This window comes from Bos taurus, chromosome 8 (genome assembly GCF_002263795.3).
Source record: "Bos taurus isolate L1 Dominette 01449 registration number 42190680 breed Hereford chromosome 8, ARS-UCD2.0, whole genome shotgun sequence".
NCBI lineage: Eukaryota > Metazoa > Chordata > Mammalia > Artiodactyla > Bovidae > Bos > Bos taurus.
The window spans coordinates 91306322-91594679 of NC_037335.1; the positions used below are offsets into that span (position 1 = coordinate 91306322).

A 288358-nucleotide genomic window follows, 5' to 3' on the forward strand; every position below is an offset into this window, starting at 1 on the left:
ACCTGGGCCATCAGCAGAGAGAACACAGAGCCCTAATCACTGGGCCACCAGGGAAGTCCCCCGATACATATTTATTTATCAGTACACACCACGTTGTTTTCCCAGTTTGTGTCTCCCCACCAGACTGAGCTCCTTGGCATCTGAATCTGTTTTCTATCTTTCTGTTTCCAACAGCCAGCCCAGTGCCTGGCTCAGAACAAGCATCCAAAGAATGAATGAATGAATGGTATAAAACAGACTTGGGTAAGTTGGTTGAACTAGGTTATAGTAGGTCTATATTTTTTATAAGATTTGATTTAGGTAGCTCAGTTGGTAAAAAAAAAAAAAAAAAAAAAAATCCACCTGCAATGCAGGAGACCCAGGTTCGATCCTTGGGTTGGGAGGATCCCCCGGAGAAGGAAATGGCAACCCACTCTGGTATTCTTGTCTGAGAAATCTCATGGTCAGGAACCTGGCAGGCTACAGTCCATGGGGTTGCAAAGAGTTGGACATGACTTAGTGATTAAAACACAAAAGATAGTGTGTGAAGAATGCATCTACCCAGTTAGCAGACACATGATGGCAAGTTTGCCAGCAGCAAATTGCAAAATACCTGAAACTGCAGGATTGCTGAGTGATCTGGAACTGAATTTGTACCAGTTCTTGGTTGGACTAGAAAAACAAAAAGAAATCCCTGAAACAGTATTTCTGTGAGACTCAAGGGCTATTGTGTTGAGTTCACTGAACCGTAGCAGGTGCAGTTACCACAATAGCTTTCTGTGGAGCTGGGAGCCAGGCTGGCGCATGGGCAGGTGGCTGTATGGCAGAAAGACTGGGGGAGGGGTGTTGGACGCCAAGGAAGTTGCAGGTGATAGTCAATATTCTGACACTATAGTATGGTTGCCCTAGAATTGCACTGCCTGCATATGAATCTTGCCCTACTTTTATTAGCTGTGGCAACTCACATAATTCCCTTTTTGTCTTTCCATTTATAGACTAGAAGTCTAGTTTACCTCTCTAGAGTACCAATCTCTTGAGGTTTTAATGAAGATTAAATGAGATCACAGTTTCTAAAATAGGTGCTCAATAAATGTCAACTATTATATCAATTTACAGGTTGTGAAAAGGCAATTGAGAAGGTCTCTGAAGTTAGAGGCCATGCCCATCTTACAATTGTGTCTCTAGCACCTGGCACATCAATATAAGTTGTTTAGCAAATGTTTGTTGAATTCGTAAATGAGAGTGGTCAGGCAGTTTTTCAGAGCTCTCTTAGTATGGTGGCTTTCTCTAGGATGTGACTCTCCAACAAAGCTGTTCAGTTTAACTTCACGGTACCAGGGCTCTGAGTTTGCACAGCATGTTTTGTGCCACTTGGAACTACACCAGAGACGGGCAGGAGTCACAGCATCACTGGGTCTCCTGTTAGGAAAGGGGCTGGTGCCACATCAACATCTGAGTCCCCAAAGACAATGCCAGCAGTACATCTGGAAGTGAAGTTTCTCTCTGAACATTTATTCCACAGTCATAGAAACTGAAGATGGAAAAGACCTGAGGACATCTAGTCCATCCACGTGATTGTACAAGAAAAGTGGCTGGAGCAAAACAGCCTGTTCACTTCATGCTCACAAGACAGCATTTCAGTCCTTCCTGGAGTGGAGCGATTGCACACACATTAAAGTGAAGACACAATGCAAACACTCTTTACAAACCTTAAGAAAATACTTATAGGTACGTTATTTTCAGAAAACAGGAACTAAAAGAATAAGGGCATCCTGGATTAGATGGACATGGGTGGGTGAAGAATAACTAAATGCTGCAGAGTGAAGTGGTTTTGATGACTAGAAAGCAATTCCTTCTGAGGACTGGATGAATTTTCTGGTTTGCTTATCAAAAATATGAGTGGGGAGGAAGAGAGGCTCTGTCATTTTTTTTTCCCCTTCAGTCTTTATCCATACCAAGGAAGGGCTCACTAGCCCCAAGGCTCTAACAGACCCAGCATCAGCACTGAGAAGTCTGTTGCCCAGATGGCACAGCTCTGTCCTGCTTGGCAGCTGCTCCACTTACCACTTATCTGGTGGGCATGGAAGCAGCAACTGCTGAATAAGGCTTGTGCAACAAGATCCGTGGATAATGGAGAGTTGCCCCCAGGCATGTTAAAGACTTCACCCGATTGGGTCCCTGTGGGTGCCTCACTTGTCTGGCCCAGACATTTCTTCCAACATGTCTTCAGTTGTTGGAGGCATTCCCCTGCTCCTCCACCTTGGGCATCCAAACTCTAGAGCCCTTGTTTTCATTATTTACATGAAACAGTAGCCCCGTCTGTCGCAACTCACCCAGTCCTGTTCATTATATGCTTCCTGGGCCAGGAATTCCCCCTTGTATACAGGGTCGGGTGTGTGACAGTGGGCCTGTCGTGTTCCTGGTTTCCCAACATCAGACCTTGGAAAAAATAGATCTGACCTCATGAAACAGGACCCACAGTAGGGGCAAGTTAGAATCCCCTGCCTCTTTCTTCTTCACCAGAAAACTACCCTCCACCTGAAAACTTCTGATCTTTGTGTTTCTTGAGCCTGAGGGGAGCTGAGAGAATATAGGTGGAGCAGAACAAGGAAGGATTTCAGAGGACCCACCATTTCGTGAAATCTTTTTACAAAATACAACACACTTTCACAAATTGCAAAACACTGTTCAATTACTACTGATAAAAATAATCATTGCTACTTAACATGAAGACTGCTTCATTTCACCACAAGCAACTATTCTTTGTTTTTCTTTGTTCCAGAACATGGAGGCAATTCAAGCAATGCTGACAACAGTAAGCCTGCTTTCAGCCCCTGCAGCTTCTGGCCGCATCCTGGCTGCAGTTTTGGCCACACAGTTCATCAGGAGATATTTGAGAAGCCATGCCCTGGTCATCTACTTTGTGGATGGGCAGGGTGGTCTGGCATGTTATCACCACTGCTCAGAATGCCTCAGGAGAGAAGCTTAAGGTAAACCTGATATACAAAAATTCAAACTTACAAAACAGATACATTAAGGGATAATTAATTGCATTACAAAAGGATTCTTTACAAAAGAATTCACCTCTGGGTTCCTTTAAGTAGCCAGCTTCTCAAGTAGTCAGAATCTAAGCTGAGTTATAAAAGTGTCCACGTACATTAGGAGCATGGCTGTTACGTGAGTTGAGGTACACCTGTACGTCAGCCTTCTGGGCTGTGTAGAGGTTAGCAGTGCAGAGCATGGTGGCAGAGTCTTGAGAGCATCCTTAGCTGTTGCAGGTGGGATTGGATGGCTAAGGGGCATAGTCTTTCAAAGGCAGCTGCAAACCTGCTTCTGGGTCTGGGGTGAGAACATGGGAAGATGGGCATTTCAAAACAGAGTTGTCCTTTCTGTTTCCAGGGCTCACTGTCCCCTCGTTGTTGAATGGTTTCATCTGTGTGGTTGATTAAGTCTAACATTAGAAGAACCCTCCCTCATCAGACTGTCTAAGCCTATATCCACCCAGGGGTTTCTCAGACAACTAACTAATTGCTTATCTTACTTGCAGCTTGAAGTGTTATCTTTCCCTGGGGTCCTGGGCAGCTCTTAGTGGGAATTCAGGGATTGCGTCCAAAAGTAGGGGAAGAAATTTTGCATTTAAGGAGCTTTTGCAATGATCTGCAACTTACAGAACATAGTGCTTGGCACAGTGGTAAGTCACTGTAGGCCTCAAATTGATTGGGATGGAGCAAAGATGATAAGCAACTGAGAAAATAAAGCAAGTAATTGATAGACAAGAAAGTCTAGTCTGACACGGTGCCCTGGGGTGAGAATGGCTGTATGGACAGTGAATCGGCCATACAGGTGTGTGCTGAAGACTTTTCAGAAAAGCTCATAAAAGTTTCTTTTCAATTCTCCCCATGCTTGGAACAGCCAAACTTCTAGAACAGTGTTTCTTGAAGAGTCATTTTTAGACCACATGTCAGTCACGTGGGGGTGCCAGTAACAGGAGGTTTCTGAGCCGACATCCACCCCCTTTCCCACCCCATCCTTCGGGGATGAGCCCTGGCAGTCAGCACCCTGATGAGGTGCTAGGGGATTGAGAATTGTTGTTCTATAGTGTCCATACTCCTTTCCTGTTCTGCATGTCCAAGCCTTTGTACACTGGGAAAGGGATGCCTAGGCACAGGGGAAACTGCTTACTCATAGCAACCATTAGATAGGGTTTGGGGGAAAATCAGAGGGACCAATGCCTGTTCAGTTTCTTACAGATGAGCGAGTATGAGGCTGCAAGACTGACTTGGTAGGGATCCATACAGATATGAAAAGCACAGGGCACATTCCCGAATGCTTAAGCTTGTGATGTACACAGGCTTGAGGTTCATCTCTGGGAGTCCTACAGCTAAGACATAGGTGACTGCTGATCTGAGACCAGCCTAGTACATGGCTTGCAGAACATCTCCATTAATTAACCCACAGTACCAGCTCACATGTCCTGTGCAGGCAGTTAGCAGGAATATCCCAGTCTCATCCTAAGGTCACATCTTTGCCTTGCTTTTCTCTCTCTTTGCTTTATAAAAGGCACACACTATAGTGTAGATGCTTAGTTAGAAGTAAAGCCCTATTCATTCCTTAGCAAACTTCCTTTTTTGTTGTTCAAAAAGCATGGTGTACATTTTAATGCCTCTTCTGTCTGTCTTCTTCCTGCTCACTGCATCTCTGTCCCCTTTCATAGTGGCATGTAAACATGTTCCTACCCAATGTTAGGATGGTATCAGAGATCCAGGACCCTTTTAAAACCATGGCTCTGGCCTGATCCAATCAGTCATCAGCCTGCTGTGATATGAGTGAGTTCAGCTGACTTTTCTAAGTACCCACCTCCCCATCCCAAGTGTCTCTAGCTCTTCCCTGGCTCCCCATTCAGACTGTGGGGACACATCTAGACTGGGGAGCTATAGCAAAAGTCACAGCCCTGAATAACCCTGCTCTATACTAAGATTTGGAGAAGGGAAAGGGTACCCACTCCAGTATTCTGGCCTAGAGAATTCCATGGACTATATAGTCCATGGGGTCGCAAAGAGTCGGACACGACTGAACGGCTTTCACTTTCATATACTAAGATTAAAACCAATAACCCAAGAAGACACAGATATGGTTAACACTTTTATCTCTGATAGTTGATAGTGCACAGAAAGGGCTAAAAACCAGAATTAGTAATGTGGCACCTGGTGAAAAGGTTAACAGGAGCTGGGGTTGTCTGGTTTTTCACAGATCCCTCACATGGCGTTACTCCTGACTAAGATTCCTGCTCTGAAAAACATACCTACCCAGGAGACCTAGAATGAGCTTGAGAAGACTGGCCACTGCTTTGCAGGTAGGGGGAGAGCACACTTGACCTCTAAGAAGACCCAAACCTCAGCTTCCCCCCACCTTGGTCAATAGTTACAAAAGAGCATTACAAAGTGTCTCAAGGGCTCAGAGGAAGGCCAGAAAGTGAGAGAGGGGAGCAGCGTGGCCACTCAGGGCTCACAAGTTCGATTTGTCCTTTGATACTCTTCCAGCTCCGTTTTCCTGCTCACGGCCAGCTGCAGCTCCTGGCGGATCACCTGAATCTGCCTCTCCAGCTCTGAGAGCTCTTGGATCACTGAGTTCCGAGCCCCGCTGTGGGAGTCTGCTTTCCCATTGGTGGTCAGCGAGGCAGGGAGCTCTCTTCTCCTCGGAGGGAGAGGAATGTCCTGGTGGGTCCGGACGCCCAGCTGGTTTGGTCCACCCTCATCATTAAAGATGTACTTTCGTCGATTGTCATGACTCAGGTTGGAAGTATTCCACACGGTGAGGTGACGGGGCCCCACACTGGACCTAGGAAACCCAAGAGACACTTTAGATTGAACTTCTTTAGATTCACTTTAGCTCTGCCCATCTTTCAGCCACTTCCTTGTGAATAATACAGAACTGGATATGCAGATAGAGCTGGAGTCACAAAGCCATGGACAGACTACCTGCTGGAGCATCAGGGGGACAAAAGGAGTCCTTTTCAACTGAAGTTCAGCTTCTCAACAAGTCTCATGCTGCCCTGATGCTGGAATGGGTGTATCACCTGGGGGGCTGACGAATCAGGGTATGGCATGTTCTTTTATGAAGAACCTTAGATGCTTTTCTATTCTCTTCCTGCCAGTGAAGCTCAGAAAGCCACACTGCATTGAAACAATCTATGGCTATAAAGATGATGCTTTGGTAGATGTGAAATTCTGTTTATTCAGCTGTTTGACTCTAAGCATGGTCCTGCTAGTAGACACTCTAATATGATTCATCCTTAGTCCCATAGGACAACCCTGATGTTTACTAGTTGAGTTTGAGGAGAATAAAAGCATACAAGCTGCAGGTTTCAGCAAAGTGTCCCATTATAGAGATGACATTGTGAGCTGAGAATGACAGCTGAGATTTGAAGCTTAATTAAAAAAAAAATACCCAAGAAATCCTCAAATTCTTGCTGGGATAATGAAAGTCAAAGAGAAATACATTTGCAATCCTCTTTCAGGCTCCTCTTAAACCAACTACCGCCACCCCTGAGATGGCTGTAGACAGCAAAAGAGCTATTGATGGCCAGGTTCAGGAGGAAGGGGTCTGGTTTCTGAAATACACTGACAGCCAGATGCAGTGAGAAGAGTTTCTTGTTACAAGAACAGATTAGAGCCTTAAGCACATGACTGCTGTTTTCTTCCAGCCTTGTTGAAGGAGGCGAGGGAGGAGGATTATGATCACTTTTGCAATCTGCTGCTGCTGCTAAGTCGCTTCAGTTGCGTCCGACTCTGTGCGACCCCATAGACGGCAGCCCACCAGGCTCCGCTGTCCCTGGGATTCTCCAGGCAAGAACACTGGAGTGGGTTGCCATTTCCTTCTCTAATGCATGAAAGTGAAAAGTGAAAGTGAAGTGGCTCAGTCGTGTCCGACTCTTAGCGACCCCATGGACTGCAGCCTACCAGGCTCCTCTGTCCATGGGATTTTCCAGGCAAGAGTACTGGAGTGGGGTGCCAGTGCCTTCTCCATTTGCAATCTACCACAGGACAAAATAAAACAGAAACACTGTATTAAGTCCTTGTGTCCTTGTTCTCATCCATGTAACTGAATCAAGACTTTATTCCTAGACTCTTACTAAGGAAAAGGAGAAGGGAGGACCTGCAGTGGAAGGGGAAAGGGGAGGGATAAATGTTGATTCAGTTACATGGACAAGAACAAAAACACAAGGACTTACCAGGGTGATCCTGTTTCATTTTGCCCTGTGGAAGATTGTGAAAGTAGTCATAATCCTTTCTTCTTCCTTTCATCCATATCCCTCTGTAATGTAACTTCACAGCTCATCCTTATCAAGGAGGGTTCAAGGGGAAAGTCTGTTTTCTCTTCCCCTTGAATTTGGCCTGGTCTCATAACTTGTCCTGGCCAATAGAAAGTGGCAGAAATGGCAGGTGGCAGTTCTAAGCTTCGCAAACTTTCACTGCCTCTCTCAGAACCCTGCTGCTTCAGTGGAACGAGTCCAGGCTGGTCTGCTGGGTGATAACAGACCATCAGAGTGAGTCCCCAGACTCCCTGGTTGACCAGCTGAGGCCATCCTAGACCAGCCAGCTCTGTTTCTCCCTCCTTCCCCCCAAGCTGGCTATAGGCAAAGGAGCAAGTGTGGCCATGATCAGCCAAGTTTGGCTCAGACTGCACAGACTGCACAGCTGACCCATAGATTCATAAGCAACTCACTATTGTTTAAACCATTATAAGTTGAGATAATTTCTCTCACAGCAAAAATTGGTGATATATGCCCCCAGCCATTAAAACACACAAACACCTTCTAAGCCAATCTTTAACATTTCTCACATTTTAAGTCTCATATATAAGGACAGGGGGCACCATAACAGAGTTTTCCTGTGTCCTGGGCTGGGTACAACTTTTATAATGAGCCCACTCACAGCTCCACTGACTTTATTCCAGGTCAGAGGTATGGTTATAATTTTCCTCCTAGCCTTATGTTTCCCTTTCTTTCTTCAATTTTTTTCCTATTGAATTTGAATAATTTCAAAACAATCTTGTTTGTGGTATGTATTATTGTATATATGGTTTATGATTTGTATATCTTGAGGTGAGAGGAAGAGAAAAGAGGAGGTATATTGGAAATCCAGTGGAGTGAAGGACAGACCAAAATTACACAAAATAACATGCTGAATAAACTAAGGACTGTGTGTGTGTGTGTGTGTGTGTGTGTGTGTGTGTATAGTCTTTTGCAATATCTACTTTTTTCTTCTGCTTTAAGTAAAAAAGGAACAATATCTATTCATGCCATGGCTCCCAAATTTCTCCAGGCCTTTCCTCAAACCCATGTGTTAGTAATTCATTCATTTATCTATTATGGTATTTACTCAATCAATGTGGAACATAGAAGAGGAATGTAAAGTTGTACCAGATAAAGATATTTGCACAGATACTCTTGCAGAAAAAAAGAGAGAGAAAAAGTTTTTGAGCCAAGAGACCTAACTCTAGGATTATGGGATGATTCATAGTGGGGAAAACCTAGGAGTTACACATTAACACATTTTCCTAGAATGCCAGGCAACCTCAGAAATCAAGCAAATAGAAATAGCCAGTCTGGTTTTCTCCAGAGCTTTGTGTATATATCTGGGAACATAATATAGAATAATAAGCAAAAATTGGACTCCGTGATAGGTGATAGGCGGAAGCATCATCAGTGCTCTGATTCTGACATGTGGCTCCGAGCCATTTATGAATGCAAGGTGGTAGATACTGAATGTCAGATGTGGTGTCTAACTGGAAGAAATGAATGTGTTATATTGTTAGCCTCTACAGTGTTTCAGTTGTAGTTTGTAAGCTTTCCTGAGCGTTAGAGTGTAAAGTGACTAGTGAGTTGAGTGAATTTAACACTAAAAAGTTTTCACAGGGCAGTTTTATACCTTTGAGGTTCAATACTCCACTAGACCATTCAGAGGAGACGTGACATCAGTGGGCCCCCAAACACTCACTGCATTTGAAAGGTTACAAGTGGGTGTTGGGTTGTAGGGAGGTGGCATAGGAAATATGGGCCCAATAAACCATGAGGACATGTTGTCTTAGCTCCTTCTCAAAATAAGGGATTTCAGAAGGGAATCTACAAAAAAAAAAAAATAATGGATATGTTGAGAGAAAGACACATTTGGTTCTGAATTTAGGCAAGAGAGATGTGAATAGGAGTCATATCACAGTTGGAAATGGGATCACTGGTAGCTTCCTGTTTCTATTATGGTCAGAGAACAAATGCTTTGTTATTGTGAGATGGTGTCTTTGCTGCTATGTCTTCTTGTGTTCCTCTCTGGTTAAACATTTATGTTAAAAATAATTATAGAAAAAAATATATGCAACACATAGAAAAAAATATACATAATACGACCTAGAACAGATATGACCTGATTAGCCTGCAGTTTGTTGCTGATGGGGCCACAGTGTGATACAGGAAGACCACAGACCATGCTGGGAGGAGGGTGTGCTCACTGCCTGGAAAGAGAGGCTGTAAGAGATAGCTGAAATGATTCTGACAAGCTCCATGCAAATTGCAGAGAAGGGGACTCCAGCAGTCCCTGAGGAGATACAGATAATGAAAAAGAATCATGTTTTCCACTCCCTTTTCCTTGTCCATTGCAAATGAGAAGTGTGAGTGTCAGATTTCAAATTACCCAGAAAGCTAAGGTAATCCTCAGCTTGAAGCTGAGGATCTGCTGTAGATGACAGAGTTGCTTGGAGGTAATGCTGTGAACAGAGCCTGTGGACATAAGAAAACACCAAGAGGCAGCAAGAAACAGAGGCCAGCCAGGTACCAGACCCAAATACTTCTGACATCTCTAGCCACCATGAATGAGGCTACGGTTTTCCACAGGCTGGATGTGGGGAAGGTGCAGAGTTTCAATTTCCACATGTCAATTATGCATTTAATGCCTGTTACTTCCTATTAATGAGATGTTCTTTTCTGGGGAGTTTGCAGTAACAGTGCCAGGAAATGGATTAAGCAGAACATGTCTGTTGCATATTTCAAATATTCCTGTGAGTGCTGGAAAGGAGTCGGGAGTGGAAACATGCCAAAAGGGCAATATTGCATGAAATTAATTGCCTGCGGTACTTATGAATTTAGTCTTACGTGTATTTGGTACACAATAAAATAGCTAAAGTAGCTTTGTTTGGGGGGCTTTAGATGTATTATTTCATTCTTAGAGTCTCTAGAAAGTAGGTACTCTATCTCATTTTTACAAATGAGAAAATTGGGGTACAGAGAGGTTAAATAAATGACTTGCCCAGGACCACACATAGTATAAGTATAGGAGTCAGGATTTGGAGCCAGATACTTGACCCTAGGGGGCTTCCTAGGTGGCACTAGTGGTAAAGAACCCACCTGCCACTGCAGGAGACATAAGAGACTCAGGTTCGATCCCTGAGTCGGGAAGGTCCCCTGGAGGAGGGCATGGCAACCCACTCCAGTATTTTTGCCTGGAGAATCCCATGGACAGAGAAACCTGGTGGCCTACAGTTCTAGGGTCACACGGAGTCAGACATGACTGGAAGACTTGGCATGCGTGCACACTTGGGCCTAGAGATTGCACTGGCACTTTTTTCACAACATCTATTGCCTCTCCTGCATTTCAGTGTCTATCTACGTACAGATATTTTTTTGGTCTGTTCTATTTCTAGAGGAAAACAATAGAATGGGAAAGGCTAGAGATCTCTTCAAGAAGATTAGAGATACCAAGGGAACATTTCATGCAAAGATGGGCACAATAAAGGACAGAAATGGTATGGGCCTAACAGAAGCAGAAGATATTGAGAAGAGGTGGCAAGAATACACAGAAGAACTATGCAAAAAAGATCTTCATGACCCAGATACCATGATGGTGCAATCACTCACCTAGAGCCAGATATCCTGGAATGTGAAGTCAAGTGGGTCTTAGGAAGCATCACTACAAACAAAGCTAGTGGAGGTGATGGAATTCCAGTTGAGCTATTTCAAATCCTAAAAGATGATGTTGTGAAAGTGCTGCACTCAATATGCCAGCAAATTTGGAAAACTCAGCAGTGGCCACAGGACTGGAAAAGGGCAGTTTTCATTCCAATCCCAAAGAAAGGCAATGCCAAAGAATGCTCAAACTACTGCATAATTGCACTCATCTCACACACTAGCAAAGTAACGCTCAAAATTCTCCAAGCCAGGCTTCAGCAATACATGAACCGTGAACTTCCAGATGTTCAAGCTGGATTTAGAAAAGGCAGAGGAACCAGAGATCAAATTGCCAACATCCATTGGATCATGGAAAAAGCAAGAGAGTTCCAGAAAAACATCTATTTCTGCTTTATTGACTATACCAAAGCCTTTGACTGTGTGGATCACAACAAACTGTGGAAAATTCTGAAAGATGGGAATACCAGATCACCTGACCTACCTCCTGAGAAATCTGTATGCAAGTCAAGAAATGACAGTTAGAACTGGACATGGAACAACAAACTGGTTCCAAATAGGGAAAGGAATAGGTCAAGGCTGTATATTGTCACCCTGCTTATTTAACTTATATGCAGAGTACATCATGAGAAATGTTGGACTGGATGAAGCACAAGCTGGAATCAAGATTGCTGGGAGAAATATCAATAACCTCAGATATGCAGATGACACCACCCTTATGGCAGAAAGTGAAGAGGAATTAAAGAGCCCCTTGATGAAAGTGAAAGAGGAGAGTGGAAAAAGTTGGCTTAAAGCTCAACATTCAGAAAACTAAGATCATGGCATCTGGTCCCATCACTTCATGGGAAATAGATGGGGAAACAGTGGAAATAGTGACAGACTTTATTTTTCTGGGCTCCAAAATCACTGCTGATGGTGACTGCAGCCATGAAATTAAAAGATGCTTGCTCCTTGGAAGAAAAGTTATGACCAACCTAGACAGCATATTAAAAAGCAGAGACATTACTTCGCCAACAAAGGTCCATCTAGTCAAAGCTATGGTTTTTCCAGTAGTCATGTATGGATGTGAGAGCTGGACTATAAAGAAAGCTGAGCGCTGAAGAATTGATGCTCTTGAACTGTGGTGTTGCATAAGAAGCTTGAGAGTCTCTTGGACAGCAAGGAGATCCAACCAGTCCATCCTAAAGGAAATCAGTCCTGAATATTCATTGGAAGGACTGATGCTGAAGCTGAAACTCCAATACTTTGGCCACCTGATGTGAAGAACTGACTCATTTGAAAAGACCCTGATGCTGAGAAAGATTGAAGTTGGGAGGAGAAGGGGATGACAGAGGATGAAATGGTTGGATGGCATCACCAATTCAATGGACATGAGTCTGAGTAAACTCTGGGAGTTGATGATGGACAGGGAGGCCTGGCATGCTACATTCCATGGGGTTGCAAAGAGTTGGACAGGACTGAGTGACTGGAATGAACTGAAGTGATTTCTATTTGAAACAACAATTTTTAGAAACAACATATAAGTTGTTTCTCAACAACTTAGTCCTGATTTGATTTGAATTATTGTACATAATTTCCCTCTTGAGCACGGGGTCTTAGTTGCATCTTTAAGCTTTTAACAAGCATAAATGACACCTGGAACTGGCCTCTTCTTACCTCTTTTCCACACGTTTAGTCTTGAAACGCTGTTGCTTTTCCTCTACAAATGATGTGTTTAGTGCTCTGTGTAATCTCTGATGGAAAGAACAGATTCACACATAGAGATTGTTAGAAACACAGAACTGGGGCACAAAGCACCCCCTGAGATTTAATCTCTTTGCTACAAACCTTGGCCTCTTTAAACAAATTACCATTGATGGCAGAAAAAAGATCAATATTCAGTCCCAAATCTCAAGAGAAAACGAATTCTAAGATAGTATTCTACCTGGAAGAAAATAATTTGATGGGAAACTTAGAAATACTCTGAGTTGTAAAAAGGTCTGTGATATAAAGAAAAGTTGGGACTTTCCTGGTGTGTCAGTGCCTATGACTCCTCACTTCCAAAGCAGGGGATCTGGGTTCAATCCCTGGTCAGAGAACTAGATCCCACATGCTGCAACTAAGAGCTCACACACTGCCACTTAAGATTCAGTGCAGCCAAATAAATAAATAAACGGAGAGTTATCATAACTGGGCTTCCCTGGTGGCTCAGATGGTAAAGAATCTGCCTGTAATGAGGGAGACTTGGGTTCGACCCCTGGGTCAGGAAGATTGCCTGAAGAAGGGAATGGCTACCCGCTCCAGTATTCTTGCCTGGAGAGTCCCAAGGACAGAGGAGCCTGGTGGGATCGCAAAGAGCTGGACATGACTAAGTGACTAACACACTATCATAACTAACATGTGGCAGAGGACTTAGTACAATTGCTAAAGGTGAGTCAAAACAAGGTAAGAACGCCTTAGAATTAAACTAATCACGCTGATTTATCATGCAGAGGATCAATTGTCTGCAGAGTCTTCTTAGGAGACCAAATACATCCTAGGATAAAAGTAGGAAGAACAGGGTTCACATGTAATCAACCCAATGATAGTGACCTATATAGAAAAAAAGCTCTGTGTTAAAGAAGAGAGCAGCATAACAGATGCAGGGGGCAGAGGTGGCAGAACTGGCAGCCTCACTGCTGAGAAGCAGTGACAGTGTGCTGGGAGGCACGGGGGAGCCCGGCCGGGAGGTCAGGTTGGCTCCTCTGGCCTCGCCCCTCCCTGCACTCAGGGGGAAACTGCTGTCTTTGCTAGAGCCCCTTCATCAGTACTTCCCCGGTAGCTCAGCTGGTAAAGAATCAGCCTGCAATACAGGAGACCCTGGTTTGATTCCTGGGTCAGGAAGATCTGTTGGAGAAGGGATAGGCTACCTAATCCAGTATTCTTGGGCTTCCCTGGTGGCTCAGCTGGAAAAAAATTAGCCTGCAATGCAGGAGACCTGGGTTCCATCCCTGGGTTGGGAAGATCCCTTAGAGAAGGCAAAGGCTACCCATTCCAGTATTCTGGCCTGTAGAATTCCATGGACTGTATAGTCTATGGGCTCACAAAGAGTTGGATACGACTGAGTGACTTTCACTTTCACTTCATCAGTAAGAAGCCTTCTGAGTATATTTCAGTTCTCAATGCCTGTTTCCATCAGGTGAGATATACAAAGGAGTGAGCTTGAATGACTGTCTGCCTGACAGTTTCAGTTCTTCCTGCTGGTGAGTGCATAGGTGTCTGGATAACACGAAGGAGCTTTGATCTAGAGCTTGGCCATGACGTCAGTGGACTTCTAAGCTCTGGACCATTGAAATGCAGCAAGAGCAGGGAGCCGAGCGTTCATCTGAAGGGAAACAGGGGACTTCAAGATCATTTAGTGGGTTTCAGTTTTGGCAAGAAAGACTCTGAAGGAAACAAATCTTTCACACCATCTCTTCAGTCTGTCACTAAGTGAAATCATGTTAAAAACATGCCATTGCGATCTCAAAACCACGTGCATCTGAACACGTCCTATGTTTTCCTGTGATAAGCTAAGAGAAATAATGGATATTGCTCCTAAGGCATTTACAGTCTATTTAGCCTATTCTATTAGATCCTACTGGACATGATTTGAAAATGGATTTAACAGTTTTATTTTAAAAAGTCAATATTTCCAAAATGCTGGAAATTATATTTCTTGCAACTAACTGCTTACAACAAAACATTTAAACAACAACAACAAGGCTGTTGCTTCCACTCTGAGCAACAGTGGAGGGTTATATGGAAGGAAAGGGCATTATGGGACAGCTTAATTTAAGGGGCAAGTGCATTAATGGGATAGAGGGAGTTCCATCTTGTATACTAAGAGTGTCTACACCACCTGGTTCTCTTGATAACCTGTCACTTGTCACTCTGACTTGAGGCCCTGGATTTTCCCATTATTGGGAATTCTGACGCTTAAGAATACTGGAGGGAGATGCCTGGTGGCACTCACCTGACTGGTGTGGAGCCAGTATTGCAGCCTAGATTTGTTCTTGATGCGTGGCAGCAGCAGCCTGTACACCATGTGCTCACCAATGGTGGTCAGGATGGACAGGCCAAATCCAATGCACAGCAGCATGAAGAGTCCAGAGAAGTGTTTGATGCCCATCTGCAACGTCTGTGGCAGAACAGGAAAGGAAAGGTCACGAATGGGAGGCTGCACCTGGTCCCGTGCTTGTCCACTCTTGGACGCACATCGTTTTCTGCTGGACCCAAGGAAAGCTGGAGACCGTTCCTCTGTTTGCTCTGCAGGTGTCACTATACTACACTGCAAAGGGGATCCAGCCAGGACTGAGGGCTGCTGCACGGCACAATTCCTGCGGGTGCTACTCACATACAGTGCTACTGTTTGAATGGTTCCTGGAGTGGTGAAGAGGCCCTGTGTCTAGACCACGCTATGGTGTCAAAAGGGACACTGAGAGATAGAGGTAGAGACTGAAAATTGAAACAATTTAGTATATTAAAACATCAAAAAGTTATCAAGGAAAGAATCTCTCCCAGGGACAGAGAGTGAGTTAGATTTAAGGGGAAAAGATGATGAGCGCAATAAAAATTTTCATTTAGATCTGACAGAAACATGGATAGGATATCATCTAGTTCAATGTTCTCATTTTAAAGATGAGGAACTTGGGACCAGAAAAGTGAAGGAAGTTGAGCCAGGTCACAAAATTAGACAGCCACAGAGGAGAAAAAGAAGGGACCTACTTGTTGATTGCTTACTATTTTTGTGTGTGTGTGTGTGCTTAGATAGCTATTATAACTACAATTTATAGTTGAGGAAACTAAAGTCCTTGCAGTTTTTAAATGACAAAGCTGGCCTATAAGTCAATGTTCGTTTAGCTCCAAAGTTCAGTTTCTTTCTACTCTATACAAGAGAGCAACAGCAACTATAAAAACGATCACTTTAACACCTGTGACAGGCTAAAGGATTCACAGGCAGTCTCTACAAAATTCGTATTCAGTCACTGACATCGATGACCAATCAATCCAGGAGAAAGACATTTGATTTGTTGAGTGTCTACTATGTGCCAGGAAGTCTCCCAAGTACCAGGGGGTGGAGCTAGGAGGGTTATGTCCTTGCCTTCAATCAGCTCAAGTCTAGGGAGAAAGCAAACATTTATACCCCATGATACATTGATTTATACTTCCCAGGTTTTGCAGAGAAGCTGGCTCATGAGATAAGACTTAAAATGAGACAGGTAGAATGTGGAGGCTGGGTGGGAAAGTAGCACTCCAAGCTGAGGGCAGCAGAAACGAAGAATGTGACAAAAACACGAACCTCTAGCACACTGATCTGCGGGCTTGTGAAACGGATGGCTGTGCTCAGGGGTCGGGTGCAGAGGCCCTGCATCCTGAGGGAGGAACAGGCCAGCCCTAGGCAAGGCTAGATTAAGCACCTTACCTAAGATCATACAAGCCAATGCTAAGGACCCCGAGTGTCATCCCTTTGCTGGAGGCTTTTGGTCATTATCATCATTGATAATTATTTAGCATTTAACACATGGAAGGCGCAGTTCTGAGCACTTTATCAATGTAGCAACTTGCTTAATTTTCCCAGCGACCTATGAGGGAGGTACTATCTCCATTTTACAGATGAGGAAACTTAGGAACAAGAGTTAAATAACTCATCCAAAGTCACATAGCTGGTAAAGGTCAGGGGGGTTCACACCCAGGCAGGCAGTCTGACTCCAGAGCCTACACTCTTAACCACATCATTTAACTGACACGAGTGATCCGCCCATCCTCTTGAAGGAGTTTTCCTTTCTTTCATTCTCCTCTCCTCTACCCCTAGTCCTGGAGAAGCAGGCAGTCAGGATGGCTCAGGCATGGCTAGACCTCCCGGTATGCCAGGAAGTTTATGTGGGGGACCAGGCTCAGGCAGAGCTTGGAGATTTCAAGCTTTGGGGGAGGCCGGGCCATGGGATCTCTTTTCCTCCATGATACTACTTTTGGCAGTGGCTCTGGACCAAAGATGTGTGTTAGGATCCCTGGAGAAGGAAAGACTAGGGGTGAGCAGGGGCATAGAGCATGCCCCAGGTCCCCGAGACTGGGGCACTGAGAATGAAAGAAGCCCAGCCTGAAGTGCTGGTGTAGGGAAGGTGAGCAGTTTATCAGGCCTGAGGGGTACTCAGCTACTAGAGCTTTTCCCGGGACATCTCTGTACATGTGATGACCAACCTGACCTCCAGAAAGTATATACAAATGTGTTTGAAAATAGCCCTCAGCCTGGACCTGTAGTAATGTGTACCGGATACGGCTATTACAGAAGGATTCAATGAGTTACTACTGCTGTGGATGAAGAACACACTGGGCAAATTCATTTGGGACTTTAACAGCATTGAACACTCAGCAAAAGACTGAACAGACTGGTGCTGCTTCTTATAAAGTGCTGCCAAGATGAAGAAGAAAAATGCAACTTACAGTGAATCATCCTGCTTTTAAAGCTTGGTGATCCCCTCTGTTATCTTGTGCATAACAATAATTAGTCTCATTTTCCTCTTATTACGCCAATAACAAATAGGCTGTATTCAGTTTATTTTACACACTTCTTTCTTTAAATTTCCATTGTTTACACCCACATACTAATAGACTTATAGAAGCAGTTGCTGTTGTTTTTTCTTAAATTAGACATCTGTGTGCCAGACACCATACATGCATATTATGATCTGATAATAGTATTGTAAGTTAAGTATTTTTATCCCCATTTCACATCAAGGAAACTGAGGTTCATTAACTACCATACCCAATGTAATACAAGCTAAAAACTAGGAGGCCAGGCTATGGATCCAGGATTGTCTGATGCTAAAGCCTGAGCTACCTTGAAGCAAATACCCTTCAGAAGCATCTATTGCTGTCTAAACTGGTACTGTCTATTCCCTGTTACAACTTGCAAAAAATTTTATTCAAAACTCACCCTCTGGATTGCAAATCCCCTATAATTTGCCTTTGGGCACCAGTGAAAAATGCTTAAACTGTGTCTGAGCCTGACTGATAAGATGTACTGCTGCAGTTGTAATTCAGCTGTTCTTCTCCTAGGACCACTCTGCTTCAATGTGCTATGCATTAAATATATGCATTTGTCCCACATTAACAAGTGAAATCTTTTTGTCTGATAGAGTGGAACTTGCTCAACTTGACATTTATCCTTGGTCAGAGGAAGAAGAAGAGGAGCAATGAATATTCAATGTCAAATCTTTAAAATAAATTTAAGTGATGCAGACAAAATAATGATTACTGTTGCAAGTGACATGGATAGAAGCATCATATTCAGAAATGCAATCACAGCCGGTCTCACGTTGTCGAGAGCTGTATAAGTGAAAGCAAAGAAATGTGAGTGGAATTTTTTTTTCTTTATCCCGGTGCTTCATCTGCAGCTTCATTTGATAGCTCACAGCCACACACTTCTAGAGTCTCAAGAGTCAAGGAGGGAAGACTGTCTCAGGAGTTGCTGCTGCTAAGTCACTTCAGTCGTGTCCAACTCTGTGTGACCCCATAGATGGCAGCCCACCAGGCCCTGCCGTCCCTGGGATTCTCCAGGCAAGAACACTGGAGTGGGTTGCCATTTTCTTCTCCAAGGCATGAAAGTGGAAAGTGAAAGGGAAGTCGCTCAGTCATGTCCGACTCTTCGTGACTCCATGGACTGCAGCCTACCAGGCTCCTCCATCCATGGGATTTTCCAGGCTAGAGTACTGGAGTGGGGCAAATATCAGGCATTTATGGCTTCACTCAGTCCTTCACAGGCTCATTCTAGCCCATCCAGTCTCTCTCAGTTACCTCTTTAATCAATAAGTAACCACTCAAAAAATCGCCTTGCTTGCTTATTTTATTTTGCTAAATGTTATTTATAGTGTTATATTTCTTTAACATTTTATTTTATTGTTCGTTTACATTAACATATTCATTGCATTGTGGAGGGCAAGCATACTCTGTATTATGCATGCATGAATACCCACTGATTAAGCATTAAAGAACTGGTGTTTTAAATGGTTCATATTATGTAGAAATCATTGGTGGATTGTCATATATAGCAATCCATGCACTGTACATTAGATATTAAACACTAACAAATGTCTAAGTATGTTTTAATTAAATTTAGGGAAGCTGGTTGGGCTTTTTGGATAAGGTGGGAATGTTTTATTTATTCGTTTTGTCTCATACAAGATAATGGAAAAGCCTCTCACCATCTGGAAATCTACCAGCCAACGTATTTCTAGGTACAGACTAGATTCAGATAAAGGGTGATGCCACTATCAAAGATTCTGAGTGGTCTCTGTTTAGATCATTAGTGCTTCCGGTGACATAGAGGCCAAGACCACCAATTCTGTTGCTGGTAAACCCTCCTCTGCCTCTTGCTCGGTTGTGGGCCCTTGAAACATCTGACAGATGGTTAGGTGACTGACTAGGTTCTGAAAACTCCAGCAAGAAATGAAGATAAACTATTTGAGTCATCATTTGCCTCAGATGTTACCAGTTAAATCCTATAATCTAAGCCTCCCTAGCCCCCAGTCCACGTCTTCTAACATACAGCAGCTATCCAATTTCTCTGCTCCTTTAAAGAGTCTGTACTCATTGTTTTCAATTCCTCTCCTCCCATTCTCTTTTGGACCCACTCCACTCAGGCTTTCAATCCCTGGCTTAGGATCCTGTCAAAACCAACAATGGCCATCGAATCCAAGAGTCAGTTTTCAACTTATTCATGTATCAGCTTGGAAACTTATTTCATCCTCTTTGATGTTTTTCTTCACTGTTTTGAGGAATCCTCTCTCCTTGTACTATATCAGTCTTGTCTGCTGGTTCCTCCCCATCCTTCTGACCTTAAATATTAGCAGAACTTCAGTTCTTTAGTTACATTCACTTTCTTATCCACACCATGTCTTTAAATACCATCTATTTACCAATGACTTCCAAATTTTTATCATTCCCAACTCCTGACTCAGCCTGTCTACTTGGATATCTAATAGAATCTCAAAATGACACATCAAAATAAACTTCTAATTTTCCTTCTGAAATCTTCTCTTCACACAGTCTGTCCCATCTTAATAAATCTCCATCCTTGCAATTTCTCAGGCTAAATAGCATAGATTCCTCCCTTTCTCTAGCATCCTGTACTTAGCATGTCTGCAAATATGGTGGATGCTGTCTGCAAAGTATGTCCAGGATCTGATGACTTCTTACCACCTCCACCAACCACCCTGGTCCAAGTCACCATCATCTCTCACCTAGACCACAGAAATAGCTTCCGAATTGTTCCCTGACCCCTTCAGTCTGTCTTCTGCAAGGCAGCCAGGATAACTCAAAATACGTTACTCCTGTGCTCAGTGCCCAGTGATGATGTTTGGCCTCAACCAGAGTACCTGTCAGAGCCCTTACAAAGGCCCACAGGACCTTACATGACTTAGTCCCACACCTCTAGCTTCACATTCTTCTTCTCACACTTGTTCACTCTGCTCACAGCTTGGGCTTCCTCACTTCCCTTAAATCCATCCAGCTGTTCCTGCTTGAGGCTCTTCATTTTCTATTCTCTCTGCCTTGTAAATTCTTCCACCAGGAACCAGCAACGCTCCTTCGCTTACTCTCTGTGGGTCTCTGCTCAGACATTAATTATCAGTGAAATCTGCTTTAACTACTGTGGTTAAAAAGGCAAATCTTTCTATGGCTGAAAAATATTCCATTGTATGTACATACCACATTTAGTTTATCCATTCATCTGCTTATAATCAGTAGATTAGAGTTCATCAGGAGCTGGGGCTAGAGGAAAATGGGGAGTTATGCTCAGTAGTTACAGAGTTTCTCTTTGGGATAATGAAAGACATTTTGGAAACATGTAGTCGTAATGATTGCACAACACTGTAAATTTAATTAATGGCATTGAACTGTACACTTAAAAAATGGTTAAAATGGCAAATTGTTTTTACCATGATTTAAACAATTAAAAAAAAAAAAAGACAAATCCTATCCTCTCCCTCTTTTCCTGTGAAAGTTGTTCATTTGTGTCTGATGCTTTGTGACCCCATGGACTGTATAATCCATGGAAGTCTCCAGGGCAGAATACTGGAGTGGGTAGACTGTCCCTCTCTAGCAGATCTTCCCAACCCAGGAATCGAACTAGGGTCTCTTGCATTACAAGTGGATTCTTTACTGGCTGAGCTATCAGGGAAGCCTCTTCTCATGGACTCAATCTCTTCTCCTTACCTTGTTTTATTTTGTCCCTGACATAACACATATTTAGTGTCTATTTCCCTCAAGGAGAATGTAAGCTCCAATAAACCAGGAATTTTGCTCATTTGTCTAGTGCATATCCTGGTTGCCTAGAACACTGCCTAACATTTATAAGGTTCTCAAAAAGTGTTTTTTGGAATAAGTGGATGAAAGCATATGAAACCTAGAATATTTGTATAATATAAATTGATATATATATTTCCACCCTCCAAAAGTCTTATAAATCTCAAGAGATTTTTGGAATAATTCTGTGATGGAGAAAGAGATTGATATTCTTAATTAATAGATGAGAAAGAGGCTCAGAGAACTTGGAAAACTTGCCATCCTGACTTTCTAATGCCAGTGTTTATCAATCTGGGGGCCTATTGTGGGAGTTGGGAGGAAAAGCATATTAACAATTAATAAAGTAAAAAATTGGAGATTTTTTACACAGTAAAATTTCACCTGGCTTCTGCAGGAAATGTGTTGGCTTTATTTGCTTAGGATCCTTTCCCTGGGGAATGGCCCTTCCCTACTTCACGTGGTTTTGGAGTGTCTACCAACCACAGACTCCCCACTCCTTGTTTTTTTTTTTTTTTCCCCACTCCTTGTTAACAGGAGGCCAAGCACAGGACCCAAGGTAAGCCAGTTTACATCTGAAGCAGAGGCACTTGGCTTGGAAAGTAATTGAAGCCATCATTTCCAGTGTCTTCAATATCATAAAGCTCCTCTAGCTCTGAGGTGTCAACATAACCTCTTTTGAGAGAGAGACTTTATTTCTCTTGCAGAACACTGAAATGAATGGGTGAGCCCCTTCTAAGAAAATTTCTCTGACAGGGTACAGCTCTGCCTTTCTTTGCATGTCTCTAGAGGCTTGGTATGGAGAAGGCAATGGCACCCCACTCCAGTACTCTTGCCTGGAAAATCCCATGGACGGAGGAGCCTGGAAGGCTGCAGTCCATGGGGTCGCAAGAGTTGGACACGACTGAGTGACTTCACTTTCACTTTTCACTTTCATGCATTGGAGAAGGAAATGGCAACCCACTCCAGTGTTCTTGCCTGGAGAATCTCAGGGACGGGAGAGCCTGGTGGGCTGCTGTCTATGGGGTCGCACAGAGTTGGACACGACTGAAGTGACTTAGCAGCAGCAGCAGCAGAGGCTTGGTATACAGTAAGTGCTAATAAATGTTTAATTAAGGAAGTACATACCTGAAAAATAACTTAGTTACAATTACTCTCAAGGATTCCAGTACCTATTAAGTACTTTCCCCCAGAGCACTAGGGCTAAAAGAACCAGGAGAAATCATTTTCTTTTTCAGTGATCTGGTGTGTTAAAACTTTGTATATACAAATTTGCTCTCTGAGTCTGTAAAGTCAAATCCTGGTTTGAAAGTAATTTTTTTTCTTTAATTAGAGAGCTGAAATAGGGAAGGAACAACAGTTTTAGTGAGAGGTAAAGCTCCAGTACTTTGGCTACCTGATGCAAAGAGCTGACTCATTGGAAAAGACCCTGATGCTGGGAAAGATTGGGGGCAAAAGAAGGGGGAGACAGAGGATAAAATGGTTGGATGACATCCCTGACTCAATGGACATGAGTTTGAGCAAACTCCAGAAGATGGTGAAGGACAGGGAAGCCCAGCATGCTGCAGTCCATGGGGTTGCAAAGAGCTGGACACAACTTAGTGACTGAATAACAACGACAAAGAAAAAAAAAAAGGCAGGTTGTGGAGCCTATAAAATATGGCTAATTCCTAAATTCTTGGAAGCAGGATGGGGAGGAAGCAAATGCTGTTTCTAATTTTGAAGACCTGATTTCCTTTTCATTTTTTTTTGCCACCCCAATATTTTGCCCAGAAGAGCAGTAGCTCAATAAAATTTGGCAGACTAATTGTGTCTATACATATAGCCCTTTATCCAGGCAGGAGGAGGGGGACAGAAGATGGAGGCCTGCATCTGCATGAGGTGAGGGCTTCAGAGGCACCAAGGAGAGCTACCAGAGGAGAGAGTTTCCCTGGGTGAAGACAATGGGGCAAGACTGGGTGATGTAATAATTGGGGATTTCTAAAAAACTTGTAACAACAATCATGAAAAGGTAGGAAGAAGGTATTCACTCACAGAATCTGCAACTTTCTCATCAATGAATACAGCCTGAAAGATCATTTAACATGAAACAAAACAGGAGATGATTTGCAAAATCCAGGGAGACACTACATGAGTGAAGTTATTAATAACAGTGCTCACACATATGGATGAGAAAATAATCTAGATGGACAGTAAAATCAGGGTCTGCAGGAACTTCTCATTGCATCCCTCATCCTGGGGGATGTGGCACCTCTATCTCCTCTAACTTGGAATCTGCTTAATGACTGCTCAACATGGCGCTGCCCAGGTTGCTGAGGACACGTCCCCTTTCTGTCCTTGGCACTCCCAGAGCTCTGGCCCCTTCTAGGTTTGGGCAACCATCTTTTACCCTTGGACCTGGTGCTCAGTGTGCTAAATTAGCTCCATTGTGCAGTCTTTTGAAAAGTCTTAATGTATTAATAAAATGACTCAGAAAAATATTTCCAAAAATTAATTTTGAGGCAATGAACATTATCATTTTCCTATATAAACAATTATCTTCAGTTCTTCATTGTCTCTTCCAAACTATGACCATTTGCATATATATTTTCCAGAGCTATAAACTCTGTTATATGTTAATAATTATGCTTTTTAAAAAGCTTAATCTGAAAATATATTGATTTATAGTTATTTATTAACTTCAATGGCTTTATATTAGCAACCATTATTTTATCATAATTCACTTTATCCCCAAACTGTCAAATATTTAATATTGTTTAGTGTATATACATATATATATAACAAATATTGCTGCGATAAAAACATCTTTTACATAGAGCACTTTAAAAATCACTTTTGATTCTTTCTTTGAGATATATATTGCAATGGATGGGATTACCAGGTTAGATGATGGAACTGTTCTGATGCCTTGTGTTGTATGAAATAGTTCTCAAGAGTGTGAAAACCATTCCCAGTGATTCCCAAGATGCCCCGGTGCACAGGATGTTAATTAACATCCTTGCCAACTCTGTTTTACAACTAATCATTTTTTTTTTTTCTATTTTGGTTATTCCGATTTGTATGTGTTCAATTTTTGAGGTTATTTTTTGAAGTTTGTTTTTCCTATCTCCCTGTATATACATTATATATTTATATCATTTGCCCAATTATGCATTTCAGAAAAAGTGAGAATTTTTACTGAAGAAAACTAATAAGCCCTTTCCTAATACATAACATATATTTCTTCATTTAAAATTTTCCTGTTAGCTTTGTTTTGTTAGATTTTATTATACAGATGTTTGAACTCTATATGACTCCATTTGTTTTGATTATTGGAAACTCTATTGTTCAGTTAGAAACAATTGTTAGTAAATAGTCATTGGGAAGTTTTGTGCACAATTGCTTTATTTTTTAAAAATTATTTATTTTCGGCTGTGCTAGGTCTTCGTTGCTGGGTGAGGGCTTTCTCTAGTTGCAGTTAGCGGGGGCTGTCCTTCATTGTGGAGCTCCAGCTTCTTACTGAAGTGGTTTCTGGTTAGGGAGCACAGCCTCTAGGAGTGCAGGCTCCAGCAGTTGCAGCTCTCGGGCTCTAGAGCACAGGCTCGAAGTTGAGGTGCATTGGCTGTCACCCCACAGCATGTGGAAACTCCCTGGACCAGAAATCAAACCCGTGTTTCCTGCATTGGCGGGTGGATTCTTAACCACTGGACCCCCAGGCAAGTCCCCAATTGCTTTGTTTTTGAAAAATAATGAACACTTCATCCATCTCGGTTTTTTTTTTTTTTTTTTTTAAACTAAGAGTGGACTTTCTCTTCACTGAGACAATTTCAGCTCCATGTTGCAGAAGTACCTTAGCCAGTAAAAGGCCACACCCATCCTGGGGTGGGCTGCATTCCTTTATGCTGATTTTGATTTCTACTTAAAATCCTATTAAAAAATATTGGTAACATACACATGCACACACATATACACAAAACCTTGTGAGAACAAACACCATGCAAAATAACAAAATTTACTTGTGGGTCAGCTTTAGTCTAAGAACTGTGAGGCTGTATCTTTACTCTACACAGCTTTTACTACTCTGGGGTCCTTTCAGTGTTGTGGTTTTTCACTATGACCCAGCAGATGCTTTAAAGCGGACACATAGTTTGTTGCTGTTCACACAATCACCAGCCAGCGGGACAGCTATAGCAGCCAATACAAAAGGAGAGGCATCCAGTTCTGATCCTACCTCTAGCGACCTCTTTTTAAAATTTTTTTTGGCTGTGCTGTGTGGCATGCGGGATCTTAGTTCACTGACCAAGGATAGAAATGTTCCCTGCACTGGAAGTGTGGAGTCTTAACCACTGGACTGCCAGCAAAGTCCCAACCTGACTCCTTTTTCACCATGCCACCTTATCTTACAAACACCCAAGCCTCTCCCTTTTCAAAGCAAGGGAAATAGATAAAACACAATAGCCAGATTCATGACACACTTTAAGTCCTAACAGAGAAAATCAATAGCATAAGTGAAGAATGGGATTTGTAATAAAAAAAAAAATTCCTGAAGATTTTACCTTGAAGATTCCTTTACAGCAATATAGAGAATAAATCAACTATGTTAAGGCCATATTTTCCCCTACATTTCAAAAAAAATTGTCTAGTTGATTTTGGGATTGCAACATATGGTAGCGAGCAGACACAATCCATTAATATAGGATTCACAACAACATATTGTTACTGATGTCTGCAGCATCAAAGCATATTGGTTGCTGTTACTAGTTTAATCTAAATGCTGTCACTTAGTTCTCAAGATGAGATGAAGGTGGAAGATGATCTAAGATTGCCTTGCCTAATATTTTTAATTTTTTGCAATGCATAGGACCAAGGAGGTAGGAGCTCCTTTCTCCTTGATAAACAATTATCTTTTTGTAAAAATTGAAGCTTGGTTTTATTATCTTAGGAATAATTTGAGACAGGTAAATACAGAAGCCGTAAAAATAGGAAGCAGTGCAGGGAGCTCACCATTTGTGGTCAGAGAGCATGGTTCAAGTCCTTGCTTTGCCACTCACCAGCTGGATACCTTGGGGTAGCTTCTAGATCACTCTATAGCATCATCTGTAAAACTGAGATGAAGGCACCCACCCCACAATGTTGTTACAATGATTAAATGGTATAACAAACATAATAGGGCCTAGAACAGCTGTTCAATAAGCATCAACTACTATTATCACTCCAAGGAACTGTACAGAATGAGATTTGTTGGCAACTTGGCAATTAACAGAGAAGAGTCAAAGCATTCTAATATGGAAGTAAATGTGATCTTTTCCCCTAAATATTCATACAATCAGAGCTTTCCAGTTGCTGAGGCTAGAAACAGGTGCACAGTTTAAGGTCACTGCCACAAAGCCTTGTGAAACCATTGGGTTGTCCAAAAAGTTCCTTCAGGTTTTTCCTAAGACATTAGTGGGAAAAACCCAAACAAACATTTTGGCTAACCCAATACATTAGGTAGACTGATTGAGCAATTAGCTTGTGAATTCCAGCCACTCCATAAGCTAAAATGCTTTTTCCTCTTGTTAAATTTGAACATATAATCCAACATATTTCAAACCCTAGGTCCTAATTTTAAACTGTATTTTGGTGTGCACATTGCAGAACATACAAATAATGTCTCTCTTTCAGAAGTCCTCTTGGCTGGCATTACACAAGCTCATTTTTCTCATGAAAGGTTTCTTCCACAAAGTCAAATAGGTTGGGCTAGAATGAGTCCCTCTCTCTTTTTTAAATTCTCAGTCAAGAAGTCTGGTGGTCTAGTGGTGACCCTGGTGGTCCAGTGGTTAAGAATCTGCCTTGCAATGTAAGGGACACAGGTTTGATTCCTGGTCAGGGAACTAAGATCCCACAAACCACGGAGCAACTAAGCTGTCGCACCCCAACTAGGACCTGATGCAGTCAACTAAATAAATAAAAATTAAAGAAGAAGAAGACACAGCCTGTAGGGTGCAGAGGACCTTGACATTGTTTCATTTCTGGATTAGGGATACACAAATGTCCTGCTAATCTGAGAGTAGGTGTGGCTAAGTACCAAGTAAGGGTTCAAAAGGAACCCAGAGGCCTCCTTTTCCCTTATATTCGGATTGAGTAAAAAGGGACGAAAGGACATGGAGAGGGAATGTGTTGTGCACTAGCACTTAACATGTCTTATCTTTTGGAATTCTCAGAATAACCTGGGAATGGAGCCTCATTTTAACCAGGAGAAATGACATAGAGAGGTTAAGTAAGTGCTTGGGCTCACACAGCTAATAACAAGTGACTGATAAAAACCCAGTTGTAACTGAATCCAAACTCAGGTGTGTCTGAGTCTTTTCACTGTGTCACCCTGAAATGGGGGTAAGGCTCGTATAACTACAGGATTGGGAACATTTACTGATTATTAATACATTTATATTTAGGACTACACAGGAATTTAAGGGGCAGGCACATCTATTCTTTGTGGCTCATAAGTACTTTATAAAATAAAAAGTATGGCATAGTGCCAATAATGAAATGTGGGGGTTTATTTATCCTACTTTTAGGGGAAGCAAGACTAGCTACCAGCCTTTTCAAAATATAAAGATAATAAATCTAGAAATGGGTCTTCCTTGTCCTGAAAAAAAAAATCACCTAGGGTTTATACCTTGGCTTCGTACATGTAGGGAGAGTATGTCTCATTGTCCTGCGAACTGGCAGTAGTAAGTGGGACAGTGTACTTACTGGTACACTGGTACACTGGTACAGTGTACTTACTGGTACACTGACTCTCCAAAAGAAGCAGGACAAAAACAACTACAACTTTTTGCTCTTTTCCATGAGTTCTTACTACTCCCACAGTGGCTGATCTGAAACTATAGATATGACATCTCTGAACATGGAATTGGGGAGGGAAGTGCCCACTTTTGTTCTCACCCAGTAAGAACAGCTCCAGCATACCCCTTGGCTGCAGGTTTATTAGGGTGTGAGGGACTCTGGGCTGAATGTTACATTAGAGACAAGGCTTCCCCCAATGAGAGAGCTCTCAACTTCCCTGCCAGGTCCAGGTCAAACTTAAAAAAAGTTTTGTTAGTATAGACAGCTTCCACTCCTGCTACAGAGGTGTACCTGTTCATCTCTGCATCTTTTGAATGCCAAGAGCAATACCACTTCCACACCCTGGGGAGAGTCCACTGCAGCTGGAATCACCACCACTTCTGCCTGTGGGAAGAAGGACTATGAGTGTGGCCCATTCTCTCCCACTAGGTACTGGAGGTGAGAGAGCTTCCCAGGAAGGGCTTCCCTGGTGGCTCAGCAGTAAAGAATCTACCTGCAATGCAAGAGACCCAGGAGATGTGGGTTCAATCCCTGACTCAGGAAGATCCCCTGGAATAGGACATGGAAACCCACTCCAGTATTCTTGCCTGGAGAATGCCATGGATGGAGGAGCCTGGTGGGCTACAGTCTATAGGGTGTCAAAGAGATTGACAGGACTGAAGTAACTGAGCATGCATGCATGCATGAGCTTCCCAGGCAGTTCTCTGTCGTGGTTGTGTGGAAGGCCCATTAACTGAACTTAATACTGTGGTAGGCAATCAAGCCTGAAAAGCCACCTTCACTGAGACTGATAGACTGGGGATTTTGTCTTAGCCTTTCTTACAAGGCCTCTGAATTTCTGCCTGAAAAGAAACTGTAAAGGAGCTGGAGCAATGAGACAGGAGGAACCCAGCTGTGGTCTGAGGCTTTCAAAAGGGAAAGATGGGCTTTTGTTGCCTAGAGAGAGGTGATTAAAAGATGCTCAGCCAAGAGAAATAGATTCATCCCTCTTGCTACAATAAGGAATTAATAATCTGTTAAAAGATGCTTGAACACCACAAGTAAATGAAAATAGTTCACCTAGCACCTTTTGGGAATTTTTTCCCCATATATAAAACCATGAGAAGTAAAGGAAAAGATGTATATTTTCTTATTTTTGAACTTTAAAAGTTCTCTTCACTCTTTGTAGTTTGGTTTCTGAATCAAAACAAAGAAAAAAAAAATACATTCATAAAAGCTGTTTCCTTTTCTTTTCCCTCCATGCTCCTTCATCATGTTTTCCCCAACTCAGGGCATTATCCTGAATCATTGAGAGCAGAAGAGTTAGTAACACTGAGGTAGGTGGTCAAGAGGCTGGAAGATCTTGCTTCAGTAAGAGAGACACTTTCCAGTAGATCAGAGATGGCAGTTACTGGACTTCTTGGGCAGATCTTTAAAGAGATAGAGAAGAAAGAAAAAGTTGCTGTTGAGTGGCGACCTTATAAAACTCACACAATGGTCACCAAGTGCTTGTGGATCTCCAGGCTTCTGACCACAGCACTGAATTCCTGGAAGGAGATTTTCCCGTCCCCGTCTTTGTCCAGGAGGATGATGGTTTTGTCCACCAGCTGCTGTAACTGCCAGTCTTTCAGGTTGTCGCCTACCATCATCTTCAGCACCTGGAAGAGCTCCCCGTTGGAAATGTAGCCGTCTTTGTCCATGTCGTAGATGCTGAAAGCAAACCTCAGCTTCTGCTCCTCATCTCCCCGGACGCTGAACTGGGAGGTCCCCAGGATGAATTCCCGGAAGTCCACCTGTCCGTCGCCGTCGGTGTCGAAGACGTCTATCACCCGCTGCACCAGCGGGTTCTCCTGCAGCTCTGGCATGGACGTGAACTCTTTGACGCTCAGAGCGCTGGAACTGTCCAAGTCCAGCTTCTTAAAACGCTTGCGCAGCCTTTTAATTTCATCTTCGTCGAAGTGCGAGCATATCTCCGCCGGGTAACTGGCCTCATTTCCCATTCTGGAGCCAGTCTGTTGCTCATAGGGTCTGAGGAGGGATCAGGGGCGGTGGGCGCACACGCGGCTAAAAAGAGACCGTTGTGCCCGCAGGTGGAGGGCCAGGTGGGGCAGGCTCGCGGGGACATCTTCCCCCACCCCCGCCCGCCCCCTAGCCCCTCTCACCCCCTCCCCCTCCCCTGCTTCGGGCAACCAGACGAGAAAATAGGAGGTGCTGGGAGCCAGGTGGAGGAGTGGGTGAGGGGAGATCAGGGGAGAAGAAGCGGTGGGAGAGGGAAGCTTTCAGGGGGTAAGATAGGAAAAGTAGGAGAGAGGGGAGCTGGGGGAGAATTCCCCTTTCTGAATCCTTCTCTCAGCACCTTAACCTTTATCTCTTGATATTTTTAAAATCTTCTCACGTCCTCACTTTTCCTCCTTCGCTTGGAAAGTGAACTCCAAGGGGGTGGGGCTGCCTTTGTATTAATCACTTCAGTATCCCCAGCACAGTGCCTGAAATGCAGTAAGTGTTTAACATATGTTGAATGACTGCGTGAACTGCAAGCAGGAGCTCCTGATGCTTATTTGCAGACCTCCTCTAAGGACTAAATGAGATAATACATCAAGGCGTTGGTGTCATATATACATCAACAGTTGATCCTTGAACAACATGGGTTTCAACCGTGTGGGTCCACTTATATGCAGATATTTTTTGATAGTAAATACTACAGTACTGCAGGGTTGGCGTTGGTTGAATACTCTGACGCAGAACCATGGATACTGAGAAAGGATACCCAGGGCTGACTATAAAATTAAGGATTTTCCACTGAACAGATGGTTGGCACCCCTAAACCCCCTGGCACTGTTCAAGGGTCAAGTGTTTTTTAAAAAATTTTCTGGGAGGGAAAGCCAGGATTGACATCCTTCTGATGCAGTGGCCACTGACCTTTTTTAGAACATTGGGTTCAGGGTCTTTGTAAGAGACTGTCCAGCTATCGCACAAAATTTCTCATATGGATCATCTACAGGCAGTAACATATTCCTGAGGAGTATACACAATGCTGAATTCAGGGCACTTTTCGGGAAGATACAGGTCCCAAGACCTTGGGTCCCAAGACCTCTGTCAGCTTATTATTTCAAATACATCATCTCAAACCTACTCCTTATTTTTGTTGGGCTAGTGCCTGGAGAAGGCAATGGCATCCCACTCCAGTACTCTTGCCTGGAGAATCCCAGGGACGGTGGAGCCTGGTGGGCTGCCGTCTATGGGGTCTCACAGAGTCGGACATGACTAAAGCGACTTAGCAGCAGCAGCAGCAGCAGTGCCTGATGACTGTCCTGCAGATCACTTTGGGGAATGGCTGCAATGTGCCCTGAGAAGCTTTTGCTGTGTTTTGAGAGTATAAGAGGCCCTTAGGCTCTCTCACTCTCTCCCACCTTGCTTCAGCTGGATTTATTCCTATTTTGTTGATGATGAATCTCACCGCCATTCCCCAGATTCCTTCTTCTTTTAGGAACACATCAGTTCCTCCAAGTGCATACAAAGTATTAATACAGTTGGCTCAAGAACATTCATTTTAAAGGGACTTGGGGGATTCCTAGGACCCTAAATCAAACTGGAAGAGGCAAACACTCCCTCATTTTAAAAAAGGTTGGCACCTTTTTTGTGCTTTAGTTCAGCCAAAATATCAGCCTGAAGGTAGTCATGCTGAAACTGGCACAACAAAGCCATGGAATACCTTACCATTAGGTCTACGCAGTTTAAAAGAAAAGGAGGGACTTCTCTGGTGGTCCAGTGGCTAAGACTCCACGCTCCCAAAGCAGGGGGCCAACCTGGCGTGCTGCAGTCAATGAGTGCAAACAGTCAGACACGACTTAGTGACTGAACAACAATAACAACTCTGCCCAGGAACGTTCATCTAGCACTCAGTCTGGGTCCTCCCTCCAGTGCCCAGGCCTGGCTGAAGAGGCAGGTCTCAGCTGGCGGTGCCCACAGGGCCAGGTCCCCAGACCCTGCCCAGCTGTCCTCACTGAGGGAGCTAGATCCTACATGCTGCAACTAAAGATCCTGCATGATGCAAGGAAGATTGAAGACCCTGCCTGCCACAACTAAGACCCAGTGCAGCCAAATAAATAAAATAAAATAATAGTAATAAGAAAGAAAAGTAAAGGTTTAGAGGCTGAAATATTTGATGACTGAATTATTATCTGGACTGAATTAACTAGATCTGAAAGAAGCATGTTCGAGTAGAAGGGATTTAGAGTAGTGTGTTAGGGGTGGGGCAGGCGCACAGCTGGCTGTTAGCATGAGATCACGACCTTCAGCGCAAGACCTTTAACCAGAGACCATTAGCACCTCAGCGGTGGTGGTGAGAGACCCAGCCTGGCCAACAGTCAGCTGGACCAAGGTCCTTGTGTCTGTGAGTGTGGTGAGAGGCAGACTGTGGCCTTTTCCCAAAGGCACTCCAGGCCTTCTGGTCTCTGGCTGGCAGGTGAGCTGGGGGCCCGGGGACAGGCTGAGCGCTGTGTCCTGCAGAGCTCTCGCTATGGCCACCCACTGGGTGGGTTCAGGCCTTGAAGTGGTGGTGAACCTCTGCCCCATCCCCTGCAACCTAATGGCGGCAGCAGTCATCCTGGCTCACAGTGCTTGAGACCCATCCTCGTCTGGGGAGTCTGAGGGGCCTAAGGTCTGGCTGGGTCCTGGGCACCTGGCTTCCTCAGTGATGACAGCTGGGCAGAGTCTGGGGACCTGGCCCTGGGAGCACTGCCAGGTGAGACCTGCCTCTTCAGCAGGGCCTGGTCACTGGAGGGAGGACCTGGACTGCATGGATCAAATGCTTCTGGGCAGGTTTGTTGTTGTTCAGTCACCAAATTGTGCTCTACTCTTTGTGACCCCATGGACTGCAGCACGCCAGGCTGGGCAGGGTACTGGTCTGAAAATGGACTTAGCCAGGGCTGGACCCTGAAGGATGAAAGTCAAGCCTTGGGACCTTGAGCGAGTAAAATAAGGGGTAACAATGTTACTTTGCCTGCAGCATTTAAGTGTTCAAAGGCACAAGCAGCCAAGGAGACAGAATTAAATGCCTCCCCTTCCCTTTCTTGTCAGAACAGAGAGCAACATGTGCTTCTGTGGAAGTTTACAGGAACGTCGTGACCTGAAGAACAAAGGATCTGACCCTAAGAAGTTTGCAACAACTAATCACGTCCCTCCTTCACTTTTCCTAAGAGAGGGCTTTGCTGTAAACTTTCAGGGAGTTTGGGGGTTTTTAAGACATGAGTCACCTGTCTCCTTGCATGGCCTTGCAGTTACCCTTTCTCTGCTCCAAACTCTAACCTTTTGGTATTGTTTGGCCTCACTCTTCATGGGGCACACAGACTTGTGTTTGGTAAAACAGGACAATTGAATCTTAACTGTCCGCTTAATAGCTGTAAGTAGCTTGGACGAGTTGTTAATGTCAGTTTTCCCAATCGTAAAATGAGGCTAATAATGTATTTCATACAGTTGTATGAGGATTAAAGCTGTTACTAGCTAATAAGATAAACAATCATTATTATCGTTATTATTACTAATTTTGTTATTGTTTACCCTGCTGGTGGAGACGAAGGCTTAAAGAAAGAATACTTGGAAGCCTGAGCACTTAAGTGTATGTATGTCTGTTTGATGAACACTTCTTGTATACCGTGTACACTATGCCACTTGCTACTCTCAGTATTTTGCCAGCATTAACTCAGCTCCTCCAGGGCAGTGTTCTTTGGTGGCCGATGGCAAACTTTCCATTGCAGGCAAGCAGTGATGAACCTCACTTGTACTCCTATGGAGTCCTCACGACTTTCTCTTGAGTAATGTTCTGAAGGTCGTTCTTTAGGAAGGAGTCATTAGTGTAGGAACTCTTGAGTAAGTATTTTCCTCTATGTGGTGTGTTATTAGGAGGTAGCAAGGTGCAGTAGTGAGAGCATAGGAATTAAATAGACCAGGTTCCAGTCCCTGCTCTGCCCCATTAGCTGTGATTATTAGAAGAGCTGTTATGTCCTAGCCTAACTGTCCTCATCTGTAAAGTGGTGATAATCATCATCTGTTTTATCTATTCTCTGTGGCTCAGATGGTAAAGAATCTGCTCACAATGCTGGAGACCTGGGTTCGATCCCTGGGTTGGGAAGATCCCCTGGAGAAGAGAAAGGCTACCCACTTCAGTATTCTGGCCTGGAGAATTCCATGGACTGTATAGTTCGTGAGATCACAAAGATTTGGACATGACTGAACGACTTTCATGTTCACATTCACTTATCTATTCTAAGAGTGAGAAGAGGGACTGCATATAGAAATGTTATGTAGAAGGAGAAATATTGTCCTAAGAGTTAACTAATTTAATGGTCAAACAGACAATACCAGGAAGATGGTACCACTTCCTTGAAATAATTCAGTGAGCAGTTGGAACTGCTTTACTGCCTTGTAGAGGAGATAATGTGATGTTGGATCTGAAATTTTAGTCAGTGTAAAGCTGAGTTTCCCATTGTTTCACATTTCATAAACTTTGTAGTTCAGCATTATTATGGGACTTCGTGTTATTGTTTCAATATTCTCCAGCCATTATTCTTAGTCATTTCCATGAAAAATGCTATTTGTCACTCTCTTTATCACTATGAAGGGATGTGGATTGCTGGACATTCACTACAGTAAGCATGTTAAAAGGATTGACTGGTTGTTCTGGAAGAAATTAGGATTCTGACACCATATCCATTTTCAATAAGCCATTTTCTTTTCCTCAAGAGTTTTCAAAAAAAGAAAAAGGAACCGGGAAGGGTTATGTGCAAATATAGCTGACGTTGGAAAATAGAAACAGAAGTAATGAGAATTGAGAATCAGGTAAAACTTCATCTTCCAAGTTAGTCAGGAGAACAGGCTTCTGAGTAATTCACATAGTTACTCTGTGAGATTTACAGGTGGAAGCCCTCACGTTTCTGTGATTTCACTGGTCAGCATCTTTAACATCTATTTGTATTGAATTGGCCACCATGTAGAATGTGGAACAATATAGCTCTAAGTTTAAAACCTTTCATGAAGGACTTCCATGGTGGTCAAGTGGTTAAGACTGTCTTCCAATGCAAGGGGTGTGGGTTCAATCCCCGTTTGGGGAACTAAGATTCCTCATGACCAAAAAACAAAACAAAAACAGATTATAGACAACAGAAACAATGTAACAAATTCAATAAAGACTTTAAAAATGGTCCTCATTAAAAAAAGAAAAGCAACTTAAAGAAAATGTTAAAACCTTTCATGAGCATCAGAGTTCTCACCTGCAACTTAGAAATAATATAGTGGTGGTGTTTTTATAGGTCTAAGTGGGATAACATCTACTTTTTAAAAAAGCACCCCAAATAGCATATCAGAACACGTTAGGGACTCAAAAGGACCCTGAGCCCCTAATTTTGTACCCTGTCTCCTTATTCTTCCCTTTCCTATTCCTTCATTTGCTTTCTCAAAGCAGAATTTTGACTCTGGATTTATCAGTTTTATCATTCTTTGATGTGACAAACCTTGTTTGAAGTTTAAATCCATTGAACAAATGTTGCAGTAACACGGATGGACCTGGAGGGTGTGTTATGTTAACTGAAATAAGTCAGAGAAAGACAAATGCAAATGTTTTCACTTATATGTGGAATCTGAAAAATAAGACAAATGAATATTATAATACAGAAACACTCACAGAGAACAAACTAGTGGTTCTGATTGAGGGAAGCGGTGGGGGAGGCGCAAGAGACGGGGAGGGAGATGAAGAGGTATGAAGGACTGGGTATAAAATGAATAAGATATAAGGATGTAACATACAGCACAGGGAAAATATGACCAATATTTTATAATATCTTTATATGGAGTATAAACTATAAAAATAGTGAATCCCTATGTTGTAAACCTGAAACTAATATCATAAGTCAACTCTGTATTTGCTTAGTCGTTCAGTTGTGTCTGACTCTTTGCGACCCCGTGGACTGCAGCCCACCAGGCTACTCCACCCACAGGGATTCTCCAGGAAAGAATACTGGAGTGGGTTGCCATGCCCTTCTCCAGGGGATCTTCCCAACTTGGGATCAAATCCAGGTCTCCCACATTGAAGGTGGATTCTTTACCATCTGAGCCACCAGGGAAGCCCAAGAATACTGGAGTGGGTAGCCTATCCCTTCTCCAGGAGATCTTCCCAACCCAGGAATCGAACTCAGTCTCCTGCATTGCAGACAGATTCTTTACCAGCTGAGCTACCAACTCTACTTCAAAAATAAAAAAATCCATTTAACACATTATATGTTGAGCACCTACTATGTGCCAGGAGATGGAGGTTTTCTGTGAACAAGAAACAATCCCCTGAGAAATCTACTCTTGAGTGTTTTGGCTTTAAGGATGTAACACTATTTGCTCAGTCTTTTATGTTCATCATGTATAGTCAAAAGGATCAAGAGTACTATGTTGATTTTCTTCTGTAGTTCTGGGATGGTATTTAAAATGAACTTTGGAATATATGGCTTTTTAATCATAATTTTGCTATTTAACAACTGTGTAATCTTGGGTTGAGTTACTTGTCTGAACCACTGTTTGCTCATCTGTAAAACAAGGATACAATTGCTAACTTATAGCATCATTTTCGGGATTAAATGAGATAGAATGCATAAAGTATTAGACTCTGTGCCTAGCATATAGTAGATACAAATATGATAGATATTATAATTATTGCCTACTGGATACTAGCTTAGAAAATTCTAATTCTAATAGACTATTTGCATATATACTCATGCAGATACACTCAACTACTCCTTTGTTTTCTACACAAATATTTATTGAGCTTCTGAAATATGAAAGGCATACAGTAGTGACCTAAGGCAAATACTTTCCCACCTGTCTCTGTCCTTATGGAGATTACTATTCATAGGGAAGATGCCTATTAACCAAATTATCATGCCCATAAATGTATGGGTGAACCCGTGGTGAGCATCACAGATGAGAGGTCACACAATAGGAACTTGATTTAGTCAGAAAGATGAACAAAACCCCTGTTGTAGAAGTGATGGTTGAGCTGAAATCTCAGGGAGAAGTTAACTGGATATTTGAGCAGGGATATGTGTTCCAGGAAGAAAGACCTCTGGGTGCAGACTGGGGCAGAGGAGCCAGGTAAGACAAACTTAAAGGCCACTGTGGCCAGAACAGGGAGGTCAAGGGAGAGTATGATATTAGATGAAGTGAACAGATGGTCTGACCATGCCCTAGACATTAAAGAAAGGGCAACATTTATTCAATCATTCCTTTACAGGGCATCATTTATCCAGTTATGTTTTGACATATACAACATTGGGGGCATGTAGAGATGGTCCCTACTCAGAAAAATCTACTGATTACTGAGTGAATTGAAGCATTAAAGACGGTGATTACTTACAGCACAAGATGGAAAAAGAAAGATATCATCTGAGAGGTAAGGGCAAAGAGCTGTAAGAATTCAGAGAACTGAGAAATTGTTGAGACCTTCCTAGAATTCTTGCTGGAAATGAATGAAGATTCCCCGCCCCGCCCCAAGAAGTACTGTTTGATTCTGATGAAGACAAGGGGAGCAAAATCCATGATCACAGTAGTGGGAAAGGGAGCAGTGACAGATAACAGTGACTAGTTTAATGTGGCTGAAATACTTGAGCTAAATAACGGAAAGTGAGCTGGAAGGAACCAGATCAAGAGGAGTTTGGAATGTTTGGCTGAAGACATTCAGTTTTTATATGACAGGGAAGCCAGGTGAGTGACCTAATCAGAATCATAGTCTTAAAAGATCAACCTGGCATTGTGAAGGGTGAGCTGAACAAGGGGAGAGCCTGACACTTGGGAGAGCAGCCAGCAAACAATGACAACTATGCCTGTTTGTCTGGAGTATGAGAGCTGAGCAAGGATGAAAGAGGCACAAGAGGAGAAAGGTGAAGTGTGTTCATTTGTTGGGCTTCCATGACAAGTGCCACAAACTGGGTTGTGCTTTCAACAGAAATGTATTGTCTCCCAGTTCTGAAAACCAGACATTTGAAATCAGGATGTCAGCAGGACCACATTCCATCAAACCTGTAAGATCCTTCCTTGTTTATTCCTAGCTTCTGATAGTTTGCTGGCCAACTCTGGTGTTCTCTGGCCTCAAGCCGCCATAAATCCACCGTCTGCCTTCATGGTCACGTGGTGTTCTCCCCATGTCTCAGTCTCTGCAAGCTAGTTGTCTCCATACAGGGACGGCAGTCATGTTGGATTAAGGACCCTCTCTACTACAATATGACTATTTAATCTCCTCTTCAATGACCATATTTCCAAACCAGGCCCTCTCCTGAGGTATCAGGGGGAGGACTTCAACCTATCTTTGCTAGGGGATGGCGGGGCACAATGCAACTCATAAAATTAGGCTTGAAGTCTTACTGGATAGAAAGACAGAGGGGGCAGGCAAAGATGAAACTCCAAATGTGACTGCACTGGCTTCCCTGGCTGACCTGCCCTGTGCTTGGATGTTGCAGGAAGCTACCTTTACTGTGTAATGAGATGGGGACCCTGTAAGGGCTCCAGGGCTCCTTGCCCTGCACCCCTGACAGTGCTGGCTTCTCATCCAACTCCCACAGCTATGGGAGGAAGTGTTTTCAGAGGAAACGTTGGGGCAAGTTTTCACATTACTGCTGCTGCTGCTGCTAAGTCACTTCAGTCGTGTCCGACTCTGTGCGACCCCATAGACAGCAGCCCACCAGGCTCTGCCGTCCCTGGGATTCTCCAGGCAAGAATACTGGAGTAGGATGCCATTGCCTTCTCCGTTCACATTACTAGACTTGGTTAATACTGTCTGAGAAATAAAACGCATGGTTTTCTGATATTTTGTAAAACTTCACACTATAACCACTAGATGGCAATCTTCACACATTTTCATGTTTTTTTCTTTTTTCTTCTCCCCAGAAGCAGGAAACTTCAGAACCTGGAGGTAACTATTTAGCACTTGGAATAATTAGGGAGGAGTCCTGTTTCATGTGATTCCCCCACAGATTTAAGTGTATGGAAATCTAAAACAGTGGAAGGAAGACTGTCTCTCACAATAGTCCTAATCAGCTTGAGCACTGTTCACACCTTTTAGTCACATAGTGGATAACATTTATAAATATTCATGAACTTGTTGAATTCAACCAGAGGGAAAACAAGGACTATTAACAGTAGGTGGTCATACAACTGACGCCCAAGCAGCTCTGGTATATCAAAGAGGAGACTCTTATGCCGTGTTATCTGGTTACTTGCTCATTAGCAAGGGTCGGGTGGGGGGTGGGAACTTGCTGGAATGTTCTTACTGTATCAGAATTCAAGCTTCTGTCATTTATATTAACCAGCGAGTCATAGAGAAGCAGCTGTAGCTTTGTGAAAACAAGCTAGAGAAACAAGACTAGAGAATTGTAGATCTCCAGCCTGCGCACCCAGCAACCCGACTTGGAATGCTTTTTAAAGAAAATAGTTATTGTTGTTTCTTTAAATATCTGTTTTAAGTTGAGGCTAATGGTTTGTGTAAGCCATCTTCATGTTTTCTCATTGAAATCTACAAGCTGAGTTGGATAAAAGGAATAACATAAAATTGTAGGTGCTGGTTAATAAGGCACACTGCAAAACAGAAAATTCCAGAATCTTATATTTCTCAAGTTTTCCCCCCAAAGTCTTCGTTCTATAACATGTAAATATTATATGAAAGAACATTTATGTTGGAATTATAAGATGCTTCTGCTTTTTTGGAGATGAGTCCAAAAAATAAGCATGTACTTATTATTTATCAAGTATTTTTTTCTTCTATATGCATAGTCTGTACTCAGGCACGGAGGAGGAAACATTTGTTCAGCTAGGTGAATTTGTTCTGGTAAGAGAAGGTGAGGCCTTTCTGAGGCTGGCCTCTCTTTCTTCATGTACAATTCCACCATATTATAAAAGGACACACGTACAGCTTTGTGTTTCTTTAGGTTTTCAGAAAGCGCTACCTGGATAGGTTCCATCTGACCTTATGCTTGGCTTAAATATTAAGCGTAATTACTTAGGCTATTTCAAGGGAAGCACTCAGCTGTCAAAGTGGTTCTTGACTTACACAGGTTTTCAATTTAAAGCAATCTACAGTCATTAACTCTCCCTGCCTCACCATAACTTTCATCAGGTTGAAAAGCAGACAGTGACATTTTAAATTGAAAAAGGAAGGGGCAGGGATGAGAGAGGTGCAGGAGGCTGTTGCGATGTGACCTAGTTGTTAACAGCAAAAGAGACTGAGTTAAAACTCACCGCTCCCCCACTCCTGTACTATTCCGTTTGGGTCTTTAAAGATAAACCGCAAAGAAAATTGACAGGCACTGAAGCTCCTTGATGTGACTTGTGTGATCTGTTTGGCTTTCAACATATAGATGACGAACCCATTCCTCATCCCCACAAAAAATTAAGAGGGAAGAATGAGTCTGCTATGAGAAAGCTCCACTTTCTCAGTGAACAAATATTACTAGGTTTCACACTAGATGCTCGTTTTGGTGGTCAGGGATGGAGAGCCCATCAGTTCATTGTCCTCCTTAGGGTCCCAGGAGCCAGATCTTCAGCTAGTTAGGTCAGGATTCCTTTAAATGTGCCTGCCTGAGAACCACAGCATTCTCAAAGCAGGACATGCTGCATGGCTCAGTCTTAAGGGCAATAAAAAGACTTCAGAGAAATTAAGTGATGTGCTGAAAGTCACTCAGTTGGTTCATGAGAGAGTAAGGACAACTACCATCCTGACTACCATATGATATGATAACTACCATCCATTTAGTACATACCACATGTCAGACAGTTTTGTGAACATTATCTCTGTTCCTTACACCAAGCCAAATCATCAGATCTTCTCTCCAGCTAGTAGAGGAGGAAACTCAGAGAGGTTAAGCAATTTGTGTTCATGATGTCTTTATGTACATTTTACATGGGGATATTTTGACACAGAGGTTGTTTTTATATTTGCACCTGTACAGTGCTCTTAAACCATTTACACTTCAGCTTAAAATATCACCTAATAATGAACTTCACAAACATCCTCACTCCACCCCACTCATCCTTACTGGATGAGGTTCAGGATTGGGGGTTGCCAAGGATGGGTAAGATCAAGAATGAATTAAAGGTTTGGTTGGAGTGAGGGGGCAGGAATGGGGTGAGGGCAAGGATTGAGTAAATTCAGGGATGGGGTGAGGGTCAAATTGAAGGTGAGATCATGGATGGGATGGGGCAAAGTTTCCTAATGTGCACTTTCTTTAATATTAATTTTTTAAAAAACCACTGAAAAGTGTAATTTACTTTTAGACTGTCTCAAAATTTATTTTTCCTTTTTCCTACTTTCCATAATTGAGATTTCTGGATTTCTGAAGTAGAGCTCCCTTCACTGCAATGTTCCACCTCGTGCTTAGTATGTTATTTGTTTCCTAAACATCCAACAGCAACACAAGGAGACCCATGGAATCAGAGGCAGAAAACCTAGGCAGAAAACCTTGTAAAAACCCAGCAAGCTATGGCTTCAGCTGAGGCTCACAGAGATTCAGTAACTTCCCCAAGGATGTGAAATTGTCTTCTCAGAGTAATGATAGAGCAAGGGTGGTCTGCTTCCTAAGACCAAGGTCATTCCAGTCCCGGTTGTCCTACCTCCTCCTCTGTAATCCGTGCAAGGAACAATCTCCCTCCCTGCAGGCTAGACCTTGGTCTGCAGGTGCAGAAGCTGCACATTCTAGGTGGTCAGGCTGCAGGCGCTTTCTTTTAGCTGGCCCCTTCCCTACCTTCACTTGCCATGAGGGGCTGTTCTAGACAGTTTTTACGTCCCAGACCCACTCTCCACCTCTCCCCATCCCAATTTGTGCCATAGGGAGGCTTATGGACTACAGTGACTGGTTTCCTTGGCTTGAGGCAGTGGTAGAAGAGGCTGGGGTGGGGGGAGCAGAGAGGAGACTAAGGTCAAGTATTTACTTCCTGGCCCTCTCTCAGCCAGGTCACTGTGGCATGTCTATGCCCCTAACCAAAGCGTCCAGCTCCTATTTTAATACCCTCTCCTGAAGTGAAAGGCAAAGAAAAAAAGGAAAAATATACACATCTGAATGCAGAATTCCAAAGAATAAAAAGGAGAGATAAGAAAGCCTTCCTAAGTGAACAATACAAAAATTTAGTTGAAAACAATAGAATGGGAAAGACTAGAGATCTCTTCAAGAAAATCAGAGATACCAGGGGAACATTTCATGCAAAGATGGGCACAATAAAGGACAGAAATGGTATGGACCTAACAGAAGCAGAAGATATATTAAGAAGAGGTGGCAAGAATACACAGAAGAACTATACAAAAAAGATCTTAGTGACCTGGAGCCGTGATGGTGTGATCACTAACCTAGAGCTAGACATCCTGGAAGTCTGGAGTGTGAAGTCAAGTAGACCTTAGTAAGCATCACTACAAACAAACCTAGTGGAGGTGATGGAATTCTAACTGAACTATTTCAAATCCTAAAAGATGATGCTGTGAAAGTGCTGCACTCAATATGCCAGCAAATTTGGAAAACTCAGCAGTGGCCACAGGACTGGAAAAGATCAGTTTTCATTCCAATCCCAATGAAAGGCAATGCCAAAGAATGTTCAAACTACTGCACAATTGCACTCATTTCACTAATAAGGTCATGCTCAAAATCCTTCAAACGAGGCTTCAACACTACATGATCCAAGAACTTCCAGATGTACAAGCTGGTTTTAGAAAAGGCAGAGGAACCAAAGGTCAAATTGCCAACATCTTCTAGATCATCAAAAAAGCAAGAGAATTCCAGAAAAACATCTACTTCTGCTTCATTGACTATGCTAAAGACTTTGACTGTGTAGATAACAACAAACTGTGGAAAATTCTTAAAGAGATGGGAATACCAGACCGTCTTACCTGCCTTCTGAGAAACCTGTATGCAGGTCAAAAAGCAACAGTTAGAACCAGACGTGGAACAATAGACTGGTTCCAAATTGGGAAAGGAGTATGTCAAGGTTATATATTTTCATCCTGCTTACTGACATTATATGCTGAGTATATCATGTGAAATGCTGGGCTGGATGAATCACAAGATGGAATCAAGATTGTCAGGAGAAATATCAATAACCTCAGCTATGCAGATGACACCAACCTTATGGCAGAAATCAAAGAGGAGGTAAAGATCCTCTTGATGAAGGTGAAAGAGGAGAGTTAAAAAGCTGGCTTAAAACTCAACACTCAGAAAATGAAGATCATTGCATCCAGTCCCATCACTTCACGGCAAATAGATAGGGAAACAATGGAAACAGTGATAGACTTTTTTCCTTGAGCTCCAAAATCAGTGTGGATGGTGACTATAGGCATGAAATTAAAAGATGCTTACTCTTTGGAAGAAAAGCTATGACAGACATAGACAGCATATTAAAAAGCAGAGACATTACTTTTCTGACAAAGGTCCATATAGTCAAAGCTATGGTTTGTCCAGTAGCCATGTACGGATGTAAAGAAGATTGAGCACTGAAGAACTTATGCTTTTGAACTGTGCTGTTGGAGAAGACTCTTGAAAGTCCCTTGGACTGCAAGGAGATCAAACCAGTCCATCCTAAAGGAAATCAGTCCTGAATATTCATTGGAAGGACTGATGCTGAAGCTGAAACACAAATACTTTGGCCACCTGATGCGAAGAACTAACTCATTGGAAAAGACCCTGTTGCTGGGAAAGACTGAAGACAGGAGGAGAACGGGACGACAGAGGATGAGATAGTTGGATGGCATCACTGACTCAATGGACATGAGTTTGAGCAAACTCCTGGAGATGATGAAGGACAGAGAAACCTAACGTGCTACAGTCCATGGGGTTGCAAAGGGTCAGACATAACTGGGTGACTGAACAACAAAGGCAGCAGTGGAAGATGCCAGGACAGAAGGAGACTAAGGTCAGGTATTTACTTCCTTGCCCTCTCTCAGCCAGGTCACTGTGGCATGTTTACATCCCTGACCAAAGGCTCCAGTTCCTATTTGAATGCCTTTTCCTGTGCCTCCCTGAATTCTAGGAGTGGCTCTCTCCATGTTTCCCTTTGAGCTAAGGTGTGCTTCCTTAGCTTAGGTGATGTCTCCTTCACTTTACCTGCCCTGAGATATTGCAGTATTCCTGTTGTTTCCTTAGATCACACCTCTGTTAAGAGTTTCTTGAAAATTCTCCTCAGGCTGTTTGAGTGTGCTATCCATTCTCTGCCCAAACTGTTTCCTCTTTCTTCTTAACTATTCCCAGTTGGTAAAAGGCACATTATTCAACCCAATATTTAAAGGAGACTTATAAAAGGAGGTATCATCATAAATCTTAATAATTCCTTGAAAAGTTTTGGGAGTTCGATAAGCTGTGACCTGCTACCTTCCTTTTCCTCGTTTGTAAATAACAGATTTCATAAAACCTGGAACCCTTAAATTCAGTGACTCAAAAAAATTATATTTTTGGGGGCTGAGTCAGAGTAAAATGAATGAAACTTAAAGTCTGCCATACTTTTTTCCTGTGGAATTGGTTGACAGTGAGTCTACTGTGAGCAGAGGCACAGCTGTGCTAGGAGGATCATGAAGAAACATCTGAGGTCAATTTAAAATTCTTCTCTGAAAATTGCTGGAGTCTGATCTGCAGAATTGGACCTGCAATTTTCTAGGTGACTCTGGGGAGCAGATAAAGCCCTAGAATTAAAAAAAAAAAAACCAGTTTATTCTTCAGAGAGATTGCCGCTAGACAGCTCTAGGGTTGCCAAGAGATGAAGGGTGAATAGATCAAGGTTCTCACAGGGGATCATGTATTAACATCCAACTGTGAGAAATAGGTGGAAGAAAGCATGCTAGGTGACCGTATATTGCTATTATTCATTTGCCAAATGAGGATTTTTTTTCAGAGTGAAATTGTTTAATGACTTCGTGGTAACAGACATGGACTAGGACTGTACCTGGAAAATGGGAGGTCAGAGGAATGTCCTTCTTAAGAGCACCTGTTGGGAGAGGTACCCTCCAGAACATTCCTGCTTCTGCTGTGCTGTGCTCTTCAGCCCTCCCCCTGGGGGAGTGAAGGAAGAGGGATGTGTTCATTAAACCAGGAGTCCCCAACCTCCAGGATTTAGTGCCTGATGATCTGAGGAGGAGCTGATGTAATAATAATAGGAATAAAGTGCACAATAAATGTAATGCTCTTGAATCATCCCCAAACCATCCCCCTACCTGGGTCCATGGGAAAATTGTCTCCATGAAATAGGTGCCTGGTGCCAAAAAGGTTGGGAACCACTGCATTAAATTACTACTTTATTAACTCCTTACAAAAAGTTACTGAAGAGATGAAGAAGCTGAGACTTGGGTGGGTTCATGATTTTTCCAAGGCAGGTAGATGGTACAGGCAGGCTTCAAATATGGTCTGTCTGATTTCAAATCCAGTCCTACTTTCTTCACACTAATAGCCCAGACTGTACGAGGTTTGAGGAAAAAGAGATGGCAAGGAAAGTGCTAACAAGCATGCTTCCTTCTTCTGACCTTTTCGAGAGAAAGCTAACCCTCTCCCCACCTCAAAACAGCAGGTGGAGACCCAAGGATTGAGTGAAAGAAAATACAGCAGGCAGAGGGCCTTCACAGAGGAGACCAAGCTCAACCAATAAGCTGAATATGGATGTCATTGAATTACATTGTACCTTTAGGTTCTGTGAGGGTGACATCCTGAAATTCTGTCCTAGGTTCTTCAAGACAAACATGGTCATCAGTGCCCAAGGATATGCTCTGCTGTTTAAATGCACACAGGTGAGCATCCCTGCAAAGCAGCTTGTTACTGAACAGACCAGAATAGGCCTTACTTCAGACCACCGTCTGGAGAAAGAAGTGCTCCCTGTGTGTCCTTAACATTCCCCGAGGCTGGAGGTGGCCCCCCTAACTCTACACCCACATGGATGTTATCAGAATCTTCCTTTATTTCTGTCTCTGAAGTTCCAATTAAGGGTACACTTCTCTTCCATTCTCATTCCTACCCCTCATCCCCTTCAAATTCAGCTGACCTGGAAAGCCAGCCCAGGGTTGTCTTAATAACCATAACTTGATCCTGACATCAGCCTCTTATCCAGTTGCTTCCAGCTTACTACATCCAGAGTTTCCCAAATGCCTCTCCCCTGAATTTGTTCCATTAAAAAACCATGGTTGAAAAATGATGTGGTATATTTTGCATGGATCATCTGAACAGTTCATGGCTTTTCTGATTTTTTGTTTTTCAAAACCTGTCTTCTTTTTTGTCCATATTTAATTTGGTTTTGTTTGAAATTTCTGATAAATCCATATAGCCCTGGAATGGTTATGATGAAATCTCATCATCCTTAAGGATGTAAGTTACTTTGTGGTTATCATATTTGGGTATAGGCTCACTATTTTACATGCATTGTCTGCCTTAATTTTCATGACAATCCTATGAAATAGACATTTTCACCCCAATTTGCAAAAGCTGAGGCTAGGAATGGACAAGTAACATTTCATATCACTTAGATGGTAGTGTTCAAACCTAGAACTGTCTCCAAAGCCCATGCTTTCAACCATTATGCTTTATGGTAAATATATTAAGCATTCTCATCTCAGGATGACATAAAGAAAGACCATGATCACTATATCAAAGCTGGGAGGGTGCTTGCAGATGATTATATCCAAATACCTCATTGTACTGATGGCTAGAAGCAGGTAGGATGGGAGAAGGTATAAAACAGGTGGTTGGTTGTCTACTTAGCATCCATTCTCCTGAATCATTCTTCCTAAGGGAACCCTGCTTTCATTTAGGTCTTCTCTATGGGACTATGTATTGCCAGGGAAGCTGCCCCCTTACTAGTCTTAGGGGATGAGTCATGGCTGGCTAATCTATCATGGTAATCTCATTCTCCTTACCATTGATTGGCTTAAAGATGGACAGATGACACAATTTTTGGCCAATGAATGTGAAGAAATCTACTGGAGAGTTTCTGGGAAGGTTTTCCCACTTCTAGAAAGAGCTGTAGGAAGATATCTAAAGATATCTATGAACCCCAGGAAATTCTCCTGATGGAAGGAGAGGAAGTATTAATACTTCTATTTACTACACCAAGTTTTTTTCCTAGGTCTTTCCATAAATGCTCTGTTATTCTCAGAACAAAATGACAAGTTATGTTTTATCAACTTCCCTGGTGGCTCAGATGGTAAAGTGTTTGCCTACAATGCGGGGGACCCATGTTCAATCCCTGAGTCAGGAAGATCTCCTGGAGAAGGAAATGGCTACCCACTGCAGTATTCTTGCCTGGAAAATCCCATGGACAGAGGAACCTGGTAGGCTACAGCTCACGGGATCGCAAGAGTCAGACATGACATAGGGACTTCACTTTCCCTTCACTTTCATATCCATTCATGAATGAAGAAACTCAGACCTAGGAATAGTTCAGTCAGTCAGTGATTAATTGGTAGAGCCAGTATGCAAGTCCTAAAGTGTATGGCTTCAAATCTATTATGTTTTGTGTTAGATATTTCACACTAGAATTAGATTTATGTTAGTGCTTATGAGTCTATGTATGTTTCCCTCTATGTGTCCAGATGGAGTTAGGTTCTGAGTCTGAAGAGCCCTGTACCCTGAGAGGCTTGTCCTGGGAGCCAGACTGACCATCCAGTTGATGTCTTGGTCTCATGGTCCTCTGAAATGGCACAACCTAGAGATGTGCTTGTGATCAGAGAGGTGCAAATCATTCCATATTGCTGGCTTTGGGGACATGATGGGGAGGCTCCCTTCATCTTATCTAATGTTTTGCTGTCAGCTTTGATCACTTGGAGATTTTGGCTTGAATTAACCCTGGTCACAACAAATGGTAGGAAATGCTGGGAGAGATTGGGGCAGAAGGAGTAGGGGATGACAGAGGATGAGATGGCTGGATGGCATCACTGACTCAATGGACGTGCGTTTGAGTGAACTCCAGGAGTTGGTGATGGACAGGGAGGCCTGGCGTGCTGCGATTCATGGGGTTGCAAAGAGTCAGACACGACTGAGCGACTGAACTGAACTGAACTGAAAGTGAAAATATCTCCAAATAAATATAAAAATTCTTGCCTTACAGGGTTGTAGTTAGAACCAATCAGTTAATGTCCCAAATACAGTTTTTGTCACATGGTAAGAAACAGAGCATGCTAGTTTTCTAATCCCTTAGTTTCCTGCTTCCTTCCTTTAAATCTTTACTCAGTGACTGTCTTCTCAATAAGCTATGAGATTATAAACAGAGATAGAAGAGGGCAGCAGAGGATGAGATAGATAGCATCACTGACTCAATGGACATGAATTTGAACAAACTCCAGGAGATAATAAAGACAGAGAAGCCTAGTGTGCTGCAGTCCATGGGGTCACAAAGAGTCAGACACAACTTAGTGGCTGAACAACAACAATGATTCAGATTGCATCAGGGATTGTGGGAAGGCTCTGAAGAAGGGGGATTTCAGCTGAGAGTTTATAATGAGAAGGCACTAGCGGGGTTAATGTTGGGAGGGTAGGGGGAGGAATAGTAATTAGGAAGAAGGATGCAACAGCATGTGCCAAGACCTTAAGGAAGAAAAGTGGATTTAGGACAGAAGATCAGGGTTCTGTTTTGACAAATTAAATGTGAGATGCGTGTAAGATATTCAAGTGGAGGTGTCGAACAAGAAGGTAGATACATGGTTCTAGAGCTGAGAAGAAGAGTCATTGTTGAAATACAAATTCGACAGTTGTTAGTGAAGAGAGGCTCTTGGGAGTCATTATTATCAGCTTTAGATTTTTTTTAAATGTCAGGCTGACCTTGTACTGTTTTATTTGCCTTCTCTTTTAAATACTGGAGTCTGGCTCTTATTACACCTTTTAGTCTCCTATCTTAATTATCCAATCTCTGACTCACTTTGCAGTTTTCTTTTCTAATTATATCATAAAGGCAGAGTGTTATGATAGAAAGATGTATTTTCTTTTCTTTTCTTTTTTTTTTTTTTTAGAAAGATGTATTTTCTGGTTATTTGTGTGCCTTGGGCAAATCACTTAGGATCTCTGGATATTAGCTTCCTATACATAAAATAAATGAGTTGATTGTTTTCAGTTGAAAAATATCTAAGATTATTTAAGAATTACCTGGTTATGTCTGTTTCTCTAAGCAGGATCCATCACTGGACCCCTGGGATATTAGATCTTGAGGATATTTTGCAATCCACATCATGACCAGCAATTAACTGTTAAACCAAACACTGTTAATGTCAGTCTCAGATACTATTACTGTAATGCAGAATAGCATTTCTTCTGCATTTGTGGATATAATATGTAGGGAAAAGATAGAAATTCAGACATTTACTCATCAAAGTAGCATCACAGTTAAATCCAAGACAAACTTGTTTTACTGAAAATTCCTATTGGATAGTCATTCTTCAAGTGAAATTAGGAGTAATCTAAATATCATGGTCCCTGGAGAAGGAAATGACAGCCCACCTAGTACTCTTGCCTGGAAAATCCCATGGACGCAGGAACCTGGTGGGCTATGGTCCATAGAGTTGCAAAGAGTTGTACACGACTTAGCGACTAAACAGCAGCTGCAAATATCATGGTGAATCCTAGAAGATGTAATAGCCTAGATTATTGGCCACTGACACATATGACAGCATTTTCTAATATTCTTCAAGGTAAAGCTATACAAAGCATCAACATTATCAGCAGTTTCCCCCTTACCTCAGTGACAGCAAAACTTCTCTTGCCGCAGGGAACCACCTTATACCACTTGTCATGCAGCACGTCCATAAACCCATGTGATTTGTATTGACTGATTAGCTCGGATATATTGGAGGTAAAAGGAGAGTTGGGAGGGAGACCAATGCCATACCCTAGAAGAAAATACAATCTCAGATGAGTGTTTCGCTTAAGAATTTCCTGAGTTGTTGCCACCACATCTGATATTGCTGTCAGACCTGGTAACAAGGACATAGTAAGCTTTCACCATCTTTCCCTCAAAAGACTCAGAAATGTCCTAGGTATGATTACCTTGGATCTGCTACTTCTCTGAGTGAAAGAGGTGAGTCCAGAAAGGAGAGAAATGATTTGTGTACTGTGTAGTAGGGGCACATTGTATTCCAAGGCTTTCTGCCCTTCCCTTCAAGATATTTTTCAGAAGCCATCTTTCAGGTCTTTACTAGGGCTAGGATTCCCTATCTACTTCTCCCAGAAACCCTCATCTGGACCTTAAAAACACAAAATTAGTTAAATTACAGTCTCTGGCCTATGAAATACTCTCATCATTGGTCATGCATAACCCTCTTTTACTTTTATATTTAATAATAGAATGAGGCCTTGTGAATGCACAGTTTAGCATAAGTACTAAAACATCAACAAAAACTTGTCAAAAAAAAAAAGGACTCTGGTAAAACCAAGTGTTGAAGCAAATGTAGATCAGTAAGATCACTTATTCATTGCTTGTGGGGATGCAAATTGATATACCCACCTTGGAAAACTGTTTGCTATTACTTTATATAGCTGAAGATTTATATGCTCTAAGACAAACAACTTTAAGTACATTCCTAAAGAACTCCTCCACAACTAGACCAGGAGATATGGTTAAGGATGTTCTTGGAGGCATTTTTTATAAGAGCAAAAATTGGAAACAACCTAAATGTTAACAAGCGAATGGGTAAATAAATGTGAAATATTTATACAATGGAATGTTATATAGTGTGAAACATACGAATGATATGGAATAATATGGATGACTCAGCAACACTAAGTAAAAAGATCAGTCTCAGAAGATTGCAGCATGAATCCATTGTGTAAACGTAAAAACATTAAAAACAAATCAGTATATTTTTAGGAATTCATATATATGTGATAGAAGTAATATTCAGAAAAAATCAAGAAAATGATAAACCAAATCTCTGGGACAACAGTTATTCAAGGCAAGAGAGGCAGGGGAAAGGATGAAGGAGGAGCTTGAAGAAGGTGTAATTTGTTGTCAGAGTTTTAATTAATTAGCTTTGACTCTGTATCTTCACTTGGTCTAGGGCTTTACTTGGTTTCCAAACTGTTACTTCACCATTAATCTCTTTGACAAGCCATGTGGAAGAGCTAATTACCTACATTTTGTCTTTAACTATTGGATTGTATAGTTGAAAAAAGATGTATTGCTGTCAAGATGATTGAGGAAGACAAACTGAAAATATAGCTAGCTCTTTTTTTCACATGCACATACAAAAGGCTATCAAGAATATAGAGATGTACAGCAGAAACTAACACATTGTAAAGCAGTGATACTCCAATAAAAATTAGTAAAATAATTTAAAAATGAAGGCAAAGAAACCAAGAAACAAAAAACATATGCACATAACTTTATATAAATAGATAGATAGCAAGGACCTACTGTTTAGCATAGGGAACTCTACTCAATAATCTGTAATAACCTAGATGGGAAAAGAATCTGAAAAATAATAGATATATTTATTCATATAACTAAATCACTTTGCTATATACTTAAAATTAATACAACATTGTAAATCAACTATAATATAAAATAAAAATTTTTAAATGTTAAAAACATCCAAAGATACTTCATGGAAACAAATGCTTCCTATCATGTTTCCATCTTACAATTTATTTCCAAAGACATTAGTTTTTATTCTTTTTTAAAATTGTAGATACACAAGCCCTTTTTAAAAAGTTGATTTATTTTTCATTGAAGGATAATTGCTTTACAGAATTTTGTTATTTTCTGTCAAAACTCAACATGAATTAGCCATGCTGCTGCTGCTAAGTCACTTCAGTAATGTCCGACTCTGTGTAACCCCATAGACAGCAGCCCACCAGCCTCCCCCTTCCCTGGGATTCTCCAGGCAAGAACACTGGAGTGGGTTGCCATTTCCTTCTCCAATGCACGAAAGTGAAGTCACTCAGTCGTGTCTGACTCTTAGCGACCCCATGGACTGCAGCCTACCAGGCTCTCCATCCATGGGATTTTCCAGGCAAGAGTACTGGAGTGGGATGCCATTGCCTTCTCCGAATTAGCCATAGGTATACATATATCCCCTCCCTTTTGAAACTCCCTCCCATATCCCTCCCCATCCCACCCCTCCATGCTGATACAGAGCCCCTGTTTGAGTTTCCTGAGCCATACAACAAATTCCTGTTGGCTATCTATTTTACATATGGTAATGTAAGCTCCCATGTTACTCTTTCCATATATCTCACTCTCTCCTCCCCTCTCCCTATGTCCATAAGTCTATTCTCTATGTCTCTCCATTGTTGCCCTGTAAATAAATTCTTTAGTACCATTTTTCTAGATTCTGTATTTATGTGTTAGAATAAAAATATTTATCTTTCTCTTTCTGACTTATTCCACTCTCTATAATAGGTTCTAGGTTCATCCACCTCATCAGAACTGACTCAAATGCATTTCTTTTTTATGGCTGAGTAATATTCCATTGTGTATATGTACCACAACTTCTTTATTCATTCATCTGTCCTTGGACATCTAGGCTGCTTCCATATTCTAGCTATTGTAAATAGTGCTGAAATGAACAAAGAGATACTTGTGTCTCTTTCAATTTTGGTGTCCTCAGGGTATATGCCTAGGAGTGGGATTGCTGGGTCATATGGTGGTTTTGAGGAATCTCCTCATTGTGTTAGTTTTTTTGGGAATCTCCATACCGTCTTCCATAGTGGCTGGATCAGTTTACATTCCCAGCAACAGTGCAAAAGCTTTCCCTTTTCTTCACACCCTCTCCAGCATTTATTGTTTGTAGACTTTTTGATGAGGGCCATTCCAACTGGTGTGAGGTGATATCTCATTGTAGTTTTGATTTGCATTTCTCTAATAATGAGCGATGTTGAACATCTTTTCATGTGTTTGTTAGCCAATTGTATGTCTTCTTTGGAGAAATGTCTGTTTAGCTCTTTTCCCTACTTTTTGACTGGGTGGTTTGTTTTTCTGGTATTGAGTTGTATGAGCTGCTTGTATATTTTGGAAATTAATCCTTTGTCAGTTGTTTCATTTGATATTATTTTCCCCCATTCTGAGGGTTGTCTTTTCACCTTGCTTGTAGTTTCCTTTGCTGTGAAAAAACTTTTAAATTTTATCAGGTCCCACTTGTTTACTTTTGTTTTTATTTCCATTATTCTAGGATGAGAATCATAGAGGATCTTGCTTTGATTTATGTCATCGAGTGTTCTGCCTATGTTTTCCTCTAAGAGTTTTATAGGTTCTGGTCTTACATTTAGGTCTTTAATCCATTTTGAGTTTATCTTTGAGTATGGTGTTAGGAAGTGTTCTAATTTCATTCTTTTACATGTATCTGTCCAGTTTTCCCAGCACCATTTATGGAAGAGGCTGTCTTTGCCCCATTGTATATTCTTGCCTCCTTTGTCAAAATTAAGGTACCCATAGGTGCATGGGTTTATTTCTGGGCTTTCTATCTTGTTCCATTGGTCTATATTTCTGTTTTTGTGCTAGTACCATACTGTCTTAATGACTGTAGCTTTGTAGTATAATCTGAAATCAGGAAGGTTGATTCCTCCAGCTCCATTCTTCTTTCTCAAGACTGTCTTGGCTATTTGAGGTCTTTTGTGTTTATATATGAATTGTGAAATTTTTTGTTCTAGTTCTGTGAAAAATGCCTTCGTAATTTGATAGGGATCGCATTAAATCTGCAGATTGCCTTTGGTACTACAGTCATTTTCACAATATTGATTCTTCCTACTCAGGAACATGGAACATCTCTTTATCTGTTTATGTCATCTTTGATTTCTTTAATCAGTGTCTTATAATTTTCTGTGTACAGTTCTTTTGTCTCCTTAGGTAAGTTTATTCCTAGATATTTAATTATTTTTGTTTCAATGGTGAATGGGATTGATTCCTTAATTTCTCTTTCTGATAATTCATTGTTAGTACATAGAAATGCAAGTGATTTTTGTGTATTGATTTTGTATCCTGCAACTTTGCTAAATTCACTGATTAGCTCTAGTAATTTTCTGAGAGTATCCTTAGGGTTTTCTATGAATACCAGACCACCTGATCTGCCTCTTGAGAAACCTGTATGCAGGTCAGGAAGCAACAGTTAGAACTGGACGTGGAACAACAAACTGGTTCCAAATAGGAAAAGGAGTACATCAAGGCTGTATATTGTTACCCTGCTTACTTAACTTATATGCAGAGTACATCATGAGAAATGCTGGACTGGAAGAAACACAAGCTGGAATCAAGATTGCCAGGAGAAATATCAATAATCTCAGATAAGCAGATGATACCACCCTTATGGCAGAAAGGGAAGAAGAACTAAAGAGCCTCTTGATGAAAGTGAAAGAGGAGAGTGAAAAAGTTGGCTTAAAACTCAACATTCAGAAAATGAAGATCATGACATCTGGTCCCATCACTTCATGGCAAATAGATGGGGAAACAGTGGCTGACTTTATTTTTTTTGGGGGGGGGTGGGGGGCTTCAAAATCACTGCAAATGGTGATTGCAGCCATGAAAATTAAAAGACGCTTACTCCTTGGAAGGAAAGTTATGACCAACCTAGACAGCATATTATAAAGCAGAGATATTACTTTGCCAGCAAAGGTCCGTCTAGTCAAAGCTATGGTTTTTCCAGTGGTCATGTATGGATGTGAGAGTTGGACTGTGAAGAAAGCTGAGCACTGAAGAATTGATGCTTTTGAACTGTGGTGTTGCAGAAGACTCTTGAGAGTCCCTTGGACTGCAAGGAGATCCAACCAGTCCATTCTAAAGGAGATCAGTCCTAGGTGTTCATTGGAAGGACTGATGCTGAAGCTGAAACTCCAATATTTTGGCCACCTGATGAGGAGATCTGACTCATTTGAAAAGACCCTGATGCTAGGAAAGATTTAGGGCAGGCGGAGAAGGGGATGACAGAGGGTGAAATGGTTGGATGGCATCACCGACTCAATGGACATGGGTTTGGGTAGACTCCGGCAGTTGGTGATGGACAGGGAGGCCTGGCATGCTGCAGTTCATGGGGTCGCAAAGAGTTGGACACGACTGAGCGACTGAACTGAACTGAACTGATGTTCAGTATTATGTCATCTGCAAACAGTGAGAGCTTTACTTCTTCTTTTCCAATCTGGATTCCTTTTATTTCTTTTTCTTCTCTGATTGATGAAGCTAGGACTTCCAGAACTATGTTGGATAATAGTGTTGAAAGCGGACAACCTTGTCTTGTTCCTGATCTTAGGGGGAATGTTTTCAGTTTTTCACCATTGAGAATAATATTTTCTGTTCAGTTCAGTTCAGTCACTCAGTCGTGTCCAACTCTTTGCAACCCCATGAATTGCAGCACGCCAGGCCTCCCTGTCCATCACTAACTCCTGGAGTTCACTCAGACCCATGTCCATCGAGTCGGTGATGCCATCCAGCCATCTCATCCTCTGTTGTCCCCTTCTCCTCTTGCCCCTGATCCCTCCCAGCATCAGGGTCTTTTCCAATGAGTCAACTCTTTGCATGAGGTGGCCAAAGTATTGGAGTTTCAGCTTCATATATGGCCTTTACTATGTTGAGTTAGGTTACTTCTAGGCCCAGTTTTTGAAGAGTTTTAATAAATGGGTACTGAATTTTTTCAAAGGCTCTTTCTGCATCTATTGAGATGATCAAATGATTTTTATCTTTCAATTTGTTAATATGGTGTATCACATTGATTGATTTGTGTATATATTGAAGAATCCTTGCATTCCTAGAATAAGTCCTACTTGAGCATGGTGTATGAGCTTTTTGATGTGTTGCTGAATTCTGTTTGCTAAAAATTTTTGAGTATTTTTGCATGTATTGGCCTGTAGTTTCCTTTTTTGTGTTGTTTTGTCTGGTTTTGGTATCAGGGTAATGGTAGCCTCATAGAATGAATTTGGAAGTGTTCCTTCCTCTGCAAGTTTTTGAAAGAGTTTTAGAAGGATAGGCATTAGCTCTTCTCTAAACATTTGATCAGAGAAGGCAATGGTACCCCACTCCAGTACTCTTGCCTGGAAAATCCCATGGATGGAGGAGCCTGGTAGGCTGCAGTCCATGGGGTCGCGAAGAGTCGGACACGACTGAGTGACTTCACTTTCATGCATTGGAGAAGGAAATGGCAACCCACTCCAGTGTTCTTGCCTGGAGAATCCCAGGGAAGGGGGAGCCTGGTGGGCTGCTGTCTATGGGGTTGCACGGAATTGGACACGACTGAAGTGACTTAGCAGCAGCAAGCGTTTGATAGACTTCTCCCATGAAGCCATCTGGTCCTGGGCTTTTGTTTTTTTTGGGATTTTTGATCACAGCTTCCATTTTAGTGCTTGTAATTGGGTTTCTCATAATTTTTATTTCTTCCTGGTTCAGTCTTGGAAGATTGAACTTTTCTAAGAATCTCTCCATTTCTTCCAGGTTATCTATTTTATTGCCATATAGTTGTTCATAATATCTTTTATAATCCTTTGTATTTGTGCATTGTCTGTTGGAACCTTTCCTTTTTCATTTCTAATTTTGTTGATTTGATTCTTCTCTCTTATCTTCTTAATGAGTCTGGCTAACGGTTTGTCAATTTTATTAATCTTCTCAAAGAACCAGCTTCTAGTTTTATTAATCTTTACTATTGTTTCTTTTATTTCTTTTTCATTTATTTCTGCTCAGATCTTTATGATTTCTTTCCTTCTACTAATTTTTTTTTTTTATTTTGTTCCCATGGATGGAGGAGCCTGGTGGGCTGCAGTCCATGGGGTCGCTAAGAGTCAGACACGACTGAGCGACTTCTCTTTCTTTCTTTCTTTAGGTGTAAAGTTAGGTTGTCTATTCAATGTTTTTCTTGTTTCTTGAGGTAAGATTGTATTGCTATAAACTTCTCTCTTAGAACTGCTTTTGCTGCTTCCCAAAGGTTTTGAGTTGTGGTGTTTTCATTGTCATTTGTTTCTAGAAATTTTTTGATTTCTTCAGTAACCTGTTGGTTATTTAGAAACAGATTGCTTAATCTCCATGTGTTTGTGTTTCTTACAGTTTTTTTTTTTTCTTGTAATTGATATCTAGTCTCATAGCATTGTGGTTGGAGAAGATGATGCTTGATACAATTTCAATTTTCTTAAATTTACTGAGGTTTCACTTGTGACCCAAGATGTGATCTATCCTGGAGAATGTTCCATGTGCACTTGAGAAGAAGGTATATTCTTCTGCTTTTGGATGGAATGTCTCGAAGTTATCAATGAGATCCATCTCATCTAGTGTATCATTTAAGACTTGATTTCCTTATTAATTTTGTATTTTGATGATCGTCCATTGGTGTGAGTGAGGTGTTTAAGTCTCCTACCATTATTGTGTTACTGTCAATTTCTGCTTTTATGTCTGTTAGTGTTTGTCTTATGTACTGAAGTGCTTCTATGTTGGCTGCATAGATATTTCCAATTGTATGTCTTCCTCTTGGATTGATCCCTTGATCATTATGTAGTGTCCTTCCTTATGTCTTGTAATTTTCCTAATTTTAAGGTCTATTTTGTCAGATATGAGGACTACTACTCCAGCTTTCTTTTGCTTCCCATTTGCATGGAATATATTTTTCCATCCTCTCACTTTCAGTCTGTATGTGTCTTGAGGCCTGAAGTGGGTTTCTTGTAGACAGCATATATATGGGTCTTGTTTTGTATCCATTCAGCCAGTCTGTGTCTTTTCGTTGGAGCATTTAATCCATTCACATTTAAAGTAATTATTGATATATATATGGCCTTCTCTCGTGGCTCAGACAGTAAAGCGTCTGACTACAATGCAGGAGACCCAGGTTCGATCCGTGGGTCGGGAAGATCCCCTGGAGAAGGAAATGGCAACCCACTCCAGTATTCTTGCCTGGAAAATCCCATGGACGGAGAAGCTTGGTTGGCTACTGTCCATGGGGTTGCAAAGAGTCGGACACGACTGAGCGACTTCACTATCACTATTGATATATATGTTCCTTTTGCCATTTTCTTAATTTTTGGGGTTGGTTTTGTAGATCTTTTTTCTTCTCTTGTATTTCTTGACTATATAAATCCCTTTAACATTTGCTGTAAAGCTGGTTTGATAGTACTGAATTCTCTTAACTTTTGCTTTTCTGAAAAGTTTTTTGTTTCTCCATCAAATTTGAATGAGATCCTTGCTGGTTACAGTAATCTTGGTTGTAGATTTTTCCCTTTCAGTACTTTAAATATATCCTGCCATTCCCTTCTGGCCTGCAGAGTTTCTGCTGAAAGATCAGCTGTTAAGCGTATGGGGTTTCCCTTGTATCTTACTTGTTGCTTTTCCCTTGCTGCTTCTAGTATTCTTTCATTGTGTTTAGTCTTTTTAGTTTGATTAGTATGTGTCTTGGAGTGCTTCTTTTTGTGTTTATCCTGTATGGGACTCTCTGTGCCTCTTGGACTTGATTGACCATTTCTTTTTCTATAATGGGGAAATTTGCAACTATAATCTCTTCAAAAATTTTCTCATACCCTTTTTTTTTCTCTTCTTCTTCTGGGACCCCTATAATTCGAATGTTGATGCTTTTGATATTGTCCCAGATGTCTCTGGGGCTGTCTTCAGTTCCTTTCATTCTTTTTACTTTATCTGCTCTTCAGAAGTTATTTCCACCATTTTATCTTCCAGCTCACTGATTCGTTCTGCTTCCAACTCACTGATTTGTTCTGCTTCCGATGTTCTGCAATTGATTCCTTCTAGAGTATTTTTAATTTCAGTAATTGTGTTGTTTGTCTCTGTATGTTTATTCTTTAATTCTTCTAAGTCTTTGTTAATTGATTCTTATATTTTCTCCATTTTGTTTTCAAGGTTTTTGATAATCTTTACTATCATTTTTATGAATTCCTTTTCATGTAGTTTGCCTGTTTCCTCTTCATTTATTTGAACTTTGTGTTTCTAGTTTGTTTCTTCATTTGTGTAGTATTTCTCTGCCTTTTCATTATTTTTTTTATTTTACCTTATTGTGTTTGAGGTCTCCTTTTCCCAGGCTCCAAGGAAAGTTGAATTCTTTCCTTGAAGAAGGTTGAATTCTTTCTTCCTTTTGGTTTTTTCCCTCCTAAGGTTGGTCCAGTGTTTTGTGTAAGCTTCATCTACAGTGAGATTTGTGCTGAGTTTCTGTTTGTTTGTTTTTCCTCTGGTGGGCAAGCTGAGTGAGGTGGTAATCCTGTCTGATGATGATTGGCTTTGTATTTTTGTTTTGTTTGTTGTTTAGATGAGGAGTCCTGCACAGGGTGTTACTGGTGGTTGGGTGATGTTGGATCTTGTATTCAAGTGGTTTCCTTTGTGTGAGCTCTCACTATTTGATACTCCCTAGGGCAACCCACTCCAGTACGTTTGCCTGGAAAATCCCATGGACAGAGGAGCCTGGTGGGCTGCAGTCCATGGGGTCGTGAAGAGTTGGACATGACTGAGTGATTTCACTTTCACTTTTCACTTTCATGCATTGGAGGAGGAAATGACAACCCACTCCAGTGTTCTTGCCTGGAGAATCCCAGAGATGGCGGAGCCTGGTGGGCTGCTGTCTATGGGGCCGCACAGAGTCAGACACGATTGAAGTGACTTAGCAGCAGTAGCAGTAGCAGCAGGGTTAGTTCTCTGGTAGTCTAGGGTCTTGGAAGGCCACTCTAAAGGCTCAAGGCTTGATCTCTGTTGCTCCTGGTAACAGTGTTAGGCTTTTTAGGGACCACCTAGGAAGGCAGCAGTCAAACAGGGCTGGTCTTCCTGGGGTGAGGAGTCCACCTCCAGCTCAGGACAGGGCAGTGACTCAAGTCTCTGGGCACATTGTGTCATTTCACTCGGGAAACCTTTGGTGCAGCTTTTCTGGTCATGGCTCAGGTTTTGTGATCTTAGCACATGAGAGTCCAGGCGTAGGTGAATTTAGCTTCTCTTTCTGGGCTCTGGTCATGTAATTCACTGAAGGAAAGTCAAGGCCATGTGTTCACTAGTCTGTCTCCTCCTCTGATTACACAAGTCCTTTTTAAAAAAATATATGAGGCTTGACATTTGTGTATAACTAATAAAAGAGAAGAAATAAATAATACAGAAAAAATTTTGCATTTTAAAGAGCTGTATGTTTCTTCCCCTTGGTAATTTTGTTTGTTCCTTAACAATGGAGAGTCAAGGAAATGATGACAATGTCAAGAGCATGATTAGAATTTTCCATTCAAAGACCTATTTTGAGTGCCTATTTTGTGCCTAGTAGTTCTGGTTTGAAAGGCAAGACTGACAATAAAAGACTTTACCCGGGCAGTCTGTTCTTCAGCTGATGTTATCATTAAATACCATTTTTTTTTTTTTTAAAGTAATAGGTAACTATAAGGAAGTAACAAAGTTTCTTTAGAAATGTTTATTATAATGAATGCTATTGACAATTCAGTTGCACAGACATTCACTCAGTACCTATTTGCATGTCAGGCACAATACTAGTCATGTGTATAATAATATTCACTGACATTCACACATTTATTCATTCACTCATTCATCCATTCAATGAATATTTACTGAGTGAATAGGCACTGTGTTAAGTGGTTGGGATTTAGCAGTAAGTAAGGTAAATATAGTCCCTGCTGTCATGGCGTGTATCCTCTTAGGGAGGCAGATGCTAAACAATGTACTGCATAATGATTATTTCATTACAACTGAGACATCTAAGGTTGTACCAGATTGTGGGAGAAGGACAGAGACTTATACAAACAAGTAAGGACTTGAAACTATCTGGTGAGTGTGGTCAGAATAATTAGGCCAGGTTTGCTGAATAATTTGTATTTTTTCCTCCTGAGGCAATAACTTTTAACAACAACAACAATTTCTAATACTATAGAGGGCTTACTATTTGCCAAGTACTGCTCAGTAATGGACTTTTTACATGCCTTACTCCAGTTTATAGATCTTGCAATAGTCTAAGATTGCATACTAGATTGTGGCATACAGGTCAGTTAAATCCTTCTGGGGTTCTAATAATGAGAACCTGAACATACTGAGCCCTAATGTGTGCCAGATACCACCCATGCAGGATATGTATTACTTAGTTCAGGTCAGTCACTCAGTCGTGTCTGACTCTGCAACCCCATGGACTGCAGCAATCCAGGCTTCCTTGTCCATCACCAACTTCTGGAGCTTGCTTAAACTCATCTCCATTGAGTCGGTGATGCCATCCAACCATCTCATCCTCTGTCGTCCCCTTCTCCTCCCGCCCTCAATCTTTCCCAGCATCAGGGTCTTTTCCAATGAGTCAGTTCTTCACATCAGGTGGCCAAAGTATTGGAGTTTCAGCTTCAGCATCAGTCCTTCTAATGAATATTTAGGGCTGATTTCCTTTAAGATTGACTGGTTGGATCCTCTTGTAGTCCAAGGGACTCTTAAGAGTCTTCTGCAACACCACAGTTCAAAAGCATCAATTCTTTGGTGCTCAGCTTTCTTTATAGTCCAACTCACTTATCCATACATGACTACTGGAAAAACCATAGCTTTGACTAGATGGACCTTTGTTGGCAAAGTAATGTTTCTGCTTTTTAATATGCTGTCTAGGTTGGTCATAGCTTTTCTTCCAAGGAGTAGAGACTTAAAGACTGAGCAAATAAATGGCCTAATGTCACATAGATCACAGTTGGCAAAGCTAGCATTTGAAATTGGGTCTGCTTGAGTATAAAAACCAGTGCTTCCTCCAATGTACCCATTATAGCATGAGACCAAGGCAAAGGAATATTTGACATATTCCTCCCCTTCAAACAGCCCCTATCACTACAATCATATTGATATAAAATCCCCAAGCAAGGCAATACAGTAAAAACCTACAATCATATAACTGGTGATTTGTTTGTTCTTCTTCCTCTAGTTGTTTCAGATATAAGGTTAGATTGTTTACTTGAGATTTTTCGTGAGGTAAGAGTGTATTGCTATAAACTTTCATCTTAGAACTACTTTTGCTGTATCCCATAGGTTTTGGGCCATTGTGCTTTTGCTTTGTTTTCATTTTTTTTATTTCCTCTTTGATTTCTTCAGTGTGAACTGGTGGTTTGAATTCAGAAGATACAAATATACATGTTATTCATGGACAGATTTTGTCATAAACTTTTTGTAAATTGTGTAAATACAGCATAATTACAGCTCCAACTGGTATGTGATTGTACATAAATGAGGAAATTAACTAGCAAGGATCCTTCCTGACTATATTGCTTCTCCTAAAAATCCTCTTAAAGTCAGTAATTCCAGTCCAAGTTAATGTAATCATTGCAGAATTGTTTTTGTTTTTCACTTGATAGCTATTTATTGGACACCTATTCATCACTTTCACAAATAGAGGTTGAATGCTATTCTGTCTCAGACACTCAGCCAAGTGCTATAGAGTTTGCAGTGTAGTGTAGTGTTGGTTGCTCAGTTGTGTCCAACTCTTTGAAACCCCATGGATGCAAAGAAAGTTTAAAAATTTTTTAACTTTAAGAAATCTTTAAGAAGAATCTTTATGAAAGTTTAAAAATCTAAAATTAATAGTTATGATATCAGATCAGATCAGATCAGTCGCTCAGTCGTGTCCGACTCTTTGCGGCCCCATGAATCGCAGCACGCCAGGCCTCCCTGTTCATCACCAACTCCCAGAGTTCACTGAGACTCATGTCCATCGAGTCAGTGATGCCATCAAGCCATGTCATCCTCTGTTGTCCCCTTCTCCTCCTGCCCCCAATCCCTCCCAGCATCAGAGTCTTTTCCAATGAGTCAACTCTTCCCATGAGGTGGCCAAAGTACTGGAGTTTCAGCTTTAGCATCATTCCTTCCAAAGAAATCCCAGGGCTGATTTCCTTCAGAATGGACTGGTTGGATCTCCTTGCAGTCCAAGGGACTCTCAAGAGTCTTCTCCAACACCACACTTCAAAAGCGTCAATTCTTCGGCACTCAGCCTTCTTCACAGTCCAACTCTCACATCCATACATGACCACAGGAAAAACCATAGCCTTGACTAGATGGACCTTTGTTGGCAAAGTAATGTCTCTGCTTTTCAATATGCTATCTAGGTTGGTCATAACTTTCCTTCCAAGGAGTAAGCGTCTTTTAATTTCATGGCTGCAATCACCATCTGTAGTGATTTTGGAGCCCAGAAAAATAAAGTCTGACACTGTTTCCATTGTTTCCCCATTTATTTCCCATGAAGTGATGGGACCAGATTTGCATATTTTAAGAATAGAGTTTTGGCATTACAACAGAAGTATAAAAATTACCTTAAGGGAAAATGTTATGTTGAAATTGCAGATACATTTAGAAAAAATTGCTACATAGGAAATAATATTAAAGCACTCTACTTTATCATGTTAAGGTTAATATGTAATTGACTGCTAAAAATAGATTACATTCTTTAAAAATTTCCATTTAATACATATATTAAATATTAATATTTTAATTATTATTGGCATTAATAACAATTATTATTAGCTAACTAAAACAACTATGCATATGGAATATGGGGAAAAACAGGAAAAATAGTTATGTGGCAATTAGAAGAGGTATGTGTTAAAAGACATAAAAATCAATTTTATTCAGAAACATAAAATAGTAAAACCTTGAAGATTTTATTTCTGTCCTCTTTGTCAGCTATTTTTCAAATTTGATTGTGTTCATTGGTCAAAGAATTCTTATCTTTAAGTTGCTGACTCAACTTAGCAGCCTGATTTGCTTTCATTATCATTAGAAATTTGGCTTTGCAATGAAGATGAGGCTGACTATTTTGTGGTTGATGGATGAAGCAAAACGGAATCCTTCAACCCTAGAGATGAAGGCTTCAGGCACCCTGGAAATAGGATACAGCTTAATAGCCCAAAAGAACAATTTTCAGAATAGAATTCTGATATTTACCCGTGGATAAACCAGCTTTACTAAGCAAAGAGTGGTAGAAATATATTTTGGCTAGCAAGTGTATAGTTAGAAATTCATAGACTACAAAAACCTTCCTGAAATGTGGTTGGAAAATAGATATTTTGAAAATAAGATCTTAGTGTTAAAAACACCTCTGGAAGAAAGATCAATTCAGTTTTACAGTCTGTCCTAGGAATACAATAATTAGCTACTCCAGGGCAATGGTTAAGCATATTTTGGAATAGTTTTAAACTTAAAGGAGACTTTAAAAATGGGTTTCCCTTATCCTCAGCACATCAAAGTGGAGATAGAGTGTGTGGAAGAAGCTGAGATATATGAAGGCTATCTATCTCGGGATAATTTTATAGTAAATTGGTCTCAATCTTTTAATTCAATATACTGAATAATAGCCTGGTGGCTCAGATGGAAAAGAATCTATCTGCAATACAGGAGAACCGGGCTTGATCCCTGAGTCAGGAAAATCCTTTGGAGAAGGAAATTGCAACCCACTCTAGTATTCTTGCCTTGAAAATTCTATGGACGAGAAGGCTGGTGGGCTACAGTCCAAGGGGTCACAAGGAGCCGGACACTATGAGCCATTAACACTCTCACTGTCACTTTTACTATGCGCTTGAACATGCTTTACATGTATTATTTTACTTAATCATCACAGCAACTCTGTCCTAGATGTGCTATTCACACACCCATTATGCAGATGAGGAAGCTGAAGAACAGATTGTGACTTGCCCAACTAACAGTTATTTGGGAACAGCAACTCTATTCTAACCTAAGCACTCAAGACTCCAGAGCTAGTGCTTCAAGCGCTGTACTAAATAATTAGTGGAAAGCAAGTGAAAGAACAAACTCAAAAACAGGCAAAGGTCTTTGGCAGAAAGGTCACAAATCATTACTGTGCAGTTCCATTACTCTTTCTTCTCATTTGACCTTTACTGTCGGTTTACTCCAATGCATAAATTTGGGACATGTATTCAATTATCTCAATACTTTCTTTTTTCAGAGCACACAATATATCTTTGTGTCCCTGGTATATAGTTTTTAATAAGGCCAGAGACTTTCCACATGTTCTTGAATTTTTAATAATTTTGGTTTGCTGCACTGAAGACTCATGGAATGGTTTCAAAGTCAATGTGGACTGTTGTCTCTCATTTGCTGCCCATTGACCTTTTTTTATTTAAAAAAATTTTTATTATTATTATTATTTTTTTACTTTACAATATTGTATTGGTTTGCCAGACTCATCAAGAAACAGAGGGAGAAAAATCAAATCAATAAAATTAGAAATGAAAATGGAGAGATCACAGCAGACAACACACAAATACAAAGGATCATAAGAGACTACTATCAGCAATTATATGCCATTGACCTTTAGGTGTTAAATAAATGCAGAATGGTGAAGTTGGGAAGGGTATTTAGTAGTCACACTGAGTTGATATAATGTCATTACTACAGAGAGTGATGGCATCACTGACTCAATGGGCATGAGTTTGTGTAAACTCTGGGAGTTGGTGATGGACAGGGAGGCCTGGCATGCTGCAGTCTGTGGGGTCACAAAGAGTCGGACATGACTGAGCGACTGAACTGAACAGAGAGTGAATGTACCTTCAACATGAAGGAATCAATGGATTCCATTTTCCCTCCTAAGTTCCAAAAATTATTTAAACACTTTGGAAGGTATATGCAGACTTTTCAGGGTACTTTTGATTACCTTCATAAGGAAGTGATTAGGTATTTAGTCAAATACAACCTAGTGAGTTATATAATAGGGTATTAAATCATTTATTACATAACTGTTATATGCCTTGCATTGTACTAGATCCTGTGAGAGAATACAGACATATGGAACATTCCTGTAAGCTAATCAGGTAAAAATTGTTGATAAACTGCTTTTGTGATATTTTATGCCTGTAAAGTCTAATTAATTAATAATAAAGTACACAGTTTCATAAATTCAAAAAACCTAAATGTTGTTAATGAAAAGCATATAATATTTTTTTAAAAATTTCATGAAGAGGGAAATATTCCATTAAAACCTATTAGATTAACTTTATCTTTACAGTCACAGTCAAGAGCTTTATTAGTATCTCTATCACATTACTTTCTGTAACTTATAAGTGTCCTTACTTTGTGTTTTACCAAGTTCTGCTTTTAGGTTGTAAACTTGTTCACAGAGGCTGTATTGAATTAAAATTTCATCACCCAGAATAAACCAGCAGTGGCTTTTTAAAGAATAAACCAACAATGATGAGAATATTCTCTGTATTCAAGTCTATAGTCTTTCTGCTGTCTTGCAGAGAGAGTGTTTCCCTGCACCATTTTGTATTTATTCCCTTGGAAAACAATGTGGTGTCTGGAGATGATGGAGACTGTAAGACACCAAGTCTCACGAGCACAGATGGAAATGTAAACAGGGAACCAGTGGGGAATTAATTGTGTGGCATCTGGCACTGGGGTCCGGCAGAGGCAAACAAGCCATTTCACCACTGCCTTTTGACAAGATAGAGTTGCCCCCTGAAAACAAAGGTGGAAAACAAGAATCCCTCATTCTTTCACCCACTACAAATGATTCATTGTTAACAGCTGCTAATGGCAAAAGGGACTTCAATTACCCAGTGTATCTAGGATAGAAAAAGGAAATAACATCCTTTCCATTTACCCAGATGCCACACAAATGGGAAATTTTCCATTGTTACATTGAAATGTGGTTATATAATCAATGTTCTTTTAGTTTTCTAGTTTTTCTTTGGTTTCTCTTTTTTTGCCCTGCTACACAATTGTGTCTCTGTCACTGTTGTCTCAACAGAAGACCCCTATCACTAAATGTCTCTCTTCCTGTGTTCTATTCCAGGCTAAGGTGGAGGTCACTTTGCCTGGAAAGGGGATTGATTTCTCTTAGGAGAAGGCCCAAAGAAACAGCTGTTACATTCTCATTCATCACAAAAATGAAGATAGAAAAAAACCCAAAAACTGCTGATGTGTTTAGGAGAGACAGAGACCAACTGTAGTCAGTTGGGGAACTGGAATCTGAATAGCCTTGATATACTAGTTAACATACAGGAAAGTATAGTTTCCTGGAAACAGGACTTGAGCATCCCCATGGGATTATTTCTAGTCAAAATGCTTTCTGACAAGTGAGTATGATTGTTCTGGGAGCCAGTATGTACTGTCAGAGGAGGGAAGCTGGGACTTGGAGATGTGAAATTTGCTGGTTCAAACTATCTGCTCCATATATCAACTATTGTCCAGAATGAAAGGAGCTACTGACAATGCAATCTTTCTTTGGTCCTGAAGTTTGATTGATTGTCTGACCAAGTTGAAAGCAAAAATTTGCTGCCAGTGGGGAGAAAGACAAATCTGAGGTCCCAAACAAAGTTTTGTTTAGGACACTTAGAGGTTACTAAATTACAGGGGTTGATTTTTTTCTACTTATTTTTCAACTAGTGGAAACATTTATTTAAGGACTATGAGATTTGTATTCTAATTTCAGTATTATCATCTAATTGTGTGATTATGAGAAAGTAATATATTGTCTCTGAACTTTCTCGTGGATAAAACTAAGCAGCTTGCATTAAATCATCACTGGGGTCCTTTTAGTTGTAACACAATCATTCTAGTTTTAGTATCAGATTCATTATAGGATTTGGCCATTAGAAAATACAGATTAAATTAAAACTGGACTCCCTGTTTACCACAGTGTCAACACTCCCAGATATCTGAAGCAACACCGTTTGGATAACAATGATATTTTGGTTGTTGTTTTTCTAACAATTGGATAAAAATATGTTGGTGGAGTAGGTAGAAAATAAATACCTAACTTCAGCAACTTAATAGCTGAGTACTTAAGAGCTGAAAATGAAAACAAGGGAAAATGAATAGCTCTTTGCCTCTGACACTGGCATTTGTGACTTGCTAGGTTGGCAAACAGCACATCCCGAGTAAAAGTGCATCAAGAATGATTGATTAATACCTTCTATGGCAAATGGCTTCCCCACAGTTAGAAGTTTGCAGTCAGCATCTACTGACACTTCGTAATCCAGAAGGGCTTTGTCCATGATGAAGGCATCTAGTTTCTCTGGATCATTCCTATGTTTAAGACCAAAAGAAGAAAAGTGGAAAATGATTTATTAATAGACAGGAAACACTAAGTCTGACAGCTAGCTTTTGTTTAGGGAGCAGAAATCTGGACAGTAGGGGCAGTCCAAGCTGGCAGCTGCTGGTCCTGCCTTGGTGACATCTCACTGACCTGCAGAGAACAGACTAGGGGAAACAGACACTCTTAACAGAGAGCATGACATCTTTCCAGGGGTTAAATTGAACAACAAAACCAGAGTGACCCTGAATTGAGTGCAAAGGTAAATAGTCATAGTTCATTTCTCATACATTAACTGAATGATCTTTTTTTTTGGTCATGCTACATGTAGGATCTCAGTTCCCCAACCAGGGATCAAACTCTCCCTGTAGTGGAAGTGCAGAGTCTTAACCACTGGACCACCGAATGAAGTCCTCCAAATGACTTCTTGGTGTAGGCATTATATTTATTGTTCTCCATACCCTTTATAATGACTATGAAGAGGGAGGTGGGCTTCCCTGGTGCCTCAGATGGTAAAGAATCTGCCTGTAATGCAAGAGACCCAGGTTCGATCCCTGAGTTGGGAAGGTCCCCTGGAGAAGGAAATTACAACCCACTCCAGTATTCTTGCTTGGGAAATCCCATGTCCATGGGGTTGCAAAGAGTCGGACATGACTGAACAACTATCACTTTCATTTTCACTTGAAGGGGGTGGTAGTATCCTATTTTAACAAATGAAGGAATTGAAGGTACAGAGAGTTGAAATAAGTTGATCCAGTTCACAAGCCAGTTAGTGTTGGAGCTAGGCAATCTCATTAATCAGTATGTGAAAATTCTTCATTCTTTCTGTCGTGATCACTATCATATTCTCCAGAGGTCAGGCATTATTTCACACTTGGGAGTACATAATAAAGAAGTGCAAATAACAGATCCAGCACTCTTGGGGAAAAAAGAGTTGAGGTCTCTTTAAAGTCCATAGCTGGTGTTTAATAAATGGAATAGGAAGCATATGTAAATCAGGTCTCTGTGGTCTGATTTATTAATATAACTCCAGAGATTCACGTTTCACTTCCATCCCAGGAGACAGTTCAGGCAAAAATCATTTAAAGGCAAGTATTTCTGACTGTATCAGTGAATTGGCTGTGGGCTGGGCTCAAGATAGCAACAGACGCTTTGTGCATCCTTTTTGTATTCTCCCCCATTTTTTAACATAGGCACAGAAATCGTCCCCAGGAAGGTGGTCAGCACCAGTTGAGTTCCACTTACAAAGGAGGCAAGGGAGAATGAGTTTCTCGGGGAACTGTTTAAGGTGTATGCAAATGACTCTTTGTTTTCAGCTATCTCAAAAAATGTAGTTCAGTGGCTCAGTCATGTCCGACTGCGACCCCATGAATCGCAGCACGCCAGGCCTCCCTGTCCATCACCAACTCCTGGAGTTCACTCAAACTCACGTCCATTGAGTCAGTGATGCCATCCAGCCATCTCATCCTCTGTCGGCCCCTTCTCCTCCTGCTCTCAATCCCTCCCAGCATCAGAGTCTTTTCCAATGAGTCAACTCTTCACATGAGGTGGCCAAAGTATTGGAGTTTCAGCTTTAGCATCATTCCTTCCAAAGAAATCCCAGGGCTGATCTCCTTTAGAATGGACTGGCTGGATCTCCTTGCAGTCCAAGGGACTCTCAAGAGTCTTCTCCAACACCACAGTTCAAAAGCATCAATTCTTTGGTGCTCAGCTTTCTTCACAGTCCAACTCTCACATCCATACATGACCACAGGAAAAACCATAGCCTTAACTAGACGGACCTTTGTTGGCAAAGTAATGTCTCTGCTTTTGAATATGCTATCTAGGTTGGTCATAACTTTCCTTCCAAGGAGTAAGCATCTTTTAATTTCATGGCTGCAGTCACCATTGGCAGTGATTTTGGAGCCCCCCAAAATAAAGCGTGACACTGTTTCCACTGTTTCCCCATCTATTTGCCATGAAGTGATGGGACCAGATGCCATGATCTTCGTTTTCTGAATGTTGAGCTTTAAGCCAACTTTTTCACTCTCCACTTTCACTTTCATCAAGAGGCTTTTTAGTTACTCTTCACTTTCTGTCCTAAGGGTGGAGTCATCTGCATATCTGAGGTTATTGATATTTCTCCCTGCAATCTTGATTCCAGCTTGTGCTTCTTCTAGTCCAGCATTTCTCATGATGTACTCTGCATAGAAGTTAAATAAGCCGGGTGACAATATACAGCCTTCACCTACTACTTTCCCAATTTGGAACCAGTCTGTTGTATCATGTCCAGTTCTATCTGTTGCTTCTTGACCTGCATATAGATTTCTCAAGAGGCAGGTCAAATGGTCTGGTATTGCCATTTCTTGAAGAATTTTCCACAGCTTGTGGTGATCCACACAGTCAAAGGCTTTGGCCTAGGCAATAAAGCAGAAATAGATCTTTTTCCGGAACTCTCTTGCTTTCTCAATAATCCAGTGGATGTTGGCAGTTTGATATCTCGTTCCTCTGCCTTTTCTAAATCCAGCTTGAACATCTGGAAATTCATGGTTCATGTACTGTTGAAGCCTGGCTTGGAGAATTTTGAGCATTACTTTGCTAGTGTGTGAGATGAGTGCAATTGTGCGGTAGTTTGAGCATTCTTTGGCACTACTTTTCTTAGGGATTGGAATGAAAACTGCCCTTTTCCAGTCCTGTGGCCACTGCTGAGTTTTCCAAATTTGCTGGCATACTGAGTGCAGTACTTTGACAGCATGATCTTTTAAGATTTATAATAGACCAACTGGAATTCCATCACCTCCATTAGCTTTGTTCATAGTGATGCTTCCTAAGGTCCACTTGACTTCAGATTCCAGGATATCTGGCTTTAGTCCAGTGATCACACCGTCATGATTATCTGGGTCATGAAGATCTTTTTTGTATAGTTCTTCTGTGTATTCTTGCCACCTAGTCTTAATATCTTCTGCTTCTGTTAGGTCCATTTCATTTCTGTCCTTTATTGTGCCCATCTTTGCATGAAATATTCCCTTGGTATCTCTAATTTTCTTGAAGAGATCTCTAGTCTTTCCCATTCTATTGTTTTCCTGTTTCTTTGCACTGGTCACTGAGGAAGGCTTTCTTTTCTCTCCTTGCTATTTCTTTGGAACTCTGCATTCAAATGTGTACATTTTTCCTTTTCTCCTTTGGCTTTCACTTCTCTTCTTTTCACAGCTATTTGTAAGTTCTCCTCAGACAACCATTTTGCCTTTTTGCTTTTTTTTCTTGGGGATGGTCTTGATCACTGCTTCCTGTACAATGTCACGAACCTTCATCCATAGTTCTTTAGGTACTCTATCAGATCTAATCCCTTGAATCTATTTCTCACTTCCACTGTATAACTTTAAGGGATTTGATTTAGGTCATATCTGAATGGTCTAGTAGTTTTCCCTACTTTCTTCAATTTAAGTCTGAACTTGGCAATAAGGAGTTCATGATCTGATCCATTGGTCAGCTCCTGGTCTTGTTTTTGCTGACTGTATAGAGCTTCTCCATCTTTGGCTGCAAAGAATATAACCCATCTGATTTCAGTATTGATCATCTGGTGATGTCCATGTGTAGAGTCATCTCTTGTGTTTCTGGAAGAGGGTGTTTGCTATGACCAGTGTGTTCTTATGGCAAAGCTCTATTAGCCTTTGCCCTGCTTCATTCTGTACTCCAAGGCCAAATTTTCCTGTTACTCTAGGTATCTCTTGACTTTCTACTTTTGCATTCCAGTTCCCTGTAACAAAAAGGACAGTTTTTGGGGGTGTTAGTTCCAGAAGGTCTTGTAGGTCTTCATAAAACTGTTCAACTCAGCTTCTTCAGCATTACTGGTCAGGGATTAGTTTTGGGTTACTGTGATATTGAATGTTTTGCCTTGGAAATGAACAGAGATCATTCTCTCATTTTTGAGATCGCATCCAAGTACTGCATTTCAGACTCTTTTGTTGACTATGATGGCTACTCCATTTCTTCTAAGGGATTCTTGCCAACAGTATTAGATATAATGGTCATCTGAGTTAAATTCACCCAATCCAGTCCATTTTAGTTCACTCATTCCTAAAATGTCGATGGTCATTCTTGCCATCTCCTGTCTGACCACTCCAATTTACCTTGATTCATGGACCTAACATTCCTGTTTCCTATGAAATATTGCTCTTTACAGCATTGGACTTTACTTCCATCACCAGGCACATCCACACCTGGGTGTTGTTTTTGCTTTGGCTCCATCTCTTCATCCTTTCTGGAGTTATTTCTCCATTGATCTCCAGTAGCATATTGGGCACCTATTGACCTGGGGAGTTCATCTTTCAGTGTCCTATCTTTTTACCTTTTCATACTGTTCATGGGGTTCTCAAGGCAAGAATACTGATGTGGTTTGCCTTATCCTTCTCCAGTGGAACACATTTTGTCAGAACTCTCCCCCATGACCTGTCCATCTTGGATGGCCCTATATGGCATGGCTCATAGTTTCATGGAGTTAGACAAGGCTGTGGTCCATGTAATCAGATTAGTTAGTTTTCTGTGATTGTGGTTTTCGGTCTATCTGCCCTCTGATGAAGAAGGATAAGAGGCTTATGGAAGCTTCCTGATGGGAGAGACTGACTGAAGGGGAAACTGGGTCTTGTTCTGATGGGCAGGGCCATACTCATAAATCTTTTTTTATTATGTTTAACTTCAACCAAAATGAAAAACATCTCTCAGCTTCAGAGCTGCGGGAAGATCCATAAAGGGCTTGGTATATGAATTGTATCCTGGAAGCTGAGGATCAGAAACCTTAATGGAATCCTGGCAGTAAAATAAAAATCAAGCTGAAAGGTATTTCTTTAATGAAAGCTTTATTCTCACAGTACCAAAATGTACCTTGTGAGCTACACAGGACCAAGTTACCATTTACTAATGCTCTGTAAATATCTGTGGCAGCAATAAGATTATAAAAAGTTAGGGCTCAGTTTTCTAACAAGTAATTCCTGTGGTCCATCTGAGTGGTTTCCCTAAATAACTCCTCATGATTTTGAATTGCAAAGTGAAGTTATCTATGGCAGGTCTCTATTACATAGGAAGGCAAGAAGCAATTAGCTCACAGACTCCCATGGGGCCCTGAGTCACTGGTGAGGAAGAGGCAGGGTTTGATCCTGGTATAAGGAGCTTCTAGACTGGCTGAGTCATCCTTACAGTTGTCAGGGCCTACAGTTGTTTCTCCCACTATAAAATCATGCTGTCTTTTTGAACATTCATTTCATAACACATATACCACAAAACTAGTTATATATAAACATATAAAAATAAAGTAATTATTACTTTAATAGGGATTCATTTACTGGAATACTGTCACTTCAAAAAGTAGGGTCCTAAGTGAGTCAGTCTGAATTTGGCAATAAGGAACTCATGATCTGAGCCACAGTCAGCTCCTGGTCTTGTTTTTGCTCAGAGTCCTGAGAGTCCCTTGGACTGCAAGGAGATCCAACCAGTCCATTCTAAAAGAGATCAGCCCTGGGTGTTCTTTGGAAGGAATGATGCTAAAGCTGAAACTCCAGTACTTTGGCCACCTCATGCGAAGAGTTGACTCTTGGAAAAGACTCTGATGCTGGGAGGGATTGGGGGCAGGAGGAGAAGGGGCTGAGAGAGGATGAGATGGCTGAATGGCATCACCGACTCGATGGATGTGAGTTTGGGTGAACTCCAGGAGTTGGTGATGGACAGGGAGGTCTGGCGTGCTGCGATTCACGGGGTTGCAGAGTCAGACACGACTGAGTGACTGAACTGAACTGAACTGAAGTGAGTTAGGATGAAGCTCAGGGAATCTGATGGGAGAGGGGAGGGGCAGCTTTAACATAGGAACCTCTCTTTACAGATGACTCCAGGGGTAGTGCCCTGTAGGTCATGGCACTCGTATGTCAGAGGGTAACTTGGGGACCTTGGTTTTTTGGAGTAGTGAATAGTAGCATAGGCTGTATATGGGCCAAAAGTGGGGAGAGAAGCTCAGAGGGAAGAAGGCAGAGGGCATTAATGATAACCTTTGTTCCAAAGTTACCTCAATCTGTAACTCACCTGGGGAGCTTGTTAAAAATGCAGATTCTGTGATGGGACCTGAGAATCTTCATTTCTCATATGCTCCCAGGTGCTACCTGCTACATGGATGTTGCTGGAATGTGGACTGTACCTTGAATATCAAGGACCGGCTTTCCAGTTATAGTTCTCAGGCTAGCCTGCAGCAGTGGCTACATTCCAAAGTCATGGTTCTGGTCCTGACTGCCACTTGCTAGCTGTATTTCCATGGACAAGTTGATTCTTTTGGGTCTCAGCTCCTTCATCTGTGCCTGTTTTCCTAACAATTTCTTCTCTCCAGCTAGAGTATGGCCAACTGAGCTCTGGGGCCTTGGAGGTAAATCCTCCAGAACAAATGAATATCCAGAGTAGAGTGGAATTGCTCCACTGCAGCAGGGGCTTTTCTCAGCCTTTCACACTGCCAGAAGGGCTGAATTTATCACCCATTACTATAAAGTGGGGAGCCATTGCTTTCTTCCTGACATCTTATTCTTTTTCTCAGCCATGGATTTCTCTGATGGAGAGGATAAAGAGGAGTTGTTGGGGTGCAAAGGAGCACTAAACTCTGTGTCAGAGAGTGACTCTAATGTTTTAAAGTTCTTACAAAATGGAAAGTGCCATTTCATAGTGTTTCACACTATATATACCTGTGCAAATCTGAGAACACAAAGTTTCCTTTCTAGACTCTAGTTTAGTCCATAAAATTGTTTTCAGGGCTGATTACTAGAGTTTTTGAGAAATGCAGAGCCCTTATGTCCCATAAAATTATTTGCTTCCCTTCTTTCTTAAAAAAGAATTTGAGGTGCCTAGTTCTGCTGTCATTGGGGAGATAATTGTGTTTGATGATAGAGAAACCAGTTTTCTGGTACTACACGATTGTAGGGATTGGAGTTTGAATGTATGTTATTGTCCTGAGACCATCAGGCAGGATGGGGAGGACTGCTTGCTTGCATGCTGTGGCGCTTATCAGGAGCCATTCATCCCCTTCTCCCAGGCAGACTAGTTGAGCAGACCCAGAAATGCACCATCCTCCTTTGCATTTAGCTTCCCTGAATTATAGCTCTGATAATCTGCCATGGCAATGTGATTGCTCTTGATTGCTTCTCATAAATTCTGATGAAAAGGATGCAGGCATGGGAATCATTGCCTTTTATCTTATTTCTTTTCTACAGGGTATCTCTAAGATAAATCCCACTTCCTTGTGGCAAGAGGAGACAGTCCACAGGCTTAGAGATTCACTGTGAAGGAAAGGGTTGCTTTGGGACACTTTATCCTCTGGCCACATTCCCTGAGTGTTTGATCATTTCAGCACCATTATTTTCCCAAGTGATGTCAAGCCAACATTTACTTCCTCCACCATCTGCTACACTACTGACCCTACTGGCACTTTGATCAAAGCTACTGCCAGCTTGGGACTGTGGAGGTAACTAGAAAACTAGGTCACATAATTAAATGCACATTTATTCCATACTGTCTCCTGGATCTCATATGGTGTGAGGTATTATGGAACACACAATGGGTATATTTAGATAACATTAAAAAGAAAAAAACCAACAAACATTACATCAGTAGCAAGACTTCTTTTTCATTGAGAACTTTTTGGACTGAAGAGGTTGACACTCACTTTAGGTACGCCACTCCATCCAGGGTGGCTGGTACATTGTACCTTCTCATATACTCATGCATCTCTGGGAAGCTTTGCCTCACATAGTCTTCAGCACTGCTCTCCCGGACAGTTCCAAAACGGAAGCCTTGAGAGGGATGATGTAGCTATGAGGCAGAAAAAGAAATGTCTTGAATATAAATTATTCCTAGAGTTGTTTTCAAAATTTTTTTTCCCTATCATTCTTTAGAGTCTGATAACGACCTTGCATTTTTCAAACACACACAGTCATAGACATAAATTTCCATGTACCAACATAGGTACATGCTCTTTCATACCAGCTTTCACATAAATAAATGTTCTATCCTCACATAAGTAACTATTCTCTCTCCAGAAGCAAACAGATGAAAACAACAAATAGAAAATATAAAACAGCTTTCTTCTTTATATTGAGAGCCTGTTGGAATTCTTTAGAAATTATAAAATGACATATGAAATCAACCTTGGTAATATTATAAATTGCTTATTAGGCAAAGCATAAAGTTAAGATAATAAATTAAAGATTGTGCCCTTCCTTGATTAGAACTACACAGATCCTGCAACCTGAGATCAAAATATACATGACCCCAAACCATGAATTCACCTCTTTTATGTTCATTAGTCTTTATGCTGTAGTATATTTGAAGTTCATTGAATTTATTTTTGGTGTAATTATGAAATGATCTCTTTCCCTTAGATAACTCTGTTATCCAATGCTGAGTCATGTTGTATATTTTCTAAAATGGAATGGTATGTAAGACAGTTAGGAGCAACAGAGGAGGCGGCTAGCAGGACAAGATCCAATAATGTCATAGTTCTCCAGCATGCAAGACCTCACAGTGAGGAGAGGCAGTGTGCTGGGAGTCATGCAGAAGCTCTCTGTCACTATTAAAGATACAGTACATGAGACAGTATAATTCATGGAAGTTGTACAGAAGTATTAATACAGGATCTAGAGTTATTTCAAAGAAAAGAATCAACCTGGGTTTTTTTTTTTTCTTTTTTTCAAGTTGTTTACACACCTACAGATTAAGAAATTACTGAATTTGGTAATAAACAATTTATATTTGAAGATTAATTAGTTTTGACACACAGAAAAGGGTCTAACAATATGGCAATAGTTAAATTATTTGTCACATCCTTATAGAACGTTATCTAATGTATAAATCATGTTTGTAAAGCATATTTAATAAAACAAAGCAAATGCTCATATGACAAATGGAGAAAAGGCTCTTGTATGGTCTGATCAGAGTTAAATATGTATATAGTTACTTTAAGGGCTTCCCAGGTGGTGTAGTGGTAAAGAATCTGCCTGCCAATGAAGGAGATGTGGGTTCGATCTCTGAGTCAGGAAGATCCCCTGGAGAAGGAAATGGCAACCCACTTCAGTATTCTTGCCTGGAGAATTCCATGGACAGAGGTGCCTGGTAGATTACAGTCCATGGGGTTGCAAACAGTTGGACACAACTGAGCATGCATGCATTCATAGTTATTTTAAATACTGTGGCTCCCTCATGTATATCATATATACACATGTGTACACACACACACACACACACACACCCCTGGGAAGAAAATATATCAAGATATTAACAATGGTTGTTCCATATATTTATTTATAGATTGGCTACAGAAACATGCCTCATGTTTGTAAGTTAAAAAACTACATTCAGTGAAGTAAGTCATTAATCTATGTCAATATTTTTTGGTGGGCAGCTTTGCATAATTTTCAGAGTTACTGGGCCCACAAAGTTAAATACCTACAATCATTGCCACAAAGTGACTAACCACCTGCTTTGTGATATTTATTTGGATATCTCACTGTTGAACAGGCTGTATGGCATATACTTGTGTTCAACTGTTCATTCACACACTGGATAAATTCTAATGTTTTATGCTAGCATAACCTTAATGAGGCATCAATAATATTAGCTAACATTTATTGATTTTTATGTGCTAACTGATGTTTATCTGCATTATCTTGATTAATCCTCATAAAAACCTGATTAATCCTTATAAAAACCTCATAAAAAGGACTCTAGTAATACTTCCTTTTTAAGGATTAATCAACTAGGAGCTCAGTGAAATGTAGCAAGTAATAGTAAGTAATAAAAGTAGTAAGATCACACAGCTAGAAGTAGTAGGGATTGGATTAGAACCTATGTCTGTTTCACTTCAAAGTCCACACGATTACCGACCACATCAGCCTGTCTTCCAGGTCATGGGAACAAATGGAGAGAAGATGTTTATTAGAATAAACTCACTAGTCTTTTAAAATATTCTCCTTAAGCCTTAAGCCTAGGCTGTTCTTACAGTAGCAGATTGCAACCCTATAGCTTGAGCAAGGCAAACTTATCAGCATTCTGTTTATCCAACAGCTATTCATTTTTTAAAGCCTAGATCAAGACTCTGTCTGAAGTCTTTGGCCTTATCGAATTTCACCCTCCTATCCAGGAAGAACAAAAATAAAAATAATTTACTACCTATTCATCTGTGCTGAGACAGCACCTTGTACTTACATAACACATAGGCTAAGTACTTAGCCATATTTCACACTTTTCATACATTTCTCCTTTGATTCTCCCCAAAAACTTATGAGGTATTTCTATTATGGTCCTTTTATAAATAAAGGAACTGAAGATTAGAAAGTTTGTTATTTGCCCAAGACCACAGAGCTAGTAAACTTTGGATGTGGAAAACGAACCCAGATAGTCTGATGGAAATGAACAGAGATTGTTCTGTCATTTTTGGGATTGCATCCAAGTACTGCATTTTGGACTCTTTTGTTGACCATGATGGCTACTCCATTTCTTCTAAGGGATTCTTGCCAACAGTAGTAGATATGGTCATCTGAGTTAAATTCACCCATTCCAGTCCATTTTAGTTCACTCATTCCTAAAATGTCGATGGTCATTCTTGCCATCTCCTGTTTGACCACTCCAATTTACCTTGATTCATGGACCTAACATTCCTGTTTCCTATGCAATATTGCTCTTTACAGCATTGGACTTTACTTCCATCACCAGGCACATCCACACCTGGGTGTTGTTTTTACTTTGGCTCCGTCTCTTCATTCTTTCTGAAGTTATTTCTCCACTGATCTCCAGTAGCATATTGGGCACCTACCGACCTGGGGAGTTCATCTTTCAGTGTCCTATCTTTTTGCCTTTTCATACTGTTTATGGGGTTCTCAAGGCAAGAATACTGATGTGGTTTGCCATTTCCTTCTCCAGTGGAACACATTTTGTCAGAACTCTCCCCCATGACCCGTCTGTCTTGGTGGAACTAGATGGCATGGCTCATAGTTCAACTGAGTTAGACAAGGCTGTGGTCCATGTAATCAGATTGGTTAGTTTTCTGTGATTGTGGTTTTCAGCCTGTCTGCCCTCTGATGAAGAAGGATAAGAGGCTTATGGAAGCTTCCTGGTGGGAGAAACTTACTGAGGGGGAAACTGGGTCTTGTTCTGATGGTGGGGCCATGCTCAGTAAATCTTTAATTCAATTTTCTGTTGATGGGTGGAGCTGTGTTCCCTCTCTGCTATTTACCTGGGGCCAAACTATGGTGGAGGTAATGAAGATAATGGCGACCTTCTTCAAAAGATCCTATGCATGTACTGCTATGCTCACTGCCCCCAACCCTGCAGCAGGCCACCACTGACCCATGTCTCTGCTGGAGACTCCTGGATGCTCAATGGGCAAGTCCCAGTCAGTCTCTTGTGGGGTCACTGCTCATTTCTCCTGGGTCCTAGTGCACACAAGGTTCTGTTTGCGCCTTCCAAGAGTCTATTTCCTAGTCCTCTGTAAGTTCTGGCAGCTCTATGGTGGGGTTAATGGCGACCACCTCCAAGAGGGCTTATGCCATACCCAAGTCTGCTGCACGCAAAGCCCCTGTCCCTGTGGCAGTCCACTGCTGACCCATGCCTCCACAGGAGATGCTCAAACACAGTTCTGTTTCAATCTCTGTGGGGGTCCCTGGATCCTGGTGTGCAAAAGGTTTATTTGAGCCCTCTCAGCGTCTCTGATGGGAATGGGGTTTAATTCTAAAGGCTAATTTGCCCCTCCTACCATCTTGCTGGGGCTTCTCTGTTGTGCTTGGGAGTGGGATATCTCTTCACAGCCACTCCAGGGCCTGCTGGGGTTTCTCTGACCTTGGATGTGGGGTATCTCCTCACAGCCATTCCAGCGAAGTGCAGCCACAGCTCCTGACCTTGGACTTGGGGTATTGCCTCATTCAATATCACAGTAATCCAAGTCTATGCCCCGACCAGTAATGCTGAAGAAGCTGAAGTTGAACAGTTCTATGAAGACCTACAAGACCTTCTAGAACTAACACCAAAAAAATGTCCTTTCATCATAGGGGACTGGAATGCAAAAGTAGGAGGTCGAGAGATACCTGGAGTAACAGGAGAACTTGGCCTTGGAGTACAGAATGAAGCAGGGCAATAGCTAATAGAATTTTGCCAAGAGAATGCACTGGTCGTAGCAAACACCCTCTTGTAGCAACACAAGAGAAGACTCTACACATGGTATCATCAGATGGTCAATACAGAAATCAGACGGATTATATTCTTTGCAGCCAAAGATGGAGAAGCTCTATACAGTCAGTGAAAACAAGACTGGGAGCTGACTGTGGCTCAGATCATGAACTCCTTATTGCCAAGTTCAGACTTAAATTGAAGAAAGTAGGGAAAACCACTAGACCATTCCGGTATGACCCAAATCAAATCCCTTAAGATTATACAGTGGAAGTGAGCAATAGATTCAGGGGATTAGATCTGATAGAATGCCTGATGAATTATGGACAGAGGTTCATGACATTGTACAGGAGACAGGGATCAAGACTATCCCCAAGAAAAAGAAATGCAAAAAGGCAAAATGGCTGTCTAAGGAGGCCTTGCAAATAGCTGTGAAAAGAAGAGAAGTGAAAAGCAAAGGAGAAAGGGAAAGATACACCCATTCGAATGCAGAGTTCCAAAGAATAGCAAGGGGAGATAAGAAAGCCTTCCTCAGTGAACAGTGTAAAGAAACAGAGGAAAAGAATAGAATGGGAAAGTCTAGTGATCTCTTCAAGAAAATTAAAGATACCAAGGGAACATTTCCTGCAAGATGGGCTCAATAAAGGACAGAAATGGTATGGACCTAACAGAAGCAGAAGATATTAAGAATAGGTGGCAAGAATACACAGAAGAACTATACAAAAAAGATCTTCATGACACAGATAACCACGATGGTGTGATCACTCACCTAAAGCCAGATGTCCTGGAATGTGAAGTCAAGTGGACCTTAGGAAGCATCAATATGAACAAAGCTGGTGGAGCTGATGGAATTCCAGTCGAGCTATTTCAAATCTTAAAATATGATGCTGTGAAAGTACTGCACTCAATATGCCAGCAAATTTGGAAAACCCAGCAGTGCCCACAGGACTGGAAAAGGTCAGTTTTCATTCCAATTCCTAAGGAAGGCAGTGCCAAAGAATGCTCAAACTATCACACAATTGCACTCATTTCACACACTAGCAAAGTAATGCTCAAAATTTTCCAAGCCAGGCTTCAGCAATATGTGAGCCATGAACTTCCAGTTGTTCAAGCAGTTTTAGAAAAGGCAGAGAAACCAGAGATCAAATTGCCAACATCTGTTGGATTATCGAAAAAGCAAGAGAGTTCCAGAAAAACATCTATTTCTGCTTTACTGACTAGGCCAAAGACTTTGACTGTGTGGATCACAACAAACTGGAAAATTCTCTGAGATTGGAATACCAGACCATCTGACCTGCCTCTTGAGAAATCTGTATGCTGGTCAGGAAGCAACAGTTAGAACTGGATGTGGAACAACAGACAGGTTCCAAATTGGGAAAGGAGTATGTCAAAGCTGTATATTGTTACCCTGCTTATTTAATTTATATGCAGAGTACATCATGAGAAATGCTGGGTTGGAGGAAGCACAAACTGGAATCAAGATTGCTGGGAGAAGTATCAATAACCTCATATATGCAGATGACACCACCCTTATGGCAGAAAGGCAAAACGAACTAAAGAGCCTCTTGACGAAAGTGAAAGAGGATACTGTATTGGTGTTTTTCTTTCTGGCTTACTTCACTCTGTATAATATATATATGAAACGAGTCACCAGTCCTTGTTCGATGCATGATACTGGATGCTTAGGGCTGGTGCACTGGGACGACCCAGAAGGATGGTATGGGGAGGGAGGAGGGAGGAGGGTTCAGGATGGGGAACACGTGTATACCTGTGGCAGATTCATGTTGATATATAGCAAAACCAATAAAATATTGTAAAGTTAAAAAATAAAATTAAAACACACACACACACAAAAGAAAAGCAAAAAAAAAAAAAAAAAGAAAGAAAAGAAAGTGAAAAAGAAGAGTGAAAAAGTTGGCTTAAAGCTCAACATTCAGAAAACGAAGATCATGGCATCTGGTCCCATCACTTCATGGCAAATAGATGGGGAAACAGTGGAAACAGTGTCAGAGTTTATTTTTTGGGGGCTCCAAAATCACTGCTGATGGTGACTGCAGCCATGAAATTAAAAGACACTTGCTCATGGAAGGAAAGCTATGACCAACCTAGATAGCATATTCAAAAGCAGAGACATTACTTTGCCTACAAAGGTCTGTCTAGTCAAGGTTGTGATTTTTCCAGTGGTCATGTATGGATGTGAGAGTTGGGCTATGAAGAAAACTGGGCACCAAAGAATTGATGCTTTTAAACTGTGGTGTTGCAGAAGACTCTTGAGAGTCCCTTGGACTGCAAGGAGATCCAACTAGTCCATCCTAAAGGAAATCAGTCCTGAATATTCATTGGAAGGACTGATGCTGAAGCTGAAACTCTGATACTTTAGCTACCTGATATGAAGAACTGATTCATTTGAAAAGATCCTGATGCTGGGAAAGATTGAAGGAGGGAGGAAAAGGGGCCGACAGAGGATGAGATGGTTGGATGGCATCATCGACTCAATGGGTATGAATTTGAGTAAACTCCCGTAGTTGGTGATGGACAGGGAGGCCTAGAGTGCTGTAGTCCATGGCTTCACAAAGAGTCGGACACGACTGTGTGACTGAACTGAATTGAACTGAGTTTGATGGACACTAGTGAGCTCCGAACACCAAGAACAGATCTTCTGACATTATGTCATGCTGACTCTGGACCTGGTCATTAAAAAACTTGCTACTTACAGGTCAGGCAGTGAGCTAAGGGCTTTGTACATTTCGAATTCTGCAAAATAGATGTCATTTTCATACTTTACAGATTAAGATGCTGAGGTTTGGGTAAACTAATAATCAAATTCTGATAGCTAGTCATTAGCAAGATTCAGCCCTTATTCTTTTCCCTAACATGCAGACCAGGTTTCATTCACGTGCAGACCACAGTTACCTATTACGACACTTGGTACCTGAAGAGGGCTCTAAACATGTGTGTCAAATCAATTTTACCACTATTCTTGTATTCTCTCTTTACCCATTTAACTTGTATTCATCCTTCTATTTTCAGCCATCACTTCCCTAAGTAGCTGACTAGGTCAGAGGCTCCTTTCCTAAGCCCTCATAGTAAACATACTTTTCTTTTGTAGAACTTATCAAAGTTGCACTTTTAAAATTTAACTGTGTAATAGTTTAATGTCTAGCCCTTCATCTTCTCACTGGACTGGAAGCTGTATGTAAAACCTTTAATTAATTGTTGTATTCCAGTGCCTTTCATCATGTAGTTGCTCAATAATATGCTTGATGAATGACTGATGGATTCTTTGAACCCAGAGGGAGATGAGAACTTTCCATCCCACTTAGCACAGATTGGGCTAACAATAGAGCTTACAACTCAGGCTTTTGAAATGAACCCTCCTTTTAAGGTAAAAGGATCTTAGGTAAATAACTAGAATACCTTTGCTTATATAGTCCTTTTTAGAAATAATCTAAATAATAATCTTAAAATAATCCTTTTTAGAAGTCCATTTTCTCACATTATACTGTGCAATATTTTTATGGCCTATGACCTATTTCTAGGCAAACTCTGCACTTCTTTTCTTTGTTGAGTGCATCAATACAGCACTGCTTCCCAAGACACCGAAGGGAGTTGGGAACCAGCAGATCCAGGCTTGGAATTCCAGAGGAGGATGAGTGAGCCTTGTGTTGTCTCCTTTCCATGTTTTCCTGCTGCCTTTCATTCATGCCTCTTTGTGGCATGGCTCTCATGCATGTGAAGGAAGCAGTTTTGAGAATGGAAATTTCCCTTAATATTAACATAAATAACCAGGGTCTACGGGAGGATGCATCTGTTAGCCTGACTGGGATCTGACTCTAAGCTGGAGAGGTATTACAAACACTGCCATTTCTCCAGTCTAAGCCACCATCATTCCTGCCCTCTGCACATTCCCTCTCTTCCCTTCCAATCCAGTCAGAGTAATCTTCCTAAAGCCCCAAACTGGTCATGTCACCCACTTGTTTCACATCTACCAGTGGCTCCTCATTGCTCTGGGATGAAGCTGAAACTCTGGCCTCAGCAAGATCCAGCTCCCACCACCTTCTTTCCACTCTCATCTTCCCACTCTCCCCTGGGCCCCGAAGTTTTAGCCAGTTTTCTCAGTTCTTGCAACATACATCTTTTGCTTGATCAGGTCTCTTGCCCATTGCCCTCACTCTACCTGGGATGCTTCTCTTTTGTGTCGCTAATTCTAAAATGTCACATCCTCAGAGAAGCCTTTGCTGACCCCTAGACTAGATCAGGCCACCTGCAACACCCTCCCATTGTACCCTGCAATTTCATATCACATTAGTAACACCTGGGATTATTTGTTCAATGTCTAATTTTCCTGCCTGCTTTTACATTTCCATGAGTGTTGGGCCTATGCGTGCCTCATTTGTGAAGTCATAAGTCCTCAGCAAATGTTCAGTTCAGTTCAGTTCAGTCGCTCAGTCATGTCTGACTCTTTGCGACCCCATGAATTGCAGCACGCTAGGCCTCCCTGTCCATCACCAACTCCCGGAGTTCATTCAGACTCACGTCCATCGAGTCAGTGATGCCATCCAGCCATCTCATCCTCTGTCGGCCCCTTCTCCTCCTGCCCCCAATCCCTCCCAGCATCAGAGTCTTTTCCAGTGAGTCAACTCTTCGCATGAGGTGGCCAAAGTACTGGAGTTTCAGCTTTAGCATCATTCCTTTCAAAGAAATCCCAGGGCTGATCTCCTTCAGAATGGACTGGTTGCATCTCCTTACAGTCCAAGGGACTCTCAAGAGTCTTCTCCAATACCACAGTTCAAAAGCATCAATTCTTCGGCGCTCAGCCTTCTTCACAGTCCAACTCTCACATACATACATGACCACGGGAAAAACCATAGCCTTGACTAGACGGACCTTTGTTGGCAAAGTAATGTCTCTGCTTTTGAATATGCTATCTAAGTTGGTTATAACGTTAGCTGCTATTATTCTCATCATCATTATCATCAGGAAGCAAATATAGTGCTTGGTATACAGAGCAGATCCCTGGTAAGTATTGGTGTAATAAGTCATCCTTATTAAAACAAAATTCTCTTAGGTTAGATCCATTAAAAATAGACACTTGTGTCCCACTTCCTATTGTCTTCCTTTTAAACATTAAATGTTTTCCTTTAATTCTTATCTTAATTCTTTCAAAATAGTATGTTCTTTTTTATCTGTATATGTGAGATTCTAACAACAACAACAAAAGGATGAGCTATTAGGCAGTCACAGAATAATAGAATCAGAAAAGGGATCTAAGAAGCTATTGATGCAACTGGATAGACTAGCGTAGTCCGCCCTTTGTGTCCATGTGCTGTCTAATTCAAACATCCAGGGATATCAGAAAGCCTGCATCCAGGAGGGAGGATAAAACATACAGAGCTAAAGTAGTTCAGCTGCATTACAACCATCACCAGGAAGCCCCAGAGAGAGAAAAATTTCTTTAAAGTTTCAGCTAAATATTTTACCAGCTCTTCCAATTCTGTTTATATTTGTGTCAGCCTCTCCAGGCCTTGGGGAAATATCTAAGGTTAAACTACCCATTTGTATGTGAATTGTTCAGTATTAATGGAATACTGAACTCTACCCAGAGCACCTGTGTGGAGAATAATCAGACATTTTGAAGAAAGCAAAGTGGCTCAAAACAAAATGGAAGAAAACTCAAGAAACAATCAAGCTTCTCTGTCTATGGTAGATGTAATGAGTGTGAAAGTGTTAGTCACTTAGCCATGTCTGACTCTTTGCGACCCCATGGACTGTAGCCTGCCAGGCTCCTCTGTCCATGGAATTCTCCAGGCAAGAATACTGCAGTGGGTAGCCAATCCCTTCTCCAGAGGATCTTCGTGACCCAGGGGTTGAACTTGGGTCAGATTCTTTACCGTCTGAGCCACCAGGGAAGCTCTGTAGATGTGATGATTTCGATTAAAAAACAATCTTAATGTGGGGTATTTTCACTTGGGGTCTATATTTGTACTTAACTGAGATTGTTACTTAAATGGGTGGAATGTAGTCACTGCTGCTGCTAAGTCGCTTCAGTCGTATCCGACTCTGTGCGACCCCATAGACAGCAGCCCACCAGGCTCCCCCGTCCCTGGGATTCTCCAGGCAAGAACACTGGAGTGGGTTGCCATTTCCTTCTCCAATGTGTGAAAGTGAAAAGTGAAAGTGAAGTCGCTCAGTCGTGTCTGACTCTTCACGACCCCATGGACTGCAGCCTACCAGGCTCCTCCATCCATGGGATTTTCCAGTCAGGAGTACCGGAGTGGGGTGCCATTGCCTTCTCTGAATGTAGTCACTAGGCCTGGTAAAATGTCTTGTGGAGGTGGGTGGAAAAGGCCATTTTTAACTTTACCAATGGAATGGGATATACTAGGTATTGGGACCCATTACCCACTTAAAACTTGTGGGATCTATAAATGGGGTGGTCTCAGAGTTCAGAGGAGCTTTAAAAGTCATCTGCTGTATCCAGTGATGGCTGAGTCCTTGATAGCAAAGCCATTTCTATTACTTGGAGTTTCTTCAAAATGTAGACACTGACTCATTAGGTCTAGGTTAGAGTCTATGAATCTACATCTTAGCAGGCTTCCTATTGACGCTGATACCTTGGTTCATGGGTCAAACTTTAAGTAGCAAAACTTTATTTATAACATCACTACTATATTTCTGTTAAGTCTCTGCTTGGATGTCTCCAGTGACAAGGAAATCACTTTTCTTGAAGCATATCTTCTGTATAGGAAGGATGTCTTTGTGTCCCACCCAAAAAATCTATTTGAATATGTAATAATAGTAAAATAACAGCTAATATTTACAAATATTTACTATATGCTAACACAGTTAAATCTAATGATATTGCTGCTTTTATTATTTATTGCTACATATGAGAATTGAGATTCATGGAGATTTCAGCACATTGTCTTAGGCCAGCAGAAAGAGATAAATTAAGATCTGAATCTGACTCTGTCTGACTTGAAGCCCTTAGCCTTTTCTAGCACTACATTCTGCCTTTATAGACTTGTGTTATTGTCCAAGTTTTGGTGATGACTTTAAATAATACAAACCTGTCTGTGCTACAAATTCAAAATCATTTTGGTTGTTATAGATGTGACTGTATGATTCATATTGCAAACTAGGACATTTCTTTAAAAGAGGACACTATTGATTATTACAGAGACAGCAGACACACTGGAATTATCCCCCCAAAAACAGGGATATGTGTTCACTGAGTTCTTACTCACTTTCTGAACATTGTTGTTGTTATTTAGTTGCTCAGTTGTGTCTGACTCTTTGTTACCCCATGGATTGCATGAACATTAGAAAATAGAAAAATGAGGCTGAAAATAATGTTACCCAGTGTTTCTGTATTGTGAATTACGGAGTAAATTTTATATCACAGTATTTTTCCATGTTATTCCCATTTTCTTTTTAAAAATTTATTTATTTTTATTGAAGGATAATTGCTTTACAGAATTTTGCTGTTTTCTGTCAAACCTCAACATGAATCAGCCATGGGTATATATATATCCCCTCACTTTTGAAACTCCCTCCTATCTCCCTCCCCATCCCACCTCTCTAGATTGAAACAGAGCCCTTGCTTGAGTTTCCTGAGCCATAGAGCAAATTCCTGTTGGCTATCTATTTTACTTATGGTAGTGTAAGTCTCCATGTTACTCTCTCCATACATCTCACCCTCTCTTCCCCTCTCCGCATGTCCATAAGTCCATATTCTCTATGTCTGTTTCTCCATTGTTGCCCTGTAAATAAATTCTTCAGTACCATTTTTCTAGATTCTGTATATATGCATTAGAATATGGTATTTATCTTTCTCTTTCTGACTCACTTCACTCTGTATAATAGGTTCTAGGTTCATCTGCCTCATTAGAACCGACTCAAATGCATTCCTTTTTATGGCTGAGTAATATTACAGAATATTACAGAAGCAAGGTTCTCCTTTATTTGCACTTAAATTTCTTTATTGAAGTATAGTTGATGTATAATATTATATAAATTATATGTGTAAAATATAGTGATTCACAATTTTTACTGCCTTTTTTCTTTTCAGTCTGTAATCTCTAGTCAACAACATTCTTTGACATTACCTTTGATTTACTTGAGCTGTAGCCCAGGTTCGTCTGACAACCTGAGTCATTGCATCAAATCCCTTGTACAGACTAGGGGTTAGCAAACTATGCCCCATGGGCCAAAGCCAGCCTGCCACTTGCTTTTGTAAATCAAGTTTTATTGAAACCCAGCCAGGCTCCATCATTTGTATTGTCTACTGCTTTTGAACTACAAAGGTAAGAGCTGGGACTCTATGGTTTCACAAAGCCTAAAATATTTACTATTAGGCTCAAATACAAAGTGTTTTCTGGTCCCTGATATGGACAATAATTGATCTGACTATTGCTTTGACTCCTCTAGTCTAAAATCCGAACAGTTGCTTAAGTGGTGTCACCTTTGGAGGTGAATAAACAGAGCTGCATGCGTGCTCAGTCGTTTTAGTCATGCCCAGCTCCCCATGGACTATAGCCCACCAGGCTCCTCTGAACATGGTATTCTTCAGGTAGGAATACTGAAGTGGGTTGCTGTGACCTCCTCTAGAGGATCTTTCCAACCCAGGGATCAAACCTGCATCTCTTGTCTCCTACATTGGCAGGTGGGTTCTTTTCTTTACCACTAGTACCACCTGGGAAGCCCGAATAAACAGAGCTAGATTTGGTAAATCTCAGTAGATTTCTTCAGTTCAGTTCAGTCCAGTTGCTCAGTCGCATCCAACTCTTTGTGACCCTATGGACTGCAGCACACCAGCCTTCCTGTCTAACACCAACTCCTGGAGTTTACCCAAACTCATGTCCATTGAGTCAGTGATGCTATCCTACCATTGCAACCTCTGTCGTCCCCTTCTCCTGCCTTCAATCTTTCCCAGAATCAGGGTCTTTTCAAATGAGTCAGCTCTTCACATCAGGTGGCCAAAGTATTGGAGTTTCAGCTGCAGCATCAGCCCTTCCAATGAATATTCAGGACTGATTTCCTTAGGATAGACTGGTTGGATCTCCTTGCAGTGCAAGGACTCTCAAGAGTCTTCTCCAACACCACAGTTCAAAAGCATCAATTCTTCAGTGCTCAGCTTTCTTTATAGTCCAACTCTCACTCATACATGACTACTGGAAAAACCACAGCCTTGACTAGATGGACCTTTGTTGGCAAAATAATGTCTCTGCTTTTTACTATGCTGTCTAGGTTGGTCATAACTTTCCTTCCAAGGAGCAAGCATCTTTTAATTTCATGGCTGCAATGACCATCTGCAGCAATTTTGGAGCCCCCCCAAATAAAGTCAGCCACTGTTTCCACTGTTTTCCCATCTATTTGCCATGAAGTGATGGGACTGGATGACATAATCTTTCTTTTCTGAATTTTTTTTTTTTTAAACAGTAAAATGTTTATTTTCTTAGAAAAAAAAGTGGGCAAGAGGGATTCAAAATGATTGTGATCACACTTCCGTCTGCATCTGAGCAAAACTGATGTTGCAAGCTTGATCTTTGATTAAGAGACCCAGGAAATGAAACCACCTGCTGCTCGCTCCTGTGTCACTTCCAGGAGTCATGTCACGACATGCTTTGAATTGATAATAGCATCTCTACTTCTTCTTAGCAGAGAAACTAGGCTTGCCATAGCAACCATCCCATCTCCAAAGCACAACACTGCCAGTGAGAAGCAAGGCTCTGGACTGCTGGGGGAGGCAGGGAAGAGGGAGGGGGAAGGAGGCGCTTGTCTTAGAAGCGGAACCAGTCTAGAACAGAAGTTGGATATCTGAGTTCACCACTACCTCATCTTTTAGAAAATAGGTTGGAGAGCATCTGTAAAACCAACAGTATCTTTAAGGTGAAATTGCAGAATTTTGCTGTAGACCTGGACACTGAGAGAAGTGAAAAGTTGCAACAAGTTTTAACTAGCAGCAACAAAGAAAGTTTGATAACAGTTTTTGTTTGTTTTTAGCAATATTCCTTTGCAAGTTCATTAAGAAACACTGTAATTTAATGGGGCATACGATATGGAACGATTTTCTTTTGCTATAGTGCTGTTCGCTGAAGAGAACCAACCTTTGCAAAGATTTCATCTGGGGTGTAACCTATTTACACAGTAGTAGCTCCCGGTTTGACTGGTAGGATTGGTGCTATGTGATGTCTTCTTCTTCCGAACAATAATCTCGACCCTTTTCAATTTTTTCATCCAGCATTCTGAAGAATTCTTGTTGGCTTTCAGAGATGTGCATGTTTGCTCTGGGTTGATAAACTAATCCTGGGATCTCTTTATTAGTTTTAAGTCTTATATTTGAACTGGCACTTTTTCCCAAGTTTTCTTGGTTCCTGGCTGCTATTTTCTGCTCCTCTTCTGCCCCATTTTTCATGTATTTGACCTCTTCCCCTGGTTTGATCCTATACTCATCGCCAAACACATCTCCGTTCTGGTAGTTCTTCCCTTTCTGGGCTTCCTCTTCCTATTGAACAGTGGCAACATGCTTGGCGGAGGCACAGCCCATAGTCTCATTCGATCAGCTTCCGCCGGGCTGAACTGCAAATCATCTCTACAGGCACGGGGACATGTTGTTTTTCTTTAGACGCAGGGAAAATCCACCTTCTTGCTGAGTCGGTCAAGATGGGTGCACCTTGGGCGCTCGCGGCGGGGCTGAAGGTGGCAAGACTCCCGCCCCCCGTCTCGGTCCTCCTCCTCGCAGGTTTTCTTCCTCCCTCCTCCTTGTCTTCCTCCTCCTCCCCACGGTGAGTCCCGGTCTCCCCCACCTCCCGAGGCCGGGGGTAAGAGCCCCGAAGCCCCCGAAGCCCGGCCCGGGTGCGTGCGTGCTGGAGGCGGCGGCGCGCGGCCAGCTCTCTCCAGTAACTGAGCGCGGCGCACGGCTCCCAACTAAAGTGTCTGAATGTTGAGTTTTAAGCCAACTTTTTCACTCTCTCACTTTCATCAAGAGGCTCTTCAGTTCTTCTTCACTTTTTGCCATAGGGCCGGTGTCATCTGCTTATCTGAGGTTATTGATATTTCTCCCGGCAATCTTGATTCCAGCTTGTGCTTCCTCCAGTCCAGCGTTTCTCATGATGTACTCTGCATATAAGTTAAATAAGTAGGGTGACAATATACAGGCTTGATGTACTCCTTTTCCTATTTGGAACCAGTCTGTTGTTCCATGTCCAGTTCTAACTCTTCTAACTTCCTGACCTGCATACAATTTCTCAAGAGACAGGTCAGGTGGTCTGGTATTCCCATCTCTTTCAGAATTTCCCACAGTTTGTGGTGATCCACACAGTCAAAGACTTTGGCATAGTCAATAAAGCAGAAATAGATATTTTTCTGGAACTCTCTTGCTTTTTCAGTGATCCAGCGGATGTTGGCAATTTGATCTCTGGTTCCTCTGCCTTTTCTAGAACCAGCTTGAACATCAGGAAGTTCACGGTTCATGTATTGCTGAAGCCTGGCTTGGAGAATTTTGAGCATTACCTTGCTAGCATGTGAGATGAGTGCAATTATGTGGTAGTTTGTGCATTCTTTGGCACTGCTTTTCTTTGGGATTGGAATGAAAACTGACCTTTTCCAGTCCTGTGGCCACTGCTGAGTTTTCCAAATTTGCTGGCATATTGAGTGCAGCACTTTCACAGCATCATTTTTTAGCATTTGAAATAGTTCAACTAGAATTCCATCACATTCACTAGCTTTACCACTTGACTTCACATTCCAGGGTGTTTGGCTCTAGGTGAGTGATCACACCATCATGATTATCTGGGTCATGAAGATCTTTTTTGTATAGATCTTCATGTATCTTGTCATGTATATCTTTTTCTTCTGTGTATTCTTGCCACCTCTTCTTAATATCTCTGTTTCTGTTAGGTCCATACCATTTCTGTCCTTTATTGAGCCCATCTTTGCATGAAATGTTCCCTTGGTATCTCTAATTTTCTTGAAGAGATCTTTAGTGTTTCCCAGTCTATTGTTTTCCTCTGTTTCTTTGCACTGATCACTGAGGAAGGCTTTCTTATCTCTCCTTGCTATTCTTTGGAACTCTGCATTCAAATGGGCATATCTTTCCTTGTCTCCTTTGCTTTTCGCTTCTTTTCTTTTCATAGCTATTTGTAAGTTCTCCTCAGACAGCCATTTTGCTTTTATGCATTTCTTTTTCTTGGGGATGGTATTGATCCCTGTCTCCTATACAGTGTCATGAACCTCCATCCATAGTTCATCAGGCACTCTGTCTATCAGATCTAGTCCCTTAAATCTATTTCTCATTTCCTCTGTATAATCATAAGGGATTTGATTCAGGTCATACTTGTATGGTCTAGTGGTTTTCCCTATTTTCTTCAATTTCAGTCTGAATTTGGCAATAAGGAGTTCATAATTTGAGCCACAGTCAGCTCCTGGTCTTGTTTTTGCTGACTGAATAGAGCTTCTCCATCTTTGGCTGTAAAGAATATAATCAATTTGATTTCTGTGTTGGTCATCTGGTGATGTCCATGTATAGAGTCTTCTCTTGTGTTGTTGGAAAAGGGTGTTTGCTATGACCAGTGCGTTCTCTTGGCAAAACTCTATTAGCCTTTACCCTGCTTCATTCTGTACTCCAAGCCCAAATTTGCCTGTTACTGCAGGTCTTTCTTGACTTCCTACTTTTGCATTCTAGTCCCTTATAATGAAAAGGACACCATCTTTTTTGGGTGTTAGTTCTAAAAGATCTTGTAGGTCTTCATAGAACCATTCAGCTTCAGCTTCTTCAGCGTTACTGGTCAGGACATAGACTTGGATTACTGCTTCTTGGCGCTGCCTAAATTTAGGCCTTAGCAATGATGATACATCTCATTTTTAGCTGCATGGAATATTAACACCCAGCAGGAGGTCCAGACTATTAAAGTCCTTTGTTTCTTTCTAGGACCAGTGGCAGGAAGGCTCTGGTCATGCAATTTCAAATAGAAGCATTTGTATGATGTTGGACTAATTTTGAATTTAATCTTAAATCCTAGTGGCAGGTGCTATTGGAGCAGCCTCCACAGGCCCAAAGTTATGACAACTGGCCAGTGACACACATATTCACTTAAGCTAAGTTATTTCTTCATTTCATCCTCTTATTTGCCATTTCCTCCACTTCTCATCCTTTTGATGCAGATTTTGTATATCTGCCATCTTATCAAAGCTGGAGTTAATCATTATTTCTATGTTGTTTCTTCCATTTTAATAATGGTAATAGCTAACCCTTACTGGATGTCTTCTTTATTCCAGGCACTGTGCCAAGATCTTAAATTAATCCTCATAGCATCTTTTTGTGGTACATATAATCATTATCCCCATTTCAAAGATGGGATGAGGTGTAGGAATTGAATCTGGAAGTGGTTATGCAACTTGCCCAAGGCTGCATAACCATAAAGTGGCAAATCAAGGAGGTGGATCCAGAAACCTGAGAACCTGTACTATTAATCTTTCATTTATCCTGCCTTCAGGAAAGATTCTTCTTCTGTAAACTATAGCTAACATAGACATTTCTCATGCCTAATGGTCAATTTAATCCAAACAACTAGTGCTGGTTTAAAAAAGAAGACAAAAAGCCCATTCCCTCTGGGTTTTTAAACAATGTGTTTATCACAATTATAGCAAAGCAGCAAAAACAGCAACATTTGAACTGTGCTATTTAAAAAACTCATTCATGCACATTATTCTATTCACAAGGCACGAGCAGTCTGATGGTTTCTGTGTTCTATTCATACAAGGTTAAAAGAAGCTAGATGGATAACAGACTACCTAAAACAAGCACATTCATCCTTGAACCCCTGGGGGTCAAACCCATGTGTTTAAAACCTAGCAGTCTTGGGAGTGGCTGTAGGAGAACTGAGCCCTCCCTGCTTGGTTCTCCCTGGCCAGCATCACTACAACTTCATACACATATTTGCTGTCACACTGGCCATCTATTTGCTTCTTTTCTTCACTCAGGTTACAAGTGGGGATGAGGGACTGACACTGAAGAGACATGTCAAAGTCAGGGAGGCTATAAAAATAAGGAGTCCAAGAGGACTTTCCTGGTGGTCCAGTGGTTAAAAATTTGTCTTCCAATGCAGGGGATGTGGGTTCAGTCCTTGTTCGGGGAACTTAGTTGCCCACATACTGGGGACAAGTAAGCCCGTGCACTGCAATGAAAGATCCTGAGTGTCATAATGAAGACCTGATGCAACCAAATAGATAAATAAATATTTAAGAAATGTGTCCAGGCTACAGGAAAGAGCATCTGGAGGAGACGCCAGAGATCATTTTGTCTAATCATATGTATGTATGTAGCTTGCATTTATTAAGAACTCGCCATGTGCCAAGCATGTGCTAGAACCTTAAGTGGATTGTATATTTTAAGCCTTATAGCAACCCTCAGTTCAGTTCAGTTCAGTTCATTTGCTCAGTCATGTCCGACTCTTTGCGACCCCATGAATCGCAGCATGCCAGGCCTCCCTGTCCATCACCAACTCCCAGAGTTCACCCAGACTCACGTCCATCAAGTCAGTGATGCCATCCAGCCATCTCATCCTCTGTTGTCCCCTTCTCCTCCTGCCCTAAATCCCTCCCAGCATCAGGGTCTTTTCCAAGGAGTCAGCTCTTCGCATAAGGTGGCCAAAGCACTACAAGGTATTTATTTTCATCTCCAACTTTCACACAAGAAATAAGGTTTATGTTTAAATAACTTGCCTGAGGTGAATCAGCCAATATAGGAAGGCTCTGAACTTAGTCAGACTGCAGAGACTTTGTATGTAAACATTCTGATCTGTATGATAAGGAGAGTTATGCTCTAATGAAAAAGGGGAAGAAAGGTCTTGCTGCAGGTCACAAAAAATAAAGCAAAAGTGAGCTTAAAAACCCTGAATTCAGGCTCAAATACAATCCTGTTGAATGTATAATTCCCTCCTCAAATGACTGGCTGACAAAAATAATTATTCTTTATTTCTACTTTATAGTAAGCTATGCTCAACAATACTTTTCGATCTCCTATTTATGAAACCATGAGTTTACAGTCTTTATGTTCTCTAAAAATTAATTTCCTGAATTTAACTTGCCCAGCAACATCCATGAAATGGCACTGTGGTACTCATTGTTTAGGCCTCTAGAAGTCCTTGGGGTCCCTCTGTCTCATGTATATTCATACAAGGGTAGGGGCTATTACCATGGGTCTTTGTAGTCTAAAGGCTAGAAGCTATAGGATTTCTAGAGGAGGATTATTACTATTCTTCTACAAATGTTCTATCTTCTTTCTTGACTGTTCCCTTTCTTTGATGCAAGTCATTTTATTTTGCTTCTCTGATCCTGGTCTAACGCTTTATTCTGTTCATCTGGAGCAGGCTGTCCTTTTCAGTTCACTGAAACCATTCCAATTGTCTTATTGAAAGTCTCCTTTGAATCCCATTTTATGTTGTGTGATCTTGTGGAGCTAGGGCCAGTTCTCCCTTATATGTCAGACTAATCATTTTGATACTGGTACTATAAAACTACTGGTATTTCCAAGGACAGAGGCATGGAAGAATAACAATCATGATAATGGTGATGATGATGTAGTCACTATGGGCCAGGCATTGTTTAAATGCTTTGGGCAGAGTAACTTTTATAATCATTATGACAATCCTATGAGGTTGATTCTATCATCACCTCAATTTTACAGGTAAGCAATCTGAGGCACAGAGTAACTAACTTGTTTGAGCTTACAGAGCCAATAAATGAGAGAACTGGGCAGCCTGTGTGGCTCCATTATTTATGCTCTTGACTATCATTATACATAGCACAAAAGTTTTTGGCTTCACCAGCTATTCCCTTAATTGCTATGAGACTCGGTTCCCTTATATGCAAAACTACTAACTAAAAGTTCAGCCATTGTACATGTAGCCCAACAGCTAACTGGGAGAGCTTACCTAGTCCCTAAAAATTTCTTAATACTAGTGGCTATCTATTGTGTTGATTACATGCATGACCCTCCACGCTTGTCATCTCATTTCAGCCTTCCTATATCCTTATGAGGTAGGTTCTGTTAAAAGCTCTAGTTCATGACTGGGGGAAATGAAGCTCAGAGACTTGAGATAACTTCCTCCAGGCTCTTCAGCCCATGCTGTTGCTATACCCACCTATCAGTTGACTCTAGAACCCAACTGCAGGTAAAATATTGTCTTAATGGGATTTTCAGAGATAATTATGATCACAATACAGTTACTTTACAATGATAATTCCTCTAAAGATATAATTTCACTGTAAGTGACAGAACTGAAGTTTGAACCAGGTCAGCTGAGGCCAGAACCAACATCTTTTATGGAAATGGGAGGACTCCTTTTACCTCATGGCATCAGAACAACATTGTCTTTTTGTTTATATAATTGACTTGCTATCCAGCCAAACTTCAAGGTGAAAAATGACCTGCAGACTGTGGAACTCAAACTTCTCACTTGAGTCATTGCACGTCACCAGCAGTCCTGTACCCTGCAAACTGTAACAGCCAATAAGGTCCTTGCCGAACCTAAACTCAGCAAGCCTGGGTTGATTAAATGCAAATGAATGAAAACAGCTATAAATTTACCTGCAGTCTAGTGATGTAAGCTTTTTGGCACAGCTCTACCCAAATCCTTAAGGCACAGGGACTTGTTTTAATGCCAGTTTTTATTTAGTAGAATTAAATATTAAAGTAAGCCCAATTTTGCCTTAATTCAGGGTGGGCTGGATGCAAAAGTACAGTAGGAGGTTTAGCCTAAAGGTCAGTAATTCCATAGCACTGAGCCCAGGAAACCAACCTCTTAGAGATCCGCTAAAGTAAAGCATCACAAGCAAAAAGACAGGCAAACTACAGGATAACAGAAAGAAGAGAGATACTTTCCTCTTGTTTTACTTTTCCCTTAGGCTAGCCCTTGATACTTGAGCTGTTTTCTGATAATTTTGTTTGCTATGGTTGAATAGTCAATCTGTCTTTGCTCTAGAGAACTCAGGGAATCAGTGGTTGAGTCATTATACTGGAGGGGCCCTCAAAGAATTCAAGCATCTAGTCCGAATGAATGCATCTGAGAGAAGAAGATGCCTCCTCTACCCACCTCCTCCAGGGCAGCCTGCCTGTACCTTGCTGCCAGCTTTTCCATTTGAGACCATCTTCCAGTTTGGTCTGAGCTGGTATTTGCTTATCTTTCTCTTCTGTTCAGCACATTTGCTCTTGTTAAATGAATCACAAGAGCAGCACACCTAAAGCAGCATTTCTGCTTTGTGAGCCAAGCATCAGAAAGTAGCAGTCAGCTAAGTTAAAGAGGCATTCCCTCTCTCCATTTTTTTGCAAATTTCAGAAATTTTTCATGCACAATAAAAAAGACATGCAATGATTCACAAAGTTTGCAGTTGAGAAAAATGAGGATCAGCAAGATTAAGCAAGTGGAACTATGTCAAATACACATTCAACAGATTGAACTTGTGTGCTGCCACTGGAATTTAACCTGAATGTAGTTCTAATTCTGCTATCTCAAGTAATTCTCACAAACAAAGTAGGAACGTGAATTGAGGAATTTGCAATTTATATGCAGAAATCTGCTTGATGCAAACTGGAAAACAAGTCTAGGAACTTTCTCTAGTGTCTAGATAGTAGCAGTAAATTCTTTGAAAGTGTGTGATGAATGAATATACCCAGAATGTAAATAAAAAACAAAAGTTTTCTCAGAACCTAAAAATTCATGGTGTTAATTAATCTATACTGAGTTTAAGAAGATAAGTTAAATGTATCTCACCAGTTTAGAAAAGTATTAATAATTATAAGTGGAAGCTACTTGATTAAGATCATCTGTTACATTGGTATACATTAAAAAGTAGTAAAATATTTTTAACAAAAATATTGATTAAAAAATTTGGTCACTTATAAACTCTGAGTTAACCCTACCTCTTTTGAGTTCATATTCTGAAGGACAATTTTCAGATAAGTGGGCTCATCTGCAAATAGACAATTTCTTCCAAGAACTATAGAATATTAGAACTATGTTGATCTTATGTGCTAAGCTGTTTCAGTTGTGTTAGACTCTTTGCCACCCTATGGACTTTAGCTCTCCAGGCTCCTTTCTCCTTGGGATTTGCCAGGCAAGGATACTGGAATGGGCTGCCATGTCCTCCTCCAGGGGATTTTCCCGACCCAGAAATCGAAATCACGTGTGCTCAGTCTTGGCCAACCCTTTGTGACCCTATGGACTGTAGCCCACCAGGCTCTTCTGCCCATGGAATTTTCCAGGCATGAATACTGGAGTGTGTTTTCATTTCTTACTTCAGGGGATCCTCCCGTTCCAGGGATTGAACCTGCATCCCTTGTGTCTCCTGCACTGACAGGTGGATTCTTTACCACTGCATCACCTGGGAAAGCGTGACTATATAGGTAATATTTAAGGATGAAAACTGGACAGAAACAACCTTGAATAGTCAGATCAATTTTTAAGCTATTGAAATTGAAATTATGGAAAAACTTAACTAGTTTCATTTTATGAAAAAATTTCAAAAAAATTCATTTACTTAATGCCAGAATAGTACATGAATCCATTTTCACTGTAAAATACAAACAAAGGTTTTACGGTATAAAACATTAAAGTAGCTCTTTTCCCTTCCTGATTTTACTGTCTCCTCCAGAAGTAGCCATTGCTGATATTTTAGTTGTCATCATGAGTATTCTTGAGCTTACCTCACTCCTCCAGGGGGCTGAATTTGGTATTCAGATGTCCTTTTTTGATTATAACCTGGAAAATGTTCTAACCTTGTTGAGACAACTCTTCTAACGAACATGAACTAGGACTTTAAGCTTAAATATGTAGTTAGCCGGTGTGCAAACCACAAAGTGACACTAATTCGTTAGGTTTCCATAGTAAGTTTTTCTTTCTTTCTTTCTTTTTTTTTTTTTTTGTATTTGTCTATTCATTTTCAGCTAAAGAACTTAAAAAAGCCTTTCATACATTTCCTCCCATCAACCCAGGGTGTCAGGACAAAGGAATTGTTGTGTTCTCTATTTACAGACTAGGAAACCAAATTCTGGACAGATTAAGTGGGTGCAGTCTATTGAGTATATTAATGGCTCCAATTCTTCTCCCCTCTAGGATTCACTTCCTTTGCCGTGTGACCCTGAGTGAACCTCCCTTTTTGACTGATTCAGGCAGGTGACTTACTTTGGTCATTAGAATGTTAGCAGACATACGTTAGAACAGTCTTGGAAAAGTGCTTGTACATTTTTGCTCATTCTCTACATGAGAAGGACATGCCTGCTGGACAATGAGGCGTGTGGAGTAGAGCCAGGTCACCCTAGCAAATATTAAAGCCACCCAGATCAGCTAACAGCAGCTGCTTCCTAAATACATAAGTGAGCCCATACTAGGTCAGCTAAACCTGGCAAACCTGTGAGCTATATAAATTTTTTGTTGTTGTATGCCACTGATGTTTTGTGGCTGTTTGTTATGTGGTATTACTGTAGTAACAGGTAACTGATAACAGTAATTATAACTATAAAAGAGGATTCAGAAATTTAACTAAGACCCATGTCAGTGTCTAAGCTGGTAAAGAATCCACCTGCAACGCGGGAGACCTGGGTTCGATCACTGGGTTGGGAAGATCCCCTGAAGAAGGGAAAGGCTACCCACTCCAGTATTCTGGCCTGGAGAATTCCATGGACTGTATAGTCCATGGGGTCGCAAAGAGTCGGACACAACTGAGTGATTTTCACTCTCATGTCATTTAGAGGCATAAAGCAGAACTGGCTTAGATGATAAAGAACCTGTCTGCCATGCAGAAGACCCAGATTTGATTCCTGGGTTGGGAACATCCCCTGTAGAAGGGAATGGCTACCCACTCCAGTATTCTTGCCTGGAGAATTCCACGGACAGAAGAGCCTGGCAGGCTACAGTCCATGGGATCGCAATGAGTCAGACATGCCTAAGTGACTAACACTTTCACTTTCATGCCATTTGGCTCAGTATTGCCTTTTCACATTCGCATATGCCACTATACTTGCCTGGAATTCCTATTTCCACTCCTCTTATTCTTCCTTTCAAATTCCATATTAGGTACCACCTCCTTTAAGAAGTCATCTTTGATCTTCTCAAGAAAGAGTTAACTATCCTTGTGGGTGCCAACTTTTCCTTTTGCATATTTTTATTATTTCATTAATCATGTGCTTGCTATCTTAGTTGCTTCAGTCATGTCTGACTCTTTGTAACTCTATGGATTGCAGCCTGCAGGCCTCTCTGTCCATGGGATTCTCCAGGCAAGAATACTGGAGTGGGTTGCCATGCCCTCCTCCAGGGGATCTTCTCTACCCAGGAACTGAACCTGTATCTGCATTGCAGGCAGATTCTTTACCACTGAGCCTGTGGGGAAGACTTTATTAATCACATTGTAGTGCAATTAGTTGTTTACCTGAATGTATTTCTGAAGGGAATATGAGTTTCTTTGAACTCTTCCAGAAATCATCACAGTACTTCTTAATATATTTGAAATTATATTAATTGATGGAAAGAAAACCATGAAAGAAGAAGGGAATAACTTCTTGCTGAATGATTTCAATAATATTTTTGTTGTGATTTTGCCTGCCATCTAAGTTAGGATCCCTAGGTTAGGTGAAAGTTCAAGAATAAAGAATCCATTAATGCATTATATATGTGTGTGTTAGTTGCTCAGTTGTGTCTGACTCTATGTGACCCAATGGTCCATAGCCTTCCAGGCTCCTCTGTCCATGGGATTCTCCAGGCAAGAATACTGAAGTGGGTTGCCATTGCCTTCTCCAGGGGATCGTCCCAATCCAGGGATGGAATCCAGGTGTGCCGCATTGCAGGCAGACTCTTTACCATCTGATCCACCAAGGACGTATTAATGTATTATTTCAGCACATATGTACTATATACACTGTGCACCATCACCATAAATAACATAGAGAAAGTCTCTACTCCAATGGAAAAAAATGATGAATGAAAGGCAAACTAGATACATTAAAGAGAGAAAGGAAAAAAAAAATGGCATGATGAGATAGAAATTCAGGTGAGGTGGTCAGGGATATTGACTCCTCACTGGGTACTTATTGGTGAATGTACTTCCTTTCCTAGTTGTACTACAGGGTTTAATCTTGTTATACATTTTCTGAGAACAAAAGATTGGAAGTATTGTTCTTTATGTCTTACACAGACTCTAGGGACAGAGAATAGCTTGCTAGTTGATTTTACTAAAATCATTGTGTGTGTGTGAGCGTGGTGTCTTCCCTTCAGATTTTGAAATTTATGCTACTTGTTTGGAGGGTTATTATAAGCCTGTAAATTCTACAAATAAAATTCATATTGCTTGGTAATACTTCTGGGCTTCTTCTGAGATTTCCCATTTAGAAATGGTCATAGGTTTTATTTTGAAGATGTATGTCAAAGCATAAATCCTGAAAGCCAGTGACTGTTGGTTGTAATTTTTCCTGGGGAAGTCAAGGATGCAGTTGTTCTTGGCCTAATGTTAGAAGTATTAGAAAAATAACTATAGTGGATCTTCAGCCCTTATGTTACATATAATCTGCTCTTCTTCATTCATCTAGTTATCTGGGATTGTGGTCATCTACAATTCTGGAGAATTCAGATTTAACAAGTAATTAAAGAGCATTGACACTGGCTGGCCACTGTGTTCAGATAGTTTATATGCATTATCTCATAATTGTATAAAGACAGTGCTATGAGTAAGTATTATTTTCAAGTCTATTTCTTAGGGATAAAATCTGAAGCTTGGAGTTTAAGTACCTTGCCCAGGATCACAAAAGCCAGTTATGTCCCAGAGACAAGGTTTAAATACAAGTTTTCTGTCCTGAAATAGGATTTAGAGATCTTTCCTTTTTTGACAGCAAATGTTTATCAAGTATGAGGCTCTGTACTGGGTTCTGGAAATATAGAAATTATCAAAATGGTATGGGGCAATTTTCATGAGATGCTTTCGTGTCACCCTATAAACCTTTGACATTACTTTGCCAACAGAGGTCTGTCTAGTCAAGGCAATGGTTTTTCCAGTAGTCATGTATGGATGTGAGAGTTGGACTATAAAGAAAGCTGAGTGCTGAAGAATTGATGCTTTTGAACTGTGGTGTTGCAGAAAACTCTTGAGAATCCCTTGAAGTGCAAGGAGATCCAACCAGTCCATCCTAAAGGAGATCAGTCCTGAGTGTTCATTGGAAGGACGGATGTTGAAGCTGAAGCTCCAATACTTTGGCCACCTGATGTGAAGATCTGACTCATTTGAAAAGACCCTGATGGCTGGGAAAGATTGACGGCAGGAGGAGAAGGGGACAACAGAGGATGAGGTGGTTGGATGGCATCACCGGCTCAAAGGACTTGTTTGGGTAAACTCTGGGAGTTGGTGATGAACAGGGAGGCCTGGTGTGCTGCGATCCATGGAGTCGCAGAGTCGGATACGACTGAGTGACTGAACTGAACTGAACTGAATAAACCTTTGAATAAGAGAAGAAGAAAAGGAAAGGGTGTGTTTGAGAAACTCTTTGTAGTAGTTTGTCAACTACTAGAAGGGCAACTTTTGCACTGAATTCCCTAGAGAGCCAGTAGTTCCCAATATTGTTTCCACTGAAGACACTGTGCCCTAGGGATGGAATTGACTGCCATGGGTTGATCAGGGGTCCCAGGCAATAAGCCCTGTGCTATGCCCTGCAACTGTGGTTTACATGCTTTCCATAACCTTCTTGGACTAGGGGCACCTGGGACAAGCTGGCTTTCATATTTTTCTTCAAAGCAAACTGGTCGAGTACAATTTTCTTTTATGAGACTTAGTTTTCTATCAGCATTTAGTTTTTATGTATTCAAACTTTCCTGTAATATGCATAATTGCTGAAAGAAAAAGGCTGTAGAACAGCTATGAATTATGGCTTTTAGGGGAATGAACATTGCAGTTAATGTTGCAAGACAGCTTCCATTATAATCCTGTTTTCACATCCTTATGATTTTTTTAGGGGGATGAAGGGGAGGTAGAATTTCCTTTGAGCTAAAATTTTCCATGGTTTGACTCAGCCCAAGGTGATTTTCAAAAATGAAACATTTGCACAAATGTCTCCATTTATTTTTTGAGTTATTGTATTTGGAAAATGCTGCTCATTTTTACTTGAAGTATTAATGCATAGAATATTCCAAGTATAAATGGCTATTAAAACTTCAGTCATCACATGCCACTTGCTTCAGGAATGACATCTGAATAAGACTGTAAAAGAATTATAGTTCCCAAAGGCTAGATTCTCTATATAACTATATTGCAGCATTTAGTGCAAAAATAGTTAAAATATTTCATTATTTTCAGAGTTACATTGTAATGCTTGGTTAGTACACAGCTTTTCACAGTGAAAATAAATATTTAGGTTACTTTTATTACTTACAAATTTATAATGAACTCTAAAGTGATGAAATACATTAAAAATAATTTTTATACTTTTTGAACTATATTAGTCATGGTTTTTATTCTTTAGCTTAGGTCTGTTTTAAGTGTGTCTTGTAAATTACACATTATTGAGAAAAAATGAAACCAAGTTTCAGGGATCATAATTACTAATAATTATCATAAAAGCAAAACCAATTCTTCCCATATCTGAGGTTCTTTATTTAGAACTTGGGGCACATATGTAGAAAGTGTTTTGTTCTATTGGTTTGTGTCTTTAATTTGTTTTTCCCTTCCACCTATTATTGATACAGTTTGATATTCTGAATCATAATCTTTTTTGTGGCTATGTATTATTCTATGTGTATGACTTTAGATAATCTATTTACACTTAACTTATGCTAGAACACTGTCAATGTACCTAGTCACTAAGTTGAGAAGATGTTATGTATATTGTACAGTTTGATACAAATGAAAATTATATTATCATTTATTTATTTTTTTAAATATAAATTTATTTATTTTAATTGGAGGCTAATTACTTTACAATATTGTATTGGTTTTGCCATCCATCAATATGAATCTGCCACGGGTGTACATGTGTTCCCCATCCTGAACCCTCCTCCCACCTCCCTCCCCATACCATCCTTCTGGGTCATCCCAGTGCACCAGCCCCAAGCATCCTGTATCATGCATCTAACGTGGACTGGCGATTCGTTTCATATATGATACTATACATGTTTCAATGCCATTCTCCCAAATCATCCCACCCTCTCCCACAGAGTCCAAAAGACTGTTCTATACATCTGTGTCTCTTTTGCTGTCTTGCATACAGGGTTATCGTTACCATCTTTCTAAATTCCATATATATGTGTTAGTATACTGTATTGGTGTTTTTCTTTCTGGCTTACTTCACTCTCTATAATAGGCTCCAGTTTCATCCACCTCATTAGAACTGATTCAAATGTATTCTTTTTGATGGCTGAGTAATACTCCATTGTGTATATGTACCACTGCTTTCTTATCCATTCATCTGCTGATGGACATCTAGGTTGCTTCCATGTCCTGGCTATTATAAACAGTGCTGCAATGAACATTGGGGTACACGTGTCTCTTTCCCTTCTGGTTTCCTCGGTGTGTATGCCCAGCAGTGGGATTGCTGGGTCATAAGACAGTTCTATTTCCAGTTTTTTTTTTTTTTTAAGGAATCTCCACACTGTTCTCCATAGAGGCTGTACTAGTTTGCATTCCCACCAACAGTGTAAGAAGGTTCCCTTTTCTCCACACCCTCTCCAGCATTTATTGCTTGTAGACTTTTGGATAGCAGTCATTCTGACTGGCATGAAATGGTACCTCATTGTGGTTTTGATTTGCATTTCTCTGATAATGAGTGATGTTGAGCATCATTTCATGTGTTTGTTAGCCATCTGTATGTCTTCTTTGGAGAAATGTCTGTTTAGTTCTTTGGCCAATTTTTTGATTGGGTCGTTTATTTTTCTGGAATTGAGCTGCAGGAGTTGCTTGTATATTTTTGAGATTAGTTGTTTGTCAGTTGCTTTATCTGCTATTATTTTCTCCCATTCTGAAGGCTGTCTTTTCACCTTGCCTATAGTTTCCTTTGTGTGCAGAAGCTTTTAAGTTTAATTAGGTCCAATTTGTTTATTTTTGCTTTATTTCCAATATTCTGGGAGGTGGGTCATAGAGGATCCTGCTGTGATTTATGTTGGAGTGTTTTGCCTATGTTCTCCTCTAGGAGTTTTATAGTTTCTGGTCTTACGTTTAGATCTTTAATCCATTTTGAGTTTATTTTTGTGTATGGTGTTAGAAAGTGTTCTAGTTTCATTCTTTCACAAGTGGTTGACCAATTTTCTCATTTAAAATAATAATATAATTAACTGAAATGATACTGAAATACTATTTAGAAATGACTTGTGTGGTCAAGTCTTTCTCGGCTTTTCCACTTGGTGGCGATATTTACATTCTTCTCCAATATGAATGACATCTTCATTTGGGAAATGTTTCACATTGAGTAACCTCTTGGTCTCTTTTAGAATCCTGTACCCTTCATTTTATTCAATACAATATTTTGTGAGCTTATCATTATAATTAGTTACCCTTTGAATATTATCTCCATAGTCTTTAATATCTTATTCTTCTCTTTTGTGATTGGAGATCAGGCATTTTATAGAAAATGGCTAGTTCTCTCAAGGCAAATTCTGTTCTGGTACCTACACATGTACATATATACATCCAAACACACACACATATAAAATATACATATATTATAGACTGTACTATATAACTATTATGTTTCTCATTATATACACATGTATATTACATGCAAATATTATACTCACTATATTATGACATATATCATATAAGATATAATACATTTTATAAATGTATTTTATAATAAGACATACATACCATATATTAACATATGAAATATCATATACATAAGAAATATGTGTACACATTTATGATATATGCCATATTATGTATATAATATACATGCATATTTCTTGCTAATATCTAGGCTACATTATTTTCTGGTTCTTTCCCCCTTTTTCCTGTAGTATATCCATAAAGTTGTTCTCATCATCTGGAAAGAGGTTAAATTTGTGCATTCTCCATTCAAGGTCTCTTTTTTCTCTCTCACTTTTATTATCTGCTTAAGAATGAGCTCTTCTCTCCTCTTATCCTTCCTATTTCTGATTCATCATTCAGATTTCATTCAGCTGTATATTTACTTCCTCAAGGAGGCCTTCTTTATGTCTCACCCTGTCCCCCCATCGCCCCCAAGTTAGCATGCTTCTTGTTAATATACTGGCATAGCGCTTTGTCCATCATCAGAACCCTTACCTTATAATCCTAGTCATTTAATGTCTGATTCCCATGCTAGAATGAAAGTTCTCCAGGGGGAGACTTTGGGATTTGACTTGTCTGTTGTTGTAACCCCAGCCCTTATTTTAGTGGCATACCTAGGGTGGACTTATGCATATTTACAGAATGGATGGATGAATGAATTACCAGCCTGCCTTTCTCATTTTAAAAAATAATTTCTATATTTGAAGTCATTAGTCAACGTGACTAGGTATTTAATATAGTTTTTCCTATAATTACTATAGAGCACAGGCTAGTTATGGTACTCAATTGCTGAAAGCATTTCAACAACTTTTGCCCATGGGGAGCTATAATTCCACCTTATGATATCATAAACCACTCAAGGATTTCATGTAGTTACCAGAACCTTGGGCTAAAATTATAACCCTGAAAGCCCTTGCTGCCTATTAGTCATTTGGTACATGACATAAAGCAAAATATATTCTGCATTCTTGGACTTTAGTTTGGCTCTTAGTATATAAGCTGCTTGATTTTTATATTTGATCTGCAAAATATTCAGCTCCCTGAAAGCATAATCCATCTAAAAATCTAAGGTAATTCACAAGTATTAGATGAACCTTGAGTAGTAATTGTGAACATATTATGAATTTCTTATTCATTCTGATAATTATTTTTCTCAAATTACATTCCTGAAATGCTGAGCTTTGGGAGCTGTGTGCATTCCTACCCTCGTATGCTTAAAAAGTTTTTGAACATAGTTTAATATGAGGGGTACATCTTGTTGAAAATTGTGGTGGATTTGAAATGAGGAAACTTGAGTTCAAGTGACAGCCTGAACTTTTGAAAAATCACTTAAGTCTCTGAGTCCAAGTCTTCTTTGCTATTAAATGTCTTTTTTGCCTCACAAAGACAAGGGATAAAACAAGGCGCTGGAGAGAAAGTATTTGGGAAGCAATGAAGAGCTTTATAAATAATTTGTGCCATTATTGTTTGTCATAGTAGTGAAGCAAAATAGTCATCTTCTAAAAGCATGTAAAAATGAAAAGAAAATCGCTGGATTAGGCTAAAAGCTAGTATGTCCTATATGTAATACTTTCTCTTCTTTTAGCACTCAGTTAGAGACAAGAACAAGAATTATAGACAGGAGAGTAATGATGGCAACATTATGGTGAATGCAGGGACATCAATGTTCCCTGCAGGAAAGCAATGATTTTTCAAGTGATTTACAAGATGTGAGGAGCAGGGTGAGAAATGGGTTAATAATGGTTCAAAGAAGAAGCTGATAAGATAGTTGCTTTCTCCACAGAGGAAAGGACCAGAGTAAAAAGGCTCACAAAGCAACACAATGAAGAATTTCTTTGCAGTGAGGCTTGACCACTGACAAAGACTAGGAGTTCTTTTCTGAAACTCTTTAGAGGATGGACTGGTGTGCTGCTAGTTTAGCCAAACGATGCAGAAGTGGCATAGGTCAGTTCGATAGTGGGGAAGGGAGGATTCTGGGTGGACCATGAAGAACAAAACTGTCATAGGTCCACTATCCAAGATGTCTGCCAGCTGGGATAAAACTAAGGTTGGGAGGCTGGGGCTCTGAGTCAAAGCATTGCCCAGTGCTGGGAGAGGACCAGAGCTAAGCAGCATGGCCGTATTAAAGTAACTGGAATCTTAGACTTGTTAATAGGGCATTATACCACTTATAAGATGTAGGTAAAGTGTTATTTTATATACATACTTCATATAATCTACTTTTTTGGACAACATGTAGCTCATTTTTTCCTTAATAGCAACACTGTGTACCAGTGAAGGGATGTGCATTACTTTAATCAATCTCCCCTTAATGACTACAGATTATTTCTAGCCTTTCAATGGCATAAACAATAGCCCGTTGAATAGATACTGACTTAGTCTTGGTTCTCTTTGAACAAAATTTGTGTGAGCTGAGCAGTGCTGAAAGCAGAGTGGAGTACCGGTTTGAGGGACTTAATGGGATGCCGGGAGCCAGCATGAGGAACTCCACCCATGGCAAAGGTCATGAGGAAGGAGGCTCAGCATATGCAAAGGCGGGATCGAGCCTCAGGAGTCCCCCTGGAAATTCTCGAGCACCTAACCCCAAAACCACAGTCTGCCTACTTTACTGCTTTGTGCTCTCACCTACACCTCTGACTTTACGGGGGGCTGTCCCCCACCACCTCTCTCTGAAAAAGAGTTAACTTATGGCTCCAGTTGATAAAGTTCCTGGGCGTGACAAGAATGTTTCAATCTATAAACTCCTTTGGAAGTCCTCTAGCCTGCCTGAACAGGTTCTTCCAGCCACATGTGATTGTTCACAGCCTCCCAACTGTGAGAGGCATGAGATGTTCTAAACCGTCTAAATACAGATTCCTTTGAGCAGTTAAAAGATTGATTAGAAATTGTATTGGTGAAGGGTTTTTCACTGGTTGGGCCAATGTTTGCTGCTAAGTTTCCATATCCCTTACCTACTGTGTCCCTGGCAGTGTATTGATTAATATAATTGGTGTATAGGAATGTAAGTAGTAGCTTTAGTTTGTAACCTTGGACCCTTGAGTTAATTCTTTTTCTTGTTATAGCCCACCACACCTTTGCCCTATAGGAATGCAACTTTATCTAATGCTTTCGGAGGGTGGCACCTGACTTTAGAATAATCGCCTTTAGAGAAAAATAAGTTTTCTGAAGAAAGGGTCATAAAATGTTAACAGGCCTCTTGGCCAGAAGATGATGTAAGTCACTTAAACTTTTGCATATGATAAGTTTGCAGGAAGAAAGCCTGGCTTACTGCTGACTCTACCCCTTCCCCCATTGTCCTCTATGCACAACTTAAAGTATAAAAACTACTTTGGAAAATAAAGTGCGGGCCTTGTTCACCAAAACTTGGTCTCCCCATGTCGTTGTTTCTCTCACCTTCTGGCTGAATTCCCATCTGGATTGTGGAGGCTCGTCAAGCCTACTAATTATGCCTGGGCTTCTAAGATCTGACCGGAGAGGCCTTAGTGTCTCCTCTCCTTCGGGAGAATGGGAGGACGCCTGCAACCTACGTAGGTGACATAAATTCCTTGCCTTGGAATTTTATTAGCTTTCCACGTAAACCAAGTTATTCAGCCTCTTTTCTCCACTGAATTTTCCTGCTGAGCTATCCTTATTCTATTACTCTTTATATCTCTAATTAATATTTAATTAAAGCTATTGTATCCAGTTCGCTGACGCCGTCCCTGCTTCGAATTCCCTGGATCCACAGGGCTGGATCCCGGCAATGGGGGAAGATTAATTAGCACCAGAATTCATACGCAGACACTACAGATTCATTTGGAGCTTTCTGACCACAGGCTAAGAGCAGAAGTTAAGCAAGTATTTCACAGGGAGCAGAAGCAGGGGAGCAGGGCAGCATCTGAGACAGTGACGTATGCCACTGTGGTGGTGGATGGAAGACACTCTGCATGTACATAGCTCCTCCTTAGTATACGAGGTACCCAGGAGGGTACAGTCTTGCTGCAACACTTCCCTGGGTAGGGTAGTGATGATGCTGATGGTAAGGGTGGGATGGAATTAATCCTTCTTGAATCTGTGTCTCTCTTACTTAGTTATTACATACTGAAACATATACTATGCTGTGTGGGGACAGATTCAAATGTCACAGTCTCAGAGCTGTCTGTGCCCTTGAATCATCTTTGCATGTGAGCAGCTTTCCCAGACTAAGTCCAGAGGTGGGGATAAGGCTGTATGGAATAAATCAGGTTGGGGAGGACATTCTTACTACATGTATAAATGATGCTGAATGGGAATGATTCACAGTCAGATTTGTTGGAAATGAATCCTGCCTCTACTATTTATAAGCTATGGAGCTTTGAATATAGCCACTTGGGGCTTCCCTGGTGGCTCATACAGTAAAGAATCTGCCTGCAATGCAGGAGACCTTGATTTGACCCCTGGGTCAGGATGATACCCTGGAGAAGGGAATGGAAATCCACTCCAGTATTCTTGTCCATGGAGAAGTCCAGGGACAAGGAGCCTGGCAGGCTACTACAGTCCATGGGGTTGCAAAGAATTGGACATGATTGAGTGGCTAACATGTTCACTTTCAGCCCTGAATAACTTACCTAATTTCTTTCAGCCTTGTTTCCTCATCTGTATGCATGCAGTAAAGTTTAAATGAGAAAAATCCATGTGACACAATTAGCATATCCCCGGAACTAAACAGGTGTCTAATAAACATTATTAATTATTTATTGATGATAGTTTCAGTACCTATTCCTGAAGTTACATATATGGTCTTGTTACAAAGCTAAGTAGTTCATATATGACCCTCAGGATGCTGATTGACCATCACACTGAACATGTAAACCACAGGAAATGCACATACTTATATATCTACCTTTGTTTACATACTTATTTGCAGTAAGATTCACTTCCTTTAATTCTATGTCTTCAGATCATGCATGAGAAAAAGCTAGATAAAATAAAACCAATAAAGGTTGACAGGGTGTTTTGGTTGGGGTTGTTAAAAATGTATTGTTATTTGGCATTTTTTAGGCAACAGTTTTCTGATAAAATACTATAGAAGGGCACTTTCAGGTTTGAAAACTATTAATGAATTCTGACAAAGCATCTTTTCTAAACTTCAGCTATGCACAATGTCATCTCTCTATATATTTGTAATTCAATTGAATATATATGTATATATAGTGCAGCTTGGGGGTTTCCCAGGTGGTGCTAATGGTAAAGAACCTGCCTGCCAATGCAGGAGATGTAAGAGATGTGGTTTGGATGCCTGGGTTAGTAAGATCCCCTGGAGGAGGGCACACCAACCTACTCCAGTATTCTTGCCTGGAGAATCCCATGGACAGAAGAGCCTGGCGGGCTATGGTCCATAGGGTCGCAGAGTTGGACATAACTGAAGCGACTTAGCATGCATGCATGCACAGTGCAGGTGAATTGGCTGGAGCAAGCTTGTATGCAGTTACAACTGGGAAAACTGAGCACCAACTGGGTGAATTTCCCAGACTGAGTTCATAATGGAAGAGGACTCACAGTTAAGCCTCCAGACTTGCCACTGGATACACTCATGGTTAGATCACATAGCTTCTGATCTGACTAAGGGCCAAAATGTCAAGTTGAGACTAAATTATAAAAATACAACACTCACCTTAAATCACACTGTTAATGGAGCTAACAAATATATTTTAGACATAAAACTTTTGGGGGATTGCCTACAAAGTCATCAGACACATATAGATATTTACTGAGCATGAAAATGAGATGTTTCCCAGGGCAAACCATCAAACTCAGTTTCAAACATCTATATATCTAGTATCAGGACTTTGCCTTTTGTATCACAGTACCTCACCACCTACCAAGGCTCTCCATCTATCTATCCATCCCATAACATTGAGTATGGAACAATCTGAATACTTTGAATGATTTATAAGACCAAGCAGTGTGGTGTGGCCAAGTTGAGTCCAGTAGGACAGACAGAGGGTGGGAGCATCTCTTACCTGCAGTTGAAAATTGTAGCCAGGTGATTTCCATATTATGTCCAGGAGTGACCTGGAGTAATAGTTCTTCCTAATTATAATGTGTGTGTCCATTTAACCTGTTTTAATTTTTACATTCACAATAAACTATGGAAAATTCTGAAAGAGATGGGAATACCAGACCACCTGACCTGCCTCTTGAGAAACCTATATGCAGGTAAGGAAGCAATAGTTAGAACTGGACATGGAACAACAGACTTGTTCCAAATAGGAAAAGGAGTACGTCAAGGCTGTACACTGTCACCCTGCTTATTTAACTTATATGCAGAGTACATCATGAGAAACGCTGGACTGGAAGAAGCACAAGCTGGAATCAAGATTGCCAGGAGAAATATCAATAACCTCAGATATGCAGATAACACCACCCTTATGGCAGAAAGTGAAGAGGAACTAAAAAGCCTCTTGATGAAAGTGAAAGAGGAGAGTGAAAAAGTTGGCTTAAAGCTCAACATTCAGAAAACTAAGATCATGGCATCTGATCCCATCACTTCATGGGAAATGGATGGGGAAACAGTGGAAACAGTGTCAGACTTTATTTTTTTGGGCTCCAAAATCACTGCAGATGGTGATTGCAGCCATGAAATTAAAAGACGCTTACTCCTTGGAAGGAAAGTTATGACCAACCTAGATAGCATATTGAAAAGCAGAGACATTACTTTGCCAACAAAGGTCCGTCTAGTCAAGGCTATGGTTTTTCCAGTGGTCATGTATGGATGTGAGAGTTGGACTGTGAAGAAAGTTGAGCACTGAAGAATTGATGCTTTTGAACTGTGGTGTTGGAGAAGACTCTTAAGAGTCCCTTGGACTGCAAGGAGATCCAACCAGTCCATTCTGAAGGAGATCAGCCCTGGGATTTCTTTGGAAGGAATGATGCTAAAGCTGAAACTCCAGTACTTTGGCCACCTTATGCGAAGAGTTGACTCATTGGAAAAGACTCTGATGCTGGGAGGGATTGGGGGCAGGAGGAAAGGGTACGACAGAGGATGAGATGGCTGGATGGCATCACCGACTCGATGGGCGTGCGTTTGAGTGAAATCTGAGAGTTGGTGATGAACAGGGAGGCCTGGCGTGCTGCAATTCATGGGGTCTCAGAGTTGGACACGACTGAGAGACTGAACTGAACTGAACTGAATTTTTACATAATATAAGTGTATGTGTGTGGACATACAATCCATAGAAATGTATACGGATTGTTTATAACTACATATGTGAATGTTCAATCTCTGGGTAGGGAAAATTCCTGGAGAAGGAAATGGCAACCCATTCCAGCATTCTTTCTGGGAAAATCCCATGGGCAGAGGAGCCTGGTGGGCTACAGTCCATGGGGTCACAAAAAGAATCAGACATGACTTAGCGACTAAAACAACAACAACATATATGCGAATATTTACAGATGTCCTATGACATATTCATTGATATGAAAGTATCTATGTATAAAGACTGTGCTTTGTAAGGAAATTAATAATGTAAACAAAACTATAGGCCAATTTTCCCCTAATTTAAGGGAAGTGTTTGCAAAAATTTGGCACATTTTCTGTTTGTATTCAAATGAGAGAAGTGATCTTAGATAGTCATTAAAGGAAACCCAGCAGGACGTCTAATTGAAAACATTTTGCTGCAGTTAGTATGAATTACTATATCTATTTGAAAGTAATAAAGCTTCAGTTATTTAAAAAATTCTATAAAGATGTCTCCTCAAAATTATTTTGGAAGTAGGTGACAAAATAAACAGATTGCATGCTCATTTGTTCAGTTTTCCATTTATCAGCCCGAAACAGAAAGTCTCTCTCTTTTTTTTTTAAGTTGCTTGAATTAAAGTACATTCAGGAAAGGAAGGGAAATATCCATTTTTAAAAAACTCCTACTAAGTGTCATGTAATGTGTAGCTGATCCTTGTTCAGTCACCAAGTCATGTCTGACTCTGTGACCCCATGGACTGCTGCACGCCAGGCTTCTCTGTCCTTCACTATCTCCCAAAGTTTGTTCAGATTCATATCTATTGAGTTGGTGGTGCTAACTATTTTATCCTCTGCCACCCTCTTCTCCTTTTGCTTTCAATCTTTCCCAGCATCAGGGTCTTTTCCAATGAGTTGGCTCTTCACATCAGGTGTCCACAGTATTGGAGCTTCAGCTCCAGCATCAATCCTTCCAATGGATATTCAGAGTTGATTTCCCTTAGGATTGACTGGTTTGATCTTCTTGCAGTCCAAGGGACTCTCAAGAGTCTTCTCCAACACCACAACTGAAAAGCATCAATTCTTTAGCACTCAGCCTTCTTCATGGTCCAACTTTCCTTCAGTTCAGTTCAACCGCTCAGCCATGTCCAACTCTTTGTGACCTCATGGACTGCAGTATGCCAGGCCTCCCTGTCCATCACCAACTCCTGGAGCTTACTCAAACTCAAGTCCATAGATTTGGTGATGCCATCCAACCATCTCATCCTCTGTTGTCCCCTTCTCTTCCCACCTTCAGTCTTTTCCAGCATCAGGTTCTTTTCCATCGAGTCAGTTCTTCTCATTGGGTGGCCAAAGTATTGGAGTTTTAGCTTCAGCATCCATCCTTCCAATGAATAATCAGGACTGATTTCCTTTAAGATGGACTGGTTAGATCTCCTTACTGTCCAAGGGTCTCTCAAGAGTTTTCTCCAACAGCACAGTCCAAAAGCATCAATTCTTCAGTGCTCAGCTTTCTTTATGGTCCAACTCTCACATCCATACATGACTACTGGAAAAACCATGGCTTTGACTAGATGGACCTTTGTTGGCAAAGTAATGTCTCTGCTTTTTAATATGCTGTCTAGGTTGGTCATAACTTTTCTTCCAAGGAGAAAGCATCTTTTAATTTCATGGCTGCAGTCACCATCTGCCAGAGAAGGCAATTACATCCCACTCTGGTACTCTTGCCTGAAAAATCCCATGGATGGAGGAGCCTGGTAGGCTGCTGCTGTCCATGGGGTCGCTAAGAGTTGGACACAACTGAGCGAGTTCAGTTTCACTTTTCACTTTCATGCATTGGAGAAGGAAATGGCAACCCACTCCAGTGTTTTTGCCTGGAGAATCCCAAGGACGGCAGAGCTTGGTGGGCTGCCATCTATGGGGTCGCACAGAGTCGGACATGACTGAAGCGACTTAGCAGCAGCAGCAGCAGTGACCATCTGCAGTGATTTTGGAGCCAAAAAAAAAAAAAAAGTCTGTCAGTATTTTCCATTGTTTCCCCATCTATTTTCCATGAAGTGATGGGACCAGATGCCCAACTCTCCTTACTAGACCTCTAAATGTTTCTGACCTCACTCCATCATCTGATGCTGAGGACCTAAAACCACCTACGCTGTGGTAGCATTATCAATCTCATGTTCTCATTCCAGGATCATATATAACTTACCCTTGCCTCCTCTATGGGCATCATGGTCTTAGATTTTCTTTGCTTTGATAATCTGCTTATATCAGTCTCATGGTTGAAATGCTATGGGTCACTCTTGGATATAATCTGAAATTCGCTTGGGTATACTCTTCAGTTGCAAGTGACAGGTGCTCCTGCCCTCTGCCTCTTTCCTACTGGACACATACTGGTCACTTCTGCTTGGCCTCATGGCCAAGTGCATTATTTACTCAATACTTATCTGAATGAATGGTTGCCATATGCTTAGACTCTAGGAATACAGATGCATAAGATAGATCTAATTTATAAACTCTCCTCTCTTGGAGTTTATAATCTAGTGGTGGATGGAATCAGAACTTTGGATAGATATTTTATATCCATTATATCCTGTAATCCTTTCAAATGAGGACACAGAGGTCATGGCAAGCAGCCTGTCAAACTCCACATAAACATACATTAAACTTTAGATCTGTCCAACACGAAGACTTTGCTCTTTGTTTCACAGTACATTGTCCCTTACTGGGAGGTTTTCCTTCAATTCATTTTACAGAATCTAGTATGAGAATGTTTGTATGGTCTTATCTAAAGCATTTGATTGACTGATCAATTTCAAAGTAATCCTTGCATAATGCTATAGCCCTATTCCAATGATGCTGCCATTTTTCATTCACTCATTAATTGAATAACATTTGTAAACTATTTATTGTTCCTCCAACACTCTGAAGATTCAGTGATGAGGAAGACACAGTGGGACAATTAGCTGAAATAGATAACATGACAATTTCAGATTTCATTAAGTTCTATGAAGGGAATAAACAGGATGGGAATGAAAATATGCTTCTAAAAGTCTCTTTGGAAAGCATAGCATCTTAAAGATGTAAAGATTTTTCTATGGAAGTGCTACTCATTGAGGAACTCACTCTATTTGGACTTGAAAGGCTCCATACAGAAGGGGTGCATGTGTAGCAAATAGTGCTATCGTGACTATTGTCTTGTGTCTGAATTATTCTCATTTTTACTTGGCTTATTATGTGCTTTATAATAACATAAATAATATATGAGCATTGTAGAAAATATGAAGAAAATCTATGACCAGCCTGGATAGCATTTTAAAAAGCAGAGACATTACTTTGCTGACAAAGCTTCATCTAGTAAAAGCTGTGGTTTTTCCAGTAGTCATGTATGGATGTGAGATTTGGAACATAAAGGAAGCTGAGCACCAAAGAATTGATGCTTTTGAACTGTGGTGTTGGAGAAAACTCTTGAGAGTCCCTTGGACTGCAAGGAGATACAACCAGTCAATCCTAAAGGAAATCAGTCCTGAATATTCATTAGAAGGACTGATGCTGAAGCTGAAACTCCAATACTTTGGCCACCTGATGCGAAGAACTGGCTGATTGGAAAAGACCCTGATGCTAGGAAAGATTGAAGGCGGGAGGAAAAGGGGACGACAGAGGTTGAGATGGTTGGATGGCATCACTGACTCAATGGACATGAGTTTGAGTAAGCTCCGGGAGTTGGGGATAGACAGGGAAGCCTGGTGTGTGGCAGTCCATGGGGTCACAAAGAGTCGGACACCACTGAGAGACTGAATTGAACTGAACTGTAGAAAACATGAAGTAGAAATAAAACAAATATTTTCTGTAATTACACTGCTCAGATACCAGTGCTGTTAACACTGTGCTATATTTTCTTCTAGTTACTCCTCTTTATAGCCGGTACAAATGCATATTATAAAATTGGAACTATATTGCTATGTTTCCCAACTTCTTACTTAACACTATGTTTTGATTTTTTTGACACTTTAAAAGCTCTTTAAAATTATCTCTACTGGATGCATTTTTATAATACATAGTAACATTGTAATGCATTAATTGTGCTGTTGCTGGACATTTATGTGATTTCCAGGTTTTTGATGTTTTGAGAAAGGCTGCAGTGGATCTTTGCAATAAATTGATGTTTATATATGAAGTTATTTTCTTTGGACAGATTCCTAGGAGTGAAGTCAAGGATGAAAGGGCATGAACCCTTTTAAAGCTCTTGATATAAATGGCCAATTTGATTTATGAACATATTGTAACAACTTACAATAGCAGTGTATGCTGGTGTTAGTCTTAATGTGCTTCCATCAAGATTGAGAACTATCAATAAAACACTCCTATTTTGTTAGGTAAGAATGTCATTTCATTACTGTTTCAATTAGACTTTCTTTGATTACAAGTAAGAGTTAATATTTAAAAAATTATTGGTCAATTTTATTTCTTTTCTGAATTGCTGTTAATATCCTTTATCTATAATTTGATTTTAGCATTATTTCATGTATACCTTGCTCTCTTCCTGAAAAGACTTGAGGCAGCTTAAAGGTCACATAAAATACAAGACAACATAAATTAAAATAGTTTGAAGTAGAAAAATTACATCAAGCCAGTAATGATGCTTAAAATGCATACCACCAGACAATAAATCTGCTTAGTGCACAAGAATTTTGCCTCCAAGCTCTCTAGAACTGAGCTCAAAAAGAGAATCTTGCCATTTATCCAATTCACAGTGACAGTGAGTGTGTGAGAGAGGACACTAATTGTTCAAGATATAATTAATGATGATATTAAAATCTGACAATCTAATAAATTCTATTTTTTGTGTGTGACCCCTTGTTGTCATACACTATGCTAGTTGCTTTACTTGGATTATTTTAATTTCTATGACTACTCAGTGGGGGGCAGTTACCTTATTACTGCCATTTACAGCAGTGCTTGGCATATGGGAATAGTTAATAAGTATTAGCTTGTTCTGTTATTATTACTAATATTAAGTATTTCAATATTTAGAACAAGTCACTTGAATATTTTTTAAATAATATATATAAATAATTTTTTTTTTAGAAGATTCAGCAACAGTCAAACAAACCAATAAAAAAAAATCCTTTGGGAGTTTCACAGGAATTGCTTTAAATTAATCAAGGACAATTCTGACATCTTTAAATAATTAGCCTTCCAGTTTGGTAATATGGCAGTTTGTTTGCTTGCTTGGGATTTACTAAAGTAGCTTTATTAAGATATAATTCACATGCCATACAATCCACTCATTTATGATTCATTGGGTTGAGTATATTCATAAGATGTGCAACATTAGCACATTCAATTTTTCATCCAAATCGTCTTTTACATTTAGTACATTAGAAATTGTTTTCTTTTAATGCACTTCTTATGGAGGACACTTCCCTGATCTATCATGAATTTTTGTTGCCAAAGTGACTGGGATGTTTCTCCTCTTATGTTTTCTATCTAGAAGTACATGGAGCCCAGGGGAAAAGCCACTCCACCGAAACTACAGCATTACTTAGATTTTTCTTCTTTTAAGAAATTTTCTCTCTAGAATGTCTGGTAACAAAACCTCTCTAGTTTATGTCTTGTCCTCTTTTTCTTCCCCTTTTCCTGGCTTTCCGATCTTGTAGCTCATGAGCGAGCATCAGGACTGCACCCTCTCCCTCCAGTCTCGGGCTTCTGCTCATTCTGCATGTCACCCCGAGATGCTGTCACCTCACGCAACTCCTCTTTTGCTCATTTGCCTCCTTCAGGTCTCATCCTTCATATCTCAGCCAGAATTTCCCTCCTCAGGGTGAGGTAAGGGAGGGGTTTCTCGGATTCTCCATTCAGATCTGATCTCCCGCCAGGTTCTCAGATTCTGTTGTATTTGCTTTCACAGCAGCTAATCACAGTTTAAATCATTACCTGATTTATGTGTTCCCTTGATTAATATTGGGCTTCCCTGGTGGCTCAGAGGTTAAAGCGTCTGCCGGCAACGCGAGAGACCTGACTTCGATCCCTGGGTCGAGAAGATCCCCTGGAGAAGGAAATGGCAACCCACTCCAGTGTTCTTGCCTGGAGAATCCCATGGACGGAGCAGCCTGGTGGGCTACAGTCCACGGGGTCACAAAGAGTCAGACACGACTGAGCGACTTCACTTTGATTAATATCTTTCTTCCCTGTGTTGCAAGGACAGTGTGTGTTTTGCTGACTACTAAATTCCTAGCCACCTAGCATGGTGCCTAGAACAAAAGTTGCTGTTATTGGATGAATTAAAGGAAAAACAAATAAATGGTGGTGTAGTTCAGTTTTCTTTCCTCTAACCTCAAACTCCATTTTCAACATATTTTTTTCCCTAGAGTTCTGGCACTCCCCCCTTCTTCAAGGCCAGATTTTATTATATGAATTCATATGTTTTATTGGGCAGCCACATGGTGTTATATGAAGGATCAGTGAAGGTGGTTTTTATTATCTTGGGAGATGCTTATCATTTCCTACTAAGGCTATATGAGTGTACTTTACTTTAATATTTCTGATTAAAGTTTGCTTTTGTCTTCACAGGCAGGACTTTTTAATTTTTAATATTTACTTGAATGTTCACCAGGACTATTTTTGTAAAACAGGACCATCATTTGCCTGTACAAAAAAAATGACACTAGTCTCCTAATCCCTCTAAGGAGGCAACTTTTAAAATATATATTAGAGACACAGGGCTAAAGGGGGCATTTTATTAGAGAAGCTGGAAAAGAACTAGAAAGTGTATTAAAATCAGCAAATAGTTCATTTTGACTGCTCACATATCCTTTCAACTCTGTTAATTCAACTCTATGAGAGGAGGCAGGGCTTTATTTTCCAGTGTACCTTATGATTTATGAAATGATCTCATCTCTTATACCTCAGCAGACTGAATGTCAATGGCTAGAATGTTCTAAGAATGCCCAGGTCTACTCCTTTGACCATAGATCAAGATGAAGACCTCACTGGATAAAAATAATACTGCATTTTTTTTCACCTGTCAATCATCTCAAAAGGCTAAGAGGAAATGACTTTTGATGATGAGGCAATAAGCACTTGCTTCCATCTGTCTACACTATTTTCTGCACTGCCTATAATGGATGGTGCTAGTTTTATGATGGAGAAATACCCATATAAGGTCTATTAAATGTATTACTCTTAAATTCTTGCTTTCATGGTCTTGTGCTTCAAGAGCCCACCTGCTTTGAAGCATGGAGCTTGCTTCCCAAAAGAGTTGGTGGGAGAGAATGAGAAGCTACATATATTACTTTTAGTGTAAAGTAAATTATTCTGGCAAAAATAGTTTCTCTAAGTGAGGATAGAACTATTCTCTTGAATTTCATTTGCACAGCAGGGCAATCCCTCTCCCTTGGGGTTATCTGTAGGAGCAGCCAGCAACAAGATTATTCCTTCCCTGTGACCCCCTGTCAGAAAAAAAGAAAAGCACTCTAACCTGCCTTTGCTGCTGTAACTTGTAGTGAATCAGAAATTGGTCTGTCCTGTACAGCATTTTGCATTTAATTTTACTTCTGATTCAAAGTGGTTGGTTGAAGCCAGTGAATCTCTGCTCTGAAATGGTGATAAAATGTTCACACTCTTAATGCCTAACAGTTTATTAACTGTGTTAAATGTATAGCCAGCATGCTAAACAGTTATGACCAAGGAGAAAAATGGAGCTATTTCAGTCATTGTAAGTTATCTAATACCATGGTTACAGATGCATATGCAGCCAGGACTCAATTTGCTGATGGACTGAGTATAAATACAGATCGTAAATCTTACTTTTTAAGTCAATAGATTTTCATCCGAACACATTTCCCATAGGAATATTTTATAACTTATTGTTTAGAATCCAAGACTGATACATTAGGAAAAAAACCATAGCCAATTTTGGGGACTAGAAATAGATACTATTTACACAAAAGTAAGAAAATGCTATTTCTATAATTTAAAATATTTTATATAACAGAAAAGTAGTTTTTAGGAAATGGTAGATGGAACTCTTAGGAATTGCTTTTTTAGACTGGGATTGCTTAGATGGTCTCCAAGAGCTGAGGACATCATTTCCTAGGAACATATTTCTTAATAAAATGCTTCTAGGGAAGTCTAAGAGTTGTTATTCTCAAAGTTTTCAGGCATACAATTATAGAAGAGACATGGGGAGGTTATCCCAAGATAATTAAAGAAGAGTTAGAGAATGGAAGGAGGCAGGTGTTCAAGAGCATTAATGTGGAGGCACCAGGAAATTTGCCTGAGGTGAATTAAATGAGCTGTGGGAAAACAGGATAAAAATGGCAGCATAGTACAATGAGAATTGTTCTGATACCCAGTAGGTGACAGAGATGAAAATGTATGAAAAGAAATGAGACAGACCATGAGTAAGGGGTGGAAGAAACCTCAGAGTGTGAACAACACTCCATATACATCACATCTCATTCAGTATTAGGAGAGTTTCACATTACAATGGAAAAACAAACATCTCAGGAGAACAATAGATCTGTGGCTTCCATGTACATGATACATTTTCACTCCTCAGAACTAAATGCTATGAAAATGGAAGTTTGAAAAATATTAGAAAAAAGCAAACCACATAAACCCAGTTTCATCAAACATTAAAATACACACATACATGCTAATTTTCATGGTTTGGACTGGACACTGATCTTTGTCCTCTCTATAACCACCTTAGTAGGTGGGATAATATCAATCTTCATCTCAAGAAGTTAAAATTCAGTCTACCAAGAGGCATTCAAGAGCCTGCATGATTTTGCTTCAAGGTACTTTTATCTCCTCAACTTCCACCTTATCTCTCCACAAAACCATATGCCGACTTTATGCCTGCTACTTCTCCTCGAACAGCAATTTTTCTCCCTACTGCCTTCTCCCTTGGGGATCTCATACTCCCCACAGTGCTTTAAAACACAGCGTCACCTCTCTGCCCCAGATTCCCACCAGTGTCAATGTCACTCCTGAAATCTGGCTTCATATTTCCCAGGGCCTGCTGGATTTCACCTGGATGCTCAACACAGATTTTAAAATGCAAAGTATGAAACTGAACTTATCAGCATAATTTCCAGTTCATAAACTGCCTTTTCTGCTTCCCTGAATGGTACCAACATTTTATACACTCAGACCTGCAACTATGCATGTGTGACTCTCTGTTGACTCTCACATCCAGTTAATTGCCAAGTCCTGAATGGATAACTGAACAGATAACTACTGATCCAGTTGGGCTTCCAGGTGGCTCAGTTGTAAAGACTGTGCCTGCCAATGCAGGAGGCACGGGTTTGATCCCTGAGTTAGAAAGATCCCCTGGAGAAGGAAATGGCAACCTACTTCAGTATTCTTGCCTGGAAAATCCCATGGACAGAGGAGCCTGGTGGGCTACATCCATGGGGTCGCAAAAGAGTCAGACATGACTTAGCAACTAAACAACAACAATAACTGATCTGGTAACCATAATGTTTCTGGACTCTTCTTTCTATCAGTGACAATATCTATAACTCCAACTCTTTCTCCAGCTCCAACACTGTCTTTCTCTTCTAATTGTGTTTAATTGCTGCTGCTGAAACAACCATTCTAAATGGATTCTGCTTCTCTGTGCTATTCTACTGTTCAAAAATGTCAATGGATCTCTAGCCCAATGTCAAAGATCCTCTGATATCTCAACCAAAGTTACTTTTCAGACGTAGATCTTCTCCTTCCTTTCATGCTGTGGCTAAAGTGAATTCTTCAAGATATCCTGACTGTGCCTTGTATGTTCTACCTCCAAGTAGTTTGTTCTGTTCTTTTTCTTGGAAAGTCTGTTCTTTCTTCTTTGATGCAGATATTCAAATTCCAAGTCTTCTTCAAGAATAAGAACACAGTTTATCTTATTAATTAATCAGTTCAGTCGCTCAGTCGTGTCCAACTCTTTGTGACCCCATGGACTGCTGCACACTAGGCCTCCCTGTCCATCACCAACTCCTGGAGTTTACTCAAACTCATGTCCATTGAGTTGATGTCATCCAACCATCTCATCCTCTGTCGTCCCCTGCTCCTCCCACCTTCAATCTTTCCCAGCATCAGGGTCTTTTCAAGTGAGTCAATTCTTCTCATTGGGTGGCCAAAGCATTGCAGTTTCAGCTTCAGCATCAGTCCTTCCAATGAATATTCAGGACTGATTTCCTTTAGGATGGACTGGTTGGATCTCCTTGCAGTCCAAGGGCTCTCAAGAGTCTTCTCCAACACCACAGTTCAAAAGCATCAATTCTTTGGCTCTCAACTTTCTTTATGGTCCAACTCTCACATCCATGCATGACTACTGGAAAAACCATAGCTCTGACTAGATGGACCTTTGTAGGCAAAGTAATGTCTCTGCTTTTTAATATGCTGTCTAGGTAGGTCATAACTTTCCTTCCAAGGAGCAAGTGTCTTTTAATTTCATGGCTGCAATCACCATCTGCAGTAATTTTGGAGCCTTCCAAAATAAAGTCTGTTACTGCTTCCACTGTTTCCCCATCTATTTGCCATGAAATGATGGGACCAGATGCTATGATCTTATTAATTAAGCCTTCCATTGAAGGCAATTACCATTTCTTTGAAATTTGATGTGTTTCATTTGTTTGGCATGAAACACACTTTGGCATGCTTATACCTTTTTCTTTTGTAGTTCAACTTTTAGTTTTTTGAGGACCTTCTGACTGTTTTCAATAGTGGCTGTACCAATTTTCAATCCTACCAACACTTAAAACTTTCTAAGTTGTTTTTCCTTGTGTTTTTATCTTTTTTTAAAATCTTTTCTACTTTTCTACTTCTGCATTTTCCACATCATTTAGTGTAAAAAAGAAAAAAGATAAAATCATTCAAGGAATTGAGCATTGTTAGGAGAGAAAAGAGCTCATGTGAGTGAGTGGAATATATTTAAGAATGAATGCTGAGTGACTGAAAGGTATGGAAATTGTTTTGATTATGCCTGTCATTGGGAAGATGAGGTCATTATGTAGTCTGCATAATACTACACATTTGGATGAAAATTGAACAATTCTGTCACCAACTTTATTCACCAAAAGTTCAGATGTTGGGTATTTCTTAATCAAATTATCTAGGTGTTTTTATATGGAAAAGAAGTGAGAGACTTTAAACAACATTAGGAAAGAGACATACATTTTTGGGTACCTTAGTGAAAATTCATTTATTATCTAAAATTGAAAATGTTTTAGATTTAGGTTTGTCCACTTCATTAAGACCTTAGTAAATGTAACACAAAGTTGACATGGTCCATTTCCTCTCACAGCATATTAAACCTAGACAACATATTAAAAAGGAGGATGAGATGGTTGGATGGCATCACCGACTTGACGGACATGAGTTTGAACAGGCTCTGGGAGTTGGTGATGGACAGGGAAGCCTGGTGTGCTACACTCTATGGAGTCTCAAACAGTTGGACATGACTGAGTGATTAAAATGAACTGATTTCCTCTCACTTTGTCTGGAGGGCTGGGTTAGGTTTATAAAAATGTGACCTTTTTATTGGGAATGGAATGATTGCTCATTTTTGCTTTAAAAAAAACTTGTTTTACTGCTGTGTATGGTTTATTGTTATGCTTTTCCTTTTAATCCTTAAAATGATAATTGCTTCAGGTTTCTCATGCATAACATCCATGAAAATTTTGATAATCTTTGTTTCTGATTAATAAAACTCTAGTCAGTATTATGTTCACATTTTTACATATGATAATGGTCCAGAATCTTCACAACAACCAGCACATATATTGTCTCTTATACTAGATTGGATCGAAGAGTTTCCAAGTTGAATTTGTAATTTAAGAATCACATTGCAAGATTACTGCCAAAAAAAAAAAAAAATTGAGTAAGCCTCTATTAAGATGGCAAACTTTTGGGAGATCCACAGACCTCTTGGGGCAAAGAATAAACAGAGGCTGCTAATACCAGTATAATATGAATGCTGAAGCACCACCAAATCTCTCTTTAAGGTAACACATATATTTATACTATAGAACTTATTTGTGTTCACTAAATTCCAGATGACAACCTAAAGTCCTGACTGCACATTAAGAAGCAAATGTAATTCATTGGCCAGTCAATGATCCATTGTTTGCTGAACCTTTTCATGAGGTTCACATGTATTAAGCAGGTTTTCAGTATATGGGTCAAATTTCTCACATTCATTTGTTTGCAGAACAGACCATATATCCTAATCCAAACTATTTATGAGAATTCTCTAAAACTGACACTAGCTCTCTGGACCACCTTATCATTTAACAAAAATAGTAAATGTCCTATTTGTTCATTCTCTGTGCAATTAATTTTAAATGTTTGATAAAAATATATGATAAAGGGTTCAATATTATGATATTTGATGTGAAAAGTCATGATGGTGTTTCATAGTCTGAAATGCTCAGCTTAGCTCAAGATGCTTTAACACGGTGTATCCTGGGTATGTTCACTAAATTGCAGCTTTCTCCAGTCTCTCGTAGGTGGGTTCTATAGATTGGAATACATGTCTGCTCTGGATCTGCATTCTGTTCCCCACTCGGACTGTAGTATTCCCTTGACTCCTTTTCTTATTGTTTTGAGCCCTGACAAGCCCCTCCTCTCCACTCCACTAGGTTGGCCAAGTTTGCCATACTTGTAGTCACTAAAAGAGGTCTTGTCACCAAACAGACATGGCTATTTACTCAAGTATCACCACCGCTTTACCTGCTTACCTGAACCCTACCCACCTCCTTTCTTCATAGGGTCAGATGTCTAGAATATGAAAGGTAGCCTAGAATAGAGACGATTTTCTTGAATATTCTTGGACATTGTAATGTGACTGTTGACATCCTCCTCCAACCCTAAGGTGATCAGCCTTTCTTACCCAAAAGGACACTCTCTTCCTAGTTAATCTTGCCAGCTTAGTTAGCTTAGTACTCCTTGGCTATACGCATTGAGTTTTCTAGTTTTCTGACTTTGGGTGCTTATGATAAAATGTTAGTTCTTTCCATTTTACAATTTTTCATGGTGAAAAAGGATTCTTTACTATTTAAATTTGGACTTTATTATTTATTTCCATTAATTCCCAAGAGAAGTAATTAATCAGTTTTTGAAGTTTTACTTTGGATGAAAATACTTTGTAAGACTATTCCCTGATAGCCATTCTGCCAGATGGCTAACTAACATAAGGAAAAAACTACACTAATAGACGTTTCTATTAGACTTTCCTTGGAACAAAATCTCCTAAAAACATCCTTCACTCTTTTTGTTTCATTTAATAAAGCAATGAAATATTTAGTGCAATTAGGCAACAGACTTTTTGGACTAATTTCCACAGATGGTTCAGAAAATATTCTGTGTTAGATGAAAGCATATAAACTACTACAGCATAACAGAGTTAAAATGGACAATAAGGAAATTTAGAGTAAAAAGAAGTATTACCTTAGGGTCATGTATTCCAGAAAGCTCTTCATAGATCTTCTCACCTACCATGACGGCAGCCAAATTCGCTGTGTATGTTGAAAGGCAAAACATACAGAAAATGGCCCAAAGGTTCATCAGAAACCTTCCAGTCCAGCATTTTGGGGGTTTGATAGCTGCTGTTCTACCAAACAAGAGAGCATAACAGACATTCAAGGCTGAAGAGAAGGAGAAAACTTTACTTCTATTCCGCCCCTTGGGAGTCATGCCAAAGGGGCTTTTCCATTCATAGAGAGTGAGGAAAATGGCAGTGATGTGCAGAGCCACAAAAATCCCCAGCCACATTGTCCAGTGGAGTGGCCACATGAAGGCTCCGATGGGAGCTGCTGTGTCTCGTGTCCTCACTAAGATGCCCAAGCTGGTGGAAAAGAAAGGGCTGGTGAAATCTATCACCTGGCTTCGTGCAGTATTGATGCTGAAGGAAGTGACCGCCAAGTGGGCTGACCCACTCAGGAGATCACCCACCAGCCCAGTCCAGTGCCCATTTTTCCAGGCTCCATATTTGCCATCCCCAACAATATAGAGATCAAAGTCAAAGTTCATGTCTTCTGCTAGTTTTTCCAGTAGATCAATGCAATATCCATAGCAGCACTTCTTCAATTTTATGGGCACTGTATCATTACTGCTATGGAGGCTGCTAAAAAGGCTGTCCAACATGGCAGAATCATTAGTCATGGGGTCTAGACAGAGTTGGCCAGCAGGGCACAAGCCTTCATCATCGACCTCCCTTGTGAAGACAAATGGATGCTCTATCAGCGTAACCACTCGCAAGTTTAGCTTACTCGGGTGCTGAAAGTGGGTTTTGTGCCTCTGGGCTTGCTCTGGCCATATTCCATAGTCCATGACAATCTTCCCCCTCTGCCAGCTGCCCAAGCGTGTCCACATTGGCTTTCCCATGGGATCATTTTGCAGATTCCAGATGAAAAAGTTGTTTTCTGAGCTGATGATAGTGGAACCTTTCACTTTGATGGAACCACTGAGGCCTCTGAAAGTGGTGTTGGCTAGAAACCTGGCAAAGAGGAGTAAAGGTAGAAAGTAAGGAAGAGGGGCGAGGGCAAAGCCAGGAAGTACTGCCCATCTTTGCTTCTCTCTTAATAAAAAGACCTATTTTAAAAAAAGGCATTGCCTATAATTACTCTAGGAATTAATAAGCTGGAATCTTTCTAGAAGAAGAGTCCTATTTCATTGAGCAAATGAAATCTCATCCTCATGTTCTAACACCTGGACTGGGTGTTTGACTTATGGTCTTACTCCAAATTTCTATTCCTAGTTAAGGGGTGTGTTAATTAATTTGTTATAAATGGTTAATTATATAGTCTCACAAGTTTCCAAGCTATGGAAGTTCTCAGCATCTTTAATATATCTCATTTCTACTGTTCACCACATTCAACTGCAAATAAATCAGCTCAATAAATATCTTTGGTGCAAGGAATAAGTTTTAATAAGTATGCATATACTTTAATAATTGCTTATAATTATATTCTGGAGAAGGCAATGGCATCCCACTCCAGTACTCTTGCCTGGAAAATCCTATGGATGGAGGAGCCTGGTAGGCTGCCATCCATGGGGTTGCTCAGAGTCGGACATGATTGAGCGACTTCCCTTTCACTTTTCACTTTCATGCATTAGAGAAGGAAATGAAAACCCACTCCAGTGTTCTTGCCTGGGGAATCCCAGGGATGGGGGAGCCTGGTGGGCTGCCTTCTATGGGGTTGCAAAGAGTCAGATACGACTGAAGTGACTTAGCAGCAGCAACATTATATTCATAATTCTAGAAAATAGCCAAATCTTATTATTGGTGTTTCTCCTTTTAGAGTGGAAATAATCAACATATTTGTTCCCATGAGGCCAGTCAAAGCTGCATGTTGGATACCATCCATGGAACAAAGAAAAAGATGATAAATAGACTTGCAGTTCCCACGACAGCCTCAGGCTAACCTCCCTCTAAGTCATTAGAGAAAAACAGTTGGCTCTGGCTCTAGAGAGAGCTTCTGCCAGGAGTCAAAGAAAGGAAAATTACCAGCTGAATGATATACTGATTCCTAACCCTGTGAACCAAGGCACCATCAGTACATGTTCTGCTATGGAAAAGGCAGGAAAATGCTTGGTCAAAGTCTCTGTCTTTCTTGAGTTTTGGAAGAAGAGACAAAAGAGGTAACATACAGGCTGTGGCATCTCTGTACTCTTAATTATGGCCTAGTGTCAGAATGAAAGGCCATAGTTTGACATCAGACACACCTGTGTTAGAATATTGGTCCACCCACCTTCTAGCATTGTCCTTGGACACGGATTTACTGAACTCTAAGCTTCAGTTTTGTCATCAGCAAAATAGGGGAAATAATTACATTTTTATTTGTAAATTACTTCCACTGTAAGGGTTAGAAATAGTTCATGTGAAGTATATACTATACCTTTAGACATAGAACAAATGTTCCAGATATGGTAACTATTATTTAATGTCTTTAAAATTTTTTCAATCAAGGCCATCCCCAGTCACTTTTCCTAGTCTTTGAGTAGAAGTTTTGCAGTTGGAGACCCAAAGTATTGCATTATGATAAATTCATAGAGGGTACTCAAGACACATTTCAAATTAAAAGAAAGTAAATTGAAACGTGGACTGTAACATAGAAGATTTTTGTGAAGAGTTGGATGATACAAGTCTAGGTCCTTAGCAATATACATTAATCCATTGATCACCACAAATTACTTTGTAATTTACAAATGCAAATACCAGTAGTAGGAAGTTACACTGCCACAGAAGAAACAGAGAAATCATAAAGTGTGAAGAATGTACTAATTTTCATTAAAGATATAAATGTAAATCACATTTGAAGATCCTTCCATCACTAAATGCAATATAACTGCTCATTTTGGTAGATTGTGTATAATAGTAATTATTCACATTAGCACTCCCTTGTGGGACTCTACCACTTAAAAAGACTTCGATTTTGCAACAAGTAAAAGTCTCCATTATCTTAGATTTTAAAACAGTTTTCTGCTTCTTTAGGGAAGTAGAGAACCAAATCATTAAAATATACAGATTAATCAATCAATAATTACCTAGGTAGTAGAACAGAAGAATGACTATAATTGTGTTTCTGATGAGCAATCTACTATTAGATTTGTTTACACACACACACACACACACACACATGGTTATAGCCTAGGGAATAAAATAGTTATTAGTAAATAGGTTAATTTTACTTGGTCAATTTAGTGATCAGAAAAGCAAAGTTGTAGAAAAAGAAACTTCATTATTTTAAGAATATATGGGGCTTAATGATTATAGACTTTTAATTGGATGGACCTCCCAAGGGCTGCTGCCGCTGCTGCTGTCGCTTCAGTCGTGTCCGACTCTGTGTGACCCCAGAGATGGCAGCCCACCAGGCTCCCCCGTCCCTGGGATCCTCTAGGCAAGAACACTGGAGTGGGTTGCCATTTCCTTCTCCAATGCATGAAAGTGAAAAGTGAAGGTGAAGTCACTCAGTCATGTCTGACTCTTAGCAACCTCATGGACTGCAGCCCACCAGGCTCCTTTGTCCATGGGATTTTCCAGGCAAGAGTACTGGAGTGGGGTGCCATTGCCTTCTCTGTACCAAGGGCTACCACTGAGTAAATATATACTTAAATTATCTCAGAAAAGAGGGTTTCAGGAATCTGTCAGAGATTAACTCCATCATTACAGTAAAATTTATTCCTCATTGTCGATGTTAAATAACATTCAACATGGCCATGACTAAAGAACAGTGCTCAATTGTCTCTGAGGCATTCATCTGTCCCTGAAAGACCTATCAATCAGGATCTAAATGTCTTCCATTCCCCAGACTGGAAAATTCCAGTGTTTGTTTCACTATGGAATTGGCACCAAGAAATTGGGTCTCAGAGAATCCCCATTTATGATGGATTATTTCAATTTTATTTTCAGATTTACAGAAAAATTAAAATAATCTCCTTAATAGTTTTAGTTATTATAACCTTCACCATATATTCTTTATAATGGAATGACAATGTGTAGCAAAGTTTGAATACTCATATATTACTTAAAAGATTACAATGTTGAAATCTTGCTTTTGCATAAACTTATTTCTAACATGTTCCTTTTTATCTTGGCCTGGACTCTTCTTGGATGAACAAGAAAAAGGAAAATCAGGAATAACAACTTTATGGGCAAGGTAAACTGATACAAATATATACCAGGTACTGTTCTTAGTATGAGTTGTAAAAATGAAAGACACACTTATTATTCTTAAGGAACTCAAAGTCTCATGATGGGGAGAGAGAAAAGCAAACAGGCAATTCTATACCAGTGTAATGAGCACCCTGATGGAGGAAGAATTGGGGGGCATTTGAAGACTCTTGAGAGTCCCTTGGACTGCAAGGAGATCCAACCAGTCCATCCTAAAGGAGATCAGTCCTGGGTGTTCATTGGAGGGACTGAAGCCAGAACTAAAGCTTCAGACTGAAGTTTCAGACTGAAGCAGAAACTCCAATACTTTGGCCACCTGATACGAAGAACTGACTTACTGGAAAAGACCCTGATGCTGGGAAAGACTGAAGGCAGGAGGAGAAGGGGAAGACAGGGGATGAGGTGGTTGGATTGCATCACTGACTCTATGGACATGAGTTTGAGTAAGCTCTGGGAGTTGGTGATGGACAGGGAAGCTTCATGTGCTGCAGTCCATAGGGTCTCAAAGAGTTGGACATGACTGAGTGACTGAACTGACTGGAACAGAAAGCAAGGGCACCTGCAAATTCCACTATAGGGGTGACAAGAAAGGCTTCTCGGAGGAGGAGGTATGAGAGCTGAGTCTTTTTTTGTGTGTGGGGGCGGGGGATTGTAAGAAATTGTACTTCCTGAGGCAGAAGTCCATGAAGCTAGGAATCTCACGTGAAGTGAAGTGTTAAGTTGCTCAGTCGTGTCTAACTCTTTGCAACCCCCATGGACTGTAGCCCACCAGGCTCTTCTGTCCATGGGATTCTCCAGGCAAGAATACTGGAGTGGGTTGCCATTGCCTTCTCCAGGGGATCTTCCCAACCCAGGGACTGAACCTGAGTCTTCCACATTGCAGGCAGATTCTTCTACCACCAAGCCACCAGGGAAGCCCTAGGAATCTCATATGCACACTAAATACACTGAAGACAGACTTTGTCTAATCAACAATATTGACTCAGGACAGTTCTGCCATTTGCTATATAATTCTCACCAATAATCACTACTTTGGAGTTCAGTGCAATTCCATAGCATATAGGAAACCAAACTTATTAAAACAAGTACTTTACCTTGAAAAGCCACATAACCAAATAGTAACATTTGGAGAGGGACAAGCAAAGATGTAAGTATAGAAAGGATATACTTTCTAACTCATCGTCACTAAGCTGAAGAGCACATTAACAATGATTTGTCCTTCTGCTCCAGGCTCTCCTTTTCTTGAAATGTCAAATGTAAATGCATGTTAAATTATATTTTAAAAGAAAAATAGGAGCAATCATTGGAACAATCATATGATTTTAACATTGTATGTATTTTTTCATGTGTAAGGAGATTTTATTTAGAATTTGATTTGGGAAAGTTGTCAAAAATGTTAAAAAGTTTGAATATTTAACTAAATAGGATGATAGGTCATTGTGAGACAATACTTAGTTATCAATTTAACTGAAGTAATAATGAGAGATTTCAAAGGCAAATATGAGATAAGATGAAAGAAATCTTAGAGAGCTGAATCTTGAAGAAGGAATTATAGTTAAGCAGGAAGAGAAGCTAGGGACTGATGCTGTCAGCCCAGGGAGATGTGTGTGCAAAAGCCAGAGACAGAGAGAGCAAGCTGCCTGATGATGAGTGGTGAGAAATAAGGCTGGAGATGAGAGTGGGAAATGAAGTACAAAAGGACTAAGATCATGATGAATATAATAGCCATTGAGAGAATTTTTCTGCGGAGGGACAGGATCATCAGATTTGATTTTAGAAAGATCTTGTTTTCTTGCTAGCTAAGTGGCAAACAGTTTGGAAGGAGAAGCAGTCTGAGAACAGTTTCGGATGTGAGGGTTAATGCTTCTCCTTTCCTCCCCTGGCTTCCTCTCTTCCTCTCTCTCTGCTTGTTTCACAAGGGGCTTAAGGTGACAAGGGCTAAGTAATAACAGAAGTGGAAAAAATGGCATAATCAGGAGATAGCATAGTTTCCAAAAGAAAAGTAGTGATTTTAAGAGGGTCAAATGTACAGGGTTGCATTTAATTCACAAACTATACTAAGGATGTATAAAACTTGACTCTAGATATTTCGCATGTCCATTTTATGAGACTGGATTTTATTTAACAGGAAAAGGGGAGCCATGAAGGTATAGAAGTAGAGCAATGATATAATCATAAGTCTGCATTGATGATTCTCCTCAGGAAGTGGGCACAATGTATACACAGGAAGGAAGAGATAGTGATCAGGAGACCACTTAGAAGATTAATACAATATCTTTGCCATGGTATGATAAGAGTCTTGATCTCACTCCATGAGTGAGAATCTGGTGTGTAGTGAGTGTTTAACAAAGCATTTCAGGTATATATGTATATATATATATGTATATATATATATATATTTATCAGCATCAGTATACATATATATATATATATTTATCAGCAGATCTCTCAAGGTATCATTCTGCTTGAAAGAATAAAGCTCATTGGTTAATCTGCATGGAGGTAACTTGTTACTTCAGTAAAAGTTCCCAACTATGTCATTAGTTAAGAACATGTGTTTATTTGAGTAGGAGCTGAGATAAAATCTGAACTCTTCAAAGTATGTAAAAAATGTTTTTGAGACAGTTCACAAATATAAGCAAGATCAGTGTTTAATGTATTTAAGATCTTTTAGAAGCCACATTTGCATACAAAACTTACTAATTAAATGATTTTCTTATGAAAACAAATAAACAAAGATAACAAAGATCAAAATAACACATCAGCAAATCAATCATTTATTCACTCAACAATACTCATTTTGCCAGGTACTGCTCTAGGTTCTAAGAGATATAGTAGTGAACAAAGGAATAAAGATCTATGTAGCTTCTATTCTATTGAGGGGACAGAATAAATATTATAAATGGGGAATATGAATGGGATATTAGTGCTAAGTGCAGAAGCAAAACAATAGAGCAGAGTAAAGATGTAAGATGTGTCAGGGCTGGTGGTGGTAGTGTGGAATTTTAGGTTAGGGAAGCCAGGAGAAGGTGATATTTGTGTAAAGGGCTGAAGAAAGGGAAGGAGCTGACCAAGAGGCTCTCTGGGTAAAGAACATTCCTATATAGGGAGCTAGGAGTCCAATGTCCTTGAGAGGGACTGTGTCTGGTATGTTTGAGGAAGAGCTAAGGGACTGAGTAACAGGGGAGCTAAAGATGAGGTCAGAGGAAACTTATGGGGAGTGCGGGGTGGGTAAAATAGGATTTTGAAGGTCACTGTAAGGACCTTGTTTCTTTTCTATGTGAGATGGAAAGCCATTGGTGGGTTTTGAGCAGAGAAGTGATATGATATGACCTACGTTTCAACAGGCTTGTCACAGTGTTGTGTTGAGAATGGACTACTGAGAGACAAAGGCAGAAGCAGAAAGAGCAGTTAGGGAGCTGTTTCAAATATCAGACAAAAGTTGATGATGGTTTAAGCTGAGGTAGTAGCAGTAGAGGTGAGAAAAATTAGTTGGATCTTGATAAATTGTGAAGCTACAACTGACAGGATTTGCTGAAGGCTCAGACATAGTTGCTAGGAAAAGGAAGCCTAAGAATGACACCAAGGCTTTTGCCCTGAGAAACTGGAATGATAGAGTTGCCATTAATTGTAGTAAAGAAAACTGTAGAAGAATCGGGTTGTGAAGTGGGTGAGAACCACCAGGAATTCAGTTGCTAATGTTAAGTTTGAGATAATTTACTGATACCCAAATGGAGTTGTTAAATAGTAGGTGGAGAATTCTGGAGTTTAGGAAGGAGGTCTGAACTGGATATACAGTGTGGGAGCCAAAACTCCATATATACTATTTGAGATCACAACGGTAATTGTAGATGAGAAGCCCAAGGAATACGTCCAAGGCTTTTGGAGGTGGTGCAGGTGAGAAAGAACTAGCAAAGGAAACCAAGAAGTAACCAGAGATGTAAAGCAGGCTGTGTTGTGTTCTAGAAGTCAAGTAAAAAAGATATTTTAATCAGGGGACACTGATCATCTGTGTCAAATGCTTCTAACAGCTCAAATGCAGTGAGGACTGAGAGCTGACCATTGGCTTTAGAAACATGTAGGTCACCAGTGACTTCATGAGAATAATTTCAGTGGAGTGTTAGAGCCTACTGCTTCAAGGGAAAATGGAAAAGAGAAAACTGGAGATAAGTCTTTAGAGAGTTATGCTATAAAGAGGAGAAAAATGGAATAATGGTGGAGAGGAAAAATTAAGCAAACACCTAAATATTATGAGCTTCCCCTGTGGCTCAGTGGTAAAGAATCTGCCTGCAATGCCGAAGCCACAGGGGAAGCATGTTTGATCACTAGGTTGGGAAGATCCCTTGGAGGAGGGCATGGCAACCCACTCCAGTATTCTTGCCTGGAGAATCCCAGGGACAGAGGAGCTTGGTGGGCTACAGTCCAGAGGGTCGCAAAGTGAGACATGACTGAAGCAACCTAGCAAGCATACATGCATAAATATTATACATATATATATATATATATGTATATATATATGTCTGTGCAGGATTTTAAGCTGATGACAATGATCTAGTAAAAATAGAAAAATTGGGGCTTCCCTGGTGGCTCAGTGGTAAAGAATCTTTGACAAAAGATTGGTAAAGAGTCTGATTCCTGATCTAGGAAGAGCCCACATGCCACAGAGCAACTAAACCCCTAGGCTACAACAGTTGAGCATGTGCTCTAGAGCCCAGGAGCCACGGCTACTGAGTTCGCACAGCGGTGAAGACCCAGCACAGCCAAAAATGAATAAATAAATAAAGTTAATTAAAAAAATAGAAAAATTGTTGATGTAGGATAGAAGAGAGAGAATTCCTGGGACAGTTCCCTTGGGGGGCAAAAAGGATTGTACTCTAAGGTGCAAGAGGGGGTGATGCTCTTTGCTGTGACAAGAAAGGAGCATGGACATGAGAAAACGCAGAGAAGATACAGAGCTCTGAGGCAAGTAGGTGGGTGGATGAGGACAAGAGAGTTTGTGGAAGTTCTCTCTTGATTGCTTTAACTCATTTAAAAAGTAAATTATAGAACTCATTATATTCTCCCCCTTATAATTCATTTGAGAGAAGTTTTATTGTATTACTTTCAAAATGAGACCAGAGGTACTCTTAAAAAATGCAGAAAGCAAATAACTTTCATAAGAAATGTATTAGATCAATTTCAACTAAAAATGTTTAGTGTTTTGTTTTCCCACTTGAGTTTGCAAGAGTAAGTTGTGAAACTATCTGGATCTGGCACTTTCTAAAAAACTGCGATTTTTCAATCATTTTTTCAATCTCTTTTATTAAACTTTCCATTTCTCTGGCTTCATTTTGGCAAATGACGTTTTCCTAGGAATTTGTTGCTACAGAACGGTATAGAACATCATTTATACTAATCTTAAGATTTATCCTCAATTAGCTTGAGTTTTTGTTTTGTTAATTCCTTCTTTCTAAATCTCCTCCCACCTCTCTTTTTTCTAGTTTTTTGGATGAGGAAATATTTATGTTCATATATTCTTTAATAATAGACTATTAACTGCAGTATTTATCAATTTATTGGATTAACTAAACATTCATGTATTATTTTTATTTTTTAAAAACTTGGTCTAAAACTTACTAAAGATAAATAAAAATCTCCCACTACAAATAATGTTGCCATTATTGTTGTTCTTAAAGATTTTAGGACCTGTTGCCCCTGATTTTTCTTCTATCTTATTCGGCATATAAAGTTTCCTTGGCCACCTGATGTGAAGAACTGACTCATTTGAAAAGGCCCTGATGCTGGGAAAGATTGAAAGCGAGAGGAGAAGGGGACGACAGAGGATGAGACGGTTGGATGGCATCACCGACTCAACTGACATGCATTTGAGTAAACTCCAGGAGTGGTGATGGACAGGGAAGCCTCGTGTGCTTCAGTCAATGGGGTCACAAAGAGTTGGACTCATATGACTAAGCGACTGAACTGAACTGAAAATTTCCTTAATCTTTTGTTTTTATATTCATTATAAATGTGTAACTTTTCTTGCCTTGAACTAGTTCTATCAAATATCCTGCTGTTTCCAGCCTTCATTTTGAAGACATATGAAAACATCTTCATGTTGCCTGAATGTATCATCATCCTTATGTGTCTTCTTCCATGCCCAGTTGAATATAAGTCATATGTTTATTCCTACTTTGATCTTTTTTTCACACATCAGCTTGTCTCTTTGCATGTGTCTCATTTGTTTTTCATTTCCTTTAAAATTGTCCTCTTATCTTTGTTTATCCCCCCACTATAGTTGCCTTCCACTAATCATGTCTGTATCTAGGAATATCTGTTTTGCTCTGTAAAGCCTTAAAATTTATTTTTCCCTTTGGGAACTTTCTTTGTATCATTAAAATCTCTGTAGCCTCTTATTTTCTTATATCTTGAAAAATGAGCTAAATTTCCTTTCCCATGATCATCTCATCATGTTTAATATTTTCTCCCAGAGGAATGAGAGATTTGTTTGTCCTCCATAAAACTCTATCAAATTTTTTAGCCTGTAAGAACATAATTTTGATATTTTGCTTTGCCTGATTAGAAATATTTGGCTATGTTATTGCTAGTGACATTCTCCCTAGCTCCCTTTGCATCAGCACCATCTAATTCTTATCAGGTTTACTTGCTCTTATGCACTGAATCTAAATATGTATTTCTTGATTATTTTAAATTTAGTTCCAGATCTATTGAGCATAGCAGAACAATTCAATAAAGCTCTTTTAGAATGAGACAAAGGAATATTTTTAAAGTTTCCCTTTCTTCTTTTTCTGGAAGAAGTGGAGAAGAGTTGGGAAGAAATCCATTGATGTTCAGAAATCCCATCTTTTCTTCATGTTATTCTTATCTACACTCATGAACCTTCCAATCAAAAATCATCCTAAATTCTACACTTTTGCACTTGTCACTGGTTCACAATTAATATAGTTTTCCCCCTGCTTTTTATCATTGAAGAGCCCCTGAAGTATATGCTCTTTGGATAGTCTTATGTCTTTTAAAAAACTGATTGTTTTTACAACCTCCGTAGACCTCATGTTGTATGAATTATTAGCTACACATAGTCTATGTTTGTACTTTAATCCATGTGTGTAGTTTTTCTTAATTCTTAGACTTTTTCATAATGCCTTTTACTCCCTAAATTACTCTCATTGTGCCTCTCTTCTGCAGCTTCTAGATTATTTCCCTTTCCCCCAGTATTCTTATAGTTTCCAGTATGTGGGTTTATCTATGGTTCTCTCCTTATCCTTTAATGTTCATTCTCTACTTTATTTTTCTGAACTTTGTCTTCCCCTCTCTTTATCTTCTTCACCTCTCTCTCCTTTTGGTGGACTTTGTATGAAGGAAATATCAATATTCCATCCTGTTAGGAAAGAGATCATATCTTAAATTAGCTCTTGACCACCCCTAGTTAATTTAACTGTTTTTATTGTTGTTTCCATGCTAGGCTCCCTTCCACCTCTGAAACCTATCTATTTACTTCCCTTTATTTTTCAACATCACTTTAACCATCTCTTCCTTATTTTTAATCGCCCTTGAGAATCTTTGTCAATTTGTATGGCCAGCTACTAAGTTCGGCTTTTACTTTGTGGCCTCTTTCACTGAATGAGACCCCTGTGCTATCTGTCTCTGCCTCTATGTTACAATAACATGAATTTGCCATCTTAGCCATGGAGCTTACTCTTGGTCCAATTCTGTCACAGCATATCGCTTTGCTTTTATTCTCTATATGTGGGGCATTAAACATTAAATGTAGATGATTTTTCTGAGCTACTTATAAAATAACTCTTTAACTGTCCCCTGAAATCCTCCTTGATATCCTAATGTATAAATATTTAGCAGCTGATTAACTCCATCTTTGAGGTTTTAGACTGTAAGATCCTTGAAGGCATGGATTTTGACATTCTCCACTTTCTGAGAGCAGTCTCTTCCATACAGTTGCTGTGGGAAATGGAGAAATCCTCCCTTTCCCACTGCTCTGCTTCATAACACTGCAGGCTGTCCAGCTGAAAGAGACTTCAGTGTTCATCTAACAGTCTATTACACTGAGTCATCTTTGGATCTTGGCCATAACACATTACCTGGCCAGAGTAAGTGCTCAGTGATGTTTGTGGGGCAAATGCAATTAAACACATGTCTTCTGCTCAAGTCAGACATGTGTCTCTTCAAGAGCACTTCTTCACTTTGCCAGAAGAATGGGGCTCAATCAGCCAGGAAGTATTTATATTTGTAGCTTATAGATTATTCAGAACATTGAAATTCCAATACATTTCCCCCCGAACAATGGAGGGTATCAAAAATAGAAATAAATTCTATGACAAAGCTCTCTGATAATAAGGAATTTAATAGGAATTGGAAATTACTAAATTTCAATCTTTAAAGCAGAGGGCCCCACATACTATAATCATTGATTACATTCTTATTTAAAACAGCTTACAAAACTCATCTTTTAAAATAGATTTCCATCAGCTAATGAAAACAGCAATTTAATAACATACTAAATCTACATACACATAAGTACATACATAAACCACTGGGGTCTGGTTTTCCAATAAGCGAAACCTTAGAGGAGAAGTAGAGCCCTTGTCCGTCTTGACTTTTTTCCCAAGAGGAGAAAGATGCTAATCTATGCTTGAGTCATGTTTTAATACACCTCTTGGGCTACGTGTGTGTGATGTGATGGTATCACTACATCAAAAAAATTAGACACATAGACAGAGTTCTCTGTTTTCCTGCTTTCATGTGGCACAACTGGCAACCGGTACTTTTTTTTCCTGTTTTTCTCCTACATGGAAGATAGATCTGTTCCATACTCTTAGGCTGTTTTCCTTTCCCTTCATTTTTTGATATAAACCTTGACTCTTCTCCATAATTATGGCCTGTGCCCAACCCTTAGATGGCTCCTCGTTGCTTTGAGTAATATCCCATCTTAAATCCTTCCAGGGCTCTAGATCTGGCTCTGGCACCAGGCCATGTGCTGATATCCCTCCCCTTAGCATAGCCCTGGCAATGTGACACTATATAGTATTTATTGGTCGAGAATCCATCTGAAAGGTCACAGGAACTAGAGTTTGAAGTTGCCCTGGTAAAGATCTGGAATTCAGAGAACACCTGCAATGCAAGTGTGCTCTGTTGCTTTTGTGTCCAACTCTTTGTGACCTCATGGACTATAGCCTGCCAGGCTCCTCTGTCCATCGAATTTTCCAGGCAAGAATGCTGGAGTGGGTTGCCATTTCCTACTCCAGAGGATCTTTCTGACCCAGGGATCGAACCTGTTTCTCCTGCATTTTCTGCAATGGCAGGCGGATTCTTTACCACTGAGATATCTGGGAAGCCCTGCAATACTGCCCTCTCTCTATTTTTTTTTTTTTTTTGACATTTTCCCAAATTTTATAGTAGATACATACAAAGTAAAAAGTCAACAAAGAATATGATCACAATTTCCAGTCAGGCAAATGAAAGCTTGGAAGCTCTCCTAATTTGGGAAATTTCCAGCTTAAAACCTGTGGGAAGCTAGATTAAGCAAATTTAAGTTGTATTCTTCAAAACAGGGTCTTGAGGAAACACACATCTTTCACTGTACCTTATATTTGAGGCCCTCGTGACTTAGAGAAAATTTTGACTCAGCTCTTGCCATGACTTAAGTGACAGAGAGGGAGGGGCAAATTCAATGGCTTTAGCCAAATTAGTTCAGTGACAGGAGTTCCTACTGGAAACATCTGGAAACACAGACCTTAACTGTTGGTCCTCAGGACTCACCAAAGCACATGTTTTCTAGAAGTATTGACTCCCTGTTAGTCTTGCAGAGGAAGTCAACTTGGGAGTAACAGCTGGACACAGCAGATCACCCCACAGCAATGGGTTCTCCTTGGGGACCCAAGGAACCAGTGTTAACATCATCCAGCCCCTGGCTTCCAGGTTGAGTGCAACTGCATTTCTTTTGAGTACATGTTCAAACACACAGGCTAGCTAGTTTGAGTCTGTAGAGGTCCTCAGGACAAGAACATTTATACAGGGGTAACCACACCTCCTGATTTATATAGCTTTTGTCTGAAAGAATATGAATTATAAGGTAATGGGATCATAATTAAGGAAAGTTAATATTAATTATGAAAGAGCCTGGAACTTAGATCTAGACAGTTTAAATCTTCCCCTATAAAGTACTAACTGAATGACCTTAGGCATACCACTTAACTTTTCAATGTAGGAATTCCTTATAATTAAGGAAGTCAAAATTTCCAGAGATTAAATAGTTTTGCCAGGGTCATAATGCCAGTAAACTATTATAAAGGTGAATAGGAATACCCTAAATTAGAAATATATCATGCCAACTCAAGGTTTTATGGAACCCTTCTAGTATCCAGTAATGAGATGGGGACCATCATCAATTTATACCTTGGGACTTTTGATTGGGGATTTTGTTTTAGTCTTCTTTTCTGAAGCTTCCTAGTGCCTTGTAATACCTAACACATAATACAATCTGATTAATACATGCAGAATCAATAAATAAATCAACATTTACAATTAGTGAAAGGCCAGTGAATCTTGGTATTGCTTGACCATATAAGAATAAAGATGAGCATAGCCTGGGAGGGGAAAGAGTCTCTTTAGCACACAGAACCATTTTTAAAGGACAACTGAGGAGGGCATAACAATGCCAGGTAATATCAGAAGATAATCACTAGTAGAATGAGTGTGGGCTCAGTGAGGAATGATAACCAAATAGCTGGCTTCTCTGGTGGCTCTGTGGTAAAGAACCCCCTGGTGGTAAAGAATTGTTCAGTCGTGAAGTCATGTCCAACTCTTTGCAACTGCATAGACAGCAGCATGCCAGCCTTCCCTGTCCTTCACTATCTCCTAGAGTTTGCTCAAACTTATATCCATGCGGTCAGTGACGCCAATCAAGAGATATGGGTTCAATCCCTGGGTCAGGAAGATCCCCTGGAGAAGGAAATGGCAACCCACTCCAGTATTCTTGTCTGGGAAATCCCATGGACAGAGGAGCCTGGCAGGCTGTAGTCCACAGAGTTGCATAAGAGTTGGACATGACTTAGTTACTAAACAACAATAACAACAACCAAACAGTTAGGTCAAAGAAAATGGATAAAAAACATGGATAAGTGGAGGAGCACATTGTCTCTTGGCAAAGAACAAAAGAAGGGGGTCGTAAGCTTCCTGGAAGCAGGGCCCCTATTTTCTATTCTTTGTGTCTCCAGCATTAACCAAGGTCCTAGCGTAATATTAGTAAGCTTCAACATATGCTTGAGGATGAACAAATGAATTAATCACTTGATACAGAACTGAACTGCAGAAGCTGTTCAAAGAAGAAAGATAAGATTCCATAGCCTGCTGAGAAGGTAGAATAGCTCTCAGGACAATTAATTAACTAAAGAGTCAAAAATATACAAGCAACTCCTACAACTCAACTCCAGAAAAATAAATGACCCAATCAAAAAATGGGCCAAAGATCTAAATAGACATTTCTCCAAAGAAGACATACAGATGGCTAACAAACACATGAAAAGATGCTCAACATCACTCATTATCAGAGAAATGCAAATCAAAACCACTATGAGATACCATTTCACACCAGTCAGAATGGCTGCGATCCAAAAGTCTACAAATAATAAATGCTGGAGAGGGTGTGGAGAAAAGGGAACCCTCTTACACTGTTGGTGGGAATGCAAACTAGTACAGCCACTATGGAGAACAGTGTGGAGATTCCTTAAAAAACTGGAAATAGAACTGCCTTATGATCCAGCAATCCCACTGCTGGGCATACACACTGAGGAAACCAGAAGGGAAAGAGACACGTGTACCCCAATGTTCATCGCAGCACTGTTTATAATAGCCAGGACATGGAAGCAACCTAGATGTCCATCAGCAGATGAATGGATAAGAAAGCAGTGGTACATATACACAATGGAGTATTACTCAGCCATTAAAAAGAATACATTTGAATCAGTTCTAATGAGGGGGATGAAACTGGAGCCTATTATACAGAGTGAAGTAAGCCAGAAAGAAAAACACCAATACAGTACACTAACGCATATATATGGAATTTAGAAAGATGGTAACGATAACCCTGTATGCGAGACAGCAAAAGAGACACTGATGTATAGAACAGGCTTATGGACTCTGTGGGAGAGGGAGAGGGTGGGAAGATTTGGGAGAATGGCATTGAAACATGTGAAATGTCATGTATGAAACGAGATGCCAGTCCAGGTTCAATGCACGATGCTGGATGCTTGGGGCTGGTGCACTGGGACGACCCAGAGGGATGGTATGGGGAGGGAGGAGGGAGGAGGGTTCAGGATGGGGAACACATGAGAAATAAAGGAATAAAAAATTTAAAAAAAACAAAAAAAAACAAACTATTTCCAGCCTAACCCTAAAAAAAAAAAAAGAGTCAGGGACTTCTTATGCCAAGGGGAACAAGGTATCAATCCATGTCTAGGCTCTTGGAATTATTAAAGGAAGGCTAATTCCCTTTGACCAGGTTATGAGTGACTCAAGGGGTTCTTTCTCTGGGAAGCTAGATTCATTACCACCCAGGGCCTTCAGATAAGCACGGGCAAATCCTAATTCTAGGAACAGCAGGCAAGTCCTTTGACTCCTCTTCATTTTCGTGAGACTGGTGTTTAGAATGAGATAAGGGAGTAAATGTGGGCAAAGCTAAAACCAATTTTGAGAAATAAAAGCGATTTTTATATCTTTATGGTTTTCAAAAAATTACTTGTAAGGCTTTTATGCTATAATACTTTATTTGGTTAATTTGTTACAAGATGATGATTTTATAAATATGTCATGGCTAATGTTCTGGCTTTCAAGTGACATCCAGTATGCATACAAAATGCAAACTCCTTAGCATAAAAGTCCTGTGTGGCATGCTATCAATGTAACAACTTTTCCAGAATCATGTCAGATTCTTTTCATAGGCAATGGATGTCCCAACTGTACTAAATTTCTTCAGATCCTGATGAATTTGCAATGCCATTTCCTGTGCCTGTGAGTCTGCTGCAAACCAGATACTTCTATTCTTTTATCAAGATCCAATTCCAGTATTTTTTCCTCATCATCAACTCTCTGAGAAGAGTTTATTATTTCCTCCCTGTGTATCTGAATATGTTTCTATTTTTAAGAATCACGGATCCCTTTGTTTTATACATTTACTTACTTTACAACCTCATGCACTAAGCTGTACACTCCAAAATGGCAGGAGGCAGCCTTTATTTTGTCTGCCTCACCCTAGCTCAACAAATAATCACTGACTTCCCTGGTGGCTCAGACAGTAAAGCGTCTGCCTACAATGCAGGAGACCCAGGTTCAATTCCTAGGTTGGGAAGATCTCCTGGAAAACAAAATGGCAATCCACTCCATTATTCTTGCCTGGATAATCCCATGAACAGAGGAACCTGGTAGGCTACAGTCCATAGGGTTGCAAAGAGTCGGACACAACTGAGTGACTTCACTTTCACACATGTATTGCGTATGTGTTGATGAAGTTATTGCCAAAGAATATATCAGATATCATTGCTTCAAAGTAATTTACATTTAATAAAAACAACTTGCAAATACATTGCTAAAGATCACAATATGAACTTGGTCCCCAAGTGGTTTTTGTCTACATTTAGTGATGATGGATGTTTGCTCTGGCATGTGGGGACCCGGGAAGGATCAAATCCCTTTTACCTGTAATTATGTCTGTGTAGTCTGCCACGAGAAATGATTTTTTTCCTAGTCTAAAGGCCTATGCTGAAAAAGTCATGTTTTTGGTGATTTCATTAACATTTTAAAATGTTAACAATTCTGTCAGCCTAAACTGAAAATGACTGTGTGAGAAATGAAAGCTTGCATAACTCTGGCACTTGCTATTCATGGCTCATTATGCTCATGACTTTCATTATGCAGTGAGGAAGTAGGGTCAGCCTCACAAAATTTAGGAACAATTAAGAAAATGACTGTATGCAGATGTGACTTATGGACTGAGAATAACGAACTTTCTAAAAGACTATATTCAACAAAATAAATAAGATGATGAAAAATCCACAGATGTTTTATAGCTTAAGGCAGCTTTTCAGTTATTCATTATAAAGACTCCTTCCAGGGCTTTGCCCACTTCCCTTGACCCTTTCCTGAGCATTTGGAAACTTTTTCTTTGACTCTATTCCTCATGGAGTATAAGAGGTCCTAAGGATATTTCCCGAAGTTCTTTGAGTTCATTCTCAAACACATCCATGGAGATGAAAGTATTGTTGCTGACCTATATACACTGTGAATTGCTACCAGGCTCCCTAACTTCCCAGTCTTCTTTTACAATTTTCAAAGTCTGTGGAATAAACATGTGGAAATAGCCACAAGGTCAGAGGGTATTCATTAACCTAACATTCTATTTAAAAAAAAAAAAAAAGGTAAAGAAAAAAACCAGATGGTACCTGGGTAAGTTTAAAAACTCTGTTTTTAATTTAGACAAAATTTTATTTATCTATTAACCACTCATTATTCTTCTAGAGCAACAGATCATGTAGGGTGTAAATATAAAATCTCCATTTCTTCTTCTATGTTAGTTTCAGTAAATGTCTATTAGGTAGCTTCTATACACTAGGCATTAAACTGGATTGAATAACAGTGTCTCCATTTAATAGAATTTATATTTTAGTTCAGAAATCAGACACATAGACAAATAATGCTGATGGAATGGGCAAAGTACCATCACATAATTTCATGTACAAAGTGCCATTGGATAAACTAAAATTTGAGGAGCCAGAAAGATCAATTTTATCTTGATAAAATGAAACCCTGATATGTATACAACTGAAGTTAACAAATATTTCTCTCTGTAGTTTCTAAACATTTTTAGGTTCCAAACAGAATTATTTTTCTTGTGCTCTCCATTTTATATGAGACAGAAAGACATTAAATAACTTAATATAATTTTCACAAGTGGATTTTCTGTCTACTGTTTAAGATTGTCCTTCCAAAATGATGACTATTTGAAATTATAGCTAAAGACTTTGCTTTTGTTTTTGTTATGAAGGAGGATGTTTCTTATCCAAGATAAAATCTTGAGCTTCAATTACATGCTAGTTCCAAAACAGTAGATTAAATCTGGATAGTGGCTATAAAATAAAACACACATAGACTTTAATCTTGAGGCAATTCAAATACATTATAGGAAAAGTGGAAAGTTCAGATGATGATAGAACATTTAGTTTTATCATTAATAGATTACTAATAAGTGAATTTTAAATTATTTTATTTTATTAACAACCTTCTTTAGGGTGAAATTGAAAGTGTTAGTCACTCAGTCATGTCTGACTCTTTGTGACCCCATGGACTGTAGCCCACCATGCTCCTCTGTTTATGGGATTCTCCAGGCCAGAATGCTGGATTGGGTTGCCATTTCCTTCTCCAGGGGATCTTCCCAACCCAGGGATTGAACCCAAGTCTCCCACATTGCAGGCAGACTCTTTGCTGACTGAGCCACCAGGGAAGCTAGGCTGTGCTTAAACTATGCCACATGTATGACATTTAGCATGTTGCTTTGAACATAGTAGATGCTTAATGTGAAATTAAATGTAAAATGCTTGGGACCTTCTGACCTTTCCTCAAATGTTCCTGTCTTTTAAAAGGCAAGACACTGTGAGATTGCCTTGTGCTCGTCAACATAGTCAGATGATCCTGTTATAAGAAGACTTCCTGAAAATGGGATCAGACTATAGCTAAGCCTTCACTTCTGAAGCAGCAATAATTCTCTGATTTGACCTCTCTGACCATAGGTGGTCCTTTTCTGAAAAAATTCTAGGCCCTTGTAAAATAGCCTTTAAGGACTTCTTTTTCTGGGGATCATGAAAACCATGTCTATAGGATGGATTATTCTTTAACTTAAACAGGCTTTTTCATTCTAGCTTCTGAACCAGACTGAGGAACTGGAAAGAAAGGTGGCTAATTTTAAAAAGTGTGTATATATATATATACACACACACATATATAACATATATACACATATATATAACATAAAATTATATATGCACATACTTTACTCTTGTAGAACTTAGTTCTGTCTATCTATCTATCTTTTTACTTATCATCAACTATCTATCCACCATTAACTCCTCCATGGCTAGCAGGATCTATTATTATATCCTTTTTACATCAGTGGGTATAGGACATAGGAAACTAAGGCTCAGAGAAGTTAAACCACTTGACCAAGTCATGCAAATAGTAGGTCACAGAGCTAAAATTCAAGCTCAGAGAGTCTGGCTCCTGGGTCTATGTCTTTAACCCCTTCTCTATTCTCTCTAATGCATCATAACCTGGGAGTAGAGAGAAAAGTCTATCTCCTCCTTGACTAGATTTTTTTTTCTCTAAAAAGACTTAGAGAGATTTGTCCAAGTCTGTTGATCCAGGAAAGAGTGAGCAGGGATGGAAACATTTGTTGTGCATTTACTACCAGCTGAGCACAGTGTTAGGAACTTCTTGTATACAATTTTGTGGTCTCTTTATCATATTAAGCTACATCCAATATTATCTTAGTTTACTAATTAGAAAGCAGAGATTCAGAGTTTTTAAAAAAAAAACTTGCCAAGAACACACAGCTAGTATGGGACTAAGCCACAGATTTAAAAACAGGATTGAGTGTTCCCCACTACAGGAATATTTTACTTCCTATCACAATCCTATGAATGGGGATATAACCCAGGCCTTGCATCCTACCTTGATAAATATTGTCCTGACGTGAGATTTGCAGTTTCCACATCCATGCAGTTCACTGTGCTGGGAATGAGAGCAAGTTCTGGCTGGATCATGGTGGCGGTGGCTACAGCTCTTGCAACCAGTTCCATGGCATCTTGTACATAGTACTCAAAGACAGACTGTGTTGTTTTTCCATGAGCAATCAGCCCTAAGGGCAGACCTTCTGTCCTCAGTTTCTCAACATTCTGGGAATCCCCCAGTACCCAACGAAGTTCAGGGAGCATTACCCCAAACTGGGTGGTAATTTCGAAAATCCGCCGGATACTTTCCATGTCGCAGCCAAACATCACCATTGTGGGTGTACTGTTCTTAATGCTCTCCAGCTGGACCTGCAGGAAGCTCAAGAGGTCCTCAGTGGAGGAGAGGTTGATGGTGATGTTGATGATAGAGCCCAGGTGGAACTTGGAATTATTCTGGGTAAGGAGGAGGAAGTCGGTGATGTTCCAGTCTTCCTGGCACAGCAACAAGCTAAAATTGTACCAGTTGTTCATGGTCAGGATTGAGACAGTGACATCAGCATCAGAACTTAATGAATTTTCTAAACTCAGTTGGAGGTGAAGGGGATTCTGTATTTAAAGATATGAAAAAGAAGAATTAGAACGTATTGGCCAAAGATTATAACAGAGGGTACTTTTACTTTCTTGTGAGGCTTAATCTTTTATTTTTCCCTGTGATATTCAAGTGCCTCTGGGATAAAATTCACATAATTTGGAAAGCTGTGTTTCCTGCCTAATGGAATTGATTTCTTGCAACTAATTTCCTTATAATTTATGCTTAAAGTACTAGACGCCGATGGTTCTTGGTGTAAATGTCAGGGGTAACATGACTATACATTTAGTCTTAAATTTTTATCAGCCTTGCCTGCTTCCTTACAGACAGTCCCCCTTAGGCACCCCACTTCTAACTATCCCTGTTCATAATTCATTTGTTAAATTTTCCTGTCAGGTGAAATAATTGAAAGAAATTACTTTCACTTTACTTTAAAACTACTAGCAGAAAAATCTTAAAACATTGCAGATACTTGTATAAGGATGGTGTGGAAAAAGGATGCCCTATAGTTTCCCAAACTTCTAGCTGCTGAGGAAGGCAATTGTTCTAATATATGTGGTACCATGGCCTGAATGTTTATGTTTCCCCCCAATATTTATGTTGACATCCTAATCCCCAGTGCGATGGTATTAGGAGGCGGGACCTTTGGGATGTAATGAGGGCAGAACCCCTCACAAATGAGATTATGAGATTCATGCCCAAGGGGTTCAAGAGAATTCCCTTACTCCTTCCGTCATGTGAAAACACATGAGAAGCTGGCAGCCTGCAACCTGGAAGAAGATCCCAACAATGCTGGGACCCTGGTCTTGAACTTCCCCCCTCCAGGACTGTGAGAAATAAAATTCTATTGTTTACAAGCTACCCAGTCTGTGGTATAGCAGTCTAAATACACTAATGTGTGTGTGCTTAGTTGCTCAGCCATGTCTGACTCTTTGTAACCCCAATGACTGTAGCCTGCCAGGCTCCCCCATCCATGGGATTCTCCAGGCAAGAATACTGGAGTGGGTTGTCATTTCCTCCTCCAGGGGATCTTCCTGACCCAGGGATCAAACCTACATCTCCTGTGTCTTCTGCATTGCAGGCAGATTCTTTACCACTAAGCCACTGGGGAAGCACCCCAAATACACTAAGACATATGGAATAATTAACAAGAGGTAAGGTAAGGTAAGTCACTTCAGTCATGTCCGACTCTGTGCGACCCCATAGACAGCAGCCCACCAGGCTCCCCCGTCCCTGGGATTCTCCAGGCAAGAACACTGGAGTGGGTTGCCATTCCTTCTCCAATGCACGAAAGTGAAAATTGAAAGTGAAGTTGCTCAGTCGTGTCCGACTCTTAGTGACTCCATGGACCGCAGCCTACCAGGCTCCTCCATCCATGGGATTTTCCAGGCAAGAGTACTGGAGTGGGGTGCCATTGCCTTCTCCGGAATTAACAATATACTCAATCAAAATTAAATACATAGTCTAACACTGAAGATTAGATTGCATTTCTATATCTACTGAGACTGGATTATTGCTGTGAAAGGTGAAATGTGTGCCATTTAAACACACGTATATAACTTCCATCACAATTTCATCTACTTAAAGAACTCACCAACTCAATGAAAGGAGAGAATCTTATTTGAAAAATCACAAATTACTAATCATATAGGTGAAGTAGAAATAGTCCTCTAATGAGTAAATCTGTTCTCCTTGAGAGCAGGCATTTGACATATTTCTCCTGTAACACTGACATCCTTAGAATTGTTAACATAATCCCTATACAAGGTAGGTGTACAATAGATATGGGTCAAATTGAACTAAATACATTCACATCTTCGAGTTATCAGACTGTTGAACTATTTTTGAGAACTTGCCAAACATTCAGGTTAATAATATAGGTAGAAAAATGAGGACTTTCACAGTGAAGTTTCATACCCTGGGACAAAACTAAAGTGTAGCTTTTCCTTACCCAGTAAAAAGAGTGTAAAAAAAATAGTTTGAGCTGAACTTTGAATAATTTGAAGGGTTAAAAGGATTCTGATATGTGTAGAGGAAGGAGTGAAGATTCCAAAGGAATTTATGGGAGAAAAACTATGACCAAAGGCAGGAAATGAGAGTAATCATATGGTAAGTAGGCATTGCAGGCAGACGCTTTGACCTCTGAGCCACCAGGGAAGCCCGAAGTAGGAGGGAGTCTTAAAATTTATTTTGAGAATTTGACTTTTGCCCTTCCAAATTAAGCTGTGAGCAGGACTTGTAATGATAAAAGCAGAGCTTTTGGAGGATTGTCTATGGGCTCCATTCTAAAAGGAGAGGGAAAATAAGACTTTCAGGATTTCATTTAGGTGCTAAGGGTTTTAACTGGAAACCAGTGTTGGTAATGATAGCTAGAATGATAAAAAAAGGTTTCAAATTAAAATTTAGGAACTTCCTGGTGGTGCAGTGGCTAAGACTCCCACTTCCAGTGCAGGTGGGCAAGGAACTAGATCCCACATGCTGCATCTTAGAGCTTTTGCATGCTGTGACTAAAGATCCTGCATGCCGAAACTAAGACCCAGCACAGCCAAGTAAATAGAAAAAAAAAAAAAAAGTTAAAATTTATCGACAATATATTTATCAGATATAAGAGACAGATAAAGAAAGGTGTCAGAAAACCAGGAGACAGTATCCAGTAGGTAGTTCCTGTTTCCCGGCTTGGGATGCCGTAGAGCCCTATAAGATAAACAGAAGCTTTACTTCCTCACTCCTACTATTGATGAATATAAACTACTCCAGAGAGTTCTCTCTGTCCTCCCTTTTTAACTTTCTTCTTTTCCTTCTTTTTTTTTATTTCCTCCTCTGCCTTAACCTTATTCCAGAATCAACAAACAAGGTTTACATTTGTCTGGCAGGAACAAATTATGCCCAACTGTTTTCTTGGCCTCAGTTCCCTATTCTGTTCCCAGTTTTATTTCTAAAACATAAATTTGACCATACCATTTTTCTGCACCTCTGAATCACCCGTAAGACAAATATTAAAAGCAACAGTATGGCTTAGGAGGCCATTCTTAGTCTTTAACTTCACCTCCAACACTCCAAGCATGCACCCTAAGACAAGTCATAGTGGAAAATTTATTTTTCATGGATCAGAGTGAGCATTTTCACATCTAAACAAATTTGAAATGCTGAATTCTCCACCTGGGAATGTATTTGCCTGTATTCATATTCATTTTTCAGAACTCAGCTCTTCCATCAGATTTCCAGAAACTAGTTTATGTTCCATTTACTACTGTTCCTGCTGCTGATCTTTTTTTTTTCTTTTCCTCACAATATTTTTGCCCTTTTATTTCCTGCAATAGTGAACTGGATTTTTGTTTATTTGATTGCTCCTCTGACTGCTGCCCAGGCAGAATTAATCATCTCATGTGTGTGTCAGGTTGTCATTTTGTTCATCTCTCTATTACAGTTCTCTTCACACATATGTTAATTATTTGGTTAAGTGTGAGACCTCCAGGTTCAATTCCTGGGTCAGGAAGATCCGCTGGAGAAGGGATAGGCTACCCACTCTAGTATTCTTGGGCTTCCCTTGTGGCTCAGCTGGTAAAGAATCCACCTGCAATGTGGGAGACCTGGGTTCAATCCCTGGGTTGGAAGATCCCCTGGAGAAGGGAAAGGCTACCCACTCCAGTATTCTGGTCTGGAGAATTCCATGGCCTATACAGTCCATGGGGTCACAAAGAGTCTGACATGACTGAACGACTCTCACTTTCACTGTACCTCTCACAATAGAATGGAAGCTTCTTTAGGATGAGGACCATGTCTCAACCATCTCTTCTAGCACAGTTCTTAGTTAACCAGTGATACTATTTATCAATTGGAATTTTCTTTTGTTCATCTCAAGTACTGAGCTATGATCATAATCTTGTCACCAGAAGACTAAGAAGATGACCATTTCCAGCAGAGTTTCAAAACCCAATATTTTTCCCCCAGTTGGAACAAAGGCCCATCCATACACTTCCTACAGAAGGATTCATTAAATTGGTATATGAGCATCAGTTTCTAATGGAGGCAGAACTGAAAATGTTCTCCTCTTGCTAAATGGAAAGTAACAGTGGCTAATCACATTGAGCATTCAGTGTGCCAGGGAAACATGCATTTGGCATGAGAGAGTGACAGAGGAATAAAATGAAGATACTACCCCCACCATGGATAATGATTAATCCATATAATCATAGCTATCCCTACTAAGAATTCTATTAAGAAAGTACAGATGTGGAAGTTAATCCTTACACAAACTTAAGGAACACAACTCTTCAAATAAATACTTATTAAATAATATAGAAACATCTAGTAATTTTGTATTTATTCAGCAGCCTCAGATGCATCATCTCCTAATTTCTCTCCATACAATAACAACAGGAAAGGCATGTTTGTGTGTGTGTGAGTACACATATGACACAGATATGAAAACTTATAACAAAAAACTTCAAGTCTAATAGGAAAACTTTTAGCAAAATCGGGAACAAAAATTAAACAAGACCTATCAAATGAAACTGAGACTCAAAATCTATGTCTTACATATAGTTTGCTATTTTTCAAAAGAATAACCCATGGTCTGAAAGAAGGTATAATAAAAAAAATTAAATAAAAAAAAGTCCACATTGTTTATTTCCTAAATCAGAAGTCCAATAACAAAACAACCCAAGAATCAGGAAGCCTCTCCCAACCATGTTGATAGTTATAGAAAACTGCCTTGTAAGTACATTAAATTCATGTAAATTAAAATATACAGGCTCAGTAGAATGTTAGGGGGAGAGAAAAAATGAAATTAAATAGTATTGATAATTCTAATTATCCTAAGTGAGTGTATTCATTATTATATATGACTATTATATACATGTATTATTATATACTGTAATAAATGTTATTATACATAGTTATATATACAAAATCACATATCTCAAATTTAATAGGTAATTTTAAAAACTGAAGTATGGTTTATGTATATTAATTTCAGATATGCAAATTTATTATGAAATGATCACCATGATAAGTCCAACAACCATCTATCACCATTCAAAGTTATTACAGTGCTATTGACTACTTTTTTCTTTAAGCTATCATAACTTATTTATTTTATAACTGGTAGTTTGTATCTTTTAACCTCACCTCTTTCATCCAACACTCTTCACCTCTGGTAACCACGTTTTTTCTCTTTATAAATATGTTTCTGCTTTATTTTATTTGTTGATTTGTTTTGTTTCTCAGATTCCACATATAAGTGAAATCATATGGTATTTGTCTTTCACTGTTTGACTTATTTCACTTAATATAATACCCTCTAGATCCATCTATGTTATCACACATGGCAAGATTTCATTTTTTTGTGTGTGTGGCTGGGTAATATTTCATTGTGTGTGTGCATATGTGTTTATCACATATCTGGTTTATCCACTTATTTTTTTAAAAAATTTATTTTATATCAGAGTATAGTTGATGTTGTGTTGGCTTTGTGAAACTTCGAAAAGATACACACATCTCAAAGTTCACTGCAGTACTATTTACAATAGCCAAGACATGGAAGCAGCCTAGATGTTCATCGACAGAGAAATGGATAGAGAAGATATGGTATATATATACATCTATCCACTCATCTTTCAATGGACATTTAGATTGTTTCTGTGTGTGTGTGCACTAAGTGGCTTCAGGCATGTCCAACTTTTTCAACCCTATGGATCATAGCCCACCAGGCTCCTCCGTCCATGGGATTCTCTAGGCAAGAATACTGGAATGGGTTGCCATGCCATCCTTCAGGGGATCTTCCCAACCCAATTATGGAAACTGCGTCTCTTAGTCTCCTGCATTTGCAGGCAGGTTCTTTATCATCAGTGCCACTTGAGAAGCCCTTAGATTGTTTCTGTATCTTGGCTAATTTAAGACATTTTCAAATGTAATTTTCTTATTCTTTGGATTGAATCTTTATTACTACAGAAAATGACATGTCACTCTACCCCACTGATTTTTAGATTTTTATTCCCATCATAATCTGCTTCTACATGATTTTGGAAGCTAAAATCCCTAAAAGTATAGGACAAGAAGTGTGGATGGGGAATGGCCATGTTGAAATGTACTCATGGAATGAAATCTCACCAAGACAAGTGCAGAGCGGGAGGGAGAGAGGAATTTCCAAGTTGGCAATGCAGTTGCCAGTGTCAGAGAATTGCAAAAATGTCAGAGATTTATTCACTGGTGTAAGGGAAGATTGGTTCAACTGTGATGGATCACAGTGGATTTACAACTAGTAAGTTCTTCAGTTGTGTCCAACTCTTTGTGACCCCATGGACTTCAGCATGCCAGGCTTCCCTGTCCTTCACTATCTCTCAGAGTTTGCTCAAATTTATGTCCATTGAATTGGTGATGCTGTCTAACCATCTCGTCCTCTGTTGTCCTCTTTGCTTTTTGCCTTCAATTTTTCCTAGTAGTGAGTATGAGTAATGAGTTTATGTGCTCAGTCATGTCTGACTCTTTGCTAACCTATGGACTGTAGCCTTCCAGGCTCCTCTATCCATGGGATTTTCCAGGCAAGAATACTTGTAGGGGTTACCATTTCCTTTTCCAGGGGATCTTCCTGACCCAGGGATCGAACCCATGTCTCCTGCATTGCAGGCGGATTCTTTACCCACTTGAGCCATTGGGGAAAGCCTCTTTGCTGCATCAGGGCCTTTTCCAATAGGTGGGCTCTTTCCATCAGGTGGTCAAAGTATTGGAGCTTCAGCTTCAGCATCAGTCCTTCCAATGAATATTCAGAGTTGATTTCCATTAGGATTGACAAGCTTGGTCTCCCTGTAGTCCAAGGGACTCTCAAATGTTTTCTCCAACACCACACTGTGCTCAGCCTCATTTATGGTCCAACTCTCACATCCATACATGACTACTGGAAAAACCATACCTTTGATTCTGTGGACCTTTGTTGGCAAAGTGGTGTCTTTGCTTTTTAGTATGCTGTCTAGGTTTGTAATGGAGAAGGCACTGGTGACCCACTCCAGTACTCTTGCCTGGAAAATCCCATGGATGGAGGAGCCTGGTGGGCTAAAGTCCATGGGGTCGCAAAGAGTCAGACGCGACTGAGCGACTTCACTTTCACTTTTCACTTTCATGCATTGGAGAAGGAAAAGGCAACCCACTCCAGTGTTCTTGCCTGGAGAATCCCAGAGATGGGGGAGCCTGGTGGACTGCTGTCTATGGGGTCGCACAGAGTTGGACATGACTGAAATGACTTAGCAGCATCAGATTTGTAATAGCTTTCCTTCCAAGGAGCAAGCGTCTTTTATTTTCATGATTACAGTCACCATCCACAGCAATTTTGGAGCCCAAGAAAGTAAAATTGGTCACTGCCTCCACTTTTTCCCCATCTATTTGCCATGAAGCAATGGGATTGGATGCCATGATCTTAGTTTTTTAATGTTGTGTGTTAAGCCAGCTTTTTCACTCTACATTTTCACCCTCATCAAGAGGCTCTTTAGTTACTCTTCACTTTCTGCCATTAAAGAGATATCATATGCATATATGAGGTTGTTGATATTGACAATCTTGATTCCGGCTTACGATTCACTCAGCCAGACACTTCCCATGATGTACTCTGCATATAAGTTAAATAACCAGGGTGACAATATACAGCTTTATCATATATGTTTCCCAATTTTGAACCAGTTATTTTTTCCATATCCAGCTTCTTGACATGGATACAGGTTTCTCAGGAGACAGGAAAGATGATCTGTTATTTGCATCTCTTAAGGGCTTCCCTTGTGGCTCAGCTGGTAAAGAATCACCTGCAACGTGAGAGACCTGGGTTTGATCCCTGGGTTGGGAAGATCCCCTGGAGAAGGGAAAGGCTACTCACTCCAGGATTCTGGCCTGGAGAATTCCATGGACTGTATAGTCCATGGGGTCACAAAGAGTCAGACACAACTGAACAACTTTCACTGTGACTTTCCAAGACTTTTTCACAGTTTGTTGTGATCCACACAGTCAGTGGCTTTAGCATAGACCATGAAGCAGAAGTAGATATTTTTCTGTAATTCCTTTGCTTTCTCTATGATCCAACGAATGTTGGCAACTTGATTTTTGGTTCCTCTGCCTTTTCTAAATCCAGCTTGTCCACCTGGAAGTTCTCAGTTCACATATTGCCAAAACCCAGCTTGAAGGATTTTGAGCACAACCTTACTAGCATGTGAAATGAGTGCAATTGTATGATAGTTTGAACATTCTTTGGCACCTCCCATCTTTGGGATTGGAATGAAAACCGACTTTTTCCAGTCCTGTGGCCACTGCTGAGTTTTCCAAATTTGCTGATCTACTGAGTGCAGCACTTTCACAGCATCATCTTTTAGGATTCGAAATAGCTCAGCCAGAATTCCATCTCTTCCACTAACTTTGTTTATTGTAATGCTTCCTAAGGCCCACTTGACTTCACACTCCAGGATGTCTTGCTCTAGATGAGTGACCACACCATCATGGTTATTCCAAAAGGGTCATTAAGACCTTTTTTGTATAGTTCTTCTGTATATTCTTGCCACCTCATCTGCTTCTGATAGGTCCTTACCATTTCTGTCCTTTATCATGCCCAGCCTTACATGAAATTTGCCCTTGATATCTCCAATTTTCTTGAAGACATTGCTAGTCTTTCCCATTATATTGTTTTCCTCTATTTCTTTGCATTGTTCATTTAAGAATGCCTTTTTATCTCTCCTTGCTGTTCTCTGGAACTCAGCATACAGTTGGGCGTATCTTTCCCTTTCTCCTTTGCGTTTCACTTCTCTTCTTTCCTCAATTGGTTAAGACTTCTCAGAAAACCACTTTGCCTTCTTATATTTTTCTTTGGGATGGTTTTGGTCAAAGATTCCTATACAGTGTTAGGGATCTCTGTCCATAGTTCTTCAGGCACTCTGTCTACCAGATCTAATTCCTTGAATCTGTTTATCACCTCCACTGTATATCCCTTATGTATAATCATAGGGATTTAAGTGATAACTGAAAGATCTAGTGGTTTTCCCCACTTTATTCAATGTAAGCCTGAATTTTGCAATGAGGAGCTGATGATCTGAACCACAGCCAGTTCACCATTCTGCAAAGAATATAATCAATCTGATTTTGGTATTGACCATTTAGCTATGTTCATGTGTAGAGTCATCTCCATGTGGACAGTCATCTCTATCCATGTGTTGTTGGAAGAGGGTATTTGCTATGACCAGTGTGTTTTCTTGACAAAAGTCTGCTAGTCTTTGTTCTGCTTCATTTTGTACCCCAAGTCCATACTTGCCTGTTACTCCAGGTTTATCTTGACTTCCTACTTTTGCATTCCAATCCCCTAAGATGAAAAGAACATCTTTTTCTTTTTTTTTTTGGTGTTAGTTCTAGAAGTTCTTGTAAGTCTTCATAGAACCGTTCAACTTCACCTTCTTTGGTATCAGTGGTTGGGGCATAGACTTAGATTACTGTGATGTTGAATGGTTTACCTTGGAAATGAACCGAGATCATTCTGTTATTTTTGAGACTGCATCGAAGTACTGCATTTTGGACTCTATGTTGACTATGTTAACTATGTTAACTCTATGTTAACTCTTGTTGACTATGAGATTATTAGTTTAATGGCATAACCGAAAAAGAAAGAAACAACCAACCAACCAAACATTTCTTCTAAAGGATTCTTGCCCACAGAAGTAGATACAATGGTCATCTGAATTAAATTCGCCCATTCGAGTCCATTTTAGTTCACTGATTCCTAAGATGCCAATGTTCACTCTTGCCATCTTTTGCTTGACCATGTCCATTTTATCTTGATTCAGGGACCTAACATCCCAGGTTCCTATACAATATTGTTCTTTACAGCACCAGATTTTCACCACCAGACCCATCCACAACTGAGTGTCATTTTCCTTTGGCCCAGCTTCTTCATTTCTTTCTGAAGCTATTAGTAATTGTCTTCTACTCTTCCCTGGTAGCATACTGGACACCTTCCAACCTGTGGGGCTTACTTTCTGGTGTCATATCTTTTTGCCTTTTCATACTGTTCATGGGGTTCTCACAGCAAAAATACTGGAGTGGTTTGCTAATCCCCCTCCAATGGACCATATTTTGTCAGAACCCTTCACTATGACCCATCAGTCTTGGGTGGCCTGGCTACCCAATGGCTAGTAGCTTCCTTGATTTATGCTAGTCCCTTTGCCATGACAAGGCTGTGATCTATGAAGGTGAGCAAAAGATTAAAATTCCACAAAACAAAAACCAGGCAAGAATGGTAACAAAATTTGGAAAAATAAATATAATAGAGGAGCCATGCCTTAAGAGATATTAGAATATATCAGAAAATGCAATTTTTACATAACCATAATAATTAAAACAGGTAAGTACTAGCAAAAGGATTAACAGGTAAGTAAATAAAACAAACATTATTCTATATTGAGGTACACAGATTTAATATTCTAGTTTAATATACTTCATTTGAAAATTATAAGGAAATACTAAAGAAATACATATGAAGTGAGTTGAGAAAATAGATTGTTTGGGAGAATAAGCATCATTTAAATCCTAATTCTATGACATGTTAAAAATAAATTTCAGGCCATTTAAGAGTTAAAAGTACAATGTCAAATCATTAAAAGAGAGTGAATAGGTATGTCTCAGAAATCATAATGATAAAGAGAAATACATTAATACTATAATGTACTTTATTTGTAGCATTAAACAGCTCTCATAAACAAAAAATAAAGGAAAGTAAGAGACAAGATAATTTTTGCAACAAATCCAACAAAGAGTTAATGTTCACAAAAAACATATAAAGAACATTTACTAACCAAACAGTAAATAGAACCCTTGACTGAAAATTCATTCAATATAGAAAATTAATTTTAAGCTCCAACTGTGAGCCATATTCTCTGTAAAAAATTTCCTGTTGTCTATACAGGGCACGAGAGAGAGAAAATATACAGATAAGTAGAGAAGTAAACATAGTATAATTATGCATTATGGAAATTACTGTAAATGAAACAAATAGATGCAGTGAGACTAGGGAAGGGGAAAGAGTAATAATTATGATCAGTAAGGTAGACGGATGCCAGTATTCACACTGTATGCACACTCTCTAACTGGGATTTTAGGAAAAAATGAGGGATGTATATAAAAATGATTTATCACTATATACAGGTAAACATATATAATGATTTTTAAAAATACACATATACCTAAAAATGTGGTCCAATTTTGACCATCCATTCTTCTTTGACTAGGTACTATGTAGTCCCAGATAAATGGATGGAGCTACTACCTACTTCTATATTCCCTTGACTCTTCACTCACCTCTTTTGTAGTATCTACAGTGTTGTTTCTCAGAGCCTAAACTCTCCTTGCTGGCTAGGTCTTCCTCAGTCAGCTGAGCTTTTCTCTCCTTCTCTGGGACAGTAACTCTAGTGGTCCCTACAACTTAGTAGTCCCTACAACCCACCTTTAACACCTGGCTTCACTGTTTACCAGCTGTGTGGCCTTCTACAAGTCAGTATCTCTGAGTCGTAAATTTCTCATCTCTAAAACAAGGAAAACATGACCTCCTACCTTATGGGTTCATTTTGGGAATCAAATGTGAGAATCTGATAATGCATGGATTCTGATAACTGGCCCAGAGTGAGGGCCCAGTAAGTGACAGTTATTACAATTTTCTTAGAGTTAAGTCATTGTGTTGGACATGCTTGCTAAAGTGACTGCAATACAATTTTTTCCTTTGCTATTTCTCTTTTTCCTTTCACTTTTCTATTTTCACCCAACAGCCCCTGCAATAGATATTTTTTTACAAATACCAATTATACCAACTCCTCAGTAGAAAAAGAACAATTCCACTCCAGGATGGGAGCAGCTATTTATTTAGAAGACAACATATTCACAGCAGAGCACACTCCCCACACAGCCAAAACAAACAAACAAACAAACAAACAAACAAACAAACAAACAAAAACAAACAACTCAAAACAAAAACTTCTTTCTTTGGTAACTAGCTCCAGTGTCACTTCACCTGTTAAGGAATCTGTGGCAACAGTTGCTGCAGATCCCCTAACAATCTTTGTTCTTCCCAAGAGCACAGAATCACCTATTTTGCAGATCAGTAAAAGTTTCAAAAGTAGGACTGTCTACAGGAAAGAGCTTGCCAGATGCTGTGAGATATTCTCTGACAGAAGAGGTAATGAAACTGGGTTTGCCTTTCAGTTCAGTTGCTCAATCGTGTCTGACTCTTTGCAACTTCATGAACCACAGCACGCCAGGCCTCCCTGTCCATCACCAACTCCTGGAGTCTACCCAAACCCATGTGCATCAAGTCGGTGATCCCATCCAACCATCTCATCCTCTGTCATCCCCTTCTCCTCCTGCCCTCAATCTTTCCCAGCATCAGGGTCTTTTCAACTGAGTCAGCTCTTCACATCAGGTGGCCAAAGTACTGGAGTTTCAGCTTCAACATCAGTCCTTCCAATGAACACCCAAGTCTGATCTTCTTTAGGATGGACTGGTTGAATCTCCTTGCAGTCCAAGGGACTCTCAAGAGTCTTCTCCAACACCACAGTTCAAAAACATCAATTCTTCAGTGCTCAGCTTTCTTTATAGTCCAACTCTCACATCCATACATGAACACTGGAAAAACCATAGCCTTGACTAGGCGGACCTTTGTTGGCAAAGTAATGTCTGCTTTTTAATATGCTGTCTAGGTTGGTCATAACTTTCCTTCCAAGGAGTAAGTGTCTTTTAATTTCATGGCTGAAATCACCATCTGCAGTGATTTTGGAGCCCACAAAAAGAAAATCAGCCATTGTTTCCACTGTTTCCCCATCTATTTGCTATGAAGTGATGGGACCAGATGCCATAATCTTAGTTTTCTGAATGTTGAGCTTTAAACCAACTTTTTCACTCTCCTCTTTCACTTTCATCAACAGGCTCTTTAGTTCTTCTCCACTTTCTTCCATAAAAGTTTGCCTTAAGAGTGGAGAAAAGATAGAAATTCTCTAAACTCTTTCCTGGGCAAGCAAATCCATTTAATTTTGACTTCTAGGCCAAAGCTCAGAAAGCTCAAATGAGCATAACATTTCCACTCCTTTTAAGAGAAGAAATTCCCTTCTATTCGTAAGTCTGCTGATTGCTAAAGATGTTTAGGGGGCCCAGAACCACTTTCTACACTGCTATTACTTCTTCTCAAAGAGGTCACAGGAGGCTTGCTGTGTCTCATTACTTCACACCTCATTTGACCTATATTATATACAAGTCTCTTCCTTTCTGGAAATTAAATGTTAGTCCTTTAGAAGCCCAGGCTTTTAAATAAATTAACTGTTTTTTTTTTTTTTTTATGGTTTCATTAGGGATTTGGGCAAACAAAAGGCACAGTCCCTGCCCAGAAATTGTAATCTAATAATAACAATACAAATGAAAAGCAAATACCTACCAATGGCCCTAGTACTTTTTGCATATTATTTTATCCTCACAATGACCTCATGAGGTGATTACAATGATGAACCTTCTTTAACAGATGACAAAATTGAGGCTCAGAAAAGAGTGGGTAATTTTCCCAAGGGTGCACTGCTACTAAGAGATAGAGCCTGGGTATAAAATACAAGTTTGTAAGACTTGAAAGACCAGACTTTTGGCCAGTATGTCATACTGCTTCCTCCACTTGGTAAGAACAAAATGTGCAGTAGAGCCCTAATGTTTGTATATTTAAAATTTATAGCTTCACTGATTTGTAAGTAATCCTAAAGGCTCATGGAATCAAGTCATTTTTAAGATGCGTCATGGTGCAAGTTAGATGACATACCCTGTGCAATGGCATACGGAAGCCAGCAAGGGGGTCAAGTCTGTTGCCCAGTGTACACACAACTTAGACATTTTCTTCACTCATCCTCCCATTTGTAGCAACTCTTGTAAAATAAAACTTTTATTTATTTATTTTTTAAATTTCTGGCCTTACCCCGTGGCATGTGAGATGTCCCCAACCAGGGATCAAACTCACTTCCCTTGCGTTGGACGGTGGAGTCTTAACCACTGGACCACCAGGGAAATCCCAAGACTTGTGTTTCTTCATCAACAACAATTCAACAATGAAAGCCAGTGGTATAATTAATGCCATCAGTTTTGTGTTTAGTAAAATAAATTTTGGAAAAGGTCACTTAAATTTTTGTTTTAGATTCTACTGAATTTCATGGACAAAACTATAACCTAAAATGTGCGTGCTCAGTCACTCAGTCATGTCTGACTCTGTAACCCCTCGGACTATAGCCCACCAGGCTCCTCTGTCCAGGGGATTTTCCAGGCAAGAATACTGGAGTGGGTTGCCATTTCCTTCTCCAGGGGATCTTCCTGACTCTGGGATTGAACCCATGTCTCTTGCATCTTCTGCATCAGCAGACAGATTCTTTACCCGTAGCGCCACCTGAGAAGCCCCATAATCTACAATGGTGTTCAACTATTATGTATGAGAGTGTCAACAGAGATCTTAGGATGTATCCCTCAGGATTTTTGAATGATACATGAAACCATATGTAAGAGAGTACTACTACTACTACTAAGTTGATTCAGTCATGTCCAACTCTGTGCGACCCCATGGACTGCAGCCCACCAGGCTCCTCCGTCCATGGGATTCTCCAGGCAAGAACACTGGAGTGGGTTGTCATTTCCTTCTCCAATGCATGAAAGTGAAAAGTGAAAGTGAAGTCGCTCAGTCGTGTCCGACTCTTATCAACCCCATGGACTGCAGCCTACCGGGCTCCTCCATCCATGGTGTTTTCCGGGCAACAGTACTGGAGTGGGGTGCCATTGATGCTTCAGAAGGCAGGATTATGGATACATGCCACAGGTGGCATAATGCTGCCAGTTATGCTTCGTGTGGTCTATTTCACTACAGCAGTTTGAGGAAAGCTGGTCTTCTCTCATGGAAATAGAGAAGACACTGGTAGTTTTAGGAAGAAATGTTGGCACAAATACCCTGTCTTCAAAAACAGCTGGCGATTTATTCGTCCAACAAAGCAAGTGTTGAAAGGTTATTATATGTCAGGCCATGGTTACAGAAATGCATGTCTTCAGGCAGAGGAAAACACAGACACATCATGCAGTGGGTACTCTTTGAACCAACTCAACCCTCTTCACCCTAGTCCAGTTTCCAAAAAGAGACGTTGGGGCATAGCAGGTCAACTTGTGGCAATCACTCAAGCTTCTCGTGTTGGGCTTTTGATCATTTTTTTTTCCATTTTAGTTCCATCTAATCATTGATACTCAACTCTTTCATCTATGTTCCACCCATTTCTACCTTTTGTTGTGGATGGTTGTACTTTGTTTCTTTCACCTGACTTCTGGTAATTTTGAAAGCCTTTGGCTGTCACTCACTCTCTGAGCTCTGTCCTCCCAGCCCAAGCATTCCAGATATACTCTGACTAGCTACAGTTTCCAGGGCTTAAAACTGTCACTGGTATACCTGGGGGAGGAAGAACTTTGGTTAAAAGAATGTGGCTACAGAAGATGTGTAGTCATGGCGTTTGAAAGAGCAGTCAGTTCCAGCAAAATAGCCCAGTGTAGGAATATTGGCCCAGGTGGACCAGCGACAGGTAGTCATTGGAAATGTGGGCATTTAACGTCGGGAAAGACTAGTAGCAGGCAACAAGGTCCTTGGTCTGGGATTTAGAAGGTCACTGCAACTACCTGGGGAGCCTAGAGGAGAGGACACAGTGGCTCTATCCGGAGTAACTCTGATCTTTGTTTGAAGTGAGGCTCTGCCATTTACTTGTTCTGTGAGATAGACTCTGAAAATCATTTATCTTTGCAGAGCTTCATTTTACTTTTCTATGCAATGAAAATGATACCACCTACCTTTCAAGGCTTGTGAGTATAAAATAACATAATATACATAAAGCATCAGTACACAGTAAATGGTAAGTGGTAGCTTATAATGCTGCTGCTGCTGAGATTGGGAATACTATACTAAGAGAGATGAAATATAAGGGCTAGACTGGTGTTACACTCAGTTTATTTAATGAACATTTGAGTATCTGTTTTGTGCCAGTCGTTGAGTACTGACTAGTGGAACTACAGTAGTGAATAAGACCAATGTTACCTTTTCTTTTATGGACTTTAAAGTCTAGAGGGTACTATTATCAGCACCAAGACACAAGTCGAGGAGTAATTTAGACATAAAGCAGCAGACCAGTGACAAGAAATAGGGCCCAAAGTTTGAGTCACGCTAAAAGGAATGGTGATTTGGTTTTTCAGTTTTAGTGAAAATGAAAATGAAAGTCACTCAGTTGTGTCCGACTCTTTGTGACCCCATGGACTATACAGTCCTGGAATTTTCCAGTCCAGAATACTGGAGTGGGTAGCTTCTCCCTTCTCCAGGGGATCTTCCCAACCCAGGGGTGGAACCCAGGTCTCCCATATTGCAGGCAGATTCTTTACCAGCTGAACTACAAGGGAAGCCCAAGAATACTGGAGTGAGTAGCCTATGCCTTCTCCAGTAGATCTTCCTGACCCAGGAATCAAACTGAGATCTCCTGCATTGAAGGCAGATTCTTTATCAACTGAGCTATGAGGGAAGTTTTAGATCACGAGGCAAATATCTTCATATCCTTCTTTCCTGCATTTCAGACCAGCTTGGGGCACTGGGACAAGACCAAGTTTACAGGTGATGATCATGGTTGACTTAGAAGGGAGGGGAGGCTAGAAGAAGGCAGAATCTGACAATTAGGGGGCTTCCTTACATACTCAACATGTAGTATCTATTTGTTAAAAGTTAGCCTTATTATTATCATTGGTATTGTTAGCAAAATTAGCCCACTTCCTTTTACTGGCATAATTGATCCTTCTCTTATGACTCAGAGCATTCTGGTATCAACACTGGTGACTGTGCCTGACTGGGGGACCATGATGTGATCAGGGGCCATAGAGCCAGCTGGCTTCCATGTTGACTGAACCATGTAGGCTGGAGCTCTTGAGCCTCTCTAGAAAGTGTATTTTTTTTCTCTTCTCTGCCACTGAGTCAGGTTACCTACTATCCTTTTTTGTTCTGTCAGTGTGACTACTTTCATGGACTCCTTGCAGCTTTTTAAAAATATACTTTTGAGCTAGAAAAACAACATAACTCTCATGTCACAATTTTGTCTAAAATGAGATTAATATACTACCAAGACCATCTTATAAGTAAACATTGAGGAGGCTGTGAAATGGATTTGTTATGAGGACTGTTCTTGGGAACTTGACTTCCATTTCTTTAGCTGTGATAAGAGGATAATAATTAATAGCCAACCACCTACCTCTGAACAACGTGGAGATCACATGATGATATGCATGTGAAAGTGGTTTATGAAGTAGAAAGCATTATAACAGGGAACTTGATGTATTTGCATATCTGTTTTCTAGACAGTAGGGAACAGGCAGGATGCATAAGCTGGATGGAGGTAAAGGAGGCATTTCTGGAGTGGGATATTCAAGTGAAATAACATTTTCTAATTCTATGCCAACTTTTTCATCTTCATATTACAGAGGACAAGGCTATTCGTCACATTTCAAGAACTTTTGGAATAAAGATGTTGGTTTAAGAGTGGTTTGTTTCCCACACTCAGGTTTTAGTCAAATTAAGCAGTATTTGAATGAACCTGCACATTTATATATATCAGAGGCAGATAATTTATAAGATAGTTAAAATTTATCAAAGTATTCAAGCTACTGTTATAGACACTCTCTTCTGGGGACAAACTATAGCATATTTTCTTATAATGGGAACTACTGAAATGTGTGCCACATAATTAAACCGTCTAGCAAGCAAATTAAATTTTCTATGGAAATTTGATTATTTTATGTCAATGTAGCTGGAAACTATTATTAAGAGATGGCTTATGTCACATGCTAATTTGCTTTTTTGTCCTAAGAATGAAAAGTCAGCTAAATGTTGACTATTTCTATTTTAAAATACCCTCCAGAACTGACACAACAGTTGACATAACCTTTTTTCTCAATTCCATAGCCATTTTAAAATTGATACAAGTACATGTTTTGTACATTTAAACTATGGTTTGACTAATTGTGATATAACATAGCTTTCATATATTCTGGTTTAATATTCCAGATTAATTTTCATAATATCATAAAATTTATAAAATCAATTCAGTGGCAAAATGGCTTCTTATTTCATTTGAAAATTTTGAAAAATTAGATGGATTTACATTTATTGCTTGCTACCTGACACTCACCAGTTTAATACTAGAAATAGTATTGTTCTTGTTTAGTCAGAACAATACTAAGTCATGTCTGACTCTTTTTTGACCTCAAGGACTGTAGCCTGCCAGGCTCCTCTGTCCATGGGATTCTCCAGGTAAGAATATTGGAGTGGGTTGCCATTTCCTTCTCCAGGGGATCTTTCCACCCTAGGGACTGAACCTCCCTCTTCTGCATTGGGAGGCAGATTCTGTACCACTGAGCCACCAGGGAAGCCCAGAAACAGTATTAGCAAGACCTTAAATAGTATCTAATTAAATTTCCATTTTAGCACATTATTTCAAAACCTGTGATTTATTCATTATAACTAAGGTTTGCTGCAATAAATTTTATTTCACTTGAATTAATAAGCACACATTAGCATAATTAATTCTTTTTACCTTTCAAATCGTGTTTCAAAGTAAGAAGGCATGAGAAATACTGAATTTAGTTTCAAAGTCTCTGGCCACAGAGGGAGTACTTTCTCGTGAATTAATAATCATACTCTTACAAGCAGTTCTGGTGATTTCAGGTCCAGAATGATGAATTCTGAATGAACAAGCTTATGTTGACTCAGGATGGTCTGTGTGAGCATTGTCACTTTTTGCGAAATGATCTATTTGGTTAGTTTTCAAATTTAAGATTTGGATTGTATCTGGCCCTGTTGTGAACTCACTTGTCAAATCATTGCCTACATCCACTCAAGGTCAGTAATAACCAAATAAGGCAGAAACATTAAGTTTGAATGTCCACCAAAAGTCAATTATTGCTCTTATGATTTTATCATTTGATTAGTAAGGGATCTTAAAGCTCACTTAATTTAAACTCCTGTACAGTTTACAGAATGCCATGTATTAAGGGGCAAGAGTGAGTTAAAGGTCCTTTTCTTTCTATTTGCAAAGCTAATCATTTGTTTAATTGAGGTGGTCTGTCTTCCTTAGAGTCTTTTGTGAATATGACTAGATTTTAATATTCATGAATATCTACTTGTGTTTAATTTTATTTTAAAGGAATGATTCAGGCTTAGCCCAAACTTGCACACTCTAATATCTCTCTGTAGTCTTTAAGTCACAAATAACTGCCCTTTATGAGAGAGGTATAAAGAATACACTGATTTATGAATTACTAATTTTTCTTCTCCACTGTGACAAACATATACAAGCATATCATGTCTTGAAACAGAAACATTAATTCCTAACACATCTAGTGCTAAAAAGAATTAAATCAAATAAAATGGATTTTCTGGTTTTCCATCCAACTTACTATATGCCCTGGAATATAGGATAGGAATATCTTTCTGGAATTACTGTCCATATATATTTATTCTGTTAGTCTCTGTTAGCATTAGTTAGTCTCTGTTGGCATTATTTTCTGTTAAACTCTTGCATATCACACCAAAAGCCTTTAGGCTTTAAAATGAGAAGAACCACCAAAGATCATCATTGTTTTCCAAGTCAGTCCCGGAAGCACAGACCCAAGAGGTCAGGGACCTTGAGAGATCTTTATTTTTTCCAGAATAAAAGAGAATTGATAACCCAGCCTTTATAACATAGTCCAGCATCTCAAAGTGCTAAATTCACAATGTTGATGATTTTCTCTCTTCCTGTGCCTGTCCTGGATGATCCTGGAGAGTCCTGATATCCTGTCTCTTGCCATCCTTTCCAGATTATGTAAAATCCATCAGAGCTGACTGTTACCTCTTTGTTTTCTAGCCATCATCCTTATCTCCCTTGAGGCACAACAGTGGTGTCATCTTGTCCTGTATATTCAATTGTCTAAATATATCTTAGTTTCCTTTGATCTTGGAAGCCAACTCAGAAACCTTGGAATTTCCTAAGTGCTTCACCTCTCTTGCCACTACATCCATGGGTCCTTTTCTTTGCCCAGAACCTTTACCTCTCTTTTTGCATCACTAACTCCCCATCAGCTTCCAAGACTGTGTGTAGGTTTCTTTTCCCCAGTTAGACATTCTTATTTGCCTCACCCTCAAGCTACAGTCCGAGAAGGCAATGGCAACCCGCTCCAGTACTCTTGCCTGGAAAATCCCATGGACGGAGGAGCCTGGTGGGCTGCAGTCCATGGGGTAGCTAAGAGTCGGATACGACTGAGCGACTTCACTTTCACTTTTCACTTTCATGCATTGGAGAAGGAAATGGCAACCCGCTCCAGTGTTCTTGCCTGGAGAATCCCAGGGACAGGGGAGCCTGGTGGGCTGCAGGTTTTGGGGTCGCACAGAGTCGGACACGACTGAAGTGACTTAGCAGTAGCAGCAAGCTGCAGTACTTGCCTCTTTTATCTGTGCCCCACCATACTCTGTACATCTGTCTCTCTTTATTACAAGGCATAATCATTAATTTACTCATCTCTTTCTTTCCCTGGACTATTTGGGGGCTAGAGATGTCCCTTTTATAGTGAAATCCTGAGTAATGTTGCCCAGAAAATAAGAGACTCACAGAGAAGAACTGTTGGTTGAATGAATAAATGGTGATGTGTGGTTTAGATTTAGATAGGGAGGTCTGACCTTTACCTGAGATGTATGTCTATTTTTTATGAGTCATTTTCCTTCCTGTTGGACTAATATGGTATCTCTCTAGAGCCAAGAATGATTATTATCTGCTTCCCCATAAAATCTTATCCTTCCAGATGACAAAAATCGTTGCTGATGTCAATCAGAAGAGTGGCACCAGAATGCCAAGAGGACTGACAGAATTGCTCAAGTGCATATGTGCCCCAGGCACTGTTTAGAAATACCAGTGAATCTGTATATGCGCAAACTTGGTGTGTGTCAGTCAACTTCTTTACACTAAAGATGGTTGTGGGGAAATATTTATCGTGCCTTATAAATTATTTACAATTGAATTTGTTTAAATGTTCAACAGTGATCCATTTAAAATATGACTCAATATACAAAAGTATCAATACTGAGGCAACCTTTCTGTTTATCTAGAGTGATAACAGTATCTATTATCTAGAGTGTGGTGCCATTACAGAACTGGAGAAATGACTTTGAAATCGCCATGACCAACCTAAAATGGGACTCTAACAAGGTAACTGGAAATGACAATAAATAAAGACTATGTTAAGGTAAAGAAGAGGACATTGGAAGACGACAGAAGTCTTACTAGGATGTTAAACCTTAAAATAACACATCTCTTATTACTACATATAACAGAAAGCATCTTGGCATTTTGCATGAAAGAGAAAGGAATTAAGTTTCTGTTTACTTTAGAGACAAAACTTGGCTTGGAGGATGCTGAAGGGGAACAAGGACATCTGAACACTCTCCCCACTCCTTGCCCTGCATTAGTCTAGTTTGCCTCTTAATGTAGATGGTGGAAGCATGAAAATGCTTACCCTTCCTCAAGGAAATAAAGTGCAGATTGCTATGAGTTGGAGTAAGGTTGATTCAGAATTGGTACCTGGCAATTGTACCTGAAGTGTCTGGCAATTTCCAATTAGAGAAATGATGAGGGAGTTTCTTCTTTCCTCTCTCTCACCTCCCTGATGACCTTGTTTTGGAATTTGCTTCAGCAGTTTCTGTCTCCCTTGGGGTCTCCTATAAACTTACAAATGCCCTTAGTATCATTCACTTTCCTCTTCCAGCTACCATTTCAGCTTCTACTCCTTTTCTGCAGCACAAGTGTAAAGACATATAAATATTTCATATCTCTTTCCTCATTTTCTATTTTTCTCACCCAATAAGGCTTTTGAATTCACCGCCACAACTTTTTAAAAAAAAGTATTTATATATTTGGCTGCACCAGATCTCAGTTGCAGAATGTGGAATCTTTGATCTTTACTGTGGCATGAAGGTTCTTTAACTGGGACATGTCGGAGAAGGCAATGGCAACCCGCTCCAGTGTTCTTGCCTGGAGAATCCCAGGGAGGGGGGAGCCTGGTGGGCTACCTCCTATGGGGTCGCACAGAATTGAACATGACTGAAGTGACTTAGCAGCAGCAGTGGGATCTTTTAATTGTGGGAAAACAGGATCTTTTTAGTTGTGGCATCCAAACTTTTAGTTGTGGCATGTGGGATCTAGTTCCCTGACCAGGAATTGAACCCAGGCCCCCTACACTGGGAGTGTGGAGTCTTAGCCACTGCATTGGGAGTGTGGAATCTTAGCCACTGGACCATCACCGAAGTCCCAACCACAACTGTTGCTGAAGCAGATAGTGAACAAATACTGCTGAAACGAAAGGTTGATTTTCATTCTCCAGGTGACTTACCTCTAAATACCATTCAACACAGTTGTTCACTCCCTCTTGAAACACTTTATCCTCTAGGCTTCTCAATTCCATAAATAGGCCTTGTTTTCTTATTTCACTGGTTTATTAGTCCAGCACTTTTCTGAATTCGATGCCCTGGTTCTGTCCTTGCCTCTCGTTTTCTTATCTACACTCTAGCCTACAAAATGTAAGCACTGTGTGTGTGCTAAGTTGCTTCAGTCGTGTCTGACTCTTTGCAACCCTTTGGACTGTAGCCCGCCAGGCTCCTCTGTCCATAGGATTCTCCAGGCAAGAATACTGGAGTGGGTTGCTGGGCCCCCTCCAGGGGATCTTCCCGATCCAGGGATTGAACCTGTATCTCTTACGTTTCCTGCATTGGCAGTCTGGTTCTTTACCACTAGCGCTACCTGGGAAGCCCTTAAGTATAATGTATATACTTTATTCACTAACCTGGGCCTTGTGTATTTGACTGCCTTCTTGATAGCTCTTTTTGGATTCCTGTTAGGCATTGAAAAACCTAACAAATCCAAAGAGGTTCATTGTGTTCTTTCCTTGTACCCCCACTCCACTCCTACCCCTGCCAAACCTACTTCTCTGAGTCACCAGGATTGCACCATCATGAACATCAACAGCTCAGACCAAAAACTAAGAAATCTTCACATCACTCATTAATCCATCAGCAAGCCTCATTCACTCCAAAATACATCTCACATTCAATCTCTTTCATCATCTCACTGTTTCTAGAGCAAGCCTCCCTCTGTCTCCTAAGCTAAAGTGACAGCCTCCTCAGTTAGTCTCCCTGCCTCTATCATCGTTGGTCCACTAATCAGTTAGCAGCAATCATAGCAGGTGGAGAGATCTTTTGGATGTGTGCTCAGTCATGTCTGACTCTTTTTGACCCCAAGGACTGTAGCCCTCCAGGCTTCTCTGTCCTTGGGATTGTCCCACCAAGAATACTGGAGTGGGTTGCCATTTCCTTTTTCAGGGGATCTTCATGACTCAAGGGTCAAACTCGGTCTCCTGTGTCTACTGCATTGCAGGTGGTTTCTTTACTGCTGAGCCACCAAAAAAATCTAAATTCACAACATTCCTTTGCTTAAAACATTTTAATAATTTCCCACTGCACCTAAAGAAAAATGTAAGCTCTTTACCCATGCCTTAAATGATCTGGCTCAGCCTACTCCTCTAAACTCCCCACTTCGCCTTTTTGGTCTCAAAGCACTTATGCTCAAACCTTGTTTTTGATGTTCCTTTTTTTCTTATGCAAAGTGGGAACACTCTCCATCCACTTGGATTATTCTTTCTCAACATTCAGGCCTCAGCTCAAATTTTTAGGCTTTCTATCTACAGGAACATCCTCCCCACTGCATCACTCATCTGTCATTTTCTTCATAGAATATGGTTTTATAATCTTCAGAGTGCTGGTTGGTAACAGAAATGATCTTTTTCATTTGGTGATGAACTTGTTTAATACATTCTGACTATTAAAATGAAAGTGTCTAGAGGGTTCAGACACTGGATCCTCAGTGCCTTGTCAGGGCCTAGAATATTGTTGAATGGTATTTATTGGCTGACTGACTCAGGATACCTCTCTATCACATGTTAAAATTGAACTTTCTACCAAAAACTTCAAAAGTTCATTTTTTGAGCAATAAGACATATCCTAGAAATTGTCCTGGTAGAATCACTTTGGGGTGGTTGACCTGTAGAAATTTGTCTTCTTTGCTACCTGTTTCCATCCACACTTCCAAGTTCTTCTCTTTGCCTCTATTTCTGTCTCTGTCTCCATCCTGATCTTAATCTCTATCTTGGTCTCTAAATTTCTTTAAACATATGCTTCCTTTGTGGCCCTGTATCTAGCTTTCTCTCTTGTTTAAACACAAGGCAAAGGGCTTGCTTTAAAGGAATGTAATAATAGCGAGTGATTGTATTTACTGAGCATTAGAAACCATTATCATCATATTCAACAGCTTGCTGTTTTGGCTATTGTCTTTAAAAGATGAGATATTTTAGCTATTATGTAAAAACCTCATTATGGAACAGCTCTTTACTGCAAAATTGGTTATCTGTGGATCAAATCATGTTTCCTAAAATATCCTCATACAGTATTTCTCGACAGAATAGGGTTAGTTCATTGACTATCTTAAGCTAATGTTACAGAGGCTCAATTTAATTCTTTGGTGTTTGAAGTCAAATTCACTTTCAGAGTAACTCATGTTTAGGAAATATACTTTAGATATATTTTATTCAGAAAATATTTGTTGAATTGCTACTATATACAAGGCACTGTGATATATACTGGAAATGTGATGGGAATGAATGTTCTGTCATCTGTCTTTATGGAGCTTACAGACTTAAAGGGGAGGCAGATATTAATAAAATAATAGTAGTAGGTACTTATTGAGTGTTTACTGTGTGCCAGGCAGTGTTTTAAGTGTTTTACAACCAGTAATGGACTTGTAAGACCAGGTGGCTCAGTGGTAAAGAATCCGTCTGCATTGCAGGAGAGGAGGGTTCAATCCCTGGCTCGAGAAGATCCCCTAGAGGAGGAAATGGCAACTCACTCCAGTATTCTTACCTGTGGAAGCCCATGAACAGAGGAGCCTGGTGGGCTACAGTCCATGGGGTCGTACAGAGCATGGGGTTGAGCTCCCTGTGTCCATGTGGCAGCTCCCACTGGCTATTTTACACATTGTAGTACATATATGTCAATGCAACTCTCTCAGTTCCTTCCATTCTCTCCTTCCCCCACACTGTGTCCAAAGTCTGTTCTCTGTCTGCCTCTCTATTCCTGCCCTGCAATTAGGTTAATCAGTACCATTTTTCTAGATTCTTTATATAAACATTAATATACAAAAATTTATTTTTGTCTTTCTGACTTACTTCACTCTGTGTAACAGGCTCTAGATTCATCCACCTCACTAGAACTACTCAAATGTATACCTTTTTATGACTGAGTAATATTCCAATGTATATATGCACCACAACTTTATCCATGCATCTGCTGATGGACATCTAGGTTGCTTGCATGTCCTAGCTATTGTTAATAGTGCTGCTATGAACATTGGGGCATATGTGTCTTTTTCAATTATGGTTTTCTCAGGCTATCTGCCCAGTAGTGGGATTGTTGGGTCATATGGTAGTTTTATTTCTAGTTTTTCAAGGAATCTCCATATTGTTCTCCATAGTGACTGTATTGGGAAACTCTGGTGGCTCAGACGGTAAAGCGTCTGCCTGCAATGTGGGAGACCTGGGTTGGATCTCTGGGTTGGAAAGATCCCTTGGAGAAGGAAACGGCAACCCACTCCAGTATTCTTGCCTGGAAAACCCCGTGGATGGATGAGCCTGGTAGGCTACAGTGCATGGGGTTGCAAAGAGTAGGACACGACTGAGCAACTTCTCTTTCTCTTTCTCTAGTGACTGCATTAGTTTACATTCCCACCAACAAGCAAGAGGGTCCCCTTTTCTCCACACCCTCTCTAGCATTTATTGTTTGTAGATTTTTTGATGATGGCCATTCTGACCGGTGTGAGGTGATACCTCATTGTAGTTTTGATTTGCATTTCTCTAATAATGAGTGATGATGAGCATCTTTACATGTATTTGTTGGCCATTTGTATGTTAGAAGCCATACTTCTAATCACTACATTTTACTGCCTGGTAAGACGTTGAAATAAATGAAAGGCAAGAATCATTCCTAGTAAATTCATAATTATAACGGTATGAACTTAAAGTGAAGACTCTAAAGAGAATTCAGCCCAGAGTAACCTAGCATGGGGAATCAGGGAAGATTTTCTGATGTAAGAGATGCTGCTGCTGCTGCTGCTAAGTCACTTCAGTCGTGTCCGACTCTGTGCGACCGATGGGAAGGGTTTAATTAATTTATATTTCATTCCCTCCAGCCCTATTCTGTTCTACTTAATTCCACGAGAACCTTCTTTTCACAGGAATAGAGAAGCTCCTCACTGACGATTTGGCAGTTAATTCATTCTCTGACCTTTCCACTTCCTGCACTATAATCAGTCTCTGCTGTTGCTTAACATAGCGCAAAGTCAGAACAAATGAAGATAGGTCAGATACGTGTAAAAACTCCCTGGGTGGCCATGGTCTATCTCAGGATGAACGTGGAACCTTCAACGATAGCCCTAACAAGTGAACAACATTAACTCCAATTCTTTTGTGACCCATTCTAGCCACTTGTAGATAAAGCTATAATTCGGAGAGGAATTATTTAAGAGAATCATAATCAGATTATGCAATTAGGTCTTGGTAGGACTGACACTACTGCATTTAATTTATGATACACGATATAATAAATCAACTCAGGGAAATGGCACCTTTCCTTTTAATGCAGGTCATTAGGAAAACATTCCTCACTGTCCATGGGACAGAGCACTAGAATGTGCTGCCAGAGGAGGTCATCGTAGGTTCTTTTTAAGCAACAGCTCATTTAATTCCCACATAGGCCAGGATATTTCAATTTGTTCTTTGGATAGAGATTTTATTCTTCACCCCAGCACTTAGCTAAAAATGTTGAATACTGCACACAAGGGAGACCAAGAGGAAGAATGAAAATGAATGTGTTGCCAAATGACAAAGTTTTATAGTCTCTTAAATCCGAGAGGATTGATTTCGCTTTTTTTTTTCACTTGCAGATGAAACATACAGATTTCCGAAAAGAAATCACAGATGCGTAATGAGGTGGTGAGACTAAATCAGCAAATGAGAAGCAGGAAACATCCCAACGGCAATTATTCAACAGCCACTGAAATTTGCAAAAGATGCCAATATCTCCCAGGAGAGTAAACAATCATGATGTAGAAATGTCAACTGTGGAAATACTGTGTTAAAAATGTAGTGCAAAATTTTCCAGCACTATATTTTGTCGTATGAAGGGTAGCCTTATGCACAACAGTCCATAAGTATTCCCCGGGTTGTGGCTACATCAGCAGAAAACTCTTTACTTCTCTGTGCATGGTAGTTACTAGTGAACTCAACTGGGGACACACTGGCTAGTTTAATTTATCACCAATAAATTGTTTATGTCTAGTAAGATTAAACAAGGAAATTCAAACCCATATCCTATATACACCCATTTGGCTGCACTTATTGATGGCTGGTTTATTGTGTGATCCTGTATCTCCTAGGCACAGTCAAGAAACTCCCTTTTGGATGTCTTGGTGATGCTTTCCTCTTATGTCTTTTAAAATATCCCAAATGGGCAGCTCCTCAGAAATTAGAAACAGATATAGATGAGAGTCATATTACTTAAAAAGTAAACAAGCTATTAATACACTTATTCTCTGGTTTTAGCAATCATTGATTTTGTTTAACTTTTTACAATTGCTCCCCAATACTAACAGAAATATTTCTAAGACTATATAATAAGCCTATAGTTTTCAGGTAATATCAAGGCAATTATTATCCTTTTTAAAAAATTTATTTATTTATTTATTTGGCTGCTCTGAGTATTAGTTGTGGCATGTGGGATGTTTAGTTGCAGCAAGTGGGATCTAGTTCCCTGACCAGGGATCAAACTTGCGCTTCCTGCATCGGGAATACAGTCTTAGCTACTGGACCACCATCCTAAGAATTTGGGATTAGTAGGTAATGAATTTTGACTCCCTTTTTGGAATGCTAGGGTAATGGTCTGCTTGTTTTTATGCTTAATGTTTCTGTCAAAGAGGAGAGTGAAAAGGAGCATGAAGTCAGAGGTTACTTACTATGATTTTGACGGTTCTTTGGCAAGTCTTTCCCCTTAATGTTAACCAAATGCATCTTGCTGGTTGTTAGGTGAAGAAAAGATGGAGTCCCTCAGTGAAAAAGATTGGGGTCAGGGCGGTGCTCAGAGGGAATGAATGTGAACAGATGCAGACAGGAAGAGAATCTTCCTAACATTTGGAAGCTTAAAATGAATTAGCTGGTGAGAGTAAAATGTTTGTCATTCTAAAGGGTCCTGAAGTCATGTCAGTGACTGAGTGCTAATGATAGTGGAAAGATCACTAAGTGACTATTGCAATCCCATTTTAGGACTTGAATAGTTAATTGGATTTAATGGTTTTCAGGGATTTAGCATTATTTATTATGAGCAATAGGTTGTCTAGTGGTTGGAAGACCAGCATCATATGCCTTTTAAATACCTTTCCAGATAAGATAATGTGACTTTTGTGATGGCTTTATGTGCTTAGTCACTTAGTTGTGTCCAACTCTCTGCCAGGCTCCTCTGTCCCTGGGATTCTCTAGGCAAGAATACTGGAGTGGGTTGCCGTGTCCTTCTCCATTCAGTGCTATAGTAATGTATAATAATAATCCATGTTTGTTACATACTCACATAACTGGTATATGCCCAGCTTTCTTTATATTTACCCATCTTTACATTTCTTCATTTACTCATACATTGATTTACTTGTAAAAATCAATCTATCTCCAGAAGACGTCTGTGATCCAGATATCTGAATATTCTGAACTTCTGCTGTATACTCATTTCCATAAAGGAAAAAGCATTCTAGTGTTCCAGTAGCGCTAGAGGACAATGTGGTAGCATTGTTAAGCTAAAGTGGGAGTAGAGTGCTGTATATGAAAGGAGAGATGGGGTACTGTATTAATGTGGCCTGGGAATTCTAGGATCCTATTTTTATGATTATAATTAACAATGAAGGAGTCATTTTGCTTTAGAGATCCAGAATTTACCTTATCATCTGTTCAAGGCATAAATCTTTAGAAATAGCGGGATGATGATTTGTCTTATGCATTTCTATGGCTAGCCTGACATTTTTATATCAGAGCAGTGAGCATGCAGATGCAAAGTTATAAGGTCTACATTAATGTCTCCCAGATGTTTAATAAAAGTCTTCAAAGTAACTTTGCAAACTTTAAATTCCTTAATATATGCCTATGTCATAGGACATATTTTATGAATTTCACATAATAGAAGAAAGTTCAGAATCAACTTTTTTAACTGCTATATTCTCAAAAAGCTTTGAAAAGATTAAAAATTATCATAACATATAGGCAATTTCAAAATGCTTCAGTGACCCTTGGCAATGGACTAACTGTTTTAACAGCATATTCATATGTTCCCAGCCATAACCTGTATCATGATTCTTTAATCTTTTTTCTCTTTTGAAATTGATTTTTCCTAGGAAGATGGGTTGCTTAAGATTTCTAGAGGTTGGACATGAATAAAGAAAGTTAATGGTAAGTATGTTAATATGTATTCAAGGTCAGATAGGTCTCAGAAAATTCAAACAATCTTTTCCAGAAAGAAACAAGAGTCATTATTTGTCCCTCTCAGCAGCTTCCAATGATAATAAATTACATTTTCAGATGCCAGAGGGGTCATCTAAAGTCAGTTTTAAATACTATACCATTTATTGAAATACAGTGCAGCTCTGCTTATAGGATCTTTTGTAGAATAGCCTCAGTTTCTTGAGGCTCAAAAGAGGAGCCAAGACCCTTGGATTGTAAAGTTGGTGCCACAGTGGCTCATATATTATCTAAGCTCTCAGAAGAAGAATCTCTGAATCTGTAGAGATTTAGAAAATGAGGACTGAACTTAAGATCAGAAAAATTCATTTTAATACTTGCTTGGCAAAATAGTCCACCTGAGCCTCAGTTTCTTTACAAATGCATTTAAAGTTTGATGGATTAATACCTTCCACTTAGAATTGTAGGGTGTTATGTGAGGTTATGTGAAGTAAAATTATTTTGTGAATTGTAAAATCCTCATCAAATGAGAGTGACTGTTTTTATTATACAAACGAAAGCTCATACCTTGAAACCCAAGACTTAAGGGAATGAGACACTCTCTCCTAAGTTCACACTGTACTTATTTCTTGTTCAGTTATAAAAGTCTGTTGAAGAACGTAGTTATGGTATTTTTATGATCTATTAATATGATGGTGTAAAAGGCCTTTCAAAAAAGTGTTGTTTGGATATGGCAAACATATATTATAACCTGCCTCTTTTATTTACTATACTGCTACTAAATTCTTTTTTCATGGAAATCTTTTGTTTTAAAGAATTCTTGAGTAAACCTCTAATTTGGAAGACTGGAAGAAGGAGCTAAAGTAACAGTTGAGAATTATTTATAGGTAAGTGACAATTGAGAATCTGGGCAGAGTAGGGGTGTGTTGAGTGGAAACTAGAGAGATAAGATAATTAAGGATCTAAGTCTCAACTATAAAAATTCTCAAATGACAGATAAAAGTGATTTTGTACTGAATCAAGTTGTCTATGTTAGAGAATTCTTATTTTTTTTGAGCATCAAGTATAAATGAAAATTAAGACAAAAATTCATTTACTGTTTATGGAGAATGCCAAAATATGTGCAAATATTTGTAATCTTTTGCAGATATCAGTGGATATATTAAGTCTTGGTGGATGAGTGATGTCCCAAGTCTATTCTCAACAGTAATAATTTATTACATAAAATAAGTATCTATTAGTCTAGAGATCTGCAGTAGGCTGATACTTTCCACTGTCGACATGTGTACATGCTCATTTACTCAGTTGTTTCTGACCCTTTGTGATCCCAGGCTCCTCTGTCCATGGAATTTTTCAGAGAAAAGTACTGGGGTGAATTGTCATTTCCTACTCCAGGGGATCTTCCTGACCTGGGGATTGAACCCATGTCTCCTGTGTCTTCTCCTGCATTGGCAGGTGGATTCTTTACCCCTGTGGCACCTGGGAAGCCCTTCCACTGTTTACCTTGCTCCATAAATCCATATTGTAACTCAGAGATTTCTATTTATGGTAAAATTATATAGTCAGTTTAATCAAGTTGCTTTCCTAATGTAGAGGCTACTAAAGAGAGTCAACCTCTGGTGATGAGGTACCCAAGGGAGGAATTTTGCCAAACAATTACAGTGACGTTATGTGGCATCAAGTCAACTGGCACCAAGGCTTTGTTCCAGGCAATCCAAAAGACAAAGTAGATGGCCAAGACAAATAATTCACATTAATGTATTGTTTCCTTAAACTTCGTATTGTCTGATTCAACTATCTGTTTAGTTCAAATGAATTGGAAAATTGCTGTCTCCACAGATCTCAGCACTTAGATACACATGCCTAACATACTATGATAAATGTTGTAAAATAATAATTTTATTGAGAATAAAACAGTATCAAACAATGTTGAGCAAGGAGACTAATTACTCACAAACACATCTCAGAGTCAGAAGAAATCATAGCAGCAGTGGCATCCACTATAGGCCTAGGTAGAGCAGTGTAGAGGTTTTGGAGCAAAGAATGAATATGATTCCTGACTGTCTCTTATTAGATGGATGACCATAAGCAAGTAAAGTCCTTAAGTAAGTGACCTTAAGTAAGTACCATCTAATCTCTTTGCCAATAATAAAAGGAGAAAAACATTATCTATTTGAGAAGATTTGATGAGAATTAAATATGATAATGCATGATCCCCAGTACATAGTAATGGTGCATTGAATGCTACTAACCATTACTACTACTTTGAAATTTGAGTGACGCACTATGTCTATTGTCTCTCAGCTCCAAATCCACCTTCCTCTTCTCTGCCTTGGGATGCTGGAGCTCGTGCACTACAAATCACATTTCTGCTTTGCTAGGGGGTCTAGGTAGGGTAGGCTCTGCAATAGAGGCTACTAGAGGGAGACTGCAGGGCTAGAGGAAATGAAGGGAGTGCTTCTTCCTGTGGGTTTTCTGCCTGTTACAGGTTTCATTAAGCATTGCTTCATTCTTTCAACAGTTCCTTTCCAGGGTAGAACCTAAATCTGGTGTAGCTTTTACAACAGTTGCATTTTATCCTGCACACTTATGATGCCAGCATCAACCAGGCAGTTAAAGGTCTGGATCTGAGCTCTGATGGGCCTTCCTTAGAGCTCAGACTCACCAACTGGGCAGCACCCTTTTTTCTTAGATGTCCAAGTTTCAGCTTCATTGTGCTCTCCCTCTAAACTTCAAAGTGTTGGTATATCTGCTGCTAAGTCACTTCAGTCGTGTCCGACTCTGTGCGACCCCATAGACGGAAGCCCACCAGGCTCTCCCATCCCTGGGATTCTCCAGGCAAGAACACTGGAGTGGGTTGCCATTTCCTTCTCCAACGCATGAAGGTGAAAAGTGAAAGTGAAGTTGCTCAGTCATGTCTGACCCTCAGTGACTCCATGGACTGCAGCCTTCCAGGCTCCTCTGTCCATGGGATTTTCCAGGCAAGAGTATGGGTGTGGGGTGCCATTGCCTTCTCTGGTTGGTATATCTAGCCTCTTCCTATTGTTTTCTCAGCTCCAGGGATAGTAGCTCCTTTAAGGATTTGCTATCTTCACACCATAGAGTTCTCTCATTATCCTTTTAGTCACCAGATTGACAACTCTGTACCTAGTTGATTATTCATTATAGTAAATTTCCTCTCTTCAAATAAGTGGTATGCTTTCTATTTCTTGAGTAGCCCTCACTGATACACTTAATATCTGATGGTTTATTTAATCATTTGGACTGTTTAGAAAGATCTTGGTTTTGAGAGGGGGGCCTTTTGAACCATACAAAACAACTTTCTGATTTTCACCAGCTTATCCAGTATTGACAAGTTTAAAATAAAGTTACTGCTCCAGAGTAACAGAACTAGGTGGAAGTTATGATGCAGACAAGGCAGCCAGAAGGAAATGGCATGAAGGCATGGATAGAAATGAAATGATTGATTGCTTGTTCAAACCAAAACTACAGTGATGGATCACCATTCTAGAATTTATCCATAAAATTCCAATAAAATTCAGAAAATAGTCTGATGTAACATTTCTCAACTTCTATTAAAATATTAAATAAGGCATAAAAATATGAAAGCTCACAACTTGAAAACTTTTATTAACAATCCACTTATTGCTAGAATGGAAAGATGTTGCACAAACTGTAAACTAGGGGAACAGAAGAAAAGAATATGAAATTACTGTTGTATCTGAAAATAATAGCTAACATTTCTTGAATACTTAATATATACTTAATATATCCATTTCTTAACACTTTTAATAAATTATTTCATTTAATCTTCCTTAAAACTCAGTGAGATAGATTCTAGTATCTCTATCTTATAAATGAAGAAATTAAGGCATAGAGAGGTTAAGTGATTTACCTAGTTACCTTTCCCTAGTAAATGGCAGGGATAGGATTAAAACTCAGGTAACCTGGGTCCTCTGGCTTTTAACTCCTATAATGATTATCATCTCTTTCTTTCTATTACTTAGTTCCATTAGAAGAGTCACCATGGCCTCTCTATTGCATGAGTTCTGCTTTTTGAGGTAGTCAGAATGACATTCAGTTACATCCCTTCTTGGATTAGTGTTTTTAATTCCTAAATTTAATAAAAGAGATATTGCATCTCCAAGAGGAATATGGGAGAAGTTTAATTCCCACAAGCAAAGTACCATAGAACTTAGCAGGATCAATACTCTAGCAGACATGCAAAACCTACTGCTGTGATTTTATTTATTCATTTATTTTTTCATGTACTTCATTGGTTCAGATCAATGATTCTCAACCAAGAGGGCACATCAGAAACACCTGGGAAATTTTTTACACACAAGCCTATATCTCAAGATTTTGAGCCAAGAGGTCTAGAATGGAGCCACGTATGTATTTTGAAATTCTGATGTATTTTGAAAAGGTTGCCTAGGTTGAGGAACTAATTAAGAGTCACTGGTTCATATTATCAGAAAGTGACTCAGCAGATTGGCAAATTCAGAGAAGCAGATTCCAGCTTGGTTCAGCAGAGTCACACCACACGCCTGATGATTGTTAAAAGACTGAGCTTTGGTTTAGGCAAGGGGCACAGCAACTTCCTGTCTAGCTTTATTTATTAGAAAAGGATTCAATCAGAATAAAAGTGAATTCAAAGTAAGGCAACTAGTAGTCTTTGTTGGCAGACAGATTGATTTCCTATTGCTCTAGAATAACAATACCTCCTCCCACCCAATAAAACAAGGGCCCTATAAAGATGCTGCAGAACAAAGGAAAGACATATTTTGAAAATATTTTGTTTTACAAGCCAAAGTAAAATTATAAAAAAGAAGAAAACCCACAAAACCCTGACATTTAAACATTAAGGATAACATGACTTTTTGAAAAATGAGTAATTCACAGAGGGAGAAATACTGAGATTAACAATAAATGGGATGAAAAAGAATAGTGTAAATGGAAAGAAACAGGGAATTAGAAATTCAACAATAGATTTCAAATATGTTTTGGAAACCTAAAAGGCATGAGAGCTATTTCAAAGCTTTGAATTACTGATGTGTCTGTGTTCATTCGCTCAGTTGTGTCCAACTCTGCGACCCTATGGACTGTAGCTTGCCAGGCTCCTCTGTCCAAGGGATTCTTCAGGCAGGAATACTGGAGTAGGTTGCCTTCTCCTACTCCAGGGGATCTTCCCAACCCAGGGATCAAACCCACATCTCTTGTGTCTCCTGCACAGGCAGGGAGATTCTTTACCACTGTGCCACCTGGGGGTTCCTTGAATTACTGACATGGAAGACAAAATTTAGAAAAACTTTCAGGATACAGAACAAATGGAATCCTTTCCCATTATTACAAGAACTGTAAATAATGGAAGAGGATGGGGAAGGACTGTGCATCTCAGTTTGTACTCATTCAGTTCCTGTTTTATGCCAATTGTCCTATGTAATTACTAACCATTCCCTCCTTTTTCACTTTTAAAACTGTCCTGGTTTGAATATAAACTATTTAGTCACCTCACTATGAGCAACAAACCTCAGAAATATGGTGTACCTCAGACAGAAGAAGCCTTAGGAACAGGAACAGAACATGTACAGAATAGGAACATGTACACAGGAACAGAAGGATTATTCAAAGACATATTTGCAGAAAAATTTTTGTTTTTGTTTTTTGAATTTTATTTTATGGACCAACTTCATTCTTCACAAAATCAATAAAAGGCAAACTGTACCTAGACATATCTGCAAAAATGTTTTAATTAAACTGTCAAACATTTAGGAAGAAAGGAAAGAAAAAAGAGAAAGAAATAGATTTCTTACTGCTGCTGTGTTAGATGCTCAGAGACAATAGAATGATACCTAACTGAATTTGTTTGGGAAATAATTTTATGTCTTTTATCTGTTAAAAAATAAACAAAGCCAAACTAGGATATATATAAGGGTGTACAAAGTAAAAATATGCCATTCATATACCCTATGTGAAAAAGATCCCTGGAAAGACTCCAACTAACTGGCACTTATTTTCCCTTTCGAAGAATCTATGCTAAGGCAATAATCTACAAAATGGACAAAGATTCTGTGAACAAAGATTTTCATTGCAGAGCATTTTATTCCACAATAATTGTCGGGGGTTTTTTTTTTGACAAAACTTGTAAGAAAAACTTAACATTTTAGGCATATACAACATTCTAGGCTTGGGATAATATGCAGCTAATAAAATAATGATGACAGTGAGTTTCCCGGGACTTGGAAAACACTAGCAATATCACAAAAAATAAAGAATCTGAATAGAAATTCTCCACATTAAAAGTTCTATATAACAAACACTAGGAGAAATACCTCAAGACATTTGAGATAACTAGCAATAATGATTGTTTCTGATAGTGAAATTAAGACCTTTTTTCTACACTCATATTTTCTTATTTTATAATTAGAGGTAAATAAAACAGAAATATGAGTTGTTTGAAGTCTGTGGTGACTTGTAAAAGATTCATGACATGATGCAAGTGAGTAAAGCAGAATACAAAACTGTACGTTTACAATTTCAGAAATTCATTCGTTCGTCCCTTTAAAAATATCTGAGTGACCACTATGTGCAAAGCACTATAATAGATCCTCGGGTTATAATGGCAAGTGAAACAGAAAACACTAACTTTAGAGAGACAGAAACGTGTATACAAGAGGACAAACACTGAAAGGAAAAGTATGCTAAAATGGTGAGATTATTTCTTTTCCAAGCTCTAAATACAGTGTCCAATATTACCATTGCATTGTTTCTCATATAAACATGATAAAAGTCAATGAATAGCAAACTGCAGTTAATAAAGTAAATAAATGTGTATATATGTATGTACAAATGTATATGTATGTATGAATATATACATGATTATATAACTACATAAGTAATATGTACATATTACATATATATATTATGTAAATATATGTATTTATATAAATACTACCTAAATACAAGTAAATATGTATACATAATAAAATAAAGTAAAAGCAACCTTCCTAGATCACTCTGGCCCAGAATTCTATCAGGTTTTTGTGAATCATCTACAAGAACTCTGCAGACCATTTGCTTAACAGCTTTCTTTTCACAGTATTTAGAATCACTGAACCCACAGTAGAGGAAAGAATGCCAGTGATGAAATACAAGGATATTTTTGTATTTTGAAATGACATTTCTTATGAGTCCCTCTTATAAGGTACTTCAATCACTTTGTCATCACTATCTCATTAATTGTCTCATTATATAAAGTTTTCAGTTTTCTTAAAAAAAAACACACAAAATCAAGGGAGTTTGTCAGAGTTTTGCCATAATCTTGCTTTTCTATAATGCCTGTTAAATTTTAATGTAAGGGAACAGAGGCTTAGGAATATAGAAAATAATGGAACTAGTGTATTAAAAAAAATGAGTACCTACTATATGTCATATGATATTGCTAATCTATTTGAGAGCAATTTTTCTACTTAATCAGTACCTCTAACACTAGGAGTAGTTATTATCATCTCATTATCTCTATTTTATCAGTAAGGTTTCTAAGATTCATTTATGGGTACACCTGGAATGGATTACATTCATTATCTTTTAATACCTATTTTCCCTCTTGTTCTCTTGCTTCAGATGAGGGTGGCCATCTCTTCTGTATAATAGGCACATATTCTAGTTTTTCCAAACTGCACCTTTAAGCTGCTGTACCTGTTATGGTTACAGGCCTCTGTCACTTCCTCTTGCTTATCCAGTCATTGAGGCATTTCTAGTTAATACTTGCCTACTCCAATGTACTAACGTTTCTAATCCAGAATGATGATCCTAAAGCTCTAGCAAGCCTGCAGATTATTATTATTTTTTTAAAAATAAGCTGATTTCTTTAAAAAAAGTCAGCTACTTAATTCACTTGATATATAGATGTATATCAAATCATCACATTCTGTGCTTTAACTATCTTACAATGTTATATCCATCATACCTCAGTAAAGTTAAACAAAAATGAGTTAGTTATCAACATTTAAGGACAATTTGGAGCTTCCCTGGTGGCTCAGATGGTAAAGAATCTGCGTGCAATGCAGGAGACCCGGGTTCGATCCCTGGGTCAGCAAAACCCCTGGAGAAGGGAATGGCAACCAACTCTAGTATTCTTGCCTGGAGAATTCTATGGACAGAGGAGCCTGGCTGGCTATAATCTACTGAGTTGCAAAGAGTTGGATATGACTGAGCAGCTAAAACACACACAAGGACAATTTTACATTAAAAAAATATCCAGTCTGGCATCCTTTGAAAATACAGAATATTTGGCAACATCCCATGAGTAACAGCTTGTTGGAGGTGAGTGGTGGCTGACTACCTCCCTCAGAAAGGTTAGGCTCTATTCAGTTATCTACAATTTTTACTACTCCCGATCATATTATTTGGGGGCTTCCTAGGTGGCGCTAGTGGTAAAGAACCCACCTGCCAAAGTAGGAGACATGAGATTAGGTTCAATCCCTGGGTTGAGAAGATCCCCTGGAGGAGGGCATGGCCACCCGCTCCCATGGACAGAGGAGCCTGGTGGACTGCCATCCATAGGGTCCCATAGAGTCAGACACAACAAGCAACTTAGCACACGTGCGCCGTATTATTTGGGACTGTTTTCCCACATTTCTGTTAACTTCCTGGCTCCTATATGACATCTGAATTTGATACCTTGCCCCAGGTCACTGAGTCTCTAACTGTGCTGTGCATACATAAAATTCACCTAGGGGAAGATTCTTCAAAAAAAGAAAAAAACAGCTGGTATCAGGCCACAACACACAATTTAGTGGAATTCAACGAGTCTAGAATCTAGACTTTAAAACTACTACCTACATGTGATTTTGTTTCAGGTGGCACCCAGTCAAGGTTTGAAAATCGCTTTAGGGGAGACTCTTAGGATAAGTGGTTCCCTGTGATACTCAGAATCACCTGTGGACACAATCACCTGTGAAGTTGTTTGGTTTTTGGATAGATTTGTATGATCCAAATCCAGGGATTCTGATTTGATAAGTCTGAAAACGTATATTTTGAAAAGCTATCTTGGTGTTGCTAACACACAGGGGGCCACCACTCTGGGGGCTGAAAGTCTAGGGAATTACACTTAATGACAGAAAAAACAGTGAGTACAATGGGAAGCTAGGAATTTTGTTGTTGTTCAGTCACTAAGTCCTGTCTGACTCTTTGCGACCCCAGGGACTGCAGCATGCCAGGCTTCCCTGTCCTTCACCATCTCCTGGAGTTTGCTCAGATTCATGTCCATTGAGATGGTGGTGCCATCCCACTATCTTATCCTCTGTCATCCCTTTTTCCTTTTGCCTTCAATCTTTCCCAGCATCAGGGTCTTTTCCAATGAGTCGGCTCTTAGAATCAGATGGCCAAAGTATTGGAGTTTCAGCTTCAGCATCAGCCCTTCCAATAAATATTCAGGGTTGATTTTCTTTAGGATTGACTGGTTTGATCTTCTTGTAGTCCAAGGGACTCTCAAGAGTCTTCTCCAGCATCACAATTTAAAAGCATCAGTTCTTAGGCGCTCAGCCTTCTTTATGGTCCAATTCTCACATCTATACATGACTACTGGACAAACTATAGCTTTGACTATGCGGACATTTGTCAGTTATGTCTCTGCTTTTTAATATGCTGTCTAGGTTTTCATAGGTTTCCTTCAAATGAGCAAGAGTCTTAATTTCATGGCTGCAGTCACCATCTGCAGTGACCTTAGCCAGATCTGAACTTTTGCCTGATTCCCTGATATTTTGTTTGATAAGAGATAACAGAATAAAATACAATTCCAGGCTTTCTCTCTTTTTCACTAATGATTATTTCAAGTAGCTTTATTTTTCATTAACTCTGAATTTTTCTAATTTTACAGGTAAGTCAGAAATCTTTGGCTACACAATATAGAGACATTGGCTGGGGAACAGGGGTGAGAATTTGAGAAAGCAGTGACCCAAAGCCACAAGAACAACATCACTTTTCTGTCCTCTGTGGTCTCCAGAAAACTTAAAACCTATTTGGGGAAAATGAAGGACATGAAAAGTTTAATAGGGTGAAGAAATACTTTTTCTATTTCTTATGAAATCAATTTCCTCAAGGTCTTACTCTTCCAGCTTTGTTCTACATAACATAGTAAATTCTAGGTGGTCGTGAACTCTATCTACTTAGTGAATGAGAATTCTTTTTCATAACATGGGACACTTCTTAGTTCACATCACCCACACTTTGACAGGTGGGGAATTTCCCACCAGTGTTACTTAGCTGTGTTACACTGGACCATTGATTCAGTTTGATCAACAGTCACTGAGCATCTATTATGAGCCACTCACTGTGCTAGGAGTTTAGGGTTCAATTTAGTGGAAGAGAGAGACACATATATCAACAAATAATTATTAAGCTATGCAACAGATCTAGAAAAGAAGGATGTTCAAGGTAGAAAAGTGACGTAAAAGTGAAAGTAACAAACTGCAGTGGGAGAGGACAGTGCACACGTGATATTTAAGCAAAGTTTTGAAGGCTAAACGGGCTTCCCTGGTGTCTCAGATGGTAAAGAATCTGCCTGCAATGCAGACGATCCCTTGCAGAAGGGAATGGCTCTCCACTCCAGTATTCTTGCCTGGAGAATTCTATGGACAGAGGAGTCTAGAGGGTTACAGTCATTCCATGGAGTTGCAAAGAGTCAAACATGACTGAGCAACTGATATTTACTTTTGAAGGCTAAATAGGAATTTTAGGCAGACACAAGGGGAAAGGGATTCCAAACAGTGGGAGCAGTATATGTCAAGGTTTGGAACAGCACTGTGCAGACTGCTTGGGATAGGGAGTGCTTAGTATCTAGAAGAAATGAGGAGAATAAGCCAGGCTTGGATGATGACAGGTCTTGAATGTCACATGAAAGTTGCTTAGAATTCATCCTATAGGTTAGAGCTTGGCTGTGTGGGTGGTTACTGAGAGGATTTTAGGTTGCTTGGGGGGCTTGACATTAAAAAACTCTGAATCACATAGTGAGAAAGTTAATCCCTTTTCAATTAAATGTTTAATCCTTCTGCTAAATCAAGGAGAAAGCCTCGGTTTGGTGTTAGTATGTGTTTAACACTTCTCTAACACCTGGAAAATTTCCTTTTTACAAAAAGGCTCAAGCAATTCTACCTGGCTGGAATTGCTTTGTTTTCATTCTATACTTATTTTCACAATTAACTTCTCTTTATGGCAAGGGATACTGGTTTCTCATTAGTGTCTTAATAAAAGATCTTTAAATATAAATTTAAAGAAAACAGTTAATTTTCAAAACAGCAATAGGTGATCACAGATATAGCAGAGACTACGAGGGGAGTACATGAATGCATAAAGTTTGGAAATAATGATATTTTGGGCATGTAGGGAAAGGGTTCAAGCAGTGAGTGAACCACCTCTCTCCTGACAGCACCTTGGAGAATATAATGGAGAAGCCAAGAATGGACGCAGAGAAGTTAAGAATGGGGATCACAGAACTACTGTAGGCACAGGTGGTATAGGCCAAGGTCAGCCTGTTGGTTTATTGATGATCTTTCCTAGGGTTACGTCATCACAGGAGGGGGATCCTAAGCATTTCCTGGCCTGAGCTGCAGTTATTTCTTGATGAAGATCTTCAAGTGGCTGCTGTCCAGCAAGTGTTAAAGGCAGACTTGAAATGAAGGTCAGAATGAGATTTAATTATCTTCCAGTTTTTGGATGGAGTATTGATGGAGTATTATTGGGAAACCGATGCAATCTCAAAACTTTTAACTAATGGATTTTTACGAATATAAGCAGGCAATCTTAGCTTTAACATTTGATTTCCAAAGTGTCTCATTCTAATCTGTGTCCTGGGTGTGGGTCTCCTATCCTGTTCAGTCCTCAAACTCTCTCCTTCCTCCTCAAGTCTAAGATAGGCAGCAGAACTGTGCAAGCAGTTAGGATGTTTTTAGTCCCTGTTTGGAAGATGGAAAACCCTCTTCTTTCCTCCCTCTCCGGCTGCTGCTGACCAGTTAGGAGTTACAGTATGACCACACTGGGAAGATCCCCTGGAGGAGGGCATGGCAACCCACTCCAGTATTCTTGCCTGGAGAAACCAGATGGATAGAGGAGCCTGACAGTCCATGGGGTTGCAAAGAGTCAGACATGACTGAGGTGAGTTAGCATGCACAAATGACCAGACTAGTTCAATGCCGGGTGATAGAACATGCGTGGGCTGTTCCTACTGCCAAGAGTACCTGGAAAGATATGTCTTGGCTTTTTTCAAACTGGATTAGAATCATTTTCTCAAAGAAAAAGATGTTTCAATAAAAATGCTTCTCATCTGTTTTTAAAATTTGAATGTACAAAGTATTTTCATGTATATTAACTCACTGAAACCCCTATCAATTCTTTAAAATAGCATGGGAGGCCCTCCATAAATACCTGTTTAATGAGTACTATTGATAATTTATAATGGAAGAAACTGAGGTTCAGGGAGGTTACCAAAGCCGTTTTCAGATGCTTCTGGAGCTATAATTTGAAGACAGGTCTTCTGGTTCTCCTCCTCACTCCACATCCCCTTCATCTCAAACAAAAGAGACTGTTACAGATAGTGTTTGGTGCCTATAGAACTACCAAAATCAGAATTCTGCTCTATTATGATCAGACAGGGTTTTGTGGTCTGGCCTGAGGTCTTAACAGCCACAGATAACATTGCTTCAATGGAAAAATCAATTCTGAATTGGAGATTAATTCATCTGCAAATCACGACAACTTGGTGTATATCTGTCTTTCTATATAGATATATAATAGATAAGTGCTTTTTAATATGATGATTTACATTTATCGATTTTTTAAAAAATACCACATTTTAATTCCTAGAGATCTTATATTTTCTGGGCATGTGTATCGCAACAGAATGTCACAGACCAGAAAGAATTATCTTCACCTGCTTGTGGAAGCCCTTGAGGACCAGGTTTTGTAAGACTGCTGATGGTAATTGATCTGTGTTTTCCTGGTTTTAGGGAAGGCATGTCAGAATCTTGGGGGTGGGGGATGGAATGCTTTTTGAACGATATCCACAAAAACTAGAGAATATGATATATTCCTTTAAGGTTGGTAGATCCTGCTCCAATTTTGTGAATCAGTCCTGTAGTAATTGTTATTAAGGTGTGAGTTTCATCCATCATGAGTGTTGAGGAGTGAAAAAAGAATTATACCATTGCCATAATAAAGTGTCTTTTGAGCAGTGGAGAGGCATTATTCTCAGTGCAGTGTACCTTATGCTTGCTGAATGAATGAAAGAATGAATAAATGAATGAAAGTTGCTTTGCTTTAAGAAGATTTATCTAGAAGCAGTGTGCAGAATGGTTTGGAGGAAAGGAAGCAGAGATATTAGGGGGCTATACAAGAGTATTGGTGGGAGCAGCTAGTATCTTGTGAAAATCAGAAGGAAGAATACGGTAAGGACATGCAAAGCATACCGAGGAAGGCAACAGAATGAGATGCCAAGAAAAGGGAGAAGCTAAAGATGTTATGAGAAATATTGTTATAGGTGGGAGAGAGTACCATCTGAAGATATCTTGACATATTTTGAGTTTAAGGTAAGAATATAAAGAGAGATAACTGGAAATTCCAGTTAGAAATTCTTGGTGTCACCACATGCAAAAAGAAAAATTAAGGAGTCTAAATCTTGAGAATGTAAATTGGGTTATTGCCTCACTATTTATACTTTCTTCTTTGAAACTGTGAACTTGTTAGCAAATAGTGTTATAGATGGTAATAAGGATGATCCATTTATTCAGCAAATAATTATTGCTATGCTCATTCCTACCTCAAGGCCTTTGCACTTTTGCTCTCTTTGCTTGTAATGAGTCCCCTTTCTTGAGGGGACTCAGAAATTTGCATGGCTGACTCTTTACTTCCATCAGCGGTACAGTGTTATCTCTTCAGGCAAGCCTTTGTGACTAACCATCGTCATTCTCTAGTCTTTTACCCTGAGTTATTTTTCTCCCTTGTACTTGCCTTTACTTAATAATACTACATTATATATTTATTTGTTCGTATGTCTTATTGTCTGCCTTCCTCACTAGAATATAAGTTCTTTTGAAACAGTGGCTTTGCTATTCTATTTCCTGCTGTATTCTAAGGTTATGTTGAGAACTTCACTTGGGAGGCTGGTCACTGCTCTCTGGAGTAAGGAAGGTTGGAGGGGAAACCATTCTATGTGGGTTGAGACAACTAGACATCTGGAGAATGTGGGCTAAGGGGGATATAAGAAACATAATCAGATGATTTGATCAGAGTGATAAAGTCACAGAGAGTTCAGGCTAAGTCCTGTCATGGGAAATCAGAACCATGTTCAGGCAGAAGTTACAGCAGGGCAGAGGAAGACACTGCTCTCTAGAGAGGAGGATGGAGCAGATGTGAAGTGAGAGCCCTGAGAAGAGCTTCTGGGCCCTAGAGAAAGTGAAGAAGAAAGTAGCTGCCCAGCACCTTCGCAGTGACGAAGCCCAACTGCCCTCAAGCAGTTCTATTCCTTGTCATCTTCCCGGAGTTTTTCAGCATAAACCCATTACTTTCAAGCCCATTGAGTGAGTTTTCTGTTGCTTAAAACTCTAAGCCCTAGAGAACAGTAGAAATGTCCAACAGAACTTGTGTGAAGATGGAAAATGCTGTATATCTGTGTTGCCAAATACAGGAACCATTATCCACATGTGGCCACTGAGCATTTGAAATGGGTGTAGAGTGCCTGAGAAACTGACTTTTAAATTTTGTATTATTTTCACTAAACTTAAATGAATATAGGGTTCAATTCAGTTCAGTTCAGTCGCTCAATCATTCCGACTCTTTGCGACCCCGTGAATTGCAGCACGCCAGGCCTCCGTGTCCTTCACCAACTCCCGGAGTTCACTCAGACTCACGTCCATCGAGTCAGTGATGCTATCCAGCCATCTCATCCTCTGTCGTCCCCTTCTCCTCTTGCCCCCAATCCCTCCCAGCATCAGAGTCTTTTCCAATGAGTCAACTCTTTGCATGAGGTGGCCAAAGTTTTGGAGTTTCAGCTTTAGCATCATTCCTTCCAAAGAACACCCAGGACTGATCTCCTTTAGAATGGACTGGTTGGATCTCCTTGCAGTCCAAGGGACTCTCAAGCGTCTTCTGCAACACCACAGTTCAAAAGCATCAATTCTTCGGCACTCAGCTTTCTTCACAGTCCAACTCTCACATCCATACATGACTACTGGAAAAACCATAGCCTTGACTAGATGGACCTTTGTTGGCAGAGTAATGGCTCTGCTTTTTAATATGCTACCAAATATAGGGTTAGTAGCTATCAATTTGGAGAAGACAACGGCACCCCACTCCAGTACTCTTGCCTGGAAAATCCCATGGATGGAGGAGCCTGGTAGGCTGCAGTCCATGGGGTCGCTAAGAGTCGGACACGACTGAGCGACTTCACTTTCACTTTTCATGCATTGGAGAAGGAAATGGCAACCCACTCCAATGTTCTTGCCTGGAGAATCCCAGGGACGGGGGAGCCTGGTGGGCTGCCATCTATGGGGTCTCACAGAGTCAGACATGACTGAAGTGACTTAGCAGCAGCAGCAGCAGCTATCAATTGGACAGCACAATAAAAATAGAAATATAGATCAATGGAACAAAATAGAAAGCCCAGAGATAAACCCACATACATATGAGCACCTTATCTTTGACAGAGGAGGCAAGGATAATACAATGCAGAAAAGACAGCCTCGTCAGTAAGAGGTGCTGGGAAAACTGGACAGATACATATAAAAGCATGAAATTAGAACACTTCCTAACACAATACACAAAAATAAACTCAAAATGGATTAAAGACTTAAATATAAGGCCAGAAACTACAAAGCTCTTAGAGGAAAACACAGGCAGTTACTCTCTTTGACATAAATCATAGCAAGATTCTCTCTGACCCACCTCCTAGATTAATTGAAATAAATACAAAAATACACAAATGAGACCTATTAACTTAAAAGCTTTTGCATAGCAAAGGAAACTATAAACAAGTTGTAAAGACAACCTTCAGAACAGGAGAAAATAATTACAAACAAAGCAACTGACCAAGGGTTAATCTCCAAAATACAGAGGCAGTTCATACCAGAAAAACAAACAACCCAATCAAAAAATGGGCAGATCTAAACAGACATTTCTCCAGAGAAGACATACAGATCACCAATAAATCCATGACAAGATGCTCAACATCGCTCATTATTGGAGAAATGCAATTCAAAACTACAATGAGGTATTACCTCACACTGGTCAGAATGGCCATCATCAAAATATCTAAAAACAATAAATGCTTAAGAGGATGTGGAGAAAAGGGAATCCTCCTGCACTATTGATAAGAATATAAACTGATACAGCCATTATGGAAAACAGTATGGAGATTCCTTAAACTAGGAATAAATCTACCATATGACCCAGCAATCCCACTACTGGGCATATACCCTGAGAAAACTACAACTCTAAAAGACACAGGTACCCCAGTGATCCTTGCAGCAGTATTTATAATAGACTGGACATGGAAGCAACCTAGATGTCCATCAATAGATGAATGGATGAAGAAGTTGTGGTACATACATACAATGGACTATTACTTGGCCATAAAAAGAAACAGATTTAAGTCAGTTGTAGTGAGGTGGATGAACTTAGAGCCTCTTATGCAAAGTGAAGTAAGTCAGAAAGAGAAAACAAGTATTGTATATTAACGCATATATATGGAATCTAGAAAAATGGTACTGTTGAAACTAGTAGAGATGGACTTGTGGACACAGCATGGGAATGTGAGGGTGGGACAAACTGAGAAAGTAGCTGATATATATATACAGTATTATGTGTAAAATAGATGGTTAGGGGGAAATTGCTAAATAACACAGGGAGCCCAGCCTGGCACTCTCTAATGACCTAGAGAGGCAGGATGGCAGGGGGAGGAGGAGGAGGCTCAGGAGGGAAGGGATATGTATAAAATTATGACTGACTTTCATTGTTGTACAGCAGAAAGCAACACAAAATTGTAAAGCAATTTTCCACCAATTAAAAAATTTTTTAAAATTGGACAGCACAGCACTATGGTTACTACTGCTGCTGCTGCTGCTGCTAAGTCGCTTCAGTTGTGTCTGACTCTGTGCGACCCCATAGACGGCAGCCCACCAGGCTCCCCTGTCCCTGGGATTCTCCAGGCAAGAACACTGGAGTGGGTTGCCATTTCCTTCCCCAGTGCATGAAGGTGAAAAGTGAAAGTGAAGTCGCTCAGTCGTGTCCGACTCTGAGCGACCCCATGGACTGCAGCCCACCAGGCTCCTCCGTCCATGGGATTTTCCAGGCAAGAGTACTGGAGTGGGATGCCATTGCCTTCTCCGATGGTTACTACTACAAGGGGTCAAATACAAGAAGCACAATCACTGAAAGGCAATGAAGGGACTAAAAAAGAAAAAATGAAATAAAACCATGATGATGTCACAGAACTCAAGCAGAGGGTGTTCCACAGCACCAAATCTATAAGAATGTTAATTAAGGAGGATGAAAGTAAAGTCCCATTAGTAGCAGTGTCATTTATCCTTTCATGGTAAAACTTAGTCCAAATAACAGGGGTTGGTTAAACAAATCATGAAACAGCCCATTCAAAGGCAAACTATCAAGCCATTAAAAAATAGAAAAAACATTAATGATATGGGAAGATGTTTATATGTTAAACAATTTCATAAAATGACATGATCCCAATTTTATAACACATACATATGTCTAGAATTCTGGGCTGTGGGTTTATGAGCAATTTTAATTTTATTCTTTGGCATTTTATTAACTTTCAGAATTATCCACAAAGAACATAATTTTTTTATAATCAGAATAAAGGAACAAATGATATGCTTAACACAATAAAATGGCTACATCTTTTCAAGCTGCATTATAAAACAAAGTGATAGTAAATACAGCTACTAAAAATAATTAACCATCCTACATTTCTAAAGTTATTCACATTTTTCTCCCAGCTCCTCTAGCTATACACTGCGAGGTGTGTATACTTTAAGGTATATGACTGCAATTATGGTGGCAGAACAGCAGAGATTGTTGGGAATTCTTAGAAGGCTAAAGAAGATCTTTTCTTAGATGGACTAACCTAGATGTCCCATGGTCAAAAGACCAGGAAAAGGACTAAAAGCTTCTTGGAGTCCTTTTCTTGCCTTGAGAGGTTGGAGTCGACAGGGAGGCCTGGCGTGCTGCAGTTCATGGGGTCGCAAAGAGTTGGACACGACTGAGCGCTTGAACTGAACTGAACTGAGCTGATACTCTACGGACCACTAGATGGCGCCCTGTACTTTCAACCAGGCGAAGGTACATTGGCTTAATTCAGGCTTGGATTTACCATTCATTTTCAGGTGTACACGGAAGCATTTCCTTCTGTGTATAACACACTGTATGACATGACTCAAATTAATTCCTCGTATAGCATCAAAACAACAGGTCTCTATCTGCACCTATTAAATTCACAACACATAGAAGTAAATTTTTTGTTAAATGGAATCCCTGTTTAAGTACCTCTGGCTGGGACTGAACAAATAGAATTTCACAACTGAGCCAGATAGTAATTCTATTAGATAAAGGCATGCTGAGCATCCAACTTCGTTTATGGAAATAAAAATTTTTATTTTTTACCTGGAGAGTATTCATTCAACTTTTGTTTGGCTTTGAGTTGAGGCTTTCAATAGAAAAAAAAACACCAACAGATTCTGTGCAGCCAAAGCCTTGGTACTGAAAGTTCAGCTAACGACCACCTCTAACTGAGGGCTGAGTAGTGACAATCCATGTCTAAGTCATTCCTAAGAATGCTACTGAAAGACCCAGACAGAGCCATTGTTTGGAACTGTACAGGCTCAGCACTTGCAGAGCCTTGAAAATACAAAACCAGGCTCAAATATAAAGGAAAATACCACCCTTTAATACCGAAATTCCACCAACTCAGAATGTCCATGCTTCGAAAGCCATGTCAACTCTGACTTTTCAGAAAAATTTTTTTTAAAAAGGTGAATTCTTTTTTTCTGTTCTTTGATTCCAATGTACAATTGGAGTGACAATAAGGCTTTCTTTACTTGTATCCAAGTGTTTCTAAAAATTCTAAAGCATTATCCTTGAGAGAATAAAATACATAAAAAAATGTTACTCAAGGATATGTCAGGACACCCATGGGGCAGTAGCACATATGCATTACTTTCATAATCAGAAAAGTGACGCACATTTTAAAAGTCCCTGAAAGCTGTAAATGCATCAAACGATTTTGATACAGTCAGGATTCAATCAAACACAGAGTTTGTTTTATGGATATCTTTTGTAATCCTTAGTATATAACAAAGCTGTGTGTGTATGTGTGTGTTTGTGTGTGTTAGTCACTCAGTCATGTCTGATTCTGTGTGACCCCACGGACTGTAGCCCACCAGGCTCCTCTGTCCACGGGATTCTGCGGACTAGAATACTGGAGTGGGTTTACATGCTCTCCTCCAGGGCATCTTCCGGATCAGGGATTAAATCTTCTTCTATTATGTCTTCTGCATTGGTAGGTGGGTTCTTTATCATTAGCGCCACCTGGGAAGCCCATGTAACAATGCTACTGTCCCTAAACTTGGATCTAATAAATGACACAAGTTAGATCCATTAGTATGGATATAAAGCCTGCATGAAAAAAGGGAAACTTGTGAACCTTAAATCCACATCAAGTTGAGACTCTTCCCTTTCTAAAAACCCTCTTCTCCCCCTCTTCCTCAAGAAGCCAAAACTTTCAACTGTGTCATGCTTCTACTGTTCCTTAGATTTAGTTCCTGGGAGCCTGTGAGCAATTAGGGTAGTAGGTAAGGCAAGACTTGTGAATTCCTAATATCAACAAATAGAAATAGAACGTTATTTTTCACCTCTGTAACTGCTCCAAAGATCCAGTCATTCAGAATCCATACAAAAAAAGCAACTGGTCATCATTCACCTCATTGATGACTAAATTTACATGTACCTAACCTGAGGGTGCACCTCAGTGAACTGGAACTCTAAATGGGGTTTCAAAACAGCAGCATCTGTTTGTTTCTTAAGCTTGGCCACTGGAATCAGATCTCGTAAGTTTAAATATCATCTGCATACTGAAAATGCATTTAGAAGTACTCCGGAGAGAGCAAGCTAGAATATTTAAGCTCTCATTCTGATTATTTTAGTTTTCTATTAAGTTAGGCTAACGCTATGTGCTAAAAGAATGATTATTAGAATAAAAATATACTGTGGTGTGCTTTGAACTTTGCATACATGATATGCAAACTTTACCGTACACAATCCTCATTGTAACTTTATGAGATGGTCATATTTTGTGGATCAAAAATTGAGGCATGGAGATACCAGGCATGTTTCTCAAGGTATGATATCTAGAAAGCTATAGAGCTAAGATTCAAACATAGGTCTGTGCATCTCAAAAACCTATTCTCTTCACCTCTAGCTTGCATTTCTTCCATTTATATGTTATTATTGTCTGATTTGTAAAATAAACACTAACTTTCTCAAAATAATTGTGAGGATAAAATTGAAAATATGGATGTAAAAGATAAATTTAAACATATTCTACAATTAATTTATTACTGAAACCTTTATTTTCATATTGAAGTATTGAAAGCAGTGGTGAGGAAATGTGAAGACTTGTCTTTTTTCTCTTATTAGTATTATTGTTTTTTAAAAAAATATTTATTAATCTGGCTGCACCAGGTCTCAGTTGTGGTACATGGGATCTTTAGCTGTGGCATGAGAACTTTTTAAACAAAATTTTATTTATTTATTTGGCCATATCCTCATGTGGGATCTTAGTTCCCCAACCAGGGCTTGAACCCATGCCCCCTGCGTTGGGAGCATGGAGTCTCAGCCATGGACCACTGGGGATGTCCCTCTCTTATTTTTAATTGTGTAGGTAATGCATACTTATTTTTAGAAAAAAAGAAGCATGCATAGGGGAAAATCTAGACTTCCACCATTCACTTATAATCACATTTAACTTTTTAATAAAGTTCTAGACTTTATATTTTATAGAAGGTCACACTTTACATAAAAAATATACATTTTTTATTCTGTGTCAATAAATATATCTTCATTTTGAAAGGGTACATAGCACTATATTGTAAAGTTATATTATGATTCACTGAATTAAACTATATTGGATAGTTAGTGTAAAATATGCTTTTAACCATCAAACCTAGAAGTAGATGTCACTCTATCTTTTTTCCTGCAATAATTCAAAAGCAGTGATGGATTCTCAGATTATAGGCTGACAAATATACTAAATTAATAGGGAGGCTTTAGTATTTTTTCCTGTTGGTGACCTCTCACTTTCTGTAATGTATAACCTTTCCTGCCCTTTTATGCTGTCTATACATTGTTATTTTTCTCACAAGACTGTTAAAGGTATGTTATGAGCACATTTGTGAAGGAGCCTTGAAAAGCACAAATTTTATGTAAATATATATGACTGGATTTTTTCCTAAATCTATGTCTCAAATGAATAATAATGAGGAATAATTCCCTTTACTAAAAGAAAAGTCATCCTGCTTAATTCTTTACTGCTTGAATCCTTGAAGTTTTATCTCTACAGACAGACCATCCCTGGCCAACCAGATACTAGCCTTTCATGGTCAGTTTTCTCCAACTGACACAATACCAGCCCAGGTCAGTATGATCAACCTGTTCCCTCAATGGAGGAGAAACACCGTCTCCCCTGCAAGTGTCTGAACCTTTTATATTCTGGAGAGCTGCAAGTCTAGCTGATGTAATAGGTTTAGGGGAAGGTGGCTGGCTTACTCCTTGTTTACCTTTTCTCCAATTATTTCCCACCATCCCCCATAGGAAAGATCTGAGTAAGAAATAGTGGCTTAAAGATTTCAATTAGTTTGTTATTCATGCATTGACTCAAGAAGCAGTGTGACAGATGCTGAGATGTTTTTTCTTCCTTGCTGCCTAGTTTTAGAGATTTTGCATCCCATTTTTGGTGCTCTGCTGTTTCTTTACTCTTTTGTGTATGTGAGGAGCAGCAGCTAGACTAGGCAGGAGAAAAGAGAAAGAAGTCATCTCTACATTGTGTGGTGCCACTAACGTGTGCAATACCTTGCTCTGAGAGCTCCACAGTGTTGCTTAGGGCAATGATACTCAAAGCAGCTAGTCTGCCAACTGTTGCCTATCCGAGATGAGTTAAGGAGCGTGTGCCACTATGAAGCAACACACTGCTTTGTCAAGAAAGACTTCCCAGGAAAATAATTTCAGATGAGCCAAACTGTGTGCTTAGTGGTGTGGCAGGAGAAGTTGGGGTAGAGAGGTTAGACCTTGTGGCCATAGCCTCGCGAGCAATCTACTATAAGTTCTCCTATAGGAGATGTATGAGAGACAAACATTTCTGAAAAATGTTATTGGGCATCTTATTGAAGCTTCTATGGTAATAACTAAGGCTCTAGAAACTGCATTGATGATATGCATTTATAAAAATTTGCCATTGGTATAGAAACGGTAGCTTTGGCATGTCTTCTAATGCTAGGCAAGGGGGTAAACTATTCAGGAACACAGTTGTTTGGCAGGAGGTGGGTGCTAAACCCACTTGCTTTTAAGAGAAATAAAATGAGGGAGTGGGTATAGAGTAAGGTGGAAGATGAAGACACATTACACTGTGAATCAAATCTCATTTTGATTAATAACAAGTAGTGGAGCATTAGTGGTGAATTAGGACTGGGATGATTCTTATCAGATCAAAACTAACACCTCTCTACTGGTTATTTAGCTAACACTATAAATTTTTTCACAGTGCATCACTTTCTTTATTTGGTCCACACAACAACTCTGCCAGATTGGTAAAGTCAACCTTCTTTTGACTGACAAGCCTAGATGCTCAGAGACCAGAGGCACTTCCCTAAAATTCCATGGCCAGTAAGAGGCAGGGGTAGACTGAGTCTTCTGAGTATTATTTAATATACCTTCCAATAACTGTGCTCATTTAACCAAAATGATTGGTTAATGAGTGGTGGCTCAGATGGTAAAGAATCTGCCTGCAATGCAGAAGACCTGAGTTTGATCCCTGGATTGGAAAGATCTGCTGGAAAAGGGAATGGCTACCCACTCCAATATTCTTGTCTGAGAATTCCATGGACAGAGGAGTCCGGCGGGATACAGTCTGTGGAGTTGGAAAGAATAGGACATGACTGAGCGACTAAGACTTGCTACTTGCTATTCATGAAATACAATCTAATGGCACAAAATCCAAGGTGACTTCTGCCACACCAGAAGATAAAACAGGAAGGAATTTGACACCAAAATTGGTCTTCTGTTGATTCAATCATAAGTTAACCCCAAGATGTATCAGCCAAGGGGATCAAGACCCAAGATTCTCTATAGACTCTTCTATGGCAGTCGCAAAGAAAAGGGGGTGAGACAGATTAACTGCCCAATGAATGGTGTTTGCTAGTGTCTTCTGATCTATTTATCTAGAAAAATAAGTGCTATAAAAATTTGCCAGATTAAAAATAAAAACTTCCAAATTAGTTCTAGTTTTATTTTTCAAGAGGAGTCTATACTGCTAAGAAAAGTTTTGCATCACTTGATGTTTAATTTGAAATCGTTTATCTTCACGTTAGCAATAATTAGGTGCTACTATCAGTCATTCATCATGAATTGTAGAAGAATATGTTTCCCCCAAGAGAGAGCACAGTGCCTATGTGCAGAAAGTCAAGGAAAACTACTACAACTGAGAGCAGATGTTTTAAAAAGAAATGTCTTTCACTTGTCCCCTCACGAGGCAGGTAAGTTATATTGTGATATCATTGCTTTTTCCCCTGTGCCATACAAAAGTGGCACCATGCTAGTCAAATTCTAATAAACAGATTTCAGTACTTCTCCCTGTATTATAAAAATGGACCATCTAAAATACTTACATTCCCATGGGAATAAACATATATTAATTAGTTGGCATATATAGTTCATGATACACATTGTGGATGGTACATTCCATGAGAGATGAAAATAGCAATGTAGTCTCTTTTTAATTTCATGGGTTTGAATCTAAGCCAATTATATTACTCCATTAATTCTGCCTAATGAAACCAATATGGAATTAACATAAGATACATTTTAGAAAGAAATGTGTATCTGTCACTACCTCAGCAAGTAAATTTTGAAGTGTTAACTCTGGAGAAACTATATAAAACTCTCTGAATAAAAAGTAGTAGGGGGTGTGAAGAGAAAGAAAGAACTGTAGGAACTTAAAGTAACAAAGTAACTTAAATGTAACTGGATCCATGTGCAGCATCATTATTTGAAGGTCATAGGAACAGAATTCGGTTGGCCTCAAGTGGAGATTTGGGTGTAATAAAGTCAGAATTTTGGGGATGGAAGAATGGTTTGATCTTATCCTATGTGTAATATTGTATTAAGCTTTTACTAAGTACTGATATTACACATATGATTTCTAAAGCGGGGTAGCTAACAATCTTATTTTTAATGGATTTCCATGCTTGAAGGAAGTTTGTTCCATTCAAGCTGATGGACCTATGTGTTTATGTTCTGAATGAACAGTATATTGAAATAAAATGACTATTGTCAGGGGGTGATCATTTCAGTGGTATCTTCATTCAGGAGTTGTGGCAGGATGCAATCCTAAACCATTATTTATTAATTAGGTTTCACAGAAAAATATCAGTAGCCCAAAAGAAAGTGGGAGAAAACATGTTGCTGCTCCTGCTCTGAAAGCAATTTTGATTTGTATGATTGTGTGAACAAGTCCACCCTCTTCTAGAATCCTTTACTTAGGCACTGGCACAGTCAACAAACTAGGTCACTGGGCAGGAGACTCTAATAAGGACAGTGGCTAATTTAAGCCAAATTTATTTAATGTGTAAAATGACTTCAGCATGCTTTTATATTTAGAAAATTAAAAAAAAAATCTCATCACTGTATTAGATAAAATTCCACTTTTCAGGAGAAGCCAGAGAAAGATCAGTTTTTATTTTTGCTGAAAGGAGATGATGGTCATATCCTAAAATTACATATTACAGTGACTTGGCATTGAGCTGGACATTTTTAATATAGAACATTATAGAAAGACATTTAAATTATATACTAAAGTAAGACAGGTTAGATATGTTTGAAGTTAAAATACAAAGATAAATGAAAGAAAATGTCCTCAGTTGGCCAAACTAGATTTGAGTCAAAAACAATAATTCCCCCCTTTCAAGATGTGTGCCATGAAAGTAACAATGACAATAGTGATTTTAAATACACTTCTGAATTGAAATACAGAAGCAAATGTGCTTGACACAGTATTTATTTTATTGTCAGCTTGCAAGGGTTGTCCCTGGAGGACTCTCTGCCCTCCAACGGTCCTAAAGCTTTGAAATTTACTGATTCTAGATGCTACTTCACAGTTTCTCTGGTCTCCTTATTGAAGTGTGCTGCATATCACAAAAATTCATCAAGGAGCGGACACAATTTCACTTCTAACTAAGGAACACTAATTTGGGGGGAAATTCTTGCTATTTAAGACTCTTGGCAAACAATCTACAAATGGAAAGGAGTCTGGAGACTGTGAACACTGTTAGCATGTATGAAGTATTAGGTAATAAGGAAGCAATGATGAGAAGCAAGTTATGCTGACTCTTGCATTTGTTATGTCTGATTCTGCATAATATTAATAATGATACACCCCTATGGATGCAATTTCGTGTTTATAACACTCTGGCTATTGGCAGCATTGTGCACCTGTGTTTTCCAAGCCTTCCCATCTGCTGCCTATAGTCATTCAGATTCAGGTGACAGAAATATTTTAGATTAAAGTTAATTAGTCTGCACTCTATAGATCAAATCTCTACAGTTCAACATCAAATAGGAATCTTCTGGGCAACTGCAGAAAGTAGCCTGAACCCACCCTTCCTAAGATTAAAAATGTTAAGATTCATTTTTCTAGAAAAAGAAACCTTTAGTACTCTCTTCATATATTATGCATAGATTTGATCAAACTTTTCATATGTATTTGCTCTTACTCATTTTATTTCTTATCTCTGTATATATATCAAAGTGGAAGAAGAGAGATTAGAAATATTTTTTCCAGCTACAGTGACAGAGTGAAAATGATACAGAGAGAAATTCTCCTAAGTCTGGACTCTTACTAATATACCAACCAATGTGGATCAAGCCTCTGAACTTTCCTCAGTTTCTCAGTCTTTAAAATGGGACCAAAGACAATTACCTATTTGTTTCATAAATACTTTGTGCAATGCTTAATAATTCTTGATATCTTACTAAAAAATAATGCACAAAATGCAGAAATCTCCCATTGCTAAGAGGACCCTGCCTTTAAAAAATATTTATCTTATTATTAATTGTCAACAGTTAAGTTCACAAATAGCTTCCTCTATTGAAACCACACACACACATTTAACCCATAGGAAACGAAATCATTAGTCTTCTTTATTTCTAGACAATTGGTGCAGAAATGGGCTGAGAACATAACTAAATATAGCCAGTTTCTGAACCCACATCACATAAAGAGAGGGTAGGGACAAAGACACAATCCCAAATGAGTCCTCCCATCCATTTTTCCGGTATCAGATTATGTTTTTAATGCCTTTCAGTATCCAAGACTAATTACCAGACTATTGCTTCTGTACTAATTGCAGATTTCATGTTTACGCACAGGAATTCAGAGGGAGGTGTTTTCTTTACACCATCGCCTAAAGCTCAGGGCCGTCGTCCAAAGTCAGAGAGGTGCTCTTTCTGACAGTTGCTTTCAGAGTTCCTCCGGGGCCTGAAAGACTCTGGCAATCCGGGCTGTTCTATGCCCATCCCCCGCGCTGGTCATTAGAACCTCGATAGCTCTCTACCCTCCTGAACTTGGGACTTCAACTTCCATCGGGTAACCACTAGGTTTCTCCCAGCTGGTCAGAACGTGAAGACTTACTTTTCCGCTTATTCTCCCACTTTCTTCCTTCCATCTTGCTACCTCTACCTCTCATTTTATTTCCATCTGAGTTTTAATGTGTTTTATTTTACTTCTACTGAGATCCTTCTACCTATAACCTACGGATATGGTCCGATCCTCAAACAATATCAAAGTTGTAAAGCCCCACGTCCCTAAGGTCTTCACCCGGGTTTTCCCTTTCCGCCCGCCACCCAGCCTCCCCACCCCAGCCCCCACTACCGTCCCGGCCCCTAGTGGCATCCATCTCCACTCCAAGCATCAGACTCCTCTCACCTGACTCTCCCGTGGAAACTCGTAGCGCACGATGCTGATAACTGGAATGTGCAGGACGGAGCTGACCAAGTCGAGCTCCATCATCTCCCCCAGGCTCTGAGGGAAGGCGAGCAGCGCCGATACCCCTTGCACCACCACGGTGTGGCACACGCTCTGCAGAAAGGAGAAAGGGTCACTGCTCCACGGCGAGCTAGGGGAGGAGAAGGGCAAGAGCGGCAGATCGCCCAGGCCGGCCTCGATGGCCATCACTACTTCCAAAGACAGGTTGTAGGGCAGCAGTCCTTCTACTCGGTTCAGATTGTCCACGGCGAAGAGGAGGGCGTCCCGAGGCCAAAGGGTCTCGGCCCTGGCGCCCTCCCCCGGCTTCCGTGCGCCCGGCGGCCCCCGGCCATGCAGGGCGCTCCCCAACCAGCGTGCGCCTGGCGAGGGCGCCGGGGGCAGCCAAGTCCCTGGCTCAGGTTCATCTCGCGGGGCGCCTGTCCGGCTGCCGTCCGGGGTGCGGCTGGCCGCGCGGGGGGCCGTGGTCCAGGGCTGCAAGTGCACCGCGCCCACCCTCACCGCGTGTCCGATGCGTTTGAGGATCTGGCAGGGCTGCGGGTGCGAGGAGGAGCCAGGCACCCCGGCCAGCACCAGTGCGCAGGGCGGCGGCAGCAGCAGACAGACCCTGCTCAGCAGCCACCACAAACTCAGTCTCCTCATTACTGAGACCCGCAGGGAGAAAGCGCGCCCCCTCCTGCGCCCGGCTCACCCAGCTGCAGCAGCCGCCGCCTAAGGTCTCCGCCCCCAGGTCCCGCGCGCCGCTCACTCGGCTTGGCGAAGCGGTCCCAGGAGCTGGAGCGGACTCTGGGCCATCCAAGTGGGAGGCTAGCGCGCCCTCGGCAGTCTCAGAACCCGCTCCCAAGTCCCTCCGCCTCGCATCCTCTGCCCGCCCGGTCCCTGCGCGGAGCGGGGCGGGCGGCGCTGGTCACCCGCGGCTTGGGCGCCCGTTCCCTGCCCGCCCCATCCGCAGGGCGGCTGGGGCACTGGGTCCGGTCCCGCGGGGAGGCTGGGCTGAGAAGCCGAGAGGATTTCTAGGGGGCAACGGGGAGCGAGGAGGCAAGAAGCTCACTTGGATTCTTGACTCTTCTTTTTCCGCCCAGACGAGACCCACTTATTTCCTTGGCCTCGCGCAGGAGAAGGGGGTTCACACCTGAGGTGCGAGAAAGCAGCCAAATCTTAGCTCCGCCGTCGGCCGCCCTCTCGCGGGCTCCCCCAGCGCTGGCTTCATTTTTCTTCTTCCCTCGCTACTTCCTCCCTTTCCTTCTTTCGTCCTCTTTCCGCCCAGTCGCCGCCGCCGCCGGTTTCCTCAGAGGAGCGACGCGACTGGCCAGCAAAGGGTGGTTCTGCTCAGAGCGCAAAGTTCTCCCCACCTCAGCCGGCGCCTCCCTGTTTCTGAGCCAGGCGCCGGCCTGTCGCTTGGCTGCGCTAAACGCCCACTGATGGTTGAGAGTCGCGGGTGGCGCTTCCCGCACCCCTGACAAGTTCTCGCCCCTCCAAGGCCAGGAGTCGTAGTTGGCGATATTCCTTGCGCCCTAAAACGAATTCTGAATTCGGAGTTGCGCCTGAGGAATCTGAAATCCAGTGGTTATCTGGGATAGGCTGAAAGAGGCAGTGACTTTAAGAAGCTCCTCTTCGATGTCTTTTTAACGGTTTTTCTAGCTAAAGGTATTAAAGCAAGAACCACATATACATACGTTTAATCTCCTCAGCTTCCTGTTTTTTGGCACGTGGACGTTTGACTTTTTTTTTTTTTTGAGGATCCCAATGTTTTAGGGTTCTCAGAATTATAACAAAATTTGAAGCAATTATGTGACCAAGAGATTTAAAATAGCATACTTTGAAAGCACACTCAACAGCAGATCCTGGTTTAGACCAAGCGTCCTTCAGATTATTGCTACTAGTAAGAGCTCTCATTTGTGTGGAATTGAATACAAGGAGGTCAGTGGGTTATGATTTGACCTTTTCCTCCATGACCAGACCAATCTGGAGTTGGAAGGAGCAGGTTAAGGGTAGTGCTCTGGTTTCCACACACACAGTAGATTTATTTTATTTCATGCCACAGTATCATTTATGAGGGGGCTTCCCCGGTGGCTCAGATGGTAAAGAATCTATTGCAATGCAGGAGACCTGGGTTCAGTTCCTGGGTGGGGAAGATCCCCGGGAGGAGGGCATAGCAACCCATTTCAGTATTCTTGCCTGGAGAATCTCATAGACAGAGGAGCCCGGTGGGCTACAGTCCATGGGGTTGCAAAGAGACACAACTAAAGCGACTTAGCATGCATTCATCATTTATGAGGAGAGTAGGCAAGTATCCATGGGGCAGAACAAGCACCTGGCATCAGGAGTTCTGAATTTCAATAACACTTCCAGAGAACCATGACCTTGGCAATTTATTTTACCTAACCTTGCCCTGCTATTTGGATCTGGTAAATTGTTATGCAAATATAGCTAGCTTTTAGCTCTGGAGAGTTGTTTTGATTCATGAGCTACAGTTTCCATCTTGCTTTAAATCCTTGGGATGAAGAGGCTCTAGCTAAATAAAATTTTCAAGAAGCTTGCAAAGTGAATGCTGTTTTCCTCAGCACAGATCTTGAAAGCCATCTCAGCGCTAACCTTACCTGACATTCTAATTAGCTCTTGCAAGACTGGGGTGTTAGAGAAAAGACTCCCATGAGGCCAAAGTGGCAATCATACTAGAGTCTGAACCAGAAAGGAAAGATTCTTCCTGAAGCCCTAGAGAGGCTCTGGTGCATGGATGTTGGAACTTTCCTTTTGCTTCAAATGATTCCACTGATTAGGATCTGAAAAAGAAAATTTTAGAATTTTGTGGTCCTTGCATTCCGAGACTGGAAATCGATTGTGTAGTAAGGAGGTGTGCTTGTCTGTGTGTGTGGAGGAGTATGAATATGTGTGTGTGGAGGAGTATGACATTCCAGATTATGACCATGCCCTAGAATGATTATCTTGATGCTTGGCATCACATATGTGTTCAAACCAGGTTCCCAAGAAAATAGGTGGTGATGAACAGTTGGATCTAATCTGTTAATGGCATCCAAGAGCTACTATGTTACTGACCCTTTCCAATTGTGCCCTAACAAAGGTCCTACTGCCCAGTGTCCTTGGAGCCAATGGAACAGACCAAGTTCAGTTTAGATGAAAAGTAAAGTTTTTTTTCTTTTTTCTTTCATCAGATAATGGAGAGATGCAAGCATGCACCCTAGGGAACAGGCTTTCTCCAACAGGCGGAAGATGGGGCTGCTTTATAGGAATCTCATCGGTAGGGAGGGGCAGAGTCCCTGGGAAGGCAGGCACAGCTGTGCAGCTCACACCAGAGAGCATATAATGAAGGTTGCACGTGGAGTCTCTGCACACCGCCCATCAGCTGCCATCTTGGTTCGAGCGTTGTGTGCTGCTTCCGGTCATGGCCCTAAGCTGAGGTGTCAGCCATTTCTCACTAGGAATTCGGGACTGAGGTGCCTGGTGTGAGACCTCTGCCTGCGGCCCCTAAGAACAAGTGAAACTGAAGTAAGCGCCCTGGAAAAAAATGGTTAGATTTTATTTTATTACCCAGGTTCTATATTTACTTCCTAGGAATTGTTAACAGGTTTTCCCTGTGGTAGCGGTGTGTTCTTTCCATCTCTCACAAGTCAAGAACCACTTGGGGGAATGGCTGAACTGGTTATTCATAGAATAAATGATGATTCCCATGGTTTTGAGGAAAGGCTGCCCTGGCTTATGATAAAACTGTAACTAAATCTTGTGAATATTGTTTGAATGGTGAAGAACAACCCTTCCTTCTTGTGCTTCCTTTTGTTTCTTTCTTGCTTCTGCTACTGCTAAGTCGCTTCAGTCGTGTCCGACTCCGTGCGACCCCATAGATGGCCTCCTACCAGGCCCCTCTGTCCGTGGGATTCTCCAGGCAAGAACACTGGAGTGGGTTGCCATTTCCTTCTCCAGTGTATGAAAGTGAAAAGTGAAAGTGAAGTCGCTTAGTCGTGTCGGACTCTTAGCAACCTCATGGACTGCAGCCTACCAGGCTCCTCCGTCCATAGGATTTTCCAGGCAAGAGTACTGGAGTGGGGTGCCATTGCCTTCTCCAGTTTCTTTCCTAGGTTTTTCAGTTACGTGACCCTGATTCCTTTCTGTTTTCTCATGCTGCTTGGTTCTCTTTTTCCATATCACTGTACTCTAAGCAATTCTGACATGCTTCTTTTCATTCCTTTCCCCACATTTTCCTCCCTTCCCACCACTTTTTGTTCATGTTTCAGTGGTCATAATTTTGAAAGTTTCTAAAAGATTCAATCATCAGTTCAGTGCCCATTAATTAAACTCTTACTATGTGCAGGCATTGCTGTAGGACTGTACTGGGGAATAGATGAATAAACTCCTGTTCAGAGGAGTGGAGAATATATCCCCGCCCCCCCCCCCCCCCCCCGCCCCCGCCCCACAAAGTCACATAGCTAATGTGTTAACAAAATGCTAATGTTGAGGTTATATTTTAGTGAGAGAGACAGACAATAAAACATAGAAGTAAGTAAATGTAGGATATGTTAGTTACTACTAAAGAGAAAAATAAAACAGCAGAAAAGAAGTATTATGGAGGAGATTGGTTAGTGATGGGGGAACTGGGAGTAAACCCTTTGAGAAAATTACTTTTGAATAAAGATCTAAAGGGAGGTTAGGGAGTGATTCATATGAGTACTTAAAGAATTTCCAAGCAGAGAAATAGCAAGTGCCAAGGCCCTGAGGTGGGAGTGTTTCCACTATGTTTGAAGAGTAGTAAAGAGGTCAAGTTGCTGGCACAACTGATCCAGTATGAGAGTGGTGGCTGGTGAGGTCAGAGCAGCAATGAGGAGGTACAGATAATGTAAGCCAATCATTAACTTTGACTTCTACTCCAAAAGGGATAAGAAGGCACTGGGAAGGGGAGAGAGAAATAGAAGAATGACTTGTGAGCTTGTTTTACCACTCTAGCTGCTCTGCTGATGGAAGAGAAAAGGTGGGCTGGGATGGAAGTCAGGAGATCAGGTGTTATGCTGTTGCAGTAATCCATGAGATACCTGTGAAATCATAAGGCAACTTTATCACATTAGTATTAGTATTCCCATTCTATAGAATAGAAAATTGTATCTGAGGAAAGTTATTTGCACAAAGTCATCACATAGTGAGTGGCAGAGTGGGTTCAAAATTTTAAGTTCATCCCAGCTGCATTGTTGGTAGCAAGAATCAGCCAAATTTCAAAATTGGCTCACTCAGAGAAGATGAAGCTCTCTTTATTACTAGATTTGAAATGAGAACTATTAATCTAAGAACCCACGTTGGAGAGTCAAATAAACAAAAACAAATCCAAATTCTCAAAATTTAAAATGTGCTTTTGTGTACATCTGTGTTTTCTGGTAACAGGAATGGGTAGGCTGAAAGTTGAGATTTTTTTGGAGGTAGCCCAGGAATGGCTGGAGTGAAGAATACTATGTGAGTCAGGAACTTGGATGCTATTCTCGTCTCTGTTTCCCTCTGGATGTGACATTTAACCCCCTGGAGCTCAAACTTTCACCTTTGTACTGGAATTGTGGAGACAGCTCTTGGCAGTTGTCTGCATGGCAGGGCATGGACCCCATGAACCCTTTCTAGTTCCATGGGAAGAAGCTTCTTGTAGGTTATCAGTTCTGTCACATACATATTAAGGTTTGCAAAACTATCTTTTTTTGCCTATACCCTGAGATATTTCAAGTTTTACACATGTCTAGCTTTGTTTTGTAGATGACAACAATATCAAATGGCATGTTTCTATCTCTGGGTCAGTATTTTATGCAGTAGTAGCAACGTAGCTATTTTAAATCAATATTCAGATGAAAAGTGTGCTCACCTTTAACTAATAACACCTAGGAGCCCAACTATGCCCTCTCGCACAGCAACTTCTTTGTCTCTATTCCTGGAGACCCTACTGTTATAAGAAGCTTTCTGGGTAAAAATGAATAAAAAAATATGTGGAGTTGGTAGAGAAACTGTGGTAGCAGAATTTGAGGAGGGAAAAAATCTAGAACATCTGGGAAAAAAAAATCAAGTCAGTTTACAGAAGCAGACCCTGTAAGTTCATCTATATAAAACTTAATTATTCTTTTCTTGTTCCCCCAATTACAAAAAACGTCCTATGTTGACTTAACACCTTGTAACATTGTCCTGCGATGCATGGTAAGTTGCTTTAGTTGTGTACAACTCTTTGTGACCCTTTGGACTGTAGCCCATCAGGCTCCTCTGTCCATGGGATTCTCCAAACAAGAACACTAGAGTGGGTTGCCGTGCCCTCCTCCAGGGGATCTTCCAGACCCAGGGATCCAACCGGCGTCTTTTATGTCTCCTGCCTTAGCAGATGGGTTCTTTACCACTAGCACTGCCTGGGAAGTACCTAGCATTGTCCTATGTTTTTCTAAATAGGCATTAATTTTGGCATAGTCATCCTCTTGTAAAAATATGTAAAACTTTCATGATTATGGGATTATCCATCACACATTAGTATAAATTGTTTTACCCTGATTGTTGTAAAATTAATATACTGCTGGTAATTTTTTTTTGTAAGGCCTCCTCAGACAGCCATTTTGATTTTTTGCATTTCTTTTCCATGGGGATGGTCTTTATCCCTGTCTGCTATACAATGTCACGAACCTCCATCCATAGTTCATCAGACACTCTATCAGATCTAGTTCCTTGAATCTATTTCTCACTTCCACTGTGTAATCATAAGGAATTTGATTTAGGTCATACCTGAATAGTCTAGTGGTTTCCCCTACTTTCTTCAATTTAAGTCTGAATTTTGCAATAAGGAGTTCATGATCTGAGCCACAGTCAGCTCCCAGTCTTGTTTTTGTTGACTGTATAGAGCTTCTCCATCTTTGGCTGCAAAAAATATAATCAATCTGATTTCGGTGTTGACCATCTGGTGATGTCCATGTGTAGAGTCTTCTCTTGTGTTGTTGGAAGAGGGTATTTGCTATGACCAGTGCATTCTCTTGGGAAAACTCTATTAGCCTTTGCCCTGCTTCATTCCGTATTCCAAGGCCAAATTTGCCTGTTACCCCAGGTGTTTCGTGACTTCCTACTTTTTCATTCCAGTCCCCTATAATGAGAAGGACATCTTTTTTGACTGTTAGTTCTAAAAGGTCCTGTAGGTCTTCATAGACCCGTTCTACTTCAGCTTCTTCAGCATTACTGGTTGGGGCATAGACTTGGATTACTGTGATATTGAATGGTTTCCCTTGGAAACGAACAGAGATCACTCTGTCGTTTTTGAGACTGCATCCAAGTACTGCATTTCGGACTCTTCTGTTGACCATCATGGCTACTCCATTTCTTCTAAGGGATTCCTGCCCACAGTAGTAGATACAATGGTCATCTGAGTTAAATTCACCCATTCCAGTCCATTTTAGTTCGCTGATTCCTAGAATGTTGACGTTCACTCTTGCCATCTCCTGTTTGACCACTTCCAGTTTGCCTTGATTCATGAACCTAACATTCCAGGTTCCTATGCAATATTGCTCTTTACAGCATCTGATCTTGCTTCTATCACCAGTCACGTCTACAACTGGGTATTGTTTTTGCTTTGGCTCCATCCCTTCATTCTTTCTGGAGTTATTTCTCCACTGATCTCCAGTAGCATATTGGGCACCTACTGACCTGGGGAGTTCCTCTTTCAGTATCCTATCATTTTGCCTTTTCATACTGTTCATGGGGTTCTCAAGGCAAGAATACTGAAGTGGTTGGTTCATGAACCCCATGAACAGTATGAAATACTGAAGTGATTTGCCACATTCTTGTCTGGGGAGGCCTTATAATAGCCGTGAAAAGAAGAGAAGCGAAAAGCAAAGGAGAAAAGTAAAGATATAAGCATCTGAATGCAGAGTTCCAAAGAATAGCAAGGAGATATAAGAAAGCCTTCCTCAGCAATAAATGCAAAGAAATACAGGAAAACAACAGAATGGGAAAGACTAGAGATCTCTTCAAGAAAACTAGAGATACCAAGGGAACATTTCATGCAAAGATGGGCGTGATAAAGGACAGAAATGGTATGGACCTAACAGAAGCAGAAGATATTAAGAAGAGGTGGCAAGAATACACAGAACTGTACAAAAAAGATCTTCACGACCAAGATAATCACGATGGTGTGATCACTGACCTAGAGCCAGACATCCTGGAATGTGAAGTCAAGTGGGCCTTAGAAAGCATCACTACGAAAAAAGCTAGTCGAAGTGATGGAATTCCAGTTGTGCCATTTCAAATCCTTAAACATGATGCTGTGAAAATGCTGCACTCACTATGCCAGAAAATTTGGAAAACTCAGCAGTGGCCACAGGACTGGAAAAGGTCAGTTTTCATTCCAATCCCAAAGAAAGGCAGTGCCAAAGAATGCTCAAACTACTGCACAATTGCACTCATCTCACAGCCTAGAAAAGTAATGCTCAAAATTCTCCAAGCCAGGCTTCAACAATACGTGAACTGTGAACTTCCAGATGTTCAAGCTGTTTTTAGAAAAGGCAGAGGAACCAGAGACCAAATTGCCAACATCCACTGGATCATGGAAAAAGCAAGAGAGTTCCAGAAAAACATCTATTTCTGCTTTATTGACTATGCCAAAGCCTTTGGCTGTGTGGATCACAATAAACTGTGGAAAATTCTGAAAGAGATGGGAATACCAGACCACCTGACCTGCCTCTTGAGAAACCTATTTGCAGGTCAGGTTAGAACTGGACATGGAACAACAGACTGGTTCCAAATAGGAAAAGGAGTACGTCAAGGCTGTATATTGTCACCCTGCTTATTTAACTTATATGCAGAGTACATCATGAAAAATGCTGGACTGGGAGAAGCACAAGCTGGAATCAGGATTGCCAGGAGAAATATCAATCACCTCAGATATGCAGATGACACCACCCTTATGGCAGAAAGTGAAGAGAACTATAAAGCCTCTTGATGAAAGTGAAAGTGGAGAGTGAAAAAGTTGGCTTAAAGCTCAACATTCAGAAAACTAACATCATAGCATCTGGTCCCATCACTTCATGGGAAATAGATGGGGAAACAGTGGAAACAGTGTCAGACTTTATTTTTTTGGGGGGGGGGGCTCCAAAATCACTGCAGATGGTGACTGCAGCCATGAAATTAAAAGACACTTACTCCTTGGAAGGAAAGTTATGACCAACCTAGATAGCATATTCAAAAGCAGAGACATTACTTTGTCAACAAATGTCCGTCTAGTCAAGGCTGTGGTTTTTCCAGTGGTCATGTATGGATATGAGAGTTGGACTGTGAGGAAAGCTGAGCGCTGAAGAATTGATGCTTTTGAACTGTGGTGTTGGAGAAGACTCTTGAGAGTCCCTTGGACTGCAAGGAGATCTCACCAGTCCATTCTAAAGGAGATCAGTCCTGGGTGTTCTTTGGAAGGACTGATGCTAAAACTGAAACTCCAATAGTTTGACCACCTCATGCAAAGAGTTGACTCATTGGAAAAGACCCTGATGCTGGGAGGGATTGGGGGCAGGAGGAGAAGGGGACGACAGAGGATGAGATGACTGGATGGCATCACCGACTCAATGGACATGAATTTGAGTGAACTCCCGGAGTTGGTGATGGACAGGGAGGCCTGGCGTGCTGTGATTCATGGGGTCGCAAAGGCTCTTACACGACTGAATGACTGAACTGAACTGAACTGAACTGAAATTTTTTGGGGGGAAAGGAATTCATTTATATTATAGGGGAATTAGGATATAGAAGATAACTAATGGGATTTCACTAAAGAAGTTTTGGGCAATCTAGGGACTGGAAACAGCAGAAAAGCAGTACTAGGAACTAAGAAAATGGGGTAATGAAAAGAAAGAATTATTAATCTGTCTTGACTATTTCAATGCTTAAGTTTTGCCCTTATGCTGGAAACATAAAAAGAAATGGCTTCTGGTTTGTATCACATGATCACCTACACCCAGGAAACCAAATTCAGCACAAGGCTATTACTGATCTATACATTAGGAACTGCCAATAGTCATTTGTCTTTCAGCTATGAAAAAGAACACCGAGGTGTCCTCAGACTAGTAGTTGTCAGGGGAGTAAGTTATCAGTTGTGACAAGTGCGTGGCCTTTTCAGCATCCACCAGGATTATTAGCTGAGTGGTTGGATCTCCGGATTCTTGTCTTAAACCATGCACCACAGGGAATGCAAATAGGACTTGGAGAGGCCAATATGGCAGTCTCTCTCCATCTCTCTCTTACTCTAATCATTCCAATTTAGTGTTTATCCAAATGAGTTATAGATTAAAGCTTGGACCATCACAGACTGCAACATTTTAAAAGAACTTTTCCTTGCCCAGTTTGTAAAGTGAATTTTGTTAACTGTAGCCAAAAGAATTTGGGAATTGTCTAAAGGCTATTTGCCATCATAGATCCCATGCCTTATATCTGTAAAAGCATTTTGTTTGTTTTAAAAAAGTTTTTGCTTCTTTATTAAGATATTTAAGGGAGGTTTTCAGAGGATGCACAAGCATGATTAAATCCTCATTATTCTAGAGCTTATTATCTTGAGTGAGTTTTGTATGTCAGGCACTTTGTGTACATTATCTCCTAATATTTTATAGATGATTAAACTGATGCTTGGTGAGGTTAAGTCTTTTGCTAAGAACTGGGAGGTAAACCCACAGTTGATTCTCTGACTCCAAAGTCCATGCTCTTTTAATTTCCACTTCATGCCTGGCTGTTTATTAAACTAATGTACAAGGATGAACATAAACACAAAGTTAAACATAAACACAGTTATTTGGCAATCACTTGTCAGAGTATATAAATGAATGGTTTTCTCACAGTTTAATAATGGACATAAATAGGCATGAATCATAATTTCCTATTCTTGTATTGAGCCACAAAATATCGAGCAGATATCTTATATCTTATCTATTTCAGTTGTGAAATGACTCTTACCTTGGCTACAGTTGGAATATCATTGGAAATATCTTATCCTCCTTAGGATCTCTGTTCAGAATCACATACTCAGGATATCAAGAACTTTAATATGCAAAAATTTAGGTGATTTTGGGATGGTGCTTCTGGAATATTCTTGATGGGAAAAGTTCATTTTAAGGAGAACCTTTATTCTCCATAAGGAAGTCCAGAGTCTTCTCTTCATATATTGTAATTGGCAAGACTTCTATCTTGATCTAAAGATTGAAGAGTTTGCATGGTATAAGCTAGCTCACTCTAAAATGAGTTTGGATATACTTTATAATGTGATGTGAGTGTTGGCTGAGCAGAGTTATCCAGACATTTCCAAGTGCTTCAGTTGATGCAGGCAGAAAGGGAAAAAAATTCTCATGATTATGCTGAAGGATGACTTTCTGGGAACTGAGCCTCTCTTTGAAATGAGAGTTAGTCATCTATAAATTGTTAGTGAAAGAGCAATGACCTCTTCGTGAATTTGAAATCCCCTTAAAAATTGTACCTTTTTATTTTGAAATGTCATCATTGGGTTAAAAAAATCAATTGCTCCCATTCCCAACAGTTCTCTCATTGCAGTATGCACTATGGAGAACAGACTGAGAAAGACTGAGACAGTAGCAGCAGTGATTAGCCTATGATCACATGGAGTTCTCCCAAGAGCTCAATGGGAAAATTTCATCCATTAAAAATGCCAGTATAATGAGACTGATTAGGGTGAGGCAGGATGAAAATAATAACTACTGTATTCTGAAATGGGATGACACCTCCCTTTTTTTTTTTTTTGAAGAGCTTAATGCATTTTTGCAAAATTAAAAAAATTCTAAAGAGGGTAGACATATTAATATATTTATGTAGCTCTAAATCAATTATAAATTGCTGATGCCTGCAGCAGAGAGTCAATAAATGAATAGCTCAAGGTTCCACAGCAGAATTAAAATCTCATTTCTTTTATAGTAGTAAAAATGGGAGGCAGCATTTACTCCTGTGACCACAGATGGGGGAGCTAGTGCTGTGCAGGCTGATGTTTCTTCTCTGATCTGCTCTCAAGCAAAGGGGCCTCTATTTGGTTCTGATATTTGATGCCATTAAGGTGAAGGCTGAACTTTACTGATAATGAAAACATTTGTAGACCATTTGTTCATAATGGCCATATCTACCTTAATCTTCATTTATGTCTTTTAACTGGAGAGATTTACAATTTCCTCTAGCCTTAGTATGGCTTCTTCCTGAAGTCCTTCATCTGGTTGGCGGCACAGTCATGTTTCTGTGGAGTTTCGGAAATGGTCTTCAGCAAAAGCAATCTTCCTTTGCTATTGTACCAGCTATTCAATCTTCCTCTTTAAGACTCCCTACTAGCTCCCTGCTGCTTTCTAAATCAAGCTGTGATTTTCCTGGTTTATCAGCCTCTCCATCATGGGGTTTAAATTTGCTATTACAGATTTTTTTTTTAATAGTATCTTCTCCAGTGCCCAAATACATCATCTTCACTTGAGAAGGGTGGCCTGGCAGAGTCCACAGTTAGTGGTGCATGCATCTGCATGAGTATGACATGGGTAGGGGAGATTGTCTATAGCTTTTTTGCTTCTGCGTCCATGATTTTCAAGTGACTACAGTGTCTGTAGGTTGTCTGGATATTACTTTGTTCTGAGTCTGTTGTGCCAGCAAGTCTTTGTCTACATAGGGGTTATGGTTTAAAGAAATGAAACAAACCAATGCAGTCTTTGACTATATTTTTCACAAGATCAGAAAATATGATAATGAAATTACACTGAATCTTATGAGTATATTAGGAAAGGCTTTAGTAATATATGTATGAAAAGTGAAAATGGATGTGTTAGTTACTCGGTAGTGTCTGACTCTTTGAGGGCCTATGGACTGTAGCCCACCAGGCTCCCCTGTCCATGGGATTCTCCAGGCAAGAATATTCCCTTCTCCAGAAGATCTTCCTGCTCCAGGGATCAAACCCGCATCTCTCTCATTGCAGGCAGATTCTTTACCATCTGAGCCCTCAGAGAAGCAAATATGTATACGTCAGTCAATCAGTTCAGTCGCTTAGTTGTGTCCGACTCTTTGTGACCCCATGAATTGCAGCACGCCAGGCCTCCCTGTTCATCACCAACTCCCGGAGTTCACTCAAACTCACATCCATATATGTAGTTTAATATAAAATTGATATGTATATTATAAAAAATTTAGCAGTAGGTATAAGTTGAGTTATTAATCTCAGTTCTCTATCCCCCTGTGTTAGTAACCTGGCTTCATGCCAGGTGCAGTGTTAACCCTAGTTCTTGATCTGGGGCTTGGGAAACAGATTGCTTTGACCAGTGGGATTTTAGTGGACATGATGCAAACAAAGGCTTGACATGTGCTTGCACAATTGGACTTATTTACTTGAGCTCCCACTTTTCACCCAGAGAAGAACATTCTTTGGATAGCTGCTGATCCAATGACCACGAAGTGAAGTGAAGTCTCTCAGTCGTGTCTGACTCTTTGCGACCCCATGGACTGTAACCTGCCAGGCTCCTCTGTCCATGGGATTTTCCAGGCAAGAATACTGGAGTGGGTTGCCATTTCCTTCTCCAGGGGATCTTCCCAACCCAGGGATCGAACCTGGGTCTCCTGCATTGTAGGCAGAGGCTTTTACCATCTGAGCCACTAGGGAAGTCTCCCCAATGACCATGGGAGGCATGTAAAACAAACCTGGTTCCAGATTTCCCTTAGAGTCAAGTCCAAATGACATCAGCCTGGATCAGATGAATTCCAGTGAACAACAGTCTGATGAATGAGAAATGAATGCTATGCTTTACACTGCTAAGTTTTTTTTTTTTTTAATCTATGAAGCAGCAAAGTGACTGATACACATGTAAAAATCTGTGGGATTAGTTACAAGCATCTTGTTCACTTTCAGGAGAGGCATGCCTGGTAGCTCAGGTGGTAAAGAGTCTGCCTGCAATGCAGGAGATCTGAGTTTGATCCCTGGGTCTGGAAGATCCCCTGGAGAAGGAAATGACAACCCACTTCAGTATTCTTGGAGCTTGGCGGGCTATAGCCCATAGGGTCTCAGAGTTGGACACGACTCAGCGACTTTACTCACTCATGCCAAAGATAAACCAATTTTTTCTTTGAGTTAAGGAAAAACTCTCAAGCATCTCTATAGTATACCCTGGGGTTAGCCTACATTCAGTCCAAGCTCTTATATTTACTTCTGTAATCTCACACAGTGGGTATTCAGATTCTTGTCATGATGCAACACAATGAAGATATTAAACCATCATGAAATTAAACTTATTCAGCATGTATATGAAAAACAATTATATAAATTTATATAGTGCCTAGAATAACTGGTATCAAGGTTAAAATGAATACATCCAGCCACACAACAATCTTAAAATAACAAAATTTATTTGTGCTTTTCAAATAGCCTGAAGAGAGATAAATACAGTGTAGTAATATTTAAAATTTTTTTTAAGTTTCCCATTCATTTCCTTTATTCATTGCAACTCTTCCATATTTCTTTCATTCTAAATTGTTCTTAAAATTTCCCGTTCTGAGGGAGGTTCAGGAGGGGGGGAAAAATAAAAAGGAAAAAAAAAATCCCTCCTTTTCCGTGTTTAAAGATCTTTCTCAGCTATAGCCTGTTCTCTCCGAGTGTTTCTCTGCCTCTAGCTTTCTTTCTGGTTCTGTGTAACAAACCCTGAGAGAACTGATCCCAATCCAGCTGTCAGGAGACTGAGGATTTCAAGCCAGACTCTTCTGTAGTGGCCAGAATTAGGATAAATGCTGGGAACACTCATAATTTAATAACTGTTGACACATCACTTGTGGAAATGAAATCAGGTCTGTGTTAGGGACATGATAGATGTTTGGTATAGAATGCGGACAAGATGAAAAGTTCCCTGCTTTGGTGTTGGAGAATTTTGTTATTCCAACAAAGCATTTAAAAGATTTGAGAAATAAAGCTTGAAATGGATAATACTTTCTGAATTGCAATTGAGTTCTTTTTAAGGATATCAAGCATAAAGAAATCAACAGAAAAATGTTAGACAACAGAAAATATATTCCAGAAACCAGAGTGTGGGACTAATAGGATAAAATAAAAGCTAAATATATTATTAACATATGGATATACATATAATTTTTTAAAATTTGACTTAGTGAAAATAAGGGTTTCCAAATTTTATGGTCTCCAAATCAGTGGCATTGTGGGTTGTAAAAATGCCACTTTGCTTTCTATGGTTAAAATTTAATATAGCTTTCAAATTTCCATTTCCCCTGATGATGAAAAACAAAATAGGCCAACTTAAGAAAATTGCATCTGTTTGGATTTAACACAATTCCTTAAGGTTCTTTCTCTTCCATTCTCCTTATTCCCTTTCCTGGGGTGAAAGTGAGCTTACGAATTGTCCAGGTGTTAGATGAGGAGAGTAAGTTTTGTGGACACCTCTGTCTCTGCTCTGGCTTCCACTGGCATCTCCTGATGGGGACTGCATCTTCTTTTGAAGCCTTAAGCAGCATGCCTTGTGAATCCTCATGTTCTAACTCCAGGATTCTTTGAGCCATGGACTTTCCAGTCACTTCTGCACCTCTCTTGAGCCACTAGAGAATTTTCTCATATTTGTCCATACAACACTGAGGAGTGTGGAATATGGGAAGGCTACCTTCAGGCCTGTATCTAGGGACTCCCTCTCAGTTACTGTTCAAATGCTTAAGGGCTTGTCTACAAGCCTTCCAACGTCATACATTATGCTCTGAGTTTCTAGAGAATCCTTCTTTTGTGGGATTCTCTTAACCTATTTTGGGTCTATATAATCCATCTTTTTCCCCCTTAAAGATTTAAACCCTGCATTGGTTTTCTCTTGATGTTAATAACAAATCACCACATATTTAGCTGCTTAACACACATATTATTTCACAGTTTTTGTGGATCAGGAATCTAGGCACAGCTTAGCTGGGTTCTCCTATGGTAGCTCCAGGCTGCAAGCAAGGTGTTGGCCATGCTGAGTTCTCATCTGAAGGTTCAACTGGGGAAGACTTTACTTTCAATTCATTCAGTTTTTGGTAAAATTCAGTTCCTTGGTGTTGTAGGACTGAAAGTCCTGGCATTTGACTGGCTATTGGCTTCACTCAGATCCTAGAGACCACCAGTAATTCCTAGAAGCTGCTTACAGTTTCTTTCTATTTGGGCTTCACCAACTTGTCAGCTTATTTCATCAAGCCCCGAGGAAGAGACTCTGCTAAGATAATCTTATATAAACATAATCAAAGGAGTGACATCCCGGTACCTTTACCATAAAACATAACCTAACCATGGGAGTGACATTCTATTGTTGTTGTTCAGTTGCTAAGTTGTGTCTGACTCTTTGCAACCCCATGAACTGCAGCATTCCAGGCTTCCCTGTCCTTCACTATCTTGTTTAATTTGCTAAAACTCATGTGCATTGAGTCAGTGATGCTATCCAACCATCTCATCCTCTGTTACCCCCTTATCCTTCTGTTCTCATTCTGTCCCAGCATCAGGGTCTTTTCCAATGAGCCAGCTCTTCTCATCAGGTGGCCAAAGTATTGGAGATTTCAGCATCAGTCCTTCCAATGAACATTCAGGGTTTATTGCCTTTAGGATTGACTAATTTGTTCTCCTTGCAGTCCAAGGGACTCTCAAGAGTATTCTTCAGCACCACAGTTTGAAAGCATCAATTCTTTGGTGCTTAGCCTTCTTTATGGTCCAGTTCTCACATCCACATCTGACTGCAAGAAAAACCATAGCTTTAATTGTACAGTCATTTGTGGGAAAAGTGATGTCTCTGCTTTTTAATATGCTGTCTAGGTTTGTCACTCCAGTGTTCTTGCCTGGATAATCTCAGGGATGGCAGAGCTCGGTGGGCTGCCGTCTATGGGGTCGCACAGAGTCAGACACAACTGGAGCGACTTAGCAGCAGCAGTAGCAGCAGCAGCAGGTTTGTCATAGCTTTCCTTCCAAGGTTGTTGTTGGTCAGTTGCTCAGTCATGCCTGATGCTTTGCAACCCTTTGGACTGCAGCATGCCAGGCTTCCCTGTCCTTCACCATCTCCTGGAGCTTACTCAGACTCATGTCCATTGAATTGGAGATGCCATCCAACCGTCTTGTAATCTCTTGTCCTCCTCTTGCCTTCAATCTTTCCCAGCATCAGGGTCTTTTCTAATGAGTCAGTTCTTCACATCAGGTGGCCAAAGTATTGGAGTTTCAGCTTCAACATCAGTCCTTCTAATGAATATTCAGGGTTTATTGCCTGTAGGATTGACTGTGGATCTCCTTGCTGTCCAGGGGACTCTCAAGGGTCTTCTCCAACACCATAGTTCAAAAGCACCAATTCTTTGGTGCTCAGCTTTCTTTATGGTCCAATTCTCACATTCATACATGACTACTGGAAAAATCAAACCTTGACTATATGGACCTTTGTTGACAAAGTAATGTCTCTGCTTTTTAACATGCTGTCTGTGTTTGTCATAACTTTCTTCCAAGGAGCAAGTGACTTTTCATTTCACGGCTACAGTCATCATCTGCAGTGATTTTGGAGCCCAAGAAAATAAAATTTGTCACTGTTTCCATTTTTTTCCCAACTATTTGCCATGAAGTGATGGGATCAGATGCCATGATCTTAATTTTCTGAATGTTGAGTTTTAAGCCAACTTTTTCACTCTCCTCTTTTGCTTTCATCAAGAGCCTCTTTAATTCTTCACTTTCTGCCACAAGGGTGGTGTCATCTGCATATCCGAGGTTATTGATATTTCTCCCAGCAATCTTGATTCCAGCTGTGCTTCATCCAGCCCACCTTTTCACATGATGTACTCTGCATGTAAGTTAAATAAGCAGGGTGACAATATACAGCCTTGTCTTTTCCAATTTTGAACCAGTCTGTTGTTACATGTCCGGTTCTTACTGTTGGTTCTTGTCCTGCATACAGATTTCTCAGGAGAAAGGTAAGGTGGTTTGGTATTCCCATCTCTTTAAGAATTTTCTATAGTTGTGATCCACAAAGTCAACAAGCATAGATTTTTTTTTTTTTTAATTTCCTCTGCCTTTTCTTTGATCCTACAAATGTTGGCAGTTTTTCTGATTCCTCTGCCTTTGCCAACTCCAGCTTGTACACCTGGAAGTTCTCAGTTCACATACTACTGAAGCCTAGCTTGAAGGATTTTGAGCATAATCTTGCTAGCATGTGAAATGAGTCCAATTGTATGGTAATTTGTACATTATTTGGCATTGCCTTTTTTTGGGGATTGGAGTGAAAACTGATCTTTTCCAGTCCTGTGACCACTGCTGAGTTTTCCATATTTGCTGGCATATTGAAGGCAGCACTTTCACAGCATCATCTTTTAGGATTTGAAATAGCTCAACTGGAATTCCATCACTTCCACTAGCTTTGTTCGTGTGATGCTTCCTAAGGCCCACTTGACTTCTCCCTCCAGGATGTCTGGCTCTAGGTGAGTGATCACACCATCGTGGTTATCTGGGTTATGAAGATCTTTTTTTGTATAGTTCTTCTATGTATTGTCTGTGTATCGTCTGGTGACTCAGATGGTAAAGCATCTGTCTACAATGTGTGAGACCCGGGTTCAGTCCCTGGGTTGGGAATATCCCCTGGGGAAGGAAATGGCAATCCACTCCAGTACTATTGCTTGGAAAATCCCATGGACAGAGGAGCTTGGTAGGCTACAGTCCATGGGGTCGCAAAGAGTCAGATATGACTTCACTTTCACTTTCATTTCTGTGTATTCTTGCCACCTTTTCTTAGTGTCTTCTGCTTCTGTTAGATCCATACCATTTCTGTCCTTTATTGTGCCCGTCTCTGCATGAAATATTCCCTTGGTATCTCCAATTTTCTTGAAGAGATCTCTAGTCTTTCCTGTTCTATTTTCCACTATTTCTTTGCATTGTTCACTTAAGAAGGTTTTATTATCTCTCCTTGCCATTCTCTGGAACTCTGCATTCAAATGGGTATATCTTTCTCTTTCTCCTTTGCCTTTCACTTCTTTTCTCTGCTTTTTGTAAGGCCCCCTCAGACAACCACTTTGCCTTTTTGCATTTCTTTTTCTTGGGGATGGTTTTGGTCACTGCCTCCTGTACAATGTTATGAGCCTCCATCCATAATTCTTCAGGCACACTGTCTACCAAATATAATTCCTTGAATTTATTTGTCACCTCCACTGTATAGTCAGAAGTTAATTTAACATCCTATTAACTTGCCATATTCTATTGGTTAGAATCAAGTCACAGGCCAAGGCAATGACACCCCACTCCAGGACTCTTGCCTGGAAAATCCCATGGACGGAGAAGCCTGGTAGGCTTCAGTCTATGGGGTCGCTAAGAGTCGGGCATGACCGAGCGACTTCACTTTCAGTTTTCACTCATGCATTGGAGAAGGAAATGGCAACCCACTCCTGTATTCTTGCCTGGAGAATCCCAGGGACAGAGGAGCCTAGTGGGCTGCTGTCTATGGGGTCACACAGAGTTGGACATGACTGAAGCGACTTAGCAGCAGTAGCAGCAGAGATTATTTAAGGATATGGACACAAGGTGGTGGGGACTATGGGTGACACTCTGAGGTCTGTTCATCAGAGATCTCAAAATGAGGAGAGAACTGGGCATCGTAAGAGGCCCACTGCCAAAAAACTGTAGGTACATCTCCTCTATTTCTTCTTTTCCTGTCAGCTGGGAACATTTGTATTTTCTCAACTCTTACATCATCATGTACACTTTTCCAACCAATCTATGTATAAAATTTATGACTGAAGTTTGGTCTCTTATATCTTTAAAGTTTTTAGAATTCCAAAGCAAAGACAAATTTTCTGAAATCTGGATCTTGAAACTGTAGGCTTTAAGAATGATCCTCTGTGTTATTTTGCATCTACTCAGGAGCTGTAAAGCCAAAGTATGATTTTATCTTTTCTCTTTCTCCCTTAAATTATAAAATAAACCTGTTTTCCCTGTCTAGCTTTAATGCTGAAATAGATGCAAAATTAAAAAAAAATTAATTATAAAGAAGGAAAAATAGATCTTGTGATATTTCTGTTTTTAATTTTTTTTGACATTTCAAAATGCAATTCTTATCAATAGACATAAAACAGTGGGGAATGCTGTTATTAAATGACTACTTCTTAAAAGCTTGCATATTAACACCAAAAAAACCTCACATTTTCCTAATGTAATTCAATTGGATTAAAGAACTAAGTGGTGGCTTGGACAGTTAAGAATCTACTTGTGATGCAGGGGACCTGGGATCAATCCTTGGGTTGGGAAGATCCCCTGGAGAAGGAAATGGCAGCTCACTCCAGTATTCTTGCCTGGAGAATTCCATGGACAGAGGAGCCTGGTGGTCTACAGTCCATGGGGTTGCAAAGAGTCAGACATGACTGAGCAATTAACACTTTGACTTTCAAAATCACATAGAAAAGTTAAAGTACATAGATCAAAGTACTTAAGGCAACATTGTCAATGCTTTGAAGAAACAGGAATATTCCTATGATTATTATAAAATCAGGCTATCAACATATATGAGGACTCACAGATTTTTGATAAAATGATCTGCTACATGGAAATTAATACCAAAATACAAAGAAGAAAAATAAGGAGGGAAGGAGAAAGGAATAAAAGCTAAAATCTGTAAATAGAAAATTTGCAGAACGATGGAAATATTGTAGAAACCTGAAAAGCAAAATAAATATTTAGCAATAGAAGAATGATTAAGTTTTTTATGGTGTATTAATTCTATGTTATTCAGTCAGTAAAAATGATGAACATGAAAATTTTAACTTTTGGTAAATCACTTATGAGAAAATAACTCTGGTATGTATTGCACATACTTTTTTACAAATCTGCACATATAATCTTCATTTACATGTTATCAGACAAAAGTTCCTTTGCCCACTGTGCAGTGAGGCCAAACAAATGGAATCTTTGGTATTGAAGCAGAGAAATGTTTATTGCAGGGCCAAGCAAGGAGGACAGGTGGCTCATGCTCAGAAAAACTGAACTCCCCAATGGTTTTTCAGGGAGAAGTTTTTATAAGCAAAATTTGTGGTTGCAGGGCATAAGACTTTTTTCTGATTGGCTGGTGGTGAGATAACAGTGTGTTGCCCAGGGCATTTTGTGCTGAGCTTAAAGTTGCCATCCTCCACCTGGGTGGGAGCCTCGGTTCTGCAGAATAACTAAAGATACTGCTATGTGTGTTCCTTGAGGAGGCACCAGGACCCTGCCTACAGCTGCACTATTTTTTCTTGACTGCTTCTCCATTGGCCTCTGCCTTTCCTCCCTTCCCTGATTAGCAGCTGTTTGAATCTGTCCTTTGGAACTCTGGGCAGGTCAAGGAGGTTGAAAGACTACTTTCTACAAACAAGAAACAGGGAACATGGAAATGAATTGTACCAGGGAGGACACCACAGGGTTCTGCTCTGTTTCATATGACTCGTTGCAACCCCATGGACTGCAGCACGCCAGGCCTCCCTGCCCATCGCCAACTCCCAGAGTTTACTCAAACTCGTGTCCATTGAGACAGTGATGCCATCCAACCATCTCATCCTCTGTTGTCCCCTTCTCCTGCCTTCAATCTTTCCCAGCATCAGGGTCTTTTCTAATGAGTCAGTTCTTCGCATCAGGTGGCCAAAGTATTGGAGCTTCAGCATCAGTCCTTCCAATGAATATCCAGAACTGATTTCCTTTAGGATGGACTGGTTGGATCTCCTTGCAGTCCAAGGGACTCTCAAGAGTCTTCTGTAACACCACAGTTCAAAAACATCAATTCTGCAGCTCTCAGCTTTCTTTATAGTCCAATTCTCACATTCATACATGACTACTGGAAAAACCATAGCTTTGACTAGATGGACCTTTGTAGGCAAAGTAATGTCTCTGCTTTTTAATATGCTGTCTAGGTTGGTCATAACCCATTTCATATACTTTGATAAAAATTGGTGGATGTCAGAAAAATATTAATATAAAATCAGTTCTGTTCAGTTGCGTCCGACTCTTTGCAACCCCATGGACTGCAGCATGCCAGACCTACCTGTCCATTACCAACTTCCGGAGTTTACTCAAACTCATGTCCATTGAGTTGGTGATGCCATCCAAACATCTTATCCTCTGGCGGCCCCTTCTCTTCCTGCCTTCAATCTTTCCTAGCATAAGGGTCTTTTCAAATGAGTCAGTTCTTCGAATCAGGTGGCCAAAGTATTGGATCTTCAGCTTCAACATCAGTCCTTCCAATGAACACTCAGGACTGATCTCCTTTAGGAAGGACTGGTTGGATCTCCTTGCAGTCCAAGGGACTCTCAAGAGTCTTCTCCAATACCACCGTTCAAAATCACCAATTCTTTGGCATTAAGCTTTCTTTATAGTCCAACTCTCACATCCATACATGATTACTGGAAAAACCATAGCTTTGACTAGATGGACCTTTGTTGGCAAAGTAATGTCTCTGCTTTTTAACGTGCTGTCTAGGTTGGTCATAACTTTCCTTCCAAGGAGTAAGCGCCTTTTAATTTCATGGCTGCAATCACCATCTGCAGTGATTTTGGAGCCCCCCAAAATAAAGTCAGCCACTGTTTCCACTGTTTCCCCATCTATTTGCCATGAAGTGATGGGACCATATGCCGTGATCTTAGTTTTCTGAATGTTGAGTTTTAGCCCAACTTTTTCACTCTCACTTTCACTTTCATCAAGAGGCTCTTTAGTTCTTTGCTTTCTGCCATAAGGGTGGTGTCATCTGCATGTCTGAGGTTATTGACATTTCTCCCAGCAATCTTGATTCCAGCTGTGCTTCATTCACCCCAATGTTTCTCATGATGTACTCTTCATATAACTTAAATAAGCAGGGTGACAATATACAGCCTTGATGTACTTACTCCTTTCTTGATTTGGAACCAGTCTGTTGTTTCATGTCCAGTTCTAACTGTTGCTTCTTGACCTTCATACAAGTTTCTCAGGAGGCAGGTAATATAAAATAGTGGTTATTATTTCTTTTAAATTAATAGTGCCTCAGTCACACATTTTAAAGTGAAAAAGTAACAGGCAAATTAAAGTTATAACTAATCTAGAAAGTGATTACCCAGTTACCTCTGATATTTGAAACATATTTAGGAATTGGAAAAGAAGCAAAAACATATACTAAGGAGCCAAAAAAAGAAAAATATTAGAGTGCTGATGCTCTGAAGTTCACACATTTTATTAATAGAAAAACAATTTCAGCTGTTAGAGCATTCAAACCAGCCTGATTCTTGTATCATAGCAAGTTTGAAGTGATAATCAGAAGCCAGGGAACAAAAAATTAATGATAGAAATTATTGATAATAATGGAATAATGAAATCCACACTATCTTATGCTGTCTATACAATGCATCCATTGTTTTATTTGATTCATACAAAACTTTTGAGATATTATTTTTAGAGTGTGTCCATTTTATGGACGATGACATTGAGACTTAAGTAATTAAGGGTGTTTGCTCAAGATGGTGAAACATGGTATCTGTCTTTCACCTTTTCAGTGTAATGTGTTCCAGATCAGTCAGATTTGTTTTCATCTCCTGGCTTATCAGGTTTGTGACAATTCTCAGCCTCAATGAGGAAAACATTTATAGGGCTGTTTTGATAATTAAATGAGAATATGCATGTAAAGTGCTTTGCATAGAGTCTAGCTAGTAGTATGGAAAGTTTTAAATGCCTTTAAACATGTCTTCAAGTTAAAACAGAACTTGAAATAAACTTGAAAGACAGATTGCTATCTATTCACTTTGGAATTTGGTATTGTTTTAAGGCAAAATGGCTTCATTGGCCACATTTGTGTAGACGTTGGTTTCTTTTCTTTAGAATATCCTTGTCACTCTGAATTTTCACAATTCTCCTAGATTCCATGGTTTTCACTCTAATCATGAAATGGAAAAGTTAGGAACACTGTGCTTTTTTAAATGCAGGTGACAATTTTCATCCTAGAACATCTTAATGACTGGAAATATATAGAATTATACTTGATGGTGCTTTAAGATTGTGGAACTTTAGAAGGAAGACAAGATCCTGAAAAAATGGACATAAAAAGCTTCCATAGTGAGACAAGATTTCTGTGATCTATAGAAACCTGAGTCAATGGTATTCTTTTGAAATTAGCTTGAGGCATCATGTTATTCATTCTCATGCTGTCTTTTGGCTTCATGAAGTACTTAATATTTTTTAAAGTCCTTCTGACCAGGTTATTTGGTATTTTCTAGATTACCTTGTACCCATAAGAGGGCCAATCTTGAAAACAGTTTTGGTGCTGATAATTTTTTCAAACACACACACAAGTGCATGCACACACCCACCACACATCCTTGGCCTTGACTGTCTTGAATACACTGCATTTCTGTCATGTTTTGTTTTAATAGGTAAACCTTTGGACCCAGGGAAACAAGCCCAATTGTATGTATAAAAAGATAATGAGATCCACTCTTTCTTGGATGATATATATGCACTTAACTCTTTGGTGCTTCTCCAGACTTGCTTACAGTACCAAATAGATGTGCAGTAACGCCAGCAGACCAGGTACTAGCTGAATTAACCATACTTTATTAATGCTTGCCTCCTAGCCATCAGAAGACTAGATGTAACACACATTTGGACTGATGAATGATTAAGTGGCAGGGGCCGCTGGAGATTTCAGCTCTGGCCCTCCTTCCCACCCTCCACCTGTGGTCTGCAAGTATATAAAAGTGATTCATGAACACATTTGAAAAAGAAAACAACAATAGAACAACAACAGAACAAAAATCTTCATTCAGAAGCAAACAAGACAGAGAAGCACCTGGTAGAAGCTACTAGGATTAGGGCCTACAGATGGAGATAATCTCTCCAAAATGCCTGTCTGTGTCTTTCTATTTATGATACATTGGAGTTTATGACTGTGGCCAAGTAGACTAAGCCACAGCTGGGACCTAATCTTAGACTGAAATGTTCTAGTACATGTTTCTTTGTGTTTAGGTGAAAAGCAATGGGAAGTATTACTGATGATTTTGGAATATTTTCATAAAGAGAAAGTTAACCAAGTGGTATCTAGAGGGAAAGGAATGGATTGAATATCAACAAGAGGAACTAGCATCTGAATAGGAAAGACGGCTCAGATTTTTTTTTTTTAAATTTTGTTTTATTTTTAAACTTTACAATATTGTATTAGTTTTGCCAAATATCGAAATGAATCTGCCACAGGTATACCTGTGTTCCCCACCCTGAACCCTCCTTCCTCCTCCCTCCCCATACCCTCCCTCTGGGTCGTCATTATAATATTGTGTTGGTTTATGCCTTTCAACAATGGGAATAGGCCATAAGTATTCATATGTCCTCTCCCTCTTGAGCCTTCCTCCCACTCACCCCTCTAGGTCATCACAGAGCACCAGGCTGAGTTCCTTGTGTGATACAACAACTTCCCACTAGCTATCTATATTGTATATTAACACATATATATGGGATCTAGAAAAATTGTACTGATGAACCTATTTGTTGGGCAGGAATAGAGACACAAAAGTAGAGAATGGACTTGTGGACACAGAGGGGAAAGGTGAGGGTGGGACAAATTGAGAGAGTGATACTGAAATGTATATTACCATGTGTAAAACAGCTAGTGAAAAGGCTCAGATTTTTAATGGAGAAAGCTTCCTAAACTTCGAATTGTCACATTGGCACATAATGGCACTCAATATTAAGTAATTATTACTGACTGAAAACAAATTTGATATACCATAAAGAACCTAACAAAATCCACTTTGAAAAGCATAGAGTTTTAGTATATGGACAAGCTGTATTACTTAGTTTTTGAGAGCATCTCTGCATTTCAGTAGAGTGCAGTAGATAGCGGTTTATTCTCTTTTAACTAGATTGAATCATCACAAACCTATACACTTGGATTGCATTAGTTTATTCCTTTGAAGAACTGCACTAAATTAACTGCATTAAATTAATGAATTTAATATTATGTGCTTGCCTTTCAATTGCTATATGATAAGATTTCCTAAAGCTTTTTTTTTTTTTTTTGGAAATAAGGTTGAAGATTTTCTCTACTGTCTAACTTAGTTGTGTTTGTATAAAATTCTCTAATTCTTTTATAAATAATCTATAGAGAAAGTTTATTTCCCCTCTAAGTACTGTGATACTCCTTCCTTTCTAGAAATGAGAAATATGATATGTTCTAATTACCTTTTTCACTGTCTTTACCAGGAACCTCAATAGTACCAACTTAGAAATTTAGGTAAAGCAAATATATTGACATTTTGGGGCTTTTTTAATATTTTGTGTTTCATACATTTATATTCTACCGTTACATTTCATGTTCTTTTTTTGTTAACCTGTTGTCTCAAATCCTTTGTGAAAAATAATAGATCAAAGTTTAACTATGAAATTGATCAGTTCCACCAAGCTTCGTGTATTTTATTTGAATTAAGAGAGCAGTGTGTAAATGACACATTTTAAAATGACATATTATGCATTTATTTATATTTATTAAATTTGACAAGGGAACTATTCAACCAAAATGCAAACAAAGAGCTTCTAGATCTTAGACCCTTAGGACTGAAAGGACTTTGGTGGTCACTAAGAGAATCTTTAATGTCTTAGATGTTGCATTCCCACTGACGTCATTTTCTGAAAATTTTGTAAAGTTTGGTGTACAGTTCTTCCAGTTTTAAATCTGGTGACAAACTTTTAAAAAATACAGTCACTTAAGTAGGTTTGCTCAATAATTATGTACATCACAACATATCAAATAATTTTAACTAAAAGTGAAAGTATTTTGATCCCTTTAATTTTTCTCATAATTTGCACATTTATAAATATCCCAAGTCTCATTCAAACCACTTGTTTCTGAGTTATTTACATTCATCTAAATGCTAGTAGGTAAGAGTTACCTTATATCTAAAAATAACTTCTAATTTGTGCCTTTTTAAACTTTTCTAAGCTTGAAAAAAAAGGAATTTATTTCATTATTATTTAAATTTGGACGTGAGCTCAAAATGTGTTGTTTTAAAAACTTAGTAAAGAGTTAACTGCAAACACAGGGGCCTTCATATCCTTAGCTGTAAAGGATAAGAAAAGTGAATTATAATTTCAGTCAGTAACCTACATCCCACCTCACCCAACACTCTGTCAAGTTGCAGATAATATGGAAAGATTGTTTAGGGGCCCTGGAACATCTAACTGAGGAACTGGGGACATCTGAATCATAAAAGTAGCTGCCAACAAAAATAAAACTGCTGCTATGATTGGTTCTGTGTAGGAGAGGGCAGTCATCACAGCTGGGGTTGCTGGACTGTGTTGAGAGAAGAGGTTCCCACTAGTTGTTGTGATAGCATCCTACCCATAGCCTCATCCACTTTCCTGATCAAGTGAGCCTCTTCAGATGCTTTGTTTTGTGGAAACATTTCCCTCTAAAAATCTTGAGTCATGTGCAAACAGTTGAGACATTCCCTTTCCCTGAAAAGGAAAAGTAGAAAAGCTTTCCTCATTTACTTGGGTTGATTTGGGTGCCTAGAGAAGATATCTTTCTTTCTTTCTTTATTTATTTTGTTTTTGTTTTTTGATATAAATTTATTTATTTTAATTGGAGGCTAATTACTTAACAATATTGTATTGGTTTTGCCATACTTCAACATGAATCCGCCACAGGTGTACAAGTGTTCCCCATCTTGAACCCCCCTCCCACATCCCTCCCCATACCATCCCTCTGGGTCATCCCAGTGCACCAGCCCCGAGCATCCTGTACCATGCATCGAACCTGGACTGGTGATTCATTTCACATATGATATTATACACGTTTCAATGCCATTCTCCCAAGTCATCCCACCCTCTCCCTCTCCCACAGGGTCCTAAAGACTGTTCTATACATCTGTGTCTCTTTTGCTGTCTCGCATACAGGGTTATCGTTACCATCTTTCTAAATTCCGTATATATGCATTAGTATACTGTATTGGTGTTTTTCTCTCTGGCTTACTTCACTCTGTATAAAAGGCTCCAGTTTCATCCACCTCATTAGAACTGATTCAAATGCATTCTTTTTAATGGCTGAGTAATACTCCATTGTGTATATGTACCACTGCTTTCTTGTCCATTCATCTGCTGAAGGACATCTAGGTTGCTTCCATGTCCTGGCTATTATAAACTGTGCTTCAGTGAACATTGGGGTATATGTGTCTCTTTCAATTCTGGTTTCCTCAGTGTGTATGCCCAGCAGTGGGATTGCTGGGTCATATGGCAGTTCTATTTCCAGTTTTTTAAGGAATCTCCACACTGTTCTCCATAGTGGCTGTACTAGTTTGCATTCCCACCAACAGTGTAAGAGGGTTCCCTTTTCTCCACATCCTCTCCAGCATTTATTGCTTGTAGACTTTTGGATAGCAGCCATTCTGACTGGCATGAAATGGTACCTCATTGTGGTTTTGATTTGCATTTCTCTGATAATGAGTGATGTTCAACATTTTTCATGTGTTTGTTAGCCCTCTGTATGTCTTCCTTGGAGAAATGTCTGTTTAGTTCTTCGGCCCATTTTTTGATTGGGTTGTTTATTTTTCTGGAATTGAGCTGCAGGAGTTGCTTGTATATTTTTGAGATTGATTCTTTGTCAGTTGCTTCATTTGCTATTATTTTCTCCCATTCTGACGGCTGTCTTTTCACCTTGCTTATAGTTTCCTTTGTTGTGCAGAAGCTTTTAATTTTAATTAGGTCCCATTTGTTTATTTTTGCTTTTATTTCCAATATTCTGGGAGGTGGGTCATAGAGGATCCTTCTGTGATTTATGTTGGAGAGTGTTTCGCCTATGTTCTCCCCTAGGAGTTTTATAGTTTCTGGTCTTATGTTTAGATCTTTAATCCATTTTGAGTTTATTTTTGTGTATGGTGTTAGAAAGTGTTCTCAGTTCAGTTCAGTAGCTCAGTCGTGTCCGACTCTTTGCGATCCCATGAATCGCAGCATGCCAGGCCTCCGTGTCCATCACCAACTCCCGGAGTTCACTGAGACTCACGTCCATCGAGTCAGTGATGCCATCCAGCCATCTCATCCTCTGTCGTCCCCTTCTCCTCTTGCCCCCAATCCCTCCCAGCATCAGAGTCTTTTCCAATGAGTCAACTCTTCACATGAGGTGGCCAAACTATTGGAGTTTCAGCTTTAGCATCATTCCTTCGAAAGAAATCCCAGGGCTGATCTTCAGAATGGACTGGTTGGATGTCCTTGCAGTCCAAGGGACTCTCAAGAGTCTTATCCAACACCACAGTTCAAAAGCATCAATTCTTCGGCACTCAGCCTTATTCACAGTCCAACTCTCACATCCATACATGACCACAGGAAAAACCATAGCCTTGACTAGACGAACCTTTGTTGGCAAAGTAATATCTCTGCTTTTGAATATGCTATCTAGGTTGGTCATAACTTTCCTTCCAAAGAGTTCTAGTTTCATTCTTTTACAAGTAGTTGACCAGTTTTCCCAGCACCACTTGTTAAAGAGATTGTCTTTTCTCCATTGTATATTCTTGCCTCCTTTGTCACAAGGTGTCCATAGGTGCATGAATTTATCTCTGGGCTTTCTATTTTGTCCCATTGATCTATATTTCTGTCTTTGTGCCAGTACCATACTGTCTTGATGACTGTGGCTTTGTAGTAGAGCCTGAAGTCAGGCAGGTTGATTCCTGCAGTTCCATTCGTTCTCAGTATTTCTTTGGCTATTTGAGGTTTTTTGCATTTCCATACAAATTGTGAAATTATGTGTTCTATCTCTGTGAAAAAATACTATTGGTAGCTTGATAGGGATTGCATTGAATCTATAGATTGCTTTGGGTAGTATACTCATTTTCATTATATTGGTTCTTCCGATCCATGAACACGGTATATTTCTCCATCTATTAGTGTCCTCTTTGATTTCTTTCACCAGTGTTATATATATATATAACCTATATATACATAGATCTTTTGTTTCTTTAGGTAGATATATTCCTAAGTATTTTATTCTTTTCATTGCAATGGTGAATGGAATTGTTTCCTTAATTTCTCTATTTTCTCATTATTAGTGTATAGGAATGCAAGGGATTTCTGTGTGTTGATTTTATATCCTGCAACTTTACTATATTCATTGATTAGCTCTAGTAATTTTCTGGTGGAGTCTTTAGGGTTTTCTATGTAGAGGATCATGTCATCTGCAAGCAGTGAGAGTTTTACTTCTTCTTTTCCAATTTGGATTCCTTTTATTTCTTTTTCTGCTCTGATTGCTATGGCCAAAACTTCTAAAACTATGTTGAATAGTAGTGGTGAAAGTGGGCACCCTTGTCTTGGTCCTGACTTTAGGGGAAATGCTTTCAATTTTTCACCATTGAGGATAATATTTGCCGTGGGTTTGTCATATATAGCTTTTATTATGTTGAGGTATGTTCCTTCTATTCCTGCTTTCTGGAGAGTTTTTTTTATCATAAATGGGTGTTGAATTTTGTCAAAGGCTTTCTCTGCATCTATTGAGATAATCATATGGTTTTTATTTTTCAATTTGTTAATGTGGTGTATTACATCAATTTGTGGATACTGAAGAATCCTTGCATCCCTGGGATAAAGCCCACTTGGTCATGATATATGATCTTTTTAATGTGTTGTTGGATTCTGATTGCTAGAATTTTGTTAAGGATTTTTACATCTATGTTCATCAGTGATATTGGCCTGTAGTTTTCTTTTTTTGTAGCATCTTTGTCAGGTTTTGGTATTAGGGTGATAGTGGCCTCATAGAATGAGTTTGGAAGTTTACCTTCCTCTGCAGTTTTCTGGAAGAGTTTGAGTAGGACAGGTGTTAGCTCTTCTCTAAATTTTTGGTAGAATTCAGCTGTGAAGCCATCTGGGCCTGGGCTTTTGTTTGCTGGAAGATTTCTGATTACAGTTTCAATTTCTGTGCTTGTGATGGGTCTGTTAAGATTTTCTATTTCTTTCTGGTTCAGTTTTGGAAAGCTGTACTTTGCTAAGAATTTGTCCATTTCTTTCAAGTTGTCCATTGTATTGGCATATAATTTCTGATAGTAGTCTCTTATGATCCTTTGTATTTCTGTGTTGTCTGTTGTAATCTCTCCATTTTCATTTCTAATTTTATTGATTTGATTTTTCTCCCTTTGTTTCTTGACGAGTCTGGCTAATGGTTTGTCAATTTTATTTATCCTCTCAAAGAACCAGCTTTTGGTTTTGTTGATTTTTGCTATGGTCTCTTTTGTTTCTTTTGCATTTATTTCTGCCCTAATTTTTAAGATTTCTTTCCTTCTACTAACCCTGGGGTTCTTCATTTCTTCCTTTCCAGTTGGTTTAGGTGGTAGAGTCAGGTTATTTATTTGACTTTTTCTTGTTTCTTGAGGTATGCCTGTATTGCTATGAACCTTCCCCTTAGTACTGCTTTTGCAGTGTCCCACAGGTTTTGGGTTGTTGTGTTTTCATTTTCATTCGTTTCTATGCATATTTTGATTTTTTTTAAATTTCTTCTGTAATTTGTTGGTTATTCAGCAGTGTGTTGTTCAGCCGTCATATGTTGGAATCTCCTGTAATTGAGATCTAATCTTACTGTATTGTGGTCAGAAAAGATGCTTGGAATGATTTCAATTCTTTTAGAGTTTACCAAGGCTAGATTTGTGGCCCAGGATGTGATCTATCCTGGAGAAGGTTCTGTGTGCGCTTGAGAAAAGGGTGAAATTCACTGTTTTGGGGTGAAATGTCCTATACATATCAATTAGGTCTAAGTGGTCTTTTGTATGATTTAAAGTTTGTGTTTCCTTGTTAATTTTCTGTTTAGTTGGTCTATCCATAGGTGTGAATGGGGTATTAAAGTCTCCCACTGTTATTGTGTTATTGTTAATTTCCCCTTTCATACTTGTTAGCATTTGTCTTACATATTACGGTGCTCCTATGTTGGGTGCATATACATTTATAATTGTTATATCTTCTTGGACTGATCCTTTGATCATTATGTAGTGTCCTTCTTTGTCTCTTTTCACAGCCTTTGTTTTAAAGTCTATTTTATCTGATATGAGTATGGCTACTCCTGCTTTCTTTTGATCTCTATTTGCGTGGAATATCTTTTTCCAGCCCTTCACTTTGAGTCTGTATGTGTCCCTTGTTTTGAGGTGGGTCTCTTGTAGACAACATATATAGGGGTCTTGTTTTTGTATCCATTCAGCCAGTCTTTGTCTTTTGGTTGGGGCATTCAACCCATTTATGTTTAAGGTAATTATTGGTAAGTATGATCTTGTTGACATTTACTTTATTGTTTTGGGTTTGAGTTTATACACCCTTTTTGTGTTTCCTGTCTAGAGAAGATCCTTTAGCATTTGTTGGAAAGCTGGTTTGGTGGTGCTGAATTCTCTCAGCTTTTGCTTGTCTGTAAAGCTTTTGATTTCTCCTTCATGTTTGAATGAGATCCTTGCTGGGTACAGTAATATGGGCTGTAGGTTATTTTCTTTCATCACTTTAAGTATGTCCTGCCATTCCCTCCTGGCCTGAAGAGTTTCTATTGAAAGATCAGCTGTTATCTTATGTGAATCCCCGTGTGTGTTATTTGTTGTTTATCCCTTGCTGCTTTTAATATTTGTTCTTTGTGCTTGATCTTTGTTAATTTGATTAATATGTGTCTTGTGGTGTTTTGCCTTGGGTTTATCCTGTTTGGGACTCTCTGGGTTTCTTGGACTTGGGTGATTATTTCCTTCCCCATTTTAGGGAAGTTTTCACCTATTATCTCCTCAAGTATTTTCTCATGCCCTTTCTTTTTGTCTTCTTCTTCTGGGACTCCTATGATTCGAATGTTGGGGCATTTAATATTGTCCCAGAGGTCTCTGAGATTGTCCTCATTTCTTTTAATTCATTTTTCTTTTTTCCTCTCTGATTCATTTATTTCTACCATTCTATCTTCTACCTCACTAATCCTATCTTCTGCCTCCGTTATTCTACTATTTGTTCCCTCCAGAGTGTTTTTGATCTCATTTATTGCATGATTCATTATACATTGACTCTTTTTTATTTCTTCTAGGTCCTTGTTAAACCTTTCTTGCATCTTCTCAATCCTTGTCTCCAGGCTATTTACCTGTGATTCCATTTTTATTTCAAGATTTTGGATCATGTTCACTATCATTATTTGGAATTCTTTATCAGGTAGATTCCCTATCTCTTCCTCTTTTGTTTGGTTTGGTGGGCATTTATCCTGTTCCTTTACCTGCTGGGTATTCCTCTGTCTCTTCATCTTGTTTATATTGCTGTGTTTGGGGTGGCCTTTCTGTATTCTGGCAGTTTGTGGAATTCTCTTTATTGTAGAGTTTCCTCACTGTGGGTGGGGTTGTACGGGTGGCTTGTCAAGGTTTCCTGGTTAGGGAAGCTTGTGTCGATGTTCTGGTGGGTAGAGCTGAATTTCTTCTCTCTGGAGTGCAATGAAGTGTCCAGTAATGAGTTATGAGATGTCATTGGGTTTGGAGTGACTTTGGGCAGCTTGTATATTGAAGTTCAAGGCTATGTTCCTGTGTTGCTGGAGAATTTGCGTGGTATGTCTTGCTCTGAAACTTGTTGACCCTTGGGTGGTGCTTGGTTTCAGTGTAGGTATGGAGGCGTTTGATGAGCTCCTGTCGATGAATGTTCCCTGGAGTCAGGAGTTCTCTGGTGTTCTCAGGATTTGGACTCCTGCTTCTGGTTTTCGGTCTTATTTTTACAGTAGCCTCAAGACTTCTCCATCTATACAGCACCATTGATAAAACATCTAGGTTAAAGATGAAAAGTTTCTCCACAGTGAGGGACACCCAGAGAGGTTCACAGAGTTACATGGAGAAAAGAAGAGGGAGGAGGGAGATAGAGGTGACCAGGATGAGATCAGGTGGAATCAAAAGAGAAGAGAGCAAGCTAGCCAGTAATCACTTCCTTATGTGTGCTCCACAGTCTGGACTGCTCAGAGATGTTCACGGGGTTATACAGAGAAGAGAAGAGGGAGGGAGGAGATAGAGACGGCCAGGAGGATAAAGGGGGGAATCAAAAGGAGAGAGACAGATCCAGCCAGTAATCAGTTCCCTAAGTGTTTTCCACAGCCCAGAACACACAAAGAGATTCACAGAGTTGGGTAGAGAAGAGAAGGGGGAGGGAGGAGATAGAGGCGACCTGGTGGAGAAAAAGGAGAGTCCAAAGGGGGAGAGAGCAGTTAAGCCAGTAATCTCACTCCCAAGTAAAAATGGGTACTGAAGACTGGGTTCTTAAAGGTACGAAATTGATAACAAATACTAAAAACCAAAGATTAAAAATCTAGAGTAGAGGTTGGATTTTCAAAAATACAATATTAAAGAAAAAAAACAAAGTCACAAAAATTATAAAATATATGTATATGAAATTTGCTTTAAAAAATAGGGTCTCTCTCTGTTTTTTTTTTTTTTTGCAAAGTAATAGTAGGTTATAAAAATGAAAGTTAAAGAAGTAACAGAGGACTCAAAATTAAAAAAATTAAAGAATGATAGTAAAAATAGTAAAAATATATCTAGGACTTTCTCTGGTGGTGTTGTGGGCAGTGTGGGGTCAGTTCATTTTTGGATAGTTCCTTGATTCAGCTTATATTTCTCAAGATCTATAGGCCCCTTCCTATGTAGTCGGTACTAACTACAGGGTTTTAATCTATTGCACCTGTCACTTCCAAGGAGGGTCCCTCTGTTTTAGCTTCTTCTGTTTGCTGGTCTCTTTAGTGTCTGATTTCTACCCTGACACAAGGGGGCGGTGGTAGACACTTTTTAGGCTCACTTGTTCAGTTGTGCTGTGGGGAGGGAGGGACGCTGCAAACGAATAACACTGGCATGTGCTCGCGGTGTCTCGGCCACACTGGGTTTGCCCCTACTCACAGCGTGTGTGCTTTCCCTGTCTACACTACTTAGGCTCTAGGTTGCTCTTCCAGGAACTGTCTGAGGCCGGCCCTGGGTTGTATGCACTTCCCAGGTCTAAGCCGCTCAGGTTCAGGTACTTCTGTAGTCTTCAGAGGCGCAGACTCCTTTGGGCCTGCATTTTGTGCCCTTCCCAGGTCTGAGCAGCTCAGGTGATCAGGTGTTTGGTGAGCGCAGTTGCTGTGACTTATCACCTCCCCCGACCCTGCTGCTCAGTTTTCTGGGTGTACAACCGGCGCAGCTTCTCAGGCGAATGTTGACCGTTCAGAATCCGAAGAAGCCTTAGTTAGCAACGAAGCCTGCTTGCAGTTTGGTAGATAAAGCTTATCTGGGGCTGCGATTGCCCCCTTCCAGCTCTGGCTGCCCTTGCCTGCCTGTTACTGGAGGGGGATGGCTGGTCTGTAGCCGGCTAGCTCTGCTCAGTCCTTTGTTCTGTGAGCGGGCCTGGCCATGTCTTAGGTTAGGGCTTTTCACGGGGTAGCTATCCCACAGTCTGTTTTGTTATCCCAAGTTTGTTTCCTCAGATTGCCCTCTGGGCATTCAGGCCAGTCCTTACTCTAAGCAATGCAGCCCGTGCATCCCTGCCCAGCCCCCGCTTGCTAGTGGCGGATGCAGGTGTCTTCGCTGCTTCTCGCTGGGGCAGTTACCCTTGGGCACGTAATCTGTGGGTTTTAATTATTTATTTTTCCTCCTGGTTATATTTCCCTCTGTGGTTCCAAGGGTCGCCACAGACTCGGCAGTGAGAGTGTTTCCTGGTGTTTGAAACTTCTCTCTTTTTTAGGACTCCCTTCCAGGGCCGGCACTCCATCCCTACCTCTTTTGTCTCTCTTTTTATCTTTTATATTTTTTCCTACCTTCTTTCAAAGACAATGGGCTTCTCTTCTGGGTGCGTGATGTCCTCTGCTGGCATTCAGAAGTTGTTTTGTGGAATTTACTCAGCATTCAAATGTTCTTTTGATGAATTTGTGGGGGAGAAAGTGGTCTCCCCATTCTATTCCTCCACTATCTTAGGACCGCTGAGAAGATATCTTTAGATGTGAGAATCCCATTTAGTGTGTTCAGGCTGCTCATAACAAAATACCACAGGCTAGGTAGCTTATGAATGACAGAAATTTATTTCTCACAGTTTCATACTGGAAGTGTGATTTCAGGGTGCCAGCTTGGTCCTCTGGGTTGTATACTTTTCCTTGTATCCTCACATGGCTAGGGAGCTCTGTGGGGTCTCTTTCATAAGAGCACGAATCCCATTTATGAGGGTTTCACCTTCATGACCTAATAATTTCCCCAAGGTCCTTCCTAGTGATACCATGACTTTTGGGGCTTAGGATTTCAGCATATGAACTTTGGGGTGGGGACACATTCAGACCATAGCAAACCTTTTGAAAAATGGAAAACGAACCTTGTTTCCTTTGGTTTAACTTTATATCAGTGCCAAAAATAGGGTGAGGGATTTCCAAATGGAAGCCCCTGGTCATTTCTTTATGGGAAAATTCCACATTTCCTTTGAGGATTGAAGTCTTGGGATGACAGTTTGTGTTGACTCTTTTCTTTCTTTGATGTTTGTGCTTTGTTAGTATCACTTCACTATATCTCATGTTCAGTTAGCCGATTACTATACCATTATTGTCATATGTGAAAGTGTTTGGATATAGATAAAAACACATAGACTTTTTATTTTCAAAATAATGGCAATAAAATGTCACTCAAATATTAATATTCCAACCAGACTTGATCAATTATCAGATGAGATGGTACCATGTGCCAGAGCATGAAAGTGACCTACATAACTCTTCTGCTAGAATTAAGTGTGGATCAATGATGTTTTTGAAAATTCATGAACATCTGTTTTTCTTTTTTTTTGTTTCCTGATTAATTCTATTAACCTATACATAATTCTTTGCATGGAGAATCTCTGGTCAGAAAAACTCACTTCAGGTAATGAGGATATATAAAAGTGTAGCTCACTTAGGTTCCATCAAGGAGTAATCTGAAATGAAGATTTTGTTATGGTAAAATTTAGCAAAGTTGTAAGATTATTACCAATTTTCTGTTAATGACTTGAATTTTTAAGTTACAAACGTGACAGCTTATGTTTGTGGATAAGTCAAATCAAGATTACATTGAGGGTGATGCTTCAGTTTAGGCACTAAAATTAAGAAACAGTTGTCAGGACATATAAAATTGGATACAATTTTAGATATCCTGGGAAACTATAATTTTGGCATTATTTAAGGTTTTTATTTACTTGCATTATGCTTGAGGAGTCAACCCCATACTTGTTAGGTAATTTTATATATTTTTTATCATTGTTTTTTTCAATGAAAAATGACTTCTCTGGTGGCTCAGATGGTAAAGCATCTGCCTACAATGCAGGAGACCTGGGTTCAATCCCTGGGTTGGGAAGATCTCCTGGAGAAGGAAATGGTAACCCACTCCAGTATTCTTGCCTGGAAAATCCCATGGATGGAGAAGCCTGGTAGGCTACAGTCCATGGGGTCGCAAAGAGTCAGACACGACTGAGCGACTTCACTTTCTTTCACTTTTTCAATGAAAAAGCTATGACAAATATAATATGGAAACAAACTCTGAGAGAGGAAGTGATGTATTAAGAAAGGTGTTTGGACTGTTACATTTAAAATGGATAACCAACAAGGGCCTACTGTATAGCACATGGAACTCTGTTCAGTGTTGTGTGGCAGCCTCGATGAAAGGGGAGTTTGAGGGAGAATGAATACATGTCTATGTATAGCTGAGTATCTTTCCTGTTCACTTGAAACTATCACAACACTGATTGTTAATTGGCTAAAACCCAACACACAAAAAATATATTAAAAAAAGAAAGGTGTTTGAGTAGGAATGTAACAGTCAAGAAAAATGAAGCCAGAAATTGAATGGGCCCATCATGGGTAAGTCCCACACTTCATGGTCTGTTAGCGATCCAGAATACAGTTCTCTGTGGAACTGTGAGAACTGTACTGAGTTCTTCAAAGCATTTGTAGAGCATCTTGTGGCTTCAGGTATCTGTGAGGCATTGTGGCATCTTCTCTTGAGATCTTAGGCTAGGTTCTACAGAAACATGAAGAGTTGCATGTTGGCAACATGCTTGGCAACAGCACCTGAGGAAGGGAGGACTGAGGAACTGAGCAGAGAGAGAAGGTGATGTAGACCCACAGGGAGGCCTGGAGCAGAGCTGACTTCTCAGAGCTGTCTCAAGTTGAGGCAAGGGGACAAGGCCTTTGTTCTGTCTCCTCTGATCTCCCCTTATCATCCAGACATTGGAAAAGGGCTGCCTCAAGAGGGTATGAATCTTGGGTGAGGTTGCTCCCTTTATTACTGGGCATTTGCCAAAGACTGTCTTGGCCATGAATTACCAGCTATCAATACTCCCAGTAGCTGGGCTCATGACATCTCTGTTCTGAAGGGGGATAATGGTGACCTGACCACAGTATTCTTTGTGATTACCAGGCCCTGTTAGATGTAGAGCATGCAATGATTATATTACTGTGGTTATTATTAATGATCAAAACTAGCATTTACTGAGACCTCTTCATGCTGGGCACTGTACCAATGCTTTGTGAGGCTGATTATTTTAAGCATTACCTTGCTGTGGGGCAATATAGAGAACTGGTTACAAACACAAGCTTTGGAATCAAAGGGTTTGGGTAAAATGCCAGCTTGGCTTTCCACTTTTTTTATCTATGCAACCCAGAACAAGATAAACTTTTAGATGGTATCTCCCAGAACACCTTGAAATATTAAAAGAACTTAATTGTATAAAATGTTTAGAATAGCACCATCATATATTTTATACCCAAGAAATGTTAGTGATAATATCCATTTTACAGATGAGGAAACTGAGGCTTGGAGAGGTAAGGTAATTGCTAAGGCACATGAACTCAGGCAACTTGACCTACTGAGTCCATTCTCTTAACCTTTATTGAACATTTTTCTGTAATAAAGTAATAAGTATATGTGATAGGTCCAGGAAATCAAATAAAATGTTTTCCATGCCTTTTGGATAAGAGGGTCAAACTGTGTGAAGATTAACTGCATAAAATAATATGGGTTTTTGTGATGTTGCAGCAAGAGTATAACTTTAAAGAGAAAATAATCTTTTATTTGTTTATTTATTCATTATTCGACAGATTTTTTTTGAGTTGGGCCATTGTGTTCCAGCTATTCTGCTGGACTCTGTGGTTAAAGTGGTTAGCAAGACTGTCATTCTTCTTCGCCTTGAGGACTTATGATCAAATAAGAAGTATGCTAATTTTATACAAGGTAAGTATAAGTTAATGTGGATATGAGTGGAAGAGAGAGCCTCAGGTTTAGTTCCTACTTAAGGACTTCATTTATGGCGAAAACATACTCATAACCTACATGAATCAATAATAATTACCCTATTTCCCCCGACCCTTGATGGGGCCTCACAGCATGCAGTAGAAGCACATTATATGTGCTCAAAAAGAAAATAAAAAAGTGAAATTTTAGCAGTACAGGTGAGCCATTTCATTCAATGGCTGTATGCCCTGGAGAGAGCATGAAATGGGAAACATTACTTTACTATTCAGTCAGTTGACTTCAGTTTCCATTTATTTTCTGTAATATGAGCACTTTATTGAGCTGGGCATGATTCTTATGTTAAAGACATTTACTTTTCGAAAACATAGCCTCTAAACATAAACTAACTATTTCATCTGTGCTGAATTGAAGAAACAGCAATCTGTTCCAATCCTGAAGGAAAACTTTCTGGTGTTGAACGTATCGGTCTCCAATGTAGTATAAAATATGCTCATGTATGGTAGTTGATCTGTGATTACAGGGAATTTTAGTGGTAGTTTTGATTATATGCAATTTTTTTGCCTTATATGCCAACTTTAGAACTTAACCATTTAATATAATGTGACTTCATATAGTATTGTCCTTAAGTAAATGGATCCTGCAACCAGGTAAACTTGGGTTCAGATCATGGTATCTACATAATACTTGTGACACTGGGGAATTCAGTTAACTTATCACTCTTCATTCCCCTTCTCCGTAAAATGGAGATAATCCTAAAACATAAGATTGTTAGGAGAATTAAATGAGAATATATGTAAAACCCTTAGCAGAGTTTCCTGAGCAATAAGTGGCCTACTAAAAAAGTTCTTTGTGAAACATAGAACTCTAGACAGTCAGAGTTGACACGATAGCTAAAAGGTATTTTGTGCTGGTATGTGTATTAGGAAGTAATAAACATGGAAGAAGGCCATGTATAAAACAGTGATTAATTTTGAAGTTAGTGCCGAACTTGAAAGCCCACTTACTACACTTACAACTTTGTAACTTTGGGCAAGTTATTTGACTTCTCTAAGCTGCTCATCTGTAAAATGATACAATTTATAATTCCAAACTTATAGGGCTGTTGTAAAAATAAAATAAAATGATCCATGTGAGGCACTTAGCTTAATTCTGGCACATAGTATGCACTCAAAGGTGTTAGCTATCATTAGAGGAAAATTTCACGCAAAATGCCTTTTTAACTTTCACAATTACTTATTTTACAAATATAAGAAGAGAAGTTCAGTGATTTCTCTAGCTGGTAAGTGGTGATATTTGTATCAATAATTGATCCTTTGACTCCAAGTTCAAGGCCTTTTCTACAATCTCCTCATACTCTTTTGCCCTTACCCCACCCCTTGTCCTACCCTTCCCAATAAAACTTGGGTAAGATGCTGTTACAGTTTATACTTCTGATGTAATTGTATAATTTCACAGACCTGATACTCAAATGAATCCTAAAGCTAAAATTAAACTCAGGGACTATCCAAGCAAGGTTTCAATAGCATACACCTACGCCAGTCTGTGGAAGCCCATAATACCTGAGCGAATCTCCAGAAACAATTCAGAGGATAGGTCAAGCTTAAATATTCAGACAGAATTTTAAAAAGAAAAATAAGGATAACTTTCTGTAAATACAAGGCAGAGACTAGAAGTGGCAGAGGAGCATGAAATTAAATTTTTCATCATGGTTGCTTCAGTTTAGGAAGGATTCATGATAATTGCACTTTGTGGATTAGAAAATCAAATACAGTCTCTTATTGCCTCATTAAAGTCCCCCCCACCTTTTTTTTTTTTACTAGTTACAAAAGCCTCTTAATATTTACATCTTTGGAATCCATTTTAATCTTTACATTTATCAACTTGGAGTGGAATGAAAACACTGAGTAGAAGAAACAAGTTAATGTTGGATGTCCACTGGTTCAATATCTAATAAAATTGATCCATGTCTTTGAACCCTGAAATCTAGTATGATGAGCAGGTCCTTAGCATTCTATTCAGAGACATTAGGGTGCCTGCTGCATATCATGTCTGTGACATAAAGGAGCAAAGTACAAATTCAAAGCCATGTTGATTGTAGTCTAGTCAGTCTGGATCACAGTGATTTCATCACTTGGTTTAGGTTTTGAATCCTTTATCCTTTGTATTTAAGCCTGCCTCAGTTCAGTTCAGTTCAGTTTCTCAGTCGTGTCTGACTCTTTGAGACCCCATGAATCGCAGCACGCCAGGCCTCCCTGTCCATCACCAACTCCCGGAGTTTACTCAGACTCACGTCCATCAAGTCAGTGATGCCATCCAGCCATCTCATCCTCTGTCGTCCCCTACTCCTCCTGCCCCCAATCCCTCCCAGCTATCTGTGTCTTTTCCAATGAGTCAACTCTTCGCGTGAGGTGGCCAAACTATTGGAGTTTCAGCTTTAGCATCATTGCTTCCAAAGAAATCCCAGGGCTGATCTCCTTCAGAGTGGACTGGTTGGATCTCTTTGCAGTCCAAGGGACTCTCAAGAGTCTTCTCCAACACCACAGTTCAAAAGCATCAATTCTTCGGTGCTCAGCTTTCTTCACAGTCCAACTCTCACATCCATACATGACTACTGGAAAAACCATAGCCTTGACTAGACAGACCTTTGTTGGCAAAGTAATGTCTCTGCTTTTGAATATGCTATCTAGGTTGGTCATAACTTTCCTTCCAAGGAGTAAGCATCTTTTAATTTCATGGCTGCAATCACCATCTGAAGTGATTTTGGAGCCCCCCAAAATAAAGTCTGACACTGTTTTCACTGTTTCCCATCTATTTGCCATGAAGTGATGGGACCAGATGCCATGATCTTTGTTTTCTGAATGTTGAGCTTTAAGCCAACTTTTTCACTCTCCACTTTTACCTTCATTGAGAGGCTTTTTAGTTCCTCTTCACTTTCTGCCATAAGGGTGTTATCATCTGCATATCTGAGGTTATTGATATTTCTCCCAGCAATCTTGACTCCAGCTTGTGCTTCTTCCAGCCCAGCATTTCTCATGATGTACTCTGCATATAAGTTAAATAAGCAGGTGACAATATACCGCCTTGACATACCATTTTCCTATTTGGAACCAGTCTGTTGTTCAATATCCAGTTCTGACTGTTGCTTCCTGACTTGCATATAGGTTTCTCAAGAGGCAGGTCAGGTGGTCTGGTATTCCCATCTCTTTCAGAATTTTCCAGTTTATTGTGATCCACAACTTAGGTAGGTAATAATATCTCCATTTTACAGATGAGAAAACTGAGCTGCAGAGAAATTAAGTAGCTCATCAAAGGTTACCTGTAACACCACTTTCACTAAATGAAAGTTAGAACAGTATTCTAACTATCTTATGTCAGGATGTTGTCTACTGAATCACTGACAGTATTGATTTTTTAATCCCCAAGTTGGATACAATAAAAAAGTGGGTTCTGGTTTACAATCAGTTTCAATACATTTGTGTACAGTGTTTCTCATTTCCCCATTGAAGTACCATCCTTCACCTCAAAGCCTGGTTCTTTCAGGAGAAAAGCAATTCTAACAGAGGATATATAGTAAAAAGTAATGTGGCTCAGAAGAAGAATGTAAATTGTCCATTAACATATGAAAAGATGCTCAATCTTAATAATTAGGAAAATGCTAATAAAAACAATAAAATATTTTACCCAACACATTGGCAAAATTTTAATCATGATAATCAAAGTTGTGGGAGGCCCCATTTATGCTCTGCTGCTGGATGTACACATTAGTATGTCCTTTTTTTGATGGCAATTTGGTAGTATATTATAAAGAGTTGGCTTCCCACCTCACACCAGTGATAAGGAACCTGCCTGCCAGTGCAGGAGATGCAAGGGATGTAGGTCTGTTCTCTGGGTCAGGAAGATCCCCTGAGAAGGGCATGGCAATCCACTCCAGTATTCTTGCGTAGAAAATTACATGGGCAGAGGAGCATGTCGGGCTACAGTCCATGGGGCCTCAAAGGTTCGGATGTGACTGAGCATATACACAAACACAGTTTATAAAGACTTACATATTATGTACATAATCTTCAAGACAGCAATTCCACTTTTAATTATCTATCTTAGAGAACTATTCAGATGTGGACATAGTAAGTAGAAGGATGTATACCATAGCATTATTAGTAAAAAGCAAAACCCATAAATTGATAATAAGTTAAATAATTTGTGGTTCTTGAATTCATAGAACATCATGTATATAGCAGTTCAAAAAAGTCAGATAGATATATGTGCTTTGTCGCTCAGTTGTGTAATACTTTGTGACCCCATGGGCTGTAGGCTGCCAGGCTCCCCTGTTCATGGGGATTCTCCAGGCAAGAATACTGGAGTGGGTTGCCCTGTCCTCCTCCAGGGGATCACCCCAACCAAGGGACTGAACCCAGGTCTTCCACATTGCAGGCGGATTCCTTACTGACTGAACCACCAGGGGTGACCCTGTATGTGTTGACATTTGAAAAGCTCCAATATACATTATTATGCAAAAAGGCAACTTTTAGAAAAATAAAGGCACTGATAACCTAAGAAACCAGTCCATTCTGAAGGAGATCAGCCCTGGCATTTCTTTGGAAGGAATGATACTAAAGCTGAAACTCCAGTACTTTGGCCACCTCGTGCGAAGAGTTGACTCATTGGAAAAGACTGATGCTGGGAGGGATTAGGGGCAGGAGGAGGAGGGGACGACAGAGGATGAGATGGCTGGATGGCATCACTGACTCGATGGACGTAAGTCTGAGTGAACTCCAGGAGTTGGTGATGGACAGGGAGGCCTGGCGTGCTGCGATTCATGGGGTCGCAAAGAGTTGGACACAACTGAGTGACTGATCTGATCTGAACCTAAGAAAGACAAAATTACACACCTCTATATGAACAGGTATTTCATATACATATAAACCAAGTAAGAGTAGCAGCTATCTTGGGGAAAGCTGTCTGGAAAGTGGGGACACTATATTTTAGTTTATATATATATATATATATATATATATATATATAAAATATAAATATATATATGTGTGTGTGTGTGTGTGTGTATGTGCGTGCGTGTAGTTGCTCAGTTGTGTCTGACTCTTTGTGACACCATGAACTGCAGCCCGCCAGACTCCTCTGTCTATGGGATTCTCCAGACAAGAATTCTGGAATGGATTCCCGTGTCCTCCTCCAGGGAATCTTCCTAACCCAGAGATTGAATCCATGTCTCCTGTCAATGCAGGCGGATTCTTCATTGACTGAGCCGTAAGGGAAGCCCAAGTCCATAGATAAATACATGCGAATACATTCATGGCTTTCTTTTTGTGTGTACAGTTAATGAAAACAAATAAATGTATGTCTTTTTTACAAAGAGTTTGTGTCTACCATACTATTCTACTCTGTTTTATTGCTTTTTTTGAAGAGGACTGCAGAAGAGGGCTATTCTTTGATCATTTTCTATCTGCTTATAAGAGGTTATTCTATGATCAAGGTAGGCAACATCAAATGTTTCTTAGTGTTAGTGTATCACCTCCAAGGCAGAGTGGACTTGAATGACAGGCGAATAGCAACAAGAGCAATTCATTAGCATTTCCCAAGGTCCAAATCCCACTGTTTATATCTATACTACTCAATTGCTCAGTACTGCAGCCTAGATTGATCTCTAAATGTGGGTCTGCTCTTTCCCCTTTATGTGAATTTCTGATGTTCCAGTGATATCTTTTTTTTTTAATTGAAAAAACTTTTTTTTGATTTTTTTTCTATTATAAATTTATTACAAGGTTTGGAATATAGTTCCCTGTGCTATATAGTAGGATCTTATTGTTCACATTATATATAGTAGTTTGTATCTAATCCCAAACTCCTAATTTATCTTTCCTCAAGGAAGGGTACGCCTTTCACCTTTGGTAACCATAAGTTTGCTATGTCTGTGAGTCTATTTATTTTGTAAATAAGTTCATTTTTGTCATATTTTAGATTCCACATATAAGTGATATCATATGGTATTTGTCTTTCTCTGTCTGACTTCAGTTAGTATGATAATCTCTAGGCCCACCTATGTTGCTGCAAATGGCATTATTTTACTTTTTTTATATCAGAATAGTATTCCATTATGCATATATCTTTATTCATTCATCTGTCAATGAACACTTAGGTGGTTTCCCTGCCTTGGCTATTGTAAATAGTGCTGCTGTGAACATTTGGGTGAATGCATCATTTCAAATTACAGTTTTCTCTGGATATATACCCAGGAGTAGGATTGCAGGATCATATGGTAATTCTAGGTTTTAAGGAACCTCCATACTGTTTTCTGTAGTGGCTGCACCAATTTACATTCCCACCAACAGTGACAGAGTTCCCTTGTCTTCACACCTTCTCTAGCATTTGCTAGTGATGGCCATTCTGATTGATAAGAGATGGTATTTTATTTTAGTTTTAATTTGCATTTCTTTAATAATTAGCAGTGTTTAGTATTTTTTCATGTGCCTATTGGCCATCTATATCTCTTCTTTGAAAAAAATGTCTATTTAGGTCTTCTGCCCCCCCCCCCTTTTTTTTGATTGGGTTGTTTTTTTTATTATTGAGAGTTGTATAAGCCATTTTAAAATTAAGCTCTTGTTCATCACATTATTTGAAAATATTTTCTCCCAGTCTGTATAGTCTTTTTGTTTCATTAATGGTTGCTGTGCAAAAGGTTATAAGTTTGATTAGATTCCATCTGTTTATTTTTGCTTTAATTTCTATTTCTTTGGAAGACTGACCTAAGAAAACATTGATATAATGTATGTCAGAGTATGTTTTGCCTATATTCTATTCTGGGAGTTTTATGGTGTCATGTCCTGTATTAAGTCTTGAAGCCATTTTATTTTTGTGTTTGGTATGAGCGTGTTGTCCTAACTTCATTGATTTACATACTACTGTCCAGCTTTCCCAATACCACCTGCTGAAGAGACTGTCTTTTTTCCATTGTATATTATTGCTTCCTTTTTTGAAGAATAATTGATTGTAGGTGTGTGGGTTTATTTCTGGGCTTTCTGTTATGTTCCAGTGACCCATATGTCTCTTTTTGTGCCCATATCACACTGTTCTGATTATTGTAGCTTTGTAGCATTAATCTGAAATCTGGGAGGGTTATGCCTCCAGCTTGGTTCTTTTCTTCAGGATTGCTTTGGCAATTCTGGGTCTTTTATGGTTCCATATGAATTTTAGGATTATTTTTCTAGTTTCATGAAAAATGTCGTGGGTAATTTGATAGGGATCACATTAAATCTGCAGATTGCTTTGGGTAGTATGGCCATTTTAATAATACTAATTTGTCCAGTCCAAGAGCATGGCATATCCTCCCATTTTTTGGAATCATCTTCAGTTTCCTTTATCAAGGTTTTGTAGTTCTGAGCATACAAGTCTTTCACCTCCTTGGTTGGGTTTCCTCCCAAGTATTTTATTTTTTGATGTGATTTTAAAAAGACTTTTTAATAAAATTTCACTTTCTGATATTTTTAGTATAAAGAAATGCAACCAATTTCTGAATGTTAATTTTGTATCCCGATGAATTCATTGATTGGTTCTAGTTTTTGTGTGGAGTCTTTAGGATTGTTTGTATAGAGTATTGTGTCACCTGTATATTATGAAAATTTTCCCTCTTCCCTTCCAATTTGGATTATCTTTTATTTATTTATTTTTTAAATTGTCTTCTTGCTGTGGCTAGGACTTCCAATACAATTTAACTAGAAGTGGTGAGAGTAGGAATCCTTGTCCTGTTCCAGATTTTAGCAGAAGATTTTCAGCTTTTCACTGTTGAGTATGTCGGCTGTGGGTTTGTCATAAGTAGCTTCTATCATGGAGAAGGCAATGGCAACCCACTCCAGTACTCTTGCCTGGAAAATCCCATGGATGGAGGAGCCTGGTAGGCTGCAGTCCATGGGGTTGCTAAGAGTCGGACACGACTGGGCGACTTCACTTGCACTTTTCACTTTCATGCATTGGAGGAGGAAATGGCAACCCACTCCAGTGTTCTTGCCTGGAGAATCCCAGGGACGGTGGGGCCTGGTGGGCTGCCGTCATGGGGTCGCACAGAGTCGGACACGACTGAAGCGACTTAGCAGCAGCAGCAGCTTTTTTCATGTTGAGATGTGTTCCCACTTTTGTAAGGGTTTTTATAGTGAATCAATGTGGAATTTTATCAAATGTCCATCTCAGTCACAGGAGCACCAGTGTTCCTTCAGATGTTCCTCAGGAACTGAGTTTACAAACCACCTGTAGTGAGTAAATCCATGTGACCCCTGAGGCTCAGTTCAGATTTCATCCCTACCTCTGAGGTGGTTAACCTGAAGTATTGTGTGTTATCAGAACTCATAGAGGTGGAGCTGTGCCCACTGTGAGCACACTAAGAATGAAGCTGCCATAGCAGGCTCCACCTCTCCCTTCTTAAGCCCACAGGTTGACAGTGGGGCTTCAGTGGTGAACCCAGGCTCCTTCCTGTGCAAAGCTCCCACTGTGGCTAGAGCACACTCCAGCCCTTTAAGGATGTCTCCACACAGCCAATCCCAGTCCTCTCCCTAGCCTGTCTTTTGAAAGCTAAATTCCAGCTCCCAGTCCCAAAGTGCACCAGCAGATGTGTTGGGCTGAGGTGTGCAGAGAAGTGGCGAGCACCCTCTGTGCTGGTCTCTCTCTGTTCTGCTTGCTGCAAACCAGCTGCTGTGCTCTCCATCAGCCTTCAGTTCAGTTCAGTTCAGTCACTCAGTCGTGTCTGACTCTTTGCAACCCATGGACTGCAGCACATCAGGCCTCCCTGTCCATCACCAACTCCCAGAGTTTACTCAAACTTATGTCCCTTGAGTCGGTGATGCCATCCAACCATCTCATCCTCTGTCGTCCCCTTCTCCTCCTGCCTTCAATCTTTCCCAGCAACCATTATCCTTAGATGCTCCCTTTCTGTCCCAGTGGATCTTTTCTTTTACAGCTCCCTCCCAGGGATACAGGTCCCATTCAGATTTCTTTTCTCTTTTGTCCTACCTGGTTATGTGGTGATCTTGCTTGTAATTTTGGCTTTATGAGATCTACCAGCATTCAGCAAGTATTCTGTGAGAATTGTTCTACACGGAGATGTATTTTTGATGTATTTGTGGGAGGAGATGGGCTCCATGTCCTTCTATTCTACCATCCTGATCTGATCACTCTCCAGTGATATCTGTGATGGCTCTCACTACTTTTTCTAATGAACCCACTGATGGTTTCTCTGATTACTCATAATCTTGTGCTTCCAACCTCAGGCCAAATCATGATCCTAAAATGTACTATGCAGGCTTCTGAATTCTGTGGACTTCCAAAGGCTATTATGAAGGACTTCAGCTCCTTGAAACTGAAAGACATGTGAGATCCATAAGTCAGAAGCAAACAGTGTACTTTGGTGCCCTCTCCAAGAGGCACAGTAGGGATAATGTGAAAGGCAACAGGCTAGAAGTTTCCTGGGAAAAACTATGAATACAGTGAGAGTGATGTCAGAGAGTAGATGAGAGAAACATAGGAACCTGTATGGTAATTAAAAATAGGTACATGAGATATAGTTGCTAGGGTGACCTAATTCTGCTGATTGAATCATACTTTTCTTAGACCAGATGTGGTCATGGTGCACTACTTATAGACACTGCTTAGGCTTTTTCATTACTGCTCCATTAAGGTCTTCATTGTGGATGCCCCTCCTCCCCCAACCCACCTTCTATCTTTACTCAATATAATGGATAATGTTTGGCTCTGGGGATAGCAGGGTTGTTGTGCTGAAGGCAACTTAGGCCCATAATCCTGCTGTTTATTTATTTAGACAGCCAACAATATACATAGGTGTACCTGGGGATCTAGTGTAATGGAAGCAAAAGGCCAAGGTGGTGGCAACATCTTTTTAGGCTTGGTTTAGAAGGAGCAGGAAGAGCACTGGCTATCAGTTCAGTTGAGTTGCTCAGTGGCGTCCAACTCTTTGCAACTCCATGGACTACAGCATGCCAGGCTTCCCTGTCCATAACCAACTCTCAGAGTTTATGCAAACTCATGTTCATTGAGTTGGTGATGCCAACCAACCATCTCATCCTCTGTCAGCCCCTTCTCCTCCCACCTTCAATCTTTCCCAGCATCAGGGTCTTTTCCAGTGAGTCAGCTCTTTGCATCAGGTGGCCAAAATATTGGAGTTTCAGCTTCAACATCAGTCCTTCCAATGAATATTCAGGACTGACTTTCTTTAGGATGGATTGGTTGGAGCTCCTTGCAGTCCAAGGGACTCTCAAGAGTCTTCTCCAACACCACAGTTCAAAAGCATCAATTCTTCAGTGCTTAGCTTTCTTTATAGTCCAACTCTCACATCCATACATGAGTACTGGAAAAACCATAACTTTGACTAGGTGGACCTTTGTTGGCAAAGTAATGTCTCTGCTTTTTAATATGCTGCCTAGGTTGGTCATAACTTTTCTTCCAAGGAGTAAGCATCTTTTAATTTCATGGCTGCAGTTACCATCAGCAGTGATTTGGGAGCCCCCAAAAATAAAGTCTGACACTGTTTCCCTATCTATTTGCCATGAAGTGATGGGACCAGATACCATGAACTTTGTTTTCTGAATGTTGAGCTTTAAGCCAACTTTTTCACTCTCCTCTTTCACTTTCATCAAGAGGCTTTTTAGTTCCTCTTCACTTTCTACCATAAGTGTGGTGTCATCTGCATATCTGAGGTTATTGATATTTCTCCCAGCAATCTTGATTCCAGCTTATGCTTCATCCAGCCCAGGGTTTCTCATGACGTACTCTGCATAGAAGTTAAATAAGCAGGGTGACAATATACAGCCTTGACATACTCCTTTTCCTATTTGGAACCAGTCTGTTGTTCCAGGTCCAGTTCTAACTGTTGCTTCCTGATCTGAATACAGATTTCTCAAGAGGCAGGTCAGGTGTCTGGTATTCCCATCTCTTTCAGAATTCTCCACAGTTTATTGGAATCCATGCAATCAAAGGCTTTGGCATAGTCAAAAAGCAGAAATAGATGTTTTTCTGGAACTCTCTTGCTTTTTCAATGATCCAGCGGATGTTGGCAATTTGATCTCTGATTCCTCTGCCCTTTCTAAAACCAGCTTGAACATCTGGATGTTCATGGTTCACGTATTGTGGAAACCTGACTTGAAGAATTTTGAGCATTACTTTACTAGCGTGTCAGTGAAGTGAGTGAGTGAAGTCGCTCAGTCTTGTCTGACTCTTTGCGACCCCATGGACTGTAGACTACCAGACTTCTCTGTCTATGGGATTCTCCAGGCAAGAATACTGGAGTGGGTTGCCATTTCCTTCTGCAGGGGATCTTCCCAACCCAGGGATCAAACCCAGGTCTCCAGCATTGCAGGCAGATGCTTTATCCTGTGAGCCATGAGATGAGTACAATTGTGCAGTAGTTTGAGCATTCTTTGGCATTGTCTTTCTTTGGGATTGGAGTGAAAACTGACCTTTTCCAGTCCTGTGGCCACTGCTGAGTTTTCCAAATTTGTTGGCATATTGAGTGCAGCACTTTCACAGCATCGTCTTTCAGGATTTGAAATAGCTCAACTGGAATTCCATCACCTCCACTAGCTTTGTTCATAGTGATGCTTCCTAAGGCCCACTTGACTTCACATTCCAGGATGTCTGGTTCTAGGTGAGTGATCACACCATCATTATTATCTGGGTCGTGAAGATCTTTTTTGGACAGTTCTTCAGTGTATTCTTGCCACCTCTTCTTAATATCTTCTGCTTCTGTTAGGTCCGTAACATTTCTGTCCTTTATTGAGCCCCTCTTTGCATAAAATGTTCCCTTGGTAGCTCTAGTTTTCTTGAAGGGATCTCTAGTCTTTCCCATTCAGTGTGTTCTTCTATTTCTTTGCACTGATCGCTGAGGAAGGCTTTCTTATCTCTCCTTGCTCTTCTTTGGAACTCTGCCTTCAAATGGGTGTATCTTTCCTTTTCTCCTTTGCTTTTCACTTCTCTTTTCACAGCTATTTGTAAGGCCTCCTCAGACAGCCATTTTGCTTTTTTGCATTTCTTTTTCTTGGGGATGGCTTGATCCCTGTCTCCCATAGTTCATCAGGCACTCTGTCTATAAGATCTAGTCCCTTAAATCTATTTCTCACTTCCACTGTATAATCGTAAGAGATTTGATTCAGGTCATACCTGAATGGTCTAGTGGTTTTTCCCTACTTTCTTCAATTTAAGCCTGAATTTGGCAATAAGGTGTTCATGATCTGAATCACAGTCAGCTCCTGGTCTTGTTTTTGCTGACTGTATAGAGCTTCTTCATCTTTGGCTGCAAAGAATATAATCAATCTGATTTTGGTGTTGACCATCTGGTGATGTCCGTGTGTGGAGTCTTCTCTTGTGTTGTTGGAAGAGAGTGTTTGCTATGACCAGTGCGTTCTCTTGGCAGAACTCTATTAGCCTTTGCCCTGCTTCATTCTGTACTCCAAGGCCAAATTTGCCTGTTACTCCGGGTGTTTCTTGACTTTTTACTTTTGCATTCCAGTCCCTTATAATGAAAAGGACATCTTTTTAGGGTGTTAGTTCTAGAGTGTCTTGTAGGTCTTCATAGAACCATTCAACTTCAGCTTTATTAGCATTACTTGTTGGGGCATAGGCTTGGATCACTGTGATATTGAATGATTTACCTTGGAAATGAACAGAGGTCATTCTGTCTTTTTTGAGATTACATCCTAGTACTGCATTTTGGACTCTTTTGTTGACTACTATGGCTACTCAAATTCTAAGGGATTCTTGCCCACAGTAGTAGATATAATGGTCAACTGATTTAAATATAGCACTGGCTATAAGAGGAGCCAAACTGCAGCCTTTGCAGAGTCTTTGCTTTCTTTTTACACTGAGGACTATTTTGAAATCTTTCAGGCTGCCTAACTTTCTTAATGAAATAGTTATCATTTATTCTTGAGCCAGAGCCTAGAGCAGTGCAGTCTCCAAAGACTGGTGTAATGTTAGCTGTAGGAATCCAAGGATGAAATTTAAGAGGGAAAGGCAGAATTAAGGAGTACCTGGTTGTAATCTCTGGGTTCTAGTTGGAGGTATTTTAAGGTTCTGGACTTAGTTCAGGAGAGAGTTTCAGTTATCTTTAACAGTAGTAATTTCTTTGCTGTTGGGGGAGTTCAGACTGAGGTGGGATGACTTCTCCTCAAACTTGCCATAGAGATTAAGGAAGCAGATAAAATAGACACTGAATATGATAATCACAGAAAGCTTATAATTTTAGGATTTAGAGTTACTGAATTCATGTTAGTCAAACATCATACATAGTCATGAACTACAGCATAGTTTATTTTGAATTTTTTGGAAAAAAAAGTGCAATAGATTGTCTGTCTTTAATTTGGGTAGTAGATCCTAGGATAATCATTTAGTTGATAAAGCTAATGCCCTAAAGATTCACAAATTCAATAGATGCAAACATTTCTTCATATGGTATTCTAACTAATTGGGAAGATCTTATTCTTATAAAAAATTATTTTTTAAACCCACAAACATGCAGATATCCAATGACTACATTCTTTATATGCTTTTCAGAATCAATAATTTAAGAACAAATAAGCATGTAGAAAATGTTTTCACATTATTTGTCTGTATAATTCTTTAAACAACCAAAAGTGTTTGGACCAGGGCATTCTCTATAGTTGTTTTTCTATCTACAGTCATTAAACTTTTTTTTTTTCCTTCTCTCATTTAGATTTATAAGATTTGGCCCAACACCCGAGTTTCTGAGTGCACATGTTAACATGATTTGGAGGCAATAGAGTGCTTAGAAACCATAATGATTTGTGCTGTTAAAACAGACTTTTAAAACAATAGCAACTCTTGAACTTAAGCTCCACTCTGGCAAAGGGTTGATTAAAAAGAAAGCATTTGTAGTCTGAAAATCAACTTATTATTTGTGCTCTAAGGACAATGAAAAGAAGCACTCAGCATAACCAACCAACAATCTTCCAAACTTAATGGAATGCAGTGAGAGTGAAACAACAATTATGCAATGTATCACATTCGTGGAAATTTAACCACAATGAGCATTCATTTTTCTCACAAAATATAACTCCTTTGATCATTCCCTTTTTGTCCTTATTGTTTCTCTCATACATTTATAAAGTCATTTTCAAAGACAATCAGAGGAATAAAAATGATTTTGTAGCCTCCACTAGGAGACACCTCATTTTAGTCCCAATTCAACTGTAATGTGAGTCAAATAATTTGTTGTTTGTACATAATTTGTGTGCAGCTTTTAAATGTGTAATAGTCTAAATGCTTGGCTTGGTTTTTCACTGTAATGGTGTACTTCCAGTTCAGAGACAATAGTAATAACAGTAATAATATTAGCAGCTAACATTTATTGAGTGCTTCCTATATGCCTATTACTTCCATTTATAGAATATATATGTGCAAATTTATGTGTGTGTGTATATATATATATATACACATATATATTTATTTCAGCAACTGGCTCTTTGGTAGTAGCCTCTCTGTGTTGTCAAAGGCTTTCTTCCTGAGAATTCCTCCTTTTATTTCCAGATTGAGTCCCATAAAGTTGAACTTACTAAGTGTGTGTACTCACTCTATGGTAGATAATAGACACTGATATTATGAACTGAGAGGCATAACAATAACAATTACATGCTGTGATTTATAATAAATATTTATTTAGTCTTTGTTCCCTTTTCTGGCACAGAGCTCCTGTAACTCTTGGAATTTTCTACATGGTGAGAGCAAAAGGGGTGTTTTGTTATGCTATGCGGCAACTTTTGGAACTCAGATAAGGATGCGGGATAGTTGCCAGGAGATCAAATTGCATGATTGGATGGTTAAAATATTTGGTCTCACACTTCTGACCTCTAGGGAAGGAAGAAGTCCTGTAGATTGAATCAATCACCAATGGCTAATGATTTAATCAATTATGTCTATGTAATGAAGCCTTCATCAAAACCCAAAAGGACTGGGTTTAAAGTACTTCTGAATTGGTGGATCCCTGGAAATTTTGGGGAGAATGGTGCACTTTCCCCATACTTTGTCCTTTGCGTCTCTTAACATCGTGCTATTCTTGAGTTATATCGTTTTATAATAAAACAATGATCTAGCCTTGTAACTGGCCTTTGAGGTCAGTGTCAGGGGGGTGAGAGAGCAGTATTGTGGAACCTGAACCCCTAATTGTGAAATTTGATGCTGTCTTCCAGTAGATAATATCAGAATTGAGTTGAATTAATGGAAAACCAATTGGTGTTCAGAAAATGGCTTTTTGGTATGTAGAACTACCACTCCCAAAGTAGAATTGGTTCCCAGAACCTAAAGACATATGGTCACTGCCTTCTGTGAATACCTACACAGATGCTGTATATTAAAGAGTACATACAAGCTGTTACAAGCTTGTATAAAGCTGTAACTATAAAACTGTATAGAGGTACGACTTTCTCCTTGAGTTTGGAGACTATTCTAAATTTTCTAGTGTTGCATATCCAATTCCTAGCATAGTATCTGGCTCAAAAAATATTTGCTGAGTTAATGGTCTAGTGGAGGAGACAGATATATACACAAATATAATAATAAAAGATACAGGAACAAGTGAGATAATGTTGAAAGAGATTGAAGATCACAAGTATTTCCCTTATCATTAAATATATTATAGCAATATGGTAGAATTCTATTGTTATATCTTTAATTTGGTCATGACAATAATAGTATTTTAGGTATAATAATGCCTGAACCACAGTATATGACTTTTAACTTTTTTAGGTGGTTTTAAAACCTGAGAAAATATATTTTCTCTCATTTTGTAGTGTTGGTTGTTTCTCTGCTGTGCAAAGCATGTTAATTCAATATAATCTCACTTATTCATTATAATTACAACACAATATTGGAGGAGGTAAATGTGTCATTGCCCTCATTTTCCAAATGAAGAACTTGAGGTAAAAAGGGTTTTAACTAATGCTGTGTTTTAAAATCTGGGCTTCACTGGTAGCTCAGCTGGTAAATAATCTATCTGTGATGCAGGAGACCCCAGTTCGATTCCTTGGTTGGGAAGATCTCCTGAAGAAGGGATAGGCTACTCACTCTAGTATTCTTGGGCTTCCCTGGTGGCTCAGACAGTAAAGAATCATGACTGAGTGACTAAGCACACAACAAATAGATATAATCTATGCTGAACAGACAACTCATTGGCAGTCATACTTTAAAATATTTATTTTTCCAGCTTTTTTGAGATAAAATTGACATACAGCATTGTACAAGTTCAAGCGTTGTGTTGATTTTATGTACTTAAGTACCACGAAATGATTAACACAGTATGGTTAGTTAACATAGCCATCACTTTACATAATTACTATTTCCTTTTTATGACAAGAACACAAAACCCTTAGAAACTTTCAAATATAAAATACATTATTGCTAACTATAATCACCATGCTGTACATTAGATCCCAAGAATTATTCATCCTATATCCAGAATTTTGTATACCTCTGACCAGTATCTCCCCATTTCTCCCACCCCTCAGCCTCTGGAAACCACCATTTTATTCTCTGTTTCTGTAACTTTGGCTCTTTTAGCTTCCATATGTGAGGTTATACAGTATTTGTCTTTCTCTATCTGACTTATTTCACTTAGCATAATGCCCTCAAGGTCCATCAGTATTGTTGCAAATGGCAGAATTTCTTTCTTTCTTTTTTTTTTTCTCATGGATGAGTAATATTCCATTCATCCATGGATGGATATTTGGGTGTTTCCATATCTTGCCTATTCTAAATAATACTTCAGTGAACATGGGAGTGCATATATATTTTTGATATAATGTTTCAATTACCTTCAGATAAACATTCAGGTAGGGGATTGCTGAATCATATATTAGTTCTATTTTTAAGTTTTTGAGGGTTCTCCATACTGGGTGCACCAAGCGCAGCCGAGAGGAGCCACCCTACGTCCGAGGTCAGGGACAGAAGCTGGGAGGACCCCATGCCCAAAGGGCGGTGGCCAAGAGGAGTTACTCCATGTCTGAGATCAGGGGCAGTGGCTGAGAGTACCAGACTGCGACGGCGCAGGAACGGCCGAGAGGAGCTACCCCGCGTCCGAGGTCAGGGGGGCGGCCGAGAGGAGATACCCAGCGTCCGAGGCCAGGGGCAGCAACGAGAGGAGTTACCCCACGTCCGAGGTCAGGGGCGGCGGCTGGGAGGAGATACCCCATGCCCCAAGCCCAAGGCCAGGGGCGGCGGGCAGGAGGAGCTACCCCACGCCCCTAAGCACCAAGGTCAAGGGTGGCGGCGGGAAGGAGCAACCCCACAACGGAGGCCAGGGGTGGTGGCTGGGAGGACCAACCCCATGTCCAATGAGCCGTGGCTGCGCATGCGCAGGAGGGCCTAGAGGAGCTATCCCACGTTGAAGGTGACTCTACACATGGACATCACCAGATGGTCAACACCAAAATCAGATTGATTATATTCTTTGCAGCCAAAGATGGAGAAGCTCTATACAGTCAGCAAAAACAAGACCAGGAGCTGACTGTGGCTCAGATCATGAACTCCTTATTGCCAAATTCAGACTTAAATTGAAGAAAGTAGGGAAAACCACTAGACCATTCAAGTATGACCTAAATCAAATCCCTTATGATTATACAGTGGAAGTGAGAAATAGATTTAAGGGCCTAGATCTGATAGATAGAGTGCCTGATGAACTATGGAATGAGGTTCGTGACATTGTACATGAGACAGGGATCAAGACCATTCTCATAGAAAAGAAATGCAAAAAAAGCAAAATGGCTGTCTGGGGAGGCCTTACAAATAGCTGTGAAAAGAAGAGAAGTGAAAAGCAAAGGAGAAAAGGAAAGATATAAACATCTGAATGCAGAGTTCCAAAGAATAGGAAGAAGAGATAAGAAAGCCTTCTTCAGTGATCAATGCAAAGAAATATAAGAAAACAACAGAATGGGAAAGACTAGGGATCTCTTCAAGAAAATCAGAGATACCAAAGGAACATTTCATGCAAAGATGAGCTCGATAAAGGACAGAAATGGTATGGACCTAACAGAAGCAGAAGATATTAAGAAGAGATGGCAAGAATACACAGAAGAACTGTAGAAAAAAAGATCTTCACAACCCAGATAATCACGATGGTGTGATCACTGACCTAGAGCCAGACATCCTGGAATGTGAAGTCAAGTGGGCCTTGGAAAGCATCACTATGAACAAAGCTAGTGGAGGTGATGGAATTCCAGTTGAGCTATTTCAAATCCTGAAAGACGATGCTGTGAAAGTGCTGCACTCTATATGCCAGCAAATTTGGAAAACTCAGTAGTGGCCATAGGACTGGAAAAGGTCAGTTTTCATTCCAATCCCAAAGAAAGGCAATTCCAAAGAATGCTCAAACTACCGCACAATTGCACGCATCTCACACGCTAGTAAAGTAATGCTCAAAATTCTCCAAGCCAGGCTTCAGCAATACATGAACCGTGAACTTCCTGATGTTCAAGCTGGTTTTAGAAAAGGCAGAGGAAACAGAGACCAAATTGTCAACATCCGCTGGATCATGGAAAAAGCAAGAGAGTTCCAGGAAAGCATCTATTTCTGCTTTACTGACTATGCCAAAGGTTTTGGCTGTGTGGATCACAATAAACTGTGGAAAATTCTGACAGAGATGGGAATACCAGACCACTTGATCTGCCTCTTGAGAAATTTGTGTGCAGGTCAGGAAGCAACAGTTAGAACTGGACCTGGAACAACAGACTGGTTCCAAATAGGAAAAGGAGTATGTCAAGGCTGTATATTGTCACCCTGCTTATTTAACTTCTATGCAGAGTACATCATGAGAAATGCTGGACTGGAAGAAGCACAAGCTGGAATCAAGATTGCTGGGAGAAATATCAATAACCTCAGATATGCAGATGACACCACCCTTATGGCAGAAAGTGAAGAAGAACTAAAAAACCTCTTGATGAAAGTGAAAGTGGAGAGTGAAGAAGTTGGCTTCAAGCTCAACATTCAGAAAATGAAGATCATGGCATCCAGTCCCATCACTTCATGGGAAATAGATGGGGAAACAGTGGAAACAGTGTCAGACTTTATTTTTTGGGGCTCCAAAATCACTGCAGATGGTGATTGCAGCCATGAAATTAAAAGATGCTTACTCCTTGGAAGGAAAGTTATGACCAACCTAGATAGCATATTCAAAAGCAGAGACATTACTTTGCCAACAAAGGTTCATCTAGTCAAGGCTATGGTTTTTCCTGTGGTCATGTATGGATGTGAGAGTTGGACTGTGAAGAAGGCTGCGCGCCGAAGAATTGATGCCTTTGAACTGTGGTGTTGGAGAAGACTCTTGAGAGTCCCTTGGACTGCAAGGAGATCCAACCAGTCCATTCTGAAGGAGATCAGCCCTGGGATTTCTTTGGAAGGAATGATGCTAAAGCTGAAACTCCAGTACTTTGGTCACCTCATGGGATGAGCTGACTCATTGGAAAAGACTCTGATGCTGGGAGGGATTGGGGGCAGGAGGAGAAGTGGACGACAGAGGATGAGGTGGCTGGATGGCATCACTGACTCGATGGACATGAGTCTGAGTGAACTCCGGGAGTTGGTGATGGATAGGGAGGCCTGGCGTGCTGCGATTCATGGGGTCGCAAAGAGTTGGACACGACTGAGCGACTTATCTGATCTGATCCGATCTGTAACAATATACATTTCTACCAACAGTGCACAGGAGTTCCCCTTTTCCCCACATCCTCACTAACACTTATTTCTTATCTTTTTGAGGAAAGACTTTCCAATAGATATGAGTTTAGCCTAGTGTGGTTTTGATGAGCATTCCCCTGATGATTAGTGATGGTGAACATTTTCCTTCATGTACCCTTTGGAGATTTGCATGTATTTTTTTTTTTAATGTTTATTCAGTTCCTCTGCACATTTTTAAAGGGATTATTATTATTATTATTATTTTTACTATTGAGTTGTATGAATTATTTGTAGTTTTTGGATGTTAACCCCTTATCAGATGTATGATTTGCAATACTCTCTCTCTTTCTGTAGATTGCATTTTCATTTTGTTGATGGCTTCTTTCACTGTGCTGAGCTTTTTAGTTTCAAGTAGTGCCACTTACTAATTTTTCCTTTTATTGCTTTTGATTTTGGTGTCATGCCCAGGAAACTGTTGCCAAGACCAATGTCAAAGATTTTTCTCCTACGTTCTCTTCTAGGAATTTTATGGTTTCAGGTCTTATTTTTAAGTCTTTAATCCATTTAAAGTTAATTTATGTGAGCCATAGAAGAGCAATCCAATTTCATTCTTTATCTTTAAGGTACTTCCTTATCCACAGCTTTGTTTTCCAAGGTCTTAATTCCCTGCAATCAACTGCAGTTAGGAAATATTAAATTAAAAATTCCAGAAACAAACAATTCATAGTTTTAAATTGCATGTTGCTCTGAGTAGAGTGGTTAAATCTCATTCCATCCCACTCCATCCTGCCTTGGGTATGAATTATTTCTTTGTCCAGCCTATCTTCCTGTTAGTCACCTAGTAGTCATCTCATTTATCAGATCAGTTGTCCAGTATCACAATTCTTGTGTTGAAAGTAACCTTTATTTTACTTGATAATGGACCCAAAGTCCAAGAGTAGTGAAGCTGGCATTTCAAATATTCTCTTACCTAATATATAAATTAAACTTTATCATAGGTATGTATGTGTAGGAAAAAACATATATATATACTAATACATTAGTATATATATAATATATATACTATATTGCTATATATATAATAAAAACATAGTATATATAATATATATATATAATAAAACTATTAATATATACAATAAAAACATAAATAGATTTAATAATATTTACATATAATATATAATAAAACATGGTATTAATATATGTAATATATAATATATATAATAAAACATAGTATATATATAATAAAAACAGTATATATATATAAATATATATATATAGGGTTTGGTACTAACTGCAGTTTCAGGCATCCATTAAGGGTCTTGGAATATGTATGTAATGGATAAGAGGACACTACTGTATTTTTTTTTTTTTTTGCCAGTATCATACAGGTTTTAGTTACTATAGCTTTATAGTATAGGTTGAAATCTGTAAAGACAGCAATGTTTTCTGATAATCAGGCTCTAAGACCTTTGGACATAGCTGATGGAATTAAGGGAGGACACTGATCCAGGCTTGTCTGGTGCAAAAAGACAAATTGAGCCTATCTGATTCTGCCTCTGGAGAATAGTAAGAGAAAATGGCAGAGTAATGTAAAGCTGAAGTTATGAGGGAATAAAAGTAATACACACAGGATAATGGACACAGAGTGGGTGCTAAAGCTGGTGGAGAAGTAGGGAGACATAGGTAGGAAGAGAATAGCTGAGTCATGTGAATAGATGAGCATTTGAGGGAATAGATGTAAAGTCCTGAAAGCTGCAATGGACTCAAAATAAGTCTACAGTGTATGCTGTTCCTGAAACCAGATGTTCAGGTTTTCCTATGCCATTCCTGTAGCTTCTAGGAACTTGAATGAATTGCTGTTTTTGTAATCCTAGAGCATAGGAGTGGAGAAGGCAATGGCACCCCACTCCAGTACTGTTGCCTGGAAAATCCCATGGATGGAGGAGCCTGGAAGGCTGCAGTCCATGGGGTTGCTAAGAGTCGGATACGACTGAGCGACCTTCACTTTCACTTTTCACTTTCATGCATTGGAGAAGGAAATGGCAACCCACTCCAGTGTTCTTGCCTGGAGAATCCCAGGGACGGGGGAGCCTGGTGGGCTGCCGTCCATGGGGTCGCACAGAGTTGGACACTACTGAAGTGACTTAGCAGCAGAGCATAGGAGAAGAGTGTTTAACCATAGTGCCAAGGTTTGATGATCAGCTTAGAGGTACTACCAGTGCCAGGATGACCCCAGGCCCAACAGAACTGGTTACCTTGATGGGAGTCTAGTATAAGGCCCAGGCAAGAAGTAAAATGGCAGTGACCCGTTATTCACCCTGGGATATACAGTTGGCATTGTGGTCATGAGCATATGAACAGAGTACGTATAGCAAAAAAGTCGTGCTACCAGCCAGTGGACTTTGAGGCATTGTTGTTCTTCCATGCCAAGAACAGTAATGTCTTCTAACCCTATGGCAAGACTGGGATGGTTGCTAGGATCTACATGGATTCAGTTGTAACTGTCCAGTCTCATTGCATCTGTCTCTGCCTTACTCGTTAAATTTTCTAGCCACATTGGCCTTTTTCCGTTTCTTAAGTGTTCTAGTTTTTTCGACTGAAGACTTACTTTCTTCTCATTAGTAATATCTACTCATTATTCTAGTTTTGGGTTAAATGACCCTTCCTCTGAATGCCATCCTTGAATAGTAATTTTAAATACTCTAAAATAATTCTGTACCATCCCTCTACTTTTATTTTGGAGCAATTTGTAGTTTTTCCTCAGGACACTTAACAAAATTTATAATTAAATATTTACTTGCAGTTTTATATGTTAAATGTATGTTCTCCCCACTGGACTATACCTTATAAGGGCAGGGCCTATATTTGCCTTAGTTACTTCTGCATCTCTAACACCTGGTACAGAATTAGACTTTAATGACACCTAATAAGTGAACACGTAAATGCATGAGAATGAAAGTAGTGTATGGGTAGGAAGTTAGGCAGTCCATTATTGAACCAAGTGTTTGCTTTCCTTTAGTACAACATCATTATGGTTACCTAATGATAATTTTCTTCTTACTATAAAACTGTATTGTATATTTAGTGATTTTAATATCTCTGAATGGCTTTTTTAGCACATATAATCAAAGAAATTTCTTTTCTTGGGTGAATTTCTCATTTTTAAAAAATTTCCTGATGTTATGTCACTGACATATATTCATATATTGAATGATACTATTAATAACAATTTAAAATAGTTGCCTTTTAAATAACTTTTCAAAAAGCTTTCCAAAAGAAAGTCACAGAATGCACAATGTCATTTATAAATGATGTCACTCTTTCCTTGAAAAATTCTGCATTTTTTCATTTCAGTAAGAAATCTGAGTATCATGACATTTTTTTTTTTTTCTTCTAGAATGAGAGTTTGATCCTGCTAGCCTTTTTTATGCTGGCCTTTTAGAATGTATCATGTCAAAAACAATCTTATCTGTTTTTTTATATCAGATTCTAAAGCAAATTCACAGTTGGATCCAGCAGAAGGGAAGGCAGGGCTGTCAAAGAAACAGATGTTGGCATTGTAAAAGCAGATGCTCTATACTTAATTTTACATGCCAAAAATTCTATTATTAAAATTCAACATCTGTCTTTTTAGAGAAATTACTATGGCTCAACCAGGTTGAAAGTAAGCCTTAGTATTCAATTATAGGAATTCTGTGACTCAGACTGCTATATATTTGAAAATCAAGCAAGTAAACCAGATAAGAACCTCTTCCAAAAGTAGAAGGCCTTCCAGTGATGTATGCAAGTAGCTTCCAACATGAAAAGTTTCTCATATGAATTGCATCTAATTTCTGCTCCCTGAACACTCCCTCTCCCTTGAAGAACCTGGCAATGACAGGGACTGGTGTGAAACTACCCATTAGAAGGAAGACAAGGCAGCTTTTGCATCTGAGGAACTGAGGTCTGAGCTCAGGAGTGTTCCTGGAGAGACTTTTGATCAGTAATGAAGGGAAACCTATCTAAGCCTGGGCTTTGAAATCCTGCATCCTTGATAAGGTCAAAGATACAGAGCTGGTTGCCCTAGGAACCTAATTAAAGCCCTGCCTCTCTGAGAGAAATTAAACATTGGCAGGAAGGAAGGCACCAGCAGCTGTCAGGAAGCCATTTCTTCAAGGACAGCCACACCTTGACAGCACTTTAAAAGTGTTTTCCTCATCTGCTCTGTGAACTCCTAAAAATCAGTCCTTTCATCTCTGATTTGACAGCTGGCCCTGAACAACTTAGTGAGTCTATGCTGCTTTTCCCATGTAGGAAACTGCATTCATGCACAGGCCTTCTTGTTTGTGGCAACTCAAAGTTGCAATGACTGGACAATGAAGCAAACCATGGCTCATTCATCAGGAGGGTGGTGGAGGGGAAGCACCATATTAAGCAAGGAACCTGTTTCCAGTGTCATTTCTAAATTAGATGGTTGGAGTTTCAGTGCAGCTTTTCACTTGACTTTTAAGGGAGGGGGTTGGAGAGTCCATTTAAACCCACAGAAACTGGATGGCAGAGGGCATGTAGGCACTAAACATACATGGCTATGTTTTCAGAGATTCTGAAGTCTTTGAAGAGAAGGTGTAATACCTGTAGGTTTCCATAATATTTCCCATCATGGGTTCTGTAAGTCCACTGCAATTCTCGCTGGGAAACGCCAGGAAGAAATTGCTTCTTTAACTGTGGATTTGGCATCTATATATTGATGCCTGTAAGAAGGATTTGGGTTTGACAATGACTAGGGGATGAGAAAATCCACAAGGGAGTTTTCTGAGCACAAAAGAGAGAAATAAAAAACTTGTTAGGAAAGGCAGAGAAAAAATATATTTCTACTATAAGAAACCATCAAATAAATACTTCACTTCTGGTTGAAGACTGAATTTGAATGCTGAGAAGTCCAAACTCTATAAATACACAAGTTTGCATGTATCAGTACTTGAAAGATATTTGCTCAGTAATGAAGGTAGTAGGGAGATATCTCTCTCAGGACCATAGGGAGGGTCTTAATAAGAAATTTGTAGCTGTCCAGGACAGTATCTGTTACATAATGCTGAGATCAGCATTAAAAGCAATAAACAAAAAACAAAACACTATCCTGGAGCCATTTATTTTAGCACTTTATTTATTTATTAGAGAACTCACTCCAGTGTTCTTGCCTAGAGAGAATTCCATGGACAGAGGTGGGCTACAGTACATGGGGTCACAGAGTTGAACACAACTGAGTGACTAATACTGGAGAAGGCGATGGCACCCCACTCCAGTACTCTTGCCTGGAAAATCCCATGGATGGAGGAGCTTGGAAAGCTGCAGTCCATGGGGTCGCTGAGGGTCGGATACGACTGAGCGACTTCACTTTCACTTTTCACTTTCATGCATTGGAGAAGGAAATGGCAACCCACTCCAGTGTTCTTGCCTGGAGAATCCCAGGGATGGGGGAGCCTGGTGAGCTGCCGTCTATGGGGTCGCACAGAGTTGGACATGACTGAAGTGACTTAGCAGCAGCAGAGTGACTAACACACACATTTCTTTATTTGTATTTTGCCTGTGCTGGGTCTTCATTGCTGCGTGGGCTTTTCTCTGGTTGGAGAGAGCAGAGGCTACTTTCTAGTTGTGGTGCACAGGCTTCTCACTGTGGTGGCTTCGCTTGTTGCGGATCACAGGTGTGTGGACTCAGTAGTTGTTGCTCCCAAGCTCTAGAGCTCAGGCTCAATCGTTGGTGGTGCATGGACTTAGTTGCTTTGCAGCATATGGCATCTTCTTGGACCAGGGGTCAAACCCATGTCCCATGCATTGGCAGGTGGATTCTAACCACTGGACCACCAGGGAAGCCCTAGCACTTAATATTTTAAAGCTCCCCTTTTGGCATATATGTGCTGAGTGTTAGGATAAGTTAGCTCTAGCATGCTGGCTTTATATAGAAATGACTTTGACCTCTTTAAAAGTGCAACTGATTCTTTCATTCAGCTTCAACTTTAGGAGCTGGAATAAATTGAGACAGAGTGACAACACCAATATTTTCTCTAATAAATAAAGAAAAATAACACAGATGCCAGAAACGTACATTGTTCTTTGATCCTTCCAAAGGATGAGGACTCTGACAATTTGCTCTGATTTCCTCTGATGCAATGGTATGCTGCAGAAGGAGTACTCAGATCTTCCTGGGTGAATGAGAGAAGGCTTCACAGACCTGCTATTTTGGTTGAGATCTAAAAGATGAGAAAAATTTTGCTGAGGGTGTAAAATAGAGAGACATAGGCAAGTGTGATATGTCCGGGTACCTACGACTTCCTTTTCTGTCTTTGTTCCTTGCAATTTGCTTTTTATCCAGTGGCCAAAGTGTTCTTTTTAAAACATAAAAATCCAGTTACATCAGTCCTTTGCCTAGTACCCTCTTTTGACTTCACAGTGCCAAACCTCTTATTTCTCCTCATCTATTCCTCCTGTCTGTTACTTTTCAGACACTTTGGCCTTCTTTCTGTTTCTTGAACCGTTCTCCTTAGTCTTTACCTGTGTTCCCTTTGCTAGAACGTTCTCCCTCCAGACTTTCAAAAGTTGGTTTCTTATTATTCAAGCCTTTCTTGAACACCTTCCCAATCTAGTTACTCCTATAACAGTCTTCTGACTTACTTTATTCATAACATTTATCCCTCTCTGAATTTGTTAATTTGGTACTTACTGTCTCGCTAAAGAGAAGATAAGTACCATGAGACTAGGGACATCATTATCTAGCTTCAGTAAATTTCTTGTTCTTAAGACAGAATTGTCACAGGTGGTAGATGTTCCACTAACACTTACTGGATAGACAAATGAAGAATGGAGGAATAAATATTTTTGTAAAGTTTAAAATAATATTAGAAAATATAGCTCGAGAGGTAGATAGACATCAGATAATTAGGACTATATGCTGTGTTAGAAACTTTAAATTTTATTCTGGAAGTGTGTTAAAGGCATTGAATAACTTTGAGAAAGAGGGCAGCATTCAGAATTCCTATTTAATAATATTGTTTAGCTTCTTGTGGAAGGATGGATTGATGAAGAAGGCTGAAAAATAAGGAAGTGAGTTAGACATATGTTCCAATATACTTTGACATAAAGGTGGTCAAGGGAGAAAGCTTTGCATGGCAATCAATTGTGTGAGTTGTGAAGTCACACTGCATGGGTTTGAATAATGGCTCCCTATTTTTTCTTCTGTGAAATTGTGGCAAATTACTCAGAGCCTCTGAACCATTTATGAAAATTTGCCTTTCAGGTCTTCGACTGCAGGTTGAGTAACAGCCTCAGCTGCTGTGGTCTGAAATCTATGACTGCGTTTCTACCAAGGCCACATTTCCCTGGGCTGCTTTTAGCTAGTAACTTGGAGATGTGGGACACCTCTGAACAGTGAATTTATCTTGAGGACTCCCCATTGGCTTTTCAAAACATTTTTTAGGACTGCACTGTGGTCTAAGGTGTTTCTACTCAACCTTTCTTCCTTCTCTTCCTCCCTCCTTCACATAGGTTTACCAACGTCTTGGTCAGAGTCCTCTCCCAGCCTCCTCTGGCTTGCATCCACTTTCCCCTCACAGGAGTTTTCCCCAATAATCTGTTGCTAATCCTACCTGCTTCCTGGGGACCTGAACTGACACACTTTTTAGTATTAAGTCCCTGCTGTTGTTTTTGTTATTTGGAAAGCAGTTTTAAAGAGAATAGATAGAACCCGGTGATAGCCTGGATGTTTGTAATAAATCAGAAGGAAGCGTGCACTCCCAGGTTTTTGATCATGTGATCTTAAGTAACTGAGGCAAAGATACTTCCTTGTACAGACAAGGAATACAGAAGAACTATGTTTGAGGAAAAAGGGAATAAAAATGGGTTTTGTTTGGACATGTTACTCTTGATATCCCTCTAAGACATCTTGAATAAATGCCCGGTTGATCATTGATCTGGAGCTCAGAGAAGATTTGGGCTACAGACCGTGAGGAATGTGTCATCAATGTGTGAGTACAAGCCATGGGAATAGATGAGACCCGGAAGAAAGAGCAGGAGTTGGTTCAGGGAGCAGCAGTTCTTCATATGCGGTGAAGGAGGAGTCAGTAAAGGAGAGAGAACAGACAGTTGATTATAAAGCTGCAATTAAGTTCAAGAATAGAAATATGGATTAATGCAATAGCATAGAAAACTCAGGAAATGGCATTAATCTGTGTAATATGTTTTTATGTGACAGTACAGTGGAATTGGAAAGATTGTAGGAATCTGGAAAAATATAAATCAAATTCATACCTAACATAAACCCAAATATATGTGTAAGTAGATAAAGTATAAAAGTCAAACAAAAAAATCTAGATTATTGCATACCAAGTTTTGATTAGAGTTGAGAAAAATTACTAAATTTTGGAGAGTTGATACTGTTCCATGTATCACATGAAAAAATATCATATTCAATTAAATAAACATTTAAGCTATGTGTAAGGTTAAAATAAATGTAACAAAAGCAAAAATGGAAATCAAGATTTAAAAATATTTAGAAAATTTACAAATCTTTAAAAATACAGCTTAAAAACAGAACATTTAGAAATATTAGTTGAATAAGAGACAAAGGATTCATACCAACATTATTCTATAAAGTGTGAAAAATTCAGTAAATAAATTGGCAAAAGACATAGTTGAAAAAAATAGATACAACTATAAGCAAGCATATGGAAGATTTCTACCTCATTAGTGATGAAACATATGGAGATCAACCTCTTTATTTATCCAGGTATAAAAATTAAAAATGTGTGGAGGTACAACTTTATGCTTGTGAAAATAACACAATGGAAAATAACTTGCTGATCATTGTAGATTCCTTTGGTTATTTCATTCTTCATGTTTTCATATTTTACCAATCATTAAATGTATTTACTAATTTAGCAAATGTTAAATAGCACTGTGTGCTGGATATTGCTCTAGGGACTAAGGATAAGTGGTGGATAAGATAAGGTCTTTCTTCATATCACTCTTTAGAATTTCCTCTCCTTTTTCTCTCATTACTATTGCCTTAAGAGTTTAGTCATCCTTTGTTTCTTGCTCATGGTGATAATATTCTGAATATACTGGTTCCACCTTTTCTCAATCAGTTTTTTACCTTGATAACAAAGTGATTTTTTAAAACAAATTTCTTGGTGAACTTCATTTTATATATGTATCAAAGAGTATATAAAATGTGAAGCTTATATTTGATTTTAATTTGCATTTTATTATTACTAATGAAGAAGAGCATTTTTTTTTTAATGATTAGTCATTTGTGTTTTCTTTTCTATGAAATACTTGTTCAAGTCTTTTCCTCCTTCTTTTGGCCAGTTTATTTGTCTTTATCATAACAATTTGGAGATTTTATAATCTGTACCTACTAATCCTTTGGTACCTGCGTGTGTGTGCATGTGTGTGTGTGCATTTGTGTAAACTCCATCCCCACCAAGCATATACATAAAAGTTTTTCTTCCAATTAGCAGTTCTTAATTTTAACATCATCAAACTTACCAATATTTTCCTTAATAGTTGTTTGTGCTTTTTGAGTCTTTTTATGAAATATTTTCCTAGTACACATTTATGAAGATATTTTCCTAGATTATTTCAAAGTATTCTATGAGTTTATTTTTTACCTTTATTTTTAATTTTCTAGGAATTGGTTTTTATATATGATGTGTGGTAGAGGTCCATTTTCATTTTTTTTATATAGATAAGCAATTGTCATAAAACCATTTGTTAGGAAGTCTAGACTTTTGCTACTGCTTTATAATACTATCTTTGTGGTAAATCAGTTTCCATATACATGTAGGCCTATTTCGGTGCTGCATATTTCACTGGTCTATTTCACTGACTATGCACCAAACTGACTTAATAACCACAGCTTTAAAATAAAGTACTGGTAGTCAGGAGGGCAAATCCTCCAACATAACTTTCTTAGGAATATTTTGTGTAATTTGGCTCTTTGCTCTTTCACATGAATTTTAGAATCAGCTTGCCAAGTTCTGTGAGAAGAAAAATCCTACTGGGATTCTGATTGGAATTGCATTAAATGTGTAGATCAAGTTGAGAGAATTGACAGCTTTATGATTTTGAATCTTTCTATCCAAGAAGAACATGGTTTATCACTCTATTTGGGTTGGATTTTTTTTAACAGCTTTTAATAAAGTTTTATAGTTCTATCTATAAAAATAGTTCACATCTTTTGTTAGATTTATTCCTAGCTACCTTTTATTTTTGTTGCTATAATAAGTGGTTATATTTTTAAAGTTACATTTTCAAACAAAATTTCAAACTGTTGCTGATGTCCAGAAATGAAATTCTTTTTTGTATATTTTATGTTCAATAACATCTTCATCAACACTGTTAAAATCTTTTAGAATTTCCAAATGTCTGTCTATAGTTTCTTTTTAGGGTTTATGCCCAGCCAATTACAGCATTTCCAAGTATTAGCAATATCTGGTTTATTCATTTCTTATCCTTGTAACTTTCATTTGTTTCCCCTTAAGCTCTGTGTTAAAGAATTTCTAATACAATGCTTCAGAGAATTAGTTCTATCAGATATCTTTTATTTTACAGTGTTGGGAATGCTTTCAACATTTCATCATTATGTTTGATGTTTATCTCTCTGATCAGGTTGAAATATTATTTCTAGTCTTGCCTTCTATGTTTTTTTATATCATGAAAAGATAATACATTTTATCAAAAATGGTTTTCTCATCTACTGAGATTATCATGTCATTTTTCTGCTTTAATGTATTCATGGTGTACATATTTAATATATTTTCTTTTCTAATTTAAAATTAACTTGCAGTGTTGAATATAGTAAACCAATTTGGTCACAATTTAATCTTCTTAAAACATTATTGGGTTTGATTTACTAAGGTTTAAAATTATTTTTTGTCTATGTTTATGGATGAAATTAACTATTATTTAGTCTTCTGGTTCTGTCTTTGTTAGGTTATAATAGCCCCATAAAGTGAATTGAGGAATTTTCTCTTCTACTTTCTGGATGAATTTGTATAAAATTGGAATACCTGTCTTTGAATGTTTGGTAGTGTTACCTTAATTTTTATCTGAACTTCCTGTTTTCTTGATAAGAAGATTTCAGTTGGTTCAATTTCTTTAATTGATTAGGCCTTTTGGGATGCCTATTTCTCTTGTAATCAGTTATGTTATATGTTTTTAGGAATTTTTTTTTATTTTATATTTTTAAAATTCAGTTGTTTATAATGTCTAATCTGTTTCTGCAACATCTGTGGGTTATCTTTTTCATTGCTAGTATTTTTACTGTGTTTTCTCCAACATGCTCTAATTTTCTATTCATTATTCTTGCTTCTTTCTTTTTATCTTTTAAAATAAACCAACATTTGCTTTGTTGATCTTTTTATTCCATATTTGGTTGTAATTTCATTATTTTCTGCTCTAACCTTTATTTCGTTCTCTATGCTTACTTTGGCTTTATTTTGATGATCTTTTTAAATGTGTTTTTTCTTGAAGAGATCTCTAGTGTTTCCTGTTCTGTTGTTTTCCTCTATTTCTTTACATTCATTGATTTTTGAAAAGTTTTTCCCTAATGAAAGCAATTAAGGCTTCATATTTCTATGTACTACTTAGTTGCATTCAACAAGCTATAGCTTGTCATATTTTATTGTTCAATTATAAGTATTTTTATATTCCTATTATGATTTTTTCTTTGACCTATCAGTCATTTAGAGGAATGCTTTTGAATTTCCATAACTGTGTAAGATTGAAGAGCTATATGTTTATGATTGATTTTAGCATTTGTTGCATTGGGTTCACCGGACTTGTCCAATTGACACAGTTCTCTGAATTTATTGGATTTTGTTTACACATATGGCCTAGTAGTTGGTCATTTTTCAGAATTATTTCTTCTATGCTTGAAAAAATGTGAAGACTGCAATTGTTGGTTCAATCCTTTGTATATGTCCTTTGGAACAAATTCCTTTATTTTGTCATTCGCATATTCTATTAATATATGCTAACTAATCTTTGTCTTCTTTCTCTTCCAATTGTTGAGAGACATAATAAAGTTTCTTATTATGCTGAAATAAATGCCTGATTTTTAGGGCTGGGACAAGGAAAATATGACATGGACTTGTATCATTGTGTACTGCCAGAGAGTAAGAAAGTACTCAAAAAACAAGAGGATAGGACCATGTTGATGGGTCAACCTGAAAGAGCTCCCAAAGGCCAAACCAGAATATTTTGAGCAAAAAAATATTAATAGATAATGTGTATTGCATTATAACTCAAAGTATAATGTCAATCTATGTGAGTATAAACTGATACAAATAAACCATTGAAAAAAGTAAACAGGAGAAACAAGTCTTATGATGTGCCAAGCACAGGTATGGACATTGCAGGTATGTCAATGAAAAAAGTAGAAAAATTATTTCTTTCATTATGCTTATATTATGGTACAAGAAGAAAGACAATTTTAAAAATAAGTAAATTTTATAGACTTCTGGGAGGTGAAAGCTTCTAGGTTGATAAATAAAACTGTAAAGAAGAAAGGGAATGCTGAATTTTCAATAAATATATAAGACATCATTTCAAGGTGACTTTTGAGCAAACACAGGGCAGGAGTGGAAGAGTTATGTAAGCATCTAGGGAAAGGGTGTTTCAGGGTTGGAAAACGGAAAATATAAAAGCTTTGAGGCAAGAGTATGCCTAGGTGTTCAAGGGCAAGCAAGTAGGTTGTAGCTGGAGTAGAATGACCAAGGGAAAGGGTAGAAGGAGATGAGATTAAAGAAGTATATTAATTTCCTAGGGCTGCCATAGTATAGTACCACAAACATTTTTTAATCCAGTTTTTATTGAGATATAATTGACATACGGTTCTGTGTATGTTTAAGATATACAGCATAATGACTTGACTCTCTTACTTTATGACATTATTATCACAATAAGTTTAGTGAATATCCATAACCTCATATGGATGCAAAACTAAAGAAAATAGAAAATGATTTTTTTGTGTGTGATGAGAACACGTAGGACTTACTCTTAACAACCTGCAGATATAATACTCAGCAGTGTTAACTGTATTTATCATGTTGTGCATTACATCATGTTGTAATGTACTGGAAGTTCTGTACCTTTTGACTGCCTTCATCTAATTCCCTATCCCCTCTTCCTCTATTTCTGGTAACCACAAATCTGATCTATTTTCTGAGTTTGTTTGAAGTAAAATAGATTTACAACACTATGTTAGTTCCTGTTATACAACCCAGTGATTTCTTTCTATACATTTCAAAATGATCTCTATGATAAATATAGTTGTGATATGTCATACAAAGATATTACTTATTGATTATATTCTCCACCCTGTATATTTCATACTCGTGATTCATTTATTTTGCAAGTAGAAGTTTGTAACTTAATATCCCTAATCTATTTCTTTCTTTCCCACAACCCCCCTCCTCTGGCAGACACTTATTTGTTCTATTTATCTTTAACTCTGTTTTTGTTTTGTTATGTTTAATCATTTGTTTTATTTTTTAGATTCCCTATATAAGTGAAGTCATATAATATTTCTCTTTCTCTGAATCATTCCAGTTAACATAAAATCCACTATGTCCATCCATGTTATCGCAAAGAGCAAGATTTCATTATTTTTTCTGGCTGAGTAATATTCCATTTTATATAGGTATATATCACATCTTTTTATTCATTCATCTAGTGATAGGCACTTAGGTGGCTTTGATATCTTGGATGTCTATTTCCGATTAGGCAAGTTTTTGGCAGTTATGTCTTCAGGTATGTTCTCTGCGCCTTTCTTTCTCTTCTCCTCCTGGGATTCTTACATTTTGAATGTTAATATGCTTGATATTGTCTTAGAAGTCTTTTCAACTGTCCTCATTTCCTTTTATTATTTTTTTCTATAATGCTTTCAGTGATTTCCACTAGTTTTGTCTTTCAGCTCACTGATCTGTTCCTCTATCATCTAATCTACTCTGTATTTTTTAGCCCTAGTTTTTCTTTGTTTTCTAAATTTTTTAATACTTCTTACTGTGTTCATCCATTTTCCCCCTGTATTCTTTGATCATTACATTTAACTCTTTGTCAGGTAGCTTGATTGTCTCCACTTCACTTAGTTCTTCTGAGGTATTATCCTGTTCCTTAATTTGGAACATATTCCTCTGTAGTTTCATTTTGCCCAGTTTGCTGTTTTTATTTCTAGGTATTTGATAGGTTGGTTATGTTTCCTGACTTTGGAAAAGTGGCCTTTTATAGGTGATGTCATATGTCCTCCTCAATTCACTCCCCCGTTGTTACCAGAGCTGTATACTCTAGGGGTACACTCTGTTTGAGCTGAGTGAATCCTTCTGTTGTTGCAGGCTGACTATTGCATACTGTCTTGTAGGCATGGCTGGCCCCTAGTCCTGTTAGATGGTTGCCAGGCCCTGCCTTGTGTGGAGGCTGCCAGCTGCTTGGAAGTAGGGCCAGGTCACAAGGCCTGAATCCTGGGGCATCTATGGCCTGAGGAGTCCTTATGCAGCAAGACTGCTGGTGGGTGGGGCTGTGTCTCTGCTGGGCCCTCTGTTTGGCCTGAAGTGTCCCAATATTGGTGCTGATAAGCTAATGGGTGGGACTGGGTCCCTGTGTTAACCAGGAGGGTGGATCACAAATAGTGCTTGCCAACACCAGTGTCTGTGCTGTAGAAGGAGCTCCTCCAAAGCACTGTTGTTAGTGTTTGTACCCCCCAGGCCCAGCCCCAACTGCCTTCTACTTCTCTGGTGCACTCTGCAAGATCAGCAGGTGAGTCTGACCTAGGTGCCTTTCAGATTACTGCTTCTGCCCCAGGCCCCAGAGTGTGCAAGATTTTGTTGTTGTTGTTCAGTTGCCCAGTCATGTCTGACTCTTTGCGACCCCATGAACTACAGCACACCAGGCCTCCCTGTCCCTCACCATCTTCTGGAGTTTGCCCAAGTTCATTGCATCAGTGATGCTGTCCAGCCATCTCATTCTCTGACACCCTCTTCTCCTGCCCTCAATCTTTCCCAGAGTCAGGGACTTTTCCAATGAGTCATCTGTTTCCATCAGATGACCAAAAATACTGGAGCTTCAACTTCAGCATTAGTCCTTCCAATGAATATTCAGGGTTGATCTCCCTTAAGATTGACTGTGTGTGCCATTTAAGAGCAGTCTCTATTTCCCACAGCCCACTGGGTCTTCCAGAAGTAAGTAATATTGGATTTAAAGCCACACAATCTGGGAGCTCCTATTCCCAGTGCATGATGCCTGGTTGGAGAGCCCAATGTGGGGCTCTGACTACTTGGGGAGAGTCTCTTGTAATTGTAATTATCTCCTCTTTGTGGCGACCTATCCAAGAGTTTGGGGCTTGACTATACTGCTTCTCCACTCCTCTTACCTGTCTCATTGTGGTTCCTTCTTTATATCTTTAGTTGTAGAAGATCTTTTTTGCTAATCTTCCAGTTTTTCTCATCAATAGTTTGCTCTGTAAATAGTAATTTTGATGTGCCCCTGGAAGAAAGTGAACTCAGGGTCTTCCTACTCTACCATCTTGGCTACTCTCCATCACAAAGTTATTTAAAGAGTGGTTCAAATCAACATAAATGTATTCTTTCAAAGTTCTGGAGGCTAGAAGTCTGAAATATAGGTGTTGGCAGGTTGATTCCTTCTGGGAGTTCTGAGGGAGTTTGTTTCATGCCTCTCTCTTAGCTTCTGGTGGTTGCTAGCAATTCTAGACATTCCTTAGTTTGAAGATGCATTGATCCAATCTCTTCCTTCTTGGCATTATTTCTCCACCACCCACTACCCCTTATGTGTCTGTGTTTTTGTTCTTTTTCCCTTCTTATAAGGAAAGTCATTGATTAAGGTCTACCCTAATGCAGTCTAATCTCATCCTAACTAGTTACATCTGCAAAGACTTTATTTCCAATTAAGGTCAGATTCTGAAGTTCTAGATGGACTTGATTTGAGGGGAAAAACTGTATAGCCCACTCTAAGAAATAACATGGGCCAAAATCATTTTAATCTATGTAGGCCATGGTATATGAGTATTTCTGAGCTGTGGTGTTGGAGAAGACTCTTGAGAGTTCCTTGGACTGCAAGGAAATCAAACCAGTCAATACTAAAGGAAATCAATCCTGAATATTAATTAGAAGGACTGATGCTGAAGCTCCAATAATTTGGCTACCTGATGCAAAGAACCAACTCATTAGAAAAGACCCTGCCTGATGCTGGGAGAGAGATCAAAGGCAGGAGGAGAAGGGGATGGCAGAGGGTTAGATGGTTGTATGGCATCACTGACTCAATGGACATGAGCTTAAGGAAGCTCCAGGAGATGAAGGACAGGGAAGCCTGGTGTGCTGCAGTCCATGGGGTCACAGAGTTGGACATGACTGAGTTACTGAAAAACAAGGCCATAGTAACATGTTTGACTTTTACATCTTGAGGTAGATGGGCAGCTATATGAAGACTTTGAGCCAAGAAGTGACATGATCTATTTTAAAAGGATTACTCTGGCTGCTGCATATAAAACATACTGTAAGGAGCAGTGTGGGAAGAGGGGAGACTATCCAGGAAGCTGTTGCCTCCCATTATTATTAAAATAATTCAGATGCCAGAAGATTATGCTTGTTTGTTATTTTTTTTAATTTTTTTTTTTGTTTAATTGGAGTATAATTGCTTTACAATGTTGTGTTAGTTTCTGCTGTTCAATGAAGTGAATCAGCTCCATGATTGTCTTGGCTTAGAGAGAGACCAAGGAAGTGGAAAGTGTTATATTCTGGATGTTTTCAAAGTAGACCCAACAGAACACTCTAATGAATTGGAAGTGGCATGGGAGAAAAAGAGAGGAGTAAAGATTACTCAAGATATTTTACTTAATCTTGAGGTAAAGTAGTTGCCATTGCCTTGAGATAAGAAAAGCTGTGGGGTAGGGCAAGTTTTAGGGGAAATATTGGATGATTCATTTTTGCTATAATTTCAGATGCCAGTTAGATATGGAAAGTAATGTGTCCATTAGGTATCTAACTATATAAGTCTCAGTGCAGTGAGGAAGACTTGGACAGAGACATAAAACTGAGAGTCATCAACATATAGATAGCAATTTAAATCTATGTGATTGGATACATTCACCAAAGGAATGAGGATAGAAAAGAGGCCAGAGATGGAATCTTAGGCCACTTTAACAAGATCGGAGATCAGTAAGAATTACCAGAAGGAGCTGCTGGTGAGGGAATATGAAAATCAGAAGAGTGGGGTGTCCTGTTATCCAAGTGAAAAAAGAATTTTAACGAAGAGGAAATTATCAACTCTGAAATGCTGGGAGAAATATCAGGAGGACCAAACATTAACATTGAATTAGCAATGGGGGGCCGTTAGTGACCTTCATAAAAGCATATTTAGTAGAATGGTGGGCATGAATGCCAGTTAGGAAAGCCATGAGAAAATAGAGAGGAATTTATGAGAATGGAAAACTTGGTAAAAAATGTTGCTATAGAGCAATGGCACAGGAGGCTGTGATCAAGACCATCCCCAAGAAAAAGAAATGCTAAAAGGCAAAACGGTTGTCTGAGGAGGCCTTGAAAATAGCCGTGAAAAGAAGAGAAGTGAAAGGGAAAGGAGAAAAGGAGAGAAATATGCATCTGAATGCAGAGTTCCAAAGAAGAGCAAGGAGAGATAAGAAAGCCTTCCTCAGTGATCAATGCAAAGAAATAGAGGAAAACAATAGAATGGGAAAGACTAGAGATCTCTTCAAGAAAATCAGAGATACCAAGGAAACATTTCATGCAAAGAGGGGCTCAATAACGGACACAAATGGTATGGACCTAACAGAAGCAGAAGATATTAAGAAGAGGTGGCAAGAATACACAGAACTATACAAAAAAATCATCATGACCCAGATAACCGTTATGGTGTGATACTCACCTAGAGGCAGACATCCTGGAATGTGAAGTCAAGTGGGTCTTAGGAAGCATCACTATGAACAAAGCTAGTGGAGGTGATGGAATTCCAGTGGAGCTATTTCAAATCCTAAAAGTTGATGCTGTGAAATGCTACACTCATTCCCACCAACAGTGTAAGAGGGTTCCCTTTTCTCCACATCCTCTCCAGCATTTATTGCTTGTAGACTTTTGGATTGCAGCCATTCTGACTGGCATGAAATGGTACCTCATTGTGGCTTTGATTTGCATTTCTCTGATAATGAGTGATGTTGAGCATCTTTTCATGTGTTTGTTAGCCATCTGTATGTCTTCTTTGGAGAAATGTCTATTTAGTTCTTTGGTCCACTTTTTGATTAGGTCGTTTATTTTTCTGGAATTGACCTGCAGGAGTTGCTTGTATACTTTTGAGATTAGTTGTTTGTCAGTTGCTTCATTTGCTATTATTTTCTCCCATTCTGAAGGCTGTCTTTTCACCTTACTTATAGTTTCTTTTGTTGTGCAGAAACTTTTAATTTTAATTAGATCCCATTTTTTTATTTTTGCTTTTATTTACAATATTCTGGGAGGTGGGTCATAGAGGATCCTGCTGTGATGTATGTCGGAGAGTGTTTTCCTATGTACCCCTCTAAGAGTTTAATAGTTTCTGGTCTTATTTTTAGATCTTTTGTTGGTGGGAATGCAAACTAGTACAGCCACTATGGAGAACAGTGTGGAGATTCCTTAAAAAACTGGAAATAGAACTGCCTTATGACCCAGCAATCCCACTGCTGGGCATACACACTGAGGAAACCAGAATCGAAAGAGACACGTGTACCCCAATGTTCATCGCAGCACTATTTATAATAGCAAGGACATGGAAGCAACCTAGATGTCCATCAGCAGATGAATGGATAAGAAAGCTGTGGTACATATACACAGTGGAGTACTACTCAGCCATTAAAAAGAATACATTTGAATCAGTTCTAAGGAGGTGGATGAAACTGGAGCCTATTATACAAAGTGAAGTAAGCCAGAAAGAAAAACACCAATACAGTATACTAACACATATATATGGAATTTAGAAAGATGGTAATGATAACCCTGTATGTGAGACAGCAAAAGAGACACAGATGTATAGAACAGTCTTTTGGACTCTGTAGGAGAGGGAGGGGGGATGATTTGGGAGAATGGCATTGAAACATGTATAATATCATATAAGAAACAAATCGCCAGTCCAGGTTCAGTGCAGGATACAGGATGCTTGGGGCTAGTGCCCCGGGATGACCCAGAGGGATGGTATAGGGAGGGAGGTGGGAGGGGGGTTCAGGATTGGGAACACGTGTACATCTGTGGCAGATTCATGTTGATGTATGGCAAAACCAATACAATATTGTAAAGTAATTAGCCTCCAATTAAAATAAATTAAAAAAAGGGGTAGGGGGAAGAAAATGCTACACTCAATATGCCGGCAAATTTGGAAAACTCAGCAGGAGCCACAGGACTGGAAAAGGTCAGTTTTCATTCCAATCCCAAAGAAAGGCAATGCCAAATATGGTCAAACTACTGCACAGTTGTACTCATCTCACCTGGTAGAAAAATAATGCTCAAAATTCTCCAAGCCAGGTTTCAAAAGCATGTGCACCATGAACTTCCAAATGTTCAAGCTGGTTTTAGAAAAGGCAGAGGAACCAGAGATCAAATTGCCAACATCCATTTGATGATCAAAAAATAACTTATATGCAGAGTACATCACGAGAAACCCTGGGCTGGATGGAGCACAAGCTGGAATCAAGATTGCTGGGAGAAATATCAATAACCTCAGATATGCAGATGACACAGAACTTATGGCAGAAAGTGAAGAAGAACTAAAAAGCCTCTTGATGAAAGTGAAAGAGGAGAGTGAAAAAGTTGGCTTAAAGCTCAACTTTCAGAAAACTAAGATTATGGCATCTGGTCCCATCAACTTCATGGCAAATAGATAGGGAAACAATGGAAACAGTGACAGTCTTTATTTATTTATTTATTGTGCTCCAAAATCATTGCAGATGATGACTGCAGCCATGAAATTAATAGATGCTTACTCCTTGGAAGAAAAGTTATGACCAACCTAGATAGCATATTAAAAGGCAGAGACATTACTGTGCCAACAAAGATCAACCTAGTCAAAGCTATGGTTTTTCCAGTATTCATGTGTGGATGTGAGAGTTAGACTATAAAGAAAGCTGAGCACTGAAAAATTGATGCTTTTGAACAGTGTCGTTGGTGAAGACTCTTGAGAGCCCCTTGGACTGCAAGGAGATCCAACCAGTCCATCCTAAAGGAGATCAGTCCTGAATGTTCATTAGAGGGACTGATGCTGAAGCTGAAACTCCAATACTTTGGCCACCTGATGTGAAGAGCTGACTCATTTGAAAAGGCCCTGATGCTGGGAAAGATTGAAAGAAGGAGAGGTGGAAGGCAGAGGATGAGATGGTTGGATGGCACCACCAACTCAATAAACTCCAGAAGTTGGTGATGGACCAGGAGGCCTGGCATGCTGCAGTCCATGGGGTCACAAATAGTCAGACATGACTGAGGACTGAACTCAACTCATAGAGCAAGGGTTACCAATTGGGACAGTTCTTCTCATGGGAAATTTGGTCATCTGGAGACATTCTTTGATGTCATAACTGTGGCCGGAGGGTGCTACTCTCAACTAAGTGACAGGAGACAAGAATATTGTTAAAAATCTTACAGTACAGAAGACCATCCTTCACAAAAGCATCCAGATCATTCTCCATTCTTCCTCATGAAAATGTAGCTTTGAAACTATTTCAGCGTTCTCTCATACCTACTCTTTATGCTATAGTTACCTAACATCCTCTAGGTAATTACCCTTCATTTTTAGAAAATTTAAACTCTTGATTCACTCTTACTCCTTGAGCCACTCCCATCTGGATTCTTATTGATTTCAGCATCCACATAGAAAATCCTTCTACTAGTCGAGGCTTCCCAGTTCCTTGCATTTCTTTCCTTCAGTGAGCTTGTTCTCCAGCTCATTACTTCCACAGTCCCTCTCCCTGAAAGTCTTTGTTGTTGCCAGTCACTGCAAGCCCTCCATAAACTGTTTCAAGAAGGCTATTTTTGACCATTGTCTTTTATCTTTTCAGGCAATTTACTGTTCAGACTCCATTCATGTGATTTCATGGGATCCTAAATTTATTTTCTAACACATTGTAATTGTTTCTCATCCTCTTCATGTTCTCATTCTTCTCTTTACCTAGTCAAATCATTCTATACAATTTTTCTTCCTTATTTTGGTCTCAATTCCTTTTTTTTTTTTTCACTTTGCTAAAACCCAGCCTTTTCTGCCTACTGTTCTCCTGTACTTCTGAAGCTGAATTATCTCACTTGACTTTTGTGACCCTAAACTTCAAGAAGATTATTAGTGTTCCTTGCAATAATTCTACCTTTCCTTACTTTATTAACCCTTCTAACAATTATTCCATATTTTCTCAAACCCCTATATTCCCCCACCAACCTTTGCTATACTTTCAATGGATGACCTTTTTCTCTATTTCATGGATAAATGGTTCTCAGAATAGAACTTCTTCAAGCTTCTTCTATCATGTCTACTCCTCACCAACATTTATACTTATATACTTAGCTTTTCCCTCTGGTATGAAAACTGAATTTTCTGAATCCCTCAGTCTAAGGTTAGCCTCTTCAGTTAGACACTTGACTCCATTTATTGTCAGTTTCTAATTGTTTTACAGTTTCTCTTTTAGAGAAGCTTTAATTTTGTGTCTATTTGCAGATTAAAAAAAATTATCTTCAGTTTTACTAAGTTTATATTAGATCTATGGTGAAACCCTTCAGTAATTCTGGAAAAAGAGTTCTATTATCTCTTGGATCCATGGAAAATATAGATAATATCCATTGTCAAGACATCCTGGGACTTTGGATGATTATTAGAATTTATCCCTTTGTCCTCCATGTCACTTAATACACTTCAGTACTTTTTTCTCTGTGTGCAACATTCTAAGCAATTTCTTAAAATCTGCCTACTGTTCACTAATTTTCTCTTGGCCTGTTTTCTAATCTTATGCATAATTCTTTGCTTTAGTTTTAAATTTGTTAACATTTTTATTCCTTTTAGAAATGCACAATGGCCAATTTCTTGCATATTTAAAGTTCTAGACACCCAAAAGGCTGTATTTTTCTCTAATATCCTAGTGATTTTTGGTGCTTGCTTTTCCTTCTGGAGAAGGAAATGGCAACCCACTCTAGTATTCTTGCCTGAAAAGTCCCATGGACTGAGGAGCCTGGTAGGCTACAGTCCATGGGGTCTCAAAGAATTGGACATGACTGAGCAACTTCACTTTTCCTTCATATGTGTTCACACTACTCCTAACTCTATCAGAGTCCCTTAATTTCTTGTAGGCTTATTCAATTATTTAAAACATTTCTTCTGCCCAATCCCACCCTCTTTCAAATTTTAACAAACATTTTCACATGTTAGTGTCTGAATGTTTTCAACATCTCTATTCTACCCTAGTGACAGAAATGAAAGTCCCATACATTCTTTCCAACAGTTAATTTTTAACACCCTCCCCATTCAATAAGAGAAAAGAAATGCTGAAACTGTAAGGCACAGTTCTGCAAGCTATGGCCCATGGGCCAAATCAAGTCCTTTGTCTCTTTTTGTATGGTCTATGAACTAAGAATAATTTTTAACATTCTACAAGAGTCAAAAACAAGTAGTATTTTGTGACATGCAAAAGTTACATACAATTCACATTTCAGTGCCCATAAATAGAGTTTTACTGGAATACATTTAAGCGCATTTGCTTATGTGTTGCCTATAGTTGCTTTAACACTACAGTGGTGGAGTTGAGTTGTGACAGATACAGCGTGGCCCTGAAAGCCTAAAATATTTACTATTTGGCCTTTTACAGAAAAGTTTTATAGACCTGTGCTGTAAAGCAACACTTTTCATGTTTACCCAGTACAAGGAGTTGAGACTTAAAATTGCTAAGAAAGAGATAGTTTCTTTGTAATTCATGAGTATAGGTGTTTATTTATTCCAAATTATTTCTTATTCAAACACTCCTCAGATTCTCTTTGACAATGATGATCAATATTTTCATGATACAAATCACATTATTTTTAATGCTGTACTCTTCTTGATATGTTACTGAGATTACCTTTGCCATATGGTAACCAGCAGAGCTATGAAGTTTCTAACTGTGTTGTTCCTCCCATTTACATTTGCCATTTTTTAAAACAGAAAGTGTCCAAATTCTATAGGGCGTAGGAGTTTTCCATTTACTCTGCAGAAGCATGTTACATGAGGAGGAAATAAAATCTACAGCTGATATGCATTAAAGTGGCTTTCGTTATTTCTGGGAGTTAAAAACATTTTGTCAGATAACTTAAAATAGCCTTACTCCTTTGGTAGAAATTGGACTTCCAGCAGCCGATGGGAAAGCTGTTGTCTGGAGGAGGGAATGATCTGAACAGTTACTGTAAAATATCCCTAGTCATCAACCTTCTCATAAATGTGCCTGGAATAATCTTCCATAGTATATTTTTAAATCTTTCACTCAGTCTAATGAGATTTCTAAGTCAATCTGTGTGGAGAAACTTAAATTAGAGAAATTAAATAACCTCTTTCCACCCCCCCCCCCACACACGTTTTGAATTTCCATTAAACAATAACAGTAGTAATTTAATAAGCCATTTCTAGCATAGAGAAGAGATCCTGGAGGGATTCTGAACCACAAATATTTAGTGGGAATGCAATATTCTTCTGTACTTGGGGTTACATGAGAGAATTAAACTGAAATAGGGTTGTTTGTGGATGAGTTGAAGGTAATTAAGCAGTGGGCCAAAGAGCCTCGGAAAGAGGAGTCAAGGACAGGATGAATTTGCAGGAAGGGTAGCAGCACTGCAAATCCAAGCTTTAAGGGAGGTAAACAAAGACATTTCAGAGATAAGCTAGAAAAATAATCAGGTGGCTGTTCACAGCAAGGATGGCAGGTAAAAGTCTTATATGTGATGCTGTTGTGAATATTTTGTATGGGCCAAGATCCAGCTTTTGGCTTTTGCTTTTTGAGTCTGGCTAATTTAAATGAGGTTTATTCCTGTCAGTATCATACTGTTTTAGAAAACGCCACAACAAAAAGTGAATTCTAACAAGGCCTCAGGCAAAAGTTAGGACTTTGCTGGTACAACTGGAGAGGGTAGATACAGAGCAGGAATCCTTCTGGCAAAATCCCAGGGAGAATTTCCTCTCATTATAAATATCTCTTCCATTTTTTTTTTAAACTTAAAATAGTTAGCCTCATCTAGACCAGTGGTTCACAATTCTGGTTGTTAGAATCACCTGTGGAATTGACAAGTACACACACACACACACACACACACCCAAAGGTCTGCCTTAAACCACTTAGGTCTGAATTTCTGGGTGGAGGGGAGATCCAAGCAGCATTGACAGTTTTAAAAGCTCCCTGGGAAATTCTAATGTGCAGCCAGGCTTAAGAACTGTTGACCTACATGGGAGTTTATCCAACTGTGGGACTGTCCTGTGGA

At 39.7% G+C, this 288358-nt stretch overlaps 2 protein-coding genes, 1 long non-coding RNA gene, 1 other non-coding gene and 1 pseudogene across 4 annotated transcripts; 1 reads left to right on the plus strand and 4 right to left on the minus strand.

Annotated features, from left to right (window-relative positions):
- The first annotated feature begins 249 nt into the window (after nucleotides 1–249).
- LOC132345999 (uncharacterized) lies at nucleotides 250–5476 on the plus strand. The gene is made up of 3 exons (XR_009495670.1): nucleotides 250–1707; nucleotides 2762–2969; nucleotides 5230–5476. It is a non-coding gene; the product is annotated as an uncharacterized lncRNA (long non-coding RNA).
- On the minus strand, nucleotides 5122–205673 carry GRIN3A (glutamate ionotropic receptor NMDA type subunit 3A). Its single transcript, NM_001191535.1, is given in 9 exon segments — nucleotides 5122–5817; nucleotides 12590–12666; nucleotides 14907–15071; nucleotides 49726–49877; nucleotides 67815–67930; nucleotides 75607–75752; nucleotides 126514–127561; nucleotides 147470–148074; nucleotides 204975–205673. Coding segments are annotated over 9 exon segments (3348 nt in total). The 3' UTR covers nucleotides 5122–5477.
- PPP3R2 (protein phosphatase 3 regulatory subunit B, beta) lies at nucleotides 29146–30048 on the minus strand. Its single transcript, NM_001079631.2, has one exon. The coding sequence runs from the start codon at nucleotides 30016–30018 to the stop codon at nucleotides 29506–29508; it is 513 nt and encodes a 170-aa protein (NP_001073099.1). The 5' UTR covers nucleotides 30019–30048; the 3' UTR covers nucleotides 29146–29505.
- LOC101906688 (uncharacterized protein C1orf21-like) lies at nucleotides 90122–90732 on the minus strand (annotated as a pseudogene).
- Nucleotides 205674–218573: 12900 nt separating the features above from the next.
- Nucleotides 218574–218646, minus strand: TRNAC-ACA (transfer RNA cysteine (anticodon ACA)). The gene has a single exon. It is a non-coding gene; the product is annotated as a tRNA-Cys (tRNA).
- Between the last annotated feature and the right edge of the window lie 69712 nt (nucleotides 218647–288358).

Bases quoted from the DNA above. Each gene is read 5' to 3' on its own strand.
- PPP3R2 (NM_001079631.2), bottom strand. From the start codon at position 30,018: ATGGGAAATGAGGCCAGTTACCCGGCGGAGATATGCTCGCACTTCGAC.